At 36.4% G+C, this 222,959-nt stretch overlaps 1 protein-coding gene, 1 long non-coding RNA gene and 1 other non-coding gene across 4 annotated transcripts; 2 read left to right on the plus strand and 1 right to left on the minus strand.

Moving 5' to 3' along the window:
• Positions 1 to 34,703: 34,703 nt before the first annotated feature.
• Positions 34,704 to 211,977, plus strand: KIFAP3 (kinesin associated protein 3). Of its 2 annotated transcripts, XM_086693965.1 has the most exons (21): positions 34,704 to 34,816; positions 36,303 to 36,422; positions 60,711 to 60,842; positions 63,855 to 64,009; positions 66,053 to 66,108; positions 66,655 to 66,796; positions 75,424 to 75,523; positions 76,579 to 76,703; positions 78,379 to 78,477; positions 102,061 to 102,239; positions 113,928 to 114,090; positions 139,998 to 140,098; positions 147,946 to 148,054; positions 149,526 to 149,638; positions 150,164 to 150,329; positions 150,970 to 151,095; positions 155,143 to 155,241; positions 160,469 to 160,554; positions 174,282 to 174,471; positions 180,228 to 180,327; positions 211,501 to 211,977. In XM_086693965.1, the coding sequence occupies exons 2-21, from the start codon at positions 36,343 to 36,345 to the stop codon at positions 211,607 to 211,609; spliced, it is 2,430 nt and encodes an 809-aa protein (XP_086550091.1). In that variant the 5' UTR covers positions 34,704 to 34,816; positions 36,303 to 36,342; the 3' UTR covers positions 211,610 to 211,977. The 2 variants fall into 2 exon arrangements, with proteins under 2 accessions (XP_086550091.1, XP_025782055.1); XM_025926270.2 differs by lacking the exons at positions 34,704 to 34,816; positions 36,303 to 36,422 and adding an exon at positions 47,340 to 47,590.
• Positions 184,091 to 202,624, minus strand: LOC147572706 (uncharacterized). Its single transcript, XR_015246074.1, has 2 exons — positions 202,519 to 202,624; positions 184,091 to 184,236 (listed from the first exon to the last, which is right to left on the minus strand). It is a non-coding gene; the product is annotated as an uncharacterized LOC147572706 (long non-coding RNA).
• Positions 211,978 to 219,100: 7,123 nt separating the features above from the next.
• Positions 219,101 to 219,206, plus strand: LOC112863225 (U6 spliceosomal RNA). Its single transcript, XR_003223882.2, has one exon. It is a non-coding gene; the product is annotated as a U6 spliceosomal RNA (small nuclear RNA).
• Positions 219,207 to 222,959: the final 3,753 nt, after the last annotated feature.

Below are 222,959 nucleotides of genomic sequence, written 5' to 3' on the forward strand. Positions count from 1 at the left end.
GGGGCAGAGAGAGAGGGAGACACAGAATCCAAAGCAGACTCCAGGGTCCGAGCTGTCAGTGCAGAACCTGGAACGGGGCTCAAACCCAAGAATGAGAGATCATGGCCTGAGCCAAAGTCAGATGCTTAACCAACTGAACCACCCTGGTGCCCCCTTTTTAATTATTTTAATGTTTATTATTTATTTTTTAGAGAGAGAGAGAGAGAGAGAACACAAGTGGGGGGGGCAGAGAGCGAGGGGGACAGAGGATGCGAAGCAGGTTCTGTGCTGACAGCAGAGCCTGTTGTGGGGCTCGAACTCACCAACCATGAGATCATGTCCTGAGCCAAAGTCAGATGCTTAACTGACTGAGCCACCCCGGAGACCCATAAATAATCCCTTTATTAAACCAGCTCAAACTCTCAACTTGTGAAGGCTGTCTCTTTCCTATAGGCACCATGACTACCCTTTTATCCCTCTAATGTTCCTAACAGGAGAGTCCATAAGAACTCAATGCTCCATTGGACCCATATCATGTGGGACCACAGACCACCCACCAACCCCAAACATAAGCACACACACAGATGCACCAATGCGCACCTTATGCATTATGGTAGGCAGCATCTAAGATGGCCGCCAAAGATCCCCCGCTCCTGCCTGATAGTCACACATCTGTGTCTTCCTCTTTCCTGAAAGTGGGGTAGACTTACTGACTCACTTCTAAAGAATAAAATATGGCAGACACGATAGGGTATCGCTTCCAAGATTAGGTTGTGAAAAAGCCTGTCTTGGACATTTTCCTTTGCTCTGTTGCTTGTTTGCTCTGAGGGAAGCCAGTGCCTGTGGTGAGCTGTCCTGCGGAGAGGCCCACACGGCAAGGAAAGTGTCTCAGTGCCACAGGCCTGGAGTCCAACAGGAGGAGCTAGATTCTACCAACAATCCTGAGTGAGCTTGGAAGATCTTCCCCCAGCCAACCTAATAAAAGACGCCAAGCCAGCTAAGCTATACCCAAGTAACCAGCCTACAGAAATAAATGTCTCATCTTCTAAGCACCTACATTTTGGAATAATTTGTCTCAATGCAGCGATAGATAGCTAATTCACAAATCATCAGTGGAAGTTTTCTAAGATGTGGAATCTAGTCATGATCCTTCTTTATGTTTAATTGACATGTTAGTCTTACTGGCCAAGAAAGTAAGGGTTCTATTTCTTTGACTCTGACTTATTTCCCTTCATTTTCCTCTGCTTCTATTTTCCCATTTCCCTCACCCTACCTCAAGGGGCAGCTATTCAATTTTGATGGAATTGTCCCCATCCCTGGCTTCAGGAATTGCCCAAACTGTAATCCAAGTTACCATTTCGTTTGCTGCAGCGTGTGGTTCATGAAGGGATATGTCATCCCACCCTGAGCCAATCAACACACAGTGTTCTCTCAGGTCCAGTTTTCATTTGGAAGACGGTACATTTATCTAAATCTGTTGTTAATTCCAGCTTGGGTTGGGTTTTCTGTGCTAGCCACCCGGAGTCTCATCTAACACAAATACCATCCTGCTTTATTTGCACTCAATTTTCATGAGGATGGAGAGAAAGCAGCTGATATCAAACAGAACAGGGAAACCACAGGAGCATTTCATGGTGTTAAGAAGAAAGACTTAAAACAAATTTCTTTTTCATGTTTATTTATTTTTGAGAGAGAAAGACAGAGTGTGAGCAGGGCAGGGGCAGAGAGGGAGACACAGAATCAGAAGCAGCCTCCAGGCTCTGAGCTGTCAGCCCAGAGCCCGACATGAGGCTTGAACTCACAAACCGGGAGATCACGACCCGAGCCAAAGCTGAAGGCCTAACCAGCTGAGGGGTGCACGCACCCCAAGAAGAAAGACTCTTAACTTAAACAGATTTGATGAAGTCAGAAATTCATTTCCACCACTTACATACTGAGCAACCTTGACAAATTCTGGGTCTCTGAGCCTCACTTTCGTCTTCTGTAATACAAAGATAATGATAATAGTATATATCTCATATAATTTTCGTGAGGACTAAAGATACTCCAAGTAGAACACCACAGTGCCTGGCACACAGTCCATGTTCAATAAGTGGTAGGTATTCTCGTTACAGTCTTTGGAAGAAGGCTGATGATAAATTACAGGTCCTGAAAATACTTAGTACCTGTGGCTCTTCTTGGGTTGTTTTCAGTGGGACGCTGTCCCTTCCCATGAAATTTCACCACCTACGCAGGAGATTATTCTCACTGGATACATTGCAAAGTTGAAGAGAAAAGACATCCAAATGAACTGTGCTATTAGAGCTCATTCATCTATCCTTCAGAATTTTCTATTGCTGGAGGGAAAACTAAGCAGCGGCCGAGGAGAACGAAAGGATCCCCTTGTGTTACCTGTATTTGTCAATGCATCTAACAGGAGGCACATTCTTAACCTCAACATCCGTAATGTTTTGACAACCTCTCCTAGGCTGAAAAAGGTCAGGATGTTTGGTCCCAGGAGACAGACTGGCAGCCACTGACTCCAACTGCTCCCCATTCTCTGGCAGTCGATCCCGGCAGGTGTCTCGGTTTTTACAGAACTAATTTCTTTCGCTCTAAAATGGACATGAATTACTTATGTTTGGAGAAGGATCATTAAATGCTCTCAGATCTCTATACTGCAGACCCGTATTCCTGAGTGGGGAGGAAAGGCTCACTGGTTTATACAAAATGCTTTTGTCAGCTTTTGTTTATCTCGGTGGGTCGTCTTAGATTTCGCGACTATTTCTCATACGGGTATAGCTTGCACCAGTTTCTGGCTCGTTGCGTTTGTTTCTTTATGCGAATAATTTTTCTCTCCCAGCTGAGACGTTCTGTTTGTTACCCCCTCACAGCACTCACTTACATTCACACAGAGTGAGTGAGGTTATGATATAGATCTCCAGTCTACCACAGGCATCTAATTTCCAGGCAGGAGAGGAAAGCAATGAATGTAGAGGAAAGAAATACAACAGTAGCAAGAGAAGGTGGGAACTCTTAAGTTTATTCAGATTGGTTTGCCTTGTCACAAGGGATCACTTGGTGAGGAATAAACCACTGTTAAACAGTAAATTAGCAGGAAGAGAGATTCAGAAGTAAAAAAGGATACGGGGAAAAAAAATCTATAGAGAACATATTCATTCAGTAGGGTGATAAGTTAAATACTTGGAAAAATGCACTCAATGTAAACTACCTATCAAATTAAGATTCCATTATACTTTAAAGTGAAAATTCAACAAAGAGGATAAAATAAAGATATTTTCAGGCCAAGATTGAGTTTACCATTCATAGGCATTCAATGAAAGATTAACTATATATATATATATATATATATATATATAATCATATATCATATATCATGAAATATCATATCATATATATGATGTCATATATCATATGATATATGATAATATATATATATGATAATATATATAATTAACTAAGGCTAAAACGATAAGCCGAAATCAGTGAAATTAAATTTAGGATAAAATCATCAATGTATATTCTTGTACACAGGTTTCAGTGAAAATCAGTGGTGAGAATACAGAATGAGTAATTCTGCTTGATAAACTCAATGTGCCTTTCTGCTAAAATGGGCATGGAAATAGACTTTAAGCTAGGTGAGACATCGCTATGAAAAACAGTGCAAAAAAAAGAGCAACTCAAACAGATCACCAGGCCTCAATTTACCTTGTACTTAGAGTATCTGCCTGTTTCTTTATGTTGCTTTTTTAAGGAAGAGGCACCCAATCAAAATCACCCCTGATTATAACTTGGAAGTCATTACTAAAGCCCATTACCTGATATGTGATTGGAATATATGGCCCAAGAGGAGATTTAGATGACTACTTTCACCCACGGTAGAGCCTCACAGAATACAGAAAGGCTGCGTGTTAGGTATACGAAGCCATCAGATTCAATGTTAGCAGTCAGGTTTCAACTTCACGTTCATTATTAAATGAAAATGGGGCTTGAGGCAAATGACCCTTTGCAGCTGAAGAAATATTGAAGCCCATAATGTTCAGGTGAAGTCATTCAATTCAACAGACGGGAAGGCTGGAGCAGCCCTTGAAGGACCCCTTCCCGTCTTACTGAGGAGGAGAGAAATCAGTTGGGCTGCCTAGTTCTCATTAGGGGGTTTGATTCCCCAGCATTTAAATTAAAAATATATATATTCACATCTCTAATGAAGGGAATAATGTCCCAGCCTAAAGCATCTGTTTGGTGTGTGTCTATGTGCATGTATGTGTGTGTGTGTTTGTACTTTTCTCATTTCCCTCACTTATGTTAGTTGATGAAATTATAAACTATAAAACATTACACATAAATTGTACATAGTACATATAAATTATATATTATATATAATTGTATTATTGTGGATTTATTATATGATCTATTCTTAAAATATATTATATATATTATTTATATTACATGTATATTTATAACATGTTATATATAACATAATAAAATATAATATAATAAATATAATATAATAATGTAAGTTATAAAACACTCAACTTATTATCACACTCTCCTTTAAAATATAATTAAGCTTGATTTCACATAATTTCCATAATCTAATATTTCAACAGGACTTTGGATGGGTAAAAGTGCAAAGAACACTATCCAGGCAAATTAATCTTTGCACATTTTCCTTAACCAAAAAATTAGATAAGTATTAATAAAAGAAAATAAAAGTATACCTCTTTTCTTTATCATACTTAAAGAGTTCAGAAATACGATGAAGTCTCAGGTTGACGTCCTCATATTTCAGTTTTCAACCCTTTTTTCTCCTTTCAGTAGGAAGGCAAGTTGAAAGAAGAAGTAGAAATGTGGGTTGGAATGTGAAAAAGATCTGCCTTATCAGGAGTTATGGGTCTTCTTTATGGATTAGGGAACGAGCACAATGAGATGGGCAAGCAAGTGGGCCTCGGCCTCCCTACCCTCTCATTGGCCAGAGGAGCCGAATTTAATTTTTATATATGAGAATTCCGCGTAGACTTGCCCTTGAAAACGGTGTTGTGCTCCCATCACAATACTTCTCGTGTACCTGATATCCTGGCTCCTACTTAATTTGTCCCTAGTGTTTTACTCAACAATGTCTTCATAAGTATATGAGCCTCCCTACTTATCCTACTGTGCATTTAGCAAACTAAGTTTGGAGCTAAGCATTCTATTTAAATTAGCCTCTGATATTGTGAAACTGAACATATGTCAGGACCAAATATCAATTTTTAGGAGCCCTAAATACTGAAAAGAATATGCTGCAAAGAATCTGAAAAGAACATATATATATATGTGTATATATATATATATATACATATATGTATATATATATATACACATATACATATACATATAAGTATATATATATATGTGTGTGTGTGTGTGTGTGTGTATATATATATCAGCTAATCCTGTGGGATGCCATAGTATCAGCTCCAACCTTACATTCTTGCTTCGAGTCCCCTTTTTGTTTCTGGGACCTTGAAATTTCCCCATTAATTTTAAGCACAAGAAAGTATTCACAAATTTTAATTGTTGTCAGGCTAGTATAACAAAATACCATTGACTGGGCAGCTTAAACATAGACATTTATTTCTCACAGTTCTGGAGGTTGGGAAGTCCAAGATGAAGGAGCAGACCGGTAGACCCATTCTTTATCCCCAATACCTAGTATTCCGTCATGATTTAATCTATTGAAAAGAAGTACCTATAAAAGGGGGGGGGGGGCAGTAATGGTTTAAAAAAAAACAGTATATTAGCAGTAAAGCAGCGAGAAAGTCTTGCTGTTGCAATTTTCCGTCTCAAATTATTTTAATGAGGCTCTTCAGTGGGAGAGGGGAAAAAATATCTTCCATTGTACAAGCCGTACGGGGCCCTGGGAAACCAGACATGAAATAGTTGAGATGGCCAGGTTGTCACCAGGGACTAGGGATTAGAACCTGGTCAAAGCAGCAAATAAAAAAAATTTAAAAAGCTCTTAAAAGAACCTGACAAGGGAAGCTTAAATCTTATTTAAAGGGTTGGGTTGTACTAAGCCTTAAAAAATTCAATCCTCTGGAGGACTATATCTCACTAAGAAAGCTCCATGTAAGTTTATCATGTATCCAACACCTACACATTGGACCTTGGAGACCGCTAGGATAATATTTCCTCTGGATTAGCACTGAAGCTTGGAAGTGACATTCGTACGAGGCACACTTTAAACTCCAGGGATTTTCTGATTACGGAATGATAATTCTGAGGGGGGAAAAAGTACTTACTGCAGACAGAAGTTGCCATGATTTATATGTGTTGGACAATCTTCCTTTTTCACACAAGGTAACTTATTAGACCAAGGATGTTTTGCTTTTCCTTTTGTTTTTAACTAACGTTGTCTTTTGATCGATATTAAGGATACAGCAGATTTGTCTCCGTGTTTTTATTTTTGTAGTTCCAGCATGCCCAGAAGAATGATTGTATAAATCCTAGTTACAGGTGACATCAGCTATTAAATTGTACACATAGCACAGAAGCATTAGCATGAAATGCCAACGTCAGGCCAGGGTAAGCATTGAAGCTTCACTGACCGGTCCTTCTCTGCACAGGCTCAGTGGACCACTCTCCAACGCTGGCTCTGACGAAAGCCAGACAATAACGAAGTGAGGCTGAAAAGCTGTCCCCCCTTTGCTCTTGGCGCATCTATCAAGATCTCTGGGATCACTGTGAAATCTCCTATCTTTCCAGTTATAAAAGTACTTTGGATGAATTCAAAACCTAGTGACAACCAAAGTCATAAATTACGTGACTCCCTGGGGTCATTTTTTTCCAGGCTGATTTTAACAGTGCTTTGGCCAGCATGTATATTTTGTGCAGTTGGGAACACTGACGGGTTCAGGGACGTCATTTAAAATAACCGGTCTCTCTGCGCACATTTGTACGCATACATCCAGGGTATCTAGAGAATAAGCAAGGCAGACTTGCATTTGAAGCCAAATTAAGCCTCCTAACTTTTGTTCCACTTTATAACCACAGACCGGATTCCTAATTGACTCATCTCTTTTATAAATCTGTGAAACCTGCCAGTGGTAGGACTGAATAACAGATTACGGCCAGATCACAGCAAATCCATCACCTCTGGTAGAAAACAACTCCTAGATTTACTGACTAGGTCAGTAAAATAATCATTATACAGAGAATTCTTCCCTCTCAACACGAAAATGAGTCTTGAAGCCAACTGTCATAAGCCAACCATCAGAAGACTTTTTTCTTTTTTTACACTTCCACATATTCTATAGAATAAGGAGTAGAAACCTAGTGCAAAAAAATTCCTGGCTGTAATTCACTTATCCACTCTGTCCTCTCCTTGCCTTTTCTTTTTCCCATTGCTCATTCCCTGTTCCTCTCCTCATCACCTATACTTCCTTTATCTGAACTCTGGAGGTTTTATCACGGCCCAAAACCCATCGTTGGTTTTTGAGGTGTGTGAAAGTTCTGTACATACTCGGAACAGTTTTACCAAATGTTTAAAAAATTAGGACGTGCACATTTTTAGGAAACCGTGAAAACTGGTGGTTCTATTTTTTTAATTAGTTTTCTTTAGTTTTGAGAGGCAGAGAGAGAGAGAGCGTGTGGGGGGGAGGGGCAGAGAGAGAGGGAGACACAGAACCGGAAGTAAGCTCCAGGCTCTGAGCTGTCAGCACAGAGCCTGAGGCAGGGCCCGAACTCACGAACCGTGAGATCATGACCTGCGCCGAAGTCGGATGCTCAACCGACTGAGCCATCCAGGCGCCCCAAACTGGTGGTTCTTAAAGTTAGGCAACTCTAGAACCACATTTAAAATCAGCATTAGCCAAAGAGCGACCAGAATAATAGAAAATTAACAGCAATTTTAATATTAATTAATGTTAATATTCAATACAGTGATTGAAAGCAAAATTCCAGATTTGAAGAGCCACGCGAAGCCGCTGTGAACAAAAGGAGGACCAACGGAAAAGCAGGTGAGCAGATCAGTAATGACTTTTGTAGACTGTATTGCACAACATCTGAGGGAAAGGGAGCAAACCCCAAAGGTTAGAACAGTTGTTTGGGAAAATCACGGAACACTGGCAGTCGGAATGAAAGTTGGTGTCTAAAACTATTCTACACCTGTGTATTCTTTTAAAAATAGTTTTTTTGATCATCTACCATTTTAAAAGGTAAGTAAAATAAGTAAAACACTCACCCTGCTGCTATGTGGAGAAAAAGCTATCTGGCAAGACAAGAAGGGAAGCAAGGAGACCAGTTAGAAGGTCTCTACAGTAAGCCAGGTGAGGGATGACCGTGGTTCTGACTGTCAGCACTGGCCTTGTGAATGGTAGCAGAGACAGCTAGAAGAAATCATAGAAGATCTTCAAAATTATGAGAAAAAAGTTATTTCAGTACTAAAATGCTGCTACTCAGCTGAACTATCGATTATGAAGTATTGAAAGAATTTTTTGACATGGAAGAAGGCACCAAAAATTACCTGCCATGCACCGTTTTGCAGGAAGATACTAAAAAATGTGCTACATTGGATTGTTAATTCTAAATTTTTTTTTTCAACGTTTATTTATTTTTGGGACAGAGAAAGACAGAGCATGAACGGGGGAGGGGCAGAGAGAGAGGGAGACACAGAATCGGAAGCAGGCTCCAGGCTCTGAGCCATCAGCCCAGAGCCCGACGTGGGGCTCGAACTCACGGACCGCGAGATCTTGACCTGGCTGAAGTCGGACGCTTAACCGACTGCGCCACCCAGGCGCCCCTGGATTGTTAATTCTAAATGACACAGAGCCCTTAGCATTTTATTTGAGTAGAGAACACAGGAAAGTCATGGAGTTTTTTTAAATTTATAGTCCTTTTCTAGCTCAACAAATAAACCTCAGATGCATTTATAATTTTTCACCAAAAAAAAAAAGAGAGACATACCATTTGAATATGTTGCCGTGGCAGCAAATTGTTAAGTAAAACAGCCAGTCAGATTTACAGATTTCAGAAGTAACATCCCTAGCTGTGCTATGTTCAGAAGTAGATTTCAGGGGTGCCTGGGTGGCTCAGTCGGTTAAGCGTCCGACTTCAGCTGAGGTCAAGATCTCGCGGTCCATGAGTTCGAGCCCTGCGTCAGGCTCTGGACTGACGGCTCAGAGCCTGGAGCCTGCTTCCGGTTCTGTGCCTTCCTCTCTCTCTGCCCCTCCCCCCGTTCATGCTCTGTCTCTCTCTGTCTCAAAAATAAATAAACTTTAAAAAAAAAAAAAAAGAAGTAGATTTCAAAGGACATAGCCACAAATTCTAATGTCCAGGGTCTAAAAGTTTCCCTTGTACAAATAATGGTTCCCAAACAGTTTTGAACAACTAACACGATAATCAAACCTATTTTTACACAAATCTTAAGACTGCAATCCTTAAGACTCAAGACTTCTAAAGGCTTTTCCAAATCATCATTTTATCAAGGTGAATGATAACTTTCCCTGATATGTTTCAGTCAGGGATATACAGTTTTATTGTTGCAGGATTTTCCCGAGTAAATGAAGCAGCCTTCAGTTGTGTAAATTTCAATGGCCTCAAAATGTATTTGCTGTATTTTGCTGTTGTTTGAAGTAAGACCTCTTAACCTTCTTTTGTTAATTTTTTTTTCATTTTGTCTTATAGTCCAGTTTTCCAAGATAAACTCAGTCTTTTTTCAATGCCACCTTTTTTACCTGTACTTTTTCATGAAGTTATGAAACCTGTAAAAAAAAAAAAAAAATCAGTTAATTGATTAAGAAAAATGGATTTATGCAACTGAAAAGAATGAGGAAATGGTTGTCCCCCCCCCCCTTTTGATCTTTCTCATATTTCTTTCACCAGCTGTTTGGAAGGTCTGAGATTGTTAAAGCTAAGAATTGGAATCCTATTAGATAGCACTGAGACAAAAAAAAAAAAAAAATACCCTCGTAGCTCAAAGTTCACATTATGAAATGAAAGGATAGAATGTAATTATTTAAAAAGGTCCTACAGGGGCGCCTGGGTGGCGCAGTCGGTTGGGCGTCCGACTTCAGCCCGGTCACGATCTCGCGGTACGTGAGTTCGAGCCCCGCGTCGGGCTCTGGGCTGATGGCTCAGAGCCTGGAGCCTGTTTCCGATTCTGTGTCTCCCTCTCTCTCTGCCCCTCCCCCGTTCATGCTCTGTCTCTCTCTGTCCCAAAAATAAATAAATGTTGAAAAAAAAAATTTTTTTTTTTTAAATAAAAAGGGACTACAGGGCACATAGTAGTTTTGGATTTACAAAATCTGGGAAAATGGGGAATCTGTCATTGAAGAAGAACATCCCTAATATGAAAATGTTAACGAAAAATCTCCCTACTGTCAAGCATGCAGCAGTTTTAAAGACTCACTGGTCCAGTTTAGAACAAGAGGATGGAAGTCTCCAGGAGGAATCGAATCAACTACCTGATGTGTTGGATATAGTGGGAGAGATGAGAAGTGTAAGACTGTGGGGCACCTGGGTGGCTCAGCCAGTTAAGTGTCCAACGGCTCAGGTCATGCTCACAGTCAGTGAGTTCGAACCCCGTGTCGGGCTCTGTGCTGACAGCTCAGATCCTGGAGCCTGCTTTGGATTCTGTGTTTCCGTCTCTCTCTGCCCCCTCCCCAACTTGCACTCTCTCTCTCAAAAATAAGTAAACGATGGGGCACCTGGGTGGCTTAGTCAGTTAAGCATCTGACTTCGGCTCGGGTCATGATCTCACAGCTCGTGGGTTCGAGTCCCGTGTCGGGCTGTGTGCTGACAGCTCAGACCCCAGAGCCTGCTTCAGATTCTGTGTCTCTGTCTTCCTCTCAGCTCCTCCCTGACTCATGCTCTGGCTCTCTCTCTCTCTCTCTTAAAAATAAGTAAACATTAAACAAAATAATAAATAAATAAATAAATAAATAAATAAATAAATAAATGTTAAAAAAAGTGTGAGGCAAAATTTGTGATAGGTGGGTATAAACCTTAAGAGACTTATAAAAGGAGGGATTTAGTGATTCCAGAGAAAGCTAAACATCATAAAAGAATAAAAACTGAAATAATAATGACATGGCCCAGCTATGAATGTCACTTATACAATTATAATATTGCAAATAGTGAATATGAATTTAACAAAAACATTGCAATTTAACACCTTGAAAAAAAAACAAGAGTAAAGTATGGATAAGAGACAGGGGTGTGAGAAACCTGAACCTTCATTGTCCACTATAAGGATGTCAACAGGTAATATCTAGAGCTGAAAAATAATGACAAGCAGTAGTAGAAGCATGTTATTTAGAGGTCATCTAGAAAGTGCAGAAGAAACAGCCAAAAGAGTTGCCTCTAGAAAGCACTACTCAGACATAGGTGGTTGGGCTGGGGCAGGAGACTAATGGACCTTTGGTGAACCCTGTTATCACTACCATCAGAATACATCGACCCTCAGGGTCTAAAATAGTGCAAGCAATTTATTTATTTCGAGAGATAGAGAGTGAGCAGGGGAGAAGCAGAGAGAGAGGGAGAGACAGAAAATCCCAAGCAGAGAATCCACACTGTCAGCACAGAGCCCCATCGTGGGGCTCAATCTCACAAACTGTGAGATCATGACCTGAGCCAAAATTAAGAGTTAGACACTTAACCGACTGAACCACCAGGCACCCCTAAGATGGTGCGATAATTTAAAGGCTATGGGGGGGGGGGGTGCTCCAGGTTTCACCAATGCAACAAAGATACCTAGGATTAGAGAGGAGATTAGCAAAGTAGGACAGGCGCTTGATGGCCTTACTTCTGTTCCTTTTCCATGAAGCTTCGGGGAAAAGGCAGATTAGAAACAAGGCAGGATAAGGGGCAGACAGCATTACTTCCGGGTGGAGCCAAGTATTTAAGGCTCTGAGGCGTTCTTCATCTTGATGACCTACCTCCTTGATACTATGCCGTCCTTGATGGGAGACTGGATCAATAGACTTTGATGTTGACCCTGATGTTGACCTAAAGAGTTCCTGACCTGGGCCTAACAATCTACCTCAGTTGTCCTGTTTTCTGATTTTTCCACAGTCCCCTTCTTGTCTTAACCATCTGATGCTTATTGCTAATGTTCCTAACTGTGGCCCAGAAATCTGATGTTAATTCTCTGCCTTCTTGATCTTCTTGCAGTTTGCTGCATCTGTTATGTCCTTCATGCTAATCTGTTTCTCTGGCCAGCCTGTGTCGCCTAACCTTGATCTTTGGCTGCCACGGTTGACAGAAGGTTTGGTTTAGTACTCACGATACGATTTCTGATTAATACTGCCATACGGTCCAAAGCTTTTCTCCTGACAGTGTTGTTACTGTGCCAGCATTGGTTGGCTTCAACTGAAAAGGGGTGGTGGCCAAACCATATATCCGCAGTTAAACCAGAAGCCTGGACAGGTTAGATCAGATACTGACAACGAAGAAATTGAAATTTGCTCCTGGGATGAACAAGTCACAATAGGAGATTCTTGGACAAAGAATCTTGGACAAAGAAACCTGCTCTTCAGGCCCTTTTTCCCAGAGAAGGAAAAGAGTCCAAAGAAAGAGCTGGAAAGGTCATACAGGAACGTCAGCTCTCACAGGAATTCCCTGAGTATACTTTAGGGTTGGAAGGCTTACCTTTCAGCACTCCCACAATGTCTGTAAACCTAATTTCATGTTGGAATTGTTAAAGACAAAGAATGTTTAGGCCTCTGGATAATGCACAGTCTGTAAATATCAGCAACCACCTCCAAGTGGATAAAATAGTTCTTGCCTGATTAAATTTCAGTAGATTAATACTGACACACTCATATTTGACTCTCCGAATTCTTTTTTGGCTTTCTTTTGCCCTTTTGTTCAATAGCCCCTGAGTAAATTAATTGAGATGGGACCAAGAAAAGAAGAAAGTAAAGAGGGAATTTAATAATATACTGGGTCTAGAGGACAGAAATATGTGTAATTTCTTGTTCCTTCTTAGAAAGCCCTTTTAATGGATAGTAACTCTCTTCCTTTCTTGGAAAAACAACAAGGAAGGCATCAAAAAGTAGTGAAAACAATACTTTCCTTGTATTTAATATATATTAGGTTCTGGGTCTTTGTACACACTAATTCAGTTAATTCTTACACCAACTCAATGAGATAGATATTTAATGAATAAGGAAAATGAGATTCTGAGTCATTAAGCAATTTGCCCAAGGTCATTTGGCTACTGGTTGAGGAGATGGGACACGAAACAGACTATATAAGCCCAGAGACCATGATCATAACTTCAAAGACATATGACATTCCCATCAACACTAGGAATGGAAGGAGATGATAATTCAAACTGTTAGAGGAATGACTAGGGTTTAGATGGTGCTGTTCAAATCCAAAAAGAAGTGCTCTCCCTTCCTTTATCATTCAGCCAAGAACCCAAAATATCTCCCAGGAAATCAAGTGAGAATTTCAATTCCACCCGACAGTTATTTTCTTGAGTGCCTATTAATCCCAGTCTCTACAGTACAGTCTGGGGTATATAACAGTGAGTTAATAAAGGCATAATATCTGTCTTCAAGAAAGCTCCAGACGTTTTGGAGTATGATAGCTATTATAAAAGTATGATCACTATTATAAACAGGTAAGGGGAGCAAAAACCTGTGGGAGGGAAAAGCAAGGGTGTTCTATGGTCTAGAACACAGCAACTCTCACTTAAGAAATGAAGGTTGAGCTAAAATGTAAGTGATAATACGAGTTAACTAGGCAAAGACTTCGGTCAGATCTCATAAGGTAGCCTAATGAACTAGACCCAGACGGGTAGAAAGCTGGAGAGACACAGCTGTTTCCCTTCGACAGAGCAGCAGGATGGAAAGGAAGTTACCACAGCCATGAGTAAGACAAAACAGTGGAAATTTTAAATGTCAAAAGGCCACATGTGAGCTGGCATGGCATTACAGGATCTCGAGAGTTCCGGACACAAGGACGGTCTGCAATGTTCGTCCACTCTTTTCATGGTGTTTATAACTGAGAGGTCATGAAATGACTGAGAACAAGACAGGAGGATAGAAAGTCATCTGCTTAGTCACAGGTACGCAGGGCATGCCAAAACCTGAGGACAGAGTGGGAAAAGTGAGCGAAACCTCTCTCTGCTCTGGACCCTGTACTGAGTATAAGGCAGTGGCTGTCTGCCACTGGAGAAGAAAAACGAGACTTGAAAGAGATTCCCTCTGAGGGTCTTGCAAGTAAGGGCTGCTTAAGTCCAAGGGCAGAGGTGGAAAACAAGATGGAATCCCCTCTACCTCCCCTCTGTCCCTCCCCCACCCCGACACACACCCCAAGCCTTGCACCAAGCACTAGGCAACAACAGTCTGATGCTAAGGGAAGCAAAGGAGGGTGTAGAGAGGCCCCACTCTAAAGACACAAGAACACAAATCTCTCCAAATTTAAGGGATGAGGAACAGAACTGAGAAAACCCTCCTGCATCCTGGGCACTGACAAATATGAGACAATAGCAGTCTAATCCTAGAGAAGAGGAAAGAGCATTGAGAGAGACCCATCTTTTGGCACAGATGCACAGGCCTGTTAAATTCTGAGGCCAGGGAAGGACAACTGAGATATGTGTCTGGCACTCCAGGTTTTATAGCAAGTATAAGAGAACAATAGCCCACCATGGGGAAAATGCAGAGCCCACGGTGCCCTGAACATAATTAAAGCAACCACTAGACCCAGACCCAGTTCAATTACAGACTACTTTAACTTCATTCTGTAATTAATGACCTCACAAAAAAAGAGAAACACCCTATTCAGAGAGGGAATGTTATTTACCTCATTACAAAGTACACTTCTACTCAGCATCTTCCATTCAATCAACAATTCAAGACTGGCAAAAATCAAGGAAATATGCCCCATCATGGAACTATAAAATGGAACAAACCGAGAGATGGCCCAGATGTTGGAATTATCAGACAGGAACTTTAAAGTAATCATGATAAAAATGTTTTTAAAATCTAATGGAAAAATGGGCAACCTACATGAAGAGATGGGAAATTACAGCAAAGAGATTATATAAAATATTCAAATGGGGGGGGGCGCCTGGGTGGCTCAGTCGGTTAAGCGTCCGACTTCAGCCAGGTCACGATCTTGCGGTCCGTGAGTTCGAGCCCCGCGTCAGGCTCTGGGCTGATGGCTCAGAGCCTGGAGCCTGTTTCTGATTCTGTGTCTCCCTCTCTCTCTGCCCCTCCCCCATTCATGCTCTCTCTCTGTCCCAAAAATAAATAAAAACGTTGAAAAAAAAAATATTCAAATGGGGAATCTAGAAATGAAAAAATATAATACCCGAGATAGATAATACTCTCAATAAGTTAGAAACAGCAGAAAATAGAATCTTTGAACAAACCCAGAAGGATATACTGGTGGATTCTATAAAACATTTTAAAAAGAAATACTATGAATATTGTACAAACAGTTCAAAAAAAGAGGAGGAGGGACACTTAGCAGCGGGTCTCATGAGAATGTATTACCCTGATACTAAAATCAAGGAAAAGAAACACAAAAAAGGAATGAAAATTGCAGACCAATATACCTTATGAACATAGATGCAAAATTCTTTAGCAAACATTAGCAAACTAAACCCAGCAATACATAAAAAGGATAGCACACCATGACAAATTGGATTTAGCACCAGAATACAAAGTTTTTTTAACATTTGAAAAATACTCAGTACAACTCTCCACATCAACAACTTAAGGAAGAAAAGTATTATGGTTGTTTCAGTAGATGCAGAAAAAGGATTTCACACATTTATGATACAAAAATTTTTCAGGGTGTCCAACTCTTGATTTCGGCTCAGGTCATGATCTCACCATTCGTGAGTTCAAACCCCAGTCAGGCTCTGCACTGACAACACGGATCCTGCCTGGGATTCTCTGTCTCTCTCCCCCACCTCCCTGTTCTACCTTTCAAAAATAAATGAATAAACATTTTTTAATTTCATCAACATAATTACAGAAGAAAACATGTGCAACCTTATAAAAGACATCTACAAAAACCTTGCTATTAATATTATGCCTAATAGTGAAATAGTGAATGCTTTTCCCCTAAGACTGGGAACAAAATAAAGATGCCCACTCCAATCACAGGAGATCTAGCTTGTACACTAAACCAAAATAAAAATAGCATTAAAATGTAAAAAGGAAAAATTGTACCTGCAGATGACAGGATTACATGCATAAAAACTCCTAAGGTACTAGAGGCACCTGGGTGGCTCATTTGGTTGAGCATCTGACTCTTGGTCTCAGCTCAGATCTTGATCTCAGGGTTGTGAGTTTGAGCCCCACACTGGACTCTGTGCTGGGTGTGAAGCCTACTTATAAAAAACAAAAAAGAAAAGTAAAGAAAGAGAAAAACTCCTAAGGTATTTATAAGAAACCTACTAGAATTATAAGTGATTTTAACAATTTTGCATGGTACAAAGTCAATATATAAAAATCAACTGCATTTCTATGTAGCAGCAATAGATAATTAGAAAAATATTTTGAACCATACTATTTACAATAGCATCAAGAAACGTTAAAATGTTAGGAATAAATTTAACAAAAGACGGGTAAACCTTTTCTTCTAAAAAGTATAAAACACTGCTGAAAGAAACTAAAGTAGACCTACATGAAGATACACCAAATGCAGGGCATTTGTCAATCCATTCCCATCGTCATCACCATATTGATTTAGGTTCAATGCAATTCCACTCAAAATCCCAGAAGGTGGGGTGCCTGGGTGGTTCAGTCGGTTAAGCATCTGACTCTTGGTTTCTAGTTCAGGTCATGATCATGGTTTCGGCTCAGATCATGGTTTCGGATATCAGGTCATGATCTCCCATGATCGGCTCTGTGCTGACAGTGCAGAGCCTGCTTGGGATTCTCTCTCCTCTCTGCCCCTTCCCTGATTTTGTTCTCTCTCTCTCTCTCTCCCTCTCTCTCTCTCAAAAATAAATAAACTTTAAAAAATCCCAGAAGGCGATAGATAGAGATAGATAGATAGATAGATAGATAGATAGATAGATAGATAGATAGATATAGATAAGCTGACTATAATATGTATACGAAAATCTAAGGACATTAGAATAGTCAAAAAGATCTTGAAAACAAAGAAAAACGTTGAAGAACTCATACCACTCAGTTTCAAAACTTTTCTTTCCACCAACAGTACAAGAGGTTTCTTATTCTCTATATCCTTGCCAACACATGTTTCCTATGTTTTTTATTTTAGCCATTCTGACAGGTCTGAAGTGATATCTCATCATAATTTTGATTTGCATTTCTCTGATGATGAGTGATATTGAGCATCTTTTCATGTGTCTGTTGGCCATCTGGATGTCTTCTTTGGAGAAATGTTGATTCATTCCTCCTGCCCACGTTTTAATTGGAGTATTTGTTTTGGGGGTGTTGTGTTGTATTTCTTTATATATTTTGGATACTGCCCTTTATCAGATATGTCATTTGCAAATATCTTCTGCCATTCAGTAGGTTGACTTTTTGTTGTTTGCTTTCCTCTGCAGAAGCTTTTAATTTTGATTGAGTCCCAATAATTTATTTTTTATTTTATTTCCCTTGCCTCAGGAGACATATCCAGAAAAATGTTCCTATGGTTGATGTCAGAGAAATTACTGCCTGTGCTATTTCAAGGATTTTTATGGCTTCAGGTCTCACATTTAGGAAATAGGAAATGGGGATAAGGAGTGCCCTTGTTGTGCTGAGCACTGGGTAATGTATGGAATTGTTGAATCACTATACTGTATACCCGAAATTAATATAGCATGGTATGTTGACTATGCTGGAATTAAAATGAAATAAAATAGTAATTAAAAAAGAATATATATATGTATATATATACATATACATATACAGAGAGAGAGAGAGAGAGCCATATATATATGGCAACTTTTTTAAGCTACAGTAATCAAGACAGTGTGTTATTGGCAAAATGAAAGAGAATAGAACAGAATGGAAACCTGAAATAGACTCACACATGTAGAGTCCAGTGGTTTTTACAAGTGCACCAAAACAAATGGTTCTGGAATAACTGGATATCCATATGGTAAAAAATGAAAATCTTATAAAATTTTACTTTATTAGTCAGGATTCCCCAGAGAAACAAAACTAATGGGATGATAGATAGATAGATAGATAGATAGATACTGATTTAGAGCAATTGGCTCATTCTGTTATGGAAACTGGAAAGTCCAAAATCTGCAGGGTTGGTCAGGAAGGCTGGAAACACAGGGAAAAGTCAGTGTCGCAGCCCCAATCCTAAGGCTATTTGCTGGCAGAGGTCAGTCTTTTCTATTCAGGCCTTCAGCTGATTGGATGAGGCATGCCCACATTATGGAGAGCAATCTGCTTTACTCAAAGTCCATTAGTTTAAATGTTAATGTCATTGAAAAACACCCTCACAGAAATATCTAGAATAATTTTTGACCAAGTATCTGGGCACTGTGGCGCAGCCAAGTTGACACATAAAATTAACTATCACAGTTACCTTTCCAGGATTATGAGAGGAATAACATAATACAACTGTTTTAACAAGATGATCTGACTGCTGATTGAAAATAGACTATAAGATGACAAGTGTGAATTCAGGCTACCAGTTAGGAGACTACCGCATTAACTCAGATAAGATATCTTGGAGATTCAAGCCAAGTTGTTAGCACTGGAGCAGTGAGAAGCCATCAGATTCCAGATATAGTTTAAAGGTAAAGCTAATAGAGTTTCTCAACAGACTGGATGTGAGATGTAAAATAAAGAATCAAGAATAAATTAAAAGTTTGGGGTCCAAACTATTGGGAAGATGAAGTATCCCACAACTAATGGAACAGACTGTGAGTAGTGCAAGTTTTGAGAAAACCTCAGGACTTTAAGATGTCAGATATATAAGTGGAGATGTTAAGGAAGTAGTTGGATTCATAATTCTGGAGTTCATAAGGGAGGTTAGAGATATAAATTTGGGAGTTATCAGCATACATGTAGAATTTAAAGTCCAGAGAGTAGATGGAATGAGAAAGAACTGAGTATGGACAGAGAAAAAATACCAAAAACCCTAGGCATTCCAAAATTAAGAAGTCAAAACATAAGTATTGTTCAGATTCAGTAAATAATTTTTAAAGAAAATAAAATTTTTATTGGAAAGCCATCTTTTAATAAGATAGGTTGAGCTTCATTTTTCAATTACTTAATATATCTGTAGATAAATAATTTATAACTCAAATGAAACAGGAATGATCATAAATGCTATTACAATTTATTTTAATATGTGTAGACACTGAGAAACAGTTCTTATGGTATGGGAATAGAAGTTTATTACACTATAGCTATATATTTATTTATACTTATCTTCTATATCAAAAATCCTATATGACCTATTACCAAAAGTTATTTTTAAATTTTTTTTAATGTTTATTTATTTTTGAGACAGAGAGAGACAGAGCATGAATGGGGGAGGGGCAGAGAGAGAGGGAGACACAGGATCGGAGGCTCTGGGCTCTGAGCCATCAGCCCAGAGCCCGACAGGGGGCTCAAACTCACAAACCGTGAGATTGTGACCTGAGCTGAAGTCGGACGCTCAACTGACTGAGCCACCCAGGCGCCCCCCAAAAGTTATTTTTAATTAGATATTAGCTAATGTTTAACTTCCTTCCATTTTGTTGAAAGCAAAAAAGCGGAAATTTTATTTGCAGATGCAGCTGTTATCCAGAAGCAACCATTTACTCAATATTATATTAACATTTCACATTGTCCTATTGATTGGAGCCATAGAGATTTGTTTAATCCAAAAAAGCCTGAATCATAATATTATGCTGAATATGATATCTATATTGGGACATGAGAAAAAAGAAACAAAACATCTGTGAAAAAGGAAGTTAGGAAAGTAACACCTGCTCCTCCAAGATAGGTGCTTTGTCAGGCAGATCAATTTTGAGAACAAATATTTGTCAAGGTCAAAAATCTGGTGATCTATTCCTTTAATTTTTTCTTCAGGCATTTTATCCCTGAGGAAGTCTTCACATACTATCCAGGGTCTCTACATTCTAGTTCAAGACTAGGATAAAAGCTGAAAAGGCTTAGAATCCAGACCCAATTTAAAATAGTAATAACAAAATCTTCCATTTGCACAGGAAGTTTTAGTTCATAAAATGTGTTTATATTCATTATCTCAATACACTCTTTCAGGAATCAGGTGAGATAAGTAAGACAAAAGAACAGAACAAAAAACCTTAAAATGTGGCTTTAGATATTCTCCTTTAAAATGCTTTGGCAACAGTGCTTGAAAGATTTGTTTTTTTATTTCTTCTCTTCTACATTCAGATACTATTATCCAATGATCTTCACCTAAACAGACTTTGGAAGAAATATATATAGTGACATTTCAATACTTCCACACTGCATTTCCATTTAGGCCCAAGCTACATGCACATATGAAAATATTCATCCACAAGTAAAGTTAACATAATAGAAAAAAAATGTTTAATTTTTTTCAAGGTTAATAACATCAGGTCCACTTAACTCAGAACTTTCCTACTCTAAGCAGCTTTCCTCACTTCTTACTACAAGTATTAAAACTATGTCTGAAAGTAAAAAGTTATCCAACAAGTAGATTTGAGGATGAATATCAGTCTACACAGTAAATCTGATTTTCCTCAATGAAGTTCCCTGCCTCTCATGCTTATGGATACCTGTATCATGATTTTCTTGGCTAAGCCTTAATTTTATGAAGTCATCTACAGTCCTTCCACAATTAGCTGTGATAAGAGTATGATGGATAACTACACTCACATTTTAAGTCTCTGAAGAAAAATGAAAAGATTCAGGAATGATTTACTTCAATCTACTCTGTGTTAAGAAACACTAGTTAGAAATGGTAAGTGGCGTGGGCATTGATAGCATTATATATAGGCACATGTTAAAATATAATGTATGAAATAAAATTGCACTAGACTGGCACTGATTTAATTTTATATTGTGTAAGACCATATGGCTGAGATCATCCTATGCAATTTAACTCTTCAGCACCATGGTCAGCATCTACTTTGCCTATAAGTTTCTGCATTGGCTAGCAATGAATATCACAGGTATCACTTGCTTTCAGAGGTTAAGAAATCCTTAGGTCAGTCAACCAACCATCCATTTAATCCCTGAATTTTCTCTATTGCCACTGAGACTCTAGCTTGGATGATTAGCATCATTCTATGTTATAGTAATATACACAGTTCACTTTGCTAATGCCATGAACATAAAAAAACAACAACAACAACAACAAAAAAAAACCAACAAGACTAATGCAATTCTAAAGCTCAAAAAGAAATATTTATTCTAATTATATAACCTGGTTTTAGTGTCCAGGATATGCTGGTTCATTAATTTACTGATATTACTTCTTACTACAAGCCTCCATTGAGGCAAACTGCTCTAGGTTTCTAGGAACTGAAATAGCTGAGAAGAAGAAAAAAAAAGTATGTGAAAGATAAAACCCTTTATCTCAAAGAATTCAAAATATGTGGTGCAGACAAGGATGCATCAAGCTATAACACTATAACACTGTAATAAATTCTATAATCGAGATAAAAGTGCTAGGGGAGAAGAAGGAGCAATTCATTTTATTTTGAGAAGCAATGACTATTTTCCTAGGACAAGTGGCACTGAAAATGAGTCAGAATTTTAAAGAGAATAAGCAAGGGAAGAGAAATCCAGGGAAAGCAAACTATATGAGCTAAGTTATAGAGTACCGAAGAAACACTCTTATATGACTCGAAAAGAGAATATGTGGTGGGTAGACAGAGGAGGTAATGAGAAGCCAGATTAGAAAGGTCTTCAAGTGGCATGTAATGTATACAAGTCCAATTACTATGCTGGGATTTGGGTTTGCAGAGCTGGTGCAGAAATACGTGCGGTCATTAACCAGTATCCTAAAGAGTAAACACTGAAGAGATCAATAAATCAAAATGTCACATTCCTGCTGGATACATCAGAGAAATGCTGGTTAGCTCACTTAAAAGGAACTTTTTGATTATTTTTAGCCAGAATTTCTCCAAATTGGATTTGGTCATTTGGGAGGTTTGGTCATGTGGGAAAAACTCACAGTGAACTGATCTGTGGAGTTCCAAAATTGCTTAAAGGTAGCAGTAAAAAGCAATAGGAGGTAGTGGCTTACTTAGCATAATTTAACAAGAACTAGAAAGTCTCATGTCCACCAAAATAGATTTCCTCTACTGAGATGCCTTGGTTCCTAAAATTATACAATTCATTCTTTTGTTATATTCCTCATTAACATCTTGATATTAACTACTGGAAGATACATATTCCTTTTTTTAAGTTTATTTTGAGAAAGAGAGACAAAGAGTGTAGAGGCAGAGAGAGAGAGAGAGAGAGAGAAGCCCAAGGAGTTGCACACTGTCAATGTAAAGTCTGACGTGGGGCTTGATCCCACAAACAGTGAGATCATGACCTGAGCTAAAATCAAGAGTTGGGCATTCAACCGACTGAGCCACCCAGGTGGCCCCTGTAAGACACATATTCTTTTTTTTTTTTCAATATATGAAGTATATTGTCAAATTTGTTTCCATACAACACCCAGTGCTCATCCCAAAAGGTGCCCTCCTCAATACCCATCACCCACCCTCCCTCCCACCCCCCATCAACCCTCAATTTGTTCTCAGTTTTTAAGAGTCTCTTATGCTTTGGCTCTCTTCCACTCTAACCTCTTTTTTTTTTCCTTCACCTCCCCCACGGGTTTCTGTTAGTTTTTCAGGATCCACATAAGAGTGAAACCATATGGTATCTGTATTTCTCTGTATGGCTTATTTCACTTAGCATAACACTCTCCAGTTCCATCCACGTTGCTACAAAGGGCCATATTTCATTCTTTCTCATTGCCACGTAGTACTCCATTGTGTATATAAACCACAATTTCTTTATCCATTCATCAATTGATGGACATTTAGGCTCTTTCCATAATTTGGCTATTGTTGAGAGTGCTGCTATAAACATTGGGGTCCAAGTGCCCCTATGCATCAGTACTCCTGTATCCCTTGGGTCAATTCCTAGCAGTGCTATTGCTGGGTCATAGGGTAGGTCTATTTTTAATTTTTTGAGGAACCTCCACACTGTTTTCCAGAGCGGCTGCACCAGTTTGCATTCCCACCAACAGTGCAAGAGGGTTCCCGTTTCTCCACATCCTCTCCAGCATCTATAGTCTCCTGATTTGTTCATTTTGGCCACTCTGACTGGCGTGAGGTGATATCTGAGTGTGGTTTTGATCTGTATTTTCCTGATGAGGAGCAACGTTGAGCATCTTTTCATGTGCCTGTTGGCCATCCGGATGTCTTCTTTAGAGAAGTGTCTATTCATGTTTTCTGCCCATTTCTTCACTGGATTATTTGTTTTTCGGGTGTGGAGTTTGGTGAGCTCTTTATAGATTTTGGATACTAGCCCTTTGTCTGATATGTTATTTGCAAATATCTTTTCCCATTCCATTGGTTGCCGTTTAGTTTTGTTGGTTGTTTCCTTTGCTGTGCAGAGCTTTTTATCTTCATAAGGTCCCAGTAGTTCATTTTTGTTTTTAATTCCCTTGCCTTTGGGGATGTGTCAAGTAAGAAATTGCTACGGCTGAGGTCAAAGAGTTCTTTTCCTGCTTTCTCCTCTAGGGTTTTGATGGTTTCCTGTCTCACATTTAGGTCCTTTATCCATTTTGAGTTTATTTTTGTGAATGGTGTGAGAAAGTGGTCTAGTTTCAACCTTCTGCATGTTGCTGTCCAGTTCTCCCAGCACCATTTGTTAAAGAGACTGTCTTTTTTCCATTGGATAGTCTTTCCTGCTTTAAGACACATATTCTTAACCATGAAAGAGACCTGCTGGAAAAACATGAAGACATTGGATGTGTGCCAGCCCCCAAAATACACTTGGTATATACAATATATTAATCATCAAATTTCAATAAAGTAAATAAACATTTACTGACTACCTACTGTATATCAGGAACACTAAAATAAACTAAATTAATAAAACATGGATCCTTTCTTTGAAGAGTTTGCACTTAATTGGGAAAAATAGATGGTAAAAAAATAATTCCAATATAATACAGAATGTGCTCTGATAAAAATAAAAACAGGGTTCTGTGGATACTTACTTTAACCCTGTCAGGAGGCTTGGGCAATGGTTCATAGAGGAGGCAATAATAAAGCTACTTCTTAAAGAGCAGTTCTTTAAAAGAATGAGAGTGGCAAGGAATATTCTAGGTAGAGAACACAGCATAAGCAAATGCACACCTGTAAAACAGCATCCTTTGTATAAAGAACAATATAAGGGGTGGGTTTTTTCTGTATTATCAAGTCCTAGATAGGTAGTTTGAATATGGGAGATCCTAAAACATGGAAGAATTCAGATTACTCTCTGTTTGCCAATAATATAAGTTTTATTATGGTGGTCCTTACATTTTGACCTGCAAATTTGTTGGTCAACACTTCAACAGAATCAAACTCAACGTTATACTTATTTATTTATTTATTTATTTAAATATGTATTAAGCTAGTTAGCATGGGAAAAAATTTTAAAAAACAACAATTGAAAAAGTCAAATGACAATATCATTTTATATTTCAAGAATCAATATCAAGATGTTATTACCTGCATAGGAAAATGTATGTCATTGTAGCCCAGCTTTACTAAAGATTGATCATTCTCCTATTAACTCAACAGTGCACTCCACAAGTAGTTCAACTGTTATTAAAGAGGTTTCTTGGAATAAATGATTTCTGCAAATGAGAAGGAGAAAAACCAAACAAAAAGGAGTTGAGTGCATTGATCCTAGTGAAGAGAGAAAAGAGTCGAATTCACTCTTTATTAACTTAATTGAGGATGTATTTGCTGAAGACCTCTGATGTGTTCGGTGCCATTTTCAGAGCTAGAAAAATAACAAAAATAAAATAGTCTGACGGCTCAAAAATATATAGTCTGGACAAAGAGGCAGTCACGGGAACAATATGCGCTTGTGACAAGCTACAAAATCAGACAAAAAAATCAGTTAATTTTACTTGAGAAATTGAAGGGTTAGGAAAGTTTTCATAATGATGACATTAAAGCTGAATCTAAAATGAGTTCATCAGGTGAACAAATATAGGAGGAAGAAGAAAATTCGTGGAAGTTCAAAGTGTATTTTTATTTGAGCACTTCCCCAGCTAATGTGGAATGGCTACAGGTATCCCACACAGGGTTATATATGATATGCTGAGTTTAGCTCTTCTGTAGGTAATGGAAATTTAACAGTAGCTCCTAAACAAGCATGTCATAAAGTCTGTGTTTAGAAAGAAAGGTTTAGGGCACCTGTGTGGCTCAGTCGGTTAAGTGTCTGACTTCAGCTCAGGTCATGAGCTTCAGCTTCAGCTCAGCTCGTAGTCCATGAGTTCAAGTCCTGCATCTGGCTATGTGCTGACAGCTCAGGGCCTGGAGCCTATTTCAGGTTCTGTGTCTCCCTGTCTCTCTCTGACCCTTCCCCACTCACGCTCTGTCTTTCTCGCTCTCAAAAATAAATAAACATCAAAAAATTTAAAAAAAGAAAGAAAGAAAGATTTATCAGCAAATATAAGATCAGTTAGAGGTGAGGCAACCATCTAGAAGTCACTTCTAATTGCTGAAGTCAGTTCCATTTCGCTAATAGACATCGCTTCTTTTGTACTTGCTACTCTCTCTGTGCCCTGACATCGCTTCTATGGGGAGTTCAGCCTAGCACTTTCCCAGGGAGTGAAAACTCATTGCCCACTAGACTCTAAAACCAATGAGGGTGGGGACTGGGCCCCTCTCATTCACCATCAAGCCCCTATATAGCCTGGCACATACAAGGTTCTCAAGAAATCCTTGTTGAATGGATGAATGAATTTGGAAGTGTTTAACAGAGAGAATCTTCATGATTCAGTGATCAGTTACATCTGTGGGATGTGAAAGTAGAAGGAATCAAAAGTGATTCCATTAACTGAGAAAAGTAGTTCATACGAGAGAATTCTTAAAGAAGAGAATATATGTTTTTCTTGGGCATGGTGACAATGTGGAATAAAGCAGAAAGAAGGTAAGAACAAGAAGAAAGTTAGGGGTAAATCAAAAGAAGTGCTTGTAATAACAGGTGGCAGCACCCAGGAAATATTATTTCAAAAGATCCATGATTTAGGAACCATGATGGACTGAATGACTAACTTGAACTTCTAGAGAGTGGCCTGGGGAGGCAATTTTAACTTGAATTGAATTTTTTGCCTAATACTCACCAAAAAGAATTTGAGTTTCTTTGGGAAGAGTATAAGACACAAAGTCTAATCAACCTGGGAAGGACAGGGTGGAGCTTACTAAAAAAGAGTCCTAAATTCCAAATGGAAAAAAAAAAAAAAAAAAACTGGCCTCTACAGCTATGATGTGTGATTTTAAATGGCCTCTCCATATTTCTGCTAGAATTCTGGGATTTTCATGCTGGAATGTGATGCTAGATTGATAATACAATGAACAAGATGATTCTCTCTGAAGTATTCTTAAAAATTTCCTTTTAGAGAGGAGGAGAATTTTACGCCATAGACTATTTCATCCTGTGTGTAGTAGCAATGGAAAGAACCAGCTGTGAACATGTGAAGGCTTTCTAGTAGCTTTCCTATGTATCCAATATCTAGCTCTCCATACCGAACACTAAAAGCCAGAAAAGTTAATTCCAGAATCTCAGGTGACACAAATTTACTTCTTGTTCTGCTATATCAATTTGATAAATACACAGAATAAAATTCTTTATTTAAGATTTATATTCTGAACACTTAACGTGGTCCAGCCCTTTGGTAGACTTTGGGCAGAAATTTTGAGTAGTATTATCTTCCTTTTTAAATGTAAAGATATGGTCATAGTCACTTGACTTCTGTCCCCTTATGATTCATATGTTTGAAGCACCAGATCTCTGTCTGTATTTGGAGATGGGGCCTCTAGGAAAGGGATTAGGTTAAGTTAGATCATTGGAAAGAGCCCTGATCTTGGTGAGAGTGGTGTCCTTAGAAGAACAGATGCCAGAGAACTGTCTTTCTCTCTCTTTACATATGAGAGCATCTTGGAAAGGCCATGAGAGGATTCAGTGAGAGGTGGATGTTTATAAGCCAAGAAGAGTTGGCTTATAGGAACCCACCTTACCTGACCTTGATCTGGGAATTCTAGCCTCTAGAACTCTGAGAAAATTAATGTCTGCTGTTTAAGTCACCCAGCCTGTGGGATTTTGTTGTGGAAGTCCAAGCAGACTAATACAACTTGTAAGTAATATGCTCAAGTCCTCTGTCAAATTTCAAGCTTTTTTTTTACAGTTCAGGTTTTTTTACAAGTATTTTAAAAGCTAGTAACCCAACTAGATAAGAAAAATGCACACAAAATAGAAGAAGACAACAAATAATAAAATGTTCAATTCAATACAGTCAAATGCAAGGAAGAGGGCATTATTGGAGATTTCATAGAAGATTGAAGTACTGGTACAACTTTGGCTAGATAGTAGAAAGATGGTTGGGTGGAGATGGTGGAGAAAGTATATAAGAAAGAGCAGAAACGAGCCTGGACGATTGGGCAGAAGGCTCTTATATTTCATGGGAGGACTGGGATCTGAAGTTGGGATGAATGAAGTACATAAGGCTGGTTGTGGTTTGAGATGACGGCAGAGCCTAGGGCAGGTGCAGCAGGAGAAGCACATCACAAATGTACTCTACTCCACCCCTGAGGCAGCAGTGGAGATTGGGTTATGCCTGGCAGAACGGAGTACCTTTACCACAAAAGCCAGGGGCAGGCTGATGCCTAACCGTCCGTCATTCAAGGAGCTTCCCTAGAACAGGAGTTTTACAAGAGGGTCCCTCACTGAAAAGAAGTGTCTAATAGCTGTAGCCATGGTCCACAGTCAGAAAGTTCTTTAGTAATAGGAAACAAAAAGAGCTAGAGAGAAGCCTGGAGTCTACAACAGGAATGGGTGCCAAAGGGTATGAAAATGTACCCAGGATTTGTTTAGATCAGGTATGGCGGGCCGACAGATCCGAAGATGACTACCATTGAAAAGACGGTTTATTATCTACAAATCTCAACTCTCATGGCTTGCAGAGCCACATGGAGAAGCACTTGGATCTGTCAGGAGGCAGAAGGAAAAAAGGGAAAATTAGGGGTTTGAGGGAAGGAATGAGTGAAGCAGGGTAAGTACATTGCATAAGTTTAGGATTGGATAGACTGAATAATTTCAGTGGGTAGGGTGGTCCCTCGTTGTCTAGTACATGGCCCTGGGGTGATTTAGGGCAGGGAGACTACTGGCCTGGTGTGTGAAAATTTGAAAATGGAGGGATTGGAGGTATGAGCTATGATTGGTTGGTTTGCATATGAAAGGTGTGCTCATAAGCCAGGCGTTTGCTATCTCTAGGAACTAGATAGCCTCTGGAGGGCAATCCCTCCCCAAGCCACCCAAGATGTCAAATATAGAAAATTAAAAAAAAAAAAAAGATTAATATAAAAAACACTTTAAAATATGTAGAATGAAAGAGTGAACTGAAAGAATAATTAAGAGTCAGAAGGCAACATGAAACTGATATCTGGATCTTAAAACACTTGATTTAGCCACTTAGGTTCAGATTAGATAGATAGATAGACAGGTAGCTTTTTCTCCCTGTTGTCCTAAAAGGGGCACAGCATTACCAAGCTGAGATTGGGGAGAGCCCCTATGTAGTTAGGCAAAACAGAAGTAGATTCAAAAACTGCATTTTGGGAAATTTATGAAGTCATTCAGGCCCAAGTACGTTATCCTGCATATGATTGGGGTGAAACAATGCACCTCCAAATTTATAGTTACTATATTCAGCTATCAGCTTATATTACCTCTCAGTCTCTGGCCCAGTAACTTTCAGTTCTGAAGATCTATTTAAAACACATGATTTTAAACCGCATTCCATTAACAAGCTCTGTTTTGAATGAGTTTCTTTGTATAAGTAATGCTACTTTGTGCTTGATTTGTTCAAAAGCTCCTTAAAATCCCCTGAACCTCAAATGTACTCCCGTGTCTTACTGCCACTCTCATTTATGGAAACACATGTAAAGAAACACAGATATTTCATTTCTTTCTTTCTTTGCTTTTTGTGCCCACAGAGCAAGCTAATTGTGCTCCTTTAAAGCAAAGTGACAGTTTTTGATACCGGTTGATTTAACTTAAAAAAAAAAATTACTTAGGACAATCAAACATGAGCATTAATGAGAAACACACGCGAGGCTCCAAATATTCTGAGAATGAATGCAAAGCAACATCCCGATGAACGTGGGATCGGGTTTCCTGGACCGTTTCTGCACATGCGCAGTCGGAGAGCGTGAGAGAGTGAGCGTAGGTGTGTGACCGTTCATGACTGTGAGTGTATCTGCACATGTTGTGAAAGCCCGGCTTCCGCTGCAGCTCCCGGCAGCCTAGCGACGCGATCTTTTACATGTAGCAGGACACACTCCAGGATATTAACACTCCACCATTTCCAAGGGCCTCTGTTCACACCAGCTCCAGAGTAAACACCATGAAAGAAGGAGCCTCAAGCTGCTAAAAAGCACACAAAGCAACAAGGAGAAACAGGTCCAAATCTCATAAAAATGGAAAATGTTTCAAGAACAACTGCCGGTTTGTTCAGAGAGTGCCCACAGAGCAGGAGGGTAAATAAAACTCAGTACCTGTTAGATTTATAGGCAAATAACCATTATCTACTATGTGTAGATGAGTGAATGGTAATTTTATGCAAACCACAATAAGTAAATTCAAACAGTATGAACTAAGCCTGCACAGTAAGAGCAGGAAGTTCAAGGAAAGAAAAATAAGGAAACGGTGTTTTCTGTGTGGTGTATCACCAACCTGGGAAATCCATTACAGAGCCAAAAACTGGAACAGGATTTTATAAAAGCGCTAGCTTAAAATAGAGCTATAAATCCCTTAGGACTGGTGTGGTGATTTCATACCTGAAGCAAAACTCTGCTCCCCACGATCTAATTACTGATTGGCTTTACATAGAGGATTATGGAGAATTAGTAAGTTGGAATGTTTATATGACAGAGTATACAGTGTAAATTCCTTGGGAGCCTTCATGGGGCATTCAATTTTTGAATGAATCTGTTTCAGTCAAGTATCATCAGTAGACAAGCGCCCTAACCAATGGAGCTTGGAATTTTAGGGACCTGTGTCTGAGAGCTGCATAGCTTTCTATTCAAAATTGATCTTTTAGAAGATTTTTCAAAAGCGGAACGTTCAACTTTGGCCAAGTTTAAAATCTCTTTAAATTCTGTGAAATTTTTAAAAATCTCTTTTTTTAAAAAGAAATGTTAATTTAAAAAAATCTCTTTAAATTCTGTGAAATTCTGTAAATTTGAAAGTGAAATCAAGGTTTTTCAGATTCAGATTTCATTGACTCCTAATCAAATGTAGTTTCCTAGGCCGTAGTAGAAGATAAGAAAGAAGGCTTTTAAAGGATTATATAAAATCTCTATAAATGGATTAATTAAAATAAGGGGACCAATTTACTTCTAACAAACCAATTTTAATGAGGCATGTGTCAAAGAATCTAACATTTGTAGATTCCATTTGAAAAGAATGTGAGCATAAAAACATAGTGGAAAGTGTTCTTTAGAGCAAGATGACTATAGGTTTTAGTAAAGTTAATTTTGTTTAAATTTGTTGAAAAGCTCTAGCGACTTCCCATTATGGGGTAGATGCAGAGCATATTAAATGAGCTTGCAGAGGCTTTGAAGTCAGAAATCACTGGTTTTAAATATAGGCTCTGGAGGGAATGAGGAGAATTGGAGAAAGGAAGGAAAGGAAGAAGGCTGGGAAGAAGAGGGGAAGAAGGAAAGAAGGAAGGAAAGAGCATGCGTTAGGCAGATTATCTGTACCTGGCATTATCAAGATGCTTTACGTATACGTCTATCTTCAGCCGCCAGTTGTGTGATCTTGGACAAATAACTTTATCTCCTTGGGCTTCAGATTCCCTGGAGCATACTCTAGAATGATGGTAGTGGCAGCATAATTTTTTGGGTGATCCTTCCAAATCACATTAGAAAGATAGCATCGAGGGGCACCTGGGTGGCTCAGTTGGGTAAGCACCCGACTCTTTCAGCTCAGGTCAACATCTCACAGTTGTGAGATCGAGCCCCATGATGGGCATGAAACCTGCTTAAGATTCTCTCCCCCTCTCTCTCTGGCCCTCCCCTGCTAGATTTGTATCCAGTAATATTGAACTTCAAGTACAAAAAGCACAGACAACTGTTACCAACAGGCAAATCCTCAAGGAATATTGTTGCCATGAGCCCTTCCTAAGAAATATACTCAAGCATGAGCTTCAAGCAACCAAAGTGACTACAAAGACATTGAAAAGACACTGGTAGCATTGAGCACTGGGGGTTACTGACAGCAAAAAGAAGTGAACAGCAGGCACTGTGTTCCTTGAGTAAATAATACAGCACCAATTATTATCTTGCCAAAGGAGTCCGGCATGAGTTTGATCAAGCCTCTGGATTTAGCTGCAAATTAGTACAAAATATATTTTTTCAGGAGAAAGATACTAGACTCCATAATAAGTATGTGCTCAGCAAATCCAGAATGTGGAAAATCTAGAGGTAAAAATCTGCTGTCTCCTCAATAGCTATAATGTAAGGAAAAGAAGGGGATAGAATAAAAATATGCAAATTTAAACAGAGACTTAAGAGACATATCAAGTTGTTAAAAATGGGCAAAATCTAACTGTGGTATCTAGGGATGCACATGCAAGGATGTGGCTGCTGTCACAGGATAATGAGTACTTTTGGAGGCAAGAAAGGGGCTGATGTTGGGAGGAGCTTCTGAGGTGGCTGGAAAAGTTCTGTATCTCCATCTGATTACAAGGGTGTTTGCCATACAATAATTCACTAAGGTCTGCACCTGACTCATACAGCTGTCTATATCTGTGTTACTTTATAATAAAAAAGGTAAAAATAAAAAAGGAAAATTTTATGAAACTCATCTGAGCTCTGCTCACTTATACCAACTATCTCTACTTCCTCATCTGTAAAATATAATTTTCCCTCTTATAATTGTGTTTCTGTTAGGACCGATGTCCTCAATATCCATCCCCCTTCTCTACATATGACTGCATAGTTGGTTTTTTTTTAATTTTTAATGTTTATTTCTGAGAGAGACAGAGGGAAAGCGAGCGGGCGAGGGTCAGAGAAAGAGGGAGACACAGAATCCGAAACAGGCTCCAGGCTCCAAGCTGTCAGCACAGAGTCCGATGTGGGGCTCGAACTCACGAACCGTGAGATCATGACCCGAGCTGAAGTTGGATGCTCAACCGACTGAGCCACTCAGGTGCCCCTGCATAGTTTTTTAATGCAATAGAACAAATTTACCTTTGAGCCAGTAGAAACCAATAGAACTGAAACAAAATAAATGTTTACTAAGGTGGAAGTAAATAAAGGACAATCATCCAATCTTCCTCTCCTTGACTACTCTTTCCACAAGGGACAGTATTATTTAATAGAAAAAAGATGCAAAAGCCCCAGTTTCTATATAGTCTTCACCCTAATGGCCTACATGCAAAAAATTAAACACAAAACCTACTACTTTATGACAAAGTTTAAGAGTCATTTTCAATTTATTTGATGATTTCTCTCCTTGTCTATAAGTAGTATTTCAAAACTCATTTGCTGAGAGCATTTCCTGTGGCCTGTTTTGTTTTTTCTTTGCTCTGAGTTAATGAACCAGCAAAACAAAAAAGTAGAATATGAGTTTCTTTAATTGATAGAGTTGAACTTCCAAAGTTTTTCAGATTTATTCAATTTTAATGATATTATAACTCAAATGTATAAGCAACAGAATAATCTTAGAATCAATCCTGGCCCCAAATCTGAAGGTCTATAAACAAAAGGTATTCTGGGAACCATGGAAATATTTTAATAAAGTAAAATAAAATCAATCTGACTAAAAATGTTTAAGTTGTTAATGTTTCCTTAGTTCACATGGAGGAATTTCCATCAGCTTGTCAACTTGGTCATGGTGATTAGCTGACAGAGTTCAGTGAGGATAAGAAAAAAGGGACTAGACTCAGGTCCCCTCAACCCTGACCACAAATCCAGCATTCTTTGGCTGCCTCCACCAGGGAAACAAACAAACAAGCAAACACCTAAAACTCTATGTCCTTGGGAGGATGCTTACTATGGAGAGTAGGCAAGACACATTAAACCAGTCTGCACCCAGGTGGACCCCAGTGCTGAACTTTCACTGACTTTTCCCCTCATTATAATAGGAAAAATCACACCCAGGGCAGAGGTTTAACATGTTAATTACAGGTGCAATTAACATGAAGAAACATGACCTTTCCTTTAAATGCACAGGTACTGGGGCCCCTGAGTGGCTCAGTCAGTCAGGCATCAGACTTCAGCTTAGGTCATGATCTCACAGTACATGGGTTGGAGCCCCACACCGGGCTCTGTACTGACAGCTCAGAGCCTGGAGCCTGCTTCAGATTCTGTGTCTCCCTCTCTCTCTGCTCCTCCCCCACTCACACTCTGTCTCTGTCTCTCTCAAAAATAAACATTAAAAAAAATACACAGGTGCTGATAAATCCCCATTTCTACTTGCTTAGGTATCACCCTTTTCCACCCAAGTTTCTTTTAAAAAACTCTACCTTTCCTGGGAGAGTCAGCCTGAGGATTCTTGCTTTGTTCTGCCTCCCCTGTGCTCAAGCAAAAGCCCCAATAAAGCCTTGCATGAAACGTCCATTTGGCCTCTTGTCAATTTCTGTTGCTTGGAAAGCACAAGGGCCTGGTTTAATATCAACGAAATGATTCAAAAAGAAATGCATATCACCATGCTCCAAGGAGAACAGTTTAGGGAAGTGGACAAGCAGCATTTTCCCTACTTTGTTTCGACTTTGTTTTGTTTTTGTGATGGCATACTAGCATATTTTATTCAGAGCAATGTTGACATCCTCACCTGACTCGTTTTGGAAAGAAAAAGCAGTTACCATCCCAATGAGGGGGAAACGCAGAAAGAAGACTGATTTGAGAGAAATATTTTACAACTTGTCAAGTTTGGAATAGGATCATCTTATTTCTCACCCCTCCCTCTTTGAAGAAAAAAAACAAAAGGGCAACCTGGACAAGGTACTGAAAGATGAGCTAACATGAAATGAGTTTTAAATCTGTTTTTGTCACAAATAATTAATTAATTAATTAATTAATTAATTAAAGCTGTTTTGTCACTAACACACACAGGAAAGAATCTGACCTCACTGCAACCATTTCTCAGGGTTGTTGATATATACCTACTCTGTCTCCTGATACAGCAAAGTCTACATTGAAGAGAGTCAGATTTGGTAGGAAATGTTCAAAATCAGATACAATTCTGTTTCCAATGTGGTTGTTTTTATGCCACATGTGCTGTCTACACATGAAAAGAAAGAAAGGAAGGAGGGAAAGAAGGGAGGAAAAAATAGGAGGGGGGGAAGAGAAGGGAAAGGAAATGGAAGAAAAGAAAAATCAAAGTTAAAAGCTTTAAAGTCAAGTAACATGTGATTTAATGTCAGCCCCCTACTTATGGGACTATGTCACCCACTGAGACATAGTATATTTTGACCCTAGAAGCACAAATTCATTTCTCACCCAACTTCAAAGATATTATTGCTAACTCCTTGTTGCTAGGAACTGACTTGGAATGGACTGGCAGTTCTGGTTCTATTCTTAATGACCCGGAGGGTATGTCACATTTATGTTACGGCAATACCTTTCTTAAAGAGGTGAGGAAGAGAGAGCACTCCTTGGGGACCAAATAGCTTTCAACTCATTTCAGCAGAGGTTATGTGGTGGTAGTTGTCATACACTTTACAGCTCTATACGTTTTCTGCTACTAAGACTTCGGAGGAAACATCTGGTTGCTAATATAGCCATTGCCTGAATTTACCCTGTTGGGACTTCTACTTTAACTCGAATAGTGCCTGGAACACATAATATGCACTAAACAAATGTGTACGGAATGAGAGATTGGATGCACTTAATATCTACAACTCGCACAGAACTTGTTTCACTGTGAGAGATTATGAATTGAAGCAATAAGTTGAAAAGAGATGGTGTGTCATCTACTTATAAGAACAAAATTAATGGGTAAGGTGGTTTGAAACAACAGGATCCAGAAAAAGAAAACAAAACCAATTATAACTTGACTTGGGGTGTAGGTGTGTGGGAAATATGGCTGAGACACCAATTACTTGTTCTCTGATTGCCTATTCATAGACTTTGAACTCCTCCTTTAGGGTAAGGTCTGTATTTCATTCACTTTATAGCCTCAATTCTTTTTTTTTTTTTTAATTTTTTTTAAACATTTATTTATTTTTGAGACAGAGAGAGACAGAGCATGAATGGGGGAGGGTCAGAGAGAGAGGGAGACATAGAATCTGAAACAGGCTCCAGGCTCTGAGCAGTCAGCGCAGAGCCCGACATGGGGCTCGAACTCATGGACCGCGAGATCGTGACCTGAGCCGAAGTCGGACGCTTAACCGACTGAGCCACCCAGGCGCCCCTATAGCCTCAATTCTTAAATGCCTTGTTTGGAAGCGGCATTAAATGCCTGATTAATGATTCCATAGTCGTCTTGATTTCTACAGAGGTACATAATAGCTCTACCACAGAATGTATTTGAATTTCATTTATTCACCCTATGTGTATCCCTACTGGATTTAGTACAATTCTTCAAGTCAGGAGCTACATCTATTCATTTCTGCATACTTAAGTCTAAAGCAATGCCTTCTCACAAATTTTGGTTAAATTAATAAATGCAGCTAATCTGGATGAATATATTCAGATCTTCCTCCTCACCATGCCATGTGCATTTTTCCGAAAGCATAACAACAGCTATGCTACAACAGCTATGCTTTCTTGCAGGAAACCTCCAATCGAACATGTATGTATACATTCACATATGCAAATTCACAAACACTGGGGTTTTGTATGTGAATGAATCATGTACGACTAAATGCGCACATCTTCCACTTACACTGTGCCCAGTATTCATTTGACTGCATGTCTTTAAGAATCACCAGCTTGACATACCACACAACTATTTTCTCAAAGTATGGTTCAGGCTGTAAGAGAACCTGAGGAAGGAGAAAAGCACAGAGTGTCATTATTTATTGTCCTAGAGGGTCCTTGTCCTCGCCTTTGCAGCAACCCAATGATGTCATAGTTATTGTCTGATGTCATACCAGTTGAAAACAGAGGTTACCACTCTTAAGAAGAGGATGTATTTTAAAGGGTCCTTTTTAATTGAAATCTTCTTTGCTCTAAGATGTGCATTGTGAGCTCAAATTAATTTGAAAAGTGAGAAGATGGCTGCATTAATAGCCAGTGGATGTGGACTCTTTGGACCACCATGGCCATTTGATGATATCCCAAAGGCAGTCACAAGGTAAGAAAGGACTTTCTATGGACTCTTGAAGCATATCAGGAAATTTAAAAGCATCATATTTGGAGACTAAAAATGTAATTCCTTCACCTCTGCCCTATGTTGCTGTGTGGTAAAATATAGAACAATTAGTATTGCCAAAAGCAATCAATTTCAACATGACTTTCCTATAATAAAATAGTTTCAGGCAGCCTAGGTGGCTCAGTCGGTTAAGCGTCTGACTTCAGCTCAGGTGATGATCTCGTGGTTCGTGAGTTCAAGCCTCACGTTGGGCTCTGTGCTGACAGCGCAGAGCCTAGAGCCTGCTTCAGATTCTGTATCTCCCTCCCTCTCTGCCCCTCTCCCACTCATGTTCTGTCTCTTGCTGTCTCTCAAAAATAAATAAAAATATTAAAAATAAAAACAGTTTTGTGGCTCCCCATGCCTGCAGAAAATATCCAAATATCATATTCTCTTACACCAGATGATTCTCTTACATCATCTTGTCCCTGCTGGCTTTTTCAAAGTTATTTTTACTGCTCTTACTCAAACTTAATTCTCTAAACACCTCAAACTATTTGCAGTTAGTAAAACATCCCTTGATGTTTCAAGCTTTTGTGTCTTTATATGTACTATTGCCTTCTCCTTCCCAATTATGCTCTCTGCTAAAATTTTTTTTCATCCTTTGTGAGCCTCACCCTAACTCTATCCACCATGATGAGTGGGTTATTCCCTCCTTTATGCCAACATTCTACTTGTTTCATGCTGCCATTATGACAAGCATTAATATGTTCAGCATTTATTTGTTTACATACAAGTAAACTGGTGATTACATACCTGGTGATTACAGGCTCCTTGAAGGCTGTAATTATATCTGATACAGTAGCAGTTATCATTTATTAGTTGTGACTATGTGCCAAGCACTATGATTAGAAATGTAATTGGAAATCCATGATTTTATACCTTTTTAAGCACTCTTATTAGAAAAGATAGAAGCATAAACAAATTATGCCCTTCATATACAGTAAATGCAGTAGGAGAACAAAGAAGTCACTTTACTAAGTCTGGAGTTCAGGAAAAGCTTCCAGGAGGAAGTTTTGCTTGTTGGGGCAAACTGTGACAGTAACAAGAAGGCCTTACAAAGCAAGGCAGCCTGACTGGTATAGCTCCGAAGCCTTCCAGGAACCATCCTTGGAATGCAGGTTTATTACTGGGGTTATTTGCATTTAAATGGTTCTGTCATAGAGAGCTTTATGTACCTTTGTATTCCTTCTCTTCTATGTTAAATGATAAGACTCAAGAAGTAGCAATCACTTTCTTCAATACTTTGAAACGCCTCACTGCTGCTACAGTATTAAAAATGCAGTTGACCAATTTAAAGATGAAGCTGAAATAATGATTTTCATATAATTGTATGGTCTACAAGATTAACTCATTTTGTACTCACCCAATCTTTTTTTTTTTTTTTTTCTTAGAGGGAGCATGAGTGGGGGCAAGGGGCAGAGGGAGGGAGAGAGACAGAGAGAGAGAGAGGGAATCTTAAGCAATATGGAGCTCTATCCCATGACCCTGAGATCATGACCTGGGCCGAAATCAAGAGTCAGATGCTCAACTGACTGAGCCACCCAGGCATCCCTACTCACCCTAATCTTCTACATTTTGGGTATTTATCCCAATTTTTCTAAATGAAGAAGACACAGCTTAAGTGTTCAGAGTCACATGATGAACATACGGTTTTTGAACCTCTAGTTTACCTAATACCAATCATTAACATTACCATAATCACCCTGTTATAAATTTATGTATGCTACTTCATTTAACATCATAATTAACTCTAAAATACATAAACTATTACCATTCTTATTTTATAGATGTGAGAATTGTAGCTTATAATGTTTAGCTTGCCCACGGTCAAAGAGTAAATAAATGGTGGATCAGATATTCTAACCCAGTTCTGACTCCGAATTCAGGCTCTTAACCATCACCACAGTTTCCACATGCTGAATGGGATTGGTTTCTTCACTCAAAAAATGTATAATCCACTGGGTTGCAATAAGAGGGAAAGGTTAAATTAATATATATATATATATATTTAAAAACAGTGATGGCATTTGAAATAATCTTTTTATCTTTGTAATTATGTAATTTAATTATGTTATATCTAAATATGAATTTCCAATTTCCTTGTTTGTTATACCCTTTAAAACAACCAAACTGAGGAATAATTGATATCCAGTAAAGGAAAGGCATTTTAAGTCTACAGTTTGATGGGTTTTGACAAATGTATAAATAACCCAAATGTTCCCCATCCTGATTCAGTCTGTCTGTCCTCTATGCCTGGCACAAGCAATCACTTATCTACCTTTTTTTTTTAAATATATATATATTGAAGAATTTCTCATGCATGATATTGATGTGGTTTGAAGTGGGGTTTGGGAGCCAACAGCCAAGAAAGAATTCTTGAGACATTTTCAGTGCAAAAAGGTGTTTTTATTATAGTATGGAGACAGGGCCCATAGGCAGAAAAAGCTGCACTGGGGTTGTGAGGAGTGACTGATTATATAAGATTTTCTTTCCTATGGAGGCAAGGGTGACTTTAGAGTCCCGGAAATTGAACCTATAGGTTTCTGGAGATTGCATTTTTCTTGCTAATCATTAAGACAGTTGTAAACTGATGGAGACTCGTGTCCTGAATGATTATGATCTCTATTAGTTAACCATTTGTTTTTCTCTTTTCTTTGAGAAATGTCACCCATATCATGTCACCCCAACCTGGGGGTGGGGTGGGTGCAGGGTGTTAGCTTGTGCTTTGCCCTCAGTTTGCTTTTTGCTTCTTTGCCAGAATCAAACCATCTGTTTCTTTTATCATAATGTTTAAAAATTTTTTTTTAACATTTATTCATTTTTTTAGAGACAGAGAGACGGAGCATGAGTGGAGAGGGGGAGAGAGAGGGAGGGAGAGAGGGAGGGAGAGAGAGAGAGAGGGAGAGAGGCAGGGTCTGAAACATGCTCCAGGCTCTAAGCTATCAGCACAGAGCCCGACATGGGGCTTGAACCCACAAACCATGAGATCATGACCTGAGCTGAAGTTGGATGCTTAACTGACTGAACCACCCAGGCACTCCCATAATGTTTTTAGATTTATTCATGTTGCTGTGTATATCAGCAATTAGGTTTTTTTTTTAATGCTGAGTAATATCCATAATGTGAATATCCCACCATTTGTATCAATCGACATATTGATGGACATTTGGGTTGTTTCCAGTTTTGTATTATTATGCAAACAGCCATGAACATTCGTGGACACCCATTTCTGTAGACATATGTTTTCATTTCTCTTGGGTAAATATCTAGAAGTGGAATTACTGGGTCACGTGGTAGATATATGCTTACTGTTGAAGAGGTTGCTAAATTGTTTTCCAAAATGGTTGTGCCATTTTGCATCCTCAGAAGCAATGTAGAACTCTAACTGCTCCATATTCTTGCCAACATTTGGTATTGTCTGATGTTTTAAATTAACCATTATAGTGGGTGTTTTGGTAGGCAAGATAATGCTCTCGTCCTCCCCCCAAAATACCCGCATCCTAATCCCTGGAACCTGTAAATATATTACCTTATATGCAAAAGGGACTTGGCAGACATAACTAATGTTAAGGACTTTTTTAAGATAGACTATATTGGATTATCCAGGTGGGCCCACACAATCCTTAAAATTCTTTAGGGAAACCTTTCCTGGCAGTGGTCTTAGAAAGATGTGATGACAGGGGCGCCTGGGTGGCTCAGTCAGTTAGGTGTCCGACTTCGGCTTGGGTCATGATCTCGTGGTTTGTGAGTTCAGGCCCCACATCGGGCTCTGTGCTGATGGCTCAGAGACTGGAGCCTGCTTCGGAATCTGTCTCCTTCTCTCTCTGCCCCTCCCCACTTGTGCTCTGTCTCTCTGTCTCTCAAAAATAAATAAATGTAAAAAAAAAAAAAAGAAGAAAGAAAGAGAGATGTGATGACAGAAGGCGGACTAGCAAGATGGTAGTTTGAAAAGGACTTGGTCACTGTTGCTGGCTTTGAAGATGGAGAACAGAGGCCATGAGTAAAGGAATGTGGATGGCCTCTAAAAGCTGAAAAAGACAAAGAAATGGATTCTCCTCTAGAGCCTCCATAAAGGAATAAAGCCCTGCTGACAACCAGGAAAATATATAATTATAAATATATATGCACCCAATATGACAGCACCTAAATATAGAAAGCAAATATTGACAGAAATGAAAGGAGAAATAGCAATACAATAATAGTAGGAAATATCAGTACCCCACTTTCAATAATGGATAGAAAATCCAGACGAAATTAATAGGAAAACAGTAGACTTGGACAACACTATAGACCAAATGGGCCTAACAGATACATAGAGAACATTCCATCTGACAACAGCAGAGAACACATTCTTCTCAAGTGCACGTGTCTCATTCTCCAGGAATGATAGATCACAGGATAGATCACATGTTAGGTCAAAAAACAAGTCTTAATAAACTTAAGAAGACTGAAATCATATCTAGTATCTTCACAGTGTAATGAAATTAAAAATCAATAGCAGAAGGAAAGCTGGAAAATTCACAAATATGTGGAAATTAACACAGTCCTGAACAACTTAATGGGTCAAATAAGAAATCAAAAGGGAAATCAAAAAATATCTTGAAACGAATGAAAACAGAAACACAATATACCAAAATGAATGGGATACAACAAAAGCAGTACTAAGAATGAAATTTATATTCATAAATGCCTACTTCAGGAAAAAAGAAAAATCTCAAATAAACAACCTAACCTTATACCTCAAGTAACTAGAAACAGGAGAACAGAAGAAAAAAAAATAACAAAGATCAAAGCAGAAATAAAGACTAGATAAAACAATAGAAAAAAAATCAACAAAGGGGCACCTGGGTGGTTCAGTCAATTCAGCAATTAAGTGTCTGACTTCGGCATGTCATGATCTCACTGTCCGTGGGTTCAAGCCCCACATCGGACTCTGTGCTGACAGCTCAGAGCCTGGAGTCTGTTTCTGATTCTGTGTCTCCCTCTCTCTCTGCCCCTCCCCTGCTCATGTTCTGTCTGTCTTGCTCCCTCTCCCAGAAATAAACATTAAAAAAACATTTTTTTAAATCAACAAAACCATGAGCTGATTTTTGAAAAGATAAGCAAAATAGATAAAACTTTAGCTAAGAAAAAAAAGATTCAAATAAATAATATCGTATTGTAACTGCATTATATGGTGACACATGGCAGCTACACTTGTGAGGATAGCATAACTTACAGACATGAAGAATCACTGTTATACACCTGAAACTAACATAACATTGTGTGTTAACTAGACTCAGATTTACAAAATTTTTAACAGTATAGGGTTACCATTTTCTATTTCTTCTTGTCTATAAGTGTCTTTCAAGGTATTTGCCCATTTGAAGTTGTTGAATTTGTCAGTGTAAACTTATGTACAGTGTTTCCTTATCATTTTTATATATACCTGTAAAATCTCAACTATGGCCTTTCATCTCATAAATCAATAATTTCTCTACATCTCTGTCTGTTGCTATCCCTGATCAGTTTGACCAATGTAGCAAAACCATAAAAATGAACAAAGTATTTGAACAGAGACTTCAAACATGGTACACAAATGGTAAATAAGAACATGGAAAGATGCTCATACCATTTATCACCATGGAAATACAACTTCAATCAAATGGCTACACACCTGGTAGGATGATTACAGTAAACAAACAAACAAAAAACCTTGACAAAACCAAGTGCTGGTGAGAATGTGGATCAATCTGAACTCCTCCATCATTGGTGGGAATGCAAAATGGCCCAGCCACTTTGGAAAACAGTTTGCCAATTTTGTAGAGTTATTCATATATTTGCCATAAACTGAGCAGTCTTATTCTTTGGTGTTTGTACAAGAGAAAAGAAAACTTTAGCTCACACAAAAACCTGTATGTAAATGTTTATAGTGATTTTATTCATAGTCACCAAAAGTTAGAAAGAACCCAAAAGTAGTAAATGAATAAAGTGCAGTACATTCATAAGTAACATATTACCTAACAATCAAATAGGAATAAATTTCTGAAACACAACATGGATGACTACCAAATGTATTATCTGAGTGACAGAAATCAGGCTTAAAAGGCTACATCACATACGATTATATTTAGATGACATTCTGGAAAAGGAAACGTTGTAGGAACAGAAAACAGATCAGTACTTACCAGAATCTGGGGTTGGGGAATAGGATGAACCCTAAGGAACACAAAGGAACTTGAAAGGATGATAGAATTGTGTTATATTTTGATTCTGTAGTGGTTACATGACTTATGCACTTATCAAAACGCATAGAACTGCACACCAAAATGGAAAAAGAATCCATTTTACGGGGCGCCTGGGTGGCGCAGTCGGTTAAGCGTCCGACTTCAGCCAGGTCACGATCTCGCGGTCCGTGAGTTCGAGCCCCGCGTCGGGCTCTGGGCTGATGGCTCAGACCCTGGAGCCTGTTTCCGATTCTGTGTCTCCCTCTCTCTCTGCCCCTCCCCCGTTCATGCTCTGTCTCTCTCTGTCCCAAAAATAAATAAACGTTGAAAAAAAAATTAAAAAAAAAAAAAAAAGAATCCATTTTATTGTATAAGTTATACTGAAAAAATTTAAAAAGTTATACTGTATGTAACCTGCAATTTGCTCTTTTCATTCAGTAAAATATTTCTAATATTCATCCACATGGTTTGTGTAGTTCTAGTTCATAAACTTTCTCTGCTGCTTAATACCGTATAATATACAATTTGTATTGTATACAAATAATTCAGATGTATTCATCCATTCTCCTGCCAAATTACTTTGGAGCTCTCTTTCGGTTTTTCTTTTTCTATTATTCACAATACTGCTCTGATAAGTCTAGAACAAGCCTTATTGTGCATACGTGCTAGAATTTTCTGAGCTATGTAATTAGGAGCAGAATTGTAGCGATTTAGGGTATATGCCTGTTTAACTTTACAAAACAATGCAACACATTTCATTCTCAAGTGGTAATCCCAACGTACTCACCCCTGAAATATTTAGTAAACAATTTCCAGCTTCACACTTTCACCAGCACTTGGTGTATTCATTCAGACTTCTTAATTTTTGATTCTGGCTTTAACTGGCATCTTCCTAGCTACCATTGAGGTTGAGCACTCTTCTTGCTTTGTTTAGTTTCTTTCTTGCTATTTCTATCTCCTCTTTATCTTCTTTCTCCATTGTTCCCCACCAGGTTGTCTTTTACTTTTTTATTCATAAGGGATCTTCAAATAGTCTTAATTTAAACCTGTGTTAGTTTTTGTGATGCAAATTAGGTGTATCATTTTTTTTTTTTTTTTGGTTTATCTTTTCGCTTTCTCTGTGGTGTCTTGTTGATAATCATAAGTTACTCATTTTAATGCAGTGAATTTATCAATTTTAGTGTTTTCTGTACCTTGTTTAAAAAATATGTCTTTAACTGAAGGTCAAAAAATAATTTACATTTGCTTCTGAATGTTTTTAAAGTTTTGATTTTTACATTTAAGGGTTTATTGGATGTGGAATTCGTTTTTTAATGTTTATTTTTGAGAGAGAGTGCACGTGACCGGCAGAGAGAGAGGCAGACAGAGAATCCGAAGCAGGCTTTGTGAGGAGAGCACAGAGCCCAATGTGGGGCTCAAACTCATGAGTTGTGAGATCATGACATAAGCTGAAGTCAGATGCTTAAAGAACCGACTGAACACCCCCAGTGCCCTTAATGTGGAATCAGTTTTTGCATGTGGTATGAGGTAGAGATCCAATTTAATTTGTTATATATACATAACAAATTGTTTCGAAATTATTTATTGACAATGCATTTTTTCCATAATGATCTGAGAATTGATTTGTTTCATACTTAAAATTTACATATATGCATAAGTCTTGTTCTCTGTTTCATTCCCCTGGGGTTCTATTCCTATGCTTGTCATTATTATTTTCTTATAATATTATTTTCTTATAATATATTTTGATATCCAATTAAGTATATTCTCTGTTTTTCAGGATCATATTCATTATTTATTGCTGGATATGAGATCTAACAGTTTGGTTAGATTAAGGTTAATTTTTGGCAAGAATACTTAATGGATAATTTATTGTGTTTTTATTGCATATACTATCAGGTACTGCCACTATTAATGATGCTATCTGCTTATTTGTTTATGATGCTGACAGATCTCTCCATGTAAAGTAACATTGTTTTCCCCTTTGGAATTATCAGGTAAACTGTGGGGTGAAACTTTGCCACATTTCAAATCATTTTGTAATAAATCAATGAGGTATAGGTGAATCCATCATTTGTTGGGGCGTGCAAAATAGTAACCATTTACAATTATTGTTCTCTGTTACTAGTGGCATTTTATATAAAGAGATTTTGCCTACCAAGGGGAGGTAAATTATAGGTGGTTTTTTTTTTTTTTTTTTTTCTGGATTAGGGAAGAAGTGAATCAAATGCTTAATTCTTCCCTTTAATTACCAATTTTCAGAGTAAGGATTTGAGGTAGTTGTTGCCTTCGATGAAAATGAAATTTTGTTTTTCTGTTTTTCTATCAATCATTGCATAATATCATAGACGCCTGGATTCTTATTAATGTGTTAAATCAACCACAGTTATTATTCCTTTTGGTATAAATTACCCCAAAGTTGACCAGTGTCTTTTGGACACAATCCCATTAGTCTTTGAGTATTTCTTTTCTTTTTTTTTTTTTTTTTTTTAACATTTATTTATTTTTGGGACAGAGAGAGACAGAGCATGAACGGGGGAGGGGCAGAGAGAGAGGGAGACACAGAATCCGAAGCAGGCTCCAGGCTCTGAGCCATCAGCCCAGAGTCCAACGCGGGGCTTGAACTCAAGAACCACGAGATCGTGACCTGAGCTGAAGTCGGACGCTTAACCGACTGAGCCACCCAGGCGCCCCAGTCTTTGAGTATTTCTTTACCTGCAAGCATAAAATGCCCGGGCTCATCTTACACTTTTCCTGTTATAGACTAATAGCTCCCTAGTTCAGTCCCAGTTTCGGTTTATCTTATTTTCAGCTCTATCTTCCTTTCTGTCCTCTGAGCATTTTGTTTAGATTCTTGTTGTTTTTCCAAGCTCCGATATGCATTTTTTTTTTCCAGCTCTAAATATTTATATATTGCCAACTATGGGCCAGGTGCTGTTCTAAGGATACAGAGGTTAACACAGCAAAAATCATCTTTGCTCTCAAGAAGCTCACGTTGCAAGAATGCTTGTTATATTATCCATGCATTTTAAATTTTTTTTTTCAACGTTTATTTATTTTTGGGACAGAGAGAGACAGAGCATGAACGGGGGAGGGGCAGAGAGAGAGGGAGACACAGAATCGGAAACAGGCTCCAGGGTCTGAGCCATCAGCCCAGAGCCCGACGCGGGGCTCGAACTCACGGACCGCGAGATCGTGACCTGGATGAAGTCGGACGCTTAACCGACTGCGCCACCCAGGCGCCCCTATCCATGCATTTTAATGGCTATTGTGATCTGGCAATTTTAGGTATTGTGAGGGTTTTAAGGTAATCTAGACATAAATGATGATTTGTAAAATTTCATATCATTTTCCAGAATGAATATTCAGGAAATAAACCAGAAGATAGGAAGCCCTGTTAGAAAAGAAGTGCAGTTCTGGGTATGAAGTAGATAGATGAATGGAAGTGAGAATGGAGAAGAAAAGCTGGATTGCAGGAGTATCTTGAAGAAAGAAAGGATAGAATTTTTTAATAGTTAAATAAGAGCACATGATCCAGAGGAGGATGTCAAAATTATCTCCAAGTATTCTTCTCTGGAAGACAAAGAGAATGACTACAACACTGGCAGAAATAGTGTAGCTGGTGTGAATGTGTAGACAAATAAAAATAATGTCTCTTGGCAGGTATGGACTGTGTCCTTGTATTTAACATTCTATGCACTGTACTGTATCAACTAACCGCATTTGAGAAAAGCAACGAAACAACTGTGTAGACATGGCCCAAGGTGATAGAAAATACATAACTAGAAGAGAGTAAGTGACAAGATCACAGGTGAGGAAAGGAAGTGTTGGTGTCTTCTTTGTAACTCTAGACCCTGGTTTGGTGTTTGGCACAAAGCTGACCCTTAATTAATATTTACTTAATAAATGAACGTAAGTCATTTGCATAGATGTGATAGCTGAGCCTATGGGCGTAGAACTGAAAGCAGGGGACATTTACTTGCTAAGGTTCAAAAACAGCTCTTCTTCCTTGTGGCCTGCATTGCCAACAGGTGCCTGCCTCAGGGGAAACAATTCCGAAAGTACCTTTGGATAATTAGAGCAGAAGCTGGCATTTCAGGAGCTCTTTTGCGTATGCGTGTTTGTTGGGCCGCGTGGTGGGGGGTGGTGCATTCTAGATTCAGAATACCAAAGTGGAAGTCACAGATTTGCAATGAATCAAAGGTGATATTAATTGTATTCATTTTATATGAAGGTCAGCTCATCTCCACAAATTATAGAGCTTCTCAGTGCGATCAGTGCACTTCCTTTTCCACAATGCCTCCAAACGCAAACCTCACTTTACAGGTTATCAGCGGGGGGCTGAGCTGCTCTCTTGCATTCACTAATGAAAAGGTTAATGGATTCCCTTTCTCTTGTTTGAAGCTAGGACCTGAAATTTCGAGTAGGCCTACTGGTATGACTCTTCCAATTTCCATCCTCAAGGGGGCGATGATCAGGGAGCCATTCCTGAACCACACCCGCAGAAATCTGCCGCAGAAACCTTCACGCTCTGCTCCTGGGTGCGTCAGATTAGTCCTAGGGGCCAGCGCCTCATACTGAGCCTGCGCACACGGGCGCGCCGGAGCGGACGCATGCGCCTTGAGGCGGGGCTGGCGGAGGCGGCTCTGGGCGGGTCTGGGTCCCTCCAGTGTTTTGGGGCCTAGGAGCTGTGGGAGGAGCCGGCGGCCTCACCGTGGTAACCGCAGCGCCGCCACCGCCGCCCCGCCTTGCAGGCCTCGGGACTGTCATCGCCTTTGGGTGTGGGGATCCTTGGGCCACCGTCCCCGGAAATAGCTCCGCCGGCTTTCTCAGATAACCCCATCCTCCCCACGCCACCGTCGCCGCCGCCATGCAAGGGGAGGACGCCAGATACCTCAAAAGGTGACCACTCCCCGAGGCTCGGTCCCACCTTCCTTGCGAGGCCCTGAAGATATTCTTAGAGGTCCTTGGGTTGGCTTTGAGGTGACAGTGGGCAAAGCTAGGATCTTAAAGGAGAGGTGGAAGCCGGGGGTAAGGCGGAGGGGAGTCACGGAAAGGAAAGGGAAAAGGAGCACTGGGGAAAAGAGGAAAGGGCCCTTCGGGGGTGCGAGGCTCCCCAGCCTCTTACCTGGCTCGGCGGGACCCTGACAGCATTGCAGATGGTTTCCTTGCCACATCCGTCTCGGGAGAGGGCGAAGGGCTGTGTAAACCGCGTCTTCCTGACCCCCCACCCCGACTTGGACTCCCCATTTTTCCCTAGTAGAATAAATCCCTTGGGAGCCTGAAAATGAAGTCTTCTGCTGCCTCTGCTCTCTGTCTCCTGTTTGGGCTTCACTGCCATCGGGTTTTGAAGCGATGAAGAAGAGAGAAGTGGCTTTTACTTTATGGGAGGCTGGGCTGAGATGGTTCCTTCCAGCCTGTTTCTGCTTTCCTCAATCATTTCATCCATTTGACTGCCATGTATATAGTATACTTTTTGTAGGAGATTCATAATTATCAAGAGGTTTGTTCAAGAGCTTGTCCTGCAGCAGGTCGTAATTTCTTTAGTTTAACAATATCTGTAGTATCAATTACTCTTTAAAGAAAATTGTATCTTTGGGGATTATTTATTTGACTCCTAACAAAGATAAGGTCATCCCTGATGAAAAAGGATACCTGTCATTGGACCAAGAGTTAGCAGTGATCCAATAGAAAACGATCTTAAGTAGGACTCTCCATTTTTTCTCCATTAGTTAAGTCACTGTTAGTGACAGGGTAAAATACACAGGGGGAGTCACATGTATTATTATTATTATTATTCTTTGGACACAGTTTCCTTATTTAAATATGGGGCAAATATTACCTTATGAGAAATATGTGGACCAAATATGAAAATGCTTTTAAAAGATAAAACATGCCATGTAATGTGGTGGCGTTATTTCAAGTCATAATACGCTTTTACTGAATATATTTATCCTGGCCTGGGATGGCCTTAATCATCACAGGAAGATCTTCTAAACTTTAATCAATTCTTAAAAGGGATTCAAACAATTGTAAAATCCTACAATCGACTGCACGGTCTTTGCAGGACTGAGGCATATATTGCCTGCCTTTCTCATTGTATATGAATATATCTGAAACTGTCAAATAACAAGACTTTATCAGTAAATTTTTGTAGTAGTATGTAATCATAACTAGTATATAGTCAGTATTTATTTCCTCACTGAATTTTGCCTACATTGATCTTTTAAAATACCTTGACTGAAAATTTCGTGACAGAAGAACATAGTAAATTCTTTCTCTTTCAACTTCAGATTCAAGATTGTTCTAGGTGAAGAGCTACTATTATACCAGCAGTTTGTTTTCGTGTAATACACTGTGCCAAAATATAGTTTTTATTAGATTCTTGTACCTGTATGGACCCTTAGGCATAATTCCCAATCTATTCTTTTAAAAGCCGTGTTATCTAAAGTTCAAAAAATAAAACCAAACAAGTCACTATAATGACTTGTAGTAAAAGTCATTGAAGTAAAATAAGATTAGAAGTTGCAAAGGTTGAAGTATACACTTTTCAGTTCCGCCTAATTTTGACAATATACGTAAATTAAAAGGTGGCGTTGCCTGCATTCAGATTAGAAATATGCAGCTGACGTACAATCATACAGGCCTGATGGTTTATGATGTCTGGCAGAACCTTCCATTTTAATTATTGGTTCTTTGATAATGATTACATTTATGTATTCCTTTTGTAATATTTTTACCTTCACATTTTGTTTCTAACAGTACAGCAACATAGTTTCATTCTCGTTGATTCAGTCTAATTTTAATTAGTCAATTTCCATGGTTTCATGAGGAATTTCTAGTCTTTCTTTAAATGTGTAGTAGATTATAGAATCAAATACAGTTTGATTTTTTGTTTTGATTCAGTAAAACTTAATGAAGACTTACAAAATACCTGGTATATGCCTAGCATAGTTCTGGTCAGTGGAGAAATGATTAAATAGACAAATTTTATGTCCTCAATCAGATATACACAAAAATAGACAATTATTTGTGATTTTTTTGCTTCCTCTTAAAACCCTCTGATGGCTTTCCATTGCTTTTTACTTTTTTGAAAGTTTATTTAAATAATCTCTGTTCTCAACGTGGGCCTCGAACTCATGACACTGAGATCAAGAGTCATGTGCTCTTCCCACTGAGCAAGCCAAGCACCCGTCCATTGCTTTTAGAGTTAGAGCACCTACCTTTTCAGCTCTCTCTCTGCCTCCCTCCCACCCCCAGTAATTTCATACTTGAGCCTTACAGAAATAACTTCTTTTAGATTCCTGTGTTTTGGTGTAAGGTTCCAAGTGCCCTTCCTGTTGTCTGGAACTTGCCCCATTCTTTACCCAGCTCGCTCTTATTTTTCCTGTTTTTGCTTAAATGTCACTTTTTCCAGAAAGCCTTTCCTGAGCTGCCCTTTTTTCATCCCACAGTCCACAATCCAGGTCAGATATACCTGCTAGGTTCTCATGATACCTAATACCTTGTCTTTACTTACTCTTATTACCATATTATTATTGTTTGTCTTTCCTGCTGGTCTGTAAGCTTCAGAAGGCTAAGGAACTATATATCTTACTTCTCATTGTATCCTCAGCACACAGCACAATTCCTGGATCATAAGTACTCACTAAATAGTTATTAAATGAAGTAAAAATGAGGTTACAAAGAAAAATGGGCCAAATCATACTGGACTTATAAACCATAGTAAAGAGTTGAGACTTGTAAAAGCAGTGGAGAACCATTGAAGGATTTTAAGAGTAAATGACATTTATTCATTCCTTCAATAGTTATTTGAAATTCTACCATGTAAAAGTCACTTAGTCAAGTGATAAAAAGTATTGGATGAATGACATATACTTTCTCTGCCTTTATGTGCCTATAACGTAGTGAGGAATACAGACTTTAATTAATATATAATCAGAAGTAACTATTGTATTTATGGTGAGTGCTATAAGTACATAAGCAAAATCAGTGGATGGCCTTCATGTAAAGCTCTTTTTTTTTTTTTTTTTAATGTTTATTTCTGAGAGAGGGAGACAGAGCATGAGCAGGGAGGGGGCAGAGAGAGAGAAACACAGAATCTGGAGCAGGCTCCAGGCTCTGAGCCGTCAGCATGGAGCCCAACATGGGGCTTGAACTCACGAACTGTGAGATCATGACCTGAGCCGAAGTCAGACGCCCAACCGACTGAGCCACCCAGGTGTCCCTAAAGCCCTTTTTTTATACAGTATGTTTTCAACATTCATCTACATTTTAGCATTCAGCAGCAATTCATTCCATTTAATAGCTGAATGGTAGTTCATTGTGTGGATATAGCACATGTAGATTATTCATTCATCTATTGATAGACATTTAGATTGTTTCCATCTATTGGCTACTGTGAGTAAAACTGCTTTCAACATTCCTGTACTAGTTTTACTTTGAATACCTTTTTTCACTCTCTGGTATGTACCCAGTTGTTTCTGGGTCATGTACTAATTGTGTGTTTAACTTATTGAAGAACCACCAAACTTTTTCAGAGTGGCTGCACCATTTACATTCCCATCAGCAGTGTATGAGAGTTCCAATTTTCGACATCACCAACAGTTGTTATTTATTTATTTATTTATTTATTTATTTATTTATTTATTTATTTACATTCTGGCCATTCAGTGGATGCAAAGTACTCTCTGTGGTTTTATTTGCATTTCCTTAGTTACTAGTGACATCGAGTATCTTTTCATATGCTTCTTGGCCTTTATCTTCTTTGGGGAAATGAGTTCTTTATACATTCTAGATACTAGACTCTTACCAGATAAATGATTTACAAATATTTTGCCCCACTCTGTGATTGTTTTTGCATTATCATCATAGTGTCCTTCCTTATGCAAAAGTTTTTAATTTTGATGGAGTCCAGTTTAATTTTTTCTTTACTTGCTTTTGCTACCATTATTTTGGAAACCATTGCCTAATAGTTTATTTTTTCTTTCTTTCCCTTGCCTCAGGAGACATCTAGAAAGATGTTGCTAAGGCTGATGTCAGAGAAATTACTGGATATCTACACATAAAAGAATGAAATTGGACCCTTTATACCACGTAATTAACTCTAGGATTTTTATGGTTTCATATCTCACATTTAAGTCCTTAGTCCATTTTGAATTTACATTTGTGTATGGTGTCAGAGAGTGGTCCAGTTTCATTCTTTTGCATGTAGCAAAATAAAAAGCATAGCAAAGCAAACAATCAACAAAGCTTAAAGACAACCTACTGAATGGCAGAACATAATTACAAACAACATATCCGATAAAGGGTTAGTATCCAAAATATATAAAGAAGACATGAACAGACATTTCTCCAAAGAAGATATACAAATGGGCAACAGACACATGAAAAGATGCTCATCACTCATCATCAGGGAAATGCAAATCAAAACCACAATAAGATATCATCTCACACCTTTTAGAATGGCTGAAATCAAAATCACAGGAAACAACAGGTGTTGGTGAGGATGTGGAAAAAAAGCAACCCTTGTGCACTTTTGTTGGGAATGCAAACTGGTTTAGCCACTGTGGAAGACAGTATGAGGTCCCTCAAAAAGTTAGGAATAGAACTACCCTAAGATCCAGTAATTGCACTATTAGGTGTTTATCCAAAAAATACAAAAACACTAATTCAAAGAGATAGATGCACCCTATGTTTATCACGACATTATTTATAATAGCCAAATTATAGAAGCAGCCCCAGTGTCCACTGACAGATGAATGAATAAAGGAGAGGTGGTATATGTATTTAGATATATTGCATATGTGTGTGTATGTATATAGAATATTATTATATAGGTATATCTATAATAAAATATTCCACCATAAAGAATAAAATCTTGCCATTTGCAACATCACTAATGGATCTAGAGAATATAATCCTAAGTGAAATAAGTCAGTCAGAGAAAGACAAATACAATATGATTTCTCTCATATGTGGAATTTAAGAAACAAATGACAAAGGAAAAGAAACAAATTGAGAAAAACACTTAAACATAGAGAACAAACTGATGGCTACCAGAGGGGAGGTAGGTGAAATAGGTAATGGGAATTAAAGAGTATACTTATAGAAGAGTGCTGAGTAATGTATAGAATTATTGAATCACTATATCATACACCTGAAACTAATATAACACTGTTAGCTATACTGGAATTAAAATTTAAAAATTAATTTTAAAAAGACATTGCCAAATCCAAAGTCATGAATATTTGCCTCTATGTTTTCTAAGGGTTTTGTAGTTTCAGCTCTCAAATTTGTTTTCATTGCATCTTGAGTTAAAAGTGTGATATAAAGTAAGGGTCCAATTTCATTCTTTTACGTGTGGATATCCAGTTGTCCTGGCACCATTCGTTAAAGAGATCATTCGTTCCCCAGTGAAAGGTCTTGCTGCCTTTGTTGAAAATCCATTTATGGTAGATGTAGGCGTTTATTTCCGGACTCCATTCTCCTCCATTGATCTGTATGTTTTTATGCTACTACTTCACTGTTTTGATTATTGTAGCTTCGTAGTGTATTTTGAAATTGGAAAGTATGTCTTACACCTTTGTTCTTTTTTGGGATTGTTTTGGCTACTCAGGGTCCCTTGTGTTTCCATATGAATTTTAGGATCCCTAAAAGAGGCTTTTGGGATTTTGATAGGGATTGTATTAAATCTGTAGATCACTTTGGGAAGTATTGCCATCTTAACACTATTAAGTTATCAATCTGTGAACAAGGGATATCTGTCCATTTAATTCTTATTAATTTCTTTCAGCAACGTTTTGTAGTTTCACTAAGTGCTACACCTCTCTGCTTAAATTTGTTAGTATTTTATTCCTTTTGATTGTAAGTGGAATTGTTTTTTTAACTTCCTTTTTGGCATTTTCATTTCTAGTATATAGAAATGCAACTGATTTTTTTTTGTGTGTTTGTAGTGTGATCTGCAAATTTGCCGAGTGTACTGTGATTAGCAGTTCTCAACATATGAGCTCATGTCATCTACAGATATAGTATTACTTCTTTTCCAGTATGGATGCTTTTATTTCTTTTCTATATGTCAGTGCTCTGGCTTGAACTTCCAGTAGTATGTTGAATAGAAATGGATGACAGCAGGGCCGCTGGGTGGTTCAATCAGTTGAGTGTCGGACTCTTGATTTTGGCTCAGGTCATGATCTCCCAGTTCGTGAGATCAAGCCCCATGTACAGAGCCTGCTTGGGATTCTCTGTCCCTCTCTCTGTGCCCCTTCACTGCTTATGCTCTCTTTCACTCTCAAAATAAATAAATAAACTTAAAAAAAAAAGTGGATGAAAGTAGGCATACTTATTCCTATTCTTAAAGGAAACCTTTTATTCTTTTACTATTGAGTATATTATTAGCTGTAGGTTTTTCATATATGCCCTTTTCTTGTATTCCTAATTTATTGAATGCTTTTATTTGAAAGGGTGTTAGATTTTGTCAAATGCTTTTTCTGCATCAATTGGAATAATCATGTACATTTTTCCTTCATCTTATTAATGTGGTGTATTATATTGTTTTTCATATGTATAACTTCTTTGCATTCCTAGAATAGAACCTACTTGGTCTTGGCTTGTAATCTTTTAATATGCTGCTGCATAGTGTTTGTTAGTATTTTGAGGACTTTTGCATCTCTATTCATGAAGGATATTGATTTCCATCTCTTTATATAAGATATTTATAAGAGATATTCTATTTTTGTGGTGTGTTTGTCTCACTTTGGTAACAGAGTAATGCTGACCTCATAGAATGACGTCTGTTTTTCAGAGGCATTTAAGAAGGATTGGTGTTAATTTTTCTTTGGATCTGTGGTAGAAATCACCAGTGAAGTCATCTGATCCTGGACTTCTCTATGTTTGGAAGTTTTTGATGACTGATTGAATTTCTTTATTTACTATATAGGTCTATTCAGAATTTCTCTTTCTTTTGACTTTATGTTGTTTGTTTATTTCTAGGAATTTGTCCATTTCATCTAGATTATCTAATTTGTTGGCTTACAATAGTTTATAGTATTCTTTTTATCTCTGTAAGGTCAATAGTATCCCATTTTAATTTCCAACTGTAGTAATTTCACTCTTCTCTCTTTTTTCTTAACTAAAGGTTTGCCAATTTTGTGAATTTTTCAAAGAAGCAACTTTTGATTTTTTTTTATTTTGCATATGTATTCTGTATTCGTTTAATCTCTCTGTCTTTATGATTTCCTACCTTCTACAAGCATGTGGTTTAGTTTATTCTTTTTCTGGTTCCTTAAGGTGTAAAATCAAGTTATTGATTTGAAATCTTTTATTGAGCTGTAATAGACATAACATTATATTAGTTTCAGGTGTATATCACGATATACTTGTGAAATGATCACCACAATAAGTCTAGTTAACACCCATTACCACGTAGTAATAATGTTTTTTTTTCCTTGTGATGAGAACTTTTAAGATTTAGTCTATTAGCAATTTTCAAGTGTACAATACCTTGTTATTAACTGTTGTCACCATGCTGTACGTTATATCCCCGGGCCTTATCTTATCTTAGAGAGAGTTCAGAAATGGGGGAGAAGGGCAGAGGAGGAGAGAAAGAGAGTCTTTTTTTTTTTTTTTTTTAACGTTTATTTATTTTTGAGACAGAGAGAGACAGAGCATGAACGGGAGAGGGGCAGAGAGAGAGGGAGACACAGAACCGGAAGCAGGCTCCAGGCTCCGAGCCCTTAGCCCAGAGCTCACAGACCGCGAGATCGTGACCTGAGCTGAAGTCATACGCTTAACCGACTGAGCCACCCAGGCGCCCCTGAGAAAGAGAATCTTAAGCAGGCTCCATGCTTAGCATGATGTGATGAGATCATGACCTGAGCTAAAATCAGTAGTTGGATGCTTAACTGACTGAGTCACCCAGGTGCCCAGGACTTATTTATTTTATCACTGGAAATTTGTGCCTTTGACCACCCTCACCTGTTTTCCCAGCTGCCACCCCCTGCCTTTGGCAACTACCAATATGTTCTGTGTATCTGTGAGTTTGGGTTTGTTTTGTTCTTAGATTCCACGTACAAATGAGATCATAAAGAATTTGTCTCTCTCTCTCTGACTTATTTCGTATAGCATAATGCTCTCAAGGTCTATCCATGTTGTCACAAATGGCAAGATTTTACACATATACACGTACATACGCCACATTTTCTTTATGATGGACACTTGGGTTGCTTCTTTGTATTGGCTGTTATAAATAATACTGCAGTGAACATGGGGGTGTGTACTATATATCTCTTAGAATTAGTTCCTTTGGATAAACACTCAGAAATGGGTTTGCTGGATCATATGGTAGGTCTGTGTTCAGTTTTTTGAAAAACCTCTATACGATTTTCCATAGTGGCTGCATTAATTTACATTCCCATCAACAGTGTAGTAGGGTTCCCTTTTCTCCACATTCTTGCCAACACTGTCTATTTCTTGTCTTTTTGATAATAGCCATTTTAACAGGTATGAGGTGATACCTTATTGTGGTTTTGATTTGCATTTCATTTATGAGTAGAGATATTGAGCATCTTTTCATGTACCTGTTGGCCATCTGTATGTCTTCTTAGAAAAAAATGCCTATTCACATCCTCTGCTGATTTTTTAACCAGATTGGTATTTTTTCCTTTTTCTTTCTTTTTTTCTTTTTCTTTTTTTCTATTGAGCTCTGTGATGTCTTTGTATATTTTAGGTATTAACCCATTCTCAGACATATTATTGCAAATATATTCTCCCACTTAATAAGTTGTATTTTTATTTTTTTTTCTTTTGCTGGGAAGAAGATATTTAGTTCGACTTAGGCCCACTTATTTATTTTTGTTTTTACTGCCTTTGCTTCTGGTGTCAGAAAAAACTTGCCAAGATCTATGGTGAGAAGCTTACTGTCCTTATTTTCTTCTAGGAGTTTTATAGTTTTAGGTCTTATGTTCAGCTCTTAATCCATTTTGAATTAATTTTTGTATATAGTGTAAGATAATGGTCCAGTTTCATTCTTTTTCATGTAGCTGTCCAGTTTTCTAAATGCCATTTATTGAAGAGACTGTCCTTCCCTATTGTGTATTCTTGGCTCCTTTGTTGTGAATTAATTGGCCATATATGTGTCAGTTTATTTCTGGGCTATGTATTCTGTTGATATATGTATCTTTTTTTATGCAAATACCATACCGTTTTGATTACTGTAACTTTGTAATATATTTTGAAACCAGGAAATGTGAGGCCTCTAGCTTTGTTCTTCTTTCTCAAGATTGCTCTGACTATTCAGGGTCTTTTGTGGCTCCATACAAATTTTAGGATTGTTTGTTCAATTTCTGTGAAAAAAGGCCATTGGGATTTTGATAGGGGTTGCCTTGAATTTGTAGATTGCTTTGGGTGATATGGACATTTTATCGGTATTAATTCTTTCAGTCTATAAACTTGGACTATCTTTTCATTTATTTGTGTTCACTTTCTTTCATCAATATCTTATAGTTTTCAGGGTATAGGTCTTGGTTAAAGACCTTCTTGGTTAAATTTATTTCTAGATATTTTATTCTTTTTGATGTAATTGTAAATGGGAATATTTTCTTAATTTCTCTTAAGATAGTTCATTATTAGTGTATGGAAATGCAACTGATTTTTAATGTTGGTTTTTTTTTAACCTGCAACTTTCTTCAGTTTATTAGCTCCAATTTTTTTGTGTGTGGGGTCTTTAGAGTTTTCTCTATAATAATATCATGTCATCCACAAATAGTGGCAGTTTTACTTCTTGCTTTCTGATTTGGATGCCTGTTATTTCTTTTTCTTGACAAATTACTCTGGCTAGGGCTTCTAATACTGTGTTGAATAGAAGTGGTAAGAGTGGGCATCCTTGCCTTGTTCCTGGTCTTTGAGGAAAAGCTTTTAGTTTTTCACTGTCAAGTATGATGTTAGCTGTGTATTTATTATATATGGCCTTTATTGTGTTGTGGTACATTCCCTGTATATTCATTTTGTTGGCAGTTTTTATCATAAATGGATATTGAACATTGTCAAATGTTTTATGCATCTGTTGAGATAATCGTATGACTTTTATACTTCATTTTGTTAATGTAGTGTATTGATTGATTTCCATTTATTGAACCATCCTTGCATCCCTCAAATAAATCCCACTTGATCATGATGTGTGATGCTTTTAATGTAAACTTGAGTTGGTTTGCTAGTATTTTGTGAAGATTTTTGCATCTGTGTTCCTTTTGGGTATTAGCCTGTAATTTTTTTTTTTTTTTTTGGTGTTCTTGTCTGGTTTTGGTGTAAAGGTAATGCTGACCTCATAAAATGAGTTTGTAAGTATTCCCTCCTGTTCTGTTTTTTGGAAGAGTTTGAGAATGATTGTCATTAATTCTTTGAATATTTGGTAGCATTAACCAGTGAAGCAGTTGAGTGTAGACTTTTGTTTATTGGGACATTTTTGATTACTGATTCAGTGGCTTACTAGTAATTGGTCTGTTCATATTTTCTGTTTTTTTATGATTTGATCTTTGCAGATTGTATGGTTTTTAGGATTTTACCCATTTCTTCTATGTTGTTACATTTGTTGGTGTATAATTAATTGCTAAGTTTCTTGTGATCCTTTGTATTTCTGTGTGATCAGTTGTAAATGTTTGTTCTTTTGTTTATGACTTTATTTGAGTCCTCTCTTTTTTTCTTGGTGACTTTATTCTTTGTACAGGTTTTTTTCTTTTTTTAATATTTATTTTGACGGAGTGCGAATGCATGCATTAGAGTGGGGGAGGGGCAGAGAGGAAGACAGAGACAGAATCCCAAGCAGATTCCACGCTGTCATTGCAGAGCCTGAGGTGGGGCTCAGTCTTATGAACTGTGAGATCAGGACCTGAGCCCAAATCCAGAGTCAGATGCTTACCCAACTGAGCCACCCAGGTACCCATAGTAAGTTTTAAATGTGTTACTAAACAGTATAATGAGGGCTTAGTTTTAATATACGTATCTTATATATTCAGCCACAATTCCAAGGAGAACAAGCAAGGGGTTTATCCATAATTTCCATCAGCCCCCAGGTTATATAAGCAATTAATAACTTGTATTACCCTTATGTAAAGTGCTATTCAGTGTAGTTTCAACCCTACCAAATTGCTACCCTTAATTAAGCCTCTCCTATAAAGAACTTCTAGAGCTGCCACTCTATTATTTATACATGAATTAAAAAAATACCTGAATGTATATGTGCTAAAATTGTAACAATTGGTTTCTTCCAGGTTTTTGAGTTTATTTTTTTCTTTGCAATTTCTGTGTTCTACTTTTCCTATAAAAACATAACTTGCTTTAGTGATAAAGAAGCTATTAAAAAGTTTAATGAACATACTTTTTAAAAACACACGCACACAAAAAAGCAAACAAAAACAAAAACAAGAACGGAGTGGTGAGATTCTTTGATTAATTTGATTTCTTTGAGAAATGCATGATATCAGACCAGAAGACAATTACGCTTTTCTTTACCTAGAGACGACCGGCTGTTTAAGTGGTGGTAGGAGACTACTCTTAAGATTGCACTTGTGTTTTATCCTTATAATTGTCTTCATTGAATTGGATACAGTGGTTACCCCCTTCTGTATAGGAAATTCACAACTGGGATTGCTCTCCATCTTAAGAGGAAGCACGGAACTAGTTTGTTCTATAATTAAGATGCTTTCTGTAGTGATTGCTATAGTACAACTTTTTTTTCTTTTTTCTTTCTTTCATTTTTTTTTTTTATTTCTTCTTAGTTCTTTTGATTCCTGTGATTCCTTTAGTTTTTGATTGCTAGCCTCAGCTTGTACCCATTTATCCTGCCTTTTGGAGTCTATGCCATCCTGTTTAATATATGTGTGTGTATCTAATGTCCTAATTATTTTTACCGGCCTGCCTGGTTTCTAGCTGCTTTAATCCCTCACAAGCTTTGTTCTGTACATCTTACTGTCAGTGTAGTTGCTGACCTACCTAGACTCCAACATTGTATTTGATTTCCTACCCTATCTCTATACTTGACTTTTAGTCATGGTCCCAGTACAGATTCCATATTTCATAAATAATTCTGATGAAAAGATCATTTTAAAACTTACATTGAGAATATGCATAATAGGGCATTAATTTCTAACTAAAGAAAGAGCATTGAGTGTCTAATCATTGGAATTTTAATTTAAGATATTGCATATTTCTGTTCCTTCTTGTCAGGCTAAAATATCCTACTAGCCAACTTTGACTATAGTGAGAAATTTTTCTTGTTCTCATTGCTTAATCTCTTCTAATATCACTTGTTTTATCACCTTCTAATGTGGCCAAGTGACAAGTAGTGATTAATTTGTCATTGGTTTACTATAACTAGAGATTCATTGTATAACTTTAGAAGCTTGGGGGATGAGGTATATAGAAACATTCTATGGAAACTACTAATGACATTATAATTTGAAGATGCAGGACTGTAAAACATAACCTCTTAATGTTTTTTTGTTTTGTAATTTGAGTGTGTTTTGAGGATTAGGTACTAATGCTGCGGTGTATATATTTATGTAAAGTGATAGATAATAAATATTGTGATTTAGATAATTTTGTGTCATTCTGTGAGCCAGTTAATGGGCTAATTGTTAGGCAGTTGTTTTTTTTTTTTTAATACACATTTTAGAGCAGCTATCTTTATTTTTGAATTACTGATTTTTGTTTGAGGTTCTTCTCTCCAAAACATCTTGTTTTATTCACTTGCAAATTTTATATAAGCATGATTCTTTGTGTAAATGTATTTTTTCCCAGGTATAGCTATTTATTAAGGTACTTTCTGCAAGATCAAGAAATATGTATAGTACAGAGTTTACAGAGTTGGAGAAAAAGAGTTATTGTTTGGTCTAAGTCAAAAGTAAATCTAATTTAAATGTGTATGTTAATCCGACCCACATGCCTTTAGAACTAAAAACTAGATAAAAAGCATGGACATTTTGTGAGTTTTTAATCTACCTATGTCTGTTTTTATTTTATATTATAGGAAAGTTAAAGGAGGAAATATTGATGTACATCCATCAGAAAAAGCACTCATTGTTCAATATGAAGTGGAAGCTACTATTCTTGGAGAGATGGGTGATCCCATGTTGGGAGAACGAAAGGAATGCCAAAAGATGTAAGTTTTCTTCATTGGTGCATAGTTTGAAACTGGTGAATTTTATATAAACTGTGTAGAAATCTGACGTTATTTAAATCAGCATAGATTACAAATGGTTCTGCCTTCTTCTAGGCATACTTCATCTTAGTGAAGCAGAGACCATAGTAAACTATAAATACAGAGTATATTTATTCCAGAGAAGATCATGTTTACCTAAGCATAGTGGAAAGTTGCTGAAAAATATCATTTCTAATTTATCCCATTTAGTGAATGCATATAATAGAGTATAAACGGGGCGCCTGGGTGGCGCAGTCGGTTAAACGTCGGACTTCAGCCAGGTCACGATCTCGCGGTCCGGGAGTTTGAGCCCCGCATCAGGCTCTGGGCTGATGGCTCAGAGCCTGGAGCCTGTTTCCGATTCTGTGTCTCCCTCTCTCTCTGCCCCTCCCCCGTTCATGCTCTGTCTCTCTCTGTCCCAAAAATAAATAAAAAACGTTGAAAAAAAAATTAAAAAAAAAATAGAGTATAAACTACTACAACTTGTGAAATCAGAAATAAAAGAGGTTTATATGAGACTTTTTAGCTTCATTTAAGAAATTTCTATTTTAGGGGATCCTCTCTGTATTATTCTTTTTTCCCTGGAGTTGTAGAAGATAGTATGCATTCCAGAATTCCCAAGTGGGGCATGTACTTTGAATTCATCCCTTCAAAGTCTAGCCCTGTGAAAGATGTTGGTAATGTAATGACTCAATTTTCTGACTCAGTGAATTGGGATTACATCTCTTGACATCCTACACTTTCCTTCCTACTTTTATAATACTTTCAGGAGCCCCTTGGGAACTGGCCTTTTTCATTATTCTATAGTTGTACTTGTGATTGTCTTGCCCTCCTTTCATAGTATTGTGGAAATAGAGAAGGTCGGAGATGGCCTAGTGTTCTCTCCCAATCTTCTTCTCCTTCCGTAAAAAAAAAAAAAAAAAAGTTGATTTGGGAGCTAAGTAAGAAGATTTTAACTAGTTTAAAAGAGTGTTAGTATGTTTTGGTGATATAGCACCCTGAAAAGTACTGTATTTAATTTTTTTTTTATTTTTATTTTTTTTTTTTTGAGAGAGTGTGAGTGGGGAGGGGCAGAGGGAGACTCACAATCCAAAGTAGGCTCCAGGCTCTGAGCTGTTAGCACAGAGCCCGACATGGGGCTTGCACTCACGAACTGCCAGACCATGACCTGAGCCAAAGTTGGACACTCAACTGACTGAGCCACACAGGCGCTCCCAAAGCACTGTATTTTAAATATATAGCAGTGGTTCTCAACTGGTTGTGATGTTTTTCCCCCAGAGAACATTTGGTAATGCCTGGAAACAGTTTTGGGGGTTGTAACTGGAGGGATCCTATTGACAATCTAGTGGATAGAGGCCAGGGTGCTGTTAAACATCCTAAAATGCACAAGGTCAAAGAATGGTTTGGCTTCAAATTTTAATAGCGCTGTAATTGAGAAACTTTGGTGTATAGCACCCTGAAAAGAAAAGCTGCCTAGTATCTTAGTAAGATCCCTAATCTGTCTTCTTTTCTTGTGTTAGGAAACTAAATTACACATACAATTCATTGAAATAACTAAGTCCTTGGGGCACCTGGGTGTCTCAGTCAGCTGAGTGTCTGACTTTGGCTTAGGTCATGATCTCGCGGTTCGTGGGTTTGAACCCCGCATGGGGCTCTGTGCTGGCAGCTTGGAGCCTGAGCCTGCTTCGGATTCTGTGTCTCCTTCTCTCTCTGCCCACCCCTCCACACCCTCCCCCTGCCTCAAATAAATAAACAGCAAAAAAAAAATGAAAAGAACTAAGTCTTTGGATAATTCACTAAATTGAAGAAAAATACATATATTCACACATACGTACTTATGTGTCCTCTTACACGTTCTCTCTTCCATTAATGTGTTGTGATTACTGCCTGAGTTTTATACATTTTGGGAGCATGTGAAAATCTCTCTTTTTTTATGTTTATTGATTTAAAAAAAATTTTTTTAATGCTTACTTATTATTTTTTTTAATGTTTATTTATTTTTGAGACAGAGGGAGACAGAGCATGAACGGGGGAGGGGCAGAGAGAGAGGGAGACACAGAATCCGAAACAGGCTCCAAGCTCCAAGCTGTCAGCCCAGAGCCCGACGCGGGGCTCAAACTCACGGACCGCGAGATCGTGACCTGAGCCGAAGTCGGACGCTCAACCGACTGAGCCACCCAGGCGCCCCAATGCTTACTTATTTTTGAGAGAGAGACAGAGCATCAACAGGGGAGAGGCGGAGAGAGAGGGAGACACAGAATCCGAAGCAAGCTCCAGGCTCCGAGCTGTCAGCACAGAGCCCATTGTAGGGCTTGAACACATGAACTGTGTTGAGATCATGACCTGAGCTGAAGTCAGACGCTTAACTTTGACTGAGCCACCCAGGCACCCCTTGAGATCTTATTAATTTGACTTCTAAAGAAAAGCTAGCAGATCAGTCTTTGCTTTTAGAACCTCAGATATCCACATTTCAGGCAAAAGATTTAGTTCTTAGTTCTTTAACATGTATTTGTTTGTTTAAAGTTTACTTTTGAGAAAGAGAGAGAAAGTGAGTGAGGCAGGGCACAGAGAGAGGGAGAGAGAGAGAATCCCAACCAGGTGCTGCACTGCCAGGGCACACCAACCGTGAGATCACGACCTAAGAGAAAATCGAGTCGGATGCTTAACCAACTGAGCCACACATGCGCCCCCTAGAAAGATTATTTTAAAACAAGATTTCTGAATATGCTGTCCTCCCTAGAAGAGTCAGATACAGATTTTATGTTCTTTTTGTTATCTCATTTGTTCAGTTCAAAGAAATCATTTCTTTGCATTTTTCTAAGCCTAATCGTATCTAATACTTTATTATATTTTACTAAAAGAGTCTATGTCAGGTACCTTTCAGTGCTTTGTGAACTATTTATAAGAAGTATTGTTTAAGTTATCACTTACTTTTATAATACCTGAGTTGAAAAATTTCTGATGTGCTCACAGCATTCGTCTTAAGAGTCTCAATGCCAACACGGATATAACTTCCCTGGCCCGGAAGGTGGTTGAAGAATGTAAACTTATCCATCCCTCAAAACTAAATGAGGTAGAACAGCTGTTGTACTATCTACAGAATCGCCGTGATTCATTGCCAGGAAAAGGTAAGTAGAATTCCTCACTTTTTAATGTATAACCAGAGCTGTTTCTATAGTTTGTGCTTTTGATATTTGGTGGTGTTTTTTATTGTTGTTATTGTTTTATTTTGTTTTGCCAGTGCTGTGCATAAGTAAACGAATGAAAGAATAAACCTATTAGTTTTCTCCATGCCAGGCTCTGTATTAGATGCTTCCACAAAAAATGATCTGTTTCTATTTCATACTGTGGCATGTGTGTATGTTTGTATGTGTACATTTGTGCTGAAATAAGGAACGAACTCAAATGTCTGTCATATTCTAGAATAATAAAAGGAGAGAATTTGGGGCAAAAAAACCCTATTTTCTCTAACCCAACCAGATTTATATTTTTTAAATTTCTTATTGACAATTTATAATTTGAATAGATTACTAAGTATTTGAATGTTAAAATATGTCATATGCTTTAGACTATCCTAAAGATACAAGTTTTATGAATCTTTCTTAAGAAAATATTACTTTTTTATTCCTTATTGTCTGCATTGTTGCCATTCTTCTACCTTCAATTTCTTCATAAGGAACCAAGTCATTAAAATATTAGAGCTAAGGAATTGATTATTTTTAGAAAATATCATCAAATAATCTAAACCAAATATGAAACGAAATAACACATTTTGATGGAAAGTCATCTCAGATTATTGAATAGTTAGTTATTCCACTTCATGGTATTGATTAGGTTTACATATCTTTCTTTCATCATTGGTGAGTTCTAAAATATGGTACCTTTGAAAAACTTTATAAATGCTTATGTTTCGATTATATTGAGTAGAAAAAAATGAGAGAAAATTTGTTTTGACTTTTTTTGAATTACTCAGTCTTTTCTCTCCAACCACAGCAAATAAAATGCCTTTTTTCTAATATCACTTTTATTAGTTAATCCTGAATATATTATCTAACATATATTATATGATCAATATATATTTCTGAATGAATTAAGTGATTGTGAATGTATTTATTTAAAAGCAAAAATAAGCAGTTTGAACTTGTATCCGGCTACATAACTGGCACTCAATGTATAATTATTAATTCTTAATAATTAGTGTTATAAGGAAAATGTTATCAAGAAACACTTTTATTAAATGTTTCTTGATAGACTATTCCTATTAAGATCCCTGTAAATGATGAGAGAGAACTTCTTCAATAAGTTAAATAGGTTCAAAGTGAGCAAAGTAAATCCCATACTCTTGTAAGGTGTGTATGTACTTAGTTTGAGTACAATATAGTGAAAATTGATCTTTCCTAATGCCTAATTAATATAATTCCAAATGCATTTATATTAATATCTTAATAAAGCCTTGCAAGTTTTCAAGGTAGATCAGTCATCTCACCTTCTTCCCCAGAAATTAGATGAATATGAGGAAATTTTCATGTCAACATACATGGATAAATCCATTTGAATCAGTCTGTTCGTATAGATACTAATGTTTGGAGATGTAAGAAGTGCTGTTACCATGTTAAATACATACTTACTAAAAAAATTTCCATTTTTCTTTTTAACTTTTTTTACTTGGAATTCACTATTTCAAAACCAGAAACATTGCCCCCCAGAAGTGATTGAAACAAAATAGTAATACTTATTTATGTAATTCATTACTGTAAGTGATTTTTTTCATTTTGTTTTTTCTAATATTCAACTCATTAATGTATCTTTGCTTTATTGATTTCCCTATTCCCACCTTAAATGTGAATCAGGAGGGGACTCTTGCTTCTTGTTGGCAAGTCTGGCTATTTACCTCCCAAAAAGTTAACCTAGAGGGATTAAAATTGCTGCATAACATAACTTTGGGATTATTTCTAGATTTTATTCATATTTACTCTCCTTGATATCTCATTATAACAGATTATAGATGAACATTTAAAAAATTTTTTATTTATTGGAAAAAGACTATTTCATAAGCTAGTCAGTTGTAAGATTCCCAGGTTAGCTATAAACTCAGCTACAGAATATAAAAATTACCCAGAAACTCTAAACACCTAGTTCTTCTCATTTAAAAATAAAAAATCTTTTTACAGAAAAAAAAGAAAAATCGAGCAAGCCTAAAGATCCACCTCCTTTTGAAGGAATGGAGGTAAGACCTAATTCTGATCTAATAGAGAACTGATTGATTGTAAGTTGTTGCCTTTTCCCATCAATGATTCATGTACTAACATTAAGTAGATGTGGAAAGTTTATTGAACTTAGAAGCACCTAGAAAAGGTAGATAATGAGTGTTTTTTATAGTCAAAAGTTAGTGGCATATTTTCAGGTATAATTTATTTTGATAAGTTTTGAAATGTTTTAAATATTCTTATATTTAAACATATCCAGTGTGTTTTGAAATACTGTTTAACCTATTATAGTAGACACAAATTATTTTGCATTACATTTAGGATGCTTTATATTAATAGACCCAAGTTTAGCGTTTATGTACATCCTATTTTCATGTGGTTTGTAACTACTTTTGTATTGGAGTCCTAACACCCAAAGGTCTAATTTCCTCCTGGCTGCTATGAGTCCTTTGAAAACTTGTCTGTCATTAAAAGGGCAATATGTTGACCACACAGTATCATTCCTTGGCAGTAGCTTTGAGGGACATCATTGTTCTTTAGGAGGACTTCCTCTTCCTTTCTTTCAGATTGATGAAGTGGCTAACATCAATGACATGGATGAATACATTGAGTTACTATATGAAGATATTCCTGATAAAGTTCGGGGTTCTGCTTTGATCTTGCAACTTGCTCGAAATCCTGATAACTTGGAAGAACTACTATTGAATGGTGATTTATATCTATAAATATTAAAAATAGAAAAATTGTTGCATAATATGTTTTTGAAACTTATTATAATAGAGGACAAAGCTAAAATTTTACCAAACTTAGGAATGCATTTATTTCCTAGACCTTTATTACCATCTTTCTTCTGAAAATTATTTAATTTTTGAGAGCATAACATTAAATATTATCTGAAAAATTCATTTAATTTAAACAACAAATATAAAGCACTAATGGTACTGTGTCTTCTATTCTGGAAGATTTTTATTCTTTCAGTTAGGATACAATATCAACTTTTGTCATTTGCACACATACGTATATACTTTCACTAAATTAGGGTTCCAATATTAGTTTTTTTTCAGTAGCACAGCAAAAAATATATTAATCTCTGTACCTTCACTTAGATTAAATTTTGATCCTCTCCTTTCATTAGATGTGCTAGGTAATTAAAAAAAAAAGAGATAATGCTCTTAAAACCCTTTTTCTCAGTAATACCACTATAGAATTATTTTATTTTATTTTATTTTATTTTATTTTATTTTATTTTATTTTATTTTATTTTATTTTATTTAAAGTTTATTTGTTTTGAGAGAGCGAATGCAAGCAAAGGAGGGACAGACAGAGATAAAGTTTATTTATTAATTTTGAGAGAGTGAGTGCGAGGAGGGTAGGGGCAGAGAGAGAAGGAGAGAGAATCCCAAGCAGGCTCTGCACTGACAGTACAGAGCTCAATGCAGGGCTCAATCTCACAAACCATGGGATCACGACCTGAGCAGAAACCAGGAGTCAGATGCTTAACCAACTGAGCCAGCCAGGCGCCCCTAGAATTATTTTAAATGTGTGGTTTTCTGACTTTACTTTTACCAAAATTAAAATATAGAAGATGTCATTATTATCTGATTTCTATCACATGAGGAAGAGTACCTTTTTGTTTGTCGTCATACTCTTTGTATGGAGGCTGTACAGTACACACCAGTACTTGATAGCTTGGAAAGTATATACAAAAGAACTGTCCAGAAAGTCCTAGAACATTACCAATATTCCAAGTAGACAATGTGTACATTTTAAGTATTTTCAAAATTATACAACTCATATATTAGTATATTCTTCGTAAAGAATTAGAATATTAGTAATTTGATCATTATTTTTTTTTTAATTTTTTTTTTCAACGTTTATTTATTTTTGGGACAGAGAGAGACAGAGCATGAACGGGGGAGGGGCAGAGAGAGAGGGAGACACAGATTCGAAAACAGGCTCCAGGCTCTGAGCAGTCAGCCCAGAGTCCGACGCAGGGCTCGAACTCACGGACCGCGAGATCGTGACCTGGCTGAAGTCGGACGCCCAACCGACTGCGCCACCCAGGCGCCCCAGTAATTTGATCATTATTATCTGAGTTTGGAGTGCATTCATTCTTCTAGATCATTTTCATACTTTTACATATATATATATAGGATTTTTTCCTATATTAAAATATAGAGTATTATTTTGTAAGAATTTTTATATTAATAATATCGTACTTATTTCTTGGTAATTTTTTCTCCATACAGTAATATTTTGAGATTACATGCATATAGATACATTATAATGTAATTAATTTTTTAACTATGTTGTTTTTATGAAGCTTTCTATAAGTTTTAGCCATTCCTCTGTTGATTAGTCATTAGATTGTTTCCAGATTTTTCAGTAGGGAATATTGCTTCAGTGAACATCTTTGTACATATCTTCTATATACACAGTATGGGGTTCTTTAGGGTATGTGGACAGAAACAAAGGTCATACATAAATACAGATGATAATGTTTTAAAGGGTATTGCCAAACTGCCTTCCAAAATGGTTGTGCTGCTCTATCCCCAGATCAACAGAATATGAAAGCCATCAAACTTTAAAATTTTTGCCATTGCATTATGGTAATAAACAAGCTCTCTTTGTTTTAAGTTGCATTTGCCTGATTTCTAATGAATTTGCTATCTATCACTAGACTTTTGGAATTTCCACCCTGTGAATTTTGTATTCCTGTCTTAAGTATTTGTGTGTATGTGTATGTGACTATACGTATATTTATATATAAATGTACATGTCCTATTTATATATAATTTAGTACGTAAATTTATATATATCATTTATGTTCTTTCTCTTTTATGTACTTGGAAATGGTTTCTGTCAGTCTATTGTCTCTTTTTTTTTTTTATCATATCCATTTCCATCTGTTTACTTCCACTCTATTTGTGTCTTTGACTCTAAAATGTGTGTATTGTACAAAGTATATAGTTGGATCACGCCCTTTTTTTAATCCATTCTGCCAATCTCTGCATTTTGATAAGAGAGCTTAGTCTATTTACCATTAATGTAATTACTCATAAAGTGGGATTGTCATCTAACACTTTGTTTTCTGCATCTTTTATCATTTTTATTCCGTTAACCCTCTATTACTGCCTTCTTTTATGTAAAATGGATATTTTTTAGTATACCATTTTAATCCTTTTGTTGTTCTTTTACTGTGTTTTCCTGAATTATTTTCTGAGTGTTTGCCCTAGGATTACAGTTACTATCTTCTATTAAAATAATTTAGTTCAAATTAATAGTAGGGTTCCAATATTTAATTTTAGCAGCATGCAAAAACTGTGTTCTGACTTACCTCTCTATTCCCTCTCCACTTCTTTGTACTATTATAGTAATGCAAATTACATCATTACACATTACCTGCCTGTCAGCACAGTAATTATTGCTGTGTGAATTTTTTAATTAAATAGAAGAAAAGACTGCAATCAGAAATAATGTTACGCTGTCATTTTATTTATATAATTACCCTTACCAGTGCTCTTTATTTCTTTGTGTGGATTTACATTCCTCTCTACTAGTTTTTCATTTAAGCTTGAAGGATTCCCTTTAGTATTTCTTATAGGGAATGTTTACTATCAGCAAATTCTCTAAATTTTTGTTTGCCTAGGAATAGGAATGACTTCATTTCTCCTTGGTGTTTGTGTGCATAGTTTTGCTAGATGTTGAATTCTTGTTTGGCAGTCTTTTTATTTTAGCACTTTTACAATGTTATCCACTGTCTTCATGTCTCCATGGTTTCTGATACGAAATTGGATGTTAATCTCATTAAGGATCCTGTGTAACTCTTGAGCTGCCTTCTTGCTACTTGTAACATTTTCTTTGCATTTGGCTTTTGCCAGTTTGACTATGATGTATTTAGGTGTTTACATCTTTTAGTGTGTCTTCTTGGAGTTTGTGAAACTCCTTGGATCTGCAGATTAATGTTTTTCAATCAAACTTTGGAAGTTTGGGGCATTATTGTGTTAAACATTCAAGTATCTCCTTTTTCTCTCATTTCCTTTTGGGAATTCCATGTTAATATGTTTGGTGATGTCCCATAGGTCTTTGAGGCTCTACTTGCTTTTCATTATTTTTTCTTTCAATTCCTTCAGACTGCTGTGAAGTCCTTCTAGTGAATTTTTCATTTCAGATATCTATTGTACTTTGTTAACTCCAGAATTTCTATTTGGTTCATACTTTGTCATTTGTATCTCCTTATTGATATCATTTGGTGAGGCATCATTCTCGTACCTTCCCATACTTGTCTTTAAATCTTTAGATATGGTTTCCTTTAAATTTTTTTTTTAACATTTATTTATTTTTGAGACAGAGAGAGACAGAGCATGAACGGGGGAGGGTCAGAGAGAGAGGGAGACACAGAATCTGAAACAGGCTCCAGGCTCTGAGCAGTCAGCACAGAGCCCGATGCAGGGCTTGAACTCACGGACCGCGAGATCGTGACCTGAGCCGAAGTCGGACGCTTAACCGACTGAGCCACCCAGGTGGCCCGATATGGTTTCCTTTAATTCACTGGATATATTTACAATAGCTTATTTAGTCATATAAGTTCAACATTTGTGCTTCCTCATGGACGATTTCTATTGAATGCTGTGTTTCCTGAATATGAGACATCACGTCCTGTTTTCTTGCATGTCTTGTAGTTTTTATTGTTGTTACGATAATATTGTACTCTCTCCCGAGCTTGTTATTTTTGCTGTTTGTTTAATGAGTTTCTTAGATGAATTCTGAAAAGTCTGTGATCTTTGTGCAGCCACTGAAGCTTCTAGCTCAGGTAGTTTAGCGGTAACTAATTATTGGATAGAGATTTTTTATTTTACTTTAATTTTTTTTTTAATGTTTATTTTTGAGAGAGAGAGAGAGAGAGAGAGAGAGAGAGAGAGAGAGAGAACACAAGTGGGGGAGGGGTGGAGAGAGAGGGAGACACAAAATCTGAAGCAGGTTCCAGGCCCTGAGCTATCAGCACAGAGCCCGACCTGGGGCTCAAACCCATGGACCGTGGGATCATGTGAGCCAAAGTCAGACACTCAACCAGCTGAGCCACCCAGGTGCCCAGGATAGAGATTTTTTTAAAATGCCTGGCCCTAAGTGTCCCAGCCTTTGCTAAGTGACTGTGTGTGTATTGGAGCATGTCTTCAGTGTTTAAGCAGGTAGTGTACAAGGCTAAGTTAGCCTTTATTTTTTATTTTTAAAATTTATTTAAGTAATCTATACACCCAAAGTGGGGCTCAAACTCATGACCCTGAGATCAAGAGTCGCATACTCTACCAACTGAGTCGGCCAGGCATCCCCAAGGCCTTAGCCTTTAATTCCTGCTTGTACAATGCCTCAGGGTTGGCCAGAGATGAGAGATGAGGTCCTCCTTACGTCTTTTCCTGGTATCAACACGTTCCTGCACATGTGCATGGCCTTCTAGATTCTCAGGAATATATTGGAGCTTTTCAAAGACCTTGTGAATCTCTCATTTCCCAGTTTTTCCTTTTTCAAGTTTTTTTTGTCAACTTCTTGTTAACCCCAGCTGGCAAGGCTGCTGCATGCAGTTGCAATGTTGCCACCAGTGGTTTTCAACAAATGCCCTGGGTATAAGGCTGTACAAAGCAATTTCTGAGTCAAGTCAGATAAGTGCAAACCCTGGAAATGCAGCAAATATCCAGATGTGTCAGATAGTGACAGTTCACTGGAGTGGGGGTTTTCAGGAGTGCCAAATTGTTCTGCCCCCTCCAGTTGCTGCTCTGCTTTTGTTTTTCACAGATACTATATTTGTGATGCTGTTGATTTTCAAGGCTTCTGCAAAGTTGCACAGAGGGGATGTACTTATGGCAAGTAGAAATACCACAGAGTTTACTGGTTCTATAAGGTTCAGCCATATTTCTTATTGTTGCAAAATGTAGTTCCAGGGTTCTAAAAAGGTTGATTCTGACCATTTTTACCAGTGTTCTCATTCACTTATGGAGGGGTGGATTTTTGGAGGTCCTTACTTTGGTTGTTTCAGAAATCCTTGCCCCTGGAATTTACTTTTCTTAAGTTTATTTATTTATTTTGAGAGAGAGACTGAAAGTGTGAGAGGAGAAGGTCAGAGAGAGAGAGAGAGAAAGAGAAAGAAAATCCCAAGCAGACTCCATGCTGTCAGGCTAGACAGAGCCTGATGCAGGACTTAAAATTAGGAACCATGAGATCATGCCCTGAGCTGGAGTCAGGAGTCAAATGCTTAACTGACTGAGCCATCCCAGGCGCCCCTCATTTTTGTTGTAAGTAGGAGGTAGAGATAGAAATTTTTTGCATATTCAGTAGCCAGTTATTCCAATCTAGTTAATGAGTACTCCTTCTTTCCCCAAAGATTTTAAATGGCCTTTTCTGTTATATGCCTTCAATTCTTTTATTCATTATATACTTGAAAGTTATATACCACACTGTTTGTTATGTTTTGTTTTATATTTTGACTAGAGTTTTAGAATTGGTAAGAGAAATGTTCTGATTTATTGATTTTTTAAAAATAGGTGTTATTGGTCTTACATGTTTTCTTATATATTATTTTGAGATCACTTTACCATATGCTCTAAAAAATTATAATTAAATTTTAATTATGACTGCATTTAACTTATAGATTAATTTTGGGTTATATTTTGACCTTCATTAGACTTCATAATTTTCTTTTGGCTATTTCTTTATAACCTACGTACAATTCCTATAAGCTGTATTTTTATTGAGACATTTTTCTATTCTATACTAAAGGAGAAAATTGAAATAAAATTTGAAAAATAAATCACTAGCCCTATGCCTAAATTCATGACGTTCTAGTACATCATTTTCCAAAGTACAATTAACCCCTGAACAGTGGAGGGGGTGGTGGTTTAGGCATGCCAGCCCCCCCACCCCAGTCAAAAATACACATGTATTTTTTGACTCTTCAGAAACCTATCTATGTACAGTAATAGAACAGGGCAACACCTCTACTTGTCCAACCCCAAGTTAACAAAGCTGAATCCTAGAGTGACACTTGTTCCTTGCTCCTGTACTCAGGAAAGTGGGAAATCTTTTTACACATGGAATCTGAGAGAAGGCAGAGCACCTTTACCTGTCTGTCTAGGTTGCGAGCTCCATCAGAACCCCTTTATGAGGTTCTAACGCAGCTTCTGCTTACAGGAGATGCTGGGAGGTGGTGAGCTGCCATTCCCTGGAGGTATTGGTTCCCCCCTTTGGAGAGCTTTCAGCACCACGGACAGCACCACCATTGCTGTCCACTCTAAGTCTCAGGCTCCTGCTTGGTGTTCTTGTCCCTAATGTTCTGGACCTGTTACCCTGGGAGGGGGTGAGGGTGGAAGGCAGGTTATTCTGTGATCCTTGGCCAATTCTGGTCAGTGACTGGCCATGCTCCACCACTTCAGCAAGACTCTTTCCCCAGAGCTGGTTCCTTTGCACCTCCCAGTTCAAGACCTCAGTGAACCTAGCTTCCCCATAGATAGTAAATGGGGTGAGGAATGTCAGGAGCAGGCAAGAGCCCTGCTATTCCAGGCTTCTCTGCATCTTTCCTTTGCCTTCCCTTCTGAGTCACTGGGCGACTTCTACCTTATTTTTCAATCATAATATGAAATACATATTTATTGAAAAAAATCCAAATCAAATAAGTGTGTTCAAGGACCAGATGTACATTCTAAGAAATACTGTTTCCTCTGGATTATAGTGATAAAATGCCTTTAGTAATACTGAATTAAACAAAGTTACCAGATGCTTCATTAAGTAGGGCTTTGTGGAACCTTTACATGTTAATATATATTGCCTACCCATTTACTTTGAACAAATAGTTTTGTTCAAAGCATATGGTATACCAGTGCTCTGCATTGTGAATATGAATAACATTATGAAGATACAGGATTGGAGTGCCTGGGTAGCTCAGTCGGTTAAGCATCCGACTTCAGCTCAGGTCATGATCTCATGGCTCATGAGTTCAAGCCCCACATCAGGCTTTGTGCCCACAGCTCAGAGCCTGGAACCTGCTTTGAATTCTGTGTCTCCGTCTGTCTCTGCCCCTTCCCTGCTCATGCTCATGCTCTGTCTCTGTCTATCTCAGAAGCAAACAAACATTTAAAAAATTAAAAAAAAAAAATATAGGATGGATGTTTTTTAGTTTGAAAAATTCTTCACTAAGTAGATTAATAATACTTGTTTCATAATATGAGTGGTCAAAAAGCACAAATAAGGGGCGCCTGGGTGGCGCAGTCGGTTAAGCGTCTGACTTCAGCCAGGTCACGATCTCACCATCTGTGAGTTCGAGCCCCGCGTCGGGCTCTGGGCTGATGGCTCAGAGCCTGGAGCCTGTTTCTGATTCTGTGTCTCCCTCTCTCTCTGCCCCTCCCCCGTTCATGCTCTGTCTCTCTCTGTCCCAAAAATAAATAAACGTTGAAAAAAAAAAAAATTAAAAAAAAAAAAACAAAACAAAACAAAAAGCACAAATAAATTGAACACTTCCATTACTATAATAAATAATAATGCAGTCCATGAAGTACTGTAGATCCTGAGTACCTATTATAGAAAGTTGAATTATGATATTTATATAACAGGCAGATACTTTGTTTAATGTTTTAATATTTTAAGAATTGGTAAGCCACATAACAGTTCTAATTTGAAACTGGTCTCATTACTTTATGTTTACTTAGCATATGGTAGTTCTCATTAATCAATTCATTAATTTTTACCTTTCTCAAGATAAAAATCTAGTGAAGATGTTTATTCTACCCTAAAGCTACTTTTGTGGAAGATGTTTTGTTTTATTTATGTTTGTTGGCATTAATTTAACATATTAAAATAGATTTATTTTTGTGTGTATAAACTTTATTTGGTTATTAATTTGCTTAATGAAGCTAGTGTTAACCTGGTAAACTCATTATTTTTTAGACTTATTCTAGTTTTTTTCCTTCTTCACAAACACATTAAATCAGATGTTAAAAAACAAACAAAATGGCACTGCAGTAGCCATATTACAAGTGGAAATGCAAATCAAGAAATGTCTTTTTATTATTTTGTCACCCATAATATACTTAATATGTTACTTTATCTAAATCAGATTTTACTTTTCTGTTTATAGCTATAGGCTTAAAGTTATATGTTATAGGTCTTTAAGTAAAAGTTATATTTCAGTTTTAAAAACAGCTTTCTGTGTTGGAAAGAACCACCCTCCTTTTTTGACCCAGTTCTATCTGAGCTTTGTTATTTATTAATAAGTAGACATTTAAAACCAATCACCCTTTATACCACAGGCAAGGCGAATGATCATTTTTATATGTTCCTTTTTTCTTTAGAAACTGCCCTGGGTGCATTAGCAAGAGTCCTGAGAGAAGACTGGAAACAAAGTGTTGAGTTAGCTACAAACATAATTTACATCTTTTTCTGCTTTTCCAGGTAAGTATAAAAATTAGGAAATAAAAGTAAAAGTCTATCTCTGTTTCTCTGTCATTGGTTTGGATTGTAGATTACTGGTTTGCCCAGTCTTCCTGTGGGTCTGCCCATTATTTGCCTCTGAACTCTTACTCTCTTTCCCATTTTCTGTCCTTTCTGTTGTTCTTTCATTCAGTCTGTCCTAACCCATGCATGTACATGTATATACACACAAAGTAGAATAGTAAAATGGTTTAGAATGTAAGAGTATGGACTCTGGAAATGGATTTGAATCCAAGTACTGCTGTGTACTACCTCTGTGTTCTTGATTATATTACTTCTCTGTGCTTTAGTTTCCTCAGCTGTCAACTGGATAGTCATAGTAACACTGTTTGGGGATGGTTTTTAGAATAAAGCCTAACCCAGAGTAAGTGCCAGTAATGTTACTGTTATACATTATATGTACACACATATATATAACTGTTATGTATCCATATATGCTATTTATACATATATACTTTAGAAAGATGTTTATTGAGCTAGTGTGAAAAGTTTCTAGCCAATTTCCCAGAAAATTACTTGCATCTATTCCAAAAATGTGCCAGCATTAGCAAATAACTATTTATCGAATAAATACTTGTATGAATGAATTGTAGGAAACATATGTAAAAACCTGATTATTGATAATTTTGCTGGTCTATTCTCTGGTATCAATTTTATTCAGTATTAGTATTGTTACATTATTAGTTCTGTTATATGGTAGTCCGAAAGTTTATTTTGAGAGTATCTGAATAGTTAAAATGGTCGTTAATTACAAAAAAAAAAAAATGTGTTTTATTTCATTTCTAACTTAAAAATAATTTAATTTCAGGGAAGAGTTTTTTTTAAATTATATTTACAGCATATATTTAAAGTAATCTCATAATTTCATGTCTTTCTAGTATACTGTGGGTGTTTTCGTTTATTGAAATAAATATATCAAATTTATTTTCTACATTGACAAGTGTTTACCCAAAACAAATTTCCTGATTCTACAAATTGTATTGCTTTAAATACATACTAAAATCTCTTTTTTAAAGCTTTTCTCAGTTCCATGGACTTATCACTCACTATAAAATTGGAGCTTTATGTATGAATATCATTGATCATGAGTTAAAAAGACATGAGCTTTGGCAAGAAGAACTCTCTAAAAAGAAGAAAGCTGATATCCTTTTAGAATGGCTTTTCACCCCAGTGTTGTTGTTCTGAGCTTTGGGTAGGTGGGATAGTTTTGTTTTTTCTTGCCATTCACATTATTTGGAAAAATGAAAGAGTGTTGAAGGTTAAGATGAATATTGAAACTATCAGAGTGAATATAGTTTGACATATACTTTTTTATCTCTTTAAAACTTTGGTTGATAAGCTAGAAGGAGCAGATAATAGTGGTCTAGATCATTGAACTGTGAGTCTCCAAGTGGAGACTGAGATCCTTTGGTCAGCTGAAGTGTGGCTCACTGCTGTTGTTTATGTAATTCTGTCTATGTAATAAGGGGACTTTGATTGGAATGGGTATGAATTTGGTGAACATAGTTTTAAATTCTATTTTACTAATTAAGCACAAAAAGTCTTTTAATACATGCAAATTTGAGAGGCCTGCAGAATGATGGAACCTATGAAAGGAATCTTTAAAAATGACCTATTTTAACCTATCTTTCAGCACAGGAATCTTCTGCAGCCTTCCTTACAAATCAGTTATTTAGTATCTTCAACAATGTCACTGCTTATTGATTTAGTTCATTGTGTAGTTTGACATTCTATTTATTATAGTGTTCTTTTGCTTAGTGTACTAAAATCCACTTGTCAATAACTTCTATCCCTTGAATCCAGTCTTGCATACTAAAACCATATAGAATAAGGATGAAGTCTCTTAAACATCACTTTTCTTATATTTGAAGATATTTATCATATTGCCTCTACAGCTTAGTTTTTCCTAGATTGAAGGCCCTAGCTTATTCATATGGCTTATTCAGCAAGTCATGCTGGTAATTTTCCTTTGAACCCAATTTTTATTGGTCTCTTTTAAAAAGTAAAAGTATTATTCCTATTGTGAAGAATATCATATGTTTCTTACCTCTCCTTCATGGAATCCCCAAATACACTCTCTCACACACACAGGCTTTGACTTTTCCTAATTAGGGTCTTTCCACGTTTAGAAATTTTCTGTTGCTCTGTACTTCTGACATCTAGATTGGTGTTGACTTAAACTGTGTGGACAGCTCAGTAATCCTGGAGACTTCAGATCATTTCTGGAGTCACAAGTCTCCTGAATATGCCCAAAATTCCTTAAATAGAAGGGGTATGGAGAGAACCACTAATGGAACTTTTAACCATCAGTAATTTGTACTTTGTGATTGTTGGGTGACAGGAACTGATATCTTAGAATATACCGTATTCCTGTAAGTATTGGATACCATTGATTGTAAGATGCACTATTATTTATGAACCACTAAGAATGGAAAAAAATGCTTCAATTAAATTGTGACATGTCATGGATTATAAGACATCAAAATTTGGTTCGTTAACCCACTTGTTAATCTGTTGAAATTTAGGGACCTGTGCACGTACATAAGACATTTGCATAAAATTTCTGGGCATTCAAGTATTTGATGATACCCAAACATGTATTCATCCAAGATCTCTAAGAACATCCTTGAATGCTTGGTTAAGGAGTTCTAACACAATTATTGTACAGAGACAAACATTTTAGTTTCAAAACTGGTTAGAGAAAATAACTGGCTAACACTGCACATAAAATGTAATAGTACTATCCTTCATAATATTTTTCAGTAGATTTTCTTTGCTTCAGTGAATATGGATGATCCTTAACTTAAGTTGCTTACTTGATGAAGACCCTGAAAACCAGACCTTGAGAAAAGATTATGAAAAAACCTTTAAAAAATACCAGGGGCTTGTGGTAAAACAGGAACAGCTCTTACGAGGTATGATTTCCTAAGCAAAGAGAAACACAACAAAGTGCTGACTCAACATTAATTTTGTTCAATTTTTTTTGTCACATCAGTAAAGCTAATATCATAATAATTGAAAAATCTGTACATTTTCATATGTTACAAATTCTTTTGTTTTTAGCATGGGTAATGTTTTAAGTTTCGTTCCATTATTTTTTCACCAAAAGACCCTATTCAGCTCTTAAATGTATATACACTTATAATTCATTTATTCAGAGAGGATTTGTAATCCAGTACTTGTCCTTTTCAATAAGAATCTAGTCTCTCAAACACTAATATTAACTAATATTAGTTATAATAATACTAACATCTTATTTAGTAACTTTGTTGCTTTCCTAGGAAATTGATATAAAAATTTTCAAAATATTTCTCTTGATTAATAAAAAATAGTCTCTTTCTGAGGTTTATTGAGAGGTCTAACAATTCAGTAGTCTGGATTCACAGTCATTGATAAGATATAGTCTTAAGAAGGTTAGTGAGAATGATGTGGGGCTTTTAAGTATGCATTCCACCCCTGCTTTGTAGTTGACTATTGATTTTTTTTCCAGCCTTATTGAAATATAATTGACATATAACACTGTGTTAAGTTTAAGGTATACAATGTGATGATTTGGTACACACATATATTGCAAAATGTTTGCCACAATAAGGTTAGCTAACGTGTCCTTCACCTCACATAATTACCATTTTGTTGTTGTGGTTATGATGAGAACATTTAAGATCTATTCTCATAGTAACATTCAAGTATACAATACAGTATTGTTAACTATAGATACCATGGTGTACATTAGATTCCTGGAACTATTCATCTTTTGTTGACCAAGGTCTTCCCATTTCCCCCACAACACGGCCTCTGTCAAGCTTCAATCTGTTCTCTGTTTTTATGAGTCCAGTATTTTTAGATTCTACATGTAAGTGAGAACATACAAGATTTGTCTTCTTCTGTCTGACTTCACTTAGTGTAATACCCTCAGGGTCCATCTATGTTGTTGCAAATGGCAGAGTATCCTCCTTTTTTTATGGATGAATGATATTTCAGGGCATGTGTGTGTGTGTGTGTGTGTGTGTGTGCGCGCGCCAGCCACATCTTCTTTATCCATTCATCCATCAATGGACACTTCAGTTGCTTCCCTGTCTTACCTGTTGTGAAGAATGCTTCAGTGAACATGGGAATGCATAGATCTCTTGATTTTACTTCCTTTGGATATATACCCAGAATGGTATTGCTGGATTATATGGTAGTTTTATTTTTATATTTTTGAGGAACCTGCATATTTTCCATAGTGGCTGCACCACTTTATAGCCCTATGAACAGTGCACTAGGGTTCCCTTTTCTCTACATCCTTGCCAGCATTTATCTCTTGTCTTTTTAATAATAACCATTCTGACAAGGTATGAAGTGATCTGTCATTGTGATATGGATTTGCATTTCCCTCATAATTAGTGATGTTGAGCACCTTTTCATTTACCTATTGGTCATTTGTATCTCTTCTTTGGAAAAATGTCTATTCAGATCTTTTGCCCATTTTTAAATTAGATTTTTTTTTGGCTAGTGAGTTGTATGAGTTTCTTAAACCTTTTGGATATTAACCCCTTATCAAGTAGATGATTTGCAGGTATTTTCTCCCATTCTGTAGGTTATCTTTTCATTTTGTTGATTTTTTTTTTTTTTTTTTTTTTGCTGGGTGGAAGGTTTTAATTTGATGTAGTCCCACTTGATAATTGCTTTTGTTTCTTGTGATTTTGGTGTCATTTCCAAAAAGTCATTGCCAAGACGGATGTCAAGGAGCTTTTTCCCTATATTTTCTTTTAGGAGTTCTACAGTTTCAAGTCCTTAATCCTAATTTTATTTCAGTCCTCTTTCTTTTTTTTTTCCTTTGTAGTCCAGTTAATTTTTGTGAGTGGTGTTAGGGGTACCATTTCTTTCTTTCTTTCTTTTTTTTTTTTTTTGTATGTGAATATTCAGTTTTCCCAGCACAATTTTATTGAAGAAACCATCCTTTCCCCTATTGAGTATTCTTGGCTCCCTTATCAAATATTAGTTGACCCTTATGTGGAGATTTGTTTTGAGCTCTCTTCATTGATCTATATGTCTGTTTTTATGCAAATATCTTACTGTTTGATGGTCACTGCTTTGTAACATATTTTAAAACCAGAAAGTATGATGCCTCCAGTTTTAAACTTTTTCAAAATTACTTTAGCTATTTTGAATCATTTGTACTTCCATACAAAGTTTTGTACTTTTTTGTCTCCATTTTTGTGAAAAATGACATTGGAATTTTGGTAGAGAGGACATGGCTCTATAGATGTCTTTGAGTAGTATGGACATTTTAATGATAGTAACTCACCTGATCCTTGAACACAGTACATCTTTACGTGTATTTGTGTCTTCATTTTTTTTCATCAGTGTCTATTATAGTTTTCAGTGTATACGTTGTTCACTTCTTTGGTTAAATTTATTTCTAAGTATTTTATTGATTTTGATGCTATTGTAAATGAGACTTTTATTTCCTTTCAGATGGTTGTTAGTGTATAGGATTTTTGTGTATTGATTTTTTTTTATCCTGAAACCTTATTGAATTCATTTATTAGCTCTAACAGTTTTTTGGTATAGGCTTAAAAGATTTTCTGTACAAGATTGTGTCTTCAGCAAACAGAGACAATTTCATGTCTTCCTTTTCAGTTTGTATACCTTTTATTTCTTTTTCTTGCCTAAATGCTTTGGATAGTTTTTCCAGGACTATATTGAATAAAAGTGTCAAGATGAGCTTATTGTGAATCTTACAGTAAAAACTTTCAGAATATGATATTGTTAGTGGGATTTTCATATGTGGCCTTTGTTATATTAATTACTTTCTGTTCCTAAGAGTTTTATCATGAAAAGACGTTGAATTCTGTCAACTGCTTTTTCTGTATCTATTGAGATGACCATGTGATTTTCATCCTTTTTTGTGTTAATGTGATTGTATTTTTTGATTTGTGTATGCTGAACTATCCGTGCATTTATCCGTGGGATTTATCCCACTTAGTCATGGTATGTGATCCTTTTAATGTGCTATGCCTTCAGTTTGCTAGTATTTTATTGAGAATTTTTACATCTCTGTTCCTCAGGGATATTTGTCTATAGTTTTTTTGGTGTTTTGTTTTCCTTGTAGTGTCCTTATCTGGCTTAGATAAGGATATTTAGATACTTAGATAAGTACCCTTATCAGGGTAACTCTTCAATTTTTTGGAAGAGTTTGAGATGGATTGGCATTAATTCTTTAAATGTTTGGTAGTTGTCCATGTAGCCTTCTGGTCCTGGGCTTTTCTTTTTGCAAGGTTTTTGATTGCTGACTTAATCAACTCGTTATTGGTCTGTTCAGATTTTCTCCTTTATGATTCAGTCTTGATAGGTTGTATGTTTCTAGAAATGTATCCTTTATTCTAGGACATCCAAATGGCTTGTAATTGTTTATGTTAATCTCTTAAGATCCTCTATATTGCTATTGTATTCATTGCAGTGTCTTCACTTTCATTTCCATCTTTATTTCAATCCTTTTTTTTCCTTTGTAAGTCAATTAAAAGTTTGTCAGCTTTATCTTCTTAAAAACCCAACTCATAGTTTTGCTGATCTTTTCTATTGTTTTTCTATTCTCCATTTCATTTATTTTTGCTCTGATCTTTGTGATTTCCCTCATCCAACTACTTTAGGCTTCATTTGTTCTTTTTCTAATTCCTTGAGGTGCAAGGTTAGGTTACTCATTTATTTTTTGTCTTTTTTCTTTCTTTTTTCTTAATACACATTTCTCTTGGCACTGCTTTTGCTGCATACTTCAAGTTTTGTTATGGTATGTTTCATTTTGGTTAGTTTCAGGATATTATTTGATTTCCCTTTTGATTTCACCTTTGACCCATTGGTTATTCTAGAGTGTGTTGTTTAATTTCCACATATTTGTGAATCTTCCAGCTTTCCTTTGGTTATTGATTTCTAGTTTTAAGACATGATGGTTGAAAAAGATACTTGGTATAATAGCAACTTTGTAAAATTTGCTAAGACTGTTTTGTGACCTAACATTTGATCTATTCTAGGGACTGTTCCATGTGCACTTGAGAAGAATGTGTTCTCTGCTGTTGTTGAATGGGATGTTCCGTTTATGTCGCTTAGGACCATTTGTTCTAAAGTCTAGTTTATGTCTGCTTCCTTATTTATTTCTGTCTGAATGATATATCCATTGTTAAAAGTGTGGTATTGAAGTCCTGTAATGTTATTATATAGATGTCTCTTACTCCCTTCAGATCTGTTAGTATTTGCTTAATATATTTAGGTGCATCACTATTGGGGGCATATATATTTACAATTGTTATATCCACTTCATGAATTGACCCCTTTACCATTAAAAATGACTTTCTTTGTCTCCTGTTATAGTTTTTAAGTCTGTTTTGTCTGATACAAGTATAGCTACCATTTTTTTGTTTCTATCTTTTGGTTTCCTTTTACATGGAATATCTTTTTCCATCCCTTCACTTTGAGCTTATGGTATGTGCCCTCTCATATATCATGTTACTGATTAGCATCCTTTGATTTCTGCTTATAGAATTCCTTTAGCATTTCTTGTAAGACAGGTCTAGTGGTGATGAACTCCCTCAGCTTTAGTTTATTTGGGAAAGTATTTTGCTTTTATTTTTGAAGGACAACTTTGTTGTGTAAAGTATATTTGGTTGGCATTTTTTTTTTTCTTTCAGCACTTTGAATATATCATTCCACTTAACTCCTGGGCTGTAAGGTTCCTGCTGAGAAATCTGCTTATAGTCTTATGGGAATTCCCTTGTAGGAAATAATTTTTTTCTCTTCCTGCTTTTAAAATTCTCTCTTTGTCTTTGATTTTAAATGATTTTGTTATAATGTATCTTGTAGAACATCATCCTACACGTTCTAATGTAGTCTACATATTATAATGTATCTTATAGAACATTATTCTCCATGATTGAAATTTTGGGGTGAGTTATATCACGATGTACTTATCTCTCCCCAGATTTGGGACATTCTCAGCTATTATTTCTTTAAGTAAATTTTCTGCCCCTTTCTTTTTCTTTTCATTCTGGGACTCCAGTGATATATAGATTGTTTTTCTTAATACACAAGCTTTAGGTTAGCTCCTCCTGCTGTGCATCTTCATTTCCAATGCCCTGTGCACTTGCATTACCTGTGACAATACCATGCAGGCCAAAGAATACACATTTACAGCATAATTAGAGATTCATCCATCTTATATCCATAGTTCATTTCTTTTTATTATTAGGATGGTCTTTCATTCATTAAGGGCTAGTGGAATGTTTCCAGTTTGTTTTTTTTTTTTTTCAATTACAAATAACGTCGCTGTGGACATTCATGTGCAAGTATTCACATGGACATTTGCTTTCTTTTCCTAAGGTAAAATACTTTGTGATGGAATGCTGGGATCATAGGTGTATGTTTATCTTTCTAAGAAATTGTGAAATGGTTTTATGCATGATTGTACTATTTTATCTTCTCATAATCAGTACATCAGGGTTCCATTTGTTTCACATCCTCACCAACAGTTGATGTGGTCAATTTCGTTAATTTTAGCCATTTAAAAATGTATGCAGTGGTATCATATTGTGTCTTAATTTTCATTTTCATAGCAACTAATTGTATTAAACATCTCTTCGTGTGTTTATCTGTCATTTTGTATCTTCTGTTATATCATCTGTTAAATATTTTGTTTAATTTTTTTATTGGATTGCTCTCATTGAATTTTGAGAGTTCTTTATTTGCATTGGATACAAGCCTTTATCAGACTTATAATTTGCAGACATTCTCTCCCAGTTTTTTTGCTTATCTTTTTATTCTCCTAAGAACATTTTTTGGAGATAAGAATTTTTAATTAAAAAAATGTTTTTGATGTTTATTTATTTTAGAGAGAGAGAGAGAGAAAGAGAGAGAAAGCACAAGCAGGGGAGGGGCAGAGAGAGAGACACACACAGAATCCAAAGCATGCTTCAGACTCTGAGCTGTCAGCACAAAGCCCGACGTGGGGCTCGAACTCACAAACCATGAGATGATGACCTGAGCTGAAGTCAGATGCTTAACTGACTGAGCCACCCAGGTGCCCCGAGAATTTTTAATTTTTATGTAGTACAATTGATTTCATATTTTCTGAATTACAATTTTGGTATTGTATCTAAGGAATTCTTTTCTAACTGCTAAGATTTTATTCTATGTTTTCTTTTACAAGTTTTATGTCTTAGGTTTTTATAGTTAAGTCTAAAATACATTTTGAGTTAAGTTTTGTATGTGGAGTGAGGAATGGATCAAAGTTCTTTATTCTTTTTGCTTATACATATACAGTTATTCAAGCATTATTTGTTGAAAACATTATCCTTTTATCCTTTATCTATTGGATTTTTTTTCTATTTTTGTGAAAATCTTTTATCCATGTATGTGCATTCTCATTTCTAGATTCTACTTTGTGCTGCCCATCCTTTTTATAGATCTTGATACCAACAGCACAGTATCTTCAGTATTGTGGCTTTATAGAAAATATTAAAATGAAGTAGTATTAGGCCTCCCAATGTTTTTCTTTTCCCCAAAGGTGTTTTTGCTATCTAGGTATTTTGCATTTTCATATTACTTTATAAGCAGTGTATTCATTTCTACCAAAAAAAAAAATCTGGGATATTGATTCAGGCAGCATTGAATATATATATTAATTTGGGAAGATTAATAAGAAGAATCTTAACAATATGAGTCTTTTGACACAAGGATTTGTCTCTACATTTATTTAGATCTTCTTTAATATGTCATAGTGGTATTTTATTGTTTTCAGGTTTTTCATATCTTTTGTCAGATTTACCCCTAAGCACATTTCATATTTTTCTTGCCATTCTATATACTCTTTTTTTAAAAAATCTCAAGTTTTGATTATTTGTTGCTAGTATATATAAATATAATTGGTTTTTATATATTGGTTCTGTATTGCATAGCCTTGGTAAATTCATTTATTAATTACTTCTAGTAACTTTTTTTAAAGATTCCATTATATTTTCTATGTAGATGATTATGTTTTCTATAAATGAAAATAGTTTTATCTTTTCAAATCAGGAAACTTCTTATCATTTAGTTTCCTTGTCATTAATTGCATTGATTGATTTTTCAAATGCTATATCAACCTTGGACTCCTGTATTAAAATTCACTTGTATTATCCTTTTTATATATCAGTGGATTAAATTTACTAAAATTTTGTTTAGAATTTTTGCTTCTTTTTTTTTTTAAGTTTATTTATTTTTATTTTGACAGAGAGCAAATGAGGTACAAGTAGCAGGGGAGGGACACAGAGAAGGACAGACAGAATCCCAAGCAGGCTCTGCACTATCAGTGCAGAGCCTGATGTGGGGCTCGAACTCATGAACCATGAGATGATGACCTGAGCCGAGATCAAGAGTTGGATGTTTTAACTAACTGAGCCACCCAGGTGCCCCTAGAGTTTTTGCTTCTATATTCACAAGGGATATTTGTGTGTTGTTTTCTTTTGTTGTAAAAATTTCATGAAATGCTGGCTTCATAGGTTGAGTTGGGATTTATTCCATCCTATTTAACTTTCTAGGAGAGTATGTGCAGAATTGCTATCAATTCTTTAAAGGTTGGGTAAGATACTCCAGTAAAGCCATTTGAGCTCTTGAATTTTCTTTATGGGAAAATTTTAAGTTGCAAATTCAATTTCTTTAATAAGTACTGTTCACATTCTCTTTTTCTTCTTGAATGAGCTCTGGTAGCTTGAATCTTTAAAGGAATTTCTACCTTTCAGATTGTTTTATATTATTATTCCCTTATCTTATTAATACCTATAGAATCTATAGTGATATAACCTCTCTCAATGCAGAAATTGATGGTATGTCTTTTTTTTTTACTCCTGATCTTTCAAGTTGGAAGATTATCATTTTTTAATCTCAAAGAACCAACTTCTGGTTTCATTGATTTTCTGTACATGTATATTTTTTATTTCATTGATTTCTGTTCAGATTTTTATTATTTCCTTTTCTGAACTTATTTTGGGTTCAGTTTGCTATTCTTTTTGTAGTTTCTTAAGGTGGAAGTGGGATCATTTATTCAAGATCTTCTATACTAAAGGTGTGTAGGGCTATAAGTTTCTCTTTAAGCACTGTTTTAGAACTATCCCACAGGTTTTAGTATGTCCTGTTTTTATTCTCATTTTTATTCAGTTCAAAATACCTTTTAATTCCCCTTTTTATTTCTTCTTTGACTCATAGGTTGTTTAGAAAGGAGTTATTTTGTTTCCAAATATTTGGGGATTTCTCAGAGACCTTTGTGTTACCAATTTTGAATGTAATCCCATTGTCATTAGAGAAAATACTCTTTTTTAAGTTTTTATGCAAATTCCAGTTATCATACAGTGTATTATTATTTCAGTTATATAACAGTGATTCAGCACCTCCATATATCACCTGGTGCTCATCACAAGTGCATTATTTAACCTATCCCCACACCCACCTATTTAACCTGTCCCTCTATCCACCTCCCCTCTGGTAACCATCAGTTTGTTCTCTGTAGTTAAGAGTCTGTTTCTTGGTTTGTCTCTCCCTCTTTCTTTTCCCTTTGATCATTTGTTCTGTTTCTTAAATCTTACATGAGTGAAATCATATGGTATTCATCTTTCTCTATTATGCTTAACATTATATTCTGCAGCTCTATCCATGTCATTGCCAATGGCAATATTTCATTCTTTTTTATGGCTGAGTAATATTCCATGGTATATCTATACCACATCATCCTTACCCATTCATCAGTTAGTGAACACTTGGGGTGTTTCCATAATTTGGCTATTGTAGATAATGCTGCTATAAACATCAGGGGGCATGTATCCCTTTGAATTAGTATTTTTGTATTCTTTGGATAGTGCAGTTGCTGGATCATGGGGCAGTTTTTATTTTCAACTTTTTGAGGAACCTCCATACTGTTTTCCAGGGTGGCTGCACCAGTTTGCATTTCCACCAACAGTGCAAGAGGGTTACCCTTTCTCCACATCCTTGTCAACACCTGTTGTTTCTTGTGTTTTTTTATTTTAACCATTCTGATAGGTGCGAGGTGATATCTCAGTGTAATTCTTTTAAGTGTGTTTATTTTGAGACCGAGAGTGAGCAGGGGCGGGGCAGAGAGAGGGGGGATAGAGGATCTAAAGTGGGCTCTGCGCTGACAGCAGAGAGCCTGATGCGGGACTAGAACTCGAGAGCCGAGATCATGAACTCAGCCAAAGTTGGATACTCAACCGACTGAGCCACTCAGGTGCCCCTCAGTGTAATTTTGATTTGTATTTCCCTCATAAGGTGTGGTGTTGAGCATCTTTTCATGTGTCTGTTGGTTATTTGGATGTCTTCTTTGGAAAAATTTCTCATGTTTTCTGTCCATTTTTTACTTTTCTTTTTAATTTTTCTAATCACTAACTGAAATTGAGTCTTTTATTATGAGTTCAGGCTACAGATCCCCCTAAGATTAATAGGACTTGTAACTTCATTGCCGGTAGAAACGTCAGAAGTTTTCATATCACATCATAGTTGATGTAGATACCTTGAATTACCATTTATGTTCCTTAGTATTTAGAAAATTATGGCAATTATCAGATAAGCGTCTATATCTTGTTATTAAGTATGTCAGTAATGCAGCACATTTATTTCTGTATTGCAAATTGATTCTTTTTTTTTTTAAATATGAAATTTATTGTCAAATTGGTTTCCATACAACACGCAGTGCTCATCCCAACAGGTGCCCTCCTCAATGCCCATCATCCACTTTCCCCTCCCTCCCACCCTCCATCAACCCTCAGTTTATTCTCAGTTTTAAGAGAATAAAAACTTATTCTTATGGTTTGCCTGCTTCCCTCTCTGTAACTTTTTTTTTCCCCTTCCCCTCCCCCATGGTCTTTTGTTAAGTTTCTCAGGATCCACATAAGAGTGAAAACATATGGTATCTTTCTCTGTATGACTTATTTCACTTAGCATAACACTCTCCAGTTCCATCCACGTTGCTACAAAGGGCCATATTTCATTCTTTCTCTTGCCAAGTAGTACTCTATTGTATATATAAACCACGACTTCTTCATCCATTCATCAGTTGATGGACATTTAGGCTCTTTCCACAATTTGGCTATTGTTGAGAGTGCTGCTATAAACATTGGGGTACAAGGGCCCCTATACATCAGCACTCCTGTATCCCTTGGGTAAATTCCTAGCAGTGCTATTGCTGGGTCATAGGGTAGGTCTATTTTTAATTTTCTGAGGAACCTCCACGCTGTTTTCCAGAGTGGCTGCACCAATTTGCATTCCCACCAACAGTGCAAGAGGGTTCCCGTTTCTCCACATCCTCTCCAGCATCTATAGTCTCCTGATTTGTTCATTTTGGCCACTCTGACTGGCGTGAGGTGATATCTGAGTGTGGTTTTGATTTGTATTTCCCTGATAAGGAGCGACGTTGAGCATCTTTTCATGTGCCTGTTGGCCATCTGGATGTCTTCTTTAGAGAAGTGTCTATTCATGTTTTCTGCCCATTTCTTCACTGGATTATTTGTTTTTCGGGTGTGGAGTTTGGTGAGCTCTTTATAGATTTTGGATTCTAGCCCTTTGTCCGATATGTCATTTGCAAATATCTTTTCCCATTCCGTTGGTTGCCTTTTAGTTTTGTTGGTTGTTTCCTTTGCTGTGCAGAAGCTTTTTATCTTCATAAGGTCCCAGTAGTTCATTTTTGCTTTTAATTCCCTTGCCTTTGGGGATGTGTCAAGTAAGAAATTGCTATGGCTGAGGTCAGAGAGGTTTTTTCCTGCTTTCTCCTTTAGGGTTTTGATGGTTTCCTGTCTCACCTTTAGGTCCTTTATCCATTTTGAGTTTATTTTTGTGAATGGTGTAAGAAAGTGGTCTAGTTTCATTCTTCTGCGTGTTGCTGTCCAGTTCTCCCAGCACCATTTGCTAAAGAGACTGGTTTTTTTTTCCATTGGATGTTCTTGCCTGCTTTGTCAAAGATGAGTTGGCCATACTTTTGTGGGACCAATTCTGGAGTCTCTATTCTATTCCATTGGTCTATGTGTCTGTTTTTATGCCAATACCATGCTGTCTTCATGAGTACAGCTTTGTAGTAGAGGCTAAAGTCTGGGATTGTGATGCCTCCCACTTGATCATGGTGAATAATTCTTTTTACATGCTGTTGAATTCAATTTGCTAGTATCTTGTTGAGAATTTTTGCGTCCATATTCATCAGGAATATTAGCCTGTAGTTCTCTTTTTTTGCTGGGTCTCTGTTTTGGGAATCAAAGTAATGCTGGCTTCACAGAATGAGTCTGGAAGTTTTCCTTCCCTTTTTTATTTTTTGCAATAGCTTGAGAAGGATAGTTATTATCTTTGCTTTAAATGTCTGGTAGAATTTCCCAGGGAAGCCATCTGGTCCTGGACTCTTATTTGTTGGGAGATTTTTGATAACTGATTCAATTTCTTCACTGGTTATGGGTCTGTTCAAATTTTCTATTTCTTCCTGTTTGAGTTTTGGAAGTGTGTGGGTGCTTAGGAATTTGTCCATTTCTTCTAGGTTGTCTATTTTGTTGGCATATAATTTTTCATAGTATTCCCTGATAATTGCTTGTATTTCTGAAGGACTGGTTGTAATAATTCCATTTTCATTCATGATTTTATCTATTTGGGTCCTTTCCCTTTTATTTTTGAGAAGCCTGGCTAGAGGTTTATCAATTTTGTTTATTTTTCCAAAAAACCAACTCTTGGTTTCATTGATCTGCTATACATTTTTTTTAGATTCTATATTGTTTATTTCTGCTCTGATCTTTATTATTTCTCTTCTTCTGCTGGGTTTGGGGTATCTTTGCTGTTCTTCTATTTCCTTTAGGTGTGCTGTTAGATTTTGTATTTGGGATTTTTCTTGTTTCTTGAGATAGGCCTGGATTGCAATGAATTTTCCTCTCAGGACTGCCTTCTCTGCATCCCAAAGCATTTGGATTGTTGTATTTTCATTTTTGTTTGTTTCCATATATTTTTTAATTTCTTCTCTAATTGCCTGGTTGACCCATTCATTCTTTAGTAGGGTGTTCTTTAACCTCCATGCTTTTGGAGGTTTTCCAGACTTTTTCCTGTGGTTGATTTCAAGTTTCATAGCATTGTGGTCTGAAAGTGTGCATGGTATGATCTCAATTCTTTTATACTTATGAAGGGCTGTTTTGTGACCCAGTATGTGATCTATCTTGGAGAATGTTCCGTGTGCACTCTAGAAGAAAGTCTATTCTGTTGCTTTGGGATGCAGAGTTCTAAATATATCTGTCAAGTACGTTTGATCCAATATATCATTTAGGGCCCTTGTTTATTTATTTCTCTGTCTAGATGTTCTATCCGTTGTTGTAAGTGGAGTATTAAAGTCCCCTGTAGTTACCACATTCTTATCAATAAGGTTGCTTATGTTTGTGATTAATTGTTTTATATATTTGGGGGCTCCCGCAAAGACATTTGGGCATATAGACATTTATAATTGTTAGCTCTTCCTGATGGATAGACCCTGTAATTATTATATAATGCCCTTCTTTATCTCTTTTTACAGCCTCTAATTTAAAGTCTAGTTTGTCTGATATAAGTATGGCTACTCCAGCTTTCTTTTGACTTCCAGTAGCATGATAGATAGTTCTCCATCCCCTCACTTTCAATCTGAAGGTGTCCTTAGGTCTAAAATGAGTTTCTTGTAGACAGCAAATAGATGGGTCTTGGGTTTTTTTTATCCATTCTGATACCCTATGTCTTTTGGTTGGAGCATTTAGTCCATTTACATTCAGTGTTATTATTGAAAGATAGGGGTTTAGAGTCATTGTGAGGTCTGTAGGTTTCATGCTTGTAGTGGTGTCTCTGGTGCTTTGTGGGCCTTGCAACATTTCACTCACAGAATCCCCCTTGGGAGCTCTTGTAGGGCTGGTTTAATGGTGATGTATTCCTTCAGTTTTTGCTTGTTTGGGAAAACCTTTATCTCTCCTTCTATTCTGAATGACAGACTTGCTGGATAAAGGATTCTTGGCTGCATATTTTTTTCTGTTCATCACATTGAAGACTTCCTGCCATTCCTTTCTGGCCTGCCAAGTTTCAGTGGATAGGTCTGCTACTACCTGTATGTGTCTACCTTTGTATGTTAGGGCCCGTTTATCCCTAGCTGCTTTCAGAATTCTCTCTGTATCCTTGTATTTTGCCAATTTGACTGTGATATGTCGTGCAGAAGATCGATTCAAGTTATGTCTGAAGGGAGTTCTCTGTGTCTCTTGGATTTCAATACCTGTTTCCTTCCCCAGACCAGGGAAGTTCTCAGCTATGATTTGTTCAAGTACACCTTCAGCCCCTTTCTCTCTCTTCTTCTTCTTCTGGAAATCCTATGATACGGATATTGTTCTGTTTGATTGCATCACTTAGTTCTCTAATTCTCCCCCTCATACTCCTGGATTTTTTTATCTCTCTTTTTCTCAGCTTCTTCTTTTTCCATAATTTTATCTTCTAATTCACCTATTCTCTCCTCTGCCTCTTCAATCCATGCTATGGCCACCTCCATTTTATTTTGCACCTCATTTATAGCATTTTTAAATTAATCATGAGTATTTTTTAGTCCCTTGATCTCTGTAGCAATAGATTCTCTCCTGACCTCTATGCTTTTTTCAAGCCCAGGGATTAATTTTATGACTATTATTCTAAATTCTTGTTCCATTATATTGCTTAAATCGGTTTGGATCAATTCATTAGGTGTCGCTACTTCCTGGAGCTTCTTTTGAGGAGAATTCTTCCGTTTTATCATTTTTGCTACTTTTCTGTCCCTTATGCATTTTAAAAAGCTTGTATGCTGTACACCTGTGAGCACTGCTATATTAAAGGAGGGTCGTACACTGTCCAGGGCCTGGCCCTTCAGGAAATGTTTTTTCGGGAATTGTTACTTGGTCTCTGTTGTTGTGACTTTGGTTATTTTATTATCCTACTCATAGTAATATTTTGTACCCTCCACCAGGTGTGCTTTGATTTGTTCCTTGGAGTAGTCCTGTAAAGGAAAACATATAGACAAACAGGAGACAGAAACACGCAAACACACAAACAAATAACACAAATAAACAAGAACAAAACGCTAAAGACTAAAAACAAAACACTGACTACAAGTAGAGAAGAGGGTGGAGGCGGTGCTGATGGAAGAGCATATATAAGGAGAGAAATGACAGGGGCAGGGTGGGGAATTCATGTTGATTAGGCAGAGAGACTAAAAGGCTTAACCCAGAGAGAGAGAAAGGAAAATAAAGGAGGCAGGGAAAATGAGACGAGATAAAATTACCCAGACAGAGAAACTGTATGGCTTGATTAGACAGACCAATAACCAGAGTAACCAGCCTAGGGGAAGGAAGAGATAAGGAGGGGAAATGGCGCGGTGGGGGGGGGGGGGGGGTGGCGGGTAGAATATATCTATATATCCAGAATTGACCTAGAGTTAATCCAGGCAATGCTGCATCACTTGTTGGGAGGAGCTGTCCACAGTGTCTGTGCTGCTCAGGTGGTTACACAGTTATCCACTGCAAGGGGGTGTGGTTTGGCGTATTCTGAACCCACCTCCACTGTGGGCCCCAGGAGTGATCCCTGAGGCCCCACTGTGGTGGTGGTGGTGGTGGTGGTTTGGTGCGGGGGTGTGGGGGGATGTCGCGGGAGAGGGGGTATGGTGATCTCCCAGTCTCTTCTCCACAGAGCCAGACCCGGTAGAGTCCATTTGAATCGTCCTCACCGTGCCCTGGGGTGCAGACGGGGCTGTCCTTCTCACTCCACCAACTCCCCTGACCCTGTGCTTGGCTAGGATTCAAAGTCGCCCCAGCTGGCTTGTTCTGTGCCACTGCGCTTCAGGGAAGACCGACTTCTATTGCGGACTGAGAGCTGTCGCCCTCACCACGAGCCCCCTGGTGGCGGATGCAGGCAGCCTTTGTCTTTTACCAAAGCACTCCAGGGAAACGGCCACCTTATCCTCCTGCAGACTGAGCCCTTAGCTCAGCCACTGTTCCGGGGGTGGCGGAAGCAGGCAGGTTCTGTGCTGTCACGCAGCCTTCCAGGGAGGGAACCACTTTCTCCAGCTGCAGACTGAGCCTCTGATCTACCACTGCACCCAGGGCTGGCTCCCCTCCTCCCCAGGTGCGTGAACAGGGAGCCAGGCCTCAGTCTGAAGAAAGCCCAGCAGTTAGAGATGGGATCCCTCTCAGCCTCAGTCCAAGGTCTTTCTCCTGTCCAGTTACAGTCCTGCACTTCCCTAGCCGCTCTTTCTCTTCCTTTTGTTTCTCTGCAGAAGGGGGTCCCTCCCCTCCGTGCCCACGTGGCCTTTTTTTTTTTTTTATCTCCCCCGGTTCGCAGTTACCCACCTATCTTTTTTCCTGCTTTCCCATTTTCTTCCTAATAGTTTCAGTCTCTTTTCCTCCCAGGCTCTGGTGTTCAAAGAGAGACGTGGGACTTATGGATCCTCCTACTTCTCCACCATGTTGGCCCAGATCCTCCAGTCTTTATTTTAAAGTCGTTTGTCCAATATAAGTATTGCTACTCTGGCCTTCTTTTGACATCCATCTGCATGATAAATCTTTCTCCATCCCCTCAACTTTCAATCTGGAGGTGTTGTCAGGTCTAAAATGAGTCTTTTATTGGCGGTATATAGATACATCCATTCTTATACTCTGTATCTTTTGATTGAAGCATTTCGTCCATTTGTATTCAAAGTAATAATTGATATGTATTTATTGCCATTTTATTACTTGTTTTGTCATTGTTTCTGGAGATTTTTTGTGATCCTTTCTTGTATTTCTCACTTTTGGTTTCTCCTTTGCACTCAAAGAATCCCTTTTAATGATTCTTGCAGGGCTTGTTTAGTGATCCTGATCTCTTTTAGTTCTTGTTTGGCTGGGAAACTCTTTATCTCTCCTTATATTCTGAATGATAGCCTGGCTGGATAGAGTATTCTTGGATGCATATTTTTCCTATTTGCACTTTGAATATATCATGCCACTCCCTTCTAGCTTTTGTTTTGTTGAGAAATCATGCCACTCCCTTCTAGCTCTAAGTTTTGTTGAGAAATCTCTAGCTACCCTGATGGCTCTTCTCGTAAAGGACGGACTTCTTTTGCCTTACTGCTTTTAAGATTTTTTTCTTTTATCACTGTATTTTATATATTTAATTTTTTTTTTAATTTTTTTTTTCAACGTTTATTTATTTTTGGGACAGAGAGAGACAGAGCATGAACGGGGGAGGGGCAGAGAGAGAGGGAGACACAGAATCGGAAACAGGCTCCAGGCTCCGAGCCATCAGCCCAGAGCCCGACGCGGGGCTCGAACTCACGGATCGCGAGATCGTGACCTGGCTGAAGTCGGACGCTTAACCGACTGCGCCACCCAGGCGCCCCTATATATTTAATTTTAATATGTCTCAGTGTTGGGTCTGCTTTTGTTGATTTTGATAAGAGTTCTCTGTGCCTCCTGAATCTACATGACTGTTTCCTTCCCCCAGATTAAGGAAGGTTTCAGCTATTACTTCTTCAAATAAATTTTCTGCCCCCTTTTCTCTCTCTTCTTCTGGGATGCTTTAATACAAATGTTAGTATGTTTGATGGGGTCACTGAGTTCCCTAGTCTATTCTTGTGTTGCATAATTCTTTCTCTCTTTTCTTCTGCTTCATTATTTTCCATTATTTTGTCTTAGGTCATTAATTCATTCCTCTGCTTCTTCCAGCCTGCTCTTCAGTGCATCAAGCCTGTTTCCAATCTTGTTTATTGCATTCTTTGTCTCTGATTAATTCTTTTTAACTCTTTTATGTCTGTTGTAAGGGTTTCACTGATATTTTCCATTCTTTTCTCAAGCCCAGTGAATATCCTTATAATCATTGCTTTAAATTCTCCATCAGGCATGTTACTTATATCTGTTTTGCTGTGACCTTGTCTTATTCTTTCATTTGGGATAAGTCCTCCATTTTGGCATTTTGTCTAAGCCTCTGCCTTCTTCTATATATTAGAAAAGCCAGTTCCTCTGTTCCTCTTTTCCTGAAAATAATGGCCTTATAATGAAGAGGGCGTGTAGTGCCCAGGGCCTGGCACTTCAGGGAGTGTCTTTGGTATGTGATGCATGTGCTCTGCTATTATGTTTTGGCTGTTCTGTTTTTCAGACCACTTGTCTGTAGAGGCTTTCCTTGCCTGCAGTGGTAGTGTCTGGTACCTCACCTGAATGTGGCAAGTTTTAACTAGATGTGCTGCGATCTGCTTGTGAAATGAGACCTGACACCAACTCCACCAGAACTGAGGCCCCTGCAGAACTCTCTGGTCAGGAGTGTGTGAGCAGGAGTTTGTGTGGGTCTTCTGCAGGAGGGGCCCCGATGCTGCACTGGGCTGTGCTGGAACTGAAAAGCAAGGTTGACTGATGTGGGCAGTTCCACTGGACCACAGTGGGGTGGGGCCTGGTTTGTGCAAGTTAGGCAGTCAGTGTCAGTGTTGCTCTGTTTTCTGCAAATGGCTCTGTTTTTTTATGCTGAGGGAGGGAAATGCTGCCATCCAACTTCTTTGTTCCCATAGAGGAGTCTCCTTGAATGCTGCCTCTCAGGGATGTGCTCAGAGAAGAGGGAATAATCTCCCATCTGTGTGCCCCAGGCATCATACTCTGCTCCTGGGTTATTTGCCTGCCTTGTCTTCAGGAGTAGGGCAGTGCCCTAAGGGCTCTATCCTAGCCAAGCCCACTGACCTTTAAAACTCCAGGCTTTAAGTCTTGTTTGTAAGAACTCACAAAATTCAGCCCCTTTTTGTTTTCCAAGTCAGTGGCTTTGGGGAAATATTTGCCTTGTGTGGGTGTGTACTCTCTCTCTATCCCTCTTCCTCCCTACCTACCTCTCTCCCTCTCCCTTTCCCCTGTTCCTGTCCCTCTCCCTTCTCTGTGACCATGGCTTCCTCCCCTCCATAGCACCCATGGTCCATTTCTCCCCTAAACTACGTCTCTGAACTTTCTACCTTTTTAGATGTGGCCTCTCCTCTCCTTTTAGTTGTGGAGTTCATTCTGTCAGTCTTCAGGTTGATTTCTGGGGTATTTAGGATGATTTGATAGTTATCTAGTTGTGTTCATGGGATGAGACAAGCCTAGGGTCCTCTTACGCCACTGCCATCTTCCGCACTCTTCTGAGAAAATACTTTTTATGAACTGAATTTTTAATTTATTGAGACTTGTTTGGTGGTCTAGAGTATGGCCTCAGCAGATGTTGCATATGCAATTGAATGTGCATTCTGATGTTGTTCTGTGGAGTGTTTTGTAAATGTCCATGAGAAGTCAGTTGCTAATGTGTTCAAATCTCTACATCTTGTTGATTTTCTTTGTATTTGTTCTATTAATTATTCCAAGAGTAATATTATAATATCTGACTATATTTATGGATTTAACTATTTTTCCTGCAGTTCTGTTAGGTTTCGCTCCATGAATTTTAAACTTTTTTATCTTAAGGATGGAAAGATACAAGATCATCACATCCTCTTGATCCTTACCATTATGAAAATGATCTTCATTATCCCTGCTAATATTCTTTTATGTGAAATCATTTTTCTCTTGTACTAATATAGACACTCCAGCTCTGTTCTGACTAGTGTTAGCATGCTGTATATTTGTCCATCCTTTTAAGATATTTATATCTTTATACTAAACTGTGTTTTTTATACACAGTACATAGTCTAGTCTTGCTTTTATTTATTTATTTTTTATCTTTTTCCCTCTTTGTCCTCCTTGTCTGCATTCTTATGGTTGAAGGAGTTTTTTTAACTCTGTTTTATCTCCGTTGTTGGCTTAGCTATAACTCTTTTGTTGGTTGCTTTAAGGTTTATTAAATATATAAATATTTAAATATGTTAAATATTTAAATATATTTATATTATATATCTTTAATTAATCATAAGTTGTCTGCCTCCAAGTATACATATTTAACCTATCAGAAGTTAATTCTGCCTTCAGATAATATTGCACCACTTCATCTGTGGTATGAGAACCATTACTCCTGTTTCTTCCCATCTCAACTTTATGCTATTATAATTAACATTGGTTATATTTATATATTATAAACCCTACAATACATTATTATACATTTACATATAAATGATTTTGTTTTAAAGATATTTAAATATTAACAAAATAAAGTTACCATTTCCATTGATTTTGTTTTTTTGAGTAGATTCATATGCCTGTCTGGTGTTTCTCTTTCTTCCTGAAAGATTTCCTTTAATATTTCTTGTAAGACAGATTTTGTGATGATGAATTATTTTAATTTTTTGTGTTTAAAATTCATTTTTTTCCTTTTTTGAAATATTTTTACTTGTTTAGAATTTAAGGGTGACTTTTCTTTTTGTTAGTAAAGATGTTGTTCTACCATTGACTTGTTTGCATTGTTTTTACTGGTAACTCTTCTGTCATCTTTTTTTCTTTTTTGGTCTGCATATAGAGTTTCTTTTTCTCTAGTTGCTTTCAGATTGTCTATCATTTGTTTTGACCAGTTTGATTATGATGTGCCTTGGTGTAGTTTTCTTCATGTTTCTTGTTCTTAGGTTCATTGCCTATATTGGAACTGTGGGTGTATAATTTTATCATATTTGGAAAATTATTGGCTAATTATTTCCAAAATTATCATATTGTAAAATTATTTCTTCTGGGACTTCAATTACAGGTATATTAGGCCACTTTATTATTTTTTTTGTTTGTTTATTTATTTATTTATTTATTTATTTACTTACTTACTTACAACGTGCCTGAGCAGGGTAGGTGCACAGAGAGGGAGAGAGGGAATCCCAAACAGGCTCCACACTGTCAATGCAGAGCCCAGTGTGGCACTTGATGTCATGAACCATGAGATCATGACCTGAGCCGAAATCAAGAGTCAGATTCTTAACTGGCTGAGCTACCCAGACCCCCTGTTAGGCCACTTTATACTTTCTACGTAATTCACTGATAATCTTTACATTTTTGCTGTTTTTTTTTTTTTTCTTTTTTAATTTTGGAAAGTTTCTGTGGCTATGTCTTCAATTTTATTTAGATATAATTTAGAAATATAATTTAGAAATAATCTTTTCTAATCTCTAAATTACTATCCCACTTAGTATATGATCTCAGTCATTAGAGTGTCCATTGCTAAAAGTTGATTTGAATCTTTTTTATAGCCTCCATGTCTCTACCTAAGTTTCAGAACATCTTGAAAATGGTTGTCTGTTAATGTTTCTATCTGAATATTCTAACCTTGGTGTCAATTCTAGGACAGTTTCAGTTAGCTGAATTTTCTTCTCCTTACAGGTTTTATTTTCCTGCTTTTGTAAATGGCTTTTAATTTTTGATTGAATTCCTGAGAGTATGAAATTAACATTGTTTGGTGTTGGATATTTTTTTATTCCTATAAATATTTTTGAACTTTCTGCTGGGACATAGTTAAATTACTTGGAAGCAGTTTGATTCTTTTGGATGTTTCTATTATGATTTGGTAGCATGGATATCGCAGCGTTTAGTCTAAAGATTATGATTTCCTACTTTCAGGGCAAAACCCTTCTGAGTACTTTACCTAATGCCACATGAATTATGAAGTTTCTACTATGGCTGGGAGAAACAAGCATTATTTCCAGCCTTGCGTGTTCACCATGTACTTTGTCTTCCAATTCTGTTACTTTGTTTGGCTTCCAGCCTCAGATTCCTAATTCACATGCCTAGTTAGAACACAAGGTAGTTCTCCACAGAACTCCAGAATTCTCTCTGTGTACAGCTTTCTCCTCTCTGGTACTCTTTTCTGTGAACTCTAGCCACTTTGGCTTCCCTGGTCTCTTGGTTCCATCTCTTCAACTCTGGGTGTCTTTTGGGTTTGGCCAGGATTTTCCCTCTCTGTGTCATGTCTTAGAGACTCTCAAGGCAGTATTCTGGGGCAATCATAGAACCATCTCATTTATTTCTTATCTGTTGGGTCACTGTCCTTCATTACCTGATGTTCATTGCTGTGAAAACCTTTATTTTGTATATTTTAATCTGGTGGTGGTTGTGGTTGTTACTGTTTCAGGTAAGGGTTTAAATCTGGTGCCTGTTATTCTGTCGTACTAATTTCCTAGAGCTGCCAAAACAAAGTATCACAAACTGGCTCATTTAATAAAACAATAGAAATTTATGCTGTCATAGTTTCTGCAGGTTAGAAAGCCAAAATCAAGGTGTTAGCAGGACTGTGTTCTCCCTGAAGGCTCCATAGAAGAATCCTTCTTTGGCTCTTCCTAGCTTTTGGTAGCTTCCCATAATCCTTGGTGTTTCTTCGCTTATGGCTGCATCGCTCCATTCTGTGCCTCCATCTTCACATGGCTGCCCTCCCATTGTAGCCGTGTCCTTTGCCATTCTTACAAGGACATAAGTCATTGGATTCAAGGTCCACCCTGATCCAATATGACCTCATCTTAACTAATTACTTCTGCAAAGACCCATTTCCAAATAGGGTCAAATTCTGATGTTCTATGGGACATGAATTTTGGAAGAACACTATTTAACCCATTATATCTCTTTTGGTTGCAAGCAGAATTCTACTATTTGCTTTTTCAACACAATTTCATTAAAAAAAATTTTTTAGAGAAATCGATTCATTGAGTGCTAAAACACTGTTTAAATCAGAGAGTATACAATACAAATTTTTTAAGTCCCAGTTTTTTAAGTGTATTTCTTGGTTTGAGACAGAGAAATGAGCCGTTTGTTGTCATGAATATTAGGAGAACAGAACTAAAATACATCAAAGATAGTCACACACATCCCACAGTATTTACAGGGAATACCTTCTGTCTTTCCATGGAAAGACAGCATGGAAAACAGGGTCAGAATGATCCTGTAGAAACTTCCTAATGAAAACAACCCAGTCAGCTTATCTTAAAGTTGAGCATGGCTGCCACAGAACCCCATCCAGGGCTCCCGTGCTTCCTTTGCTGCTCCAAAGATACTGTGCCAATTGGGCAATGCTTGTGTGCAGCCAACATATGGGACGCAAAAAGTCCAAGGTCCCTAGAACAGGACTAGGTCCTGGGGACACTCCCCTCCCTCCCAGATCCATCTGAAAGATACTTTAGATTTCAACACAACTTTAAAACCTTTTAATAGTACCTTGCATGGAGAGTCAGCATGATGCAGTAGTGTAAATACATGAGCTTTGGATTCAGGTAGGCTTGAATTTTAATTTAGCTCTATCACTTTCTTACTGTGTGGCTAAGGCAAGTTATTTAACTTCTCTGAACCTGGGACTGCCTGTCTGTAAAATTGATAATACTTCTTTTCCCACAAAATTTTCTTAGAGATAAAATGGTTTGCTGTTTATATATCAACTAGTACAGTGCCTGCTATACAGTAGCCTTAATTAGTATGAATTCCCTTTACATCTCCAATATTTGTTAAATAAATTACATATTTACAACTATTGCATATATTTCTTATTTTCATAAAGATATAGAGATGGTTTATAAGAACACATGAAATGCTGTAAAGTAATGAGTAAACCAAGGCCATAGTACTATGTTGATCATAATAGCCTAAAAATTCTGACAAACCTTTCAAGTCTTAACTCTGAAGCTTCCTGTCAGTCAAGGCAAAATGGAAAATATTGTGTGTTACAAATTCTCACTGTCAAAAGGGATGAATCATAGGAGTTTCTTAGGAAAGTTTCTTAGTTTTTATTACAGTATCTAAAAGAAATTTTACTTAGAATTAGTAAACAGTGCCTTAACTTTGTCTAGTGTCACAACTGTGTTACTGAATTTAGTATGACCATTATCTATAGTAACTATCAGAAAATCAGTTTGAGTATGAAAAATAGATTTTAGTATCCTCACACTTAGCTCTAGCTATATTATATGTTTTGGATTATAGTTCTTTTTGTTGTTATTAGTGAGCATACACTTTTATATTAGTTTCAGGTGTGCAGTATAGTGACACTATACACACAGTATTTCCATACATCACCCTGTGCCTGTCACAGGTGCACTCCTTAATCCCCATCACCTATTTGACCTGTCTCCCCCTCCCCTCTGGTAACCATCAGTTTGTTCTTGGATTATAGTTCTTTTTAACGTAGCAGCTCCTAGTTGTTGAAGTTTTACCTTGTTTTCTACATGTATAAAATTATTTTTCCATCTACCTGTCTTACTATTTATTAACATATACCTTTAATGCCATTTGCTTACAATTAATCTCTAAGCTCCGAGAAGGTAGGAATCATTATCTTGTTTTGGTTAGTGCCCTTCTCAGGATCATAAGAAAATGATTGTGTGTGTGTGTGTGTGTGTGTGTGTGTGTATGTATGTATATAGTTTTAATTTTTATAACATATGTATTTCTCAGTAACAACAAATGTTTTCTAATGAGCCAACTAATAATAAATTAAAAACTTTTAAATATAATCTTCTTAGAACTACATCTGTTACTATGCTGAGTAGAAATGATTTATTAAATTGTTGATTCAGTATGCCAGTCATTTTACACTCACCTGTTTTACTCTTTTAGTTGCTCTTTATCTGCTTCTGAATCTTGCTGAGGATACACGCACAGAACTGAAGATGAGGAACAAGAACATAGTTCACATGCTGGTGAAGGCTCTTGATCGGGACAATTTTGAGCTACTTATTCTAGTTGTGTCATTCTTGAAGAAACTCAGCATTTTTATGGAGAATAAAAATGATATGGTAACTTACATTTAAATAGTCCATGTTCACCATTTTCAAGTTAGAAATATTTTGATAAGAAATAAACACATTATTCCCCTACTGAGATTATTCTGAATGAAAATTTTACAATGGCAGTAACTCTCTTAAATGGCTTCATTAGGAAGTATATTCCTTATTAGTTCATACTACACTAAATTGAAACTATCTGAATAAAAAATGTTTCCTAATATATTGTATAGGATGAGTCTTTCCATATTAAACATAATATGTAGAAAGTAATTTAAACTTAACATTGTCCTTCAGAAGCATCTGGTTTGTTATTTTCCTTTAAATTATTTTTTTCTCCCGCATTTCTGATATTGGTGTGCGGAATTGCAATCTAGCCCAGTCTTTCCTTTTTCGCCTACCATCCCAGTTGGTAGCCACAACTTGTTGATTCTACTTAAGTGTCTCTTGAAGCTGTACCTCCTTTTTATTCTCAGTGCTGTTGTATTAGTTCATGCCATCTTTATTTACACCCTCTTCCTTTCTTGTTGAATATTATAGTAGGCTTCTATTTGCCATCTTATATTGTGTTGATGGGTGATCTTTCAGAAATACAAGTTGATTATATAGTATTTCCCCTTCTGAAAAGTATACACAATTCAGAAATAATGTAAAAGTAGAGTAGAAATTATCTGCTTTTTTCCCACATCATTAAAAAAGCTTTGTAAGCACAGTGTTACACTGTATAGATATTATATTAACCAGAACTTGTTTTCAGATATTTAAGTTGTTTATAATTATAGCTATTTTATTTTTTTTTATTTTATTTTTTTTTTTTAATTTTTTTTTTCAACATTTATTTATTTTTGGGACAGAGAGAGACAGAGCATGAACGGGGGAGGGGCAGAGAGAGAGGGAGACACAGAATCGGAAACAGGCTCCAGGCTCCGAGCCATCAGCCCAGAGCCTGACGCGGGGCTCGAACTCCCGGACCGCGAGATCGTGACCTGGCTGAAGTCGGACGCTTAACCGACTGCGCCACCCAGGCGCCCCGGTTATAGCTATTTTAAAAAACACTTGAGTGGACACATTTGTACGTGCATCATTGTCTATATTTCTGATTAATTTCTTAGGATAGATTCCTAGATGTGGAGTCATTAGATCATTGGCCTTAACTGTATTGAGGACCATTTTAGAAGTATATGCCAATACAAGTCATTATATGACTGTGTATTATTGGTATAAGTAGATTCTCTTTCAGATAGTCTAAATATACAGTATTTCTGCCTGTTTTTTCCTTCTTTTGAAGTTAAAAAGTACTTCTTTAGGAAGTACCTTATGCTTATTGAATGGCACAGTGTGCTCTTTGAAAACCTGAGACTGATACATCAGATTTAATAAGTGCCTTGAATTCTGATACTTGAAATACATGAAATTTTATTTTAACCACAGATATTTAGTATCTGTCATTTTCATCATTAGTATATAATTATTGATGATCACTGTATGCCTGATATTAAGATTGAATTTACTTAGATTAATAAAAAATATGTTTTTTGTTTTCATTGATATTATTTTAAAGAAGAATATGATGAGACGGTGATATATACACTCTTGAGTAGAGTGTAGGTAAATAATTGCTTTCTCTTGCTACAAGTTGAAATAATTCTTCCATTTTTGTGTTTAGATTAAGTTCACCTTTAGTACGTTTGCAAAATTCAAATTAATTTGCCATCAGCATGTATCTACTACATTTTGGTTAGATTTGTATTTAGGAAATAAACTTTTTATGTGTTCATTCTATCAAAAGTGATCTCAAAATTATTATTAAAAATAATTTTCTGGTAAGGTCATAGATTTGGAAGATCCCATATAAATTGTCTCATCAAATCTCACTTTTTATTGAGGAGGAAAAACTGAGGTTCAGAAAAGGTCATTTTTCCAAGGTCATAAAAATGATGCAATTAGCCAGATTTTTACCATAGATGGCATGCATTTCATCTTTCACCGTGGAAGAAGTACATTTTATTTAAAGGCATTGGTAGAATCAGGATTTTCAGAGCTTGACTAGACCTTACATCTATGTCTAGATCTAGCTAATTTTGCAGATAAATTAGCAGAAAATCAGAGAGGTTAAGGAATTTGCTCAAAGAAACATCTGTGGGTATTTGGCTTCCTACTCTTTCTCTCTGCTCCCAGGGCAAAACAAAACAAAAAATCTTTATGTTTTTTAAAAAGATATTTTTGGCAAAGATTAAGTATCAGCAACTTTTAAATGTTGGCCTCTAGGAACACTGAAAAAGAATTGGCTGAAATAAATTTGCTGATAGATTGTTAATAAACTGTCACTTTATATAAAACATTTAGTAAAAGTACTAATTAATTATAAATTCCATTTTATAGACATAGATTTGAAAGGGCATTGCATATTGAGATAATTATTAAATTTAGCTTGTGGGATTGGGCTTTTATCAATCAAAAACACATGATTAGAAGGCTATGTCTAGTGTTTAACCATCTGATTGGACCACATGGTACATACTTCACATTCCATTTTTTGCAATGGAAATGCAAATTAATTTTTTAAAACTCTCATTACTTTATTAGGTTTGCTATAACAACCATTGTGTAATGTTCTTATTTCAAAAGAAATATATTAACTTGATTTAATTAGTAACAGATGAAGCCTGTGGCAATTTTATTTAAAAGGGGTGGAGAGGAGGAATTGTTGCTCTATTTTTGAGGATGTATTATATGTCTAAATAAAGTGTTCATTTTACTGTTGTTGTGAACTAATACTGACCTTTTTAGGGTTAATATATTTTAAAGGAAATTTAATTTACTTAAAAAAGTCTTTCAATTAATGATTTAAATTGACTTTGCCTATTTACTAAATAAATACAATATAACAAAAAGGGAATAAGAAATATTAGAGTATGATTTTAATAGGAACAAGAGAAAGGGTATATATTCCTTAGATTTCTTATTTTCTTACTAAGTTTGAGAGGTTTTTTAAAATATTTTTAAATTTTGAATAGGTCTTTTAACAGTTATTATGTCTTGTAAGTATTTTCTCCTTTTCTATGACTTGTCTTTTCATAAAGCAGAAGGTTTTGTCATGAGGTCCAGTATATCAAAAAGTGTTTTTAATAGATTGCATTTTGGTGTTGTACCTAAGAAATATTTGCTTAACTCAGGATCCCAAAAAGTTTTCCCTGTTTTCTCTGAGAAATTTTGTAAGATTTATGTTATTTTTGTTTTAGTTTAGGATATCCATTTTTAGTTAATTTTATATGTGGTACAAGGTATGGATCAAGATTCATGTTTGAATGTAGGTGTCCAGTTGTTCCACCCCCATTTGTTGAAAAACCTGTCCATTCTCCACATAATTGTCTTTGCAATTGCTTTTGTACTTCTGTTGAAAATCAGAACAGGCTATATATGTGTGGTTTTATTTTCGTACTCTCTCGTATTTAATTTATCTACCTGTCTGTGCTTTCACTGATATATCTTTGTCTTTATTACTGTAGCTTTATAGTAAGTCTTAAAATCAGATAGTATAAGCCCTCAAATGTTATTATTCTCTTTCAAAGTATTCTGGCTATTTCATGTTGTTTACCTTTCTATATACATTTAGAATCAACTAGTCTATTTCTTAAAAAAATAAAAATAAAAAATCCTGGAATCTTGACTGGGATTGCATTAACTCTATCGGCAGGATTCAATATATTAACCATACTGGATTTTCCTCCATGAGTATGGTATAGCTCTCCATTTATTTAGAAACTTCTTGATCTCTTCCATCATTTTATGGCTTATAGCACATATATTTTGCACATATTTTGTTAGATTTATACCTAAGTGTTTTGCCACTAGAAATAATAGGGGTTTTTTTGTTTTGTTTTTTATTTTAGGGAGAGAGAGCATAAGCGGGAGACAGGGGCAGAGGGAGAGAGAGAATCTTAAGTAGGCTTTATGCTGAGTGTGGAGCCTGACATGGGGCTCAATCCCATGATCCCAGGATCATGACCTGAGCTGAAATCAAGAGTCAGACAACTCAATGACTGAGCCACACAGGCACCCAGCTATAGTAGTTTTTAAAAAATAAATGGTTTCCTGTTATTGACGGATAGCATACAGAAGTTACATTTGACTTTTGTGAATTTTCCTTGTGTCTTATGACCTTGCTGAATTCAGTTTTTTAATTATAATGGCTCTTTGTAGATTCTTGGAGATTTGCTAAGTAGACAATTATGTTATCTATAAACAAATGTTTATTTAATTCTAATCTGCATGTTCTTTCTTTCTTTCTTTCTTTCTTTCTTTCTTTCTTTCTTTCTTTCTTTTTTTCTTTCTTTGTTTCTTTCATTGTACTGGTTAGGTCCTCTAGTATGATGTTAAAAAGGAATGCTGTAAGTGGATACCCCTTTCTTTTTACTGATCTTAGGCAGAAAGCAATTCTTTTACTATTAAATATGATATTAAGTAGGTTTTTTTGTAGATACTGTATCAGTTTACTTAAGTTCTATTCTATTTCTGGTTTGCTGAGACTTTATCAGGAATGGATGTTGGATTTTGTTAAGTGTCTTTTCTACATCAGTTGAGATGATCACATGGTTTTTCTTCTTTAGACTGTTGATACAGTGAATTGTGTTAATTGACTTTAGATATTGAGACAGTCTTGCATTCCGAGGAGAAACACCACTTGGTCACGATATATTATCTTTTTATATATTGTTAGATTTGATTAGGTAATATATTGTTGAGGATTTTTGTGTATGTGTTTATGAGGGAATACTAGTTTATAGTTTTCTTATGATGACTTGGTCTGCTTTTGCTATTAGAATAACAGTGTTCTTATAGAATGAGTTGGGGGAGCATTCTGTTTTTAATTTTTCTGGAAGGGTTGGTGTAGAATTGGTATCATTTCAATCTAAATATTAAAAAAACTATTAATGTTATTTATTTCTTTTTGAGTGGTAGCTTTGTAGTTTTAATCTTTCAAGGAATGTATCCATTTCATCTACGTTGTCAAATGTATGGGCAAACAAGTTTTTGTACTTTTTCCTTCTTACGTTTTTAAAGTCCAAAGGTGTGATGTGATTATTCCTCATTTCATTACTGATACTGGTAATTTGTTTCTTTTCTCTTTCTCTGTCTCTTTTTTTGTAAGTTAGTGGTTTGTCAGTATTATTGATATTTTCAGATAGCCAGCTTTTGGTTTGATTTGGGGAATATATTTTCACTGAATTGAAAATTCTAGGTTGACATACTTTATAAATATCACTTCATTATTTTCTGGCTTTCATAGTTTTTGACACGAAGTGTGAGGTAATTCTTATCTTTTGTCTTCTATATGTAATGAGTCTTTTATTTTCTACCTGCCTCCAAGATTTTATCTTTGCTTTTCAACAGTTTGAACATATATCTCTCTAGGCACGTGTGTGTGTGTGTGTGTGTGTGTGTCTGTGTGTGTCTGTGTGTGTCTGTGTGTGTGCTGTATTCTACTTGGGATTTTCTGAGCTTGTATGTGTGGTTTGATTCTTTCCTTGTTTTTAGAAAATCCTTGGCCATTATCTCTTCAAGTATTGCTTCTGTCCCTTTCTGTGTCTCTTCTGCCAGATTTCAGTTATACCTGTTAATCCATATGATATTGTCTCATGGCTCTTTGATACTGTGTTGTTGTTTTATTCTTTTTATTTTTAAAATTAAAAAAAAATTTTAGTTCAATTTGGAAGATTTCTATTAATCTACCTCCAGGCTTACTTATTCTGTCATTAGCTATATCACATCTGCTTTTGAGCCCATGAAGGTTTTCTTCATCTCTGTATTGTGTGTGTATGTGTGTGTGTATTTAACATTTCCATTTAATTCTTTTAGTATCTTTTTCTTCAAAATTCTCTGTTCACTCATATTACCCATTTTTTCCAGTAGAGCCTTTAACATATTAATCATGTTCAATTATTACTAAATAATAATTCTCTGATATGATTTTAAATTCTCTGATAATTATACAGGTCATATCTAAGTCTGGTTCTATTCACTGCCTTCAGTGGGATATTTTCTTGCTCTTCATGTATCATAATTTTTTATTGAAACCTAGACACCATGTGTTGATTAGTACAGATTGAGATAAATATTATTTATGTCTGGAAATAGGCAGACTTTATTTTCTAAGCCTTTAGTCATTCTTGTCAGGAGTTACCTTCCACGTCTTATGGGCTCACACCCATGTAGCATTATGTTGTCTTTGGTATGGGGTATTGGTTGCCAGAGGGTTTTTCTCAGTGTTCATGTTCACCCTCCACTTCAGACTTTCCCAGTGTGTCTGTGCCTCAAAGAGGACCTCTCACTTCATTTTAACACTCTCTCAGCAATGTACTGCTATTACTTGTTACTTGGCTTTTGCTAATATGGTGCCGGGTTCAGAGAGGAGGAAAGAGGAGATTTTTTTGTTGTTCTGATTTAGCCTTCAGGCAGTCTTAGGCTGGTCCCATGCCCATAGTTATACTTGTCAGCAGTGGGCTTCCGCAGTCATCCCGTCAACACCTCTCCTCTGGAAACAGAGGAACGGAAAAGAACAGCAAAGAACCGTTTCTTTCCCCCAGCTGCTGTGAGTCTTTACCTGTGTTTTGGATGTGACAGGTTTTGTCGTATTTACCCAAGAAGCTTAATTAAGTCTTTTGTTTTTTAGGGGAAATAGGAGGAAAAGATCTGGGCAGCATTTTATGCCTCTTCCCTAATGGCAGCCGTTCCCCTCCCTGAGGCCCCCTCGACTAAGGGGGAAGTTTTCTTCCATGTCCTGTTCTGTCCCCAGTTTTTCTTGTGACCTTCCGATCAGGTCCCAGAAAAGACCTTGCGAGTGGTTGCAAACACCCTGAGCATCTGCAGCGTCACATTTCTATAGTCAGGCTTCTTCACAATTTATTTAAAATCTTCCATGCAATCTTCTCTCCCAGTTCTGCGGCAACTCTGTTTTTTTCCAGTGAACCACCCTGTGTATATAAACCAGCGCTCATGGCCCTTCTCTCCTTCAGGGTACCTACCTTCCTTATATTTCAGGCCAGTTGATTTCCTTGGAACCTCAGCTCTTTGATGTTTTGTTTTGTTTTCTTTTGTTTTCTTTTGTTTTGTTTTTTAAATGTTTATTTTTGAGACAGAGACAGAGCATGAATGGGGGAGGGTCAGAGAGAGGGAGACACAGAATCTGAAACAGGCTCCAGGCTCTGAGCTGTCAGCACAGAGCCCGATGCGGGGCTGGAACTCACGGACCGTGAGATCATGACCTGAGCCGGTCGGACACTTAACCGACTGAACCACCCAGGCACCCCAATGTTTTTTGTGTTTTTTTTAAGTTATGATTTTATATCTGGAATTTTCTTCCAGTTAGGGTGGGAACCACATCTTGTCCAGATTTTTATATCCTAAAAGTAAGTTTGAAGTTCTGCCTTTTTTCTTTTTTCTTTTTCAGAAGATGGGATATACTTTTTATTCACTTTTGTATCTCCCACCCTGTCCAGCACAGGGCCAGACACATAGTTCTGCCTATTTTTCTTAATCACTATGCTTCTACTTGACTACTTCCATAGCATTTTAATTAATCTCCCTATTTCTATTCTTGCCTCCTTCCAATACATTTTCCACTTTGTAATCAGAAGGATAGTTTTTAAAGAGTTCCTTGAATACTGAATCTTCCATATCACCCCAAGGCCTTTGCACATGCTATTTTTTTTCCATCTAGGCCACTCTTTCCTCTGCCTCTTCAGTTACCTTTAGATAACTTCTGTTCATCCAGGAGATTATTTTTCCTTAGAGAAGCCTTCTTTGACAACTCTTCACATTGAGATTATATCAGATCCACTCATATTTTTTCATGGTACTGGCTTTTGTTTAAATCTTCTTAAGTAACTGTATAATAATTTCTTTATTTCACTCCTTCTAGAATATAAGCTCCATGAAGACAGGTATCATTTCTCCCTTGTTCACCAATACGTAACTGGGACTTAAGTTAAAAAATATTTGTTAAATGAATAAATGAAGCTTAAAAAGTTGTTATTTACTGTAATCAGTGAAGCTAGTGATAGAATTATGGTTCTGTATAAATTTGACAAATCTTTTTCACTGACCTCTATGGAAATTGTAGGAAGGTAACAAAATATTTACCTGGCCTACTCAGAAGATTAAACTAGGAGAAAGGGAGAACCAAAATTAGAGTCTTTGGAGATGGATTTGTACTTTTTAGTGAAGAGCTCTAGATAGGATTACAGTGTGGCTGTGGAGTGAAGATAGAGGTCTGAAGGAAAAATCATTGTTGGTTTGTCAATTTAGTATTTTTTAAGAAAACCAGTGTTCACCGCTTAGCATGGAATGAGAGGGAAAAAGGTATATTGAGGGCTCAGTTAGCAATGTGACTTTTATGAGGTCAGTGAAAGATTGCAGTAAAGGTATGGCAAGGCAAATAAATGCTTTAGTTTTCTAATACAAGAAAAGTAGAGCAACATTACTCATAAGTTTTTCGGTAATGATCAAAGAAACATGTAATTATTTAATAATTTCTCTCCTTTTTAGCCGTTGCTTTGTGACAGAGGTGTGAGATATTTTTATAGCCAACTTGTTTTGATTGCTACCTTAAGAAAAGTGAATATTGAGGGGCGCCTGGGTGGCGCAGTCGGTTAAGCGTCCGACTTCAGCCAGGTCACGATCTCGCGGTCCGTGAGTTCGAGCCCCGCGTCGGGCTCTGGGCTGATGGCTCAGAGCCTGGAGCCTGTTTCCGATTCTGTGTCTCCCTCTCTCTCTGCCCCTCCCCCGTTCATGCTCTGTCTCTCTCTGTCCCAAAAATAAATAAACGTTGAAAAAAAAAATTAAAAAAAAAAAAAAAAGAAAAGTGAATATTGGGGCGCCTGGGTGGCTCAGTCAGTTAAGCGTCTGACTTCGGCTCAGGTCATGATCTCGCGGTCCATGGGTTCGAGTCCCGCGTCAGGCTCTGTGCTGACAGCTCAGAGCCTGGAGCTTGTTTCAGATTCTGTGTCTCCCTCTTTCTCTGACCCTCCCCTGTTCATGCTCTCTCTCTGTCTCAAAAATAAATAAATGTTAAAAAAAAATTTAAAAAGAAAAGTGAATATGGGGCTTATGTTACCAAAAAAGTTCTGTTTTCTATGAGTTCTCACTGTAAAGCAGGCTTCTCTCGAAACAGTTTTATGATCACCTAGAATGAGGGTGAGCAAACTTCTGTAAATGGCCAGGTAGTCAATATTTTAGTCCTCATTTGATGTATTTATTTTTGGTTCATGTGGTCTCTGTTGCAGCTTCTCCTCTCTGCTGTTGTAGCATGATAGCAGTCATAGTCTGTAAACAAATGAGTGTGAGTGCGCTCTAATAAAACTTTTTTTACAAAGACTGAAATTTGAATTCTAAACATTTTCATGTGTCATGACATATTATTCATTTGATTTATGTTCAACCATTTAAAAATATAAAAGTCAAAACCATTTTTAGCTCTTTAGCTAGTTCAGCAAACTAGCCATAGTTTGCTGACCCCAACCTGGAGTTTCCACTGTTACTCGTAGACCAGCTTCTCTCCTGAGGTTTTGTTTTTTGTTTTTTGTTTTTTTTAAGGTTTATTTGTTTTTGAGAGAGAGAGCACAAGTGGGAGAGGGGCAGAGAGGGAGGGGGACGGAGGATCCTAAGCAGGCTCCCTGCTGATGGCAGCAAGCCGGACATTGTGGGTCTGAACTCCCGAACCGCAAGATCATGACCTGAGCAGAAGTTGGAAGCTCAAACTACTGAGTCACCCAAGTGCCCCTTCTCTCCTGAGTTTTATAAGATTTTCAGATATCAGATGACTACCAGGTCAAATTAAACATGACAAAAATAAATTTTTTTTTTTTTGTCCTCTTTGCCCTATACCCACTTTTCAGTTTACAGATCTTAGTTAATGAACCCACGTTCTCCTTATTGACTGTGCAGAAAAGGGCTTGGGATTGCTCTCCTTAGATAGGCCTTCGCACAAGGCTGACCCGTGGCTGGCATCTGGGAACTTGGATTTCAGGCGTGTTTCCACTGTTCCCTAACTGATAAGGGTCTTTTACTGTGCCTAAACTGTTTGCACAAGCAATGTGGTTTTTGCTAAAGACCTGCTTTCCTTCTGGGAATCTAGAATTTTAGTTTGTGCTGGCATAGGGTTCCTGTGTGACCAGCCCCCAATAAAAACCTTGGGCACTGAGTTTTAGCCTCATTTCAATATTGAAGCACATCCTGGATGACTGTGTGGGGAGAGGATTCTAGGAAATTTACACCTCTGGACTTTGCCTCCATGTGCCTTTTCCCTTTTATGATTTTGCTTTGCCTCCTTTCATAATAAAAAATGACAGTCACTGTCAAGGTGACTGCATGCTGAGTCCTGTGAGTCCTTCAGCAAATTACTGAGCGTTGGGGTACTCTTGGGGACCCCCGTCACATTGACCAGGACACAAACCTGAAAGTCATCTTCAGTGCTTCTACTTCACTTCTCATTCAGATGCTTTGACCATATCTCCTAAACATCTCTCAAATTATTTCCTCTTCAACCTCGTTGTCCTTTCTTTGATTCAGACTCCAATCACCTCTCACTTGTCTACTGCAAGATATTCTTAAGTGCCTGCTTTCGATCTCTAGCTATTGCAGACTATCCTTATATGATGTCCCTTACTCATTTGTTTGTGTCCTATTCTGTGTATGCATATGTGTATATATGTATGTATGTATTTATATATTGATCTTTATGCTACTAGTCTGACCACATCACCCTCTGGACTTAAAATTATTCAAAGCATTCTTCTTAGCACTAAAAGTTTTTTGTGATTTGTTCAACATCTATTTAATAGGCTCCTGCCATTCCCCAACTTATATTTTATACTATGTCCATACCAAAGCACTTGCAGTGCCCCAAATAAGCTATTTTATGCCTAAGTGTCTAGCCACTAGCTTTTCTACCTGGATCTCCATTGCCTTTCTTAACCAGAGACTAAGTTATTAGACAGTTTTAAAAACTTTATTCCTAATTTGAAGTCTTTTCTACTCTTCTAGATAGCTTGGTATTCTTTCCATGTTGCTTCAAGAAGACTTCATGCATTCCATTTTTATTATATTGGTTTTTGTTTTTGTTTGTTTCTTTAGAAACAGCGTGTGCACATGTACTTACAAGAGGGGGAGGTACAGAGAGAGAGAGGGAGAAAGAGAATCTCAAGCAGGCTTTATGCCCAGCGCGGAGCCTGATTGGGGCTTGTCTCACGACCCTGAGATCATGACCTGAGCCAAGGTCAAGAGTCAGACGCTTAAGCGACTAAAGCCACCCAGGCACCCCTATTACATTGTATTTTAATTATTTGTTCTGTTTGTCTGCTCTGTTTTTAGACTGTGGAATCCTTAAAGGCTAAGACATGATCTTGTTTGATCTAGCACAGGGCCTGGCACTTTGTAGGTGACATTCAAGAATGTGTTTTCAAAGTCTCAGTGTAATTTGGCTTCAGTTGACACTCTTAAGGAAGGATGGGATAATGTAGAAATATGTGTTTTCTCCTCAGAAGTGTGATTTTACAAAAGTTTATAGATTAAAATGAGTAAACAGATTAACACATAATTATAAAATAGATATACCTAAGGGTAAAAAAATAATTATTTGCAATCTTTTTTGTCGTATTGTACAACTGAACCTCACTGCATTTGTATTATTGTATTACATAGGTGGAAATGGATATTGTTGAAAAACTGGTAAAAATGATACCCTGTGAACATGAAGATCTGCTGAATATCACCCTACGACTTTTACTCAACTTATCCTTTGACACAGGACTGAGGAATAAGATGGTACAAGTTGGACTGCTTCCCAAACTCACTGCCCTCCTAGGTATGTCTTTTAAAATCTAATGATGGGGTTGCTTGGAATTTCCAACACCATTGGAAAATTGAGCTCTGTGTTGAAGTCTGCTGAGCAAAAATCATTCTGTATATGTTCTTTGATTGGGAACTCAATACTAAAAATAAGCAGAATGAATGAAAAATGATGTGAGCCAGGATTTCCATGGTGCTATAGAATGAAGGAATAGAAACGTTTAACTCTGACTTCATTTGCCCATGTGAAAGTGAAAAGATAAAAGTACTACCAAGAAAGCAAGAAGGAAAAATTACTTTCTCTTTAATAGTATTTTTAAAAGCAGGTATCATTTAATTCTTGCATTCTGCCATAATGTTAAAATATTGCTTTTGAATACACAAATTTGGGGAGCCTTTTTGTCATTAAGTTGAAAAGGGCATTTTTTTAATAGCATGGGTTAGAAAATATTGCATTGGCACATTTAGTTAATAATACATTGTTTTCTTTTAACTGTTAGCAAGATAACTATATAGCAAAGATGGATTGAATAATTAACTCTTAATGCTCACACATAAGGCTTCTTGGAAGAGGATTAAAAAGTCCTTTATGATCTGTTCAATGTCTGTCTTCATAGGTACTTGCTACTCCCCAACAGATAACTTTATTATGTTTATACTGCACATATAACATATATTGAACATATATTATACTGAACTATACAGTTCTCTAAACAAGCTCTTTATACCTAAGTACTTGTCCACCTGCTTTTTTTCTCTACCTGGAATGCCATTGTGTTTTTTAACCAGAAAGTACAATTCTTACCCATCTTTTAAGACTCCGTTCCTTTGTTCAGCACTGCGGTTTCATTTTTTTTTTTTTTTTTTTTTTTTTTTTTGGAGCTTTCTCCTTGTTTTCAAATATTTTTTTAACTGTTAACCACTAGTAGTGTAATAGAAGAGAATGATTTAAAATTAAGTTTATTCTTAGCTGTCTAATATCTATGAATCTAGTCTCTCACTGATATCATTATTTTCTTTATAATACTAGCAATAACATTTATATTGAATGTTTACTGTGCCAGTCATTTTGTTTTGTGCTTTCTTTACATTATCTCGTGGAATCCCTGAGATCTTTACTCACATCTACACAACTGATAAAAGGCACAGCCCATGGGGCGCCTGGGTGGCGCAGTCGGTTAAGCATCCGACTTCAGCCAGGTCACAATCTCGCGGTCCGTGAGTTCGAGACCCGCATCGGGCTCTGGGCTGATGGCTCGGAGCCTGGAGCCTGTTTCCGATTCTGTGTCTCCCTCTCTCTCTGCCCCTCCCCCGTTCATGCTCTGTCTCTCTCTGTCCCAAAAATAAATAAATGTTGAAAAAAAAAATTAAAAAAAAAAAAAAAGGCACAGCCCACATGCAACCTCAGTGGTGTCTGTTGCCAAAGTTGGATTTCTTAACTACTACATTAAACTACACTGTGTAGTATATTAAGTAGACCATGATTAAGTAGAAAATCCAATTCTGCAACTCCCCTTAAAATAAAGGAAGTTTTCAGGAAACTTATTTCTTAATCCTTTTCTCAGAATAGGAAAACCTTTCACCAGTCAGTCCAAGAACATTTGGCCTTTTGACCAGTCCACAAATATTGCATAGGACTTTTATTATACAGTGTAGAAGGAACTCTGTTGAGAAGCACTTTCAAAAATTGCTTAACAAGGAAACAGGAAAACTTGAAAAGTAAAATTGATGGCACTTTGAATTTAATTCATGTAATCCTTTATCTAGCATGAATCTAGCAGAATTATGTATCAGATATTAGGTTAGATTCTCAGTGTATGCAGATGAGTAAGTTATATTTCTTGTCCTGAAGGACTATTGCTATTGGCAATAGGCTATTTGCCTATTGGCTATTTGGTTTATTCTGTATTTAGTGACCTACTTTTATGAAACAAATGATTTAAGAGAGATTTGGGGGAAATTACGAACAGGATACGCAGTCTATATTTTATTAACAAATAGTAAATTTTGTGATATGAGATATAGCATTTAATAAAATAATTTCTTTCATCTCTTCTAGAGCTCAATTTCTGGAGTCAGATTGTCTTATTAGAATTATGGCTGTCTTCTAACTATGTTGTGTTGGGCAAGGTACCCAAACTCTGACCCAGTTTTTGTCCATCTCTAAGATGGGGATAATAATTATAATCAACTTAAAGTTCTTTTGAAGCTTAAATGGGGTATTGTATTACGGAGTGCTTAAAATAGTACTTGACACATAGTATCTTCTTAATAAATATTAGCTATAGATCATTTTTTTACCATCATCACCATCATCATCATTACTTAAAGTGGACATTCTATAAGTGTTGCTGACTTACCTTGATCTGAATACAAATACCTTCAAATAGGTATTAGGTCTTTATTGACAAACTAGGTAGCTTATTTATTTTTACTCTCCTGGGATGTGTGCGGTTTGATTCAATTTCAATGCAGTAAAATGTTGAAGATCTACTATGGCAAAACCCAGTGTTAAGCACTATAGGAAAATATTTTTCAGTCTATGGATATGTTGAAATTCAAAAGAGAGAATGTTTCCTTACTGGTCCTTCATTGGCAAAATGCCATTTGAGATGCACGTTGACTTTAACCAAGGTGATGTTTATAAAGGAAGAAGAATAAAGGCTGTAGAAAGTATTTCAGGTAAAGTGACCAACATTACCTAAGGCATAGATGGTGCTAAGCCAGTGTGAGGAACAATAACTAAGAAGATAGTAGGAGATAACTTTGAAAATAAATGGGGTTTATGTTCTTATGTGGTATTATGAAGGTTAAGACTATGCTAATAAGTTATACTGAATTTAGCTGATGGTGGGAATCATTGCAGGTTTTTAAACTAGTTGGGTCACAGAGTACTGCTCTAGAGAAATTAATCTGACATTATTCTATTGGATGGACTAGAACTAGAGTCTGCAGAAGAGCATAATAGTCTATTGTAACAGCAAGACCAGAAGTACAGAAAACATGGACTAGGAAAGAGGTAGTATGTCAGATGTGAGGCAAAAGAAATACATATTACAGGTAGACTTAATGTGACATGCTTACTTTTTGAATGTAGGTGATGATAGGAAGAATCCATACCCCATGACTGTTAGAAGTCTAGTGCCAGGGACAGAAAAAGAGAAGTGTGAGGGAAGTAGTTTGAGGAAGCTAGCAATAGATTCAGTGTGAGACATTTTGGAGACAAGTAGAAGCATAGGTCTATAGGTCCGGAGGGGTGAGGGTTAAAAAAGGAACACTTACCTCATAGAAGAAAAGTGGGAAGAGGAAACCACCAAAGGAGACATAACAGCCAGAGAAATGTGTTTATTTTTTGACAAATACATAAAAAGTATATCAAGTTTAGGCCGTTACTGAGAAGCCATGATGATCTAGGACTCTTCATGCTTCAGAGATGAGGTTTTGAGTAGGAAGAGCAACTGAAAAGTGTTTACCTTGTTTGAGTTATTCTTTCAAAGTGTTGTTACTTCGTTATTTTCTTTGAAATATCATGAATTCCTAAGGCATAGGATTTTACTACACCAAGGAAAGTAAAAAGCTAGTATTATTCAAATCTTGCATTACATAGGTAGAAGTAGAAGATCTGAAAAATTTCTACCTCTGTTATCTGTAAAAACAGATTAAAAGCAGAATGATTTTGTTGAGATGCTTATGGGTAGCTTACCTTCATAACTTCTTGGCTTACCTTTGTATGATAAATAAAATAGGTTGATAGTTAAATCCTCACAAGAACAGCCACAAAAATTTTCTGGGAGAACAAATTGAAAAATATATGGAATGGTGTTGTGATTTGAATAATTGTTAAAAGTGTACAGAAATTTGGGTACAGCTCAACTTTTTTGCCATATGGGGAATCAGTATACTTTGTAAACTCATGACAACTTTGATCTATCTGAGGACTAATAAGTAGGCTCTAAAATCCTTCCTCTTTAGGTAAAGATTATGTCCCATCTTTTCTTCCCTTTTTGTTCACTGCTCACAAGTTATTGAATTTTAACCTAAGCAATTTCTTTCTTTTCAAATGTTCATGTATCTTTTGCTTAATAACTTTGTTTAGTTCCACCTTTTCATTCTCTACTTACAAGCCATGGAAGCAATGGCAATCATACATAGTAAACAAAAGAGAATATCTACTGATATTCCAGGATCAAGGAAAGGGAGAAAATGTACATATTGAAGAGAAATTAAAATATACTAGAGAACAGTGACTTCAGCTTCTGTAAAATGCTTCAGAATGCCTATAAGTATTTAGAATATACAGGTTTACATCTGTTTACGTATCATACATTCTTTTAATTATTTTAAAGACACTGTTGTTTTCTACTTTTTCATTTAAATTATGGGTTAAATAAGCTTCTGTGGGCCTTTTATAAGGTGAGCCTATGGGGAAAAAAAGCATTTCAAATTCCAAATAACTGACTTCAGTATGAGTTTTTAGAACATAACCATTTTGTAAACTTTATAATTGTTTGTATTTATCATCGTCCAAAAATGGCCCTTTTATTCATCACTTCCCACGAAAAACCTGTCAACTGTATTAGTGGAAGACAAGGCTATGATTATTAATAAACAACCTTAAGATCCCAGTACCTTAAGACACATCAAAGATTTACTTCTTCCTCATATTATATATCCATAATAAGTGAGTAGAAAGTGTTGGTCCGTGTCACCATCAGAGACCAAGACTAACAGAATCTCTGGGTCACCATGGCACCAGGGAAGAGAGAAAGAGAAAAGGCAGAGTTGTAAACTTCTCTTGAAGACTTCCACTCTGAACTGACAAATATAATTTTTGCTTACACTTGGCAGTGATAACAGCAAGTCACATGGCCATGCCAAACTTTAAAGGGTTGGCAAATGTTTGGAAGGATTAGGACTAGAATATTGGTGCGTTAGCAACCTAACAATCCTGAAAGGTATTTTCCAGTTTTTCCGAATTTTCTTTTACTTATTTTTTCAGATTTTTATTTTTCTTTTTTATTTTTTAATGCTTATTTTTGAGAGAGAGAGAGAGAGAGAGAGAGAGAGAGGCAGAGATAGAGGGAGACACTGAATTCAAAGTAGGCTCCAGGCTCTGAGCTGTCAGCACAGAGCCTGATGTGGGGCTCGAACTCACGAACTGTGAGATCATGACCTGAGCCAAAGTTGGACACTTAACTGACTGAGCCACCCAGGCGCCCCAGATTTTTATCTTTAAGTAATCTCTGTGCATATGTTGAGGCTCAAACTCAGAATCCTGAGATCAGGAGTCACATTCTGTGCTGACTGAGCCAGCCAGGCACTTATGAATTTTATTTTAGCTGAGTTTCCAGGATTACCAGAATCTGTTAAAAAAATACATCCTGAGACATTATAGCAATACTACCATATGTAGTGTATCTAACTACTATAGTACCACAGAGCACATTAATTAAAAGCTAGAATTCTGGAGCCATACTATATGACTTTGAATATTGGCTTCATCTGTTATTAACTATGTGATACTGTGTAAATTATTTAACCTATGTGTCCATTTTCTCATCTTCAGTATATAGATAATAATGCATGTTAATAAGGAAAGGTTAAATAAGAGTACAGTGTTAGGAAATTATATAGAATACAAACTATAGATATCCAAGGAATGGGTCTTTCTGATGAGAAAGTTTTCTCAGCTTATAACATTAAGGGTATTTAATCATTTTATATAAAGTTCTTTAAAATTGATTACATGTTTCTTTTCATAAATGTTTTCTTAAATGTACTTTTAATACCATAAACGTCATTTAAATTTTTATTGAGAAGTATAGTATGGTGGTTAGTACGATGGGCTTTGGAACCAGAGTACCTGCGTTCACCTGCTATATGAGTTTTTTTAATCATTGAGTCAAGATAATTTATTATACAGGAATGTAAATATTACTGTGCTCAACTATTTCCCCTTACTAAATGGCCTCAGAATTCCATGTATTTAAATGTTTTATGTACAGGTTTTCTGTTTTCCCCTCTTATTTTTAGCTGTCACTTCTCATTTCTTCTGTTCCAGAAGCAATTCTATAGCAGCAATTTTCCTCTCTCTAATGATATATTTCTAATCTCTTGTGGTCTTGGGAACTGACAACTGAGCTTATTTGAAGTGTATACTTTGTTAAAAATGAATTCCAAATGAATGCCCAAAGGGTTCTCTTCCCAGTAACACACTCCTCTTAGTAAGGTTTATTGCATACTTTGTAACATTTCTTTTAACTGTGAAGAAACCTATTTTGCTTGTTCTCTCTGCTGTATCCAAAGAAATTGCATTGAGTGTATAAATGATTTGCTGATAAGCTATTAATAATAGAATAGTCATTTTTATACTTGTTAATGTATATGTTACTTGTGTGGAAAAATAAATCATTAACTCCTAACACAATAAACTAAATTTCTCAATTGAGCAATTCAGTGATATATTTAATATCTCTGGTCTTTGGCCACTACAATTATATAGAAATTGTAGTAAGGAAGCATTACACAGAGCATAGATTTTAAAGGGATAGGATATAATTAGTATAGAACAATGACTTTCAAACATCTTTACCCCAATCTATAGTATAGTTTACACTACAACCTAATACTCACATGTGTATGTGATATATATATGCATGTGTATATATCCATATGTGTATATTTATATACATTACATTTTACTTCTTACATCTATTACAGATTTTAACATACGTAATTTTTAAAAATGTTCACAAAGCAGTATTTACCATTTCTGTGTGCAGTGAACTGTATTTTCTATTTATTTTCTGTTCATTGTTTATTCTCCTTATGATTTATATTAATTTTGTGTTCTGATTGATTTGACATTCATTTGGAAAACATTGAACTATGGGAAAGTGATTAGATTTCTTTCCCATCAAATGTTCAGAAATCTTAATCACTGTCTCTGCTGGATTTTTTGTGTGTTGAACAGTAGATTATCTAAATTCTTCTAGGTTATTCTTGGCAAGTAGTGATGGGAGTGATTCCATGGAATTGAAATTTTTTTTAATGGAAAAAACCTTTTGTAAATCCAGTATTTGAAGAATTTGGAGTACATTTTCTTCATTGCAATCACGGAGAAGGAATTAAAGAGCATAGAGTAGAACATGAGTGGTCAGGTTGGTTTTTTATTAGAAGGAAACTCAGTTCAGGTTGATAGAGGACTGAATTAAAGAGTTACCTATTTTATGTATAGAAATTGTTTATTTTTTAAAAGATGCAAAAAATGTAAAGCCACTTTTGTAGGGCTACACATGTGGAGAACTTTTCAGAAGTGATTTTTAAGGGATGCTGTTTCAACTGGAAATGCTATCAAATTTTAAGCAGGTTTTCTTTACTATTATTTGGGGACCCCATAACTGAAAAATCTTTTTGTATTTAATGATAGATTATTTTAACTAGAGTACAATGAATCATGAATCTTTCAGGCTCTAATAAAGCTGTGCTATATGAACATTTAATCCCCTTCTCTTGCATCCTGAAACATTTAACTAGTACATTGCGACCCCTGCTGTTGTCAGAATTGCTGAATAACTGAGAAAAAAAATGTAATTGGGGAAGATTTTGTGATCTGACTTACTTTTAAAGGCAGAGAGGTTTTGTTATAGCTCATCTGTTTCGCCATGTGAGGCTGAGTGAAATGTTACTCAGTAAAACCAAAAATTAGTTTAAAATATTGTCATATAAAGCATTTCATTTAGGGATTTTGAATTTAGCTTTTCTTTTGACATCAGGGACACAAAAAATGGATTAATAAAGAATTTTAGAAATCATTATTTAAAATTTTCTTTCTCCACTTTTCCTGAAATTGATTTGTTTGAATAGTTTTGATCCTTTGCTAGGCATAGAAGTTCCCTCAAGGGAATAAACCTTATAAAATGTGTAGGTCTCATCCTACATATATGAATTTTTGCATTTGTTAAAACAAAAATGGACTAGTCACAGCCAGCCTGATGGTTAAAAATGTTTCAAAATTTTTGTTTGGATCCATGAAAACCCTTGTATCTAAGTATCCCTTTGTGTTTTTTTAAATGCCACCAAAATTATTCCATTCTTACTTCATTTTTGATAATGTTACTTTCCTAAGATTTCATAAAGGACTCTAAACTTACCTCTGCTTACTATTTCAGTATCAGTTATAAAATCTTTTCAGTGTTATTCATTCCCATGCTTGACACATAATTTCTTAGGCGTAGAAACTTCATATTACCATCTGGGAGACCTGTCATAGCCGGGGGTTTCCACAAATGTGATCATATGCAAATTGAATTGGACCTAGAAAGTTTGGCTTTATTTAGCCAATTGTTAGTTCAGTCAGGTTTTTTATGATATAGAGTTAATTTTTTTTAAATGTTTAGAGATTTTTGGCTCATCTAAGAATCAAATCATTATAAAAAAAAATTCTCTGTCATAAGTTCTTAAGCCATTTGACCTTGACGTGTCTCAAGAGTGCTTCCTTATGTCAGAATATCCTGGGTGGGGAGTTGGCAAGGAAATGCTTCGTCATAGTGTGTTCTTCAGTTTCCTGGAGAATGCACTGATAGTGTTTCAAAAGTGACTTGAAAACTAAATGTTCCTAGCTTTTCATCTGATGCACCAGACAAATGTTTTTGCACCTGTCAGTTGCTCTGGCTCTGATGATTCATAAGCTAATAAGTACTGCTTGATGTGCTTGGGGATGATGTTAAGTAAAGGAGCAAGCATGAGTCCCCAAGTGAAGTGCATTCTTTGGGAGAGCCCACCTAGTTCATCATGAAATAGTTTGTACAGAAAGCTTTAAACATCACATAATGGGAGAGATACTTTATTACAGAATGCATAATCAATATTAAAAAAAAAAACTGTATTTCACTGGTAAACTCTTTTGAACAATTTTGAGTTTATTTACAGTATTCTTTTTCCTTTTTGAATGATATTGATATGTATTTTAAAGTGAGTAATGTTCCAAGTTTTCCTGTCAGCTTTTCAATTTTTAACTTGATTTTCAAAGGGACTTAAACTCAAGGGAATAAACACACACATAAAATGTGTAGGTCTCATCCTACATATATGAAATTTTGTGTTTGTTAAAACAAAAATGGAATAGTCATAGCCAGCCTAGTGGTTAAACAGATTAGATAGCTACCTATAAATTATAGGCAATCCTCACTTCCCACAGTTTCTCTGCTGTTTTGTAAGTTTTCCCTGTTTATCAGGAGACTGTAGGAATTCAGTGGTTACAGAGCATCAGTTTTCAAACTTTGGTCTCAGGACTCTTTTCACTCTTAAAAATTATTAAGGACCTCCAAAGCACTTCTGTTTATTAGAGATTATATCTAGAGATATTTACTATATTCATAATTGAGAAAAAAAATTAAATATTCATCTTAAAATAACGAAGTTGCTACACTTTAACATAAATATGTTATGAAAACTCTTTCCAAAACAAGACAAAAATTAGTGACAAGAGTAGCATAATTTTATATTTCTCAAATTTCTTTTTTTTTTTTTTCATTTTGCAAATTTCTTTAAAGTCAGGCTTAATAGACAACAGCTGGCTCTCCTAGCTCCCTCAACACTCTGTCGTGGTATCATATTTCGTATATGTCTTAGCCTCTTATGAGAGAATGTGAATTTTAAAAAGGAAAGTAATATATTAGTATTGTTATAAAAATGGTGTGACTTTGAGGATCCCCTTTAGGGATCCTCAGGCTGCACCTTGAAGACCAGTGAATTAGAGCATTCCTTTAAAGCTTTTAATTCCTGTTAAATGCATACATTCCTGATTGTAATAATACACCAGGAGTCTCAAATTAGCAGCTTAAATCCAGCTAGAAGACATGTTCGGCTTTACCAAAATATCGTCTCTTAATTTTATCTTTGGATTTCTAGGCATGATCCAAACTCTCCTATTCCCCTGAGATAAACCTTACTTTCTCGTAGACGTTTCATTATATTTCTTGCCTTGCCCTTTAGACATTTTGAGTGTTCAGCCACTCACATCTTAGAATCATTTTTATCACTTTCTTTGGTGCTTTGTGAAGAAGGGTGGGGAATGTATGACATGATGTAGGAGAGTGGAAAAGGAAGACCCTGAGCACAGAGGGACAACAGCATACAGTACATTCTGGATAATTAACCAATACTAGACTTTTCATGCTGCCCAGCAGTCATACTACATTTTCTTCTTTATCTGGTCCTCCCACTCTCCTAAGTGAGAGTTTCATTCCTATACCTTCTCATAAATCCAACACCTCATGTTCATCCTAGGCTCATTACCTTGTTCTGTTCCTATTTCACGATAGGAGCAGTCAGAAAAACTTCCATGAGTTCCTGTTGCCACACTTACCCTCCTACCTCTGTCTGTACTTGGCTTCCCTCACATTATTCTGGATGAACTTGCTCCTAATCTCATCATCGACCAACATTCCCTCTCCATCCCATTCCCTGTCACCTACTCAAGGTTCTTGCTCCAGCAGTTCTCCTCCCTTGCATTAATTTTTCCCTCTCTGGAAGATCATTCCCATCGACATATAAATATGCTACTATTTCTTCCATCTTAATATTCTTCTTTACTCTCACTTCACTCTTTCATCTTTCGACTACCATCCCATTTCTCTTCTTCCCATTATTGCAGAATGCCTCAAGAATTGCGGTCATTTCCCATCTCCCAGTTTCTCTCTTTTTGCATGCATTCATATCTCTTCTTGTCTGCTCTGTGCTCTTTGCATCCCACTCCCTCTTTCTCCTCTCTTCTCTATCCACTCTCAATTCCCCCCTCCCTCACTGTTCTACACTTTTTAATCTTTTCCAGTTGGACTTTCACATACACACACCCCCACGGCATCACTGTGGCCAAGTTCCAGTGACCTCTACGTTGCCAAATCCAGTGGTCAATTCCCAGCACTCCTAGTACTCCATCAGTAGTGAACATTTGGTAGTTTCTCTCCTCTTCTTTTTTCATTGATTTTCCAGGACACAGTACTCTTCTGGTTTTTCCCCTAAGTACCCAGTCCTTCTCAGTCTCCTTTTCTGCTTCTACCTTATCTCCCCCGTCTCTAAACATTAGAACACCTTCCAGGGCTTAGTCCATAGAATTTTTCTCCATCTATACTTGCTCCCTTGGTGACTTCATCCATTCTGTTTAAATACTCTGCCTATATGGACGACTCCCCAATATAAACAAAGATAGATCATTTCCACTGTTTTCAGTCTTTTCTCTCTCCATAAAATGGAAACTTTGTAATTAACCAGCCAAAACTGGGGAAGTTCTCCTTAATTTCTCTTTTTCCCTCTTACCCTCCATCCAGTCTGTCTGGGCAGTCAGCTCTGTCTTCAAAACATAGCTGCTACCACCCTGTTGCCAGCCCCATCTTCTCTTTTCTGGCTTAATACGGTAGCATCCTAACTCGTCTTTGTGCTTCTACCCTTGCCCCACATTCTCTCCTTAACACAGCACGCAGAGTGATCACGTTAAAATTTGAGTTAAATCGTGTCATTTCTCTGCTCAGAAATCTTCAATGACTTCCTATCCAGAGAAGAACCAAAGTCCTAACAATGGCCTACAAGCATTTATATGTTCTCTGTCAGCTCCTTACCTCTGTAACTACATCTTCTAGTACTCTTGTTTTTGTTCTTTCTGCTGAAAACTCATTGGCCTCCGTGCTATTCCTTGAACCCAGTAATGACACACCTACCTCATGACTTTGACACTTCCTGTTCCTTCTGCCTAGCATGTCCTTTTCTAGTTGTTTGCACAGTTCATTCCCTCATGAAAGGGCTTTGCTCTCAGGTTATTCTCTTTTTCCTTTTATTTTTATTCATAGCACTTAATCACCACATGATCTATCTTTCATGTAATTATCTTGTTTATTGTCTTCACCACACACCCACTATCACCACCATTCCCATTGGGTCCCAAAGACTATAAGCTGCATGAAAATATGGATTTGTATCAGTCTCATTCACTCCTACATTTCCAGTGCCTACAACAATGTCTAGCACATTGTAAGTTCTCAGAAAATATCTGGTAGGTGGTTGGATGGATTAATGTATGAAAGGAGCACATGAAAGGAATGACCATTAAAAGAACTGAGCTTGAGTCTCCTTCCTTCCCTTCACCCCTTATTGGTTGGGTGACATTAGGCAAGTCAATAGGTGTGAGCCTTTTGTCCTGTTTAGAAAATCCATCCCACGGGATTGTTTTGCAACTCTGATGAGAGAATTGATATCTATTTATTTCATAACTAAAAGGCCTTATACAAACGTTAGTTATGATAAGGTGGAAGAAAAGGAAGGGAAGGTTTGAGGGTTAATGGTCCCTAAATGAAAAAAGATGAACACAGTAAAAAGTCTTCTTACCTCATAGTTTTGACTATTCTATGCCTGGTTATAGGGGGTTTGTTGTAAACCTTGAAATAGCACTTGGATTTCACTTATATGGTACAGATATCTTCAGTGAATTTTGTGATTCAAGGCAGGAATCTTCTAATACAGTGATAACTCAAAGTATGGTCCACCAACCAATGCACATTCATAAACTGTTTTTTACTTGTCTGAAATGAGTAAATCCAGAAATTAAGAATCAGAGTTTAGACAATTTACAGCAACTTATGTATATAATATTATGTCTGCTGAGTACAGTACATTTTTTGAACTTCTGTGTTGCATATATTTTCTTTAATTTTGTTTTCAGTATAATTTATAAAAGTGTTGGTCTCTGACACATGGGAGGAAAAATAAAAACTTGACCCTAAACCACAAGGAGTTTGAGAAGCACTATTCAAATAGATGAAAAGACAGGTTTGATCTTAGATTAGCATGCTGTTCTTTTAAAGTATTCAAAAGCCCATACATGCACCTCTATGTTTATAGCAGCATTATTTACAATAGCTGAGATACAGAAGCAGTCCAAGTGTCCATTGATTGATGAATGGATAAAGAAGATATACACACATATACAAACACCACACACACACACACACACACACACACACACACAGTGGAATATTTTCCAACCATAAAAAAGAATGAAATCTTGCCATTTGCAACAACATGGATGGAACTAGAGAGTATAATAATAATATTAAGCGAAATAATTCAGTCAGAGAAAGACAAATACCATATGATTTCACTCATATGTGGAATTTAAGAAACAAGACAAACAAGCAAAAGGAAAAATTAAGAGACACATCAAGAAACAAACTCAACTGTAGAGATCCAACTGATGATTATCAGAGGGAAGGGGGTGGGGGGATGGGCGAAATAGGTGATGGGGATTAAGGAGGGCACTTGTCCTGATGAGCACAGGGTGATGTATGGAAGTATTGAATCATTATATTGTAGACCTAAAACTAATGTAACACTGTACCTTAACTAACTGGAATTAAAATGGAAACTTTTTAAAACCACCAAAAAGCAAACAAAATAAACAAAATAAAAAAACAAGCCAAAACCCAAATGTTGAATCCAGCATCACAAATTACCCTGCCTAGGGATACTTCTTTAGTTCATTTATGAGCAGACAGGAGAATGCTTCCTAAAAAAACTGAGGAATTCGTAGTGTTACCTAGAGATGTTGGTAGCTTTTCAATATATATATAGTAGTATAGTAATAGCTAAAGATCGAACTCACACTCAATAAATATTCATCATGTGCTTAACTTGCATTAGGCACATTCACATGTGATTTATGAATCTCTGTGCAAGTTAACTAAAAAAGTTAACTAGCCCAGACATCTTTTTCAAGTTGCCCTTTAATCACCAGAGGCATCAGGTCATTGATACATGTATAGCACTGCATACAACTAGTGTGAAAGTTTGGTCTGTAATTTAAATCTTGATTTAAATTTCTAGCTGTATAACTTTTGACTCTTCCAAATTTGAAAGTTGTGAGCATGCTAATTTACATGACTGGTTTGTGCTGAAACTAATTTTATTGGTTATGGCAGGAAAATTAGGATTCTGAGATTCAGTAGCACATCGTCACGCCTGTTTCACAGTTCCACATGAATCATTTCAAAAAGGACCCAAATTTCAGTCACAGCATTGCTGGACCATATTGTCTTCACTGCAAGATAAATTAGGGTTTCCAAGGTGTTCTAAATGGATATAAATGTTTCTGCATTCTGTGAGTAGACCCAGAATGGTTTTGAGAGTAGGAATGGCACCTGATTCATCTTGGTCTAGATTACATTAGGTAATCTGGGTTTCAGGGCATTTTCCAAGGCTGTAGAAAGATTTTATCAGCGTGTAGCAAGTCAGACCAGGTCAAGAGTTAAGTGATAAATGTTTGATTTCTTCCGGTTGGGACAAGTCTGATTTCCCTTATTGTGGGAGATCACCAGAGCAGAGACTGTTGGACTCTAAACTTTGATCACTTAAAAATTAAGGGTTATTTCTTTTGACCATTCTGTCATATGTCCTTAAAAGAAAATTGAAACAGTTAGGTTCTGAACACCTTTGAAAGTCCCCCATAATATTATTTTTCATTATAATTAATGGCTTAATTTTTATTTTATCAAAAGGATCCTAAAATTAAGAAATAAAGCACGTCTTTATTTTGTGGAGAGAGTAATATGTAGTACACGACATTTTTTTGGCCTGTTTATTAAAAATTGGTGGGAGGGGCGCCTGGGTGGCGCAGTCGGTTAAGCGTCCGACTTCAGCCAGGTCACGATCTCGCGGTCCGTGAGTTCGAGCCCCGCGTCAGGCTCTGGGCTGATGGCTCGGAGCCTGGAGCCTGTTTCCGATTCTGTGTCTCCCTCTCTCTCTGCCCCTCCCCCGTTCATGCTCTGTCTCTCTCTGTCCCAAAAATAAATAAACGTTGAAAAAAAAAAAATTTAAAAAAAAAAAAAAAAAAATAAAAATTGGTGGGAAATTGTCAGAATAATGTTTTCTAATTAGGAGGTGTTTTCCAGTTTTTAAAAACTAGGTTGCCTTTATGATGGTTTAAGAAACTTAAAGTAGACTTTTTAAAATAACTTCATTTGGCCTGTTTATTACAAAACTGTTATGGAATTTCACACATCTGTTTCAGTATGCAGCTCCTCATAGACTACTGCACTGTTTCTCAATTTTAATAGGCCTCATTTATCCTATAAATAAACCTACATTTTCTTACCTGATCAAGTGAGCAAACAATAGGGGTCAGATGTGGCAAACACTTTAACAAAAAGCACATGTTTAGCCGTCAGGGTGAGGTAGAGTCATATCAAGATTGCTTGAAGTTATTAATGGCAGTAAAATTTATGCTTCCTCCTGTTTTCCCAATTAAATCAAGAAGCCTTTTTTCTTAGGATTCTTCTATCACCAGCTGGTTCCAATACTCTGTGTGTGAATATTGCCTGGGGTGTCTCCATTTCTACAAGGTAAAAGCTGACCGAAGCACATTAAGTCAATGGTGTGGACCTGTAGGCTAGAAAGCAGTCATTGTTAAGGGCTTTATTTCGGTCCCTATCGTTGGTACCACAAGAGTGCACATTTTGTAGGGTGTATTATAAGTTGTTATAGTATGCTTTAGACATAATAAAAGGCCACTATAGACCAGGTAATAAAATAATTAAAATATGTTGCAAATATTTGAAAAATGAACTATATGGCAGAATGTGCGGTTGTACCTAAAATGAATGAAAATGCATCAAAAGTATTTGATTTTAGAGTACTTAGTGAATATGTCTTAATGTGACTGAGCTGTTGAGCTTACTGGTAGCTTTACAATTTCAGTTTTTTATAGTTTTTATATCAAGTCATTGGACACAAAAATCATTTATCCATGAAACCCTGTATCACAAGACTATTGTTACACTTGTTTTCATACTGATCATTGTAACCTACATTCTGTAATGTTCCCCCTTCAGCTCATGATTAAAAGCTCTTGGTTTTTATCTGTTCATCTCAAATCTTTATACTGTGAACAAATCTATTCTAAAAAGGAGACTGTCCAGTATAGTTGTAGTCTTAAAAATGATCTCCTCAAATTCAAGTTTAAACTAAGGCTGTCTGCTCATACTGAGCATATATATCTTATCTTCTCCTGGGGCCTTTGTGACTTCAAAGGGAGTTTTCTACTTTGAATGAAGACATGGAGTGCAAAAGAGAATGGGAATCTGGCTAATAACGTGGCCCATAACTTGTGTTCTCACTCTGTTTTTACAAAGTGTTGGGCTGGGTCTACTGCAGAAGCGGAAATTTGGCTTTGAGTTCTGGTGTTCAAACTCATATTTCTGCTTGACTGAACTGTGAATGGAAAATCCCAAGTGTCTTACAAAATTAGTGACTAACTGGTGTTTTTACTAATCACTTCGGAGATGAAAAACTGAAGACATTTTAAAATTCAAAACCCATCAGCATGCGTTTGCCCTTTAATTGGCAGAAAATCGATCATGAGAGCAGTCCAGAGAACGTTTTTTTTTCCTCCTTCAGCTGCTCCAGCTGAACTACAGCTGCAGATTTTTTTAAAAAGGAAAAAAAAGTCTTGAATGTACTTTATAAGTGCAGTAATTCCCACAAATCAGTTACTGGAGTTAATGACCAGTTTGTTAAGGCATTAACTGCCCTCAGCTGGGAATGACCAATTTGGGGGGAATGGCTGCACAACTGCTAAGATAATTCACTAACACTTTCAAATAATGATCCAGCTAATTAACGGTGAATTCCTGTGGAAATCCTATCGAAGTACTTATGACCTCTGCGTTTAATAGCCAGTGAGTTCATCATGATTCATGTTTATTACCGTAAATACCAAAGGAATCATAATGACTAGGCCATTTTTTTTCCACCCTGGCCTTATTACTTGAACAGATTTGACTAATCCACCTCTAGTCATTAAGGACCTAGTTCTCAAAAATATTCAGTCTTTTCACTGCTCTGCTCAAAATTCACAGGGCCTTTGGTGCTATGCCAGCATACGGACTATTGGCAGCCTGTTTTTACTTGGGAATAATTGATGTCTGTAAGTCTTAAAGGAGCCCTTTTGAAATGCCTGCCATTTGTAGGATGTAGAGGAATCATAGCTGGTTAGCTGCAGTTTATGGTTCTTAGTCATGAATTCTTATGGGAAAATCATACCCCCAAGCCCCAAATTCATTTAGGATATACAAGATTTTTTTTGAGGTTTATTTTTTAAAAACTCAGATATCCTTTCTTCCAATCAAAGAAGATGATTAGCTTATAATGAAGGATAAGCTCTTAATTTTACTTGGACCATTTAATCTCTCTTAATGACTGTTTATTGCTATGTGATCTGCAAATTAGCCTTTAAGTAATAATAAATGTTGACTGCCAGAAAGCCATTACTTTTTGTGTGCAGCTGTGTTTGAGGAGATGAATTTAGGTTATTTCCAGACATCTTCCCACTCCGGGTATGCACTTTTGTCCTAAAATATTTTGTCCTTTTTTTACAGCTGTCAGAATATCTGCTAGATGCCATGAAGTTATAGGCTGTATTTTCATCAAGCAACTAATCATTTATGTAATAATTAATGCTTCAGTGAATAATTACAGTTATATACTGTAATATATTGCAATCTTCATTCATATATTGCAGTTCTTTAGTAGAGAAAGGAAATATGTGATTTGCAGCAATAAGATGTGAATTAGAATCATCAAGGTAACATGGGTTAGAAGATCATGTATAGGATATTTACATCTTTTTTCTGAGTTAAAGGGCAAATGTCAGTTTCTGTATTTTTAAATTCCCTAAAAAAATACAAAAAAGAAGAAAATCAATTTTTAAAAAAGTTTTTGATGTTTATTTGTTTTTGAGAGAGAGAGAGCGAACAAGCATGGGTGGGGGAAGGGAAGAGAGAGGGGAAAACACAGAATCCAAAGCAGGCTCCAGGCTCTGAGCTGTCAGCATCCAGAGCCTAACGCAGGGCTTAGAACTCATGGACCCGAGATCATGACCTGAGTCAAAGTCAGATGCTTAACTGACTGAGCCACCCAGGCGCCCCAGAAAATCAATTTTTTTAATGTTTGTTTATGTTTGAGACAGAGAGTCCATGAGCATGTGAGTGGGGGAGGGGCAGAGAGAGAGGAAGAGAATCCAAAGGGGGCTCTGACGGCTGACAGCGCAGAGCCCGATGTGGGGCTCGAACCCATGAACCGTGAGACCATGACCTGAACCAAAGTTGGACACTTAACCAGCTGAGCCACCCAGGTGCCCTGAAAATCAAATTTATAGGTATTTGTAAATCACGTGATTGGGTTCCAGGGAACATTTACCCAGACAAAACCAGAAGACATATCAGCAACTTGTGTTATATTGACCTGTGAGTACAATATTGTAGTCCCTTAGATCTGTCATCACCTCCTTTCCCACTTTTCGCAAGGAAAAAGAATACCTCTGGTGTAATGCCTGTCATATTTCAGTTTCTTTTGTTCAGTTGTGCTCGGCCTAAACAAGGGGGGAAGCATGGGACATGCCACTTGCAGGTAAATAAGTAATGTAGCTAATTGTGAGCTTTGTCTGCAGTGTTCTTAGACTTCTGCCTGAGTCCTTTCATCTTCTTGATAGCTGATCACCTGTATAGTTTCCTACTCCAAGACTGAGTTTAAGTTCTACTGCAGATGCAGAAGCATGAAAGAGGGGTGAGAGATTCACAGTGTGTTTGTGGTAGTGGTGGAGGACGAATGTGTACTGAATCTGTATTTTGATTATGTTCTTTTCTCAAGTTGCACTCTTATTAAGGAATTTATAACCCTGTAAGAATGAGAGAATGATGAAGGGCTCCTATCAGATAGGGGTCACTTAGTGGAGTCTTGTAGTAAGGTAACTCTCTTCAGCCCATACTTTGGGAATAGTAAAGCTTTACGGGAAAGTGACTGAATAGAAGGACAAGTGGCTTAGCTGCAGGCTCAGAATATACCTCTGGACCCTGCCTAGCTCATCTTGGAGAAATCTCCGCTGCTTCTCAAGCCTGCTTTATTTCTGACTATGATCCGATCTTGAAAAGAGAAAACCCCACTGTGTGTGTTAGGGGCACACGATAGTACTGTTCTGTTGGTAAAACAGAAAAAAACATTCTTGTTCACATAATAATTATAGTAAGAAATGATATGTATTGAATTGGTTTATTACTGTGTCAGACTCAGTACTACTAATTGCTTTACCAGAATTCTCTTAACTAATCCTTACGTAACAACCCTTTGAGTTAGGTACAGTTGTTATATCGATTCCGCTGATGAAGAAATTGAAGCACGGAGAGTTTAAATAACACTCACAGGCTCTATCTCAGGTGCAGGAGTCACAGATTGAACCCAGCCTGTCAGAGCCCGAGCTCTGAACCACAGTGTTATGCTACCGGGGCCACTCATCTTTTAAGCTTCTGTAGCACCTTGTGTTTTTTCATAAACTCAAACACTGCCTGATGGTAGCTCTGGTCCAGTTTAGTGAAAGTGAGCTTCAGAACTGCTGAAGATCTAGTCCCCGAAACTGCTGGGGGGGATAATTCCTTTTGTCCCTGTCAGGAACTTCTTTGGCCCTTCAGAACCTACTGTATCTGGGCACAGGTCTTCCAGTAAACAACTGGTTGTTGTTGTGCATTTCATCTTCTCTTCCCCTCTTCGGCCACCTTCCCACTGTCTTCTCTAAGACTCCCAGGTCTCATAGAGTCCCTTCTAATTTCATCTCCTTCCTGTACTATGTCAGTAAGGGATAATGATAATAACAGGAATCCCACAAGCAGGCTTTGTAGTCCCATCTAGATTTGAGTCTCAGATTCATGGTGGTGTCTCCTTTGGAAGGATTCATAACCTTAATGAATATCATTGCCTCATCTCCAAATCAAAGATAGGATCTACCTCCTCACAGGGTGAACGAGAAAACATATGCCTAACATACAGTAGGAACAGTATCACTGTTGGCTTAACCCTTTCTCTTTCCCCTTTTCTCAAACAAATACAGTTCTAAAAAGATTGGCTGTCTGCCAGGCTTTCAGGACAGCACTGCTTCCCTGGAGATTCCACCGCAGGCCTTCAGTTTTCAGCATGCATTGGGGCATGATTAGCATTTTAGGTACATATTATGGGGAGGGGGGGGAAGATGATGGGAACTGGGGACATGTTCAGAGGTGTTTTTTTGTTTTTTTCTTAATAGTGGGTCACGATAGAGAAGAATTAGGAAGGCATTAGAGAGCTGCAAGGAGTTTTCACCTTGGGCCACGAGTGTGGAGAGAGGAGAAGAGACAGCACACAAGAGCAGACGCAGGACTGGCTGAAGAATGAATCTTTCTGTTTCTTGAAACTAGATATTTAGTTATGTTGTGAAAAAAAAATAAGTTATTGCCATATCTGAGATCTGTTTCTTACATATGTGATTCATCTGCTTTTCAGAAATTATTTTAATTTTAGGACTCTACTCCAGGCTTCCTATTCTATCACGTATCCTATATCTTTGATTTATCCTTAGGATATATTACCATTATATAAATTATATTATCAGTGTGTATTATCATTAGCTCTAAAGGAGCTTCCTTGTTACCTATCTTATCGAGTACAGATCTCTTAAAAGTGAATCTTTTCTCTCATCTTATATGAATGATGTACCACCTTAGAACATTTCTTAGAATTCTTTTCATTGACACCAGCAATAGACTCTCCTCAAGCATGGACCATTTTATTCCTGTTTCCACATTGAATTCTAATTTGTTTGGTGATGTACTTTGATCTTGAAGAATCTTTTTTTTTTTTTTTTTAATTTTTTTTTTTCAACGTTTATTTATTTTTGGGACAGAGAGAGACAGAGCATGAACGGGGGAGGGGAAGAGAGAGAGGGAGACCCAGAATCGGAAACAGGCTCCAGGCTCTGAGCCATCAGCCCAGAGCCTGACGCGGGGCTCGAACTCCCGGACCGTGAGATCGTGACCTGGCTGAAGTCGGACGCTTAACCGACTGCGCCACCCAGGCGCCCCGAAGAATCTTTTTTTTTAAATTTTTTTTTTTCAACGTTTATTTATTTTTGGGACAGAGAGAGACAGAGCATGAACGGGGGAGGGGCAGAGAGAGAGGGAGACACAGAATCGGAAACAGGCTCCAGGCTCTGAGCCATCAGCCCAGAGCCCGACGCGGGGCTCGAACTCACGGACCGCGAGATCGTGACCTGGCTGAAGTCGGACGCTTAACCGACTGCGCCACCCAGGCGCCCCTAATCTTGAAGAATCTTTTTATTGGTTATTGATTCTTTGTTTCTTTTACCATTTACCAAGTTGTGTGCTTTGGAATCCTACTTTTCAGTGAACCCACTACATAGAGAAAATATCTTCAAATAATATTTTGTTAAAAAAATATTTTGTAAAAGTTAAGGAGGATTAGAACATACCCACAGCTGAACAACATATAGAAAGAAACTGGAATAGCAGGGAAAAAGAGATTTGCCTTCAGAATATGAAAGTTTGTTGGGGTGCCTGCGTGGCTCTGTCGGTTAAGCGTCTGACTTCGGCTCAGGCCATGATCTTGTGGCTCCTGAGTTCGAGTCGCACATCAGGCTCTGTGCTGACAGCTCAGAGCCTAGAGCCTGCTTCAGATTCTGTGTCTCCCTCTCTTTCTGCCCCAGCCCACTCACACTCTGTCTCTCTCTCTCAAAAACAAACATTAAAAAATTAAAATTAAAAAAATATGAAAGTTTGCTGAAGGACCCTACTTGAAAAGATTTGAAAATATCTCCATACCTAGAAAAAAAAGCTAAATACTGTGAAGTATTATCTGACCAAACCATAAGGATACCCTCCTCCTTGGAGAATAAAGTTGGAATTTTTCACTTTAAATTTTTTTTTTTTCAACGTTTTTATTTTTATTTTTGGGACAGAGAGAGACAGAGCATGAACGGGGGAGGGGCAGAGAGAGAGGGAGACACAGAATCGGAAACAGGCTCCAGGCTCTGAGCCATCAGCCCAGAGCCTGACGCGGGGCTCGAACTCACGGACCGCGAGATCGTGACCTGGCTGAAGTCGGACGCTTAACCGACTGCGCCACCCAGGCACCCCTGAATTTTTCACTTAAAAAAAATTTTTTTTAATGTTTATTTTTGAGAGAGAGAGATAGAGAGGGAGAGAGAAAGAAAGAGAGGCAGGCAGAGAGAGAGAAGGGGAGACACAGAATCCAAAGCAGGCTCCAAGCCCTGAGCTGGGGTTCAAACTCACAAACCATGAGCAGAAGTCAGACGCTTAACCAACTAAGCCGCCCAGGCGCCCCAGATTTCTTCTCTCTTAACCTACGTATTAGAAAACCTGTACAGGGACACCTGGGTGGCTCAGATGTTTAAGAATATGACTCAATTTCGGCTCAGGTCATGATCTCACAATTGGTGAGATTGAGCCCCACCTCAGGTTCTACGCTGACAATGTGGAACCTGCTTGGGATTTCTCTCTTTCCCTCTCTCTCTCTCTGCCCCTTTCCTACCGTCATGCATGTGGGTGCACACTCTCTCAAAATAAACAAACATTAAAAAAAAAAAAGAAAACTTGTACAAAGATTTGTTTGCCTATGACAGGTGTGTTTTATACTAGAATAAGTGTAAAGGCATGCCTTCAACAGTGGGAAAATATGCTTTAGTAGTATCTATGAATCTTTTCTATTTCTATATTTTCTATTTCTATAGATTTCTATATTTCTATAGATTTCTATATTTTCTATTTCTATATTTGCTTTGATCCCAAGAACAAAATGTTGGAATTGGTGGTGTACCCAATTTGTCTATACTTTTCTCATTTTGGAGTAATTTCACAATTTTTGCCTCACATCTTCCAAGTAGAATTCTTACCCCTAAATACTTAGTATATATATTTTCTACAGCTAACTTGTGTTTCTGAATTTACTAGTCTTCATCTTCAGATTAAGTGTACTTTCTCCTCTGTTCTTATATCTCACCTTTTCATCTAAGCCTAGGGTCATTATCCTTAGAGCTTATCTTTTGAATTCAGCGTCTGTCTTCTCCACAGATTGTGTAGTGACATTTTTCAAATAGTAGAAAGGACCTGAAATTTACCCAAAATGATTTCTCCTGCACTCTTTATTCTGTAAATTTTCTATAAACTATAATGCTATAGAGAAACAGACATAAAACATGAGATAAAATAAGTGTTATTTCACATATAAAATGTAGTTTCTGCATGTGTTGTGTTCCAAGTGGTTGAGTTAGTGAATTCACAGATTTTTAGTTAAAATGAAAATGTATACTAGTATGTAGTCATCAGATAAGGAATGGATTTTTTTGTTTGTTTGTTTTATCCCAGGGAGTCATTTTTATACTGATATTGAAAGCCGAAGGAAACAGGCTTTAGCCAAACTATTTTGAAAGATGCAGAAATCCAGCTTTTAAAAAAGTGTTTCAAAAATGTGTTTTATTCTGTCATATGTCTGTCAGTCAGTATAGATCAGTCTTTCATACCCAGTATTAGAAAGCCGTTTCATCTTATCAATTACAGAAGTATTTGAGTGTTACTGTAACATAACCTGGTGAAGATTTTAGGATCAGAGTTTAAATCCCTGCTCATTTACAAGGCCGTGTAGCAAATATATATTTTTCTCTAAGCATTAAGTTCCTCATCTGAAGCATAGGGATAATATTTACTTGACAGATTATTGTTTTCAAGATTCATTTTGTTCTCTCTCTCTCTCTCTCTATATATATATATATATTTTAATGTTTATTTATTTTATTTTGAGAGAGAGCATAAGCAGAGGAAGGGCAGAGGGAGAGGGAGAAAGAGAATCCCAAGCAGGCTCTGCGTTGTCAGCACAGAACCCAACAAAGGGCTCAAACTCATGAACCATAGGATCATGACCTGAGCCGAAGTTAGGAGTCAGATGCCTAAGTGACTGAGCCACTCAGGTGTCCCACCACGTGATATATTTTTATGTAACATATAAGCTCAAGGAAAACAAAGAGTTAGAGCTAGTCACTATATTTTTTTATTTACTTGTAAAAGATCTCCTATAACTTTTAAAATATTTGCCTCAAATCTGAAGCTCTTGTAGAAGTTAGTAATTTCTGTCTTTGAATAAATGTGTTTATTTCTTCTGTTTTAGCCTCTGATTTATTTTTTATTTTTTTAAATATTTTATTTTTAACTAATCTCTACACCCACCATGGAGTTCAAGATCAAGAATCACCTGCTACACCAACTGAGCGAGCCAGGCATCCTTAAAAATGATTTTTAATATTTATATAATGTTATATAATTATAACATGCAAAGCATAATAATTGCATAATGTTTAGATAATATTACCTAAGCATATCACCATTTATTTTATGATTTTCTAAATGTTGGTTATCTAGATTATTTTCAAATTTTCAGTTATAAATAATAACCCATACCCCTGAAATCACTGTTGCACTATAAGCTAACTAACTTGGATATAATGAAATAAATTAAAATATTAAAAAAAATAATAACCCAGTGGACATGCTAGTCCATTTATTTATTTATTATTATTTATTCATTCATTCATTCATTCATTTAATTTCCATCCAAATTAGTTAGCATATAGTGCAACAATGATTTCAGGAGTAGATTCCTTAACACCCCAACCTCTGGTTTTTTAATGTAACACTGCTCCTTGTTTTCCAGCTTTATTGAGATCTAAATGACATATAACATGATATAAGTTTAATGTATGTGATGTAATGATTTGATATATGTATATATTGAAAAATAATTACCACAGTAAGGTTAGTTAACACATCTGTCACCTCACACAGTTAACTGTGTGTGTGTGTTGGGGGGTGTGTGGATGGGTGTGGGTGTGTGGTTAGAACTTTCAAGGTTTACTGTCAGTAACTTTCAAATATATACAATACAGGATTGTTAACTATAATCACTATGCTGTTTAAATATTAAAATCAGTCAGTGGATATTTAATAAGAAACTACCATGTGTTCTACTAAGCCTTGTGAGAATACCAAAGTTCACATGGTCTAAGAATTTCTAACCATCTGGAAAGATATGCCTAATATATCAAAAAATTCAATAAGAATCTAAAACAGAATTTTAAAAAACACTACATATTTTAGTAATTTTGTGGTATGGTAGACACAAGGATAAAGGTGCTAAGTTTATCCTCCATGTTTAAACTTTTAAAATCTTCATATATTATTTATCAATTAAATTCACTTACCTACTTGATTCTTTTAAATTCCACATGTCTTCAAGTATTTGTCATAGCCTAGAATTTTCAAAAAGGATATTGTTTCTTGATAAAACTTTTTAGTTAAACAAGTTTTCTAATTCTAGTTCTGTCACTGACTTAGAGATCATAAATAGGACCTTAAAATATGACCTATCTGCAGGCAAGAAGGACTGCATGATACATAGAATCCCATTTTATTGTTCAATCTATGATATATCATTTGTTTCTCTTTCTCAGTTTTGAGGTGTATTAGGCCTCAGTACTGAGGCAGTCCTTAGTCTGTTTGTAGGCCTTAGCATTTTATAGTCATGTATTTTTTTAATGTTACAAATACTACTGTACTTCTTTTATCATTTAGATTATTTTTCCAGTTTCTGATTCATAAGAATTAAATATACTTTCTGTTCGCTATTTTTCTTATATCATCACTGTTAGGAGCTGTGTTAATCACATATTTTCATGGAACATCAGGGTGAGGATGCCAGTGATCCAATCTGGTTCACAGTAGGCTACTGAAAACAATAAATTCTTTGGTTTGTGGTTAATTTTCTTTTTGCAAAATGCACGTTGTCTCTTGGAGATGAATGATATTTCACAGACAGTATATTCTAGACTTTAAAACTGAAATAGGGAGGTCAAAATATTTTCTAAATTAGAGGTGTATAAGCATTTGATTCAGGAGGTTAAAACTCTTAATGTATTAATTTGAGTGTGTTATACCAAAAAAAATTAATTATATCCATGATTTAATCATGTTCATGATTTCTTTTTCCCAGGTAATGAAAACTACAAACAAATAGCAATGTGTGTTCTTTACCACATTAGCATGGATGATCGCTTTAAATCAATGTTTGCATACACTGACTGTATACCACAGGTAAGTGGTTCAAGTGTTTTTTAAAAGCATTAAAAAAATAGGTATTTTCCATTTTCTTCTCTTGATTTTCCAGATACATTTTTCCCTAAAAAAAATTCCCTCTTAAAAATAATATGAGTTTGTGATAGAAAACTGGAAAATAGGGAGCAGTACAAAAATGTAAATAACTTCGTTATCCCAAACTCAGAGATAACCATTTAACATTTTGGTATATTTCCTTCTACAGAGTTAAAAAATAACATATTGAGATTATATACAGTATGTAATTATATATTACTTTATTTACTTACTAGATCACAATGTATTCTCCCATGTCATTGAAGTCTTCAAAAATTATTTCTCATAGTTATATGATATTCTGCTGCTTAAATGTATCATTATTTAATTATCGTTAAATTGTGTGTTTTTTCCAGTTTATCACATAAAAACAGACGTAAGTAAATTTAGGTAAACAGATGAAATAAGGTGGAATAAATATCATGGTATATAAATGCTTATCCACATCCCTGTGTTTTTCTTTAGTTTAAGTTCCTAAAAGTAGAATTACTAAGTCAAAAGGTACAAACACTCATGTATTTGACATATTTTCTTCTAAGAAGGCATGTTTGTATTTCCAACTAGCATGTCACTTTTTTCCTTTTTTTAAATTTTATTTTAATTCCAGTATAGTTAATATAAAATGTTTTATTGGTTTCAGATATACAGTAGTAATTCAGTACTTCCATATACACCCAGTGCTCATCACAAGTGCACTCCTTAATCCCTATCACCTATTTCACCCATCCACCCACCCACCTTCCCTCTAGTAACCATCAGTTCTCTATAATTAAGAGTCTCTCTGTCTCTTTTGTTTTTCCTTTGCACATTTGTTTCTTAAATTTCACGTATGAGTGAAATCATATAATATTTGTCTTTCTCTGACTGCTCTTACTTAGCATTATACTCTCTGGCTCTATCCATGTTGTTGCAAATGGCAAGATTTCATTCTTTTTTATGGCTAAGTAATGTGTGTGTGTGTGTGTGTGTGTGTGTATAGAAAAAATGTACAAATTATTCATGTCCTTTGCCAATTTTTCCAATGACACGTTAATATTTTTAGTATTAATAAATGAGATCCAAATATGAAATAACTATTTTAATTCTTTGTCATATTGCGAGTATTTCCTAACTTTGCCTGTTCGTTTGGTTTATGTTCAGTGATTTTAAATGATTTATCAAAATTCTTTTATCTTTAAGAAAGATTTTGCTATGACTCAGTTGCTTGATATATTTCATATGTTAGGCCTTTTTATCTTGAAGTAGTTCAGTGATTTTTTTTTTTTTTTTACATGGACTATGTTATAAGGATAGAGATTCTATACATATTATACATATTTTGCTCTTAGGGAATATACATTCACAGAATCACTATTTTGCCATCAATCTTTATTAAACTGAGCTCCGTTAATTTGAATATCTGATGATTGGAACACTGGTTGGGCCAGTTTCAAATATTACATTATTTTTTATAAAATGGTTTCCTAAAATAGAAAAAGCAAACTTGCAGGGTGTATGGCAAACAATAAAAATAATACTTTAAAAAACACTTTAGGGGGCACCTGGGTGGCTCAGTCAGTTAAGCATTCGACTTCGGCTCAGGTCATGATCTCACAGTTTGTGAGTTTGAGCCCTGCATTGGGCTCTGTGCTGACAGCTCAGACCCCAGAGCCTGCTTCGGATTCTGTGTCTCCCTCTCTTCCTCTCTCTCTCTCTCTCTCTCTCTCTCTCTCTCTCTCTCTCCCTCCCCCTTCCCTGCTCATGCTCTCTCTCTCAAAAATAAATAAAGATTAAATCTATATACAAAACAAAAAAACAAAAACCCAACACTTCAGAAGAGTATGAATAGTAAGTCACACTTAGAAAACTATTTCCTCTTAAGACTCCTGCTAGGCAATTCCTCATTAAGCTAATATAAGTTATTAAATGTATATTACTTGAGAATTAATTAATGTATAGTAAAAAAATCAACCATAATTTCTCTTTTTATTCTTACTGACAATCTTTTCATTCATCCCAAATTAGTGAGATAGTTCTAAAATTGAATTTGCTATTCCAGAATTTTAACACTTTATCTACATGCAATTAAAAAACTGATAAACTCTTAAGGGTAATTTCTTAGCCTTTTATATCAAGAGGATAAACTAATTATGTTTATAGGAAATAGACATTCTTCAAAGAATATAGAGCATATCTTATCTAACAAGGCAAGGCTTCTTATAGAGATAACATATGTCAGAAGTGTAGCCAGTGCAAAGTGTAATCAAATTCTTTGTCAAACAAGTTTTCAATAAAAGAGTAGCCATGTCAAAGGGAGATTACAGGTGATTTACTACAGTCTCACTCCATATGTTCCAAGGGTTTCTGCTTTGCAGTTTCAAAGGGTGTTCCTTTTCCAATCCCATTCAGTGTCAGAACTTCATTGACTACAGGATATGAATTGGAAAGCAGCCAAAGAAGAATAGTATTCTTGCCTAGATTGACTGTTTTTATCCAGATTAGACTTAAAGAAAAAAGCATTAAATAAAAAAGAAATAAATGTAAAATAAAAAGGGATGGAAAACTTACTCTTGGTGAGTCTTCAAATTGGAGTTACCCTCTTTTAGAATATATAATCTCAACCATAAGACATAAAACTTTATTTTAAATAAAGAATTGGAAGTAAGAGCCTGTTTAGGTCATTTCTGAAAAATATTATCACTGCACTTGAAAACTTTGTATGTAGAAAATTCTCCCATACCTTTTCAAGAATAATATTCATGCATGTTTTCTTGACTAATGATTTTTAACTCAAACGTTTCTGCAGTGGGGTTTTCAGAACATTTCAGAACATTTATGAACTATATTTCATAAACAAAACCTTCCAAAACCTATTTAGTAGTCAATATTTTTTATTTTTTTAATAAAATTCAACCCTTATAGGAATGGTGAGGTGATGTTACCAAATTACATCATAAACATCCTGAAGCTTTTTAGTATGAAGCAATATTTTGAGAAACCAAATGGCACTCTCACATATATTTGGTCCTAACATGCTATCCAGCCTATGACTTACACTTATAAGGCTCAATTTTGAAATAGTTATTGAAAAGTTGACATGGCTTGATTGCCACCCAGTGCAACATGCATTATCGAATAACAGAATTGTGGAAAGCAAGTCTGGGATTAAATTGCAATTTCCAAGCTTCCTTCCTAAGTTAAAAAGATACTCCTTTCAGAGGTAGAGGCTGCTCAGAGTAATGTTTTTAAATATAGCAAAGCTTTAAACTACTGGCTGGGGCGCCTGGCTGGCTCAATGGGTAGGGTGTGTGATTCTTGATCTCTGGGTTGTGAGTTTGAGCCCCATGGTGGATGTGGAGATTACTTAAAAATAAAATCCTTAAAACAAAACAAAACAAAACAAAAGAAAAAAACTTAGTGGCAGCAGCTGATTGTACTTATTAAATAAAGCTATATCTAATGTTTGGATCTTAGAATTAATGTAATACTTGGTTAACTTTGAAATTATGCACATTAATATTTATTTAGTAAAGACTGTCAAGGAGCACCTGGGTGGCCCAGTCAGTTGAGCATCTGACTCTTGATTTTGGCTCAGGTTATGATTCCAGGGTCATGGGATCGAGCCCTGTGTCGGGCCCTGTGCTGAGCGTGGAGCCTGCTTGAGATTCATTCTCTCTCTCTCTCTCTCTCTCTCTCTCTCTCTCTCTCTCTCTCTTTCTCTCATTCTTTCTCTCTCTCCCTCCCTCCTTCTCCCTTTCCCCCTCTGCCCCTCTCCCCTGCTCTCTCTTAAAAAAAAAAAAGAATGTCAAGCATTATAAATGAAAAGCCTAAAATAACTTTGAAAGAAGGAAAGCAGTGGTTCATTAGTCACCCATGTTCATTTTAATGACAAAAAAAAAGGTGGAATATGGTCTTGTTCTTTAATTACATTAGATATTTATGTAAAGGAGCTTTATAAACCATAAAAGACTATACAAAAATACGGTACTCTTAGTAAAATATCAAATCATTCACATTATTTTGGATCCATTCACTGTCCATTTTAAATACTGCCTTATATGCATTTTATAAGATAAACCTGTAATTAGACTTTTTGTAAATTATTTAATACTCAGAGTAGGTGCTTATATGTTCAATATGTCTCATAATCTCTCCCAGTATTATATTGCTTTTCTTCTTTTGTACTTTAGTGCCTCTAATTACCCAATATATTGTAATTTTTTTCCCTATTATGTCACCATTCTGCAAAATTTGGGGTCCAGGGCTAGTCTGGCTTTATAGATGATCTTAATGGTCTCAGTGGGTGAATTGTTTCAGGTAAGCATTCTTGGGGATAACCAGGAGTTAATAGTTGTATTCTAATAATAGTTAAAAGTACACATTAACAGTTCATTGTTATTTAGACCTCTAAGATGCATGTTTTGTTTAAATAGGTGTAAATGCCATCCAGATGCTTATAAAAGTATTTATTGGTATTAGAATGGCCAATCAAAGTGCATGTTTAGGTAATGATGTCATGGCGTTATTTAATATTTTACCCTGGAACAGTGTGTAAGAATCTTCATAGCGATCCACATGTTTTCTACCACAGTTGTCCTATTTGGCCCCTCTTTGATCTACATGCTTCTTTTTAGCTGAATGCTGGTAAACGTCCTTTCTGACAGCCCCCTTTGCTCCTGCCTGCCATTATCTGCTGCAGTTCAGAAACCAGAGCATCACTTCAAACAGCACAGTTAGGGAGTAGCCAGTCAGAAGAGATTCCTGAGGCATGCAAAGTTCTGCCATAATCATTCAAAGATGTTTGGGTGGGGGGATGGGGGTAGTAGAGGTGTATGTGAATTCAGAGAGCTGTGGGGGTTGGCCTCTGGTCACTGGTAAATAAGTGAAGTCAGGTGCCAGAGAGTCTAGACACAGTGATTTCAGTCTTGAGTCTTTGGTATCTGATACTCAATATGGGACCTGTCTGATTGAGCACTATTGCCTCTTCATTGCACAGGCTGAAGCCCTTTTAGTGCTTTCCTGTTAAATTAGTAAAAGATGACAATGGACATAGTTAAAACAGAACAAATCTAGTTTTAATATTTCCTAGTTGTCAGCAATTACACTTACTTTTGAAGTGCCAGGGGTAGCAATCAAATTAGAGACATAATGTTGCCCATGGAGTTTGAAGGAAACTATTATTTTAAAATGTGAATGCTTTAATTAAAATTGAAGTGTTTCTCTTTCCTATTATGAAAAACTAATTCTATATCATGATACATTTCATTCACATTTAGTCCTAATTTCTCTTGATTTTGGGGGGGGTAGTTGGATAAGATTTCAAACTGTGCATTATTTTTTAAAAATGTAGCCCCTGATTACTTCACCACAGGATTTAACATAGAAATTACCAAAAGCAAACAAAACCCCTCAGCTTCTAATAGATCATCTCTAACCCCATTTGCAAGGGCAATTTTCATACTACAAGGTCAATTTCAAGTAAATAGCAGCAGATAATTTGCTTTTGTAACAGATTTTTGTTATTATAAAGAAGTTTCTTACATCAGTAAAAATTTGGAAGAAATCTATAGTAAATTTTTAATTAGAGTATGAAAAACATACTAATTCGAGGATTATCACATACATTTTTATTGATTTGTACTTTTAATTGGCAATTAACATATAGATAGGTAGCAAAATCTATTAAATGTATATCCAATAGATTAAGATTATTTTAGTTTTGCCATAGAATTTTTTGGTTCTATAATATTATTAAGTGTTAATGATTCCTTATCTAAAGATTCCATTAGTAGCAACATTTGTGGTTAAAGAGCTGCCCTCTGGAAAAAGGCATGATATATTGCTAACTACTCACCTGTTACAGTGTTTTGTAGTTTTCAGCATATAGATAAGTATAGTTTTGTTAGAATTGTACTTACTTAGGTATAATTGTTTGGAGCAGTAGTAAGTGGGTCTGTGTTAATTTTGGTTTCCAGTTGTTCACTGCTAGCACATAGGAATACAATTGATTTTTGTATGTTGACCATACATCCTTTTTGAAACTTAAGTTATCTGAAATTTACAAAGAGAATAATTAAAACAAGATTTAACAGAAGAGGGTCTAACCAGTCAACAAATAGCTATTATTCACTTCCTGTATATACAGTGCTGTGTTGGATTCACAAGGGCATGTTGATCTAAAAAGGTAGTGTATTGTAGTGCCCTGAGGCAAAACATAAGAAATTGTTAGGTAACAAATTTTAGGACTGACTTTCCTATGTCTTAGCCATTTGACTTAGAGAAAAATGTCTTTACATAGTATACACTCAGTTAATCTGCTGATTTACCAGTCATAGAAGACTAGCCTCTAAAAACTATAGCATAAAGTTCATTTCTCCTTTATTATAGCAACCATCTTTCATCATGACAAATCTGGATTACAGATAGATGGCATAGGTAGCCTACCTTTTCCTAGATTTCTGCTTTTCTGTCTGTTGCCTTTCAGACCCACCTTCTCTTTCTTTTATCATTAAGTAGAGTTCTTTTCTCATTTTATACCCATGCCCATATGATTGGATCCAGCCTGGAGCTTCAGTAATCAACCATATGTAACAATTCCTAAATCTCCGGTGCAAACATTTCTTATAAACTCAGGGTTGCATTTATAACTTCTACTGAATATCTGTACCACACTATCACATAGGCAGCTTATTAAACTCAACACATGTAAAACCAAAATGACTGTCTTCCCTTTAAAGTCTTCCTCCTCGGGGCGCCTGGGTGGCGCAGTCGGTTAAGCGTCCGACTTCAGCCAGGTCACGATCTCGCGGTCCGTGAGTTCGAGCCCCGCGTCAGGCTCTGGGCTGATGGCTCAGAGCCTGGAGCCTGTTTCCGATTCTGTGTCTCCCTCTCTCTGCCCCTCCCCCGTTCATGCTCTGTCTCTCTCTGTCCCAAAAATAAATAAACGTTGAAAAAAAAAATAATAAAGTCTTCCTCCTCTAGTTTCTCCTGTTTGGTAAATGTGGACACCACTGTCCATGTTGGTGCTCAGTGCAGAAACCTGGGAGTCATCTTTGACCCTTCCTCTCCCTTAACCCCAACATCTGGTCAGTTATTAAATCCCATGTTGATTCTCGTTCCTAAATACAGCTTTAATCCGTCCTTTTATCTCCATCCCCGTGGCCCCATGTAGTCCAAGAGTCATCATCTTACCTGGACTTTTCCTCTAGGCTCCTAGATGGTTTTCCTACATTTTCTCACTCTGTTTCAGTCTGTTTTCCACACTGGCCAGATCTTTTTGAAACACAGAACTTATCCTGCCATTTTACTTACCTAGAAGCCTTTAATGGCTTCCTATTATCTTTACGATGAAGCCCCAAATCTTTAACATGTACTTCAAGACCCTGCATGATTTGGCTTTTACCTTCTTATATCTGAACACTATTTCACTCACTCCCAACCATGCTTGCCTTCTTTTCTTCTTTCTTACCTTGTATCCTTTGCACAAGCTATTTTTTTTTTTTTTTTTGCTCAGAATGCTCTACTTCTACATAATATTTTAAATTCCTTAAATGCAAAGGCTGTATCTAATATTCCTCCTGTATTTTCCATTGTACTCAGTAGTTTACATCTAATAGTGAACATCTAGTAGTTCATCAACCATTTATTCATTCAGTAGTCCATAGTGAGAGCTTACCACTTATATGTTGAAATGTATTATATTATTCCCATCACAGAATCTAAGATAATACATCGTAATAAAATACATCTGGTGTTTTTGATGCTTTTTTGTGTGGTTTTTTGAATAAAATATTCCATGTGCTTTTTGCTAGTTAATGAAGATGCTGTTTGAATGTTCAGATGAACGAATTGACTTGGAACTCATTTCTTTCTGCATTAATCTTGCTGCTAACAAAAGGAATGTACAGCTTATCTGTGAAGGTTAGTGCCTTTGAGCTTCATAGATAACCTTTAATCATATGGCAACTGGCAAATTCTGGAAAAGAAACAAGGAATTAAGAATTACAGTAGCTGTGTAAATCCTATTTTTAAGTAGTATTAAAAATTATAGCTTTAATCTTTAAAGGTCAGATAGATTCAGAACAAATACTCTTATATCATGAGTAGAAATACTTACCTTTAGTAATATTTTATAAACCAGGGTTTAGTTACCCTTAATTAAATTTCATTTTTAAAAACATTTCTAGATGAAACAAAACTTTTTATTTGCCAAACAATCTGTTACAGTGTAAGATAATAACAATAAAAATGTATCAGATATTTGTTTCTATAATACCTTTGTAAAATAGGTTGTCGTGCATTATGATATTTCAGAATCTGCTCAATAGTTTTTTTTCTTATTTGGAAAGTATACATATTTGTTTTCTGTTTTTTGTTTTTTTAAGGGACAAATGAGCAAATAGGAAAAAATTAAAATCTTTCCTTCCACTATCCACAGATAATCATAGGTAAAATTTTGGTACAATGCTTCTGCAGATTTTTAAGATAAAATTTGGTTTTTGTATCTATATATGGTGACATTTTTTTAAGTTATATCTTGAATCTCATTCCATGTGATTAGATATTTTATATAAAATAATTGCCAATAGTGGCAAAATAATCCTTTAAAGGATTTTCTATAATTTAATCAGCTATTTTGGATATTTAGTTTGTTGCCACTTCTTTTCTGAAACAAACCATGTTGCAGTAGTTTTCCTTTCTCTGAAACTTCATATTTCAATTTTTACATTCTTAGGATACATTTCAAAAAGCATTTACATTTTTAAAATTTGTGGTGCATATTCCATACACAGAAGAGCACATACTGTGTGATACCATGTATATGAAATTCTACAGCAGGTAAAATTAATCTATGTTTAAAAAGAAGAAAGAGAAGGGGCGCCTGGGTGGCTCAGTCGGTTAAGTGTCCGACTTGGCTCAGGTCATGATCTCACGGTCCGTGAGTTTGAGCCCCGCATCAAGCTCTGTGCTGACAGCTCAGAGCCTGGAGCCTGCTTCAGATTCTATGTCTCCGTCTCTCTGCCCCACCCCTGCTCATACTCTGTCTCTCTCTGTCTCAAAAATAAATAAAAACATTAAAAAAAAATTTTTTTTAAAAGAAGAAAGAGAAGGAAAATAGGAGGAAGAGGAAAAGGAGAAGTAAAGTGATTACATTTGGGGACGAAAATTGAGAAGGGACACTTTCTGGAATGAATGGAAATGTCTGTATCTTGATATGGGTATGAATTACCCAGGGGCACACATTTAATCAAAATTAATCTGTTGTACACTTAAGATTCAGGCATTTTACTGTATGTAAATTGGGGTTTTTTTGAGAACTGTAAACTAAACAGATTTTATTAAACTTAAATGAACCTTAATTCTATTGGAGGAGTTTTCTGGTTTTTTGCAGGAAATGGGCTAAAGATGCTCATGAAGAGGGCTCTGAAGTTTAAGGATCCATTGCTGATGAAAATGATTAGGAACATTTCCCAGCATGATGGACCAACTAAAAATTTATTTATTGTGAGTATAGTTTCTTTCTTTCTATTAAAACAGCCTGAGAATTGAAGCTTTAAAGTCCTACATTTGGAAATAAAACTCTTACTGAGCTCTTATCAATATTAACTCATGACCCAAGTTGTTTCTTTTGTTATAAACTTTCTTGTAAGTTTAGCTTCCAGAAATCCCATGCTCAATTTTAGAGTTGTTTTCACTTTATGATCCCAACCCCTAACACTTCTGTCCTCACTCTACTTGTCTTGCCTTTTAAACAAGTGACTCCTGAGGCACCTGGCTGGCCCAGTTGGAAGAGTATGCAACTCTTGATCTCAGGGTTGTGAGTTTGAGCCCCACTTTGGGTATAGAGGTAACTAAAAAAATATATAATAAACTTTAAACCAATGATTCCTATAGCAATTTGGCTCAAGATTATTAAAACAAGAGAATCACATTTGATACTTACTTTTTCTTCCTGTGGATTACATTATTAGATTGGTTCTTCTGCAGAAATCATATTTTAAATTTGTACTAAAATTCTGTTTTATTTAGGATTATGTTGGGGACCTTGCAGCCCAGATCTCTAATGATGAGGAAGAGGAGTTTGTGATTGAATGTCTGGGAACTCTTGCAAATATGACCATTCCAGACTTAGACTGGGAATTGGTTCTTAGGGAGTACAAGTTGGTCCCATACCTCAAGGATAAACTAAAACCAGGTCCGTGCTAAGTATTTCCATTTTGCGTAATCATTAAGTTATTTCTATTTCTTTCTGTTGCGGCTGAGAGCAACTGCCAGAGCAGTATTTTGTGACCATTATTATACTAGGTAATGTGTTTTCTTCCCACACCTCAACTTTCAGCTCTAGTTCTAGTTTCTTCCTCCCAGAAAGGTGATCACTAGGTCTCCTGTTAGATGTATGTACTCTTTTTCCTAAAAACGTGTTATCTTAATACTGGTTTCCTTTCCCTTCCCTGCTTATTTTTTTATCCTGCCTTTTAAAAATTACCAAATACCATATCCTCTTTGCATGCATGCATACCTGTGAACACACAAAGTTGTTTGAGCCATTCAAGTGACTCTTCGGTTTTCTGTATTTACATTGTCATTCATTTACATTTTCAGAGAGGTGTTATCAATCACTTCAGTGCTGCCCTCCCTTACTATTATGAACTATCTTCTTCATTGAGCATAGAAATGGGAAGAAAGGACAAAGTTATAAGCATGTTAAGGATTCATAAGAACTGATTTAATAGCTTACAGTATATTCTCTGTGCGTTGAGTTGAAGTTTTGGCAGTATAAATGGATTTGGATCAAGACATTTCAATGAAAACTTTCTGTGGTTTGACTTTATTAGGTGCTGCAGAAGATGACCTTGTTTTAGAAGTGGTTATAATGATTGGAACTGTATCTATGGATGACTCTTGTGCTGCATTGCTAGCCAAATCTGGGATAATCCCTGCACTCATTGAATTGCTAAATGGTAAATTATAATTTGTTTCAATTTACTTTTGTTAATATATGAACAGGCTATTTACATTTTTAAATATAAAAGATCTGCAGTCATGAAATACTAATATTCTGTCCTTCTGTTGAGCTTTGTGTTGATTGAATTGGATCTCCTATCTCTTTTTAATGTCTTGATTTCTAATCAGGAAGGTTCATTTGGAAGCATCCTATTCCCTTCTAGGTCCAATGTTGTCCTCTAAACGTTCCGTGGTGAAGAAAATGTTCTCATTTGCACTGTCCAACACATGTGGCTGTTGAGTACTTGAGATGTGGCTATTGGGACTGAGAACTTGAATTTTGTATTTAATTTTAATTCAATTAGCCACAGTGGCTATGGTTACAGAATTGGGCAATGAGGCCTAGATGGAATTTTTCCCTTAACTTCATACTGCTTTTAAGGGGCCAGGGTTCATTGTTTTCCACACTGTATACAAAATCTTACTGAATCTAATATTATTCTATTAGCGTCATGTTCTCTAGGACTCTGTGTTAGTCTACTCAGGCTTCCATAACAAAATACCATAGACTGGATTGCCTAAACAAATAAATTTATTTTCTCCTAGTTCTGGAGGCTGGGAAGTCCAGGATCCAAGTATCAGCCAATTTGGTTCCTGGTGAGGCCTTTCTTCCTGACTTCCAGAAGGCCGCCTTCTTGGTGTGTCGTCACATCCTCACAGGGCAGAGTGTGAGCTAGCAAGAGTGAGCACACACACAGTGCTCTGGTATCTCTTCTTAAGGGATACTAATCCTGTGGGATCAGGACTCCACCCTTATGACCTCATTTAACCTTAATTACTTCCTTATAGACCTGTCTCCAAATTAGAGTCACATTTAGGTTAGGGCTTTAAGGTAGGGATTTTGGAAGGTATGGGAAGCCTAAAATAACATTCTAATCTCAGGCTTTCCTGCCAGGTATAATAAATCTGCATTTTGTATTATTTTTCATAGATTTTTTTGAAGTATAACAAGAAAAATACAAAAATAGAGCTCAATGAATTTTCAAAATGAGCACACCCATGTTACTTCCACTCACATGAGGAAATAAAATATCACCATCACCCTAGAAGTCCCTCTTCTGCCATTTCCCAGTCATTATCACCCTCTCCAAACTGGTGTCTATCCTTTCTTTTGTCACTTGTAGATTACTTTTGCCTGGTGCTGAGCTTTGTATAAGTAGAATCCAGGGTTTTTTGGTCATACGTTATAAAGTGAGATTCATCTATGTTGTGTTAAGAAGTGTGTTTCTTCTCATTGCTCTGCAAATATACGACTGTTTATCCTTTCTACTATTGGCAAACGATAGGGTGGCTTTTTGGGGGTTTTTTTTTGATAGGAGAAGGGCTCTTATAAATATTGCTTCTATGAACATTCTTAAACTTTTCATTTGATGAATATATGTATTCATTCCTTTTGGACATATGACTAGGAGTAGAATTGTTAGGTCATAGAGTCTACATAAGTTTAGCTTGAGTAAATAATGCCAATCTGTTTTTCAAAGTAGTTGAGTCAGTTTTCAGTCCCACCAGCAGTGTGCAAAAGTTCCAGTTGTTCTGCATCGCCTCCATGTCTGGGCAATATCAGTCTGTTTAATTGTAGCCTTCAGAGTGGTGGTTTTAATTTGCATTTCCCTAATGACTAATAATTGAGTACCTGTTTGTGTTTATTGGCCAGTTAGTTATGGCTAATAAAGTTAAATACCTATTTAAGTCTTTTGCCCATTTCTCTCTTTTGAATTTTTAAGTTTGATTTATAAATTCTTTAACATAATGCATTTAATAGGTCATCTAGAGATAATACCTCCATATTTTGAAGTGTTCCTACATGTTGTGTGTGTGTGTGTGTGTATATATATATATGTATATGTGTATATGTGTATATATGTACATATATGTATATATATGCATATACATATATGTATATACATACACATATATACATATGTGTATATACATATATGTACATATACACATATATACATATATGTATATACATATATACACATATACATATATACACACACATATATATACATATATGTATATATACACACATATACATATATACACACATATATACATATACATATATATATACATATACATATATGTATATATACACATATATGTATATGTGTGTATATATATATTTACTTTGGTCCACCCTTCGCCCAGCCAGGAGTTTTCCAAATGAGAAACAATTAAAAGAGAGACTAGGTGGTTGGGAGGTATAAATGAAGACAATGTAGTTGGCAGAGTGAGAATGAAGATTTTGTGATGAGCTGGAGAAATCTGAAACAGAATGACTGGTTTTCTTGAATTGCTGTTCCCCCTTGATTATGATTGAGGGAGCTGAGACATGTACAAGGCAAGCTGACAGAGCCAGCTCACAGTGTCTTACTGTGTCTTAATGTTCTCTGCCATGAGGTTATCATGAACAGAGGCTATATGCTTCTCTTTTTAAGAAATACATGGATTTCTGGGAATATAGTCAATAATACTATAATAATTTATGATGTCAGGTGGTGACTACACTTACCATGGTGAGTATTGAGTGATACATAGAATTGTTGAATCACTGTTGTACACCTGACATAATTCAATTAAAACCCTTGTGGTCAAGTAAGGGGATACTGTATACCGAGAGAGTAATTAGTAGAATTTTAGCCCAAGTAGTCTGGGAGAGTGGCACATTGGCAAGTTAGTGAGGGAAATCCTTTGGAACAGATTGGACTTTAAGAGTCCCGCACTTTATTCTACACAAATAGCTAATGCTCTGTTGACCTGTAAATCTGTGTCTAACAGGTATCATTGAACAAATGCCAGGAGTTGATACAAAACTATTAATAAATGAAATTTCATAACCAGTACCTAAAAATTAGATTTCTATAAGTATTTGCTTTTGCCATTATATATTAATCAGTGGATATCAGCTAACCTATTAAACTATTCTTTATATAATATTAAACATTAATTAGCTTATGATATGCAACATTCCTTTTACTATTTATATAATCAGTTACATTAAAACTAAAATAACTTATTTCATGACAATAAGTAAAATTTAATGTTGTTAACATTATTCAAGAATATTACCTCTTGGGGTGCCTGGGTGGCTCAGTCGGTTAAGCATCCGACTTAGCCTCAGGTCATGATCTCACAGTTTGTGAGTTCGAGCCCTGCGTCGGGCTCTGTGCTGACAGCTCGGAGCCCAGAGCCTGCTTCAAGTTCTGTGTCTCCCTCTCTCTCTGCCCCTTCCCCGCTCACATTCTTGTCTCTCTTTCTCCCTCAAAAATAAATAAACATTAGAAAAAATTTTTATAAGTTTTTCTACCAAAACCTTAGAATTTAGAAGGTGTGATTTTTTTTTTTTAAGAACTGTTTTTCTCATGAGGAGTCAACATTATACAGACAAAATATAGAACAGATTTATTTCATAAATTAGAATTATTTAAAAAATTCTTACGACGGACAAAAAACAAGTGTTGGTAAGTGTCGCCATTTCACGTTAGGGCCATAGAAGTTAATTTAATCAAGGTATTTATACCTGGAGGCAAAATCTGGTGAGAATTAATTACAGAGAAACACTGGTACTGTGTGTGTTCTTACACCAGTCTTGTCCTTCAGTGCTTCCGAAGTCCAGCCTGATCTTTTGAGACCATCTCAAGTAGTAGTCTGATGTAAACTCAGAGCAGATATAATTTCTTTTTTTTACAAAATCTTAGTTTTATCTTTGTATTTCAAAGTAATTTTACCTATGTAGTTTAACTATAACCAAATTCACTAAAACTTCTGAAAATGTGTTATAAAATTTCCTGATCATCATCATGGAATGTAGAAAAATATCTAAATAAAGATATAAATGATATAAGCCACCCATATATTATAAATAACTTAAATTGATTACCCTTTACTTGTCTCCTGTCCCTTTTACTTTTCTCATTCTCCACTATTCCAATCGATGTATTTCACTTTTGTATAGAACTATAGAATTCTCTTATTTGACGTTTTCTGCTTCCTTTCAGCCCAACAAGAAGATGATGAATTTGTGTGTCAGATAATTTATGTCTTCTACCAGATGGTTTTTCACCAAGCCACAAGAGATGTCATAATCAAGGAAACACGTATCCTTTTAATGTTTACGACAGATAATGACATTTCACATATTCAGAAAAGATGCATCTTTACATATTTTTTCCTAGCAAATGTTCAAATGATGTGGGAAATACCAAGCCCCAAAATAATTTCAGAGGGCAAGCTATTTTTCATGGAAGCTCTTGACCCCAAGTCAGCGTACAGGTAGAATAGCACAAGCGATTTTATTAACTTATTGGGCTGTGATTCCTAAGAAGTTAACAAACATATCAGAACTTTCTTCTCTGTTAACATAATTTAACTATCAGATGTTCCTGGTACTATTCTTAGTACTCTTTCAATCTTAACGTGTTCACTCTACAAATCTATTCCCATGGCTTCAGCTACCAACTATATGTTAAGTATTTAGTATCTTCAAATTCTCTTTCTTGAATCCCAGGCATTTGTTTCTAACTGCCATCTGGATGTCTTCCACCTGTTGAAAGAGCTGTTACATGTATTACAATCAAAGAACCCGAATTCTAAGTTACCTTTGCCACTTACAAGCTGCAGGACCTTGGATATGTTATTTAACCTCCCTTGAGTATAAAATCTTGCATCTATAAAATGACCATAATCTGATAAAAATGATGGGAACATCTCCTGCCTCGTACGATTGTTATAAGTACTGATGGATTTAAAGTGCCTGTAATTCTTTCCAACACACAGAGATACTCAATAAGTGAGAGTTTATCATTATTGCATTGAAAAGGGTACTTGATAATGCCAACATCCTCCCCTGTATCCTCCTTCTGTGTTCACAGTGGATAATAACAGTACCATCCATCAGTCTCGTAGCTGAGCATTTTGTGTCTGCTTACCTCTTTTATGACACATAATTGGACATTCATAATGCAGACATCTGCCAAGTTCTAATCATTAACAGATAGTGTTTTAAGTGCTAGATTTATAAAAAAGTCAGTCCCTGTACTCAAAGAGTTTATAGTCTAATTGGAGAGACAACAAGTAAATAAGAAATATTAAATTATAACCCAGTGTAGCAATGTCATAAAGGTATATGCATTGGGCAGGAAAGAATATGTATATCCAAGGATATATATAGAACCGAGTCGGGGGATGTCATATAATGCTGGCAGCAGAAGTGATATCTAAGCTGCATCTCTGTGTGTGTGTGTGTGTGCATGTGTGTGAGTGTGTGTGTGTGTGTGTGTGTGTGTGTGTGTGTGTGTGTGTGTTATTGTGGTCATCTGCATGTTTGTGTACCCCCCCCCCAAAAAAAAACTACTTTTGAACTCCTCTAGTAAAATACTTATTTACCCATGTGAAAAATCTAAACTTAAGATAACCTTAATCTGTTTTTCTAGAGTTCCCCCTTTAACTCTACAGTGCACAATTTTCTCTTAGCACACCCAAATTTTTCATCATTTATCAGATAGGACCCATCTTCTTGCCTCTTCGTGTGCCTTATCAACCTCAAATGCATTTCTCTCTTTCTTTACCTAATAATCTCCAGCTCATTAAAGGTAGATTTATAAGCCATCTTTAAAGTTAAGCCTTTCTAATCCAGTTAAGCCTCCCTCCTTCCCAGTAGGAGTAATTTATTTTCACCTCCAGTAAAGAACTTTAAATTGTATATTTATATGCCTGTCTTTACCAGAGGTTTTGAGCTCTTCAAGCTCGAGGACAGGCTTTTGTTTTCCTCATCTTTATCTATACTCAAAATTTAACATAGCACCTAGCATGTGGGTAGTACTTAGGTCAGTGAACCCATGTGTCTAAAATTAATTAATTTTAAAATTAATACATTGGAAGACTTTTTTTTTTTCTTTTGCATGATGATGGGCCATCGCTCAAAACATTATTTTAAAGTCCTCTGATCTTACATTCAAAGTCAATGACACATGCTTTAAGTATCATCTTTGGAGAAAATTGCCTTGTTTTTGAGATTAATTACTGGAGTCTCTGAGAGTCAAGTCTTAGTAACAAGTCTAAACTCAGAAATGTTGATTTCAATATGGGCTATCAATAATGCAAACACTGTTTTGCCTTAACTAGAGAGAGCTTCCTTTATCATAAGTAATATTTTTTAAATGTGGCTTATAAACTTACTCAGGAAAATAAATTCTAGATACACTCTTTTGAGCAGTATTAACATTAGAATAAATTCCTTCTCCCCAGTGGTGTTCCAGGGATTTTTTTTTTTTTTTTGTATTAATAGTTGCTTCATGAAAAAAGGTTCTGTGATAAATGAATTTGGGAAACACTGAATTAAACAGGTTTTCTTGCTACAGGGTCTTCTTGGAAAACTTAATATGCTTTTCTGGGTTGAGCAAATCTGAAATGATATTTTATAATAGAATATTTCTATAACTACAGAAGACACTATAAGAAACACATGTTAGAAAATATGAAAGTGAAAGCATAGCTTTCCTAAGGTAACTTCTTTGAAGGAGACCTTTGTTTACATGTCACACCATAGGGTTTTTTTGAAGACTAAGGAATTAAGTATTTATGGTACCTACCAGGTGCTAGTGCAGAGTGAGTAAGTGTCTCTACCCTAGTGTATCTATTTAAAATGTACTCTCAGTACCTTATTGTCAAAGTTCACAGTATTAAGACCACTTCCATTTGATTTTTCTTGTCAGTGTAACTTTATTTTCTCCCAAGTTCAATTTCTGTGAAGCCATTGAATCTGAAGTGAGTACTTTTTAAATAGTTATTCTGACGAATATAACATGTTGAAAATGGAAGGAATGGGACAGAAAAGACCTGCTGATTTAAAATTTTTACAAAAGCATCAAGGAATACTACTTAGATCCAATGCTTTCATCCATGCCTTGAGGTTGTAAAGATTGCTAGAATGCTTTTGCCCAGTGTTTTGGTGTCCAAAAGCCGGGATTTTTGTTGATGTCAATGATATCTAAATATGTCTTGTTGTCTTTTGTCACATAATTAGGAACTATTAAAATATTTCACTATAATTTTAACTACTTTATCGTGATTTTGACTATACTTAAATTTTTAAGTGAAGATTTATTATATAATTATTTCCTTTTCCCGTTTTTAAATTTAGATTAATGATCAACATTTTTTGATATAATTTTAAACAGAATGAAAGAAACTTGATGTTTAAGAAGGCTGGTATAGACTTATATTAGGTCAACATATGATTTATATTAAAATGTTTGGGATATTAAAAATAGCTCTCTGCACAATGCATAGAAATTGAGAATCTGAAATTGAGAACCAATGCTATTGTAATAATTTTCATACAATCCCAACAATGGCAGCATGGGAAAATAAGTCAAATTTGACTTGGTCCTTTTAGATTCTCTCTGAGAATATATTATTCTGTATTTTTTTCTACATTTTAAATGTATCCTCTTTTCCCCTTGAGAAAAATAGTAAGTAGCACCAATGAGTAGAAGATTAGGGTTAACCTCTGTGTTTGCAATTGCTGTGAAACTTGATAAAATTTTTTTCGGCATTGTAATCAGTGCTGCACAGAATGTCATTTGCTTGTGTACATGTGTGCTAGAGTTTCTTGGAGGAAACACCCGGCTTCTGTTTCAAATACAATTTTAACAAAGATCGGCTGTAAATATTGGAGATCAAGAAGTTTTTCTTCACTGTCTTTTTTGGATTCATTGGGGTTTCTCTGTTAATTTGAGTTTTCTGTTTTTCCTCTGTTTCCCCCTACTTATTTGTAGGAGTTAAACCCAATTTCAACATGTATTCTCTCCAGTTTTAAAGGACTGTATTCTTCTACTTGTAAGTCTAACGTCCCATATCCATGGTATGTGATAGTGTAATAATTCACCTCATTTTTGTAACATTTTGCTAACATTTGAAACTGAATTATTATTTTAACTATTGCCTTTTAAAAACTAGTACTTATTCAAGACTTAGAATATGTTGACCTATTCCCTGTTTGCTATTTTTTTTCTTGAATTCCATTTCTCTATCTCTCTGAGTTTCATAATTACGTTCTCTTATACTGCTAAATGAGTATCTGTGAATAATAAAATATATCTGAAAATAACTAGCATGTTCTCTTTAATAATCATTTAGCAGAATATGGAGTTTTAGATTGCCAATTATTTTTCTCCACAATTCAAAGGTATTTTTCCGCTGTCTTCTTGCCTGAATTGATGACAGTGTGCCGTCTGTAGTCTGCTAATTATTGATAGCTGTCAGTGTCTGATGACAATTTACTCTTTTTTCCCTTATAAATGACTTGATATTTTGGCCAATAAGACCAGAGGAGCATTTCTGTATTTTTAAAGCCAAATAGCTTTATTAGAATTTGAGTTGGTATTCATCATCCTTGCTTGATTTCTCCAAGTATCATATGTGATCTTTCAGTATATAGTTTTGTCTTTTTTTTCCCCTAATTTCAGGAAAATTTTCTTGAATTTTAGTTTTTAGTATTTGTTCTCTTTTATTAAAAGCTTTTATTGTCTTCTTTGGAATTTCTATTATGTTGGATCTTCTTTGCCTATCTTAAATAATTAGTCATTTTCTAATATTTTCTCTTATTTGTTTTTAAATTTTACAAGTTTTCTTCCTTTTTAGCTTCCATTCCTCTCGGAGTTTTATCTGTTTTTATTTACTCATGTGTTACTATAAATTTAGTTCTTATATATCTGGAATTATTTTTACCTTTATTTTTGGTTCTTTCCTGAATTATTTCATTTCTTTGAGTTCTCTAACTTTGATATATATTGTTCCTATACATATATTCTACTTCCTTACATTCTTTTATTTCTTTTTGAAGTATTGGGTTACACCTTTCATCTTTTATGTGAAAACGTTATATTTTTCTCATAATCATCTACAAAATTTGACTGTGATTCTTTTCTGTTGTTATTTTTATGTGAAATTAATTTTCTGGAACTTTTAGGTGGGCCAGCTCTCTCAGGAAAGCTTAACAGATAGCTGTGTGGCTCTGGAGCTCCCTCTTCAGTTATTTTCATGAAGATATTTTCAAAAAGATGGCCTTGTACTTTCTGAGACTTACTGGTTCTGTTTTCCTTACCCTTTTTTATTTAGTGTTTTTTTTCTTTCTTATTTCTATTAATGAAATGAAATGAAATGTTAAATGCTTATGGTCAGCTTTTATTGATGACTCAATTTTAAAACTTGAAGTTAGATTTCCCGGGGCAATTTGAATTTAGAGAAATGTGAGATTTTTCTAATATCCTTGAATAGGCTCAATCTCAAACACAATTTGCATCTTTAACCACTTTTATTCAGAGGCTCCAGCGTATCTCATTGATCTGATGCATGATAAAAATAATGAAATCCGAAAGGTCTGTGATAATACTTTAGATATTATAGCGGTAAGTAATTCTTCTTCCTATGCAAAGTGTAATAATAGTCTTTATTTGGTAGAAAAGAAAACTCTGTACCTCTTTTTAGAATTTGGCATTTAATATAAATGCAAATTTGTATTTTGATGAGTCTCTGAAAATACAGTGATATTAAATTCATATTTTAATCATTAAAAAATGATTAAAGGCTTTCAGCCTTTAGGCTCCTTGAAGAGGTCTACATGTCTCTCAGAATCATTTGTTTTTCAGAGAAGTTATTACATTGGAGCAGGGGTTTGATGAGAATTTCTACCAGAATTTAATAGTCAGTTTTGCAGTTTGACCATTAAACTTTTTTAATAAGACAAATGTTATATCAGTTATTTTTTCAGTGCTTTGATTTTTGTCATATGCATACACTTGTTTTGCCAGTTGCTTTGGAATGATGAAACATACAAAAATCATGTTATTCATGACCTTAGAAGTTTTGAAAGGATGTATAACTGAAGGAATATAATCAGAAGGGTGATCTGAGTCCTGGATTAGAAACTTGCTCTCTGTACAGACTTTTTTCAGAAGTCATGCTCCTGCTGACCACCTAGTCTTCTGCCTGGACTTGGGCCTTGCACCTGGGATGTGCCATACACTAGATTACTTTAAATGTTTTTCACCTGTGGCATACACAAAGTGCTTCCTTCTTTGAACTGGATTTATACCTTCTATTTTGGCTCACTTGATAAGAAGTTTCTTGAATATACCCTATTCAGTAGTTTTCAAAGTTTAACTTAAGCTTTTTAAATGATCAGAATAACATTTTTAATGTTTGTTTGTTTGTTTTGAGAGAGAGAGAGAGAGAACACATGGAAGCAGGAAGCAGGGAGCGGGGAGGGGTGGGGAAGAGAATCCTAAGCAGGCTCAAGCATGCTCCAGGTTGTCAGCGCAGAGACCAATGCAGGGCTGTCTCATGAACCTTGAGATCATGGCCTGAGCCAAAATCAATAGTCGCACGCTTAACCGACTGAGCCACCCTGGCCCGCCTTAGAATAACATTTTAAAGAATCAGTTAACAACTTTAGTAGAAGTCCTCTAAGCTGGCATTTATGCTAGTGATTTCATTATGAAATCAGACAGTCACTATCAGGTACTTCCTTGCCAATTTCCTGGATTTTATTTCAAAATTCATCTTATTTGATGTCATCTATTTTTCGGATTGGGCTGAGTATATCATTACTGGCTTAAAACTAAATGAGTATGTTGACATTTTTAGCTTTGATCTCTAAATTAAAATAAGGAAACTTTGCATATTAAATCCTTATTCCAGTAAGATGTTTCATACATGTAGACCCCTGGTGACAGGGTTTATGAATAGAGAATATTTATTTTCCTAGGGAATAATTTCATGGCTCATATACTATTTTCTAGTAGATCACTAAATTTAGTGTTGTGTATAAAGTAGGTAGTGTAAGAAAAAACTTCCTCAAGTTCTATTTGTGATTATCTTACCTTAAGCAATGAAGAAGGGAAAGAGATGTCAGTTTGTTAGAGAATGCCTTTAGCATACTTTTAAAATGGTCTTATTTGAGAAAAGTAGATGGAAGGCAGTAATGTTTAGATATGTTTGGTATAGAAAGTAAATTTGTGATAGTTCCAAAATGCCAGCTCAGTCTCATTATTAAAAAATTCAGTATAAAATATGAATATAAAAACATTCCCAATAATTTCTAAACTCTGGGCTGAAATCTCTCATCTTTTTTTTTTTAATTTAAATCCAAGTTAGTTAATATATTAATATATAATGATTTCAGGAATAGAATTCCGTGTAAAGTCTCTCATCTTAAACGGGAATTTTCCCCACCCTGTGTCTACCTTTCTTTTCTATTCTAGATGGCTGTCCTAGCTCTCTCTTTCTCTCTAGAACCAATGTTTTGAAAAAACTGTCTACATATTACTTCCTTCATTTCTTCAGTTCCCCTCATCCACCTTTCAACCTATATGAATTCTAGCTTCTGCCTCCTTTGTTGCACTGATATGGTGCTCACTAAAGTCACCTGGCCTTCATTTTTCTAAATCGAATGAACATTTTTAATCTTCATTTTACTTTGTTGATCTTACTGTCGTTAAAGGAACTTATAAATCCTAGTCAGAGTTAAAAATGTAAAATCACAAAGAAAATTATTTTAGGTTATTATATTGTTGGTAAGGCCTCTAAAGAAGAACAATCAATAAAATGAAACTGCTGATATATCAGCTACCTATATATGGCTCCCTAAGATGCCGTCTGATCACTTGACTTAGTATAACAAAAATTTGAATAAGTATTCTGAAGGTTCACCTAATCACTCTATGACTCTCTACACGAGATTTAACAAAGTAAGTACTTGATATGATGCCGAGTAATTTTGGACTGTTTCATTTCACACATTGGGAAACTTTAGTCTAAAAAGATATTTAGAAATAATAAACTTATTAAACAGAATATTTAAAGATATTTGTGTGTGAATTATATGATTTAAAAGTCCTGCTCTGCTACCCAACTTCATCATATTCACAGCTGAGTTTCTTAGAAGAAAAGAAGTAGTCTAATATAGATGATAAAAGGGCTAGAAACACCCCGCATCCTGCTGGAAGAATGTTTCCTTACGTTTCTGCTACTATACACGTATAAGTGTCCAGGCCCTGGTTCAGTTTTGGCCTGATAGTAAGGAACTGCACCATTTCTCAGAACTTTTTCTCCCGTTCTCAGTTGGGTAAGGGTTCTGATCTTCAACTTTGGCCTCTATGATGTGACAACTTGGTCTAAGAGAGTATTGCATCTAGAATACAACTAATTCTAGTTCTTTCACTTACTAAATAATCTCAGACATTTTATAACTTTTTGAAGATTCAGTTTACAATGACACTTTTGAGGATTAGTGAGTTATTGTTAGCGTTAGAGAAAATACATATGAAGCATCTACTACATGATGGTCACTCTCTGTTTTGTTCAAACTAGACCAAAACCCAGACCTAGTTGAGAAGTTAATTTTTTTGTGTGTTTATTTTTGAGAGAAAGCAAGTGTACATGTGCGTGCACATACACATGGGGGAGGAGCAGAGAGAGAGGGAGACAGAGAATCCCAAACAGGCTCCAGCTGTCAGCACAGAACCCGATGCGGGCGTCAAACTCACAAGCCATGAGATCATGGCCTGAGCCAAAATCAGGAGTTGGATACCTAACTGACTGAGCTGCCCAGGTGCCCCGAGAAGTTTATATGTTGATTAAATTCATGGACCAACATTTTCTTTCCTTGGTACAGTTAATTATCTATGTTATTTTCTGTCCATTTAAATATTTTAAATGGTATTGGAAAATAATCTGTTCACTGTTTGGATTTTAGCTGTGGAAAATTATTTGGAGTATGTATTTTGGCCAGATATATTAATATTACTATTTATATTTTAAGATTATTCTACAAAATGGCTGAATTTGGCATTTTAAAGCTCCATGTCACAGCAATTCTAAATAGGGTAATTAACCAAAAGGCCTTGATTAGGACAGTGTGGTAAACAGGAATCTGCCTCTTCTAGTGTATAAGTGCCTTATCTGTTAAATTACCCACATTCTGAATCTGCAGTAACTTATTTTAATTTGGACTCAGTTTATCGGCTAACCTCAGACCAGAGTGACACTCCTACCTGTCTAGGCCTCCTTATTTGGGAGAAATTTGAGGAGTGGGCTTTTTTAATGCATCAGTAAAATGACAGCTTCTCAGGTTCACTTGAGACATAGCTGCCAGTCCGGTTCTTTGAGCTCAGACTCTATTACTGATCATGACTCAGGGTGCTATTTGCTTGTCCTGAATCTTTTTCAAGAGTAAAACAAGAGGAAATTGGCTTAATTCAAAACAGGAGAAACTTTGATTAGACACAGCAAAGATGATGAAACACTAGAAATAGGCTGCCAAGGGAGAATGTGAAGCCTCCATCCAGTAAGCATTAGTAATAACTACATAACCAACTTTCTGAAATAGTTAGAAACCTGCCTAGAATGGGAGTGGATGATCTCTTAAGATTCTTTTCACCACTAGGCTTTGATATCCTAGTGTTCTCAGCATGGCTGTGTTCTAGAACAATAATAAATCAAGAAAAAAAAAAAAAAGAAAGAAAGAAAAAAAGAGAGAAAGAAAAGAAAAAGAATGAGAATATTTGTAGTTTAAGGCAATTTATCTTTAAGAAAACAAACTTCATTTTTACTAGAACAACATGGAATAGTTAAGAAAAATTCGATACCTTGTGGTGCTTGGGGAAATATGCCTTCTGCTGTAAAGAACTTGTCCCCCAAATTATGGAAATGTTACATTAGTGATGATTTGTTTAATGAATTTGGGCCTAATCCCTCAATTGGCAACTTAAAACAGATGTGGGGTGGTAGTACTCTTTGTACCTGGAGGGTTATATGGTTGGTGATGTGGTCTCTATGGCCTCACGAGCAAGTTGTCACCTGTCCGACTAGGCCTTACGTGTAGCTTTGGGAGGCAGGGATTGGAGTAGCTGCAGTGAGTAGGGACACAAGGAGAGGAGCCTAGCTTCGTTTTCCAAGGGGATATATGGCAGTTGATCGTTGTCTCTTGTCTTCCAAGCCTTGGGAATCCTGAAGGGAAGAACAGAACCCTCTACACATAGAGAGCTTCTAAAACCCCAATTAGATTTTTATCCTTAAGTACTTCCTCAACTTTGCATGAAGCATTTGAGGACCTCAGGAATTCTTTCCCAGTTGGTTAAAAAAAAAAAAAAAAAAAAAAAAATCCCTCCCCTGACATTATTGGGTTGTAAAACATTTAATACATGTTTATTAAGGACGTACTGTGTCAAAACACTAAGGCACTGGGAATATAAAACTCAGCAACACAAAGTCCCCAGAATACAAAAGTTTACATCCTAGACTCTAGAGAATACAGGGTACTGTCATCCAGAGGTGAACTTGCCTTCCAGGAGCGGTACTACTCTATGGCCCGATCAAAAGATGTTCTGCACTAATGGTACATTGTATCTACAAGGTGTTTATGGGAAAAGGGATGTCCCTAGGTTCTCTGGTAAAGGATTAATGTCTGTTGTCTTTCTGACCAGCCACAGGCCCCTGTGATCTGATACTAACACAAGTTTGTGTCACTGAGATTTTGAAGGACAGCCCTTTCTCTTTTAGTAAGTCTGGGATCATGGGCAAATTGTGTATATTTTAGTAACCTGGAATTAATATCTAGTTTTGGTATTTTAAACTTGAAAAATTAGGTGCTGTCTTTATTCCTGGATAGTCAGAATTATATTTAATAAGACTGATGTTTTAAAATGATATAAACCGGGGCGCCTGGGTGGCGCAGTCGGTTAAGCGTCCGACTTCAGCCAGGTCACGATCTCGCGGTCCGGGAGTTCGAGCCCCGCGTCGGGCTCTGGGCTGATGGCTCAGAGCCTGGAGCCTGCTTCCGATTCTGTGTCTCCCTCTCTCTCTGCCCCTCCCCCGTTCATGCTCTGTCTCTCTCTGTCCCAAAAATAAAAAAAAAATAAATAAACGTTGAAAAAAAGAAAAAAATAAAATGAGATAAACCATTGTAGGTTTACATATAAACTCTAAGACATCAATTGGTATGGTCCCCACAAAAATTGCCAGGCCAGCCTGTGTCCTACAGAAGTTTATTAATCTTGCCAGCAAGGGAAAGCAGTTTAAAAAGATGTCTTATGACATCTTGGAAGGGACAGTTGGAGAAAGTTTCATAGGATTAGATTAGGATTAGATTTCATAGGATTAGATTAGAACCGGGTTAGAACTCAGGTTATTTCAGGGCAGGCTTTCAAAAGCAGGGAATGGGTGGGGATTGGGTAAACTGGGTAGACAGCAGTCAGTTTTAATTGACTTACACGTTGAGTATGGGCACAGAGCAGAGAATTTTTAAGTGAGTAGTTGACAGAAAACTACTGAGGTGTTCTTTCCAGAACAGGTGGAGTTGGTTCTTGCTTCTTTTATAGTTTTGGTACCAGTTTTCATTGGCTCGGATTTGTAAGTGAGATTTTTTATTTCTCAATTCTGTATAATCAAATTGGGTTTAGAGAGATAAGTTTGGTTAGCCCTCTTTTGGAGTTCATTTTTATATTGTATAAACCTGAAAGGCATAAATTTAGGATGTTCTTCTAGCTCGTTAGAATATAGAGTATATATATGTATGATATGAATGTGATCGTATGTATATGAATGTATATGTATTCCTTGCTAGCTTTATGCATGTTGTTGCTTTATTGTGTGTGGTTTTCTTTTGATTGGCAATACTGGATTCAAAAGAACCCAAGCATAGTACAAAAGATAAAAATCATGATTCCTTAATTAAATAAATTTCATTTAGTTCTATCTTTAACTTTGTGGCCTGACTGAACATGATATTTGAAATGATATTGCACAGATGAGCCTCCCCAGCACTTTAAACAGAGGTCAAAGAGAGCATTATATTTGAGGTCTGGTTAGAAAATGTCATTCATAGTCAAGACTAAAGGACAAACTTGGGATAGTACTGTTGAGAAGTAGGTAGTATGTGCCTAAAAGTCAACAGTTCTGTTATGTATGTGTTTAATTATGTGTATATCTATATTTACTTATCCTATACATATCATTGGGGTAAGTATTTTCTATGATATAAAAGGCATCTGTTTAGCGACTATTACCTTAACCTTAATGAGCAACTAAATTACTCTAGATCTGCTTTAATTTAGTATGAAGAAGTGTATTAAATAAACCATATTACATTCTCAATTAGGGGGCTGTCACATTAAAGGAGAAAGGAAAATCTGTTTTCCATCAGCTGTGTTAGAACACAAAGCAGATCTATGTAGCTCTATGTTATCCTATAGTGTGTTAATCAGATACAAGGTGTGACGGAAGCCAGTTACAAAGAGTTTTTCTGATAGTGAACAGGCTCTGATAATAGGCTGGGTGAGGCTTCACAATGTTTCTATGGTTAAGTAGTAAACAAAATGATGTAGGACTTCAAAAAGGATGGCACATTCCATTTAAAATCAAACCATAAGTCTTTCATGACACGTAGTTTTTATGGAAACTGAGTGCTTAAGATCATGTCAGGAGCTGAGAAGAAAATAAAAAAGCATGTGTACCTTTAAATACAAGACAAACTCAAGTCTCAGAGCAAGGCTGTCAGGGTACCCTTTTTGTGAAAAGAAGTATTTCAAAAATGAAGAAAAAATAACTGTATTCCTGGTGTATTTCCACAACAGCTTGATAAATTTTTATGACGTATCTTGGCTGTGGTTGAGCAGTAACATCCCTGAATTCCCAGTTATTTCCTGACAATGGGGGAAGGGGATACTTAAGAGGGAAGGGGATTTGGGTGAGAGGGGTTAGTAAGAATAGATTTTAATTGATATATGTTGAATTTATTAAATGTTTGACACTGGATATTCATTTAGAGTTGATATTTAATTTTTAAAAATAAACTCCTTAGACTGCCAGTATTCTTCAGTTTGGGGGGATAATTATTTCAAAAGCTTTGTGAAATAAGAGTATTAATCATACATTTTTTTGTTTATAGAACATTAGAACTTTAGTAAATCTTACCTAGATTTGTTTCATTTTAGAAATGAAGAATCTGAGACCAAAAGGTATTAAAATGCCTTTAGAAGGTTGTTCGTATCAGACCTGGAAATAGAACCCAAGTCCCCTGATTCCTAATCCACTGTTCTTTGTTTTATACCATACCGTAATACCATCAATTCCTATAAATTCAGACTCCGAGACACAAAGGAACTGGCTTTGCCATGGCTGTTGAACTCTACTCATTGAGGTTAGATACAGAAGATAGCTAAGTGCTGATCCATTGGAGCATGATAAAGCTTTTACTGGTTTTCACTAAAGTGGGAGAGAGAGGAATTAAAAAAATAGTGAGAGGAGGTCCAGGGAGGGGCACACAGAGAGAGATGTTAGGGCTGGGGAGCTGTTACAAATATAAGGTTGTTAACATGTTTTGTCTTGGATAGGTAGATCTTCATTTTGAGATTGTCTTTCTTACATTTATAGTCTTAAAATGGTCTTTCTTCTCTAAGTCAATAATAGGTAGTAGTTGATTTACATATAACATCAGTCCCCCAAATTTGTTTTTGAAACTTTTCTGAAATCTAAAACTTGGGACCACTGTCCAAGCCTATTAATTTAGTACTAAATAGACTCTCAACAGGCATAAGCTAAAATAATTGATTTTTAAGAAATCTGGAACATAGGGGCGCCTGCCTGGGTGGCTTAGTCCGTTAAGCGTCGACTCTTGATTTTAGCTCAGGTCATGACCTCCTCGTTTTGTGGGTATGAGCCTTGTGTCAGGCTCTGCGCCTACCTAGGTTTCTCCCTCTCTCCCTCTCTCTGCCCCTCCCCTGTTCGCACTCTCTCTGTCTCTTTCAAAAATAAATAAATAGATGACAGAGAGAGAGAAGGAAGGAAAGAAGGAAGGAAGGAATAGGAAAGGGAAGGAATAGGATAGGATAGGAAAGGAAAGGAAAGGAAAGGAAAGGAAAGGAAAGGAAAGGAAAGGAAAGGAAAGAAAGAAGGAAGGAGGGAGGGAAAGAAGGAAGGAGGGAGGGAAAGAAGGAAGGGAAGGAGGGAAGAGGGGAAGGAAGGAGAGAAGGAAATAAGGAAAAGAAAGTAATCTGGACCATAAAAATCAGTGTTTCAGAGACATAAAAATCAAAACCCAGCATTTTAGTTGTGAAATAGTACTATCTCATTTTCACTAATGTTGACTATTAAGGAAAAGGAGAAATCAATTATTTAAACAAATACTGTGTTCCTCATTCCATGCTTCATTCCAAGATGCTGTATTTGTTAAACATTCAAATACCTAAGGCCATATTATCACAAACTAGAGAAAACTTTTATGGTACAAGTACTACATATTAATAATGTCTCATACTTAGCTTCTAAATTTTAAAAATACTTTTAAAAAGTATTTCCTAAAGTTAGCTATTAATATTGGACTTAAGAAAGTCATCGAAAACCGATAGTGTATATAGAGTATTAGGATTCTAGCTAGCTAAAGGTATGGGTATTTTTTTCTATAATTTTCAGCTTTCAATAATGAAATAGTTTTATGGTTATAAATATTTCAAAAAGCTATGTTATAACTTCTTGAGATTTTAAGGGCTTGATACTGGTTGGTCAAGGGTTTTTGCCATTTTCTTTGCAATGATCTATGACAAAAAGCCACACATAGTTGCTAACGGTTACCTCATGAAAACTCCTCTTGTCATTGTAGTGGATTCATTATAGTAGGAATCTGTAATCATTGGATCATCTGCAAAACATAGTTTTCTATATCTTAAATGATTAAACAGCTTGGTACAGAATAACATATTTTGTCTCCTGTTTCCTGAGGGAGAAACTGTTGTTTTCTAAAGACCTAAGACAGCCATAGTGTTTTCATTGCAATCCTGTAAACAATAATCTGCACATTAATCATTATGTTAGTAATAGAAAATCGAATCTATAGTTTTATAGTACAAAAATACTTAAAAATTTTTATTTTTAATAAAAACACAGTATAATCTGCATCATTGCTGCTATACTCTTGGGCATTATAATGTTAAGATATGCCTTGGTTCTATGAGTTTATTCACTCATAAAGTGACCAAAGAAATATGGTGAAAACTGTAAAGGAATTCAGATTAACATAAGGTAGTCTAATTACATTTAGTGCTAGGTCTGTGCCAATTCACTGCCTTGGAAAATCAGCTTCCCCAAGACACTAACAAATCAAACTTTAGTATCAAAAGTTAGCTGTAGATGCTTATGGATATTTTTGGTTTGTGTGTATGGACTTCTGTCAAATGGATAGATAGTCTGTGGATAGGTGGTCTTTTTTATTTTAGAAACTAAACCTTGTATGTGTAGGCTCATTAATGAGAACATTGCTCTCAGCTTGAAAGGTGATAAGAGGCTTAAGTTTGCAGGGCATTTGTGAAGAAAATAGCATCTTTCTACATTTATTACTGTACTTTTATTAGAATAGGGAAATCTTATGAGGAGCATGTAAAATAGTAATGCCTAGAATAAGCATGATTTTTTTTCCCTTGTGCAGAGCATTATTTACTAGGTTAAATACACTTTATGGATATGTAATTTACTTTTTAAATTATGTTTATTTTTGTAACATTTCACAGAAATTTGTAAGAGGCAAGTTTTACTCTCAGTGAAATAGCAAACCCCATATTTTAATATGTTTTGAGCACTTGACTAGGTTTTATATCCTGTTCTTACACTAGGAATCCTTAAGCCTGAACCTAAATTAAAACAATCAAGTCATACATCTTTCTGTCATCTTTATTGAACACTTCTTCATTCAGATAATCAGATTTAAAGTATTTCTATCAAAATAAAGTTAGTTTCTATCAAAATAAAGTGCCTGGGTGGCTCAGTCAGTCAAGCTTCAACTTCGGCTCAGGTCATGATCTCTCCATTCGTGAGTTCGAGCCCCAATTCAGGCTCTGTGCTGACAGCTCAGAGCCTGGAGCCTGCTTCCGATTCTGTGTCTCCCTCTCTTTCTCTCTCTCTCTCTCTCTCTCTCTGCCCTTTCCCCACTTATGCTCTGTCTCCCTCTCTCAAAAATAAACATTAAAAATTTTTAAAAAGTAAAGTTAGTTTCATACCTCTTGCCAAGTGAAACAAACTAGTACTCACAAAAGAAACAGTACCTATCAAATTAGCTCCAGTATTTAATGTAGATTTAATAGGATTATAAGGCATAATGATATTATAAGGCATATTCTGGGAGTTTTGATGACCTGTAACTAACTTATCTTTTAGAAAAAAAGCCAATTAGTATGGAGAATTTCTTCCCCAAAATACCATTTTACTTTTTTTTATGCATTAAATTTTTTTACCTTAATGGACAATAAGTCCACCCTTTTTTTTCTGTAAGTATATGTGATCATTCTTCTTAAATCATCTAGCCACTTCTAATATGATAGTAATATATTTTTGCAGCCAACTTTGCAACTAATACATTCACTGTGCTACATAGGGAACCAAAAAGTATACTTGCGAAGTCATGAATTTTAAAGAGGTTCAAAATTATATTTAGCATTTGGGCTAAATTATTTTATTTATTTTTTTTTTAATTTTTTTTTTCAACATTTATTTATTTTTGCGACAGAGAGAGACAGAGCATGAACGGGGGAGGGGCAGAGAGAGAGGGAGACACAGAATCGGAAACAGGCTCCAGGCTCTGAGCCATCAGCCCAGAGCCCGACGCGGGGCTCGAACTCACGGACCGCGAGATCGTGACCTGGCTGAAGTCGGACGCTTAACCGACTGCGCCACCCAGGCGCCCCGGGCTAAATTATTTTAAAGCTAATCACACTGCTCATACTACATAATTAGCACAATTTAGTATTCTGTCTAATTTTGGAAACCCAAAGTGAACCACTGAAATTGTAGCCAATGAAACTGCTTGTAACAACTGTGCCGTTATTTTTTCAACTCCCTCTTTCCCTAACATCCTTCCATGTACAGCCAGGTCAGAGAGAACATGATTGAGAATATAATGTGTTATGTAATATACTTAACCAGACCAGAGCCACTTCTCTCCCATCACTGCTTGGTCAATAACTCAACACATTCATAGACTCTTAGAGCTGAAAGTTGACCGTGGAGTTCATTTATTCTCATTACTGAAGAATCCATTCTACAGTGACCCTGACAAATACTCATTTATCCTCTGCCTTTTTCACATTGCTAGCCCAAGGTTTACAAAGCTGTAATAGCCACAACTAGCAGTGTGCACTTGATCAAGTTAATTCAGTGTTCTGGAGCTCATTTTCTCATTTGTAAAAAGACGATAATTAATAGTACCTAATTATAGTACCTACCTAATTCAGTTAATTAGGTACTTCAATTAATGTACCTTCTTCAATTAATTAACAGTATTGACTAACATTAAGTGTTTTCAATATAGATTTTCTAAATGCTTTACGTGTATTATGTCATTTTATCAGAAGAACTTACATGTGATCAGTAGATGAATGATTGTATAAATTATCATATTTATGTGATACGATATGATCTACTCACTGTAAGCATATCAACAAGATGGCATTTGGATTTAGAATTTATTGTTTATATCTAAATTGTCAATTTCAAATGTAAGTTAAAATTGTAGATTTAACTTGGAGTAAAAACTTAAGCAATTTAAATATTGAAATTATTTAAAAAAAATAAAAATAAAAATAAATAAATAAATAAATATTGAAATTATTATAACAAATGGATTAATACATGTTTATTTTTAAAATAAAATACTATAATGTTTATAATCGCTCTTTCATACAATTAAATTTTAAATAATTATATTAGGAAATAGATTGAGAACTAATAGGAATGTTAATATTTAACTATCAAAAAAGAAAGCTTAGGGGCACCTTGGTGGCTCAGTTGATTAAGCCTCCAACTCTTGGTTTCAGCCTGAATCATGCTGTCATGGTTCATGGGATTGAGCACCACGTCAGGCTCTGTGCTGACAGTGACAGTGTGGAGGATGCTTTGGATTCTCTCCCTCTCTCTCTCCCTCTCTCTCTCTCGCTCTCTCTGCCCTCACCAACTCACACTTGATCATTTGCGTGCTCTCTCAAAATAAATAAATAAACATGAAAACAATTTAAAGAAAGCTTAATAATTAGGACATCCCAGAAATTCCTTCTATGATGACAGTTTTTTACTTGAGCCTCAGCTTTCTATGAAAATTGCTCGTTATTTAACTACAATGTGTATTTGGTCCACCTGTTAATTATCATGGTCATCTTGACTGTTGGAGGACAGTACTATTGCCTGGCACCTTTCCAACTCTTTTAGATAACTATAAACAAAAATGTTAAAGATATGGCAGAGGAATTTAAAACTAAGACTCTAGAGTTATAATGACAAGAAATACCTGAAATCTTTTTTTTTTTTTTTTTTTAATCTATGCCATCAGTGGTACTGTCCATCCATTGTTAAGTGAATACACTAGTCAGAATAACTACAGTCTTTGGGAAAAGTAGGGAGCTAGATAGGTTGATCTGTAGCTAATAATAACTTGCCTATATAACTTGCCTATATCAGAAATGTTCACCAAGGAGGTTCTCTGTGAACAAGTATTATAGATACAGCAGTGAAGAAGCCAGTCTTGCTCCTCGGGAGTTCATGATCAGAGGAGGAGACAGACATTTAAAGAAATAATTATGACTAAATAAGATAATGTTATTTTGTGGTTGAAACAAAATTAAATTCTGTTATTTTAATGGTAAACCATTTCAGTAGTTAGGAGACATTCTTTTCAAGTGCTTTCTTTCCTATTAAGAAGTATTATCTAAAATAAGGTATCATGAAAGATTCCATTTTGATGCTTAACCACCTATCATTAGTGGTTACTAACATTAAAGGTAACTATTGCCACAAATTTCTTTGGGAGCTGAAGTCTGACTGCTTACCTAAATTCTAGTAATAGAGAATTTGTGAAGTTTAAACTTTTCCAGTTTTTGCCGTTACCATTCGCAATTGGTAATTCAAACAGATGCCTTTAACGTACGTCTTTAATTGGTTTTATTGATTATTGTATAGAATAATTCTGAACGGGTATTTTTAATGTTTCCTCTGACCCAAATGAAGAATCTCCAAATTATTATTATAACCTGTTATCTGAGGGCCAAGGGAGTAACTTTATAAGCTTATGCAGTAATACTTGACTCTTTGTTTTCAATAGGAATATGATGAAGAATGGGCTAAGAAAATTCAGAGTGAGAAGTTCCGCTGGCATAACTCCCAGTGGCTAGAGATGGTAGAGAGCCGTCAGATGGATGAGAGTGAGCAGTACTTGTATGGTGATGATCGAATTGAGCCGTATATCCATGAAGGAGATATTCTCGAAAGACCTGACCTTTTCTATAACTCCGGTAAGACGGTAACCAAGGCGAAATTAAACAGTTTGTGTGCTATAAATAGGGATTTTGGTCTACCAGCCTTGCTCATTCCCAAGCTTTGGAAGCACTTCTTATGATATATACATAGACTTCTCCGAATGATTTCAGAAGTACCATCCATACACACCATACAAACCTATTAACTCACCATTATTTTTTTCCAGTTAGTCTTGGATGTGCTCTCCAGAAAAAAAGGTTGTACCTAGGAAAATTAATTACTCTTAGTTTATTGCTTTCTACAATGTATAACTTAAAATGACATCCTCAAGGTTGCTGATCTCTGTTGAAAATGTAATATTTTTTCTCTATCCTGCATTCATTTAAATATGTAACTTAACTAATTTATGTTTTGTTTTCTAACATATTTCATTTGCACAGTCTCATTTTGCCATGGGTTTGCTTTAGTCTTGAACTAATAAACTCTGCTTGGTTGGGAAGATTTAGACACCTTACAGTAATATTTTTTTTCCTTTGAACTCTGCTAGTGTTTTCAGGGTAAAATTTAATTTTTACATAAATCATGCATATATTATAACTTTGTTGATTCTGCTATACTGCCTTTTTCCAAGGATGAGTTTGGCACAAAGACTGGTAAGCTCTTGCATATTCTGGTTTTTGAAGTGTTGCACTGTTGCCAATATTAATATTACTTCATTGAAGTCATTTAGTTGAGAGGAAGAAAGGATTTCTAATTAAGATCTGTAGCAGATTGGATATAAAAAGCATCAAAGTAATTATGTCTGAATTGGTGGCTTACTTTTTCCCCCTGCTATGTATTCATTCACACTTTATTTTCATAATTTTGTTTTGTGCAGATTGCCCATAAACTATATTATTTTTATATTTGATATAGATACTAGAAGCTTGTAAAATTGATACTTTACTTTAAAAGTTAAATGAATTTCTTCCTAACCAAACTCTACAGTAGTTATGAAATACTGCTTTGTGTTTTAAACCAGATGGAGTAGATCATTAATTTCAGCCAACCAGAATGTCTTAGTTCAGTAATAGCAAGCAGCTGTTCCTTACATATTCAGATATTCATGAAGTGAAATGATGTAAAATATATATGATATAAATTTTTTTGTTAACAGGAATCAGAATGTTTTGGAATCAGGTTTCTTGCTTTGAAGATTGATAGCTAGTTTTCAGTGTGAATCGATTACTAGTTTCCACAGCTGAAACCACCTCAGTATTCAACTTTGTTTTAGTATAATTAGAACTTCAGGACAAATTTCTAAAAAATTATACTATATTCCCAAAATTGATTCATTTACATTAACCTCTTAAAATGAAAATCATAAACATTTTTCTGAGGTGTTTTATAATTAAAATGTACAACTTCTGCTTTTGTAGGAGATCTGAATTATATATATATATTTTATATATCGAAGTTTAGAAATAGCCACAGCTGATGGAAAAAAACCAAATTTAAGCATATGAGAAGTGGAATATTATCATTAGATATCCTCATGGTTCTTTTTTAAATCCCTGTAGCCTGATGACATGGTAGACATTTGATAAGGGCGATTACATTGCTGTGAGTTTAAAGATAAAGATCTCATATCAAGCCATCTGTATTATTTTAGTCCATTGAATAGTTCGACTAAATGAGTCTTTGTGCGCTCTTTCTCCCTCTCTCTCTCTCTCTCTCTCTCTCTCTCTCTCTCTCTCTCTCTCGATACGTGTCATTAAAATTTAGATAATACCAGCCTCTTGTCTTTTATTGTGTGTGGTTGTATTTTCAGAAACATCAGGTAAATTTGTAAAACTGCAGATTCATTTGAATGCTTGAGCCATCTTATTTAAGTCTTTGGTCTCCATGGAACTGTAGGGGTTTCCGATAAAAGCAGCCTTAGTAGCTTTTAGCCACAGAGGTTAAGCTAAATCACCTGTGATTCCCTGGGTCTTGTCTCTCACTTTAAGATGAAATAGCATTTGCTGCTTCCTAGTCATTAGTATTGCCTTCTATATTTTCAAACTATTAAATATGTCAAAATATGTGTTTTCTCTCTTGCTTTTATTTTTTTAAAGGATCTTGCTGTTGTCCTATGAAAATAGGAATCTAGTATCTCCTTTAGTTACAGTATTTTTTTCTTTAGAGTCTAAAATTATTGTGATTATAGTCGCTGAGTAATTTCCTCTTCCATCATGAAAATGCTGCTTTTTGCTGAAAGCAAATTTACCCACAGAGAAAGTATTATTTATAAAGCTGAATCACTACTACATATTTCTAAATGACTTTTTACTTTGTTTTTATTATCAGTTTGCTGAATCTTATTCTTAGCATTTAATATGTGGATATATTTCTGGAATGTGAAGTTGACAGTACTTTGTTTCTATCTCAGGATTATTGTAAAGCCATAGTTTTGTAATAATAGTTTATACTAATAGTTTATATAAACTATTTTCATAGCTTTTGTGATATCTCTTATCAGGTATAGCCCAATAAATTATGGTTTATCTTAGTCATTTCTTTCTCTCATTCTCTTCATTACTGATACCTATTTTCTGCCACACAGCCACAATTTCATTTTTGCCTAGTTCACTAAGGAGCCCAATGTTATGTTTTCTCTTGACTTAAAAAAATAAAGTTTATTTTAGTAACAATATATAAGAAGATATTGAGGTTTTGTATTTTTTACCTTTCTTCACAATGTCTATAAGTCAGTTTTTTAACTGACTTTCAAAAATCAGAAAGTTCATAAATTACCTGTGCTAACAATAAATGTGCTTAGATCTCATCTTTGTTCCAGTACCTACTCCATTTTACTCATAGTCCTATTATCATCATTACTAGGAGCATCTCAGAAAGGTGTGTTGTATAACTGTGGTCTAAAAGGTTTCATATAATTTAATAACCTAAATGGGTATAATGCTCTACAGCTTACAAAGTGCTCTGGTGTAGATCATCTCGGTCTTCTGTTTGTTCTCTGGTAGTTTAAATGTTACCTGAAATTCTTTGGCTCCTTATTGCTATCTTTGAATCAGTGTTAGAGTAGGAGCTTTGGAAGGGCACTCTTAGATTTGTCTGGACTTGGAGTCAAAAATATACAATTCCTTTTTATCTTTTCTATAAAAGAATTAATTTGGAATGCAGAATGCTGAGAAACAAATCAAAGTTCCAACTTCCAAAGAAGTTGAGGTGTTTGAGTTGAGGATTTTATTTACTTAGGGTATAATTTAATTTTTATTCCTCATTCTAGTAAAGAAAGGTTGCCCATATTATCAGAGCTGCCTAAATTTTGTTAAGGCATTAAAGGGCACAAATAGAAGCTATAGTTTACTGAATGAATTGCTGTGCCCTAGAATTCTTAGAAATTAATTTCAGAGGTATAAATTTACTGTTTCGTACTTACATAATGTCATGTTTATTATATCATCCTTATTGTATTCTGGGTTTATAAAATTGCTGACTGATCTTTAAACTCAGACATTTTTAGTTTGATCTCTATTTGATGAGCTCCCAGTTTGTAGTCTCCTGTATTCCATTTAGCCTTTTGCTACTCTTTTTTCCCTTTGAAGACAATGGGAGCTCCGGGTCAAAATGAAGATGTTGAGAAATTGACAACAGTTTTTCATTTAATTTCTTCTTCTTAATCCGGCTTACTTCATTAGGTCATGTAGTATAAACTTTTAAAATTTAATTCCAGTATCTTATTGTTTGTATTTATTTTCTGGGTGTTAGAATCTTTTATTCAACTGGCAGGCTGAATATCTTTGTATTCATTTTCAAAGTGTGATATGTATTTTATCTTGGCATTTTACTTAGCTATGTTCCTCTGAAATTGGCAGGTTTCTTAAACCTTGATCTTCAGTTATTTGGTTTTAATTTAACAGAGGAATTTGTTGATTTTTGTGATCTTAACCTTGTTAATTTTGGCCATGCTCCTGAGAAGTCTTCAATCCAGATAAAATTGTTTTTTTAACTGGTTAACTGTCAATCTGTTGTGTCCTGGCGGTTTCCATAATTTCATTTTTTTATAACTTTTTGTGTTTAACTGATCTTTTGATTTATTAACATTTAGAGGACAGAGAAACTGGACTAAATATTAGATACTTTTAAGCTACCTCTTAAGCATTTAAAATTTACTAAAGCAATAAGAGAAATACCAAAGATATTAACACTTCAAAAATTATGTAATAATACAAATCTTTAGTTTGTGAATGTGACAAATGGGTATATGTAACAAGTAAGTATACTTGTCATATGGAAGTACAAATCAGCTCACTCATTCATTTGCCGACACTATTACTTAATTCTGCCATTCACTTGATTTGTAGTAACTTTACTCTTCAAACAGATTTTGTCATTTAATTGCTACCTATCTTTCAAGACTCAAATCAGTTATACTGCTTCCTCCCTCCTCTCCAAGTAAGATTTTCTAACCCGTGCAGAACACAGTAATCTCTCTTTAGCTTCCTCTGCCTCCAGCACTTTCAGTACATACATTCATTCCTGTTGTATATCATTTATTAGTGAAATGTGTTATTTAATTGCATCTTAAGTGTTTGTCTTACATTTCACTTAATCTAAAATTCTTAGAAACTGCAATTTTTTGTATTTCCCACAGAACCTAGTAAAGTGTTTTATGCAACTGGTAGGTGTAAAATGATCATCTGGTGACTAAACAATTTTGCTTACTATGTGCCAGGTTTATAAACAATGTTGTGAGTATGACCTAGCCAATATTTATCTATAGGTCACTTAACAACCCAGGATACTTTCAGAAAAGGAAACTTTAAAAAGCCTGAGCCCTTTGCAGATAATTATTAAAAAGCCATATACTGAAATATATTTGTTCTATGCCTATGATAGTCCTGACGCCATCACTTAGAACCTTTTTCCTCAAATTCTTTTCTTATTCTTAACTTATTCATCATTCTATCAATAGTACGTTATCTTATTGCTTAGACTGGAGCAAATAAGAAAGTAGTATCACTCTAAAATCAACAAGAAGTAATAACAAAGACTTAGATATAGGAAAAGAAGCACTTTATAAGCAAAGAAAAAGAACTCAAAAACTAAAAACTAAAAAACTACTAAAACTAATGAATGAGTACAGTAAGGTTGTAGACACAAGATCATTGTACAAAAAACAATTGTACTTCTTTTTTTTAAAAAAAGGTTTATCTTGAGAGGGGGAGGGGAAGGGCAGAGACAGAGGGAGAAAGAGAGAATCCCAAGCAGGCTCCACACTGCCAGTGCAGAGCCCGATGCAGGGCTCGAACTTGATCACTAACGCTGAGATCATTACCTGAGCCAAAATCAAGAACTTAACCAAAATCAAGAGCTTAACCAACCAAGCCACCCTGGTACCCCTGACACCAGGTTATTTAATGTCTCCTTGTCTGTATTCATTTTGTTTCTCTTAGCCTGGACCATCCTTACTGTCCCATACTACCTTACCTCACCCCTTATCTTTTTTCTTTTTTCTCCAAAAACTATTAAGTCCCTTGAAGGCAGAGATTGTCTTATTTATCTCCGTGCTAGTATTGTACTACCACATAGTAAATGCTCAAGAAATGTTTAGTTGTGCTGCGTTGTTGTGAGCACTTAAGTGTATATGATCTTTTGCTCATATTTCCAGCGAGAGCAGCATGTCGTGCCAACATTTCTCTTTCCAGATTAAACATATAGGTTATTTTCTTCTGTTGCTTGATAGAATAGTTTCCTTCTTATTCCCTACAAATATGTTTCACTGGTTACCAATTTTCCTTCTTTCTAGATGGATTAATTGCCTCTGAAGGAGCCATAAGTCCAGATTTCTTCAATGATTATCACCTTCAAAATGGAGATGTAGTTGGGCAGCACTCATTTCCTGGCAGGTAAATAGTCATCCAAGAAAAATCTAATATATGGTGCTTCCCTTGTTTTTGAAAGGCTAGAAATCTCTTCACTCCCCATTTCTCTATCTTTTTTCATTAAAGAGGAAAAAGTCCTCAATATTTTCAAGAACATGCTTGTTTTATTTTGAATTAACTTATGAAGTCACATATTTTATATTTAAAAAATGGAGATGGCAGATCTGAAAATAAAAATGCTTCATCACTTTGGAAAATACAGGCTGTCCATTGAAATACTTTTGCCAAATTAATGAACTCAGATTGTTTCCCTAAGTGCTCCCCAAAGCCAGTAAAATACAAGAACACGATTCATGTATTTTAATAATTATTCAAACATCACTTTAAAAGCTGATTAAAGTAAAGACTGTTCTTCCCTGCATGGCATTCAAGTAAAATATTTAAGAAATATATGGCATGCCAGTGTTGTTTTACAATTATAATAAAGATTCCTTTGGCAAATATCCTACTTCATTACTGGTATCATAGATTTTTCAGATGTTATCAGAAAGTATGTACATTATTTTCTCCTTCCTATCATTCCTAGAGATGCAATAGTTTGTTGAAATTTCACATTACACTGGTTCGATGAATGTTTGGGGTCTTGTTTAAATTATTGATTTAATTTCCTCTTCTAAAATTCTACTTTTCATTAATATCAATTATTTTCACTTTGAAGGATGTGTTTAATGTATTTTTTTACATGAAAGAATGCAGTTGTGACCAATATGTTATGATTTTTAATGATACTGCAAGCAATATTGATCATCTGTGTGTAATCTATTTTATGAATATCCATCATATTTACTTTAACCTGCACAGCAATGTTTTAAAGCAAGTATTATTATAGCCATTTTACAATTGAAGAAATCAAGGCTCTAATATTTTAGCTTAAATGACCAACTATCACAGGTAGGGTGGCAGAGGAAAAATTTGAACTCCAGTCTATATGTCTCAAAGCTTATATTCTTTCTGGTAGATCATGATGCCTAATTTGGAAGAAAACACAGCATACTATAGTGACTTTTAAGTGTGTGTGTGTATGTGTGTGTATGTGTGTGTGTGTATGTGTTTTTAACCACAACTCATATTAAGCAATACATTTTATATTGCAACTTAGTGTACACATACAGATTTGTTTATATATGTGGTGTATATATATACATATATTAATATATACACACACATACATATATATTTGTTTATATACATATATATACCTATGCCTGTAAGTAAGACAAAAATTTTTAATGATAGTAAGAAGGAATTCTGTTTTATCCTATTCTATTTCATTTTTAAAATGCAGATTGCAACCAACTATGTGATTTCACAGCTCATTGATGGTTGTGACCCAAAGTTTAAAAGCATGGTGGAAAAACATAGGAGTATTACATGAAATGTGATATAACATTATATACAGTTCAGTATTCTGTAGTGGATTTTAAATAAATAATATCACTTCAGAAATAGTTTCATTGGTGACTGGATTGTCATGGTAGGAAACTCCTTGCCTTAGGACATAAAAGTTAAACATATTTAAACATCAGAAAGCATACGGCTTTTGATTGCTTCTGAGGTTTCTGTCTATATTAGCTATAATTATTTCAATAGAGGCTCTGTTTAATCATTGTAACTACTATACTCGATCATGTGACAATTCACTGTAAAAATGTTTTCTGAAACATAATTGGAAAAGGAAGAAATTATTTGGGTATATAATCCTAATTATTTATATTGAAGATTTTTGCTGATAGCATCACAAGATTAATTATGCTGGCATATTTGTTTCAGTATGGCACATATGTGTTTCACTATTTTGTTCACTATGAACAAAAACATTATTTTGGTATCTCCTGCAGATATTGCCAGTCTAAAGAAAGCAGACTGATACTACTCATACATTACTTATTTCAGAAAGACTTGCTTTCATTTTTTTTTACATAATTATATGATTAAGAACCTGAACACTTTCATTAAAATTGAGCAGTCAAAACAGTGAACTTTCTGTGCTCAATTCAGCAAAATCTCTCATTTCTGTTTTTCAAAAATGGTCATTTTATAAAACAATGAAAATTTTTTGAGAGATGGTGGTACGCAGTGAATAAATTATACACTGTTCAAAGATTTCAGGATTTTATTCCTCAATTCTGTTAGTAACTTTTTTAAAACATGACTTCAGGGAATCCTCTTACCTTTGTACCTTCATTTCCTTTTCAAGGGCAAAAATATTTAAGTAGCTTCTTTTACATCATAAAAGACACAACACAGTAATGTTGGCCTAAAGGATTAGCTAACAAAACTTACTGTAGACTCTTTTTTCAAATCAAAAGAGTGAACTACTTATTTATTATAATCATTTTGACTTGAGAATTGTTTGACCTGTAAAAAGAACTTCTCCTGAGAAAGTTAAGTCTTTCATCTCTTGTCTTTTGTAATTTTTTAGGCCTTAAATCACATAACTGTATCATTTTCTCTTTTTATTTCCAGAAGAAATAATTTACAATGAATTTCCTCAGTTTTTTAATAGGTAATAGATCAAATAAAAAGGGACTCAGTTGTATCAGCAGAGATACAGAGAAAGTATACAATATAGCCAAATACCCATAGTTGCTTTTTATTTTATTGACCTGCTCTGGAATCATTTACTTTGTTTTATTCAATCATTTTTGATTGGTTAGGATTCTATCTTAATAGGATTCGTAGGCTTTTCTTTGATAGTAACAAACCATGCATCTTAACTCTGGCTTACTTTTTAATTCTGCAGAGATTTAAGTATTTTAAAGTGCTACATAATTATTCACATATTTTGGCATAATTTTGCTGCATAATGTCCCAGATGTGAAATTTTAAACTAATGGCTACTTTCAGCTTCTGATATCCAATAGGTAAATTTAAAGCCTATTAGATCAAATAACATTGACTTACAATACTACTTTTGAAACTTTTTACTTTAACAAATAGGAATATTTTAAACAAAATAGGAATTTTTTTAAAAAAAATGTTAACAGAAGCTATTGGACTCTTGTTCTTCATCACCATTGGAAAGATTCTTGAGAATATGCAGACTTAATGGGCAATATGAAGAATTTGGGTTAACTATGAAAGTGTAATGTCTTGATTGATTTCTGAATGAGAGGAAACGTTACCTATTGGGGGGGGGTTCCCTTTAAATCAGGGAAGTTGGGGGCGCCTGGGTGGCGCAGTCGGTTAAGCGTCCGACTTCAGCCAGGTCACGATCTCGCGGTCCATGAGTTCGAGCCCCGCGTCGGGCTCTGGGCTGATGGCTCAGAGCCTGGAGCCTGTTTCCCATTCTGTGTCTCCCTCTCTCTCTGCCCCTCCCCCGTTCATGCTCTGTCTCTCTCTGTCCCAAAAAAATAAATAAATGTTAAAAAAAAAAAAAAATTAGGGAAGTTGTCCAGATGACTTATAAATTCTTTCCCTGTTGTTCTTTATCACATGTGTTTGATAAATAAGCACTGTCAAGTTACCTGGAAGAAGAATTGTTTTTTAAGTTTATTTATTTTGAGAGAGAGAGAGAGAGAGAGAGAGCAGGAGAAGGGCAGGGAGAGAGGGAGAGAGAGAATCCCAAGCAGGCTTCATGCTGTCAGCGTAGAGCCCTGTGTGGGGCTTGAACTCACAAACCGTGAAATCATGACCTGAGCCGAAATCAAGAGTCGGATGTTTACCCAACTGAGCCACCCAGGCACCCCTGGAAGAAGAATTTTTTTACAGTTAATATAAAAAAATGTGAATTTTTATCTTTATTATTGTTTTTAATGGTTTGAGAACATGAAGCAAAAGCACGCTCTTCAACCAGTATTCGTGGCTTCTCAGTCTTTGTGGTTTTATATGTTTGTTTCAGTGGGTTCAGGTAAAGTACATGATCCCAAGTTCCTGAAAGACAAAGAATACGTTTCTAATTTGTATGATGCAAAGTTTTTATTTTTTAATTGTTCAAAGAAAAATTCTTCCCTTTATTCCTAAAGTGACAAAGTTTAGTAATAGGACAAATCTGTTAAAATGGGGACACTGAGCCAGATTTGGAAAATCGTTTAAACCATTTAAATTGGTATTTTTCTTAAAATCCAAGTCAGGAGGTCCTTCTTAACCTGAATGCCTACATTTTTGTAATATAGCAAGGCAGTTTAATTGGAAACAGTGAAAATTGTTAAACTCATCTATCCTGTTCTACAGGGGAGACTGAATGTTTGATAAAATAGATACTGGCAGTTGGACAGCAAATCCTGGGTTTTAGACATGTGTCACTATCAGTTTGAACCTTTTGGCGCCAGAATTTCCCAACACTTGGAGGTGATGCAAAATACATTAGGGCTCTCAGGTTAGCTATAGAGTTGCCAATCCCAGAGGGTTAGATGTAAATCTTCCCCCCAAACACATCTGAACTGGTGTTAGAAAGTAAAGTGGAACTTGCTATTGAAGCTAATTAAAAATAATAGGAGTAGGACTAGCTTTTTTCCCCCTTCTATACAATATATCCGTACCATATTTTTGGACCGTTTTTTTTTATTATAACTCTTACTTTTCAAGACTAACAAGAACCTCATGTTGAGTATTTTTAAACTGCTTCCAGCTTTTACAAATCAGGTTTTGTTGCAGTAAAAATGGTCCATTTTTCTTTTATAGGAATCCAATTTTCATAAACTGGAAAAAAAATTGCAGAGACTGCTTAGGTTTCCTTGGGGCTTTGAAAAATATTTTTCAGGCCTGGAGTTCTTCTTTGTGGTTGGCACACTGATGTCATTGACTGACCATTTCACTGGAGTCAAAGCCATTATCTGAGCATCTGATTCTCACACTTTCATTTTCTGTACATATTTTATGTAGCCTGCCTCTTTTTCTCCCCTTCTTAGCATACTTTGACATTAACTTTCTGTTCATTACATGTATTATATATTATACATACACATTTTTTTATTCTGTTCTAATTTATTTTTTTCAAACATTAAATCACAGTTGGAATGGCAGTTGCACTTTAAAATCCTCCTGAATAGAACTGACAAATTATTTTCTCAATATATAAAAAAAGATGTTTTATCCACGGTTTTAAATGTATAACTTTTTCCTGAGACAAGGACTCTACATGTGAAAATTAGGCTAATTTCTTTAGTTCTAAGGCCAGTATGCTCAGCCATTCAGCCAGTTTTTTCATTTGAAAAGAGTAACCTCAAAATGACATGTTCTCAATCTAAAAGGCATTGTGTGGTGTTCACAGAACTACATATTACACTTAGAACTGAATATCATGAGATTATTTCAAAGCAGTTATTCAAAGGAGAAATCAAATTATTGTCTTTGTTACAACCCTTCACTTGGCTAGTCAGGAAGTTCTTTTCTATTGAGAGGAATGTAAATATGCCTATAAAAATTGATATCAATTTTGAATGATAACCCAAACTCTTCCATTCTAATAAAGTTTTAGTGATCTTCATTATTGAGTAAGTAGTATAGAAAGTATATGGAAGGATCAAAAGAAAATGAAAAGAACCTCCTAGAAGTAATTCCTTTGATAGACATTGAGACCATCCATTTGGTCAGCAGTATTTTAGGAACTAAATGAATTGGTATATACTTATGAAATCTTTTAAAGATAATCATTAACTAAAATACTGCTTTATTTAGTGTGTTATTAAATTTTTATCAAAAATTATTATAGCTTGGGGCACCTGGGTGGCTCAGTTGGTTGAGTTTCCAACTTCCACTAAGGTCGTGATCTCACAGTTCGTGAGTTCTAGCCCCGCATCGGGCTCTGTGCTGACAGCTCAGAGCCTGGAGACTGCTTTGGATTCTGTGTGTGTGTGTGTGTGTGTGTGTGTGTGTGTGTGTGTGTGTGTGTGTGTGTCTGTGTGTGTGTCTGTGTGTCTTTGTGTCTTTCTCTCTCTCTCTCTCTCAAAAATAAATAAGCATTAAAAACGAACTTTAAAAAAATTATTATAGATTATTATTTGTAGATTTCTTTTCCTATCAATTTTGCCCAGAGGAGAACATTTATGAGAAGCCTTTAAAAAAACTCCTGACTTTAATTTTTTCCAGATATGGTGGTTACAAAATAAAGCAACCAAATTCCATTTTCACCTATCAATTGCCAAAATTTTTTTAATACTAATTCCCACACATAGAAGCAAAGAAGTACTCTGATACACCTCTATGGGAATTTAAATGGATAAAACCTTTGTGGAATGCATTTGGTAATCAAGAACAAGATCCTTACATTGTTCAGTTCCTTTAGCTCTGTGATTTCATTTCTAACAATTTATCCTTAACGAATCAATAAAAAATAAACACTAGATAAATGAACTGTTAAAAAAAATAAGTGATTGGGGTGCCTGGGGGGCTGTCAGTTAAGCATCTGACTTTGTCTCAGGTCAGGATCAATCTCGTGGTTTGTGGGTTCGAGCCCTGTGTCAGACTCTGTGGTGTCAGCTCAGAGCCTGGAGCCTGCTTCAGATTCTGTGTCCCCCTCTCTTTCTCTCTCTCTCTCTCTCAAAAGTAAATAAACATTAAAAAAAAATCCTTTTAAAGTGAGTGTGTGTCAAAGAAAATAAATACACTGAGTTTAGTGAGTGTAGTGTACACCTATCTAATTGTGGAGTGAATGTTATTTTTAGCAGCTGCTTTTGTGTCACATGATATTATCTATATATTAGATTATATTACTCCAGGATTCTGATTTAAGAGCATAAATATGAAGGGGGCGCCTGGGTGGCTGTCGGTTAAGCGTCCGACTTCTGCTCAGGTCATGGTCTCATAGATTGTGGGTTTGAGCCCCACATCGGGCTCTGTGCTGATGGCTCGGAGCCTGGAGCCTGCGTCGGATTCTCTGTCTCCTTCTCTCTCTGCCCCTCTCCTGTTCGTGCTCTGTTTCTCTCTCTCTCAAAAACAAACAAACATTAAAATTTTTTTAAAAAGCATAAATATAAAGGTCAAAATAGGTAAAAGCAGATCCATTTAGCAATAGATAATCACTTTACATTAAATTCTCCACTTTTTAAAGAATTGACCACAGAGACCTTTTCATTTGGTTTTTCCTTATAGAAAATTCTGTTTAAAAAAATGTTATTTACCTATAATGTTTTGGTAGCATAAAAGTGAGTATACTACTGCCACATCTATGATTTCTAGTAGTGAAAGTTGACGGTATTTTTGGAGTATTTGGTCATTCTATTTATATTCAGTTGCATGTATAAAACATGACAATAGACTCACTGATTTAATCTTAATATGTAAACATATTTTCATTTTAAGACAAGCCTATTATTAAAGAATGTATAACATTAAAAAACAAAAACTTACTAAATGCTTTGTATATACAAGGCACTATTATACCTTTTATCGACTCTGTTCTTGGCATACACATTTGTATAGGTCCCTAATATTTGTTCTTAGCTGTATCTAGTTTGAGATATTTGCAAGAGTTGCTTCTCAGTTTAAATGCAATTATGTTAAATCATAATTAAAACAGTTAGAGGAGAACTTCTTTATAGAAGCCAATGGGGTTGGGTAACAGACAATATTCTATTTAGTTTTGAAAGTTGCTCTGTTTCAGGGTGTATTATTTGGTCTAAAAATATCTAGATCTGTGCAAATTTTTATTATAATTGTATTAAGTTACCCAAATAGCATTGTTTTTAATATAGGTAAGCATGTATTTCAAGATTAGTAATCAGTGCTATACCTAGTCATTTTAAGTTCTTCCTCCTTTCGCCAATATTAACCAAACAGAAATGTATGGTAAAATTTCTTAAACCATTTATAAGAAATAACACTATGTGACAGGTAAAATTATATCTAAGGTAATGAAATTTTACTCTTAAGCTTGTGGAATGGTGAAAACAGGAGAACACAAGATGCAATAGCTGTGTAACACAGTTCTGATGGGAACGTTAAGTCAATGCAAATAAGTGACTTTTACACTATGAGACTCGGGCTGTAACATAATTTGTATTACACTAAATTGCACTTTTCTTTTTAAATACATAGCCATTCTGCCAGTATATTTTTTTATTTCAGGAGGTGACATGTCTTAGCAGCCTTCTAAAAGTTTCAAGGAAAAATGTTTGAGGCTTTTTTTTTTTTTTGGTCTAAATCAGAGTGTACAAAAAATAGTAACTTGCACTTATGTATATATCATCGTGTATTTCATTTGATCATTGTGTGAAGTAGATAAGGGAAAGGGTAGTCCTGTCTCTATTTTAACAAAAGTAGAAATGAAGGCTTAGAGATTTTTAAGGGAGTAGTCCAAAATAGTGAAGCCTTTACTATTATACCAGTATGGCCTCCAAAAGGCAGGCAGATTTATTAGTCTAACAGTGAACTGTGCTTTATAGTGTCTTAGAGTAAATGTTATTAAAATTCAGAGTAAGATATGTAGTTTCTGCTATGCAGCACAACATTGTTTACCTACTTTGCTTTCATATATTTCACATAGTTTGTTGCAAACTGATGTTCAGATTGCTTGGAGGCAAGTTGCTAAAAATGTATGAACACATTAAGTAATTAATTACTTAAGTAAGTAATTAATAGTGAACTAATAAGTAATTTAACTACTGTTAAATTCTCTTAAGTACTTCTTAGTTCATTAAGTTCTCCACAGAATAAAGAAAAATAAAAACAAAACAAAATAAAAGTTCTCCACAGAATCCAATCATATAAAAAATGAGGATGAAATGAGCAAAATAATCTGTCTCTAAGGGTTAATATCTCGTGCAAATCATTTATTTAGCTAATTAATGTACATGTTTATATACATGATGCTGTTGTTTTGAATCCTCATATGTTAGTCTTAATTGTCTTATTTGTTTAGACATTTTATAGAGACAACAGTCTTCCTAGCCTTAAACAAAGGCTTATTCTGCTGCTGGGACACTAATGATTTGCATTTCCCAAGGAGAATTGAATTAGGTTTTATTAGTAAATTGGGCCTATAACTTTTAAGGCCAGATTTTTATTAGATTATCACACATCAGCATTAGCAAATTGTAAACTTTACTGAAATATAGAAATACAAGCCAAAATTCAAGGCTTAGAATCCTGGAAACTTGGGAAGATGTTTTATCCTAGAGAAATTATACTCCTGACTTGTAAAAATATTTTAAGTGATTTACTTTCGTTTGGAAATTTAGAAGCAAGAGAAGAAGTTGGCAACAAAACTGCTCTCGTTAAGTTTGTGGTAATTTTCAGTCTGGTGATCTGAGCAATACGTGTTAGCTGTATATAAGGCCCAAAGATGCTCCAAATGAAAATGAAATTTACTGTCACTTTATTAGGACTTTTATTTAGAAGAAATGCAGCATAACTGAGTCTATAAATAAAAAAAGTAATCGGACTACGACTGGATCCTATAAAAATGTTAACACATCAATTATGGTGTAGCTTTGTACTAGAAGAAATGACATGGAAGTTAATCCAGTCGTGGCCGGGAAGTTAATTATATCACCACCTTTTAAGAAGGATTATCTAGTGCTAAAGTTTATACATTTTCATATGTATTAATTGTATTTCTTTGACTATACAAATATATAAAAATTAGTTGTAAATTTAAATGTAAAGAAAATAGGAAGTCCATAAGCAAAGATGACTGCTTTTGTGACATGTTTGACCTGTGAACAATGCACTTATTTAAAAAAAAAAAAAAAAGTGTTTTTTTTTTAAGGGAATAGGATGTAAATTGCCATTATAAAGCCTTGCTTATTGACATTCTAATGAGAATAACAAAACTGTAAGCAATTTGTTTGATAAACACAACCACTCCCTCCAAAAAAATAAGAGAGGAAAACACATCATGTCTTTTATTTCCTGTAAATCTGGATTTGGTGATATTGAGTTTACTCCTCAACTCAGAGATACTCTCTAATTTAAAATTGATTTATTGTAACCCATCTGTGTTTTGATTGATTCAACCATGTGATTTAAGTATTTATGAACAATTGTTAAAAAAAATTCCTTAGGTTAGAAATGTTAAACCAAATATTTTTATTTGTTTTAAAAAACATGAAATCTAGAGCCTATAGGTTTTTAAACATAATATTAATTAATTCCCATATTTTCCATATTGCCCATAGTCCTTCCAGATGTGCTGTTACAAATAGCTCACCCCTCAGATATGAGCCATATGGGTTCTGTAAACTGATTTGCACTTATTTTGAATAGGAATTGTGTAGATTGCAGATGAATTATTAAACTATATTTATAATTGCCAAATAAATCTAAGAGCAAAATATTAAACTGTAGTAAATGAGAAAAGAATGTGCAAATGAAGACCTGCCTGCTTTAATAAGTTGAGTGGGTTACCTTCTCAATTTCAACCAAAAGAAAAGAGTTGCCTTTTTTTTTTTTTTTTTTTTTTTTTTTGGTTATTGTGTTTAAAAAAAAAAAAAGGTCTATAAAACTGCTTACAGAAGTATCTAAGACAAAAACAAGGAAATATAATGTTCTAAACTCAGCCGGTCCAAACCACTTGAGCTGCTATGACAGCTCATAAAACTGAGAGTAGTTTTTAACTGGGCTCTGTTTTACATTGCCAAAGTGAATTTTCCTTGCAGGAAGTAGCCAGAGGGTTTATTTAGTTTCCAGTCCATGGCTTTGATCTTTCTGTACTGTCACATCTCGGGTTACATAGCCCTTTTTCACTGCAGTAAATCTGCAACAGTTAATGAGAATAAAATTTCCTCCTTCTTACTGATCGCATGCTGTTAAATGCCAAACCACAGCCAACTGCATATTTGCAAAATTTTAGCTACAATGTATGAAAACAGTGCAATCAATTTAATCTTGTTGTCTTTGTAATTCATTTTATTGGGCTTTCTTCCTTTTTAAGTGACCTACTTTATCAAGTAAGTGGTTCCAAAGCCAAACCTGGGAGGAAGATTTAGAATGTTTAATAAACTGAGAGGAGAAAGGTGTGTGTGTGTTGGGGAGGAGGGGTGAAGCGGTGAGTGCACGTGGATCTGTACCACCGTTAAGATTCAAATTGGGTCTACTTTAATGCTTTCGAAAGACCAAGCCTCTTTTTCTCCTCAAATAACAAGCTGGTTTATTATTACTTTGATTATGTTGTATATTCCGTTTCAACATAAATTTGTACCTAATGAGTTTATTTAATAGGTTAGAACATTGTTTTTCACTTTTAATTGCATACATTTCTTTTGAGTCTATAGTACTTAATGGAATTTAAAGGATTTCAAAAACTTTGATCCCTGCATTATAAGAGCTGTCCTTAAAGTAAAAATAACATTGTTACCAGCATCTGCTGAACCATCTCATCAAATGGGTCCTTACACATACTGGTGATATATAAATATCTGTTGAATGAACCAATGGAAATTAAAAATCACATAAAGCAAGCTGAATTTTGTACATTAATAAATACATATATCTTCATACTGAAGTACAAGAAAATCTTACATTTTTTATTTTTCATTTTTGGCTACAGTGAAATCTCTCAGTTGAGGCATTATTTGATTCAGTTAATCTATGTTAAATTTATTTCACTCACACCTTTAATCTTCGGTCTTGTTTTGTAGTTGGCAACTGGAACTTACAGCTCAAGAAATTCACACTTAGAGGCCATTTTAGATGATAGCCATTGATATATGTACTTTATTAATATTATGTATTTATATAGATCATATATATATACATTATAAAATTAAATATAAAAGAAAGCTGGTTTTAGTTCCTCATCATTGAAGTCACAGGACTTCTGCTTTCACAGGACAAGGTATTTCTAGTCTCATAAAAATCAAAATGTTGGGATAAATCAATAGTGTGTAACATCCATTCATTGATTTACATAACTCTCAAAAAAACAATGACTAAAAATGTATTGAAACTCAGAATATTTCTAAATTGGAGGCAGTAAAGTCACATCTCCCGATAAAACCGAGAGAGGACCCACTTTTGGGACAGTACCAGTTGTTAGATACCACAGTAAGAAAGGAGGGTTGGAGGGGCGCCTGGGTGGCTCAGTCGGGTGAGCATCCAGCTTTGACTCAGGTCATGATCTCACAGCTCGTGAGCCCGAGCCCCGCGTCAGGCTCTGTGCTGACAGCTCAGAGCCTGGAGCCTGCTTCAGGGTCTGTGCCTCCCTTTCTCTCTGCCCCAACCCACTTGCATTCTGTCTCTGTCTCTCTCAAAAATGAGTAAACATTAAAAAAAAAATTAAAAAAAAAAGGGTTGGAAAGGAGTGGTTTGAAAATTTTAAGAGAGGTGCCTTACTGCCCAAGGCCTTTTTCAGCAGGTGTTAAATATAAGGTAGAAATGTTGAACTTTAAAATTTTAGTTCTCTTAGAATTATTATGTTTTCAAATAAGCCTATCTAGGTGTACTTTCACTGTAACATAATAGTTTGCATGTGAAAAAAATGAGGCTAAAACAAAATTCTAGACTCTATCTGTGGGGAAGACTGTTCTATAGTTTGTTTCTTTGTTTTTCTACAACTTTAATTCTGTATCAGACCATTAGTCCGTAAGCCCCCCCAAAATTCTGGATTTGAAAGTCCACAGAAAATTTCTGCACAAAATAAACATTTTTTTTTTTTTCAGTTTTTGTTGTTCTTTAAAAAAAATTAAAACCTAGGGACGCCTGCATGGCTGAATCCATTGAAGCGTCCGACTCTTGATTTAGGCTCAAGTCATGATCTCGTGATTGATTCCTCGGTTTGAGCCCTGCATTGAGCTCTGTGTTGACAGTGTAGAACCTGCTTGGGATTCTCTCTCTCCTCCCCTATCTCTCTGTTCCTCCCCCACTGATGCTTTCTCTCTCAAAATAAATAAATAAACTTAACAAAAAATTTTTTTAATAAAATAAAAATCTTAAAGTGAAGCTGCCCACAAAAATTTGTTTCTGGAACATGAATAGTCAAGTCCAGTTTTAAATGAAATTACTGGAAAGGAATAGAAACAATGCAGGCTTCAATACCATATAGACTTCATCTTTATTCTAATTGTATTGTTTGGAAAGTTATTTTCTAAAATGATTTTGCATCTGTCTGCAGTCAGATATGTTGATTAATAATTATGATATGTATTGAAATATATTTGCTGAGTGCCAGGCAATATGCCAGTTGCTGTTTATTACATTCCTTATCTAATTTCATCTTAACAGCTCAGGGAAGAAGACATTATTATTAAGGAAACCAAAGCTTATCAGGTTAAGCAACTTGCCCACAGGTAATCATTCCACCACCTAATCTCTTCTCTTACTTTTACCCATCTTTCTCTCTTCCCTTCTGGTAGAATGAAGGAAATGTCCTTTTTTTTCAAAGTCCAGTCGGTTCATTTTGCTCTGAATTCCATCCCTTCTTGCCTTCTCAAGGACTTCTTATTCTTTTCATCATTTTTCATGACTTTTCATCATTATTTTCCCTTCTGGATCATTCCTGTCAGCTTACAAACATAATCTGGAATCCCCCTCGTTAAATTCTCTTGGGCGCCACAGCACACTTCAACTACTGCTCATGTCTCACTTCTCTTCATAGAATACTCCTCAAAAGACTCCCATGTACTCTTCAGTTTCTCCAGCCTAGTCAGAATCATCGGTAATCTTCATGTTGCCAAATCCAGTGGACCTTTCTCATCTTTTTTAAATTTTTTTTTTCCGTTTTTGTTTTTTTTTTTTTGGGACAGAGAGAGACAGAGCATGAACGGGGGAGGGGCCGAGAGAGAGGGAGACACAGAATCGGAAACAGGCTCCAGGCTCCGAGCCATCAGCCCAGAGCCTGACGCGGGGCTCAAACTCACGGACCGCGAGATCGTGACCTGGCTGAAGTCGGACGCTCAACCGACTGCGCCACCCAGGAGCCCCATCTCATCTTTAACCCAGCAGTATTCGGCACAGATGTCTGGGCCCTGCTTTTTGAATCTCCCTTCTTTCATCTCAAAATACCCCATTTTTCTGATTTTCCTCTAAACACTTCTCCATTCCTTCCCAGTGTTCTGTGCTGTATATTCCTCCTCCCTTTCCCTTTAAACACTGGTTACTTAAGGGCTTCGGCCCTGTTCTCTAACAACACCCTTTTGGAGAGCCCTCTCTTCTACCTACATCCACTACCTAAAGGATTTCATCCAGATTCCATGGCCTTAAATCCGATTTTAGCTTAAATATTTATCTGAGACCTTTCCTCTGAGCACCCACCATTCCTGTCCCTGTCCCTATTTAACATACCCAATTGAATGTTTACTAAGATGATCAAACATAAGTTTTGATTTTCTCCATGCAAATAGGTCCCTCCCCTAATCTTCATCTCAGTGAGTGTCACCATCATTCAGTAGGTCAAGGCATAGACTTGGGAGTCTTTCCTGATTCCTTCCTTTTCCTCATATATTCCTTCCTCAGAGAGTCTTTTTCCGACAAAACTGTCAAAAGTAGCACCTTCTCCCCGATCCTGTCCTTACTGTCGGTTTTAGCACCCTAATCATCTATTTGTTGTTCCCTTGTTCATCTCCCTCCTTCCACAAGAATGTCGTCTCCAGAAGACCAAGAACTTAGACTTTCTTATTCAAAGTAGCATCTACAGTGCCTGGCATACACTAGCTTCTCAGTACATATTTGTTTAATAAATGAGTTATAAGGGTCAGAGCCATTAGTTTAAACACATATATGTCTTGCTCCATTTCCCATGCTGTATTTTACTTTCAGTGTTGTTTTGTTACAGTGTCTTAGTTTTATATTTAATCTTTACTTTTTCAGTATTCTTTCAAATGTGCAACGTATTAAATATGCAATCAAAATATATTACGTGCTTGTATTATAAAATTTGGGATAGGAACCCATGCTATATGGGAAAATTCTATATAGGATAAAAAACTGTCTTCTGAATTGCAGTATTTTATAGATAAAGATACTTGCCTTTGTAGTTAAGACTGAATTAAGAAATTCTCAGTTCACATGTATTATACTACATATCTGTTTGAATCTACTAAGAAGTACTCCTCTCTACTGACTGTAAGCATTCTGTACCATAAAAAAGTGTTAATGCCAAAAGAAACTTTAACGTCCCAGTATTACAAGTTTTGCATTAGTTTTCATTACCAAATAGCTTATGTTCTGTTAGAAACAAATTTTATGTTATACTTAAAATGAATAAAGGTTTTCTTTGATCTTGTTTCATTCCTATTACTGGGTCTTAATAAAAATGACCTGTTAGCAGTCAGTAAATCAGAAGTATAACATGTTGGAGGTTATTTTGTTATTTCCAAAAGATACCTTTAACTTTTACTTGAATTAAAGACATTTAATGAAATTAGCTTTATAGAGTAATGATAAATGAAATCAACTTTATAGAGTATAAAATAAAGATACAATCAAGGTAAGGATGTGCATTAAATGTTTTAATACTTAAATTTTCCTATACTCAGTAACCTTTTTGATTGACGAGCACTGGCTAGTTTCTACGGATAAAGAGATCAAAATCACTTCCCTTTGAGAAGCTTATAGTTCAGGGTTAAAATATAATTTTTTGAGATAACTTACATTATCCTATTTGTTATTCTTTATATCAACTTTTTTTTTGAAAACTTTTAAGGGTAATAAGAGGCTTAGAAAAGGAATTAAGGAATTAATACTAAGTACGCTGTCAGTATTTGGACATGGTTGGTCTAATACATGTTCCTGCCCATTTAAAAAAAACATGAGAGAGAGAGAGAGAGGCAGGGGGGAATGGTAGAGAGAGGGGGAGAGAATCCTAAGCAGGCTCCGTGCAGTCAGCACAGAGCCTGACACCGGGCTCCATCCTACGACCCGAAATGTGAGATCCTGACCCGAGCCAGAGTCAAGAGTCGGCCACTTAACAGACAGAGCCAGCCAGGGGTGCCCCATTCCTGTATATGTACATTCCTGTACATATATGTATTATACATTTCTGAATTGTCCTTAATCTTTAGAGGACACAATCTTTAGAAAAGAATGCCACTCTACCTTAATAAACAGTTTTTTAAGAGTATGCTATTTAGAATATTGCAGTTTCTTAACTTCCATTACAAAAGTATGCCTTTAGAAATTTTTTAAGGAAAAAAATCCGATAATCTGATGATGTTTTATGTCAATTATATCTCGAAGCTGGAGAAAAGTAAAATTTTTAAAAATGTTAAAGATACTGTGAAGAATTTTCTTAGATAACAAAGTAAATAGAGTGATAGATTCAGATTTTTTGCATTTTAAGCTAAGCATTGCAATACTTGACAAAGAATCACATTATTATTGAAATATAGCCCCTGAATTATATAGACTGTTTAATAAAACATTATACTTTGATGGTCTGGTAATTCCCTAGAATTTAGTTACTTCATTAGAACAATAAGTACTTTGGAAAGATTAGTCCAGACAGCAGCTTGTTGTGGCTTTGTAATAGAGACAATGCCTCTTTACAAACACATCAGTGTCCTACAAAACATACTTTGAATAATTGTGTGATTTGAGGAAAGGCATTATATCAGAGTTTGATGTGAATGTTGATTTCTGATGCCACCTATCTCTACTCTTACTGAATAGAAACCTTTCCTCTTACATAGTAGGTAGGTGGGCAGGTAGGTAGGCAAATAGCTGTTCCCAAGGGAATACATGACCCTACATTTTAGTCTTTGATTTACACTGATATCATAGCTATTAATGAATTCTCAAAGCTTTTAATTGAAAGAGTTTCAGGTTACACACGATTTGTTTCAGGTTTTCTCATTAAAGAAAAAAAGACAATAAACCTCCATTGGTAGTTGTTTGGAAATGGAAGAGATGTCTGGAATTAAGGGGATTGATTATGTACTATTATCCTGTAGATTATAATTGTGTAAGGATTTTAGGCCAACATGCAGTCTTTAAGTAGTAGCCCAGACCACTTAGTAATTTTATAACTGCTTAGTGCCTCTAGCAAATAAATAGAACTCAGACCTACTTCAGAGAGACAAATGGGACGGTCTGTAATAAAATCAATTTTCTTTTTAAAAAAAATTTTTAATGTTTATTTTTGAGAGAGAGACAGAGCACAAGGAGGGGAGGAGCAGAAAGAGAAGGAGACACAGAATCCCAAGCAGGCTCCAGGCTCCGAGCTGTCAGCACAGAGCCCAATGTGGAGCTCCAACACACGTACTGTGAGATCATGACCTAAGCTGAAGTCGAACACTTAACCAACTAAGCCACCCAGGCACCCCTGTAATAAAATCAAATTTTAGATGTTACTTTGTTTTTATATTTGAGAAAAAATGATTGGTAATTTTCTAAAATGTATACATCTATTTAACTGTTAATTCTTAGTGAATTTAAAATCTGTGTATGTCTATGTTGGTTTTCATGTAAAAGTTATACCTTTCTACAGTCTCATTTCAGACTGGAGAGGTACGATCAACAAATTATTTCTTACTCCCTTTGATTGAGTTAAATATTATAAAATAATTAGTCCTTTGAATAGACTTATAAACAGGAGCATAATTAATGATTTCCTGAATATCTTCTCTTTTGTGAACATATATCTGCATTCTGTTTCAAGTAATATCTAAAGTTTATCTAAAGTTGATATATCCCATTTTTTCAGAAATTCTTTCCATTTCAGGTTCTTCCAGCTAAAAACAAAGCACCTTGGCCTGTCAGAAATTAAAAGGCAATACAATCTTAAAAAGGAATCCAGATTTGTGTGGACAGTATCAGGTGGCTAATTTAGAGCCCCTCAAATGTGAAAGGATGGGAGGAGGCTTCTATGAACATAGTTAGGCAAGTAAATTTTTAAGTTGCAACTGTAACCTAAAACTTACATCTTTTCAAATTGATACAAGAAACCCCATAAAACTATATTTACATGGCTGTTCAAACTTCATGCTAGGATCTTTTTTGAAGTGGTTAAAAAAAAACCCACAGAAATTCTTAAAAGTCTCAAAAAGTTGTGTTTTTTTTTTTAAAGTTCTCTGGGTTTTAAGGACTCTATAAATATTGGACTATTGTAATTCAACTTGTTCTCTGTATACACTAAGGGGAAAAAAGAAACGATTAAACTTTCTTACAGTTGCATCTTGCCTTTTTCCCCTCAAGTCTTGGGGTGGGGGGTACTGTTTGCCATCAGCAAGTGGGCACCATAGTCATTTTAAATAAGTCAGTTTGTAATCTTTCCTTGTCCTGCATACTTGAAAAACCTAATCTAGCTATACCTATATGCTAGTTTGAAATACTGCCTAAAACTCTATACTGCCTATAATCTCAAAAATGTACAGTCAGTGCATTACCGTGTCCCTGAAGATTTCTCCTGATAGTTGCCCAGCTTTGCTTATAAGTCCCAGATTGTCGGGCTGGCACAACCCCAAGATAATGAACATCACGGAATGAAAATACCCTATCCTAGACACGTCCGTGACCTGTGCCCTTTTCTAACAGCAGTAAACCTGAGTACAGAAATGTATGCAGTTTGGGAAGTGATGATTTGTGTGGAATAACTAAAAACCTCACCCTTGATTTACTGCTTTCAAAATAAACTCACTGAATATAAAATAAGGTAGAAAAGCATGCAGAGAGACATTCGCGGTATTTTCATCCCAACATGTGTTGTATCATTTGCATCAATCATGATATAGAATCTGAAGGGTTTTGCTTGAATAACCTTATTTATACAAGCAGTCGAGTCTCACTATGGTAAAAGGAAGATATGATTGGCCTTGGCATTATTTTAGTGCAATAACAATTAGTTGCCTACGTATAGGCATAAATCTCTATGAATTATGTAACAGCCCTATAAAAGCAAACGGAAAGCATGTGTAAGAAGCATGCCAAATATGATCGAGTGTCTTTTAACTGTCTAGGTCATGTGGCAGGAGCCAGAATTTCATAAGTATTTTTAGGGAAGGCTCTATCATTTTCATATGTCATAACAATAACAACACCAAATATATAATCTCTTAACTGTTCTTATAAGAGACTTGGACGTATAATAATCTCAAGGCAGATGTTAAAAGGGATAGCCATTATTCTTACTTTACAAGAAGAAATTATGACAGTTACAAATATAGGCTGAAACAAGTTATATCAGTAGAAGCAGAAAACATATCCAGATATTCTGGGTTTGAGGTCATTGCACCCCACTAACTTTAATAAAATTCGGGAGTTGTTGATAAGTTTGTACTTAAGTTAGTTTTGCTAATAAATATACTTTCCATTTCTTAAGGGAGAAAAAATGCCCATGTACATCAGTGATTTAAAAAAAAAGTATCATGTTTTCTCATGTTGCTTTGAAAATAACTTTAATTTAAATATGGCAATAGGGTACAAGTCAGAAAAGTAATTGTTAGAATCGTATACATTCCAGTCTACACTGAATTAATTTGCTTGGTATCATTGCAGCATGTGCCCAAATTGTGCTGGCCCCGTTCTGTGAAGATGGTATAGAAATACCTGGCTGTATCATCAGAACTCTACAATCTGGTTGAACAGAGTGATTTAAATCAGTCCATATCTTGACAGTCATCTTACAGTTAGCCTTAGACATAAACAGAAAATGATTTTGGGTTTTTTGTTTTTTTACAGACCCATGACATAACAAACATATTCTCAAGGACAAGAGAGTTTATAAAAACTTAAGAGTAGAGATTTACTTTACTTTACCTGTTTTTCTAGTGCTAAATACAATGTTGGTATATTATATAGTATACTGAGATTTTAAATGCTCTAGAGGACACTAAATAGCTATGAAATATTTATCTGACCTGTAGTGATTCCTGACTTAGTGGCTGAAAGTATTTATGTAACAGTGTCCAACATAGATGTTTTAAAATATCACAATGTAAGGCAATGTCTTTTGTTGTATATTTAATATTATAAACTTATTTTGGATCAAATTTTCACACTTCCATGCTTAGCTATTTAAAAATACACACTTTTGGGGGCGCCTGGGTGGCGCAGTCGGTTAAGCGTCCGACTTCAGCCAGGTCACGATCTCGCGGTCCGTGAGTTCGAGCCCCGCGTCAGGCTCTGGGCTGATGGCTCAGAGCCTGGAGCCTTCTTCCGATTCTGTGTCTCCCTCTCTCTCTCTGCCCCTCCCCCGTTCATGCTCTGTCTCTCTCTGTCCCAAAAATAAATAAACGTAAAAAAAAAAAAAATTAAAAAAAAAAAAAATACACACTTTTGGGCACCTGGGTGGCTCAGTCAGTTAAGCGTCCGACTTCGGCTCAGGTCATGATTTCATGGTTTGTGAGTTTGAGCCCCGCGTCAGGCTCTGGGCTGATGGCTCAGAGCCTGGAGCCTTCTTCCGATTCTGTGTCTCCCTCTCTCTCTCTGCCCCTCCCCCGTTCATGCTCTGTCTCTCTCTGTCCCAAAAATAAATAAACGTCAAAAAAAAAAAATTAAAAAAAAAAAAATACACACTTTTGGGCACCTGGGTGGCTCAGTCAGTTAAGCGTCCGACTTCGGCTCAGGTCATGATTTCATGGTTTGTGAGTTTGAGCCCCATGTCAGGCTCTGGGCTGACAGCTCAGAGCCTGGAGCCTGCTTCAGATTCTGTGTCTCCCTCTCTCTCTGCCCTTCCCTGCTTGTGCTCGCTCTCTCTCTGTCTCTCTCTCTCTCTCAAAAATAAACATTAAAAAAATAAAATAATAAAAATACACACTTTTAATTTGTCTAAACATAGTTTCTATTATATATATACTCGTGCCCTCAATTTTAGAAAAATGTCACTTGGTTTGATTTTAGGTACAAAAAAAAGTCTTTACTTATCAACCACCATTTGATTTTTATTAGCCTAAAAATTATTGAGACAAACGAATAAGTAGAGTATGACATATATTGGAAACTTTACATTAAGCTTCGTATATTTGATAAGATTTTTGAGATTGGTTTTTTTTTTACAACACTTATCTACCTCTTATGTAAGGTAGTAAAAGAAAGTGAAAAGGTTTAAAGTATATCAAAATATCCCCAAACTGTATTATTTATTTGAGGATTTGAGAGACAAGGTATTAACAGAAGCTTAACATTAATTTTTCATTTATGAGAGAGTGATCTGTAGCATGCATGTTAGATAGCCCTGTTTACTCTGATTGTGTCCATATGTCGGATTTCTGTCTGTTTCATAAAGAAAGATGGGGAGTTCATATAGCCCATTTTACATAGTATTCATGATAATTTTAGGTTCTATTCTGTATCTTGAACTTGTTCGTTTTGATAGTGCATTATCACTTTAAGATTCTGGATTGTGCTTAAATTACAGTAACCGAAGGTCATTATTCATATTTTTGCTGGACTGAAAAGTTTTGAGTACTAGCATTAACGTTTGAATTATGCTCAAGGTCTTAGACTTTGCAGCATGTTTAGTTTCTTTTCATTTCTTATTAGTATTTTTCAGTACTTAATAGTCTCCTGCTCTCACCTCCAACAAGAACTTCTCTCTGTTCAACATCAGAAACATTTTCCTATTTGGCATGTGCTTTCTAGTTCCCCAAGCAGTATAAGCAAATTGGAAAGTTCAGCTGTCATTCTTGGAAGGTCATAGATCACACTAGCAGCCTGAGTAATCCAAGAGGTTTTAAGTATCATAGCATTTAGTTTAAAGTGAAATTTGCTCTGACAGGGCTGGCAGACCAATAGGAAAAAGAAATATTTGTGCTTGGAGAAGTGCATATGTAGAGACCAAGAGTATAACTGATGGCTGGAAGTGATTTCAGTCTAAAAAAACAAATCATTAAGAGAGTGCATAGGGGTAAAATACACAGTTCATATTTTAAAGAGTCTCAAAATGAACCAGCAACTAAGGTTAGCATTACATAGTAATTAGCTGTGGTGTTCAGGCTTTAACTCACTCAGTACCAGACAATATGGTTAAACTATCGCTGCGAAAACATTGCTACTTATGTTATATTCACTACTTTAAGCCTACAGCAGTAATTTTTGTACCTTAAAAAACCAAGGTATTATGACAGATTATATAAATGTTGAACCAGTAACAGACAAACAATTATTCAAAGGAGGTGCTAATGACTCGGTTTATTGACCTAGGGGTTACTTAAGCAGCTCAGTGGGTTCCCTGAACATTTGGTGTTATGAAATGAGGTACTGCTTGATAGTATAGAACTGACAATTTCAAGAAGTCCTTGCACTTAATTGAAGAACAAGTTAAAGATGACTAGAATGGCATACTTCCCCTAAAAGATTATTATTAAAAGTTCAAGACCATTATAGGTTTGAGTAAATACTCACTTCAGCTTGATAATCACATTTGACAGCTGCCATGAGGCACCTATGAGAGTATTTTTCCTGTTAATTGCTACAAATAAGGAAAAAGAAAATATCTTCTCATAGCTCCAGTTATTTCTTTCAAGTCATTGTTCTCTTCAAGCGGGCCAATTCTGAGTCACAGGAATACAAGGTTGATAAATTCTTTTCTTGAGTGTGCAGAGCAGATAAGGAGTAAAGTGGAAGGGACTTCCAGCAAGATGGTAGACCCGGCTGACTTAGAAGGCGCCCCCATATAGGTATATTAAAAAGGTGGATTAAATGTTAACAAAAATTTACAATTCACAGCCAAATTCACAAAGATAGGACACACACACACACACACACAAAATAACCACGCATGAGAATAATGATGAACTCGGTATAGGTCATATAGTAAAGGAAAATGAAACTGAATTCCTGTATAAGGCCTGGAACTTCAATGGGCTGCCTTTTTCTCATCATTTGAAAAAAGGACTAGATGGTTGTAATTCACCAGCCTAGAGAAATGGCCAAAACTTATCTTCTGCCCCAAGGCCCTAGGAGGAGAGTTACCCAGGAGAAAGAAATCACAAGCTTTCTCCATGAGCGTGTGTGGGTTCAGAATTTATACTATTCATCCAATTTAGTGAACCCCAAATCAAGTAATTTTCATTAAAAATGTTTTCAGGACAGTGGAACCCCCTGGAGCCTCAATGTATTATAAACAAATACAGAACCTCTCTATAGTAATATTTTCAAGTTCAAGGACTAACAGGCAAAAGCAAATGAATAAATAAAGGCAACTTGAAATTGAACACAGTAAAAAAATTGCAAAGCTCATGAAGAAAAGTATTGTCACAAAGGAGAATTGTCAGGCATAACAGTAAGAGAGTTAGGATGCCCAGGAACTAGAATTAATAGAAGACTCTCAATTAGACCATAACATTTTTAAAAAGACAAAGGAATTTAGAAAATTAGTGCAATGTCATAATATGAAAAAGTGCCAACTATAACGTCTCAACATAAAAAATGCAGTCATTAAAATAGGTCCTGGAGATGGGTTAAACAACAGATTAAGATGCATAATAAGAGAAGTGTGAATTAAATGAAATTAGAAGAGCATCAGTAAAATGGAATTTCTTTACCATTTGGAACAAATCAGTGACTGTTTTACACATGCTTCTCCCATCATTACTACAAATTAGTTTTTATCTGAAGCATCATAGTATTGTAACTAAATTGAAAGGATCTGTCCCCAAGGTGGTATATATCCCCTTAGAACTGACAGATGTCTTTTAAAAAACTTTTTCAAAATAAATTCCAGATGAGTACTTTAAGTACAACCTCCCACTACTCGTATCATTTGCCCTTGATTTTGGGGAAAATACTACTTGGTTCGATTCCACTAAAATATTCTTTAAGAGTCATTAGCCGTTTAGTTTTATCATAATAAAAGGAAAATTGATACTTCTGCATGTAAAAGATTAAGAATAAAAACTAAATGGGAAATGACAGCTGAACTTGATATATATTGGTAAAGCTCATCAGAAGACTGCTTAATTGTGTTCACCTCAGTAATACAAAGGCTCAAGTTCAACAACTAACACCTATTAGCAACCTAAAATATGCATTTGTCGCATATAAATTTAGAGAGACAAGGTGCTTTTGACAGGTTCAGTGAAAATTTTAGAAGCTGTCCCTATAGTAGTAGTACTTAACATGCACGTACATTACATTTTTCAGTGTCCAAGACTCATAGGCCCCCACCTTCGCAACCTTTTTGCATATGAATGACATTCCTATTTAGCTCTAAATTATTTCATATTTATAAAATGAGAACATGGACTATATGATAAATGCAATGGAAACCACGTTCTCTAAATGTTAAGTAGGCTAATAAGTTTCAATTTGATAAAACTTAAAACTTGCTTTATAACTTTGTAAAAGTAAATGATACTCAGTGATAAGACAAGCTCTCCATCTAGTGTTTGGTTTATAAATTACAAGCATTGAGATCTTGATTTAATCATACATCTAATGCTGGGTGCAATTTTATAGGCTTTATCCCATTCAGTTTATACTTCTCTTGTTACTATATATAAGAATTTCAAGAAAAATATGTTCTCTTCTGCCAGAATAGTCTAGTTCTTCCTACTGAATTCAAAGGCAAGCTATTTCTACAGTCTGTGGTATTCATCTACATGGAATACTACAGCTTCTTAGTTATTTGATGAAGCATATTTCTATGGCAAAATTGTTTCATGCCGGTTAGCTATAACCTCTAAAATTTCAGCCAGTTTTGATATTCTTTCTTTTCATTCTCAGTTCCTAAATGGTAAAAGTATAACTAAAAAACCCATTTCAAAAGAGAAATTGATACCATTTTTTTAAATGTTTATTTTTGAGAGAGAGAGAGAGACAGAGTGTGAGCAGGGGAAGGGCAGAGAGAGGGAGACACAGAATCCGAAGCAGGCTCCAGGCTCGGAGCTGTCAGCACGGAGCCCCATGCAGGGCTCAAACTCACGGACTGTGAGCAAGATCATGACCTGAGCCAAAGTCAGCTGCTTAATGGGCTGAGCCACCCAGGCACCCCAGTGATACCATTTTTTTTTTTTTATCATGAAAGGTAGCATATTTAATTATCGTTATTTCTGCTGCTGCCTCTGTGGGCTCTCACTGTTTCACATATGGACAGCCGTAATATTCTCTATTAAATGCTCCCCATGTTTTTGTCTAACACCATTTGTTAACCACAGTTCTCTTTCTAAAACACGTAAGTTGTTCCCCTTTTTAAAAAATCGTAGACAAATTTCCCAAAGTATATAGTTAGCATGGCATATGAAGAGCTTTCAAAATCTAGTCTTAACATCCCTTTCTAGCCTTATCTGCTGCCACTTGGGTTCAGCTTTCACCGTAACCCTGACTTTAACCATAACCAACCAGAGGCTGTTCTTCAGTGCCTTCTCTCTCTTGCTCAGGCTGCCACAAGTGAAATCCAATTTGTCCTTTTACATTCATCCATTCATACAATAAAATACTTTTTGAATGCCCACTGCGTGTCAGATACAGTGCTAGATGCTAGTGATATAGCAATGAATAAGACAGTGACAGTCTTTACCTTTATTCATGGTACTTACAGTCTCATAGGAAATAAAGTAAAAAGATACATAGATAGGTATAGATATAGTCATGAAGTGACAGATGCATTAAAATAAAAATATTTTCTGTGAAGACTTTCTAGTCCCCTAGGTTCTTTTGGAACAATTTGTACATACCTCTATTATACTCTAACTTTATACTAAATATTTGTTCTTCTTCTATTCTTTTGTAGCAATTTATAAATGTACTACGGGTAATACAACATCATATTATTATCAGAATTTTGTTCCATGTTTAGTTGCCTCCAATGCATGGCCAAGGGATCATGTCTTACTTATTACCTTCCCAGTACCACATCTTTTTTTTTTTTTTAACATTGACTGTCAATACTATACTTAACACATTGTAGGAACTCATGTATTATTTGGATGGATGGATGGATGGATGGATGGATACAAAGGATCACTATTACATTTCACTACCACAATTACGTATTACTAAATTTCTCATGACAAATCATAGTAAAGCTGAAATTACTCTGATCAATTTATAATCTACTTAGGAAGATAAAAATACTGATTTTGATTCTATGATAAATATATTGGAATATTTGATAAAAAGAATGAACTGTTCTAGAAAACTATTATCAGATCACATTTCACACAGCTCTATAATATCCTTCCTCTGAAAAAAGTTAGCCTATTTAAGTCCTTTCACTTGACAATCCCAAAAGAATTCTAGCCTTCGATATTATCCCATGGATCACAAAGGTAGTTAATAAGAATCACCACCCTCTACTTATAAATATATTACTCTAAAGGATTTTATCTTAGAGAGAATAGAATTCCTTAAAAAAAAAAAAAAAGACGCAAACCAAAAAGATGAAATTCAGTGTGAAAATTTCATGTGTGTGTCTCTGTGTGTACATACGCACAACTATACACACACATATACATTCAATGTGAGCCATTTTGTGGTAACGACTCTTTAAAAAATTTAAGATCGGTGCATTTTTAGCCTACATTATTAGAGAGTCAGAAACAGGATCTCATTGTATTCTGTGCTGGTTTCAGACCACATAATAAGTACAGTATCACATCATTTTCAGCTTCATTGTAAGATAAACATTGAAAAAAATCATTTTATTTTTTAATATTTTTCATAGAGCATGTGTGCAAGTGGGGGAGGGGCAGAGAGAGGGGGACAGAGGATCTGAAGCAGACTCTGTGGTGACAGCAGAGAGCCCAATGTAGGGCTCAAACCCACAAACCGCAAGATCGTGACCTGAGCCCAAGTCGGACGCTTGACCGATTGAGCCACCCCAGCAGCCCTCAAAAGTTATTTAGAGAGCAAATCAGATAGTAAAGATTTGAGAAACCATGTCATGAGGATTGAGTAAACAAGAGTTGTGAAGTAACCATATTAAAGAAGAATTGGATTTCTTTTGTGGTTCCAAATGGTAATTCTAGAACTAATACAACCAGATTACAGGTCAAGATATAGAACTTTCTAACAGTGTGACGGGCCCACAATGGAAGAACTGCCCTGTGAGTACTCCCATTCCTGGAGATGTTCTGCAAAGAATTCGATAGACCCTGTCAAGGATGTGGTGAATGGAAGCACAGTCTAGCTTATTTCTAAAAATATTTCCAAGCCAAAGATTCTGTGACCTGTGAAAAGAGAACTTGGCTTGAATTTATTTTTTATTTTTATTAGCATCCTTTAATATTGTCATCATTTGCTCTGCATTCATTTTGCTGACTTGGGAATTTCAAAGAAGATAAAGACGTGTGTTGCTTTCATCTAATTTTAATAAAATAATAATACTTTTCACTTATGCAGCACTTTCCATCCAAGGATTTCAAAGTGCTTTACAAATATGCACTAATTAAGCCTCACAAACAGCTAGAGGTAGGTGATTTTCTTCCCTTCCTACGGGAACGTCAACCCTGGCACAGAAGTCTAAGTAGAGCCCCAGAGTGCTTACGATTCTTTACTGGCTGCCGGTCCCCTTGTGATGTGCTGCATGTGAAGGGCCACTTGTCATGCCTCGATTCCCTTTTTCCCCCCTCTCTGAATCATCGCAAGTTTAGAAATATAATGAATGCTGTTAAAAATTTGTTTGAAGCCTTGTAAATATTACAGCAAAATTCTGTCTCCTGCCTGCTGAATGCTAATTAGGTTTCTAAATGTTCATGTAAAAATAAAATCCTAATGTGATTTCTATATTTGTTGTTGAATTTTAAATGTAACTTCTTAGTTACAAAGAGTTTGTCATTTTCCTTTCTAGGTACCTCCAAATCATTGTTCTTGGGACAGAAAACTTAGTAGCAGATGGATTTGGGGGGCCCTTACCTTTCCTAGTTGTCTTTTCACAACACACAGTAACCATTTTCTTTGAACTAGAAATAAGATATTTTTAAGAAGAGATTGCATTTTGTTATTTTTCTAATTTAAAGGTCTAAAAATGATATCTAGACATTGAGGATAATGGTTAAATGACACTACACAGTCCTATTAAAAAAAAATAGTGGTCTAGTAGTGGCATTTTCTGATCTAGAGGACACACGGCTTTTTATGTAGGTTAGGAATGCCTGGAAGAAAGTATGTACACATGGAAACACATGTGAGCTGTTAGATTAAATTCCAATATAAATAGTCAAATGTGCAAATGCTCATCTGAAGAACAGTCATACAGGGCAAGGGCAGGTGCACCGTATCACAGCTTAGTTTCTCTGGGTTCTCAGGGTCCCTAGTGAGGGCATGCAAGTTACTGTGTACTCTGGGTCCTTAGTGGATCAGGAAAGCACAAGTTTTGCTGCCACACTCCCCTTTTATATTCACATTTCTATCTCCTTCTAGACAAACTTACATAAAGAATCTATCTGTTCCTGTTTCAAGGAAAACTTATGATTAGGTGTTCCTGGTTTTGAACCAGATTCAAAAGTAACAAGGCTACATCTTTATTCCAAGGGAGAAAGCACAGCATGTATCCACATATCCCAGAAGAATATCTAGCTTCAGGTTGTAGCATCCTGAATAGTTCAGTGTCCCCTCTATATTAGAACCAAACGAGAGATTAGAAAATCAAGCTATTCTGTTTCAGAGTGAATTTTATTTAAAAGATCTTGTGTACATAGAGCTGATCTTTCATAATACGAAAGGACCTAGGACTTCTGTCAAAGTACCATTCAAACTGGTCATAATGTTTCAGATATTCTTTTCTTTAAACAGCAAGTTCATCTGTGATATGTGATGGATCATTACAGAAAAACTCATTGTTAGAGTTTCTAATTTTTCTCCTTAAAATTTTTTTGCAAATGATATCTGTGGAAGTTCAAACAATTTGGCCAGAACACACAGATGTCTCTGGGTGAACTGTTGACTGCATAAATAGAACTTTATTACAGTAAACTTGCAGGCTCAGAAACTGAAACTTGCCAGTGTTCAAGGTTCGATCTTACTTGAACTTGACTTGGAGTGCAAATTCTTACCAACAGTGTGACAGAGAATGTCCTTAAAAAAACAGCTGAATGTCCATTTGTCAATTTACATCAGGCAGATTGGATAATGTCTGAGTGTATTCTTTACCCTCTTGTCAAGCCACATGGAAATACAATGATCGGAAGTTTGCCTACTGATCATAGAAATCAGTTTTGCAGTTTGCATGTATAATGACCTCACACTCTCAGAACCTTTTTTAAGGTCCCTTCCTCAATGAGGACAAGCCTGCCAAAAATCAGGTATTCCCAATAGTGTTATAGGTCACCCCAAGGAATTGCTTGGGTTGGTACCAACACTGCCACTGGGGAGCATCTTGTTCTGTGCCAACATGGCCGACAGTCTCCCTTCTGAGGCTTCTCTTCTTTTCGATAGAATTACAGTAATAGTGCTACGAGTTCCTCCGTGAGATGTTCTGTTTTTAAGGTGTCTTTGCGTATTTTCTTTACTGATCTACTCTGTGCCTCTTGTTTCCAAGCCCTTGGAAGCCTCTAGATTGATTGAGAAACAAAGATAAAATTAACTCGAGCTTAACCTAAGTCTCCTGCTATTAGGCCTCGGAAGAGATGCTAAAAAACATAAGCAGTGTCTGAAGGCAGGTAATAGTTAGATGAAAAAGGAAGGAGTTGAAATGCATAAACTATCCAGTCAACTTTTACGTAATTGAGAGTTGTCTGGATACATGAGTATTTGTTGGCCTTAGTGCTTCAGGAGAAAAAAATGTCAATGGCCGACTTTTCCTCTAATTTTAAACTGATGCAGGTGTATCTGTGTTCATGGACTGCATTAATTTCTGTAACATCTTTAAAGCTACCTCTAGAGCAGTGTTTCCCTTCATCATAAAACTAATTTTTCTTCCCAGGAGGCCAAGGTAGGAAGGATGTACTTCTATTTTGCCATTTCAAAATAAAACTCAGACTTAAAAATTGCAACCAATTTTTGGGAGAATCATAGACACATATTTAGAAGAAGCCCAAAAAGTTTGTTTCCTTCAGGATCACTCACTACAAATGCTGACCTAAAACTTAAATCTCAGAAATTCCATTTCCCTGAGCAGTAGATTCACATGAATAATACGCCCTATATGTGTTAGGTTTTTTATATTTACTATTTGGTCCTATCTCAGTATACACATGCACATATGTGTACACGCATACACAAATCATTTAAAACCTTTAATATTTTAATAGTTACTTCTACTGTGTTTTAACTTAACCTCGTTTTGAGTTTTGAGAGGAAGGTAGTGCCTACATGAGTACATTTTTTAATCATACTGAGATTTTACTGATAAAGTATGTTTCCATCTAGTATATGCCTCAAATAATCTTAAATCATTTAAATATGTTATTTTTTTCAAAGTTCATGTTTCTATATTCTAAATTGTTTTCCTTTGATTGCAAATAAGCTCAGAAGCATTCACTGCATGAGCTGTGCATGAGCATGTTCTAGCTGCCATCTTTGCCTGGCCAGATAAGTACCTTGTCATTTGGCTAAGTGTTGGATAATTCTCTGATCCTTAAAAAGTGCCTTGGAGAACAGATTTTCTTTTAAATTTACTAATAGATGAAAGAATAATTTTTAAAGCAATAAAGTTTGTCCATGTATTAAATGTCATTATAACGCCGAAGGTCATCTTTAGGCTTCTATTATTTCCATAGAATAAACTGACAAAATTTATAATTATCTTGTAATTCAAAAGAAATGTATGACTTTTTTTTTTTTTTGAGGAGTCAGAGAAGGATTTGCAGATCAAATCTGACTAACTCAAATGTTGTAAAATTCCTTGTCCTGTTCTAGTCATAGGCTTATGGTATGATTTGACCCTGAGTGAGAGTTTTACTGCTAAAACTCAAAATACATGCATTATTATTAACAATCCTATATGAAAAAAATTTTATTATCGATAACAAAACTCATTTTACAAGTTTTAGTGTTGTCGTTCCCTAACAGTACTTTACTGATAATTGCTAGCACATAAAATCTTTTCATATTCTGGCATAAAAGCCATATATAAATGTAATCTATGAAAACTTTTCTGATCTGTCCTCCTCTTTGTCTTGAATACTACCTGATGACAGAGGTTTCCAACATTTTTAACACACACTGTTAGAAATATTATGCACATTTTTGTGGCTATATTAATTCAGTAAAATTAGTATTAAATATATATTATATATATAACGTGTGTGTGTGTGTGTGTACATACACACACACACACACACACACATATATATGTATATATATATGAAGAAGAAAAATGCTTAATGATAGCCGCACTAATCACTTTTACTGCTAGGAAGAAAATCTTGGAGGTGTCAAGTTCCCGGCCTCCCGTGTGGATGTGTGATGAAAAATATAACTTATCATTCCTTTTTCTCTTTTCAGCCTTGGAATGGATGGCTTTGGCCAATCAGTTGGCATTCTTGGACGCCCTGCCACAGCTTATGGATTCCGCCCTGATGAACCTTACTACTACGGCTATGGAACTCGATAAAGTCATCCCTTTCCATATGTACTCTCAGCTTAGAAGAAATCTGTGTGGGTTGGGCTAACTTTGAATCTTGACTAATAATGCATGTTGATATTATTGTGGGTCTGTGCTTCTTTTTATTTTTTCCATGTTGTTAGCTACAAATTAACTCTGACCCCTCCGTCCTCTGTTAAGTATAGTTGATGTTTGACTTTGTTCACTCATCAAACCACATCTTGATGATGAATAACATTGCCCATGTTATTCAAAGAGACGCAAAAGAAAATGCTGAAAAGCAACTAGGCTGGAAAACAAACACTACATTATGTACATTAAGTGACTAATTTAATTTCTATTAAAAAGAAGGATAAAGTACAAATGAATTAGCAAAAGTCATGTGTTTCTATTTAATGTGTATCATTAAGAGTTTCATGCTTATATAGGGTGCGTATGAATTTTCTTTTCCCCTGCCCTTTTTCCCCCCTCGTAAACTCTTAAGTGTTTTGTGTGATGTGTGCTACTTTAAAGTTTGTAAAAAGAATGTCACCTCATTTTTCCATTCCATCTGCCTTTTCAGGGTTGCTTCCCAAAGTTAACAATGAGTTTTCAATCTACAGTGGAACATGTGCCACAGGCTGTGTTATGTATGCGTGGAGTCTCTTTGCGATTTGAATTCCTGTCTTTCTGATTTTAAGGCAGAATACCTGAGACATCTGTTAGTGCACATGAACCTAGATTCGTATTGGGCTTTTAAATGTTATTACTCATGGAATCTAAAGTATGGAAAAGCTGTAAGTCTCATTGAGGACAATTAAGGGATAGAATATTTTTCTCACCCATTTCCCATTTGTGTACTTGTCTTTATAAGATTTAGGTAGTTAGAAATAGACATTATAATTAATAATGAGGTTTGAAAGTGATTCATATTACAGTGTTGGAGATTTACTCAAAAAACAAAGCAAAATGAATAACTATAATCTAGAGATATTTGCTTGAGTGCCTGCTATGGAAGGAATTATATGAGGCTTTGAAGGGAATTGATAGATCAAAGATAAGACTTCTGTCCTTAAATTGAAAATCTCATTGATCTACTACACAATTTATTTGGCTTGATTTATGTTTTTAGTAGAATAATAGAGCTGGAAAGGGCCTTTTAAATAACCCAGTCTATCTATGTATTTGAGAAACCAAACACATAAAAATTTTAAATATCATAAACAGATTTTCTTAATTACCTGCTATGTATAAGGAAGTATATATGCTTCTAGGGAATATGTGAATCTAAGATATGATGTGTCTTTGAACTCAGCAACCTAATTGATCTTTCTGAAAGCATACATTTATTTGTCTTAGTTTCCATTTTAACCACACAATATTAAAGCTGGTAAGGGTCTTTGATGCAAAACCCTGTCATGCTGTTTCAGCTGAAAAAATTGTGGCCAGGAGACATCAAAAGACTTGACCAAGCTTATATATTTGGTCAGTACCTGACCTGTCTCCATGTTTCCAATGCAGTAACCTCAATACTAAATATTATTTATCATACCTACAAAGTATAAAACATGCAATATAATAAGTGACATTAATAGAAAGATAAAGCAAACATTCTAATGTGTAACTTTCCTCATACTATTGTAAATTGATTTAGGAAGAGCGTCACCAACGATTCCTAACATTTCCAGGGCTGTGCTCCCTGAGGTTTACCTGCACGTGCTCTCTCTCTCTCTCTCTATTTTTTGCATTAGTTCTGGAACTTCACAAAGTTAGAAATCGTGAACTCTCCATTCAGGCAGGGGCTGGTTTACCTTTACGTTATTTATGAAGGAATATTTTACTAAAGGAATAAGGAAGAATATCTAAAATTCTTACTTCAGACAACAAAAGATTTTGGCCTTGGGCACTTTTAGAAATACCATTTATATGTAAGTCAAATATCCTGGCCTTACTAAATTTTGACTACAGATTAAAGTCACATTTACTTTAATGACTAAATTGCCATGGCTTTTAGGCCTTGGTGTATAGCTGGAAATTATTTCTCCTCATGAGTTTTTTGCTCTTTCTGAGAGTTCCCGAAGGTCCTTTCTCACGTAGGGCCAGGAATAGGTTTCTCATGTTCTGTTTCCTCCTCCTGTCCCCCCACGGCTGCATCTGTGTTGGTCACCTTCCTAAGATTCATGATGCCTGCCACATGGGAGAGCCACCATGTCCAGTCGGGACTTGGGGAAGGAGGACACTCTCTACCCCTTCCTATTGCCTTCCATACGCGGGATAAGCACCTAGTGCTTAACTCTGCACAGCAGAGAACTGAAAGCTATAAATTTTTCCATGACTTTACAGAAGCTTCAGAAATGACAGATGGGGTACATCACACAAAGTAACCTGGTACTATTACCACTTGCAGCTCTGATCACAGCTGGCAGTCAGAAGCCCGTCACTCAGCCGTGCGTGCCAGGGCTCGCTCCAGGCCATGAGGGGTATGCTAAGAATCTTCAGGATAGGCCTAAGCCAGATGGTCAGAAGGTCCCACAGAAAAGAATAGTTTTTCTTCAACACAGTTGAAGGGCTGCTTTTAGAGTCTTTGTTTCTTGTTTTTCAACGTTTTTTTATTTTATTTTTTGGGACAGAGAGAGACAGAGCATGAACGGGGGAGGGGCAGAGAGAGAGGGAGACACAGAATCGGAAACAGGCTCCAGGCTCCGAGCCATCAGCCCAGAGCCCAACGTGGGGCTCGAACTCACGGACCGCGAGATCGTGACCTGGCTGAAGTCGGACGCTTAACCGACTGCGCCACCCAGGCACCCCGAGTCTTTGTTTCTTGTAACAAGATTAGCTGTGACTAACCTCCTGGTCTTTAGTCATGAAACAGAGAATAAGAGAAAGATAAACTGATCTTCCTACTTTTTTCCAAGCATTTCCTGGAGGGGTCTTGTCTAAATCCACCCAGCTGTTCTTGACTATTGGCAAGTCTTCCCAAATTCTGTCTTTGAGGATACCTTGAGGTTTTCAGTGAGGTGAGTTGTTGGGTTCTTTTGTGTCTATGCTAGTTCTGTGTTATTGCTAGTTTAATGGGAATGTAGAAAACACTGGTATGTCCTCAGATATCAAAAATCCCACATATACATTTTAGCCACGTTCTTGAAAGTCTACTAAATTGGAGTGATAATGCATTAGGCTTCAACATACGTTCTCTTTGGAGTACAGCAGAACCTCCCTACTGTTTGGGATAAAGACTTGCCGGAAATAGAGAGCCATTAAAGAATAGAATTAATACTGAAAAAAAAATCAGTAATATGAAAGAAAAATTCTAAAAGCTCTCTGAGAAAGCAGAGGAGAAGAACATAGATTAAATATGAATAATATAGAAGGTAAAAATCAGAGCACCAACGTTTGACTGGTTGGTTTTCCAATAAAAGAGTCCTTTTAAAAAGTATAGGAATGGGGTGCTTGGGTGGCTCAAGTCGGTCAAATGTCCAGCTTCGGGTCAGGTCATGATTTCACAGTCTGTGGGTTCGATCCCTGCATTAGGCTCTATGCTGACAGCTCAGAGCCTGGAAGCTGCTTCAGATTCTATGTCTTCCTCTCTCCCTTCCCTGCTCGTGCTCAGTCTTTCTCTCTCTCTGTCTCTCTCTCTCTCTCTCAGAAATAAACAAACATTAAAAATAAATAAATAGGGCGCCTGGGTGGCGCAGTCGGTTAAGCGTCCAACTTCAGCCAGGTCACGATCTCGCGGTCCGTGAGTTCGAGCCCCGCGTCAGGCTCTGGGCTGATGGCTCAGAGCCTGGAGCCTGTTTCCGATTCTGTGTCTCCCTCTCTCTCTGCCCCTCCCCTGTTCATGCTCTGTCTCTCTGTCCCAAAAAAAAATAAACGTTGAAAAAAAAATTTAAAAATAAATAAAACGGTATAGGAACAATAGCCAAGAAGATAATAGAAGAAAACATCCCTGAGCTAAAAAGGATTTTTTCCCTACAACATATGAATCATTTTAAAAAATGGGTGTGACATCTATCTTGACATATTCTGGAAGAATTCTTGAGAAAATGAACTGAAATTTCCTTAAGAATCCTGAAAAGAAAGAAAAAATGCCTTCCAAGAAACAGAGTACGCTCAGACTTTTGACATTAAGTGGCCCTAAGAACATCCTGTGACCCCAGACTAAGTTGCAGGTGTACCTAGCAGGATTTCAGATCTGCAATGAACAATAACTTCCCATTGCACCCCTTTCAGAATGCAAGTATCCTTGGTGATTATCCTGTCCCTGTCTCACCTTTGTGTGTTGGGTGGGAGTGGACAGGGGAGGTGGCAGATAACTTCTTTCAGTTCACAAGTCTCTGAATCAAGAGGAACCATACTAGAGGAAACCCTGAAAACCACACCCAAGAAGCCTCATCCTCACTTGAATATGATTTTACGATGGTATCTTTCACTACAAGCCAGAGCCTAATGCCACAATGATATGAGACTTTGGGGGGAAGAGGTGAGCCTATTTTGCGTGGGAACAGAAGGTCAATCATTGGGGCCAGAAGGCAATGTGTATTGATTGAAAAAGATGGCCGTGGTATTCGTCAGCTCTTCTCATCATGAGGTAGACTGTTTTATCACATCTTAAATTTGGGCTCACCCTGTATCTTGCCTTGACCAACAAAATGTGGCAGAAACAACGTAGGAGTCCAGGGCCTAGACCTCAAGAAGACCCACGGCCTCTGCCTTTGCCCTTGTGGATCGCTCCCTGAGACTGACATGCTGTGAAAAACTGGGAGACAGAAGCCCTGCCGTCTCGGCTGAGCACACTCCCTCAGCTGACCTCTCACCAAAACGCAGTCTTGTGAATTCAAGCAAGACCTGAAGAAGAACCACCCAGCCAACCACAGAAAGTTGACTCTCTGTGAAAAATGATAAATCGCTGTTGTTTCAATTTTTGTAGTTTTGGGCTGATGAGGCAGGTTGTATTTTCAAAAGATGCCCGCCCCCATATATTCCATCTCACACGCTCATCTTACAAAGTGATATTGATACTCCTCCATTTAGTAATGGAGTCTATGCCTCTTCCCCTCGAACATGGATGGACTTTTTTTTTTAAACTGCTTCAACCAGTAGAGTTAAGCGGAAGTCATAAAGGTGAAGGCTAAGTCATAAAAATACTTTCAATTCTGCCTCCTTCCCTTGGGATGCTCATTCTGGAAGCCAGCTGCCATGATGTGAGAGGGCCAAGCCACATGGAGAGGCCACGTGTATGGGCTTCAGCAGGTGGCTGCAGCTGAGGTCCCAGCAGACAACCAGTCAACCGGCAGAGGCGAATGAGCTTCAGGTGATCCCAGCCCCCAGCCCTCAAGCTACCCCAGCTGAGGCCACATGAGCCAAGATGAGCTGCCCTGCCATGCCCTGCCCAAAGCCCTACAAATTTGTGAGCAAAGTATGCGGTGTCTTATGTACTAAGTTTGTGATGTTTTGTGATGTGACAGTTGCTTCTATCAGGGATACATCCAAAGGCCTATAGAAATCCTCAAAATCACAAGTACTAGGACTTCCTTAAGCCTCTCACTTTCTCTTCACATCCATCACCACCACAGGTATTTTCTTTTTTTTTTTTTTTTAATTTTTTTTCAATGTTTTTATTTTTGGGACAGAGAGAGACAGAGCATGAACGGGGGAGGGGCAGAGAGAGAGGGAGACACAGAATCGGAAACAGGCTCCAGGCTCTGAGCCATCAGCCCAGAGCCCGACGCGGGGCTCGAATTCACGGACCGCGAGATCCTGACCTGGCTGAAGTCGGACGCTTAACCGACTGCGCCACCCAGGCGCCCCACCACAGGTATTTTCAATAGATAATGAAGATTATGAATTCACGAGAGTTATTACCCAAATGAAGACCACTAGAGAACCTACCACTCTGAAGTGCGAATAATTTAAATTCATCTCTCAGCAAAATTATCAGTTACCACAAATCATGATCTCTGAAAGCATTGAGAAAGATTTCCTTTGCCAGATGTCCAATATACAGGACTTCCACTGTAAAAAAAATAATAATAATAAAATAAAAATAAATAATTAAGTGTTTGTATTTGATCATCACGACCACTCGATATAGAAACTCTGCAGTTCATTAACTGTGAGAAGAAATGTTTAACACGCACATCACCTCCTCTACTCCTTTTCTCTTCCAAGCCTCCTAATCTTGCTAGGTTGGCAGTTTGGGGAACTGAAGGAAATGATTCTGGAATCTGGAGTTTGGTAACTGCTACTTAAAAGCAGAATAAGTATCTTGTATGAGTCCGCTTTTTCCTCCTAACCTGCAATTTACCAACGTCTCAAGTGGGTTGTGTAATGAGCACTGGGCAAGTGTGTGACTGTTAAGTCAAACCCCACAGAGCACGAATATCCGAGCTTGCGCCAGGTGAACGTGGGGCTGCCCGTCAAGGCCTAGATCCCAGGAGGGCTGGCTAAGGAAGTGTTGCTTTTCAATTCGCTTAACTTTCAGAGCTCATTTACTTCCCAGTGCTGGGTATGAAGCAATCTGTTTTAATTCAGTGATTCTGAAAAGGAGACCCACACAAGTTTGGGGAGCTCAAGGTATCTGCAAACTCCAGAAATGCGATGAGACACTTTGGAAAGGGAATCTGAGCTTGTCAATCATTTCTCGTTGAGATTAGTTCAGTCTACCTACTTGGAGCATTTCTAATGCCATCTTTATGACTTGCCAATTAATTTTCAGTTTTTCTGACACTTGATTTTCAACAAGGGTCACCAGCTAGACCCCAAGACCCGACCTTCACTGCCCACCTGCCGGTACTCACCGACTTTTGTCCCACATTTTTCCTTCAGCTCTTCTTTCCAGCTTATCTCTTAATACAGGTCAAGTGGAACTGAAACTGCCCCTCCACTGATAGCGACCTCCAGCAGGCCCGGACCACCCAGGCCGGTGTGAGCAAAACCCCTGACTGGCGCCTGCGCAGATAGAGCGACCACTAGAATGACTGACAACTACCTGTACCTCATTATAATACTAAGATCTCCGCCCAAGAAGGAGCACAAACCTCGTTTACATAATATACAATGTATAGGCCTGTTTCCTTAAGGCGCATGCGCAGCCTTAGGCCCGCCCCTACATCCCAGGACAAGGCTTCCTTATCTGAATATTCGTTCTAACCCTAAAGAGGGTTCTTTCTAACCCATCCACCCTTGCTGGAGGAATCACGGCTTTGGAAACCTTTCCCGGTGATCTCTGTATGTGCTGCAGATAAATTTACTTTGTGCGGCAACTCCTCCTGATGTAGTTTCTATCTGGGACTTGCCGCGCTGTGAACTCACGTTAGTTCAGTTACAATAACACAGAATATGACACAAGTCCCTGCTATCAATGTAGAGTTCTCTTTTGTTACAAGTGTTGCACAATGACCTGATGAATATATCCATTCTCCTTCACATGCACACCTGTGCCTGCTCACACACATTACGTGGGCTTTATTTTTTAATTGAGAAATAATTCATGTAAAAGTCACCATTTAAATGCACAATTCAGTGCTCACTTGGGCGGCACATATACTAAAATGGGAACGATACAGAGAATATTAGCCTGGCCCCGACACAAGGATGACACACAAATTCCTGAAGCTTCCATATTTAAAAAAGAAAAAAAGTACAGTTCAGGGGCGCCTGGGTGGCTCAGTCAGTTAGGCATCGCACTCTGGATTTCGACTCAGGTTTGTGAGTTCGAGCCCTGCGTCAGGCTCTGCACTGACAGCACGGCGCGTGCTTGGGATTCTCTGATTCTCTCTCTCTCCCTCTCTCTCTCTCTCTCTCTCTCTCTCTCTCTCTGCCCTTCCCCTGCTCATGCTTGTTCTCTCAGTGTTTTTTAGTATACCCGTAAGGTTGTGCAACCTTCACAATGATCTAATTCCAGGACATTTTCATTACCCCCCCCCCCCCCCCAAATTGCCATACCATTTGACAATTCCCATTTCCCCTCTACCCTCAGGCTCTGGCAACCATTCGTCTGCTTTCTGTCTCTATGGATTTACCTGTCCTGGACATTTCATAGAAATGGAATCAGACAATATGTGGCTTTTTGCGTCTGGCTTCTTTCATGTAGCAGAAGGTCCTCAGGCTCCCTCTGTGTCGTAGCATGTATCAGTACTTCTTATATGGAGGAATGATGTTCCATTGTATGGATATACCACATCTTGTTTTTCCATTCATCACTGTCACCACTCCTTAGGCAGCAATACAGCACTCAGAACGAAGACACAGTAAAGTTCCAAGTGCACCCATCTACCTAAGCGATGTGGTTACCACCATGGGGAGCAGAAGAGTGCCGGGGTACTGAGCCCCCATCAGAAACCTGACCAAGCTTATTCCCCAGCCTTGCCTTTGTTGTGAGTTTGTCTGATGGCGTCTCCGTTTTAGTTGTTCTCTCCCCAAACTCTTTCATGTGATCATGTTTTCATATAATACCTAATCATTCTTCCTTGGTCTGATTTTCTGTTATTAAAATGCCTGTTTACAAACTTTGTGTAGGGTTACTCTGATCTCAGCACTCGTCTACCTGATTCCATTAGGTCTTTCTCGGTGTCTTGAAGGTAGGAAAGGCAGATGAGCCCTTCTTCCACTCTTGCCTCTTCTCGAAAGAGCAGGGGGGGCTCCTGTGTGGCTCAGTCGGTTAAGCATCCCACACTTGATTTCACCTCAGGTCATGAGCTCACAGTTGTGGGATCGAGCCCCACATCAGGCTCTATGCTCACAGCCGGGTGGAGCCTGCTTGGGATTCTCTCTCTCCCTCTCTGTCTGCACCCCCTCCCTCAAAATAAATAAATAAACATTAAAAAAAAAAAGAACAGGAAGCAGTGGTGGTGCCATCCTTTGCACTTTTGTGACACAGGCGTCTTTCCTGTCCGCTTGGTTGTCCAAACCAGTGTGGTGACAGTGTCACTGGATTCTATTTACCCCATACGGTGGGAAAAAGTAAATGAAAGAATGAAGAGGATCAGTGAAGAAAAACGTTGGGAGAAAAAGCGAAAATAATTTTTTAAGAACTTTGGTGCCTAAAGTGGGGGCCAAAGCCTGCAGGAGGAGCTCTGAAATCTCTGGGAGAGCTTTGCTTACTTTTTTTAAAACCATGTTTGCTGACCATGGGACAGACTCTTTGTGGACTCCGTTTGTCCTCTGAGCACTCCGTTGTTCCATCTCCACGCTTCTTCCTCGATTCAGAACACAGACTGGTGTGAGTGTTTGCAGGGAGCAGGGGGTAACTCGGGAGGTAGCAGGAGTCACTCAGGAACACTCGGGGGAGTGGCAAGAACAGGGACTTTTTTTTTTTCTTAAGGAAATCGAGCAAATAATGTTTAACTTATTCTGAGCTAGAAGTGCAGCTTTGAAGACAACTGAGAAAATCGCAGAGAATCATGCATCACTATTTCTCGGCTTAAGTGTGTGACATTAACTCAATTGCCATCTGTACCTTATCAGGAAATGTGCACGTGCTGTATCCTTCCGTCTTTCCTATCAAATGCTTCTCAGCTACTATTGCATGCCCCCCCCCCCCCCGGCAACATTGTTACCACATAATGAAGAATCAGGAGGCCAGTTTTATAGATGTAAGACTGTAAGACCGCAAGAGCTTCCAATCTAAGTCTACATTTCAGCTCCCCAGTCCTTTATTAAATTCAAAATTATAGAAGTAACATATGCTCACTGTAACACATAAAGCAATATGCAGATACATATTGCAAAAGAAGTAATCCCCTCTCTAACCCCATACAGGGACCATTAACAGACTAGTAGATATCCTTCTATATTTCCACTCATTCTGTTAAGAACAAAATTCAACCAAATAAATTTGGAGATCTAGCTGGCTTCCTTAAACGATTCCAGAATGGGGCAGAATACCATCTAGCAAGCAGAGGGGAGCTCTGAGCAGCTGTATAAAGGGAAGGTTTTTTATAGGAAGGAGGGTGGGGCTGGAAAACTATTCTTTTTAAATTTTTTTTTCAACGTTTTTTTATTTTTATTCTTGAGACAGAGAGAGACGGAGCATGAATGGGGGAGGGGCAGAGAGAGAGGGAGACACAGAATCGGAAACAGGCTCCAGGCTCCGAGCCATCAGCCCAGAGCCTGACGCGGGGCTCGAACTCACGGACCGCGAGATCGTGACCTGGCTGAAGTCGGATGCTTAACCGACTGCGCCACCCAGGCGCCCCTGTTAAACTATTCTTTAAAAAAAGGGGAGGGGGGCGGGCACCTGGGTGGCTCAGTCCTTTAAGCATCTGACTCTTGATTTCGGCTCAGGTCATGATCTCACAGTTCATGGATTCCAGCCCCACATCGGGCTCTGATGTTAACAGTGCAGAGCCTGCTTGCGATTCTCTCTCTCTCTCTCTCTCTCTCTCTCTCTCCACCCCTCCCTCACTTGCATATTCTCTCTCCCTCTCTCAAAAATAAACTTAATTTAAAAAAAAGAAATTACCCTTTTGTAAGAGATATTTACATGTAGAAGGGAAATCTCCATTCATAAAAGAGGGATGACCCTAAATCTCTAGAAACTTATCAATGGAGAAGAAATGGATTTAAATCTACCTACTACCCTTATCCTTGTTTACTGGACTTTTCCTGGTAACCTTCCAGGAATGTCTCCCCCACCACAAATCCTTCTGTCTTTAGCTGGAGATGGGATTTAAGGTGATGGCTTTGGCCATTTTGGTGAGTTACTTAGTTTTCCTGGGTCTTTCCCATGTGTATAGGAAGTACTCATGTTATTAAACTTTTGTTTGATTTTCTCCTGTTCATCTGTTTCATGTCAATTTAATCCTTAGTAGAGCTGGAAGAATCTTGAAGAGCAGAGTAGAATTCCTCCTCCTCAACACCTTGTTTTGTATTTTAATAGAACTTACCATTGTGAAAACTAACCTTTGTTCATTTATACACTTAGTGTCTATTTCTCCCCTTATCCGTCAAACCCCTAAAATTTGAGGCCTGTGAGAACAGGGAATTAATCTTGTTTCGTTTGCCGATGTTTCCTCAGTCTTTACAGCAGAGGTTGATACACCATGAGCATTTATAAAGTATTTGCTGGGGGCGCCTGGGTGGCTCAGTAAGTGGAGCATACAACTTCAGCTCAGGTCATGATCTCATGGTTTGTGGGTTCAAGCCCTGCGTCTTGGAGCCTGCTTCAGATTCTGTGTCTCCCTCTCTCTCTCTCTCTGCCTCTACCCCACTTGTGCGCGCTCTCTCTCTCTCTCTCAAAAATAAATAAACATTAGAAAAAAATAAAGTATTTGCTGTACTGAGTAAGTAAACAAGGAGCAAATGTCAGGAAAGCCTTAGAGGAATCAGCAAAGTGTAGAGTCATTTAGTTCTTATCTAGCCTCACACAACAGTAGCTTGA

This window comes from Puma concolor, chromosome E4, assembly GCF_028749965.1.
Source record: "Puma concolor isolate L17-30 chromosome E4, mPumCon1.1.hap2, whole genome shotgun sequence".
NCBI classification, from domain to species: Eukaryota; Metazoa; Chordata; class Mammalia; order Carnivora; family Felidae; genus Puma; species Puma concolor.

Coding starts and splice junctions, on each gene's coding strand:
- KIFAP3 (XM_086693965.1), top strand. CDS start 36,343: ATGGCTGCATTAATAGCCAGTGGATGTGGACTCTTTGGACCACCATGG. Junction 36,423..60,710: donor ATCCCAAAGGCAGTCACAAG/GTAAGAAAGGAC, acceptor TTTATATTATAG/GAAAGTTAAAGGAGGAAATA. Junction 66,109..66,654: donor CTCCTTTTGAAGGAATGGAG/GTAAGACCTAAT, acceptor CCTTTCTTTCAG/ATTGATGAAGTGGCTAACAT.